A 288358-nucleotide genomic window follows, 5' to 3' on the forward strand; every position below is an offset into this window, starting at 1 on the left:
CCCATCAGCAAGTCAGGGAGTCTTTGGACCATAAAAAGAGGAAGAGAGCGGGATGAGCTGAGAATGATTAGAGGCTCAGGCGGTTCTGCTCGAGGCACAAGATCAGCAAAACGGTTTGAGAACAGGCCGCTGGGATGGTGAGAATTACCTCGTCAGGGGAGGAGGAAGTGGTAGAACTGGCGAGCGGAGAGGTGGGGAAAGAGATACAGACGAGGCATTTTGGCTTGTGGACCGCAGGGACCTTGGTGTTGACGTGGAGACCACAGCAGAGTGGCCTCCTTCTGGGACTGATAGAAAACGTTTGTTGTTATTGTTTTAACTTATTGTGCTCCACACACACACAATAATACAAGCTTTTTTCCATGCATGGCACAGTAAGTAATTCTCTTGCATGTATGTGCACATGGGTATGTTTGTCAGAAAATTGTAATTGTTTGCGTCTATTTCCTAAACAAATACAGATGTATGTTGTGGTTGGCCTTCGATTTCCAGTGTCATGGTCTTCATTGTGTGTCTTTGTGTGGGGGATGAGCCTCTGGGTTAGAGGCAGAGACATGAATGACAGAAGAACAAAATGCCAGATGCACACGCACACAAATGCATGCATGTGCGCGCACACACACACACACAGACGCACAAAGAAAGCCAGCCACATCTCATGTGGAGGCCGAAAAGCAGCCAAACATTCCCCTAACCGTTTAAGCAGATATACCGTATTAATCAGTCAACTCTGCCAACAACAATAGAACAATCTATAGGGATGCGAGCTGAGCCTTCATAATAACTCTATTGTTCGAGTCAAGGTCTGTTTTGCAGAGGAGCCTCTCAAGAACCGGGCTTTTAACGACAGCATCGATTTTATACATCATTTTATTTCAAAAGTACACAAACAGGACCAATATCGTTCAATAAGGCAAAGCTCAAATATTAATAACCACTCACATCAGAGGACTCAAAATCTCATAGTCACAGTTTATGGGTACCACTTGCAAATCATAAATAAAACTCTTTTTCTTCATATTTATACCAGAACTTGGTTTTTTTTTTCTCAACATGAAAAAAGATCATTACAACCCCATTACAACCCCCAGCCACATATAGTCATCTTCAGTATTAGTATTTTTTTTTTCTTCTGAATCATTATTGTCCATGAAAAGTCAGAGTGGGCAGAGGAAAGGTGCGTCTGTCTTTCTCCGCATTGGTGTTACGTGGCTCTAATGCCCAGTTCCAAGCCCAGCTACAGAACCAAGCCCTTAGCTGCTACCTGAAAGGACTGAGCATATAGAGGTGAGTGTCAGTGGGTGTTACTGGGACACATGTGCAGTTTTAAGCTACTAAGTGCATTGTAAGCATTATTACTACGTTTCCCCCCCAGAAACCTCTCCGTGCAGCTAAAGCACAGTAATGATCACTATTCAGCAGGTTTCCACTATCAATCCTTTCAAATAAGCACCTTGTGGGGACGCGCCTCTGGGCTTTGTAGGTGGTGAGTTGAAATTGGGCACAATTTTATTAGGGGCAGCAGGAGTGCTCTTTTTCTGTGGCATCGATGCGATTCTTTTGTCTGCAGAGCCAAGCCGATCCAAGTCGAGTGCTGGATGGAGAGGCGTGGCCAGCTCTGGTCACCTGGGGAACAGGGCCAGCAGGACGCAGAGCAGCGTCGCCGCGAGAGACGGAGCGAGAGAACCAACGCCTCCGCACTCCATCGAGTTTTCCTGGAGACAGAAGGAAGCATTTTATGGACTGATATGGAATAGTTTAGTAAAAAAATAAAAAAGCAGAGTGAGCGAAGGATATATTGCAAAAATAGTACTGTGTGTGTGTGTGTGTGTTGCAAATACCTCAGGGTGAAAGGGGTGACAGGTATCTGGGCGCCTCCTGTCCTTTTGCATCTTCAATCTCTCGCACTTAAGAGATTCATTATGTGCAGCTGAAGTCAAGGTCAATAAGTCAATGACAGACAGTGTGTACCCTCTGCAGGGTGTTTTCCTGCCCGACTGTATTTCTTGTGCATAATGGAAAGGAATGCATTATACCATAGAAAGACGTAGGGCGATTTTTCACAGAGCATGACGTGCAAAAAGAACTGGCTCTGAGCAATGTTTGATGATTTTGTGTTTTTTTTTGCATGACAACAGAAGATCTCAACAACAAAACAATCAGTGGTTGACATATACAATATATGTACAGAGAATCTACAGTGAAATAAACCTGGGGTAGGGTGCTGTATTGGATTCAGATTCATCCATCCGTCCATCCATCGGCAGTAAACTAAGTTAGGTATTCCAGAAGTCCCTCTCGCCAACAACCTCTTCCAGCTCTTCCTGGGGGATCCCGAGGCCTTCCCAGGCCAGATGGGATACATAATCGCTCCTGTTTCAGATGTTGTCCCACACACTGTCCCAATCTCTCTCACTCGCAGAAGAGGCACGGGGCAAATAAACTTCCCCGAAGCTTCCCCACAAAATAAATGCTCTTCATTATTCCCATCAAATTACATCCATGGACATATGCTGGCTATAACGTTTCTGCGCTGGAAGAAAAGAAATGGTTCCAATAATAATAAAAACACAAGGTAATAAAGATGATGAGGTAATGGCGCTATTTTTCTCGGTGGGGAGAAACAGTCAATCTGGGAAATTTGCAACAGGTTGGCTGTATGACCCATTTACGATCACATTCAAAAACCATCCATCCATTCAATTATTTATTTATTAGTATGTTCATTCATTCTTAATAATGAACATACTACTCTCCACCCAAGACGTGCAACCCAGCAGAGAGGTGGAGAGGTGACTCTGAATCTTCACAGCAAAGTGACACATCCCCTCCCTTATATTATAGTATCACAGTATTTAATGCGTTTGATGACAGTATAACTCATTCTCCAGTCCCAGTTGTTTCTTTGATCCAAATCATGCAAAGGTCATTTTATTTCATTCAGGAGAAATGAATCAAAGAAACTTTTCTAACTGTTGTCCTGCAATAACCCCCCAACCACCCCCCCACCGCCCAGTTCTCCAGTCTTTAGCCAGCGAAGGATATACATGATTTCGATGGGGTCCATGGTGATTGGCTCGAACATGCTGCAGTCGCACTTGCTGTCCACCACCACCATGAAGAGATTACTGCTGGGGATCTGCTGGATCACAAAGGACCTGCCAATCACAGCACAGACAGCCAGAAACAGGGAGATGAGTAAGGGGGGAGGGGAGGGGAGAGGAGAGGGAGCAAGGGAGGTCAGAGTTGGATTGGCAAGTAGACAAGGCGCATTGGTTATGATGTAAATTTCCATGTGTGTCGGAGGATTTGTGTTACGAGTGTTCACATGCTCCCCTGGTAGAGGGGAGACGAAGTGAGGAGACCGGACTGGATGGATGTCAAGAAGATGACTCGTCTCACCGCCAGCTGTCAATAAACAGACAGAGACGTAGACGCACTCACAACAAGAGACACACAGATAAAGTATTCCCGCATATTTCTCTAACTCACTCCATCCGCTCTTCTTCCTCATCCTCTTCCCGTCTTTTGTCTTTGTTATATTCCGTCCAAGGCGAGCACCAATGAAGTGTTGCTGAATATAAAACACTCCAAAGGCAGACAAATGGGAACCACACTTCTGTGCTCATAGCTTCCCATGGCTGCGTTTTACTGGACTGAAAGATCAGGCCTCGCCTCAGCCTCCTGGCCGATGATTTACGACCGCGGATAAGCTTTATGAAGAGGAGAGGTCATAAAGATGATCTCTTCTTTCTGTCACCCTTTCTTTCTTTATCTCTCGCTTCTCTCCCCTCCCTCTCTTCTGCCACAGCTGGGTGATTTATCAAGTTCTCTGCGAGGCGTTTATCAGACACGTATGAGAACATGCACGTGTGACGGAGCGAACACACACGGATGTAAAAATAGATGTGCATGCGCTGTCTTGACTCGTGTCAAGGAGGACAGGAACCAAGACAAAGAGGGAGAGACCTGATGGATCAAAAACAAACCTAATATCTACGGGAATATCTCCATCCTCTCTAATTTAATACCATGACCAATTTCATCTGACCACAAACGGCCTCCAATCCCTGAGTAGCACCAATCCACCGCACCGTAATGCAGTTATCCCACCGTGACCGACCAAACCCAACCAAACCAGCCCAGCAAATGGGCCAAGCCAGTTCCAATCAGGGTGAATAAGGATCTGCTGATGTTTAATAATCCTTGCTCACCCCTGCACAGTGCCGGGCCCGCCCCAACTCAGCCCGCTGATAGAAAGCAGAGCAAGTGATCTCGGAGAAAAGACTTAAACATATCCTGACAGCCCAGCTGCTGGCCTTGAACATACTCGGTGCTGGGAAAGGGAGCGCTACACCCTATATGAATGCACACACACATACATGAACGTGTACAATACACTGTGCACAGATTCAGAGAGACAGACATCCGTGCATGCTCTCTTGCACAAACACTGACGGTACAGACAGATGAATGTGTTCTAGACATGGTCTCCTAACGCCGTTTCTTCCAGGGATTTTGGTCAAGAGAGAAACAGAACAGAGACATGAAGACAGAGTGGCAGAGAGGACGAGAACCATCTGAGCGACGGCAAGAAAGATGAATCAGTAAAAGAGGAAGAAATCAAGAGTTAGATTGATGTCAAAGCTGATGTACTGTAATAAAAGATAAAGAGACACAATGGCATGATGACAGATCGTGCCACACATCACACAATCTGTCACTGATCTGATAAAAACTAGAACAGATTATCATCAGGTTTTTGGTCTGGGAGGAAGAGGTTTAAACTTTCCAGTGTTATCTTCACTGATCCTCATTTTAGTGTTTAGAGCTACAACGAGATTAGTTTAATCACAGTAAATTTACTAAACAGTCAGTTTTTTTTTTGGCACATTTTCTGGGCTCAGTTTTGGCTTAATGAAATATTTTCTGTGTGTGTTCTGCGGATAATGTTCACATTTTTTCCAGCGATTTAGTCACTGGATAACTGAACCATAACTGTATGGTTTTTAGAAATATCACCGTTGGGAAATGGAAACCAGTAATTACTGTGAGTAATTTAACAATTATTAATTCAGTGAGCTGAAATTGCTCCAATAAAATCTCAATAAACACACTGGCGGGTTTTCAGAGTAATGCCGTCATTTTATTTCCATTTCTCGCTATTACTTCTGGGGAAAATGGGCACCATGATATAGAATTTAATTTATGTATTCAAGGGGATCTATAGATATAATTGTCCTTTATATTTCTATCTTCCAGTAGCTCTGGATGCAAATGCAGCTATGAATATGTGGCTGAGAAAGATGAGTCATGAGAAAAATCATGTTACATGAAGCCAAAAATTTCAAAAGGGGACAATTTGAAAGGATTATTTAAATAAATAACAAATACGGGGACTTAATTTACCACAAAAATGAGAATTTAATTCAACATTTTAAACTTGGAGACGATTAAAACATCAAGATCTTATAATCGCTAGTTGCAAAGTTTGCTTCATCATTTCTGTTACTGTCAGATACCGTCTGATCTGAGAAGCTCTTCTCTTCTGCAACTGTAGCGTTGGCATCGATTTAAAACGCTGTGTTGAAGAAAGAAAACATGCCTCATAGTATGTTCAGACATAATAAACACAATTATCTCAGCAATGGTACAATTATTATTGTTGCCATGGAAAAAGGAGACTGGTTCTTATTTCTAACTGATGAAACCACGTCTGCATGTGCGACTGTAGACTTAGAGCTGGTTGCAAATCGAAACAGTCGACGGTCGGACAGTCGGGTGAAACGAGAAGGAGCCTGTGGGGGGGGGGGCAGGATATATGGCCGCGAGTATTGTCGCTAATAGTCCCCTTGAAGACCTTCTCTGGTTGGAGACATGACAAACTCTTTGTCCCTAATCTCACGTTACAGTCTGGAGAGGCTGGCTCCATACAGACGCTTGAACTATTATATCATTCACATGATTTTGATGGTTTTTTTTTTGCTCTATCGCTGTTTCAGCTATCAGGGAAGTCATGGACAAATACAAATACCCACATCACACAGACACACACACACACGCACACACACAGTCAAACAGTGCAGTAAAGAGAGGTTTAACAGGCGAGCTCTTAGGGTATATTTCCTAGAACATAAAGTACACACACGTGTCCCAATGAAAATATGAGAGAAAGGCCTCAGTCAGCCTGTAACGTGAAACAGATGTTTATCACCAATATCCTCTATTACTAATATGAGCTATAAAGTTCCAAATAACCAAAATAAAAAACTCCATTTTACTTTGTCAAATTCATTGTGCTTTAAAAAAGATTTATTTGAGGGCGACACGTTGCCCAGAGCTCACGGCTCTGCCCACTAATCCCTGTTCTGGTTTCATTATTGGTGATGCAGCCTTTATTTTTTGTTTTTTTTAAAAACATGCTTATGTCATGTGTCTATGTGTGTGTCTGTGTTTGTCTGTGTGTGTGCATATGTGTGTTTGGGGTCTGACTGCATCCCCAAACCTCATTTTGCTCCTGGCACCCAGGGCAGTGGTTACCCTGCTGACCTTGTGGGGCTGTACCGGCTGCAGACACACAATGAAAACACATGCAAGCGCACGCACACACACATGCACACACACACACACACTCACATACACACATAGACTTCCCTGGCAGTTCCACAGCTGGGAGCAATGATGGGCCCATTGGAGGGATCCAGAGAACACCCCACAATTGCCTGACAGAAAAGCCCAAATTGTTAATGGGGACCACACTCATTTTCCCATTTTTAAAGGAAGCATTTTTTTTCCCACCTCTCTCCCTCATCTCTAAATGCCGTGTATTTCAAACTGCCAGAGGAGAGAGTGAGTGGCCGTGAGCGGCGGCGTGTTTATTTGTGATGGATTGCCGGGATAAAAGTGTTTTCAATGGACAACAAATGATTTAAACGTGTTCCTCGTTATCAGGGATTATGGAGATAAAAAAATATTTCACCAACACAAGAGTTAACGGGATAATTCATTTTCCTTGTTTGCTTGTCTTATGGAGCGGGCCGGCTTACGTCCAACAAGTTTCATGTTGCAATAGACAGACATTTTGGTCATTGTTGATGTGACTTATTGTTGTTTATTTATGTTCACTGGGTCTGTTTGAGTGCGTCATACTTGATGCAGCCGTCACAATCGATGTTGCCTGTGTTCTCTTTGATGGTTCTCTCAGAGACGAAGGCCGGGTACTCGGTGTCACATGGTACCTGCGTGGTCCGACCTATCCTCTGAGCTGAGGGCAGGAAGGACGGACGGAAGGGAGGGAGGAGAGAAAGAAAGAAAGAAAGAAAGAAAGAACGAAAAAGATGAGAAGAGAGAAAGAAGGAAAAAGAACATGAGTCAGAGTCGGTGAGTAAGTCATGGAACAACCATCTCAAAGTCAAATATATATTTAAAATAGTTATGCAAATATATTGCAAGCTAACAGTTAAACAGACCACATCCTTACAAACATACACGTTTGAAAGAAAGCAGCATTTCTGGAGCGGAGCTGTCTCCTGTCCTGCCCCAGACGTTTCCAGTGTGAATCTAGGCCAACCATTAATGCCACATTGCTTGAACTCTCCTGCCACCTAGAGGTTTGAAACAATACTGCAGGGAGAAATGGACTAAGGAGGCACAAACCTTACATTTTTATGTTTGGGATGTTAATTTTTTAAAGCAGCCTTATTAAAACAGGGGCTAATATGCCTTATTTGCATAATGCAGTTTAAAATTTGAATCCATATGGTTTTATTTTGTAAACTCAGTTTGTATCACAGAGATCAACACGTATTTTGTTTTTTACAACACACAGATTTCTAAAGATGGTGGATCACGAGTGTAATTTGAATGGAGTGGTTTAATTACAGGGTGTCAGTAGCGCGGCAGCATGAACAAATGTGTGTGTGTGTGTGTGTGTGTGTGTGTGTGTGTGTGTGCAGTTGTGTATTAAGTATACATGTGAGGAACGCAGCCTACATGTATAAACGTCTGGGCTTAGTTCGGCTCGAGGGGCTGTGTAGATTGGGTTACGGGCTGCTAAGTTGGGGTGTTTCAGCTGTGTGTCACCGGCCTGTGTCTCTATTGTAAAGAGATATAGAAAGTGCTGCTAAGACCTGGGGCCAGCCAGCTGTGAAATTGTCTTGACTGCTTGGCGAGCGGCGATGCCCAGCTTCACTTCACTCAGGATAAGAGTGTGCAGGGAAAGCATTTTATACACTGTTGTGTTGTGGTTCTCGCGTCCCCCGCCTCCCCCGCCTCCCCCTTCCTCTCTCTCTCTCTCTCTCTCTCTCTCTCTCTCACACACACACACATTCAAATATGAAATATTTTCATATTAGTTTTGGCTGGAGTTAATTCTACAATGTGACGACGCTTAGTGAAACAGTATTCAACACTCCATAAAACATAAGGCATCAAAATAGAGCTTGGCAGCAATCATATGGGAATGTGTGTGTCCGTGTCTTTTCATGGGAGAGAAAAAGTGAGACGGGGAAAGAAAAGAAAGACATAAAACAGAGAAGGAGGGAAAGAGAGAGTGACTGAGTGAGAAGAAGAGTGAGGGAGAAGCCTTTTTTCTCCTGTTACAAAGCGGATATTGCTTTCCACCGCTACCAATATGACACACATCCTCACAGATCATAAAACCATTAAGTATAGCCCCTCTGGACACACAAACAAATACAAATCTGTGTGAAGACAGACATGCACCCACACACACACGGAAACACACACACACAAACTCGCTCTTGCTCTCACACTGAGGTCACTCGAGGTAATCTCGTGTTCTGCCATTTATACTTTTCGGTTTTGGATTCTGCCTCTTTATTCTGTTTTTCCAGTGGTCACACTGACTCAGACCGAGAGGAAATGGAGGGGAGATGGTGAACATGGAGACAGAAGGTCAGTGCTGGGGACGCTGGGTGTTTTTTGTTTTTTTCTGTGCGCAGGAGAAAGTTTTCCATGTGAACTCAAACCAAACTATGAAAAAAAAAAATGAAATAAAAAATAGGCCTTGAAAGGGTTTATGTTTGATGTTTCAAGTTTACAATGATTATGCAAGTTAAAGCGTTAGAGATCTATGCGATTCAGAGGGATACTCTGTCTGTGCTGTGTCCAAATACAATATCTGCAAGATAACTTTGTTTCATAAAGGATAATATTGGCCATTTTTAGAAAAGGGGAAAAAAATGTTTTGGATCTTTCAAAGAAAATCAAATGATATTTAACTTTTCCTTCGCCTTTTATTTTACTTTTTCATTTTTGTTTCTGACAATCAAATCCAAGACCAAAAAATTACTAACATCCATGTGAAAGTATAAATTAAGTATTAAGTATAAAAAATGCAATTAAACTAAGTGGGGTAACAACACAAGACTACAAATGTATTTTCATTTATACTTACTGGATCTATCAGTGATTAATAACAGAGAAACATTTTTCTAATTTATGTATCTTATATTTTAACTGAGTTTATTATCAACTACCATATACTTTCAAATTAAAATATATTATGAGTTGTGTACATTCACCTATGTGTGTGTGTGTGTGTGTGTGTGTGTGTGTGTGTGTGTGTGTGTGTGTGTGTGTGTTTGATAGAGACAGACAGAGAGAGTATATGATAGTGTGTTTTTACCTTTAACTGTGATGTCAGAATACCACCAGCTGTACAAGTTGAACTCGAGCAGGAATCTAAATATGGAGACACATCGACCATAACAATCCACTCCAACACATGCTTATATAATACACTCTGTAGCACTCTCTCCTGCAGCCATTTTTTAACCAGTATGTTTAAAGTTTCAGAGGAGAAAAATGTATTCTCTTACAAACGTTAAATAATGAAAACAACCATTGCACAAACATGAATCTTTCTAATTGCCAGTTATCATAGTCGGATATTAATCATGTTTATAAGCTTATTGGATGCCTCTAAAACTTTGAATCGAATCAATCATATTTTTTTAATGTGTGTAAATTATCCAGCGAGAACTCTTGTTTATTGGCTTGCCTGCCACATCGTGCAGGTTAGTGCTCGATCCAACTCTTGTAAATCAGACTTGTTAAAATATCAGTGTTGTGTAACTTGTCAGATCATGCCAGTTTATATAATTAATGGGTTTGTGTATAAATATGATGGTACTTTCCCGGTTTATAAAGTAATTGAATAAATACTCAATATGTGAAGTTGGACTTGACATCAGCTTTAATGGCAAAATATGTGTATGTAAAATAATTGTAAAGATGGCAGTAGAGGGGATTTCCTAATTACAGATGTCTTAATGCATTATGTATATAGACACAAATTATAGAATGATAATAATTTAAAAATAATAATTAAACTTTTATATATTTTATACAAAGTAGATATTTTTGTCAATCATATTTACATCAATATTTAATATTTAATTGGATAAAGCACAATTGAAGAATTAGTGGGAAATGAGGGACATGAAAAACATTTTATAAGACTTTATATAAACTTTTTCTAGGACAAAAAAACGTCTGTGACAGACTGTAAAATCGCAACTGACAACTCAATCCTCCCATGATGCACTGTTGCGACAACAGACCACCCAGAACACTGCACAACGTGGCATCACAGGAAAAGCCCTGGCTACAGGAAACATCAGGTAGCCATTACTGCTCCTGATCACCGATGATCACGTTGACGTACATGTGAAGGCACTCGTAAACAAACATACAGAAAACATATATATATATATATATACTCACAAACACACGCTTAACCTCAGACAGGAGAGGCCACCGTGCGGCTCTCAGGAAAACACATGTACGCAGCATGTGCATGCCATTAGCAACAGACACAAGACACTCTCGCACACACAGAAGTCTTACATGACAAGCTCGGTCAGGATCCACTTCACGGCTGAGAAGAAAGCAAAGTAAGGCTGCGAGGGGAGGAAAAAAAGAGAGAGAGAAAATATTGATCCTTGACGCTAAATACACAGAGTATGTTGTCCCCACTTTGCGTTACAGAGTGCAAACAAGAAGTGTTAAAATATGTGGTACTCACATCCAGCAGTGTGTGTCCACTGCCGCTGCTCTCTGAAAAAACCCAACAAAGAGCCTGGTAGTCGTACAGAGTGACCCTGGGTGGATAAATATAGACAAGAGAGGACAAAGAGCGAGACAGACACAGAGTTAAAGTGAAGAAGATGGAGGCAGGATATTTTTAGAGTTTGACGTTTCATAATAAGGCTTTTGTCAGGTCAATAAAGCGCGGATAAGTTAAGTCTTGGTTCATTCATTCCCTCTGCTATTAAATGCCTGCGGGGCCGTTTGGACTGCTGTGTGGGAGCAGGAAGGGAAGATCCCACCTCTGCTATAAGTGCTGCTTTACCTACGGATAATATATTGGATGGATGTGGCAAGAATGGGAAAAGGAAAGCAACGAAAATCCGAGGGCTTCCCGCGAGGTCCCTCAAAGTGATGTAGGGAGGTGGGTGTGTGTGTGTGTGTAGATGATTTGGGGATATTGGGGGGGATATCAGGGGATTTAAGGGGCTTAGTAGACCCTGAGGGTGTGAGGTCTGGGTCTGCCTGCATGGGTGAGGTTATTGAGGGGGTTCGTAACACACAAATACACAAGTACACACACACACACACACACACACACACACACAGACACACACACACACACACACACACACACACACACACACACACACACACACACACACACACACACACACACACACACACACACACAGGACATTCATTCTCATAGCCTGCAGACAGCTCCCTATATACTTGACGATACTTTGAGTGCGAACGTGTGTGCGAGCACGTGTGTGATGTCTGAGTGGGCCCAGTCTATCCGCAGCCCTGGGCGATGTTCAAACCTCAGTCACAGCGCTGGTGACACGTAGCTCCAACACACCGCCAGGAACCAATTAGTGCTAAGCCCGGCCACATAATGGTGTTAGCAGCAGACCCAGGCCGATGTCATATCTGTGTATATGAGTGTGTCTTTTTGCCTGGGTGGAAAACATAGATTCCCTCTCTCTCTCTCTACGGCGTGTTCTAAAAGATTGATAAGTTAACTGACAATACAGCGGTTTGCCAACATTTGTTTTCGTCCTCCGTCTTGACGCTGGCAGTTGAGTTCAAGCCGCTGGGCTCGCGCCAACTGTAAGTGGCACACTTTAAAATGTCTTCTATGTTTTTTTAATCACGAGAAAAACTGTGCTTCAACTCGGCACGTTAATTCTCCACAGATGGCACCGAGTTAAGACAGATCGTATCGGATTCATTAGTGTTAAGATCTATAAGCTCTATTACTCATCATGCTAATACTCCACTGACACGAGTTATATTAAACATTCATCATACGTCGCACTCAATTTTAAATAATCCCTCATCATCTGACATTAAAGATCCAGTCGAGAAAGCTCTCTTAGGCCTCTTTGTCTTTATGAGTGGGACCGTAAACCATCTGCTGTCAGCTTTTCAGTTTCATCCCCATGATAAACAGGCGTGGTTGTCTACATGTACGATGATTTGTCACTCGTGATTTTTATACACTAAGACAGCATGGCAACTAGAATTACTGCCTCGTGGTTGTACGCCTCCGCCAGCCAGTCAAGTGGCAGCTTACGTCCGTGTCTGTCCAGACTCTAGTGAGGACTTTAAGGGAATTTAATAAAAGCTATGAAGGCTATGTTGTCATAATTAGCCTTGACCAGAAACATTGACCTTGACCTTTGACCACTAAGAGTTAATCTTTGTGCCTAAGGTAATGATATTCTCTGCAGGCAGTCCTGAGATACTGTTTGGAAAGGACCATCCATACAACCTATAAACATGTTAGATGGAATTTTAGAGTTTATTTTGTCGTAATTAGAATGTGAAGTATAGAGTTTAGCCAGAAACATGTTTTATGAGGTGATAATGACATTTGATCAAAATCTATAGCTCATCTTTGTGTTTTCAGGCATGAACTCCAGAAATGTCCAGAGAATTGGGTCCAGACTTTCAACAGAGTTTAACTTTCACATATGAAGAACGCAGCAGGAGATTGTGCGGGTCAGATGCGTTCGAAACAACAGGAGAATGTAAAAACATTTACAAGAGGGGTGGCATCTAGAGAATGCAGGAGGCAGGACATGACTTATCAATTCTGCCGAGGAAAGCACTTATTTGTATTTACAGCACATCGACACTGGCCACAGCCCTTATCACCAGCACCTCTTGAATCTTGTTGTCTTGATACTACACTCACAGTGAACTTGACCTTTGACCACCAAACTCATCCTGAAACATTTAACAAGGCTTTACTGAGATATTGCGTTTATGACAATCTAAGGATCAGAAGGACAACCCCCGGAAAAGAATGCCTCAGGCGCTGAAAAACACAGAGCTGAACGCTGGGTAAGGTCCTGCTGGAGTGTTGGAAATGTGGTTATAAGCTTCTGTGCAATCTGAATTTACACTTAACTGTGCAACTGGGCTACGGTTCAGCAAATGTTAGAACGCAGCAGTGTGACTCCACATTCAAAGTACAGAATGTGACTGCAAGTGTCGGCCTCTCTGTGTTTCTGCTCTGTAATTCTGAAAAAGGTAACCTCCTCCCGGCTTAAATTTCCAAATTAATTGCAGAATGTCACAACCCACTGCTCCTGGCGTTTTCCAGGAGACACCGATCTAAAACAAGCTGTACATGCGTGAATGCGTCTACATGTGTGTGTCCGTGTGTGTGTGTGTGTGTGTGTGTGTGACTTCAAGTTTCTCCTAATTCCATCATTTCAGGAAAAGATTTGCTGTAATCCCCTAACGGAGAAATCTGCTGAGCGAGGGGTCAGAGTTCAGCGCTGAATAGCTCAACACGATTGGCCACGTTAAGAGCTGTCAGCACCAGGGGAGACGTGCTCTCATTCTGCAGCCTGCCTGACATTATGCACATACATTTAAACACACACACACATACATGTGTTGGCACATATATGGACACATTCATACACACACACACACACACTCACACACACATCCACACACACACACACACACACACACACACACACACACACACACACACACACACACACACACACACACACACACACACACACACACACACACACACACACAGTTTGAAGTCCTTACCTCTTAAAAGAGCCCATCTGCAGAAGCTTACTCATTACAGCTCCCTCTGCTTCTCCAAAAAACTTCCCCGTCTGAAAAGAAAGACAAAGAGATTTTCTCTAATAAAACAATTCATGACAAAATGAAACTAACTTTAAAAATACAAGTTTAAAAATCGACACATGCACAAGTTCATCCTCAAGAGAAACTTCAATTCAGAGACTTTCTGGGAACTGAACTAACAATAAATTCTTTCACACAAAGCCTGCCTTCAGGATCTCAAATCCCACATGTTCCAATTACACACAAATAACCTGTTGACATTATTCTGCGGAGGTTTATCGTCTCGTCTCATTTAATGGAGATAATTTATTTGCTCACTTCCACAGAAGATTCTGAGATGTCTTCGTAAACTACATCCGCTGGGGCTCTCCGATACGGTACCTGTGCTCCTCAGTAAAGCTACAACTAACAACGGAGAAGGTTTTTTTTTATTAAATATTTAATGTATGAAATGTCAGAAAAGAAAACTAAATATCCCAATCTCAATTTCCTGAAGCCAAAGGTGGAACTCTCAAATACCTAGTCTGATCAGAAGTCTAAAAACCAAAGATATTTAAATTAAAATGATTTTAAAAAATATATAAAGATTTCATAAATGAGAAGGTGAGAAGTCAAGATCTATTTTGTGGCTTGATTAATTAATTGAAATTTAAACAACTATTAGAATGGCACGCTAAAGTGCATATTTCCACGAAGGCCCATCACTCCCCTTATGAAACCTGCTGCTGTTTCTGTTCAATCCTGCTGACTAACAAACAAACAAAGGCCAATGAAAACATATCCTCCTCTGCTGAGGTGTGTCTCGGTACTATTGACTATGTTACCCGACAATTCCTGAGCGTCGTAGTGTTTTATGAGGGCTCAGCTCCGGCCTGTGCACACTACCCAAAGCCAGGTGATCCCATGCACCAGAAAAAAAACAATAAACTATTTGTATTTTCATCCATAAACCATATCAGACATAGGGCACAAAGGATGAACTACATCCTCCATCCCTCCTCATCCTCTTTCCTTGACATCTGGGAGGCAAATGATCCGACCTCAGCTGCTCCTTGCCCGTGTAACCACCTCCCACAAACAACACAAAATGGCCGGATATGACCCAGCCTGGTATAGATCCTCCGCTTTATCCACTCAGACCTACTCAAGACCCTTCACACATTCTAAAAACAACATTTTGACAGACCGCGGTCGTGTCCCCTTGTTCCACTCTGTAACGAACATTGAGAGGAAACAACCTGACAAGAGAAAAGCCTAAATGCACCTTCTAATTAAGAACGAATAAAGGATGGGAGCCGGCAAGTGAGAGACACGAGAAAAGAACATGCAGGGGAAGGGAAGGGCAGCGACGGCCAGCGGACTGGCTCCTGGATGAGCCAAAACCAGAGTGACAGCATGTCTGGTGACAGCTGAGCAGAGAGTACACGCTGGGGCAGCACCATGTCTCCTTGAGAGCAGCCGAAAACAACAACATTGTGCATCTCATGCAAAAACAAAAAAAATCATTAGAAACGTATCGAGGAGATAAACATGCACCACGGATTATAATGTAAGGTCAGCTCTGGATTTGCACAAGTTATTTATACCTTGAATAAAAATGCAAAAGCATGACGCACATTCTGTCCAAACTTACCACTCATACATAATTAACCCAGAGTGAATATGAATTGTAGACCTCAAACTCACAATTCACTAATAATCTGGCCTATATGCACAGATTCAGTTTTCAGATCGTCTTGATTTGAAATAACATCGGAATTTCTGTGTTTTTTGAGCATGCAGGGGAAACACAAATAAGTTCCATCAACACCCACTTTTAAAACAATATCAATAAACACTATATTTTATTGATTTTGCCTGTGCGGGCGCACGTCTCACCAGAGTATAGTCCTCGGCCACCAGGACGAAGCCATTGTTGTCGATGAGGTAGCAGTTGATATTCTGTTAAATAGAAAGTGTAAAAGCAGTTGTGAGAAGCAAAAGTGACAGAATCAACGGAGGGTTGTCTGAGGAAAGGAAGGACGACTGACCTCATCATCACAGCTGATGGAGCATTTCCCATCCAAAGCTGCACACTATAAGAAAAGAATATGTATCTGCACATATCTGAACGTCACACCAAATACTTTGCTCTGTTTGTGTGAGAGTACAAATCCCTTCTGTCAGCGGAAAACTTTGAATGTATTCCAATCATAAAAAAAGAGAAGAATAAAACAAACTGATGACCTTCCGTCTTAAAAGTTCTCCCGAGTTCATGAGTCGTTAAATATTCTTAACATGTGGGGACTTTAACAAAGGCTGCTCTATGAAAATGTGTCCTACATATTCATAACCAGGCAGCCAGGGTTAAGAACAACATGGTTAGTGTTTTCTCTTTTGACTTTACTCGCCTTTATGTTTAATTTGTATGTATTTTTGTGCTACTCTGGGCAGCCAGGGTCAATTGGCTCAGACGACATGAGTTATTTTAGTTTTACAAGTGTGTTTGTATTATATGTGTGAATGTGCAAACATGCAGGGTGTGTGTTTATGCATATGTACCTGTCTGCTGGCTGTCCAGAACTTCCTCTGAAAGAACTCCAGTTTCATCTGGATACCCACAGCTGAAAGAGAGACGACACAGTCACCGAGGTGTATCAACGGGGCGTGTGTGTGTGTAAGGGTGTGTGTGTGTGTGTGTGTAAGGGTGTGTGTGTGTGTGTGTGTGTGTGTGTGTGTGTGTGTGTGTGTGTGTGTGTGTGTGTGTGTGTGTGTGTGTGTGTGTGTGTGTGTGTGTGTGTGTGTGTGTGTGTGTGTGTATGTGTGGGTGTGTGTGTGTGCTTCTCAGCCCGTTGAGGTGCAACAGCACAATGATCTTTATCCGAGGTCATTTCATTAACCCCCCAAACTGAGGGAAAAGCAATTACACCCTGCATCATACATGCATCAGCTTATTTTGCTGGGAGGCGTGTGTGTGTGTGTGTGTTCTGTAGTACAATCTGCGCACATCTGCCGCTAACCACACTCAAAATGCAGTTTCACACGATTCTAAACCAGACCTCTCTCTCTCTTTGCCCACATGAAATCCATCCAATTCCTCAGTCTGCCTCCCTGTAGTTATCCCAACAGACATTTCCGCAGTCGGTACACAGAGCTGCTCTTACTTCCATAAGCCTCATCACAGCAGGTCCCTCAACGCATAGATCTGACCAGAATTCCTTGCGTTGGGAAAAAAACTGCCGCTGACATTAAATATGTCAACTTTTTCAGAGTTGGCGCAGGGAAGTTTGACACATTCACCACAGGCTTTAACTTCCCTCCTCTCCTCTGTGTCCTCCGCTCCCACTACCCCCTGCTACTAAGACTCAGAGGACCCTAGCTTCTCTCTCAGTGGGGGTTTGCAATGCTTTGGGGGTTTAAGTATTTCCAGGAGCAAGATTTAGAGCTTGATCCAAGAGCGCAGCAGCCACAGGTAGTAAACTAAATGCAAACAAATGCAGCATTTGAATGGATTTCACAGCCAGAACAAACTCCAGTTTTAAATATGTATGTGTATCGATTGGCCTTTTATTGGATAAAATATACACCAGTCAGCCACAACATTAACATATACAACAATAAGCAAATAATATAAAATAGAGTTCCAACTAAAATGATCGCAGTGCTGTTGTGTGCCTCCACCAACCAGTGCAGATTCCATCTTCATATTTTTACAGTTTTTCCGGATTCATACTAGGTCATTGTGAACTTTGACCACTGAAACATAATCAGTTCATCTTTGAGTCAAAGTGAAAACTGAGGCAGTCGTGAGAAATCACATCCAAGAGGCCAATAACGTGTTTTTGGAGGTCACAGTGACCTTTAAGCTTTGACCACCAAATTCTTATCAGGTCATCCATGAGTCCAAGTGAATTGTTCAAGATTCCCTACGGGCAGTCCTGACTGTATGTTGCACACGTGAAGGGAACACGATCGGTATCGGTGAGGAATCTTCCACTGGTTTGCACTTCTTTAAGAGTGATTGCATGTTTGCGTGATTGTTTAAACGCAGAGGGGTGCTGCTGTGGCCTGTTTTAGCCCTTGCCCAGAGAAACAGGTGCAGATTATCCCATCATAAGCTTTGCCAGATCCTTTCAGCAGCCCACAATTTCTACACCCACATGGAAAACCCAGGAGGAGAGTCTAATTTAAGATGCTGGGCAACGGCAATGGAAACACACATGGTATAAAACCAGAGTGAACCTTGATCGTGACGCCAATAAAAGATAAAGGGTCATGCACCCGAAAAAAAAAAAGAAAAAAAGAAAGAGAGCTGCAGAAGGAAAATAAGCTCATTTGGAAGTCGAAATACTCAATTGATATCAAATGCTAAAAAATGCACAGCAGCTCAGGAAGGAAAATAACTCCTGGAAACATACATCAAATATGAGCAGTGCATGGGTTTGCTCTATAAAAAGGTATTAGAGGTTAGAAGTCGGCTCAGAACAAAGACAAAAGCCCAAATCTGTCTCACTAATGCCTGGGAATTTTCTGTATTACTGGGGAACATTTAATTTCCCTAGGTATGGTTTATAAACTTGGGGGTATTTACGCCCTGAGCTGGTTTTATGAGTCCAAAGATGAAGAGACATCAAATCCACTCCAAATCCCCCCCCCATCACCCGTCTCCTATCTGCGCAATCCCAGGCAGGGAAAGATGACAAGTACTTTAAAGCCTGCAGATATTTGGGATTCTGCTAAGGATTGCATTAACGTATACATCCATTAGCACAAGGGAGCATCTGAGTTTGTTTATGCACGTGCCTGTGTGCTGTGCAGGGGCAGTGAGCATCCAGCGCTGTGTGAGAGATGTGGTGATTCGCAGATTTGGTGTTTCCACGGCAGCTACACGGCGCAGGGGCGGATCATGTCAAGATGCTGAGGAACAGTCAGAGGATGAGTGGAACAGGAGGCTGCTGTCAAGGATGCCAGCCGTCTGCAAGACTTAGGCTCCTCTGACCTTTTCTTCCAGTGTGTTCTTCTTCATAATATAATCAAATTTGTTTTATCTGGGAGAAAATCTAGAAAATTAAAAAAATATCGAGTAGTTCATCATTTTACGGTTGAAATTAAAACATTTTTTTTATCTGTATTGTCTAAATCTCTAAATTAGCAAGACCGTACAATAGAAACAATCGTGTCCAAATCAGGCAAAACCATCTTTGTACTTGTGCCCCTTAAGGCTTTGCTGCCACATGCGTCACGGGAGATACACATGAGTCACATGGTAGTGATAGCATCCTGGTCACAGGAGGAATAGAATAGGGTGTAATTCTCTCCCTCTCTCGCTTGTAATTTGACGCCTAACATTTTAAGACGTCGCAGCACAAACACTTCAGACTGTCTGGACACATCAACCATATGGGCTTTTGGCAAATACTAAGGTGTCATCACACATTTGATGATGAAATTCCCTTTGTTGGTACATGCCCGCTCAAGTGTGAGTTTGGAGTGTGCACACGCATGCAGTTGCAGGCCCCTATACATGCATTTAATGTTTTTTTTTAAACACATCCTCATGGGTGCATTATTTGCTGAAGGCTGATATCTTCACACATTTACCCCAGTAAAGCTACACTAGATATGAGCTGGTGCCACATATTGACTTTTTATTATTTATGACAGGGTGAAAATAATTGTAATGCCCCTCAGCGGAAGAAAGGATATAAACCCAGATGGACAGGAGGGCAAACAGGAAGGGTTCAGAAAGCCAAGGTCATCTTGTAAGCTTAATCATTTTCATCATTAAAAATGATTCAATCATTAATCTCTCTCTGTCTCTTCCTTTGTTCATTTTTTGCTTCTCCTTGAAGCGACCGATAAGCTCGTACGAGCTTAGCAGTCAATCCATTTACATGCCAAAAAGAAAAAAGAAAAAAGAAAAAATTTCTATGTAAATTTCCTGCAACAGCTTAATATCCTGCTGTGTGCGTGTGTGCGTGTGTGCATGTGTGCATGTGTGCATGTGTGCATTCGTGCGTTCTGTGTTGCTGTGCTGGGGGCGTGTTCTGTCAGCCCTCCTGCCCACGGCTCATGCATATTATCTTCGGCGCATGCCACAGCAACGGGCATCCTCCGACCGCGCTCACTGCGTTTGAGCATTTGTTTAGACACGCTGCAATCCAGATCTAATTTTGTCTTGTTCAGCTCTTGCCGGAGTAATAGGAGGTAACGTGAATGCCAGTGAATGTGTGCGCGCTGTGATTTAAGAGGCACAGCTGTCCACGGGGAGATGACACACCATCCCACTCACCAATACAACTGGGGACAGGGAGAGCGAGCGAGCAAAACAGAGAGGAAGAGAGAGAGAAATAGACAAAGAGAGAGCGCAGGGCAAAGGAGCAGAAATTATACAAAATCAAGCAAGAGAAAAAGGGGAAAATAGAATCACAGGCGCAAATAAGCATGAAGAAAAATACAATAGACAGAATTAGGGGTTGAGAGACTGTGAGAGAGCAACAGCGAGAGATACAGAGTGAGCGTGAGAGAGAGAGAGGGAGAGAGAGAGAGAGAGAGAGAGAGAGAGAGAGAGAGAGAGAGAGAGAGAGAGAGAGAGAGAGAGAGACAGATCTCCCTGTAACTCCAGTGATTCCCAGACTGGCTGGCTGGCAGGAAGCGCTGTGCTCTGATCTGCCCGCTCTGATGGGCTTTCATGCCCGTGCAAGCAATGCTGGGGATCCTGAGGGCAACACGGGTTTCTGCTGCCGCTGATCTCAGCCTCTTCAATTACTACCTATCGACCATATCAGCCAACGCAGGTGAGACTCAGGACAAGCTCACCTCAACCTAACTGATGGCTCATGGATCATCAGCCAATGAGAGGTGCTAGACTCCAAAAAGGGCGCTAAAAGACGACCGAATGCAAGCGGCCCAAGGACGACTGGCAGATATGAGAGGTAAGAGCCCTGTGTGTAAATATGAATACTTTTGTGTACACGTGTGTTTTTGTCGTCTGGCTAGGTGGGCCGCCATTAGCCAGTGTGTTGTGTAAATTGTTGTATAACTGAGTGATGATACAACACTTTGCTTATGCAGTTCCTGTCTCAAAACGGTGCATTGACACGTGCAACACACATCAACTTTACAACATCAACACTTTTATGTTAATAGCTGTGCATTAACATTGGCCCTGACTATTTCCTGTTGCAAACAGGTATTGACATTGGTACTGAGCCGATTCAAAATGGCACTTGCTGTGGGTTGTGTGTACATGTCATTACAAGCATCTCTGTGTGTACTTTGGGCAGAAGAGACACTCTCCTGTGTTGACCTCATTCCGGAGCTGCTGCCACAACGCTCCACTGAGCGGATGCTCTATTTACGCGTCTCTGTGTATGCATTGTTTGTACACGAGTCTGTTTATGAGTACAGTACATGCACACATGTGTAAGCATATGTGAGCCGGATGCATTCTAGCATACAATTCATTAACAAGGATGCAATTAACACATGGCTTTGCACTACAGGGCACTAAATCTCAACTCACCCATGATCTGATGCCTTTTTTTTGGTTGTTAAAGCAAGCAACATAAAATCATAACAGCAACACCAAACTACACCTGAGATTAGACCTGGGAACGCCTGCACCTTGATATTTTTCTGTGAATCACAATCCACTGCAAGAAGACGGGCAAGGACAAAACAATGATTACACAATATTAAAAGAAAGCCTGTCAATCAGATTTGAAACAATAGTGTTTATTCACAGAGGAGAGGAACTGCAGGAAAAAGCCTTTTGTATGTTTTGAATGATACTGCTGGTTAACTGCCGAATGCTAAATAGCAGCTGCGTGAGATGAGTGTTGTGCAACTACAGAGTTTAAACAAACACGCTATCCTGATGATAGTAGCATCATTTAATGCAAATTTGGTTATTACTGTTAACAGATAAGCACTGATTCCTGGAAATAAGTCTCAGGTTGTTGTGAGAGCCTAAAGCTGCCTTATGAACAAGGTGAACATGGAGGTAGATGTTGCCTGGTACAGGGGGAAAACAAATAATTCCCTTTTGAGAAAACATTGAATATTCCCAGTGGGTTAAATGGCTGTTGAAAGGCTCATTTCAACTATCGTACCTATGGAAACAAAAACACTGTGCAGCTTATTTATCTGTCCAGGATCTACGAGTGCAACTCGTGAGCTACATTTGCAGGTGCTGGTCAGAGCTTCATTTCATTGAGCCCCGAGCTGGTCCAGCCAATGCTATAAATACTGCTGTAATCCACCAGAAGGAATGGACGTGTGAAGTCATCTCAAAGGGAATCAGACACCCAATATCTGCTGTGTATGGATTTGTGTGTGGGTGGAGTGTGGGTGAGGGGTTATAAGGCCTTGGTGAAGTCACAGAGGGTCACTGTCTAAGGGGGGGGATCGGAGGTGGGTGTTTCCATATAAGTAATAAGTTTACTTTCTTGTTTATTAGACAAAGGATGGTGCTATTTTAAGGGAAAGGAAAAGCGGATTGCATTCTTTACTAAAGACGTCATTTCATATACTTATGCCAATATTAAACAAACAATCCTGGAATTTCCTTGATCATTTATTCTCGTTTTTGGTGATTGAGACATTTATCTGGTTCAGAGAATGAACTCAGTTAACTCACAGTAATAAACTGCATTGTTGACAGAGGTCAAATCTTGAGTTAAGTTTGAAAATGTTATGGAGTTTATTTGTCCAGTATTTAGCAACAAATGCAATACTAGTATGCGGTACTTTTATTTGTTTTTTATTCACTATTATGTTCCCCTGTCTCCTCAGTGGTTCTCGTCTGTGCCCTGCTATCCCTCCTCTCTGCGTCACATGCCTGTCCGAAGGAGTGTAGCTGCAACAGCAACACCAAAGTAGTAGACTGCCGGGGTCAAGGTCTGTATGACATCCCCCGACGACTGCATCCCGACACCCAAGAACTGTATCTGCAAGATAACCGTATCAGGGGGCTGGGATCGATGGCGTTCAGAGAAATACCCCTTGTCCGCATTCTCGATTTGTCCAACAACTCTATAACATCTGTTTCACCAACGGCTCTGCTGGGTCTCCGGACTCTCCAGCGCCTCAGCCTCGCCCACAACAGCCTGAGAGAGCTCGACAAGCGGTTGCTTGGATCTATACGCTCGCTTTCACACCTTGACCTCTCGCACAACAGGTAAAGCAACAAAACCGGAACAGATCAAATTTGTAATTTGTCCTTTTGTCGAACAATAGCCACAGAAAACTTTATGCAACATTCCTCAGTGCATCTTCTACCATTTTCTTTGCCATGTCCCCTCCTCGCAGCCTGTGGGGTTTACCTGGAGCCATGGGGGACAGTTTGAGGAACCTCAGCCGCTTGGGGCTCGCATACAACCGGCTAACACGGATGGACCGCTCCCTGTTAGAGGCCCTGACCCGCATGGACAGCCTCACACTACGAGGCAACCCCTGGAGGTGTGACTGCCAACTCATAGGCTTCAAACTCTGGCTGGAGACCTACCTCTTTAAAGGTTAGACCACATGTAACTCTAGGCAGTGGCTGGAGGAATGTGCTACAGTGTTCCCAACCTTCACTCATCACAATGCCTTTTCTGCTGGGCACAGTATTAAATTATGGTAATGTTTAATTATGGTAATGCTGACCTTTCACACAGGACAGTATGCTGAGACTTGTAGAGTAGAAACAGCTGTTCTCCATATTGAAGTTGGCTCAAAGAGAGGCGGGCATTAGAGATTGAGAATGACCCGACCCAAGTGGAGATGCTGGTTAAGTATTTGTTCTTGAAGACATTGACACAGTGGAGTAAGTTAGATTGTACTGTTAGGTGTGTAGCTGTGGAAGGAATATGTAGTTTTGGCTTTTATACTATCATCATCTGATCAGTACTGTTGGGGAAGGTAACCAAAAGCATATTAAGGGCGCAATTCACAACATTTACACTTGTCTTTAATGTAACTCTTGGTATTGACTGAGCTTAAGCAAATGGTGAGATACGTCAGTAAGAATGACCTGCATACTGGCGTGATGTTAGGTACTCCACACAGCAGTTCTTACCGTGGTGGTTATCTCTACAACCAGAGATAGGGAGTCCACATGGGGTGATTAAGAGTTAAATTGCCAACCGCATTATTTTCCATGCTAGAACAACCCCTGCATGCATTAGATAACAAAATAACCACTGTGCAGTGAAAGCTGGGCTCGCTCTGAGTTGGCAGGCCCGCCTACATTCCTGCGTAACCCTGACACAGCTTTCGTTTTAAAGTCTGAAAATTCTAATTAGTGCAAACCAGAACAATGGACCCAGATACTAGGATGTATGCTTAATAGAAAGCCGGTGTTTAATCAGGCAAGCGGTAAGGAAACGTGTGACAGAGCATGCTCGACATGAATACAGAGAGAAATGAATAATAAAGAGATTTACAGGGCACACAGGGGGCAGCTGATGAAGTCTTACCTCCACTCTTTCACCAAAAGACTCGATTTATTCAGCTCCAGTGATCCAACAGAGACTCATATGTGAGCTGTTAATCATGTAACACTTGCTAATGCAGCCCATAAAGTGAGCAGTTACACCCTACATTATTAAGAAAGAATTATTATTTATTCATAAGTAAAGGGTTGGTTCAGGCTGAGCTATGATGATTTAGATTTTGGCGTCCTCTGTAAAAGGCTGCAGCAAAAAGCAATGGCCGATTAAAAGCAGGTGCTTGTAATACACAAGAACTGACTGTTGCATGACATCCTCTGTCTTTCTGTTACTATCACCCTCTGATTAATGTAACTCTGATGTCAAGGTGGAGTGGTGGACGAGGTCCTTTGCTCCCAGCCAGAAGACATGAAGGGCAGAGAACTGCAGAAAGTCCCTTACCAGCTCTTTCATGCCTGCATGACCACGAGCTACCACTACCTGTTCGCCAACATACACCACCTGGAGTCGGAGAGGCTCCTGCGAGGCCACACCCATGGCAACCACGCTCATCCCTCAAGCCATACTCTCCACGTCCCCATGGCAATGGGGGATGGCTTCGGCGGCGGGGGAGCCGGAGGAGGGAGCCTGCCAGAGTGTGAACCTAAGCAGAGGCCGCGGCCTGTCAACTTGCGCCACGCCATTGCCACAGTGATCATCACCGGCGTGGTGTGTGGAATCGTGTTACTGATGATGCTGGCTGCAGCGGTGTATGGCTGCGCCTACGCCGCTATCATGGCCAAATATCAGCGGGAGCTCAAGAAGAACGAGGAGCTGGCAGCGGTGCGGGGGGCAGATAAGGCCAGAGCTGCTGAAAAGGAACCGCTGGAGAATGCTATTGCCTAGGGGATGAAAACATGAACCCTGGACTTTCAAAACCTGGGCCTCAACCCTTTAACCTAATCGTCTCTGGATGTCATGTGTGTGCTTGTGCATGTATGTTTGCGAGGGGAAAAAAAGAAAAGAGAGTGTGAAATTCTTTGTGTGCGTATTGTGTGTTTACCTCATTTCTGAGACTTGGGTAGCTAAATTCCACAGGTATTTGACTATGCACTGACGATAGTATCGTGTACTGTGTGCGGGTTTGATGGGCAGGCCAAAGAAATCAAACGTATCAATTCCATTTTGTCTAAGAAATGTATATCAGAGATAGGAACAAATTGCTATATATTTATAATTGTGTATTTGTAGGTAGAGTAGTAGAGCAATGCTATTTAAAAAAAAGTGAATTTCTGAATTTGGTTGTCTTTTGGTTGTTGTTCATAATTTAGAGTCTGAGGTAACTTTGAAAACTCATGTGTAGGCAGCTGCTGTCATGTTAAGATCTGTTCTAAGTTTCTTGTATCATTAACGTGAGTGTGTGAGAAAAAAGAATGAAAGTGTCTGTGTCAGTGTTTCATGTGTGTGAGTGTGCGTGTGTGTGTATGGAGAAGTACATTGTATGCACATATTTACAGATGATTTAAGTCTGTGCCTAATAATGTGATATCATTTTGAGGAGGAAACATGTTTTCATAAAAAAGGATATTTTTCTGACAGCTGGAGTGAAGGTGGGGAATTCGTTGAAGCAATAATGAAACAAACTAAAATGAAAACAACAACAAAACCTGGACTCAGCCTTGTTGCTTTACTATGACTTTCATTATGTCACACAATCTTTTGGGAATCACACTTTTTGAGATCAGTCCTACTTGTGAGTTAATGCTGATTACATAACGGTATGTCCTCGGTATATGTATTATATAATATAAAGGGGAGATGTTTTAATTGATTACTGTGTGCAAACTGACAATCTATTTGAGAAGGCATGCATCCTTACATGGAGAACGCTTCATTAAAAGAGGGGATATTTTGTCCATTTTGAAGTAATTTTTACCGTTAGAGTGAACCTCTCTAATTGTTTACATGAAGAAACTGTACAATTGGGATTGTACCGTTTTAATGATGTCACTATCTGAAGAAAAGCTCAACTCAACAATATTCTATTCCGCAAACTAAAAATCCTATTTTCTGAAGCCACTCAACTGAATAGTAAAACATGTTTATGGAAAAAAAAGCTGAAGAATATCCATCATTTGATGTGTTGCAGTGGGAATCCTGAGTGGTCATTGCATGGGTGTTTCTGTCCCTCTCAGTTCAGCTTGGTTCTACTGTGACATGTTCTGGTTTTTTGGGGGGGGGGGTTAATGAAGTTGAAACATTATCGTGTAAAATAAGCTGAAAAGAAAAAATGCAAACACATATTTCAACAAGAATGCTGTGGATTAATATCGGTATTACCGTAATAATTTTATACAACATAAATTTGAAAAGGCAAAACAATGTTTGTGTCTTTGACATTCTTTTTTCCTCCGATGGAGTTCACTGGTACCATTAAAAATGATTCTACAGTACCATTATATAATAATCAGGTTTCTGTTCAATCTAAATTTCTTCTCTTTATTATCTTATTGTATTTAAAATTTCCCAGAAAGGATGTTGATGCGGTGCTATATCAGAATGGTATTTTCTTGTTTTCACTACAAGCATCCATTGTTATTATTTATCTTTTGATTATATATCCATCACATGTGATCTTCAACTCCCCCAGTGCCATGTGGAGGCACGTGAATGTAAACAGATGCCTTTGGTCTCAGTGCCTGCCGGACGTTTACGGCTCCGTGTGTATTACGGCAGCAGGCTCGTGGCACGTGGCTCCGGATGTGACCACAAACACTGACGCACACACACACACACACACGAGTGTATGTACACACATGGTAACATTGTGACTCGAGCGATGTCTGCAGGGCCCCGCGGTGTGTGATGTCATCAGCCTGTCCTGTTCAGTTATCGTATTAGCGTATTCACAAGTCTGCAGCTCGGTGGAGCGCGGGGCAGTGAGAACTGGCCCTAACCGGCCCACACTACATTTGCATTCTAGCCTACATCTCTGCTCCCATCTGACTCTCTTATATAAAATCATTCTTACATACATCCCCCGATCTGACGAGCATGAGTGCCGTTGCTCAACATCAGCACCCACAGTAACAAAAGGGTCGTCGTGAATCCTTATCACTGATTGGTCATTTGGATGGACCATAAACAGGATTCAAGAGAACGACGTTATCTTAAAAGAGCAGTGATCAAGTCAGCACACGGTTAAATAACACTGAGGGCTGGTGTAAACTGTGGGCTGCCTGGGTGCCACATGTGTGTGTGTGTGTGTGCGTGTGTGTGTGTGTGTGTGTGTGTATTTGTGTGTGTTTGGCACCACACAGACTCTCCCATCTCTGTCCTTCTGCTCCAGTGGTTTCCCCCGGGCCAAGAGTACCCACAATGCACCGCTTTCATGTCAACGCATGCAGACACAGTGAAATCATTTTCTCTGTCTCGGCCCTTTTATTTCTTCTCTTATTTTATCACACGCATTTTGGAAAGATTCTCCTTTTTTTTCTCTCCCTTTCTTAACTTTGTCTTTTCTCTGCCCACATCTTTGTGTGTGATTCCTCTGCTGGCATCATTAGCCCTCGTGTGACGGGAGAGCTAACACAGATATCGTCTGAAGAGAGGTTTAATATGAAGCAGAAGCCGAGCTCCAGCTTGTTCCTTAACATATACATTGGAAAGTGCCTGAAGAATAGCACTCAGCCTGACATCAAATATCCCTCTGCATATTTTAGCAAATATATATAGCATTATTATTATTATTTTTATTATTATCATCATTTTTATTATAACTTAATGTGTCTATTTGGAAAGGTGCTTCTAACTTTATTAAAATGTTTGGTCATTTGCACACAAAAAAAATATATACATATATATTGTGTATTTCTTAACTTGTCACCCTCAATATTTCAGTAAAGTATGGTATTAGTCACATATTGACAGAACAATGACTAAAAGTAATTCTGTGTCTTTGGGGAGAGGTGGATGATGAATGATGTCACATCACAACTTTCCCCAAAGATAATACTGTATCTACTGTAAAACCATATGTCTCCGTTTCTACCCTCACACTTTCTTTCCGCCTATGTTTTCCATTTAATCTGTTGTTTCTTTTCCACTGTAACCACGCTGATGGCTAACAGAACAAGAGCCACACTGCATACCATCAACTTGCTGATTGCACCAAGTTATTATATGGGCGTGACGTTGTGAGGCTTCTGAGTCACCGGCACGTGAGATGAGGCAGGCCACAGAGAAATCCTCTTGGCCACACTCTGTCTTAAATAAGCACAGAGGCACAAGACGCGTTTATGAAACTGCCTTCTATTATATATATCTTGGCATTGTATTTATGGATGCAAACGTCTGTGCGGTGATGAACTCACGCCTTCTGCTGAGCACACGCTCATGCAGGGGCATGCGCACCGAACAAATAGAGCAGCGTAGTCGGTATATGTGGGAAGTGAGTGTTCCAACTCAAAAAGAGGCAAAGACGTCACAGCAGACAACTGGAGACCAGGAAAACAAAGCCTAGCATAGCACATAGTCTATGGAAGCAAAAGTGATGTGTGTGTGTGTGTGTGTGTGTGTGTGTGTGTGTGTGTGTGTGTGTGTGTGTGTGTGTGTGTGTGTGTGTGTGTGTGTGTGTGTGTGTGTGTGTGTGTGTGTGTGTGTGCGCGCTTACTTATATATTTGTGAGGACCATTTTGAGCATAGACCTTACAGAGTGAGGACATTTGGGACATCCTCACTTTATAAGACGGTTGTTTGAGGATTAAGACTTGGTTTTAGGATAAGGGTTAAAATTAGGTTTTGGCATTTAGTTGTGATGGTTAAGGTAAGGGGCTGGCAAATGTATTATGCCTACGAGCGTCCTCACTAAGATATAAGTACAAGAATATGTGTGGGTGAAAGAGAGAGAGAGAGAGAGAGAGAGAGAGAGAGAGAGAGAGAGAGAGAGAGATCCACTTGAGTTCCCACTTACCCGCAGCTATGGGTGATTTCCTCTCATCCAGAAGCTGAATGGCAGTGCTGGCCAATACAACACTCTTGTTTTCTGATCCTGAGCCACACACACACGGGCACAAAAACACAACACACACACAGTTCACATCACTGTCATATCATAATTTCTTATATTAGCTCTAAACCGACCACAGGGTGATTGGAGAGAGAAACACTGAATATAAATACCACAAAGTACTATTTCATGGTTACGGCTAGAGCTGCCAGGGTCCTGAGAGGAAGAGTGCCGAGTGGAAGTCCGCCGAGTAAATAAGAGGCTTTCAGATCACTTGTATTAGCTGGCACTAATGGAGAGCCTGAGGCCGAGGACAGACGAGAACACTTTCTCCCCCCTTGGAGGAAAAATCATTTTTCTCAGAGACGTTGTTGAATATGCGTGAGGTGCCTGTCTGTGTGTGTGTGTGTGTGTGTGTGTGTGTGTGTGTGTGTGTGTGTGTGTGTGTGTGTGTGTGTGTGTAATATGTGTGTCTTTCTGTGAGTGTGTATTTGTGTATTCTGGCCAAGTCACTATGGAAAGGGCTGAACCTCTTCCTAACGTATCTTGTTTCAGCCCACAGCAATCAGTCCTTTCCACAAGAACACAGGCTAGAATTAATAAGAGAGGAAGGGGAGGCGGAGATGCACGGCGAGAGAAAACGAACAAATATGGGTGAAAGAGGGAAAAAAAGGGATGGAGGATATTTTAAAATGGTCTTTGAATTATAAGTGACTGTATTTGTGCCTGTAAAAAAAGTGTAATTCTTTTTTTGAATTAATTTGATTAGGTGACTTTGTGTCCTGCAGCGCTTGCCAGTGTTGTTTTTTTCAGTAGTCTTTGCAGACACTTGGTGGTGCCATTCCTACATTCATTATATTTCACCAGTGACGGCTACTGTGTGGAGCTAGACAGAATTCAAAATTGAACCTGACTCGTTTCGAGGAGAGTTGATTTTTTTTGTATTTTTTGCTAATTTAAGAAAAAGAAGAACCAACCTGTGTTGAAAGGTAGAGAGTAGACGAAGGTACCAGGAACTTGTTCTGCCGCTCTCTTGTACCAGAGGGGAAAGTGATCGGCGTTGAACACCCCCTCTTTGTCTTCAGCTGTCAGGAAGTCTCTTGAAGCAGAAGGGAAACAGAGGTGAGAACACAACACAGAAATGGAGCATGTGTGCACATTGTGTAAACAAACTAGAGCCCGACTGATATGGTCTTTTGAGGGCTAATGCAAACAACAATATTAAGGAGTAAAACATTTCAGATACCATATATTCAAAGATTCCTAAGAGGTCGTTGCCAAACCCTTTTGATAAAGAAATGTATTTGAGAATTGATATTTTAAAGTTTAACCTTGAACACATAAAACCAAATTTGTAGAATTACATTAAGAAAATAAATATATTTTTATGTAAAATGTAATCTTAATCTGCACATATTTTCTGAATTGTTGTGAAATTAACATTTTCATATTGGTGCATATCATCAAACATAAACGCTGATACCAATATGTCTCTATCTAGCAATTTTATCAGACAACCAATAAATTGTGCAGGTCTAATACATACAACAACATACAAACAAGTCAGCACACTTACTGGTTTGTGAGCTGGTCAGGCACCACAAACAGATTGATTCTGGAAAGGCCTGTTCTTGTGCCGAGGTACGCGATCTCCACTCCTTTATCAGAGTTCCTGCGTAATACGACAAATAGATAAACTACAATTATATAGTATCGTTGCTATCAGCACTTTCAAAAAGCTCAAAATAAACTACAAGATTTGGAGTTAAGTCCTTCCACGTTTTCAACGTGGAAAAAGAAGAGTGACATACTCAGACTTATTGAGCACCATGCTGGTCCAGTAGGCCTCCAAAGGGGCAGTGACTACCGCATCGAAGAGAACCTCCTGAATCAGCTCCTTGTCACCTAACAAAACAAGAAAAGGTATATTTTCACACATAAATCACGCTCATTAGTTAACAGACGACCACAAAAACATCTGTCAATGCACTGAAGGAACGCGGGCTGGAGACGGGTTCAACTCACATTGCAGGTGGGGTTCGTGGCCACTGAGGTAGAGTTTGATCGCCTCTATCTGGGACAGGTAGCGATGTTCCGGGTGCTCGTCTGTGTTGCAGTAAGTCCTGTCGTATAATGAGATAGGACAATGAAAACATTTGTCATGATGATACATGAAACACAGTAACAATTGACTCTGGATTGTTTCCTTTTACAACTGTTTTTTTTTTTTTGTCGATTCCTGATTTTGTGCTGAGAATTGCAGTTGAACCTCGGTCATACATTCCAGATGCTTTTTTTAATGCGATGCATCCACAGTGAATAAAAACGTGGAGTAAAACAAAGATGGTTTTCCAATTCACGAGCATTAGTTTGAAAAGCGTTTACTGTAATTTGTTTAGATGTTGGTTCCCAATCCTGGTGACCACAAGTCATCAAGTGACACAAACCATCAAGTCAAAGTCCTGCAGATCCCAAATGCTTCATTGCAGTGGAATTGTTTGATTTTACAATTTGGCAGTATATTTAGGACCAGGTCCAATCACAATGTCTCTTAACTAAGGGCTGATGATGTTATCGCAGCGACGTCAGTGTGCTCTTACCATTCGTCTGCCAGCTCTACATCAGGATGCTCCAAGTCATGAAGTCCTGCACCAGAGTAAGAACGATGCATCACAAATTAAATAAGCAAAAGCACCCGATATGAACTCATAATAATAGGAATAGGCATCTATGATTTAAATTCACACACACACACACACACACACACACACACACACTTAAACGCACACACACACACACACACTGGGGGTGAAAAATGTGTTTTTGAATGGAACTGACAGGTCTGATTAGATCAGGAAGAGCCAAGTCATGCTCAGAGGGTTCCTCTTGATGGACATGTTTAGAGAAACACACACACACACACACACACACACACACACACACACACACACACACACACGCACACACGCACACACGCACAACCACATGAATATTAACACGCATGAGGCTTGACATAAAAATAGACGCACATATTCACAGAGACACACATACGAACAAAAGACAAGGAGAAGTACAACAACACACCTAAGGAGCTGCTAAGGAATTTTTCATACTTCTTGTCAAACTGTGCAAGTTTTTTTATAAATGACGATGGAATGTGTGTGAGCAACAGAAAGATGGAAGAAAATGGTAAAAGAAATACCAGATGTAAAATAATGCTGAGTTACGTATATTAGTTATGAGTGGTGGAGGATTAGTAAAAACATTTTCTACTTTTGGGCACTCGTACTTTAGATATTTTCATTTTGTGCTACTTTGAACTTTTAGTCCATTACACATTTGAGGGGAAATCTACTTGAGCTGCTTTGCTACAATTTAAAAACGTCGGTGTCAAGTTAGTCCTGTAGACTTTACATAGCAATTATATGATCAGCTTATAAAATATGGTGCATGATTGCTAATTAAAGTACCCAAGAGTTTAAAGTAGATAAAATTAGCTCCTCATTAAAATTCCCCTGACATGTTAATCCATAAAAAAGAATAATCCTATTACATAATAATGTGAAGCTCTGAAAGGGGCCATTCTGCTGAACTTAGAAAACTATGGAGTTCAAACACATAGTTAAATTGTGCTTCATCTAAACTCTGTGGTTATTTCTCTTCCTTTTAATTATTTGTTGAAAAGAGTTTCTTCTTAAAAAAATACAAAAGAAACAACCTTCTCCTCCACATTAAGAGCATGGTCTATTAGAAATACAAACTGTGAACACTAAAATGGTATTTATATTATCTGTTATCTTGCTGCTCTGCTTGTCAATGTCTCTGTGCAAAGTCTTTACACCTCACTATGTCTTTGTGTTTGTTAATTGTTGTCATACACTGTTCCGTCTGTGTATTTTAACAGCTGTTGCTCTTGCTTTTATGTACGTCAGGCCCTGTTTATGTTTCTATATGTTTCACTGCTTTTATAGTTGTTTCTATTTTCAATGCTTTTATTCTTAAGCTCAGCTCTTTTATTGCCGGCCCAGGGACTACAGATGAAAATCAGCCTGTCAAATAAAGCAGTAAAGTAAATAAGTCGAACACAAGAAGCACAATAATCGCTATTGTGCTTTCCATATTCAACAGCTTCAACAATAGACTGTAAATAAACGGCGCATCTCTAGTTCCTCCCACTGAACATAAATGAAGCCTAAATATCCTGAATGCGAATGCCACCATCTTGTATTTGGAGTCAGAGTCTGCAGAGGAGAGCATTTACCCAAGAAGTCAGTGTTTGCCGCCAACATTTGTCCTAATTAAGACTACAAATAGATATTTTCTTTAAATGAATTATATGTACAATTTGGTATTAGTTAAATGATCTGAATACTTCACTCCATCGCTGCAGCTGTGTTCAGAAGTGTAAAGGCAGATTCATGGTTCTGCGTCAAAGCTACGCCCTACGTACGCACGTAGCCTACATGCTACCAAGTGGACCAATCACAGCTCTTGCAGTCTGCGTCGCTTGGACGTGTAGTTACATTTTTGGGGAGGTGCACATCAGGATACGGCGAAGGGTACGTGTCTACGCATAGGTTATACTGGTACTACAGCTTAGATTCGAACGCAGAAGCATGAATTGGGCTTTAAGAAGTGCGAGTTAAGCGAGAGACACGAATACACAAGACCATGAAAGAGAGCGGGTGAGAGTGGGGTTGAGATGTTTAAGGCAGACAGAGCAAAACATAGAGATATGACACAGATAACAAAGCAAAGGAGACGCACCTTCCTCCACGGTGACGTTCCCTCTGAAGAAAAACTTCCCGTGGCCTCTGGAAAGAGCTACACCTAGACTAAAAATAAAAACAACAAAAACAACAGGGTCTTTAAATAGATCACTCCCCAGTTATTTGTTGTGCAGAGAGAACTGGAAATACTGATGCTTCCGTCTCTAAAACTTTGTTCACAGCTCTCAGAAAATGTCTCTTACCTGAAAGGCGTCCCCTTGATATCTGTGTAGTAGTAATCATTATGCAGCACCAACACACGCTTCTGAAATGAAACAGATAGATACATTCTGTGACACACTGCAGTAAACAATGGTGTGTAGACTGCTGTCATCTGATGCGATTCCCTGCACTCTGGCGCCATCTACTGGTGCAGGGGGTACATGCCTTCAGTTAGCAGTCTGCCTCACGACCTGTTACTCCTCCTGATGGATGTGTAGGTTTTGCAGTGCGAGTGTTTGGATAAGGATTGTAAATTTGCATGTGTGTAGTTTTGAGTGTGTGTATGTGTGTGTCCGCAGATATGCATTTACATATTGAATGCTTAATAATCAGGGTAATGTATAATGCTCTCGCCTAAGCTTTGAAAATGCAAAGTGCGCACACACACACACACACACACACACACACACACACACACACACACACACACACACACACACACACACACACACACACACACACACACACACACACACACACACCTGAATGCCTCTCTCTCTCAGACAGACGAATAGTAAAACTGAATCTCTGGGCTGCTGCTGTCTCTCCCGTATTCAGCCACATGTGCTTGGCGGAGATAACGGGCTCACACACAGACAGACACACACACCCGTGCATGCAGGGCAAACCAAAAATCAAAAACAAAATCCCCTTGTCGATCCTGTACACGACTGCGCCAAGTGCAGCAACCCCTTGGCAGCATGCACTCTCCCACTGTCGAGTATTTTCTCTGGCTCAGCCTGCGGGACAATTCAAAATGTGTTTGTTGGTGTGTGTGTTGTTTCCTTTCTGGATGTCAGAGTCCTCACCCCTTTGTCGACGCTCTTCTTCACCTCCATGGAGAAGATCCCCGTCTTCCTGTTGACCATGGCATTTCTCAGCTAGCAACACAGAGCACACAAACATCAGATTTTTTTTGTTTTACTGACGATGTGATGATGCTTCCTGAAGATTTGTCTCAATGTGTCTCACCGTGTCGTCCTTATCCTCCCATTCCACCTCAGACAGATCCACACTGCTGTAGTTTGGCTTCCTCCGCTTTTTGCCGTCCCCGTACTGGACACACAGGCCCATGTGAACACACGTGCAACAACAGACATGGAGATATTGGAAGAAATTAAAGAGTATACTACACTAGATGGCTGCTGACTGTTACCACCTCTGCCAAGGAGGTTATGTTTTCACCATTGCCCGTTTGCTTGTTGGTTAGTTTGTGTTTTTAAACTAGATTAAAAAAACAACTGAACAGATTAACACAAAACGTGGTGGAAGGATGTGATATGGGTTTTTTTCACTCACTTAAATATTGCGTAGATTTACGTTTTTCAACATTTTCACCCTTTTCTGATGAAATAATTAATTGATCTTGATCAAAGAAAAAAACTGTAAATTGTATTTAATACTTTATAATGAATTAAATGCTGCTATTAATAATTAAAGGATGTATTAATTCATTATTGTTATTCATTTTTATTATTTATGTATCATATCATTTTTTTCTCCATTATATATAACAGTCAGCGAAATATAAGAAAAAAGTAAAGTAGATATGAGAATGCCAGTAAATAGAATCCTAAACCCAGTGAGAGTCAATTCACAATGATATAAACCAGATAAAATCAGAATATGAGAAGCAGGAAAATGGATGCCACACAAAAGCAGCAAAATGGATTTTCCATCAGAACACGACACAGGAGGAGGGAGACAGAGGACAGTTAGCTTAGCATAAAGACTGGAAGTACGTGGAAGTACTACATGGCTCTGTCCAACGTAAAAATAAATCCACCTATACTCGCTTCTCTAAATGTCATATCTAATTTAACACAAACAGAAATGTAAAAAAAGACTAATTTTGATTTTCACACAGCATAACATAAAATAAACTGTCTTGGTGAGTGCAGGGCCTGGACTGATATCAATCTTCTCATCATTAGGCACAAAGGCAAACAAGGACTCAGAAAAGCTCACACCACTGCCAAGGCCCAACAGTACACAATCATAATATCACATACATGTCAGACATACATCTAGATCCCAGCATTACCAGCTGGGAAATTGGAGAAAACACCCAAAAAACGTCCTATTTCACAAAATTAAATCAATGGGTTTCTCCTTGACCGATACCACATGTTAACACATCCAATAGTAACTCATTTGAACACTTTTTGGGTTATGTCAAACAACTCCTTCAGTCAATTACTATTTTAAAGTGATGACCAAATTCATTCCTCTCCCTCTCCCTCTTCCTCTTCCTTTTCCTCTTCCTCGTCCTCTCCTCTCCTCTTCCTCTCATCTCCTCTATCAGTATTGGGTTTATAAATACGTACTATACTATGTGTTTGTCTGTGTGTACACTGAGTGCTGCTCTCCATTCATCTGTCAGTGAGAACAGCCTCCCTCCTCTCATTAGTTGTTAAACACTGTTCATTAATGTCTTTAATTAGGCCGCCATTAAAGCATCCGTCTGCCTGTCTCACTGTCTGATCTGTCTTTGCCTCCTCGTCTGCTCTCTTTCCTTCCCCCCCGTATCTCTCCATTGTCATCCAGTGCTGCGCCCCACCTTATCGCTCTGCACCTATACTCTCACATTAGGCAGGTTCCTTGCTTTCCTCAATCTCTCTCTCTCTCTCTCTGCACTCGCTCCCCTCATCCTCTTGTGGTGGGAGAGAGAGCACAATGGAGTTAATCACAGCCATTCAGAGGCTGTATCTCTGTCTATTCACAGCACAGTGGAGGCCTGGAACATAGTCCCCTCATCTGCATACCACCATGCAGCCAACACACATACACACACTGCTCACGGGCACATAAACACAGAGCACCACCGCGCACACACATTCATGTCAATCAGCATCACAAAGTGAAAACGAAATCAGTAATCGACTTGACACGAACTCAAGTCTTACTATTCCTCGGTCGTCTGTACAAAATAAATTAATACATTTGGACTTCAATCACTGAGCCGTTAAAAAATACATTGTTATGATAATGAGGTTCATAGTCGGTTAACTGAGAGTTTGAATGGCGTGGGAGCCAGTACTCACAAGTGGCCGTAGATCTGGGTGCGTAAGGATGTAGCCATTGTTGGTGATTGCAAAGGCGTAACCGTGAATGCCCAGCTAGGAAATACACAAAAACACGGACAGATGACAAATCTGCAGCTCACTGTACATCTCGGCTAATCAAGCTCTGCGGGATTTTTGCAGGCAGAATGTTTGTCTTTGTAGTGAAAATTGCAAAATACAAGAGGATGCCGTCATTTGTCCGGACAAATGATTCACTCGCAAATCTGAAAATCGTATACAAAACCAAGCTTCACATCTACGAGTGGATAAAACCACATCAACACATGTGATGAGGCGGGGACACTAGTGAAGAGAAGAACGCATTAGTAAACATAATGTGTATAATTTTCCTGTCATAACTGGACATGAGCAATGAGCTGTGAATAATCCGCCTCTGATTTAACTGCTTTGGCTTTCAATGACTGCACTGTGAAGTTGGACTGGTGTTTGCACAGACATGAGAAAAAGAATAATTACTGACGCAGCATCCAGTTGAATAGAGCCTTCACAAAGCTCAATCCTGAGGTTTAAAAGACAGTAGAAGTCGTGATTGTGAGGAGGGGTATCTCATGTTTATAATCCCCCATAAGGACTGAGTGATGTCTGGTGTGGTACCTTATATTTGGGGATGGTCTTGAGCAGCTCGGACACGGGCACATCTGTCCCAACAACCCCTAGAAGGATGCCACGGTTTCTCTGGAAGCACACACACATTAAAAAATATTTTTACTTTTTAACACACTTTCTCAGAGATCCACTGTTGAATGGAATAAAACAAATGTCAGTCTGCAAGATATATTTAATTAGTGATGCTCTGGTGCATCCCAATTTACTGACTCCAATCAAAGTAAAATTAGTGTCCATCAAAATAGGAACATAATGAATCATCATTTCACAATTTGCGTCTCTAGTTATGCAAGAAGTAATTGATTAAGCTTTCAATTAAACTGCAAGTTCGCAGGAAACTGGGAAATAGTTGTGGCAAATTACCGTCTCATTCTTGGTGCTGAACACAGGCATTGCCACCGTGGTCACCAGAACTGGACTCTGACCGTCCTCCATCTGCGAGAGTCATGTGATGCAAAGAGTGAGAGAGACGGCGATGGAAAAAGAGAAATGGAGACAGAGGGAGGAGAAAAAGAGAAATGGAGACAGAGGGAGGAGAAAAAGAGGGAAACTAATGATGAAATATTGTCATAGTCACAAATGAAATGTTACCGCGCGGCGCACTGCATTGGCAGCACGCATACACATCTCGCTCCATAACTCTCTGTGAGTGATAATTACAAGCTGCAGAAACTCCTCAGCACTGAACCTGGTAGAAATCCTGCCGCAGACCTAGTCCTGTTATCTTCTTGAGGGACCTGCAAAACTTCCACGACATGTTTTATTCATGTTTATTATTTGCCTTAAAATGTACTCAATCAGAGCCTGCGCTTTGATCTCATGCAGAACAAGCTTATCCACAGGCAGTTTGGATCTAGGTATCTTCCCTCCCTACGGACTGCTGGAATTATTATGATATTTATCTTTCTGCCGGCTGTCTGTATTTGACGATGATATCCATATTAGATGAAGGCTTGACACTGTTAGGGGTTTGTCCCTCTTTTGCATTTTTCTTTTGTTTTGTCCATGTGAGCGCGTGTGTGTGTGTGTGTGTGTGTGTGTGTGTGTGTGTGTGTGTGTGTGTGTGTGTGTGTGTGTGTGTGTGTGTGTGTGTGTTTTGTGTGTGTGTGTGTGTGTGTCCATCCAGGTGTGACTCCTGGATTGTTTCCCACCCAGTGTTTCAAACCATCTTGGACCTTGCAGGGCCAACGCTGACGAACTAAATGGGTCGGCCCCTCGCTATGTCATGATATTTATATACATTAATATGAAAGGTTTTACACCCTCTAATAAAAGGTAGGCAGCCCCAATCCATCGGGGAGCCCTCGTTAGTGGGAATCTGGATTGCCGTGGTCATTTTCAAATCTATGCTAACTCGCAACTCCGAAACCGCCACATCGTCAACCTTTCAAGAACATCCTCTCCTTCCCTTCTATGTCCGAAGACACACACTCACAACAATCGAACTGCTGGCTAAGACAGCTACCTGTGCAAGATGTTCAAACAGCTCGGGACAACATCCCTCCACAGACAAGGTTGCTTTAGCCCCAGCTGTCTTAGCACCAGCCGCTTGTGCCAGCTTTCAAACGGCTTGGGACAACTGTGGTCTTGGGCGTCATGAAAACCCGTAAGTGAGAAACCCTCTACCACAAAGGTGCCTTAGGGCGAGCTAAGTCAGGCAGCTAAGTTTAGCTGCACTGCTCCAATCATGTGAAATACCTCACTCTCCACAATCACAATTGATTTCCAGGGATACTTGAGCCAATACTTAAAGGTAAAGTTCCACTTAGATCCTGGCTCATTCTCCTTCTGTTAAGTCACTTTTAGTGGTATTACACTACTGCTGCACTTCTCTGCCTGTACATTTTAAATTACTTGTCTGCCAGTTGTTTACATGTGTCTCTGAATCATCAGTGCCTGGCTGCCAATATTTCCCCATGTCCTGCCATGTCTTTGTCTGAAACCCTGGATCGGAACCCCGAACAGATCCCTCGCCTGCCGGCCAAGCTCAGTAACCTGGATCTCCTGCCTCAGTATTTGTTCCCGTATGATGTTCTGCTCTCCTCCATTCACTTTTGCTAGATTCTGTAATAAACAATTTGAAAACGTCTCAGGCTTCGTGCTCGACAAAAAGTGGTCTGAACTTGTCCACTCATAAATGATGGTCACTTGTGCAATTTGTGTTAAAGTCATTATAGTGGAGTGGTGCAAAATGAACCCCAGAAAAAAAAATCCTTGATGGTTAAATTCTGCAGCATCAATGGAGTATCATTTTGTCTGATTCTTCCAAACTGACCTAAATATCAGATTCCAGCATGGTCAATGAGAACTTTCAAGGAGGACTACCCATTTAAGCAATCATTTCAAAGGAACATTACACACCTCCTGTACCTTCTCCTTCCCCCAGCGCTCAGCCCCCTTTCCCACCAGTAATAATGGGTAATGACAGGAAACTGCTAGCACCCATTCGCTCCCCCTCAGATGCCGGGGGAAAGCTGAATTGGTGACCGGAGTTTTGACAGCTGGTAATAGCAATCCAAAGAGCAGTGAGGACTTCAAAGAGAGAACAAAGTACAGCTGCTGCAACAATGGACGTCCTTGCCGCTGCAGAATGGGATCGATCACAGGTCAGGGGGAGCGAGCAGAGCCTCATCTCAGCTCAGGTCTATTGGATCATATATCACCGGTCTTAAAACATATGAACTGACATTTACTGTGTATCCCCAGCAAGTGTGTACTCTTTGTATTTAACTCTAAAGCCCTGTTCAGACCTGGAATTAACATCCGACCTGAGAGATCCAATCACAAGTGAACAAAGTTAAGTAAGTGTGTTCACCCCCGGCATTAAAAGGCGTCTCCTTTGTCTCCTGTGACCACGTGTGATCGGATCTCACGTCCCCGCTCATGTACGTCATTTGTGTTGGCAAAGAGCAAAAGTTGTTGTTTTACCCAGTTTTAGTGAACAGGTGTGCGCCATGTCACAATGTTTGTGTATCGGTGTGTTGGCACAAGTGAGAGAGAGAGAGAGAGAGGGAGGTAGAGGGGGAGAGGAGTCAGGAGGGGCTGAATGAATCTGTGTGATGAAGAAATATTTGACTAATTTAAGAGAAGTATCAATCATCATGTCGCGGTCAGTGTCAGTGTCAACGTACAGGCACTGGAAAGCGTGAAAAAGCATTCGATTCACTGTGAAACTCCAGTGGGTCAGAGGACGTCAGCTGAGGGGGGGCCGTCCTTCACATAAGCACAGGACGCATTTGCATTCACACAGCGAGAAAAAAAAAGTGGCCACTTCTGACTGTGATCTGAGTGATCGCACCTCAATACGCATTTAGGACCCATTGGGGGAGTTCATACCTGCACTTAGAGCCATCCACATTTGATCAGATCACCCAGGACAGATGTTAAAACCAGGTCTGAATGGGGTCTCGGGTGCTTTATTTTCTGGTATACGTGGATTTGTGGAAAATCAAGCTTTCCCATGCTGCTCTGGGAAATGACTTGGCGCAATTAAGCAGGAGATGAAGAAAGGAGGCGAGCGGCTGCATCTGTTGGATTCAAAGCCAACATCACACAGATGATCCTCAGTTGCCCTACCCAGGGGACGGAAGCCCTTTAAACCTGTGCTTCATTATCCAAGGAGAGGAAAGAGGCACTTCCTTGAACCCTAAATGAGCGTCCTCCAACAAGACCTTGCCCCGAGTCCCAAAGGGAGTGCTCCTCTCTAGAATTTGACTTATCATACAAAATCTGCAACCTCTGAATGCAAGGTCACAACTAAGCACACATCTGGGCCAAATCTGCAGCACCGTTGCCTCCGTGGCTTTATCCGTATCCGTCAGAGTAAATGAGGTGTGCGAGTCCTTTCTCCTGCTGTGGGTCAAAGAAAGAAAAAGAACCCCACTGGGATCTAATGCACTCGCTCCCCGCTGACACAAATACCCACACGCTTACACCCCTCAGAGGGCTCAGATACACACCCCTGCCCCATGTTTGGTGTCTCACAGGACACCCCTTAATCTGGGTTGCTGTGAAAAATTGCGTGCTGGTGGACGAAATTACTCTTGTTTCCTTGGAGACCGGGCTTAATGATGTTGGTGTGTCTAAGTGCAGGAGCCAAAGCCCCCTCCATGGGCTCCTACGGGAAAACATACCCCATGGGAAGCAGAGCTGGCACCGACCCAGCAGACATTTTGACTTCATTGGTGTTTTGGGGATTATCTACGAAAGCTCTCAATTACCTCAATCAATGTTATAGAAGCGGATTTTATATTCATCCGTTATGACATTTCGAACAGCTCACAACTCCAATTTATCATCAAAAGGTAATCTATTGCTCCCGGCCACCCAATCTTCCAGTCTTGTTTTTTTTAACTTTAGTATTTTGCCTCTCAAAACCACATCCTTCTTTACATCCTCCATATTCTCTTACACTCTCATACTGCCCTTACACTTGTCCTCAAATACTAACCCCCCCACCACCACCACAGACACACACGCACACACAAACACACACACACAAACTCTTCTCCCTCCACCACCACCCTCCCATCATTCCTGAGCTCCAGTGTCAGTTCATCTGACAGAGTGGGAAACAAAGCCAAATGAGCCAGAGAATGATGGATGAAGCTGGTGAGAGGGAGGATGGGGACGAAGGGGAGGGAGCGGGAGGGAAGTGGTGGAGTGGAGGGATGATCGCAGGTGGGGGGACAGAGCGAGGGAGACGAAAAGCTAAACCGAGAAAGACAGTGGAGATATGTTGGGAAAGATTATTAGGTTGCACTGAGAGGACGGGGAGGGGTCAAATTATAGGATGAAGGCTACGTCTGGAAAGATGATACCCATCAGCCCTGGAACGCAAATTCCAGATTCTCACGACTTTCCTTACACTACAATTTCCAATCCGAGGACTCTAATAAATTCTCAACACTGTGATCACGCGGGATGTGTGTTTGTGTCTTTTTATCACTATCAGTTTTACTTTTAGACAACTGATATGTGTGTGTGTGTGTGTGTGTGTGTGTGTGTTCTCATGGCAGCCAGGCTCGAGCTGCGCTGGGATGATTACGTATTCCTCGCTAATCCCAATTATCGTGTCTGACAATGTGATATCTATTTCTGTTTTCTGCTGAGCCACTGCGATGTCAATCAGCTCGAGTCTATCACACCAAAAGTACCATGTCAGACATATGGCCTGCCAGCTGTCTAATGCGACTGCTCTGTGCTCAGCTCGTACTGATACAACGGGCATAAGAATCTTATGATTATTGAGCTGCTTATCTCAACCCACACATGATTCATAACGTAATGAAAAATAAAACACTGAAAACGATAAAGAGGCGTCAAAACAGATCATCCCAAACCCTCATTACAGGCTATTGAATTTTCAACTACAAGACAACAAAACATCTTATTCTGGAGAATTCCACCAAAACAAATAACACGGGCAATCTTGTTTTCACACCAAAATCACAGGCAGAAGAGCAAAAATGTCGCCTCACATTTACAAACACGGTCACACTGCAAAGCCCAGAGATACTGGCACAGCACGACCAACACAGAATCGTCGGTGATGAATGAGTGCAAGCGTGTGCACAGACGTGCGCGCGTGTGTTTGATCAGACGTGCAGAAGAGAGCGATCGATTGAGCCAATGCCAACAACGATGCATGGTTGAAATCAGGAGGTTGACGAGCAACATACGACACTGACACACAAGAAAATGTCGTCGGTATGGTGGTTAGTTCACCAGAAATACGCCTTGTTCTCACAGAGATCGGAGTCCAAAATGCACATGCACACGGAATGCACATGAACACACAGCAGGCCTCAACACATGACAATACAGCAATGAGCTGAAATCAGTTTTTTTTTTCTTTTACCTTTTGCGCTTGGGGGAGCTAAAGAGAAAAGATTAAGGAGGAGGGAGGAGAAGGGGGAAGAGGAGCAGGAGAGAAAGGGTCAATACGTTTGTGTGAGAAAGTGTCAGAAAGCCTTCCAGTGTAGTTTCCACCGAGTGGAGCTCCAGCTCCAGTGGGTGCGTTAAATCCACTGACATTGACTTTGACTGCAACTTTAAAAACATTGACTGTGTCAAGAGAGGAGAACTTTATAGCTAGGAGGCTCACGGCAGAGGAAACAACACTTAGGCCGAAAGTGTTGAGTCACTGCTGAGTGCATGCACTTTGACTGTGATAAATGGACGGGGATAATGAGGACAAAAAAAATAAGCCGTGAAAGGCAGAGAAAGGTAAAACATGAGGGACATGAGGAGGATTGCGGAGAGAAAGAGTTCATTTTCATGTTCTATCGCACTGAATGCCTGTGGGCATTTCTGCTGGAGGGCACTCGCCTTTGTCTCCTTACATTTTTGAAGCTCTCTGTTTCTTGATCTATTTAGAAACAACTGAGGACAAATGGCTGCTGTTCACTGTCTCTGGGCAAAAACAATAACTTGAACAAAAGAGGATTCCTGTGCATGCATGAATACCACAGTTCATTGTGTGTGTGGATTATGCATTTCAGAGAATCCTTTTGTCCGCCCCAGAGAACTATAAAGCATGTATGATGGATCAAGCTGTGATTATCTTATAAAAAATATTATAATGATAATATATAATCATTTGTGCCATTTTCCTGACTATTCCACCCAGTAGCCACTTCATACCCCTTGCTAAAACTAATGCAGTCTATTATAGTGAAACCTATCTTCATGAAGGTTGTAATGTGTTATTTGTGTTGGAACTGTTTTAGAGAGGTGTTTTAATTATTTGGAGGCGACTGCAGTCTGTGCCACTTTTGCATTATACTGACAACTGACTTTATTATTTGGTCCACTGCATTTATCAAACCAAACATCAGAAACACCTGTCAGTAAACATAAAATAGCACAAAAACTACGCCCATGCCAGTTTATTATCACTCTGAAAAACAGCTCGAACATGGTGTGCCAAAGGAGGTGGAAACTGAGTGAATTGAGTTTGTTTGTCTGTGTGGGCTATGGTCCAAGGTTGAGAGCTCAGAACCAATGTTCTACTCACGCTACACAACTCCCAAACACACACAGGAGGCTCATTGGCTTAATAGTTTCATCTGCTGCGCACACATTCTTTCACACATTCAGAGACATACAAAGGCAAAGCGCATTGTCAACCCACTGCTTTTATTTTATCGCCACCATCCCGAGTTTACAATTCATCCAGACAATACAGACGTGATAAAACAAAGTGAGAGGTAGATTAAGCTTTCACGTGTAAATCTCTCAATCCATCATTGAGTATTGAAGGAGACGTATTACACTTGTCATACTTGCAGAATGCAGCAGCTAGTCCGGCACGCCCCCCTAAAAAAGGCCGGGTCACGCCAACGCAGAACATTTCCTACACGCACTGGAGGACACGCCCCAACCACATCAAAGTGGGGCAGCTGGCCAATCAGAGTAGAATAGGCTTATCAGGAGCCTTAAAGAGACAGGGATTAAAACCAGCTGTTTCAGACAGAGGCTGAAATGAGGTTCTGCAGCAATGGACAGTAAGAGAAAAGTATTGTGGTTTTGGAAAAACCCAAATCAAAATTATCAACCTGAATAGGAGCATAATGTGTCCTTTAACCGCCCATAATGTTCACAGCCCAGTGGGCACGAGTGGTTAGAGAGGACGACGGGAACGCCCAGTAGCATGTGAGAGATTGGTGTTGTCAACTCACGGTGCTGTCGATGTAGGCCTCAGTCCACACTGTGTCGTGCTCCTGGTCGATCACCTTGGGACGACTCAGGACGTGGAGATACTCCATCACATTCTCCTGCACGTCGGCCAATGTGGAAATCTGAGTGAAGTATCCTGTTGGGCAGAGAAAGGAAGACGGAGAGGGGAAAATGATGGAGGGTGAACAGGTTCAATGTCCTGGCTCATCATTGCTGCCCCTCAAAAACTGTTTGTAAGCACATGTCACATCCAATATCAGCTTGGCCATCACTCCCATTTTACTTACCTTGGTACCATAGCAGAAATATTACATCTGGAATACAGTATGGTAGGCAGCAGATATTTGCTTGATGGAGCAGACTGGAACCTGGTTGCATACAGGAGTAATAGCTGAAGAATACCCTGCAGTGATGTACAAGTGAGTGCAAACCAGCATGGGCTTGTGGATGGGTAAGTGGTATGTAAATGTTAAACCCAATGTGATGCCATTTCCTACGATGGTAATGCTGCCATTATGATGCTAATGCGCGGGAAGAAATATACCGTTATCGCAGCAGGGCGACAGAAAAGGGGGAGAGGAAGAGAGGGAATCAGGACAGCAGCAAGACAGAGTGAGAGAGAGAGAGAGAGCGAGAGCGAGAGCGAGAGAGAGGGAGAGAGAGAGAGAGAGAGAGAGAGAGAGAGCACCACATTTCCATCCATCTGTAAAAACAGCAAACTGTCTCCATCACCGTGAGGAAGTCAAGGAGAAAATCATAGCTGGAGGAAATAGATTTTGGGGTCATCTTTCCCAGCGACGACCTTTTACTCCACAGGGAGAAAAGAGCCAGCGTCTGGCCTCAATACACCGATCTACCGTATGATGTATGTCATACACCCCCATATAACTCAGAACAGGATCCGTCACTGATAATCCAACTTTAAATCCGTCACCAGAGAACAAAAACTTCCAGTAACAAAGGCTAAACTATCACATTATATAGCAAATAAGAAATGTGTGACAATCACAATTTCAGATAATGGTATTTTAGATGTAAGCTGCACCATCAACATACCGGTACATCTTCTCTCAGTGTTGAGACATGTTGACCCTGATAGCGGCACAAGCAAAAATAAAAGCATGTTAATTTTTTCATCAAGTGAACAAACAAGGGAGACATTTTGGCAGGTGATTCGACAATTGGGGTCAAATGCTGCGACCGTCATTTCCGTTAAGTGCACAACGGAAATGTTCAAATTGAGTAAACACGACCCTGTCGATAGTCGGGCACTACGGAGGCAAGCAAACAGTGTAACACGGTGTAAGTGTACCAGTGAAAGTATCTCAAGAAAGTACAGATTCCTCCTTTTTCATCCTCAAGAGCATTCAGACTTCACCTATTATTCCATCAGACAGTGCCCTGACAGCACACACGTACAGACTGACATCACACACAGAGCAGGCTGCCTCAGTCTAACTGCATCGTTCATCACAGAGGTGAGTGAAGAATGACTAGTCCCACTGGGAGGCTGAGGGCGTCCTTCGGGCTGAGCCACCAGGGCCAGAGACGAGCAGGGGGGGTGAAAAAGAATGAACGCTCCCTGCTCTCGCTGACATGGTACACCTGTCGTACACACAGGCAGGACAGCCTCAGCAGGGGGAGGGCATTAATATATTTTTAAAGGACCTTGGTTTGGGTGACATGTCAGCAAAAATACACACCAAGGTGACCTCATACATGTAAATAATAGATGAGGTGGAGGTGGAAAATGTCATGACGTGAGGCCAAGTCTAAGTACACCACAACAGTATGTCGACACCCTTACGTTCGCCCATATGTGATGTGTAACATCAACATTTAGAAACACGGACATCTGGTTTATACTTTTTTGAGATATATAAATATATATCCATGTTGGTATATCATGTTAACACAGGAAGAGATGTTCCGATACCATTTTTCTCTTCCCGCTACTGATTCCAATACCTGGACTTTGTGTATCGGCAAATACAGAGAACAGATTTGATACTAGATTATCTGAAAAATAACAATTAAACATCATCTAACAGCTTTATGCTTCTAACCCTGTACAGAAGTGATGACTGCCATCATTGTTGTACGGCCGGGCTCAGGTGAAACCCTATAAATACATACAGAGAAGGAATGCCTCAGAACTTCTTTTATTATCTACTTTAACACAACCGACAAAGGCCATGAATAAATCTAGGAGCACACAACAATCACATGCTTTAAACAGCTTGAAATTGCTGACATTTTAACTTGCAAGCTCTAATGCTACACTACTTGAAATCACCTCTTCTTTTCCACTCTAAAAACTGTACTTTCCATTAGCAGTACACCGCAACTGCTGTTTTGGAGTGGGAGAGATGAAGTGATTGCTAGGAAAAGAAAATGCAGTTTCATCTGGTTGAAACTAATATAGTATAAAGACGTGGTATCAGATCAGTACATAGATCTGCATACTCGCCGATGCCCGACTTGGCATTTTCGGCAGCATCTCTGGCATTTCTAAAGCAACTTTAAGTGAAACAGTGATGAAATGAAAACAAATGTTCTGCTGTAGTTTGGAAAACGTTGATGTGCCTCGGAAGCAAAGAGCAAACTGTTCTGCACAGCTCCTGCAGTGGAGAAGACGTCACTGTCACAGCCTGATTCATCATTCAGCAGACAAACACACAACAGACACACACGTGCATTTCTCATCGTCACAACCGACTGGATGGGTTCTCTGATATCACTTCCAACCAAAGCTATGGATGTCCTTGCCTAACACACACACACACACACAACCACACACACACACACATCCCTTGTGTGACCTATGCCTCTCCTGTCTTATCTATGGCAGCCTGAGGAAATGGATCCAGACCGTCTCTGTCACCCACCTCCCAGCTAAATATAGAACCTGCTGCAAAGTGCTCTACACACTGAGACAACCATGACCACACACAACGCAGCTGAGAAGAGGTTTGAACTTAAGACTTAGAGAAAGATGTAATGTGACATATCTGGTCTGTGCAACTGGGACCAGCTGCCTGCTGTCACATGCACATGCTAATACTGATGAGCACTGACAAACACAACCACACGCACACACACAAACATACGCCAACAAACCCCCAAACAAATCCTGAGCTCCTTCATGTATTCATTTGCATCTGGCTGACAGCAACATGCAAAAACTTTACTCTGCAAAAAACAGATTATAAGGAGAAAAAAAAAAAGAATACAGCATGTGCTGTAAGATCCCACCTTTGTTAGCACACGCCATCCATTTCAGATTATCTGCGAAGGCTGACTCTCGACCAATCAGGTACGGGAATATGCGGACCTGCGGAGAGAGAGCAGATAGCTTCCGTCAGTCATTTTAATCCCATTTTGACACGGCCCACCACACCACCATAGAGAAGATCACACTGCCAGCCTAAAGGCTCGCTCTTTATCTGCCGCCGATAAGCCGGCCCATTCTCTGTGTTTAATAGAGTCAATTACAGATGAATACAAGTTTTCCAATTTGTCTTTTAGATTTCATATAAAGTTTAAATGAGTCAAATCGGTCATTTTAACTCAAGAAACTAAACAATTAAGGATTAACAGATTCAGCTTTTTAAATAAGATAAGTGTATCAAGAATCTGCAACTATAATGAATACAGATAATAAACTCGTATTTTGAGTTGAAAAAGGCAAAACTCAATCTTCCAAGCTCTCTGCTGCCAAACCCATTTTTCCATGGCAGTGCTCAGTTAGGCTCTAACAGCAGGTGTAGGGGCAGGTGTGCGTGTGTGTGTGTGTGTGTGTGTGTGTGTGTGTGTGTGTGTGTGGTGTGTGTGCGTGGAGAGCAGGTTGCCAGATTGGAGCAGATGCAAGCCTCTGGGGCACAGCTGCCATAGCACCCATGCCTGCATTTTTCACTGCCTCCCATCACCCTGACAGCATGTGTGTGTGTGTGTGTGTGTGTGTGTGTGTGTGTGTGTGTGTGTGTGTGTGTGTGTGTGTGTGTGTGTGTGTGTGTGTGTGTGTGTGTGTGCGTGTGTGTGCGTGTGTGTATGAATGTATGTGTATGCACACTCATGTCTAGAAGTGGGTATGTTTATGTCTTTATCTGTTTTAGGCTGACTTCACTCAAGAGAAGGATCTGAAAATCACAATAATACACTTTAAGTCCATGCGGCAGTTCCCTTTTGAGCAACACTTCCATTCAAATCATACTTATTTCATTAGTTAGTGACAGGTGTCAAAGGTCAACACCTTATAAATTCAGTAGTGATTATAAGAGCTTTAGCAAACAAAGATATGAACCACACACAGCCAATTCTAGCATCACATTTTCTAGTATGGATATTGTTGGTCTATTGTCAGCTGTAATGAGTCTCACTGTGAATAAGTGCAATTGTCAGACTGTCATTTTTGAGCCGCTCTAATCATCTATAATCACCTTCTATTCACACAGACCTCGGGCATTTGGACAGGCTCTGCCGGAGTGACAGGAAAACACAACAGAGACGACATCATCGTAACCGCCCCGTGTGGCGCTCTGGTTCAGAGGTGTCACAGTGGGGACGTCTTGTTGTGCTTGTGTGTGTTTTACTTCACTGGTAACCAAGACTGGGTCAAAATATGGCAGGCTGGTTATGAAATATGGACGAGGTTTACGGCTGAGTAAAGTAAAATGGAGAAGGCAGGGGCTCTGGCTACTGCATGCGATCTTCAACCTACTTGACTGCACAAATTTTATATAGGCAGGAATAAAAATACACACGCAGGCAAGAATAGAAATGCATAGACATGCAAGTATACACATCTGTACGTGCCTATGAACGCACAGATGCACCGACAAGTTTCAGGCTGACGCACATGCTCTGCCCTCATGTTCTATAAGTATCCATATGTGAATATATGTATTTATTTACACTTTAACATGTAACAGTTCATACAGTTCTTCTGTGTAGGCTACATTCTGCATTATATAGGGTTATATTAAATATTTTGTGGGAGGTGTTTCCTGATATTAGTTGTTTTGATTTGTAGAAAATAAGGCTGATTCCTAAATTGGAAAACCCCACATAGAATGAATGCTATAGTGTTTGGCTTATCTCTAATTGTCTCATCCATTTAAAGTGCACAGTTTGGTTTGAGCAAAACAAAAGCTGCTTTAATTCAAAGTGACGACTTTGTACAAAACATATTTTCTATCATCACCTGTTTGTAAGCCTTTCAGTTTCAATCATTTTGATTGTTTGGACTTCCACCACAAATCCAGATAACCTTAAGCTGCACACTTTCTTAAATCAGCGGCTAATTTTATTTCTCCTTTACTGACTTATCTTTTTCATCTATCATTTGCCTCTAATTAAATTCCTTATCGTGATATCTGCTTTTGTTCCACCACAACTTTTATCTGGTGACCCAACACTTCTTAATTAGTACAAACCCAACTTTAAGAGTCTCTGGAAAGATTCTGATGATGTTTTTACTCTGATACTATTTCATCAAATACCCCTTTAGACCCCATGGTCTAGCTTGTTTTGCATGCACATACAGTTTTTCCTTTACCTGGTGGTACAGTAGAATTAATACAGGAATCAGTTCTATCTTTGAACACTATATCTAGGTTTTGCTACAGGTTGATGGTTTTGTTATGGATTGACACGTTTCTGTCTGTCGTTCAGCAGATCAGTGGTGAATTAGCTCAGGTGTCTGCACTTTCAGGTGGCTAAAGGAATTTGGTGCCACGACAGACCGGTCCCCTCCAATTTCCATTTTTATATGGAGCTTTAAAATAGTTTTCAGGCTGTATGCATTGGTTCTGTTCTGCCAAAATTCAACTTCAGCTTCTTCATATATTTTATCTTTACTGACAAGTGTTTGCAATGGCCTGAGGTGAAAGAAGAACAAAACTGTATTTTAGTCAAACACAGACACAAACACAAATATGACTGTTCCAATCACAAAACACAAATTGTACACGTTGATAAATAAACTGGGAACAGCATCACAAGGCATCATTCAAGCACAGCTGGCTGAGAATGTGTCTTTTTTGTAGTTGCATTTGTAAGTGTGGGTGTACAAATATGTCCACGTTTATGTGTGTTTATGCTTCGTGTGTGGCTGCATACACGTGTGTGGGCACCTGAAAGCAAACTAGAAGGGAAGTATGTATTTATGACTTATCTGGGACATCAGATTTCCACGCAAGCCTGTAAATGCACTAAACTTCACAGAGCAAAGACAGGTCTTTGGGGAGTACGACATTTAAACTCTTCGTATTCAGTTTGTTATTTGTATTTTAGCTTTTGAGGTCACGCTACAAAAAGTTAAGACAAATGCAAAATAACGTCTGAGTCATTATCTACAAAATTCTGTTATCTGTAATGTGTGACAGTACATCTCTAAAAGTAATCACTGGTGTATCATGAAAGAAAAACTCATTATAGAAAGTATTTGAAGTTTTACAGTGTTTTAGACTTTTCAGCAGTTTTTCATGGCATCGCTTCCTTTACGATCTCATTATCTCTGTAGCTTTTTGGAATAAACATGATCCGCACACTGATATTCAGAAACTTATTTGCATTCAGGTTTTCCTACGCATGCTCATACGCCCAGTGTGACGCTACAGACTGGGGAAGCTATAAAGCTGGTTAGAAAGAAACCATTAAACCCCAGCGGCGGAGAGAGAGAGAGAGAGAGAGAGAGAGAGAGAGAGAGAGAGGGACTGACAAAGACTGAAGACTTCTATTATCAGCGGGGCTTCTTTTATATGGAAGTATCTAGCAGCCTTGTCCCCTCTCTGCTCACTGCTGTACAGCCTTGAGGCAAAAGCATGTGTGTGCGCATGAGTGAGTGTGTGTGTGTGTGTGGGTGGGAAGAATATCTGAGTAAAAAAGGTAACTGGTTTTACTGTTGTGGCTCATCAGTGAAATATTTTCCAAGGCATCATGGCTTGACAAACTCAAAAAAATCCATCTATGTACGGGCATTCCGTAAATATCAATGCATTATATTAATGTACATAAACATGTGTTCAAACAGACTCAATATGGGAATTGGAAAATATGTGAGGCAATGGAAGCTTGCACTTGATGCACGTATATAAGCTCAGGATGTGACCGTATAACTGCCTTTAGTATGTCTATCCTCAGCCTTTTAAGGACGAAGACCCTGCAGCCTTTCTTTTCCCTTTTACGAAGGAAAATGACCTAAGAATAAGCTTTTTTCTTGCCCTCCATCTCCTCTCTCCCACTCTCCTCCCATTTCATTTCATGGCCTGTCAGTGGAGCACCACAATTACCTTGCAGGACAGCAGAGAGACAGCTCCGACCTCAGAGACAGGGCCATACTTAACTCACGTTTTAGAAAGGACCCCAATCTGGGCTCACTCAATACCTTCTGCTTGTCAAAAGCATGTTTTGAAATATGACAACAGAACAGCAAACTGTGTTTTCATATGCACAACACAGATGCTTTTTGTTATGGTGATCATGCTTGCAAGATGTTCAGTATCTAGGAACTGTCCATTTCTACCAATATCTGATGTACTACACTTACATTGATATATATAAATTGTAATAAAAGCCCAAATAAATGGCTGTGACAAGATCAAATTTTTTTACTAAATGATTATCGTGCCCAAAATAATTCACAATAACGATACTTTCACTTTTCAGAGTTTTTGTTTAAATACTTTTGGTAAATGTTTAAAATACTACGAAATATACAAAAGTATCTGCTATACCTACTAGGGTCATGCAGATAGTAAATGATCTCATTGATCAAAGGTGCTCAGAGTGATCATAGCAGAGATCGTAGACTGACAGAACATATCAGTTTCTGCTTGACCTTCGTTTTCCAGGGTTGTGAATGTGACTCTCAGTTCAAACTCCAAGTGAATTGACAGTCAACAAGAAAGAGACAGAGGTAGAGATGAGTTTTGCTCATCACATAGAGCAGAAGTATTAATTATAGAGAGAAATTGATTGATTCACATGATATAAGTACATGTGTCTATCTTTAAACCAATATTAATAATTAAATGTATATATATTTATTTATATGATATGATTATCGTCAGTAGCCGGGTATCACAACGCCCCTCGCCTTAACTCCTTAAAACATGATCCTTCTCACTATTTCTGTTGATTGATTTATTTAAAATAGATTTCAACTGATTCTTGGTTCCCTTTTAAAATACTGTCCTGATTCTCCTTCTCCTGACAGCTCATTCCCAATAGAGTCATTGATCCACAGCCACAGTAATGCATTAGTCCACTGCTCTCCAGTGTTCTCTCTTCATTGCAATACACGGTCTTAGTTCAGTGAAATTGTGAACAAGTTATGAGAGGAAATAGAGCTCAGCTGACCTCACTATACAACTGCCCTGGAACACAATTGCAGAATAAGTGCAGTGTGTGTGTGTGTGTGTGTGTGTGTGTGTGTGTGTGTGTGTGTGTGTGTGTGTGTGTGTGTGTGTGTGTGTGTGTGTGTGTGTGTGTGTGTGTGTGTGTGTGTGTGTTTAATACATTACCTTCCTGTCTGGCCAGTTATATTTGGCAAAGATGGCATCATACGTGTCCACTGCCCCATCTGTCACCAACATAATGGCTTGGCTGCACTCACTGCCCCGGCCAGTCTCGTTGAACTGGAGACGGAGGTGGAGAGGAGACGTTAGCGCAGGTAAACAAAACAAACCAAAGCTTCTCTTTCATCCAAACAGAAATTCACAGAAGTTGAAAGTCTACTTTTTTCAATCCCTTACCAAACGGCTAATCTAGTTCCTTCTTATTTCAGCTCGTCATGTTCCTTTACATGACATAAATTCACGTCATGGAAGCGATCAGCAAGCTAGTGGAATACAAATCATATTCTTTCTCCTGTACACACAAACTACACTCGCTCACACTAAGAGAGTGTATCACCCCTCTAAGATTAAAGAGAGGAGTCATTAGGCACAATGGAGAAATGTGTAATTACCATGTACCTTTGCTCGATACTTATTATTGAAATATGAGGCTTTAGAAAGGGATGGTCAATGTGTGTGCATGTGAGTGTTTGATTAGTTGCTTGTTCATAATGAGACATCAAACCAGCAACCTGAGTCGTCAAGTGTCTTGTTTACTTGGTTTTTGCATGATTCTGTTCATTTATCCATTAATTACGGTGCACTCATTAATTTTGTACATGAAACCGTTTGCTTTCTGTGTGTGTGTGTGTGTGTGTGTGTGTGTGTGTGTGTGTGTGTGTGTGTGTGTGTGTGTGTGTGTGTGTGTGTGTGTGTGTGTGTGTGTGTGTGTGTGTGTGTGTGTGATAATGCATGAGTGTGTTACTTACGTCACTCAGAAGATTGAAGGCCTCAGTCAGAGCTATGTCCAACATACCAATGCCTTGAGCGAACAGCTTGTCCAGGTGCTCCCGGAAGTGCTGGAAGAGTAAAGTTTGGGAAGAGGTCGTTATGACAACGGTGACGAGAGAAGAGACGAGCGATTTAAAAAAAAAAAAAAGAGAGAGAGGGTGACACCAAGAGAAGTCATTATTGATTGTTATGGCGACCGTATAGCCACAGTTAAAGGATGAAAATGCAAAGATATTGATTTTGTTCTCTTATAACACCCAAAATAATATCTATACAGAATAATTTGCATGTGAACCGACATCCTCTTTAACACAGCACTGAGCCAGTTTCTGCAGCAAACTGTCACATTATCTGAGAGTGAAATGTCACATCCTGTACCAAAAACTGATCAGATTTCCCCCCGTATCCTTCTAGCTGTCAACCATTTCCTCTACAGTATGTATGCATATGTGTGTGTGTGCCTGCGTGTGTACGCGTCTACGTGCACTTGTGTTCAAAGTGGAGTGTACAATATTTAATGATGAGCTCAATGTTGTCAGCAACCTAACGGGTCTCATGAGTATGTCTCATTATTAGTGCTATTATTAGTCTAGAGGACACACACACACACACACACACACACACACACACACACACACACACACACACACACACACACACACACACACACACACACACACACACACACACACACAGTGTATTATACAATTCAATCTATTTATAGCTATTCAGATCCAGTTGGTGGAATTCTAATAATTTCTTCTATCCATCTACCTGTAAAAAACATTCCCTCCTCTGAACATCCCTCTCGCATACGCTGCTATACTACTGGTGACAAATGAGGTGTTATATAAAGGATATGACTCTGACGTTCACTTTTTTAAGATCCAGGAATAATTTAGAGCTGGGCCCCACCTACACCGTCATCCTCTCATCACTCTCTTATCTTTCTCTTCCTTTCCTTTTGGCTCCCTCTACATTTATCTCCTCCAGTCTTCTGCTTCTTACTGAGGGGAGGAGGAAAGTCTCTCAACACACAGTAGGAGGCTTGAGCAGCATAAGGCCATGCCAGGGCTTGCACACTTGGGTGCAAAACATGCACTCAGAACGCACACACACACGCATGCAGGCATAGGCGGCAGCAACACACAAATAAATATGTGCACAAAAACAACCTCCAGCGTTCCCAACAACACCCCCATATGGTAAAAAGAACCTTTACTTTGATGTGGTTAAAAAGGGTTAATCGGTTCCCACAAAAGGCTGTACCCTGGAGCAAGGAAAAACTTTACCTTGTGGTGTGTGTGTGTGTGTGTGTGTGTGTGTGTGTGTGTGTGTGTGTGTGTGTGCGTGCGTGTGTGTGTGTGTGCGTGTGTGTGTGTGTGTGTGTAGGTGTGTGAATGTGTGTTAGTGTGTCTGTAAGTACGTGAATAAAGATCGAAGAGATTTGTCTCAGCACAGCATGCAGGCTATGCTCAATCCCTGTAGCAGCAGTTTACTGAAGTGGCAGATTCAGAAAAAGTGTGCGTGTCCGTGTGTGCATGCAATACTGAAAGTGCTCAACCTCATGTGCTGCACGACGAGGCTCAGACATCCACGGTACATTGGACATCAAACCCTTCAATGCTGCAGACACCTTTTATACTCAAAAACGATCACAGCGTGCAGTTTAATGAGGCCTGGCCACAGGGGCAGGATAATGAATGAACAAAAAATATCTTAAATTGCGGCTTGCTGATGCCTGAAGGTTTTGGTTTTAAATGGCAAGTTATTTATGTCATCAAGGAGGCTTATGCATGGAAGAGAACAATTGGGTTTGCTGGGCAAAAGTGAACAGTGTGTGGGGGTGTGAGTAAACCTGTTGCGAAAATGGATCAACAAGTTGTGCTTGATCAAATGTGATGTCAAATTTAGAAATTTGCAGTAAAGATGTCGAGGTTAAGACCAAGAAAACAAGGGGGATTTATGACCCACCAGTGGTTTTACCTCAATGTCTAAAAGATTTTGACCATACTCAGCGTGTTCCCACATAGCAAAATTGTTTTGGCCCAGATTTGGCAAACACCGAACACATCATCGGGCCCACATACCACATTGAATGATGGCACTTCAGCGGTCTGCTCCTGTTTGCCAAGTCTTGGCCAAAAGTAAACCATAGCAACGACACAAGTCAACCAAAGTTTCCAAAAGTGGCCCATATTTTGTTTTGTGCTATTTGGGCCATATACACCTCTTACCAACCAGGCCACTTAAGGTTCACATCCAGATTACATCTGGCTGCGAGCACCGCATGTTTGCCAAAAAAGGCCCACATTCATTTCCGGATACCTGAGCCACGTTTGCTATTTCACATCCATTTTGTTAAGGCCACATGAAGTCCAGAAGGGCTGCATCATTGCCAGAAGTGGCCCACATCTGTATGCTATCTGGGTTCTAACCAAGACACTGTTGATATCATTTTACCTGCAAATCCATTACTTATACCTCATGCACTGATTTTCTGAAACAGAATCCGATAAAACTGTCCATAGTGGAACCTACGTCACTAAAACTCACATGGTTCTGTTGTGTCCAATCAGGTAAATCTCTGATGCAGAGTTTCAATGCGAAAAGAAGCAAAAGGCTCTAAATATTTCGCTGGAACTGCTGCATAAGGGAGCGATAATTAGACAGGATGGATTCCACTTCCCTGCAGTTGACAAGTGTAATTAGACAAATAGCTACTTGCGGTGATAAAGCCTGATGAATGTGTATCCCTTGGAAGCTTGACAACAGGTATTTATGACCCAGTTGAAGTTTGGGTGTGAAATAACAGATTCCGCAAAGACAGATCAGTGAGTTTAAGTCTCCAGTGTGACAGTCACTTCCTGCCCCCAGCTCAAGTAAAAGACATTAGCCTTATCTACAAGTGCAGACTGCCTTCCCCTCTGAGCTGGCTGACTCGCGCTACATTAAACTACCATCTGGAATTAAACACATAATGCTAATCCATATGCATAAGTCTACACCGAGGTCAACGCTCTTTTTCCAAATAAACAGAAACTAACTTAAACACCAACAGGTGCACATTCCAGCGTGTTCTGCACATGGCACACGGGACGTGGTCCATGCATTAGAGAGTACACAGCTGCATCCCGAAGATTTGACCTGGCCTAATGGAGGTTAGCAATTCCATTTCTAGATGGAATTTTAAAGAATTTGCCAGTGATGGAATATTTAATGGGCACCTGGAGATGGAGCCTGTAGTGTAGACACCAGAGAGGAGCAGAGACTCACACGCAAAGAAGGCAATCAGGCTATATATCACATTTGCCGTCTTGATGAAAACATCCTGAAGTGCAATTAGCATACGTACAAATAAATACAGTCAAGCGCAGACGCAACATTTTCCAAAACCATTTAACATGGAAATATTGATGCCGCTCCACTAATTCAGCATTAAGAAAGTAATAAAAACTGATGCAGCAGAACAAGAGCTATCACTTTTTATCACTTCATTCTGTCTCCTTCTTTCTCAAAACCTGGCACCGACATTACCCACATAAGGTTCTCGCTGGTTAAACACTATTAGCTGCATCAAATCCGAGTTGCCCTACAAATCCTGAGGTTGAGGTAGCTTAAATCTTTTATTACTGGATTTGTTCATCGAAAACCATTGTATTTTTACAAAGCCAAATAACCGTAATCATTTATATCCTATTTATATGCTTGTACCCACTTACAACTACAGATGCTAATAACAAAGCCAACAATTTTTTTATTGAAATAGTTTATACATTTTATTGACAGTTCCACAATGGTGATGAAAAAAGTCTGGAGCCCTGTTATAGACAATATATTATATACTATTTTTTTATGTTATGCTCTCGTGTATATTTTGGTTTTAGATATTTCAGTTTTTGAATTGTTGGTGCTTTGGTACAAAACATAACTGTATAGATTAATGATGTTACTAGATGAAAATAAATTTTAAGCTAAGCATGTCATTCTGACTTTCTTTTTTTTCTTGAGGTCACCCTGAGCCCGGCCGAGGCTTCAGTCAATCAATGAATTTTAAATGACTGCACATGCGGACGTGATGGGAGACAAGGAAAGAAAGACTCACGTCTTTGTTGGGGACGTCTGCCTGGACCAGAGTTCCGTTCAGACACGGTTCCACGTAATGAAGTTCCTCATTGTACTGGAAAGGTAAAGGTGGAATCATTAAAGCAATGACAGTAATGGCTTTAAATGTGCTGTGTGCTATATATAGAAATATTCAACTCAAGGTGATACAAATTCAAAAACGTCACTCATCTTGATGCAAAGCACACACGCATGTGCACACTTTGCACACAGTTCACAATGTGCTCAGAGGCTGCTGTTCTGTGATAGTACTCACCATTCAATGCAAAAGTATAATTCAGACTTCAAAGCCAATGAACGAGAATGAGAGTGTGTTCTACCAAAGCCACAATTCTCCCCTAATCTGTGTAGGTACATATACATCTGTCTGTCATCTCTCTGTCTTTGTGAGTGATTGAGCGTGTTGTGTGTGTGTGTGTACTGCAGCATGAAACACTGACACTGCAGACACAAAATCCCCAACCCCCCCTACAACAGTCCTCCAAGGTAACATAGCAAAAGTAGCACAAATTAAAAGACAGGAGAGCAAATGGATTATGAGTTAAAGTGACAACCCTTTCAAGGGTTTGGGGAAAACAATATGTTTCCGCCTGATTGTCTAAATCCTCTTTTTCCGCCATTTTTCAAAAGAACAATTTTCAAAATAACATGATTATGATATCAAGTGATAATGAAGACTTTGTTCTCCGGAGGAAGAGAACGGAGGCTGGCAAAGTGACTCGCTAAGTTTTTGATGTAAAATAGCATCAGACACACACACGTGCGAGTGCATGGCCGCTCGCACACACTCACACATGCACACGAATGGAGTTTCATCACACTGAGATGCGATAACAATGGTTTGGGTGCCCGAGGCGGGATCCAATCATAACTGTCTCTTTTGCAATTCAAATCTTCATTCAGTCGACTGCTAATTGGTTGTGAGCGTGACAGAAGAGAAAGCTGATTCGTTCCAGTGTTGGCTCTGATCTGAGGGGGAGAGGATGTGGGCCTGTGTTCATGTGTGTGTGTGTGTTTGTGTTTGTGTTTGTGCATCTCTGACTCTACAGAAACATAGAGTTTGAGTAGTTTATGTACCCCCCTCCCTTACAGCTGTGTGTGTATACATCTGTGTGGACTCACAGCGATGATGTTGAAAAAATCATCATCTCCAAGAGTGTCCAGGATGGAGGAGACCGTCTGTCTGGCAATGGTCAGCCTGAGGCCTTTCATGCTGCCGCTAACATCCACCAGGATCACCACGTCTTTCGGGGAGGTGGCAGCCTGGATGTACCACTTCCGGTTACGGCAGTCGAAGGCGATGACCCCGTGTTCGTCTGGCTTCCACTTGATTCCTTGAAGAGCATCACACATGTCAAAGACGATCAATTTGCAACAGTGCTGAAGTTGCATGATTTGCACAGAAGGAAAAACAAAACGGCATCATTGTAGAACCTGTACAAAAAGGTGGCCAGGAAGTTTCATTCTTGAGCCTCAAAGGCTTTCTGCTAAAATGCACTGCTTCTTCTGTCACAACTGATTGTTTCTAAAACAGCTGTTTTTATGGCTCCCTCCACCACATCCCAAAAATACACGTTTTCTTACTTTTAGTTTTAGTGGTATCTAGCCAGGCAGATAGAGATTTGAGATTTATGCTGGTGGCCCAGTAAAAATAGAGGTAATTTGCTCAAAGCACTGAAGAATTCAACAGCAACATTTCTTTCTTGAAACTTTTCCCATGTATTCACAGAACACAGTCAGCGGTTTTTATTGGGACCGTTTATTAAGTAGACAGAAAGTTTGAGGCATTGAATAAACCAAATGTTAAACTTTGGAGTAGCTTTAGGATAATAACAATGGGCCATCACACACACACACACACACACACACACACACACACACACACACACACACACACACACACACACACACACACACACACACACACACACACACACACACACACACACACACACACACACACACACACACACACCTACTACCCATCCACTCACCTGGGTATTGCCTGAAAAATCCTTTAGCACTGCCAAAGTACTGCCATATGAGCGATGGGTCTCTCTCAAAGTTATCCACGAACACTTTATTCAAGGCCTCAGACCAGAACACACCGTTGACAATTGCAGAATCTAAAAGAGAAAAAAGAGACAAAATATGCAGGGTGAAAGACAAGTGTGAAGAGGAGACAAGTGGCACTATTTTAATGCAGCCTTGTACAGTCCAGGAGGTTGAAACAGATTTTCTCTAGTGGCCGCTCATCCAGTCATATCATTTCACACACTGCGCCTCCACAGATCACTATCAGGGCCGATTCATTACACAGAGATGCAGGCAAATGTTAGGGACAAGATGAGGAGACAGAAAAGGAATAAGAGAGATAAAAGAGAATAAGAAAGACTGCAGAATATTCTGCCAAAGTGTTTGGACAGAATTAAGCTCAGACATGTATCAGCTCAGACTTTAGAAAATCTAGTTTTGAAAACAGCATTTTTATTTGCAGTAGATAAAAGATGGAGCTAAAACACAATAACTCCACCTCAGCTGTTGGGTTCACAGTTAAGTTGGGCGCACTAAAACTTACTAATTCCATTGTGATGAGCCTATTATATGATATAATGAACTCACATGTGGGTAATTCAGTTCATGTATGATTTTTGTTATTGACGGCCATTATCTGAGGTAAACTCGGTAAGGCTGTATGGTAGTAGCAGCTTGTGGACACACATACCTGCGAGCTGCAGCAGCTCAGTGAGGTTACCATCATGCACAGGTAAGATACGAGTAATACTTGATAGATGGCATCCATCAACTTATTCCTGTTTGTCATATCCTCACAAATGACCCTCAGGTCACGGCAGACTGTCGAGAACCGATCAGCTGCTTGTTTTAGTTTAACTCCTCCTGCCCTGAGTGGATGTTTGATGTCTTGCTTTGCACAGCTCAGCTCCGGCAAGCTCCAGTCCAATTTAACCCCTGAGTGTTGGGGCAAATCTTCTTTGAGATTGTCATTTAATAGAAAAAAAGGTATAAAACAAAGGCATTAGAAGCTCTGTATGCGTTACACAGTCGGCCAGCCAAACCATTTCTTTTTTTATATGCTCCAGTATGTCTGTAGTTACTTCTCTCTGCCTTTGTAGGGCAGTATTGATGTGTGCACATATGTAACATACAGTGTGAGACTGTATATTCTACCTTTAGCTTTTTCCTTTTAATTCTCTCCAACCTGACTGTAATAGATGGTGGAGCATATCCAATCATTTGAGCTTGTTTTCCTTTCACAGACTAAGAGACAAATGAGTGTAACTGTTTCACAACCAGACAGCCAAGCTTATTACGGCTGCTTACTACCACAATTTTTCTTGGCTCAGGAGCGCAGAAGGGAAGATGGAAGTAGAAAGGGATGAGCCGACAGACAATCATACAGCGAGACGGATACACAAAAGCCTTCACAGAGAGATAAAAAAAAAAAAAGAGAATCCAGGAGGGCAGACGGGAAACGCAGGCAGAAAATCACTCATAGACAGACAGACAGAGAAGCACCTAATGGACAGGGAGAAAGAAAAGGAGATAACAGATTTCCCATCATCTCCTATACTGGCAACATTGTTCTGCTGTCAACAGTCATGCCAATAAGCCATGATTGAATTAGTCTTCTGGAAGTTAGCGCCCTACAGCCCCCTCCTGATAGTAAACACCTATCCACCTCCACGGAGTGAAGTCTCAAGGAGGCTGGATGTGATCCAGGCTCCATTTACACAGCGATACAGTTTCTTCTGGTGCAGTTTGAGTGTCTATTACAATCTCAACTCATCATGATGAGGGAGAAGGTACGAGCCCTGCTTTCCCCCTAAGCTGTCATTTAAATTCATCTCAACTAATGCAGTCCTTAATTTAAACTTATCAAAGGAGCTCGAATGATTCACATATCATTACATTCACACACACACACACACACACACACACACAGCCGTGTTCTCAGATTAAAAAGTAGAAGTGTCTTGATTTCCCACTGCACCACTCCGAGCGATCTAAGCTGAATCCATCTTTATTTGGTTACTTACGGTGATTATGGGGGGATGGTTCTAACAAGAGGAGTAGAAACAGGAGAGAGGTGAGGAGCAATGTGTGTTTGTGTGTATGAGTGAGTGCGTGTGCTCATGTGGACACTTCTTCGTGTCAGAGACTATAAATGTAAGTACCGTATACGGACATTAGAGTGTATCGACCTGCCGTTAACGTGAGCGTGGGTTCAATGCAGCCGTGGTACATGATCCTGTCATGTAGCCTCATAAAGCCTGATCGTGGGAGCTGGCGTTTTGCTTAGGACGGAAGTTTGGAAGATGGATGTTTGATGAGGTGCATTCCTCCTGCGATTAATCTCTGGGGGCACAAAGCTTTCTGCTATCAAGGACTCAACCTCCAATTCATCACTGCTGCCACCGAACCATTTATGAAGTGCACAGGCTACAGCCAACACCTCGGCAGCATAAAGAAAAGCTTCAGATGACGATGATGTAGTTCGTGTGAGGAAAACGCAGCTGCTCCGTTCATATCAGCGAGACCACAGTGTTTACACAGGAGGCTTCCAATGAACAGCGCCCCACCCGGAGGTATGCGCTTGATGATGGCTGTGCCTAACACTTGGTACTGGGGTGATAACATCAACAACTTATCACAGGTTCCCAGTGACACATGTGGCTTCCATGCTAATGTGCTATGCTAGCTGTCCATGCAATGCTAACAGCAAGTGCACATGAAATAAAACTCCACAAGCAGATGACCACACAACAGCTTCACAAACTGCCCCTGCCTCCTCTCTCCAGGCTGGTTTTAACATTTGATATCAGGCAGAACCTCTATTTACATGTACGTCAAATACGGGATTTGATCGAATATTTTGCACAATTTGATTGGAAGGTGCCTCCAACATGGCTGTGCAAGTGTTCCATGACTTCATTGGCTGAGCATGTATATTCAAGTGCAGATTATTGGTAGATCACTTTCTATTAATGGGGTTGACCTCCTGTTTGCTCATGAAGGTGTCGAATTTTGTCTAATATTGTTATAATTTCATGGGCACTGTTTTGGGCAGTATTTACATCCTTTGATGTATTGCTCATCTTTTTACCAACACCTATTGCAAAACCACCCACACTAACTTCTCGGGTGAAAGCAACCACACTGTATTGACTACACATCAGTCATACAGCAATGTCATATAGAAGAGTTCAGATTTGTCATTCACGAGGCTAACAGTAGCCCTTCTGTGGTACTACTTGGGCAAACCTTTAAACCAAATTAATTCCAATACAAAATAATTCACAGTAAATGAAAATGTTCCCCATGCTTTAAAGAAATGTTCACAGAATCATTTCCTTGCCCCAAACCAGGCCTCTCAGACCCTTTCTGCACAGTGAGAGTACACAAACATGCTCCCTGTTGTCCCAGCTATGTAATTACTGCACGTTACTGTGAACAAACCCAACCTGCAGATCAAAAACATCTAAAGTTGTCATGGGCTACGTTTGGAGATAATTTTCAGCAATGCCACCAATGCAAGTATATGTAATGTCCCCAAAAGTGATCTGTGACCATGCGTATGTGTGTGTGTGTGTGTGTGTGTGTGAGAGTGCATATCTGTGCATGCACATGTGCACATGCATTTCTGCTCATTTGCCTGAATCAAATCAAAATGACTCTTCCTCTCCCTGTGCCGCTCTGCCGGCCCGCCAACCTCGCTCTCCGAGCACTTTCATTCAATTCCTCTCCACTTTATTCACTCTCCTCCCGTCACTCTCACTGTCTTGCATTTTCTCCTTTTTCCACACAGCTGTAATTAACCTACTTTCTTTCTCATTTACTCTCTCCTTCTTTTGCTCTCCCTCTCTCTCTCTCCAGCTGGGTTAAGCCGACATGACATTCACTCTGTCCACTGAGCATTGTACAAGGCCGTGACTTGATTGGTCGGACTTGAGTGGATGGTAAATCAGCAGAATATCCGATTATTCAACTGCTAATTAAGTCAGTGTGTGGTAGAGATGATCCGCAGAGTTAGAGTTAATGAACTCAAATCCTCCTCCTGACACAGGCCTACATCCATGTGCACCAACACCCACACTTACTACTGTACTGAGCTATGTTCATTTCAGAGGATTTCAATCATCTACATTATCTAAATGACCGAATGATTCAGCAAAAGGATATTGTCATGGTGTCAAACCTTTTCTGCACATTTGTATTTCTAACACCTTTCTTGCTGGACGTACCTTTGTTATACATGTTGGTGGGTACCTGGACCGTGCTGAGGCTGAGGTTGACTGACAGGTTGTTAAAGTGGTCATTGGGTTGCAGGATGAATTCTCCTCCAAGCTCTACGCTGTTCCCCTCCTCATCCACCTCATTGATCAGCACTGCATTGAAGTATTCATACTGGAAATGAGAAGAGAATACAGGGAGAGAAGGCAACAAAGGTGAGATTAAACACAATCGAACACACAATGCCAGACCAAATACCTCAATAAGGGTTGTGTATCTCAGTTTCAGCATATTCAACTTGTGTTATTACTATACAGGATGACTGAGTCACCTAAGTGCTGAGTCAGAGAGCAGCTTGTGTACTGAGGTAACCGGAATCCATGGATCATCTCATGTATGCATGTTGCTACAGTGGAAAGCTGCTGAACAGACAAATCTCTCCTCAGCCTCCATGCACTCCCTTCCGAGCTGCAGATGCTGAATTTGGTGCTCTGGCTCCGCTGTATTTTTAGTGCTGCGCATACTGGGGAGACTATTAATAAATCATGGCGCTAGATAAATATAGAGCACATGGCTCCCTGCGTCCCAGAAGCTCTGAAGTCTGAGATACCACACAGGGGCACATCCTACAAAGGCTGTAGCTGATGCAGAACAAAAGACAACAAATAGATGAAGATGCTCCTGCGATTGAAAAGAGAATTTGACATTTCAGTCCAAAATCCCATTTGTACTTTTGTCTGCTCACATGTAAAATAACTACACATACATCTACATTAAAATTAGACATACAAACTAAGTCAATACACACTGAAACCAGTGGAGTAGATCTGAGTTATCTTTCTGCAAGTTCATCATGTGGACTTCAGTCTCAGAAAAACAGGCTCTTGACATGTTCACAGTGTGTCACTGCAAAAGCACAGGTGCAGTCATATTAACAGGATTCCTACACAGATTCCTACTTTTTTCTTTTTCTATATTACACATACAATGGCTGAAAATCAAAGTCAACAAACCCTTTGTCTAGGGTTTAGGACGGAGAATGCTGCACCTTGTACAGATTGTAAGTCCTATGAGGCAAACAGTGAGCGTGGGCTCTACGAATAAACTACTGACTTTCCTATGATGCATCACAATATTGTAACCTATTTACCAACGTATGAAATAGCTATTGATAAAATAACTTTTATAAGTCTGTACAAAAACCTTTTTTCATTTCAAATTGATCACAGCTGAGCTCTAAAATAGATGTGTCTTCACCACAATGAAATAATAACAACGAAGTGATAATGAATACATCATAGTTCTGTTTAACACACTTGACAAGGATAAAGATATATATTTCCCTAAATAAAAAAACATTTTTGACTTTTCTCACTGTTGGTGGGAACGGCAGCAACACTGCTTCAAATTCCTACTGGAGGTGAATAGTGCTGATTATATGGCACAAGGCCAAAAGTGATTTCTCTTGTAATGACAAAGAGATTAGGTTTGAAAGGGCCTCTAAAAAGAATGAATTGACATTCTCAAGAGTCCTGTACAAAGCCTCAGTACACGTGTCATCATTCACAGTGGGACAGACACTTTTTGGGACTTTGACGTCTGAGGGCATGGGCGAGACTGAAAAGACTGCAGGTTTAAAGAGAAAGACTATTTGTGCGGGGAAAACAGCGCACATTGTTAAAGTCAACATACCTTGCGGATATCTAAAAAGCCTGTAAACCTCAAACTTGTTTTTCTGCCCTCACACTTACTTAACCTGACTCTTTCCACGGTATTCTTCAATCAATACCCACCCCTCTACCCTACCGTCTCTCTATTCTCGCACCAGTAACCTTCATTTGGGCTAAATCTTTCCGGCTCCTCCTGAGGAAAACCACCATCCCCTCAGCCTAATGCAAAACACAGATAAAGCCATCAATTAGGCTGGCAAATGCAGCGCCTATCAGTGTAATTAATCAGGCCTGATTAGGCTTATTAGCGCTTTTATCAAGGGGAACACTGCCATTTCAAGGTGAGGGAGCAGGGTGTTGCATATTTCTGCCGATATTTCCCCTCTTCTCTTTTACTTGGCTCAGCATATCCCTTTGTGGACATGAAATTTAAAATTACTTTACAAAGAATTACTGCATGTTTCTTGTCTTTCACTGTACATTTTTTTCAAACTTCAGACAATTACATTCTTTCATGATTTACATAAGACTTTCAGCACTTGTTTATGGAGCAAATTTGAATTTAGTCACAACTGCCTGTGACCAAGTTGTTAGGCAATAAGACAGATGGGGAAAATCATGGTATGTACAAAAAGCTGTGAAGCAGATGAGGACAATGCTCGTTCAGATTAAATGTAACATTGCTGGTGACCCTAGTAATATTTTTTATATTTTAAAATGCAGATTTGAGTCAATGATACCAACAGATTTTACATGTGCCATTATATAACATGTCAGGATGAATTCTTGATCGGGTGAAGCATGAATTTGCTATTAAATCCAAATTCACAGTATCGCACATTTGGGGGCTAACATCTTGGCATGCATGGGAAGGATCACTATTATATAAACTAAATAAATTTGGTCCTAAAATCGAGCCTTGAGGGACCCCCAACTGTACAACCAAATCAGGGACACTTATCACTTGCTCTTGGACATTGTTTCCTGTTATTTAAGTAAGAGTCCATCAAGGTAAATGCATTGACAGATAAAACTTAATCTAAAATGTTGAAAGTAAAATATGATTTGTCAAATGCGTCCTCAATTCTAAAAACAACACTCTGACAACACTACCCTGATTAAAATGAGGTTTGATTTGTTCAAGGAAATTGCAACTTGACGTTGATGCAATTCGAGTGAACAAGGACATTTAGCCTCCTTAGATTTAACAGTAGAAAACAGTTGCCACTGACACAAGTTATGAGATTAAATCTGTTGAGGTTGCAGGAATTAAAACCCTCCTGTAAATGGTGTAGTGAGAAAAATGGAGAAACTGCAAACTTTCTCTTCAAGTCTTGAATCCGATGTTGTCTGACTTGCTCACTGACAAATAACTTTCTGTTTTCCCCACTTGGCAGCAGAGATCCCAGAATTTAACTCAACCTCACCAAAAGCTGACAACTAAGATACTTGAAAAAACATTGCACAAAATGTGGGCATACCGACAGCAACACACATAGGCACACATTGTGACACATGATACACTGCACCTGCAGAGGACCAGACCCCATTGCGTCTTCACTCTGTTCTCTTTCTGCCATTGTCTAGTTAGTACCTGTTCTATCTTTCCCTCCGACCTGATTTATCCCATTTCCTTCTCTGGCTGAGCTTCTTTCCTTCTATGCATTGTTCACTGGCTGTGTGCAGTTCTCCCCAGGTTTCCCACCACCCTCTGTCTACTATGGGCTCTCTCATACATACAGTTCTCATTGGCAAAGGTTCAGCTACTATCAGCTGTATCTGTGCCAACTGTGAAGCTGTCTCGGTCTAAAGCTCATGTCTATCCGTTTGGTTGTTAGGGACAATAAGAAAATGAGGTAGATCTCTACACCCAAAGCATTTTTCCCCAAACACAGGTAGTAAATCAGCAAAGTATTTTTTTAAAACATGTGAAAACACATATAACACGCATATTTATTTTACACACAGGTTTGCACAGCTATCCATTAGGACTTTGACTTGTGTGCTTAACCAAAACTTTGCCCTAACCTTAACCATGACAAATACACATCTTACCCTTTACCCTAACCAGACCTCAGAAATTATGTTTTGCATCATCAAGACTGGGCTTAATAGTCTACTGGTCCTGAGAAAGTCATTGTTGAAGAAAAAAGTAAACACACACACACACACACACACACACACACACACACACACACACACACACACACACACACACACACACACACACACAAAGAACCAAGCTTGTACGATCTCAAAATCCAAGACAGAAAACAACAGTTATTAATGACTCAATTTGTAGGAACAATTTAAATTGAGCAGATGTAAGAGTCTTGAAGGACAGTGAGAGAAAAGCCAGAGAAGAGAGAAAACACCATCAGAGGCATTAGTCCTTTCAAACACAGGGACTATAAACTAAAGTTTAAAAAGTAAAACAAACAATGGTTAATGAGTCTGCTAATAGACTTATTTAAATTCACAGCATGTGGGCTTTAATTTGGATTAAAATTGCACCCATCAGCCTTTGAGTTTCAATAGTGTGGGAGTGTGTGTGGGTGTGTGAGCTGAGGCAGGGGCATAGTGTGTGAGCGTGCGTGTGTTGTGTGTGTTGTGTTTATCCAGGCGTGAACCCGAGCACCATTTGATTTGTGTGTGTACAGCAGTGGTGGAAATGTGCGTGCCTTTGTGTGCGTGTGTGTGTGTGTGTGCGTGTGTGTGTATATGTTGAGTAAGTCAATTATGCCGTCCCAGCATTACAGTGAAGGAGTGCCCAGTGCCACTAATGCAGTCCCTGATCATGGTGTTAACAACCTGATCTTTAACGCTGGAGTGCATTACGCTGAGAGATCGCACATGTACTATCAGCACCTACTCACTCAGTGTGGGGCAGACGTGGAGGGAGAGGATGGGGAGGGCTAGTGGAGGGGGAGCACATTCCCATTGCCCATTTCAAAATATGAGCCAGAAGAATTAATACGTTTGTGATTTTTAACTGGCATTGCTGCATTGAGTTTGATATGTATGAATAAACGTATTCAATAACATTAGGGAGATGACTTAATTTGGCCAAAATATACATTACCGTGCCATTTTTGGCCTTAGTTTAACTGCAATGTATTCATTTTGGCTTTTGTTGGGTTTATTGTATCTGTAAGTCTTTTCATCTCCCAAGTGTAAATTTGGAAATTATTTAATTCTTTAAGTTAATGAAGTTTTGTAAATGTTTTTAAAGAAATGCCTATTAATTCAGACATTTATGTATTTACAAAAGCAAAATTCAAAGGTATGTTCCATCATCAGGTCTGAAACTATTTGTTTTTGCTTTAACCAATAATACAAATTATTACAGGACAGCAACATTGTCATTCACCGTGTTCCTTCAGCATCAATTGTGCATTTGTGAATTACAGAACTCAAATTCACAGAATAATATGATAACCTTCTTGATTCATTCTTCATTACTGAAGATCATCAAATGGAACATACATGATACACAATACAGTAACAATAATTGTCTAATCACATCTTTAAATCTGTGTGTACATTGAGTGTACACACAGATCTGAGTGTACATTTTTTTGGAATACATATTTTAATAAGAAGCATTTTAACATATAATATGTCTCCTTACAATATCCCTTTTACCAAATCATCTCCGCTTTCAACACCTTGAAATGGTCTCAGTCGGTTAAGCTTTCTAACTAAACCTGCTTCAGTGCTTCCGTGGACATGTGCAGTTAACTGGTTTCTACAGACTTGTCAGAATCGTTTTGGGAGTGCTAAGTGAGGAAGGTATTACAGTCAAGAGCACACACTTAATGCTGACTTTAAATACTGCTATTTCCCTGCGATCACTTTGAGTTCAGTGGGTGTCTCCTCAAGCTACACCATTACGACGAGCAATGTTGCTAGTGGGCGCCTTTATTTATTTATCATGTGCCTCTTCTTTTAAGCATTTGGGATTTCTTTTTGAAAAGCCTCCGATATTATGACCAACACCATATATGCGCAACCTGCATATACGCTCACATACAAATAAAAACACCTACTGTTGATTTTGATAAATACCCTTTTTCGCAACGAGCACAACAATGAGTCAAGAGCCTCAAGGGGCAAAAAGAGAGTGAGACAGCGGGTGGGGGTGTTTGAGCGTGACGGCCCCCCCTCTGGTGTTCACTTTTAACTCTCATCTCCACTTCAGCGCCACTCCTCCTTATACTCTTTCTTCATGGTGGGGAAAATGGGAAAAGACGCCACTCCCCGAGTGTGGAAATGAGACTGGGAAACAACCAGGGGGCCATGGATACAGGTACTGAGTGAGTAAACAAGCCAGCAGAGTGAGTAAATAACTTGGAGGAGAGGCCAAGTGAGGGTTCCCTGGTGCGCTGTGCTGAAAATCCCTCTTTGAGCATCTTATACCTTGTGCACACTCACTCTGAAAAAATTACACCATAGCTTCTTTTCTCCGTCTTCAAAAAATAATCATTAATTTGATAAGTGGACACAGACTCTCTCGTGTCAGGTAAGGGAGAATTTACTTTTTTGTGTGTGTCTGTGTGTGTGTGTAACACAGCAAAGCTCATGAAATCAAATGCTAACAATACATTTATGAAATCCTAAAGCAAAATAAAGGCATCTTTAATTTTGAGACAATTCTTGTTGTACAATATCCCAGGAAATAATAGAATGGGGGTTTCTCTTAGTAAGTCCAGCTGTAGAGGAACTGACATGACCTTTTCAGTTTTTCTCTCAGTGTGATTTATAGAAAACAGTGTTTAGCTTTCATTCTTAGCTGCATGGCAAGTAGCATTTACAACTCTTTGATTTCCTGGTTGAAATTGAATTTGTTTTCTTAAAGGTTTATTGTTAGAAGTGTTAATCTAAATAAAACTGGGAAACATCATATTGTGTGTAAATCTTTTTTTCAGACTTCCAAATACTATGGATCTGATGATTCTTTATGCTATAGATTGGTGAAATAAATATATAAGTTAGTCTGGACAGTGTATGAGAATATGTTTCAATTAAAATACTTATTTATTCTGAAACTGATTAATCCTTTCAAAGAGTCGTTCAAGGGACTTGTCCTCAACAGCCACAACTTTCATTCTCAGTGTTTTTACCTATGATGATGACAAATTTAATGAGTTGAGTGTTTTAATGATGCGTGGAAATTTTTGTCATTGATCCCAGGTAGCACACTGTCAGTCTGTGAGGAACCTCTCTGAACTCCTGGTTCTGAGTTTTGTGGACAACTGTAACTTGAAAATCTTTGTGTCTGGAGTCGGCAGTGGGTGGGTGAGAGGAAGCAGTGTGTGTGTAAGTGTGTGTGTGTGTGGTATATTTGTGCACTACATGTTGGGCAGTCAAGGCCAACTCTTGAGTAAACCGCTTAAAAACCCTGAATTCACATCACTGGCCGTGCATGCGACTGGACAGCAAAAATACTCTTTTTTTTGCCAGTCGTAATACAAGCACATTGGCAAACTAACAAGCATGTGGCCACCTCTCTGCACTCTATGGTAATACCCTATAGACAGGAGTGTAGAACAAAAGTGACAGAGAGGGGGGGGGGGGTAAAAAAGATTAAGCACTTCTCTCCCACTGCTCCCACCAGACTGGGGCTACGTTTTCAGTAAGCATCGGGTTTGGCAATTGGCTGTTTGTCTCCAGCCTCCAAGGAAGGATTTTACTGGCTGCAGAGGGCATAGGAGGCTGCTCTCTGATTTCCTATTTACAGTACATGAGCACTGCGGGTAAAAGAGCGAGGGAGGAAAATCGCAGCAGATTACCGTGCCAATTTCACATGGAAGCAGAGGAGCTCTGGAAAGGATAGATAAGGAAATTCCTATCAAACCGCTGCCAGCCAAATATGTATCCAATGGCAAAAAAAAACACACACACACACACACACAAACATTTTATAATAAACCTCGAATAGTGATGGAGGAGGTTTCACCCTACAGCGTGGATGTGGTATTTTTAGCACAGCTGGTGATAATTGCCGTCTATTCACCATGTTGTGCAGTAAAAAGCTCTATTAGAAATACCACCATCAGAGCTGCGCACGCAAACACACAGGTGCAGACACACAAGTGCACATGCATATTCACATGTCGCTTGTTTGTGATCGCGACTAACGAACGCTCAAATGTTTAATTTTACGCTCCGCCAATTCGAAACAAAATTAGCAATAAGAAATGAATGGCTGCGACATTAAGAGGTGCTGACAAAGCTGCTTAACTAAGGATAAATACCAACACACACCCACACACTCGTTTACGCACAGACAGAGATACACACACCAACAAGGACACACTAACATAGATGCAGAACAATAGCATAGTTGTTATTATTGCTATTGATTTGTGACAGGAGTCAGGAAACAACATGGAACATCTTACATTTGAACCAATCAGCCACAATATTAATTCTCATTTTACTTGTTAAATTACATCAATTTTAACTATAACATGATTCTACACACCATGACTCCACCCTGCTGGTGGATCGGCAGCTGTTAGAAGCAGCAGTGGTGAAAACGAGGAGGAACAGGGTAATGATAAAGATGGAGATGATGAAGCACATCCGAAGCATATAGGGACATTTTTTATAAAAAATAAAACAGCTGATGTTGACTTAAAATGCCAGTAAAGTGGTATTAACAATTTTATAAGATATTTTGTTATGGTATCACTGAGGGACCCACAGTTAAGGAGTTATACATTTGTGAGGCTAAAATGAATATGGTCAATGAAAAACTAAAGGAAAACTGATCTGTGTTGTGACGTCCTACTTTTTTTTGGGCTATACTCAACCCACCAACTCCATGTTGGGCATCTTCCTGGTTTAAAGATTGAGCTCTGTAATAAGGCAACACTGGATCATACACCAACTGCCAGTTAGTTAATGTCTGATTAAGATGATGCTAACATTATGGTCAGGCACCAGGCCGACAAGCATCTGGCAGGTACATGAGATTGTCATCATGTCCCTCTGTCCGTCTATCCCGATCCCGTCCTCTTCCAACTTTTTTTTATTTGCTAATCCCATGTTTTTTGTCACCTTACATTTACAATACATAAAATATGTTGTTGAACAAATGTATTTATGCTTGATAATGGTACATCACGCTGTCCTCAACACTGTGGAACTTTACACTACACACTATAAGCTCTTTACCGTCCATCAGCTCCGTAGCTGTGTCATTAAAGCTGAAACAGAGGGACGCTTTGCCGGGCTCATCTCATCGGTGTAAAGCAATTACTGGCATAAAGCGACACTGTGAGCCCACACAGTGTCGCTGCCCCTCAAGCACGCGCACACGCACGCACACGCACGCACACGCACACACACACACACCCTAGTAAGTAATTTTGCAATGAAATGTTGCAATTTTCTTTTCAGGCTGATATCAGTGGCTGAATCAACAGGTACACGAGAATACGTGATCCATTTTCCAGAGGGTGTCAGGCAGCAGAAAGTGAAGTTGTTTTTTTACAGTTGAAAAAAATCCTCTTTTTTTTAAACATTGTATGACTGTGGTAATATCCTGTCTAAATTTGGGAGGCATCCATTTCAGTGAAAATCTGTTAATCTGCCGATTATAGAAACTAATTTATATTTTCTTACACAGAACACCACTTCAACTGTCCCTATCTGCCAGTAATAATGTTTATTTTCATCATAAAGTGCCTCTATTTTCTTGATTAATTGCTAAGTGAAACAATACTCAGGAAGATTCCCAGGCCTACAGTATAAACTGTCTGGTTTTGTAAAAAAGATATTGAATTTACAACGATACAAAACTCAAATCAGAACTTCAGTGCACAGTAAAGTGCAGATACCTCCGACAAGGCCCAACAGTTGCCATAGATTCAATCAAGCTGAGCCAAATTGCACACACTCATAGATATCAGTTCCCTGAATATGAATAAATATGATTTCTTTTTTCATCAAGATCCATGAGTTATTGTCTGAGAAACCAGTGAAAACAAACAAATCAAAAAAGCTCCATCTCACGATGTTAAAGAAAAAGGGTTAAAAAAATGACCGATACCACATCCTTCTGCTACTTTTTCGGGATAAGATGAACAACCATCTTGACTGTAATTACTGCGTCATGATTATGTGCCAATCATTCAAGTTGTGTGAAATATGGCCACGATTTCCCTTCTGTTCCTGAGTGTTGCTGTTATAGAGCAGTGTTTTTCTAGCCACAGTGAAGTTGACCTTTGACATTTTGAAGATTAAAATGATATCACTTCCATCATTGTATCATATTAGACATTGTTGCTGGATGAATTATTGGGTTATGGCTAAATACTAATTTTGTCCAGGTGAACATTTGGGCCAAATTTGAAGAAATAGGACAAGACCGACACCCTGAATATATAACGCCTCAGACCACAACTATCGCCAGTGTGGAAAAAATAGAAAGCAGCATATCCTCCCATTAGCAAAGCTGGAAACAGACAATGTTTTGAGATTTTGCTTTAAGAATAAATTAAACTATGAATTCATTTTCTGTTGAACTCTAGTTACCTACATTAAATAATAAATGTGACCATACAAACCGAATAGGCCCACCGGTAGCAGGTCTTGCTAGATGAGGTGTTAAAGGTTAATGTGTAAAAGTAGCAAAAGTTGTGGGGAATCAAGCGTGTGACCGAAAAAAAAAAAGAAAAGAAAGAAAAGTGCTGCGAGAGAAAGATTCAGAGCTGGACAGCAGTCAGTGGTGAAGTTCAATAATTGATCCTCCTTAATTATCCATGGCAGCAGAAAACCACAGGGCATTCACTGTAATGTCTTAAAGAGCTGACAGAGTAAACACGTACTCACCGCCACCGGCACACATAACACACACCACAGAGTTTAAAAGTAGTTTAGCCGCAAATTCTCCCGAGTCGGCTTAGCGTCATATGTCCTCTTTAAAAGTCAAGTTACTGTTGTTGCTCCTCCTACTTTAATAAACTCTGTTCTGAGATGGGTTCGATGCGCAGCAAACCCAGGCAAGTGCACACAACCACACACTATTCTCTCTCTCTCTCTCTCTCTCTCTCTCTCTCTCTCTCTCTCTCTCTCTCTCTCTCTCTCTCTCTCTCTCTCTCTCTCTCTCTCTCTCTCTCTCTCTCTCTCTCTCTCTCTCTCACACACACACACACACACACACACACACACACACACACACACACACACACACACACACACACACACACACACACACACACACACACACACACACACACACACACACACGAGCAATACGAAGCTGCACTCTAAAAATTAAAGCTTCTCAAATGGATTTGAGGCAGAACCATGAGAGCAGAGGCTGAGTTGGGGGGTGCGTTTGCAGATATGATTAGCTGAATGCATTTGCCCAAGTCTGCAAAACTGAGGGTGGAACTCCCCGGGAACAGTTTAGAATGGGTTGAGTTTTTGAGTAGGACTATAACAGTAATCAAATACCAGAAATAATCGATAATTATATATTTTAGACTGAAAATTGGTCACAGAGTAAATTCTGGATATACGAGGATGAATTACCTCAATTCTGAAGACAATCTGAATATGTATAATATCTAATGTCTGCCCATGCAAATGTTCACTTGGTCTCAAGGATTAAAGGTCAAGGTTGCTGTGATTTCAGAAAACACTTTTTTAATGAACGCAATATCCCCAGAATACTTTGAGGAAATTGCTCAAACCTTCACTTGGACTCAGGTATGAACTAATTAGATCACATTTTATTAAATTCCTTCAAACTCTTCACACATTATAAAAGTCTGTGCAGACATGCAGGTAAACTGCAACTTGACTGGTTTGTGGCGGCATACAACCATGAAGGGGTGACTTCTATTTTTCACTGACATCTGATCCCAGAAGCACTGGTTTCTCTCGGATGAATCAATTTTAGTGTGATTTAATAAATGATCTTGCAAGAACAGGAAATAGACCAGTTTATTAGAATGGTCAGAATAAACAGCAGACGCACCTGTAGGTCTGGATCCTCCTCGTGCTGCAGGTGGGCTTCCTCTGCTGCCTCCACCAGTCTCTACAGGGGAGGGGGAGGGGAGAGCAGAGAGATAGCACAGCCTTAGCACAAAAGTGAATTGATTAGAGGGTCAAGAAAATAACAAGCGCAGCAGACACATCTATACAGAAAGTAGTTTTACAGCTGGCTTTACCCCAAAGCCTTGGAGCCCCGAGGACACAGATAGCAGACAGACTGACAGCAGACAGACTTTTGGCCATCTTGTGAAAAGAGACTATTTTCCTAAATGGTTCAGCAGTAAAGGTAATGAGTGCCTCGGGTCCTTTGGACACCACTACAGCAATCTCCATCATCACTTCATGCAGTTTTACACATGCACTCAACGACACGCATGTGCACACACACACAGATACTCTATCAGCACCCTCTTGCTGCTACCGTCTGCCGTGTGTGCCTGTAGGCTAGTGCTGGTATATCTGGGTGTTCAAGTCAACTCTCTACCTCTCTCCGTCTCTCTCTACCTCCGCCTCTATCATTCACTCTCTACCTCTCTCTCTCTCTCTCTCTCTCTCTCAATCTCTCTCTTATGGGAACAATCATCGTTTGAAAACTGTTTTTTTTTTAAACGCAGACAACATGATGTCATGTCATTCTCCAACGAAAGACAATGAAGAAGAAATGTATGCTGCACTTCTCCCATGATTCCTTTGCGCAGTGGCAACGAGGGGAAAGACACGTCACAACATAATTTGAATCGGAATCCAATATTAACACTGTATACATTATATGGATGTTTGCTTAAGAAGCACATGTCATCCTCATAGACTGTACATAAAGATAGACGCAGCGAGGAGTGACATATCCCATTGAATGATTGAAGACGGGTGTTATTATTGTGTCAAAGATATTTTGTTACATTATTAATTCTTCAGCCAACAGACAAGCAGGAATCCCTCATTACTGAGACGGAGCAGATGGATGTTTGGCACTTTTACTTGATGAGTCACTTGCTGTTGATTCATGTTTTGCTGCTTCTCTTATTGATTATTCATTCAAGGACTAGTGAGTGTGTGTGTGTGCATATGTGGGAGTTTGTGTATATGAGTGAGAGGGTCGTGTTGCCTTCCAGGGAGATTTGTTTTCACTGCTTGTACGGATTCCCACGCAAGTACACAAGACTTGGTCACATACGTCATACACACATACTCATGTACACATATGTCTAGATCTTTATAAATTGAGTCACTGAGGCAGTGTATTCAGGGCTGTTCATTCAGAGGCAACACAATTCCTGCAGAAGTTTCTCATCAAGGACCAGCAAAGTGAAGGTGAGGTTATGATCGGCGCTTTCTGCTTTTACGAGTTCGACTAGCATGGTGGCTGAGAGGTTGAGGGAGGCAGATGATTTTGGAGGAAGTCTGTGATGAGTAAATCCTGGGAAGTTTGTTTTCTTTAGAGATGGCAAACATGTTAGGGAAACAAGGGGAACAGAACAACACATTGGATCACATTCAGGCAGTGCATTATGACAATATATGTGGACATTATATATTTTGTGACAATCGACATCATCTGTTGTTAAATATAATGCTCTATTATGTGGTAATGTATCAAACTCTTGATTCCAGACAGACGGACTCAAACCAGTCAACTCACAACAAGGTGCTACTTCTGTTGGGTGTGAAAAGTTTGACATGCACCAGAAAACCAGACCCTACAACAGACTCGAACACTGACCTCTTTTACCACCGACGCTAGAATCATTTCAAACTGTATAAAATCGGTTGGGCGAAGGGCAAGTACACAAGCACTTCTTTCTACTTCCAGCTGTGATGTATATTGTATGTTCTCATAGCAGGTCATCTCCGTCATTCACAGCTGGTCCCGGTGTCTATGAGTTTGGGTTCCGCACTTCCACTTCACATTTCCATTCAAATAGCTTTACTCGTGAAACTACTGCAATCAGCCACCTTATTTCAGCACAGCTCTCTGTGTGTGTGTGTGTGTGTGTGTGTGTGTGTGTGTGTGTGTGTGTGTGTGTGTGTGTGTGTGTGTGTGTGTGTGTGTGTGTGTGTGTGTGTGTTGTACTGCTACTGTGTGTGTGCACGCAGGCTGTTTTGGAAAGCCAACACTGTAATCTAGAGCATGGCCAATCATTTTCTTCACCATAGCAACACACCTGGCCGATGCATATCGTTGCATATCAGTCTGTACTTGGTTCTATTTGACTGTTGATTCATGTATACATTTATTCAGGTTCGTCCCCGGTGCCTGTGAGAGAGCATGCATGTCAGTGAGTGTGTGTGTGTGTGTGTGTGTATTTGTACTGAGCATACACCTTACTGAGTGAGGACAATGTGGCTGGTCCTCAATTTTTCAAAGGCTTGTTTGAGGGTTAATGCTTGATTTTAAGATTAGGTTAGGGTTAGGTATAGTTTAGGTGTGTGTGTGTGTGTGTGTGTGTGTGTGTGTGTGTGTGTGTGTGTGTGTGTGTGTGTGTGTGTGTGTGTGTGTGTGCGCGCCCATGCACGTGCATCCGGTCATTGACAGGCACCGCAAAACCTCAGGCATGTGCAGCTGCTGGAAGCGCACAACAAAGCATGCTCCAGGAACAAACACAGATAAGGACGTTGGAATAAAAGGAGGATGGGAGAAGAATGAGAGAATAATATTCTCCAAAGGTCTGAACGCTTAGCCCCACACTCCCAGCGAAATGTCAGGAGCTGCCTGTGAAGCCGGCGTCGATACAAACACACTTTTCAGCATTTGCGTGTGTGTGTTTGTGCAAATACGTGAGTGTTAATGATTTTCTTAGCAGACACGTGTTAAGATATTAGCCCTTTGACCTATTCTGTCTTGCAGCCGGTTTCGCAAATGTCAATCACTCAACGTGAGCGTATGCATGTGTGAGTGTGATTCTGAAAACAGCAAGAATGCGTCACAGTGGTATGTTTTTGTGAGACACTAAAAATTAAGCCTATTAATGAGTCATACTGTACACACACACACACACACACACACACACACACACACACACACAGTAGCCTATTGCACAGCATTACATCAACTCATGGAATATATTCATTGATATTGCACATGGCCAATTATTTAATCTCTCCTACACTCTGCTGAAAATTCAAACACTCGATTCTGACCTGCGGATAATCTATGGTGGCATATTATTCATGTGTTGTATTTTAGCATGTAGGAGATGGGAATTAACGCTCCAGGGTAAAAATAACTAATAACAGGGAGATTTTCATTCGGAAAAACTGACTAGAGATAAGTACAACTCACCACTGTGAATTTTAATTCAACGCATCACCAGGATTCCAGGTGGTGTGTTGTACTTATCTGAGTGTGTGTGCGTGTGTGTGTGTGTGTGTGTGTGTGTGTGTGTGTGTGTGTGTGTGTGTGTGTGTGTGTGTGTGTGTGTGTGTGTGTGTGTGTGTGTGTGTGTGTGTGTGTGTGTGTGTGTGTGTGTGTGTGTGTGTGTGTGTGTGTGTGTGTGTGTGTGTGTGTTGTTTTGCTGTCGGCATCCGCGAGTGCGTTTGCGTGTTTCTCACATACAAATATAAAAATTCAAATGAGCCTGCCACATCTTTTTGGAAATAGGTGATCCTGCCAAAGTGTATGATGCCGTTTAAAAAGAGAGAGGAAATGACTTTTCTTCTCATGTCATTCCATCCGGGCTCGGGATAGGATGACAGCGCTAATTAAACTGACACAGTCAGAGAGGCAGGCCCTGTTGTCTCCCTGAAAAAAAAACACACACACACACACACACACACACACACACACACACACACACACACACACACACACACACACACACACACACACACACACACACACACACACACACACACACACACACACATGCTCCTACTCAAACACCCGCGCTCACAAGCCTTCACTGTAGCTGACAGCGTAAAAACGGAACACGCAGAGCTAACAAGACTTGCTGTGGTAATTGGATTAAATTTGTTAGCGCCAGAAAAAGAGTCTGCATCTCCACCTGATTACAGATCCCTGATGTGTTTCCGCTGGCCTCTGTGTTCACTACAGAGCTCTGATTCTCAACCCAAACCTGACGAGGCCCAACCCAACCGGTCTAGCCTGGATAAGGCTCTGTTTTATCTGCCTTGTTTTTCTATCCATCCACCATCTATACCACTTGTCCTTTGAGGGTGCTGGAGCCAATCCCTGCCGACATTGGGCGAAAGGCGAGGAACACACTGGACAGGTCGCCGGCGTGTTGCAGGGCCAACATACAGAGACAAACAAGCATTCACGCTCACGTTCACACCTAACAAGTAACCTAACCCCAATCTGTCTGTCTTTGGACGGGAGGAAGCCAGAGCACCAGAAGAAAACTCACACAGACATGCAGCCATTTCCTTGTGTTTTTAAGCCCAAATCAAACCACAAGAAACAATATGTTGGGTTAAGAAGTTCCGATTTACGGAAGGATATTGCATTCACTTGAGAAAAACAAAATCTGAATTAACGAAATGATTAAGTAAAACGAAAAAAACGGATCAGATTTCTTTTTCTCAAGTGAATGCAAACCGCTTCCTTACAGATCTAGCCTTGTCAGCACTTTCTACGATGCTTTAGATCTGTCATGTTTGATAAAATAATGCATATACACATGATGCCTTGGAAAGGTCCTATGAAGGAATTATTATTAATTGACACAAAAGTCTGAGGCATGAAAGAAACGTACTGATATTCATGTCTTCCCATTCAATTAAACCCAATCTCAATCATTTCTCAATCCACCCTTCCAGTCCGCTTCTCTGACATTTGCACTTCCCCACCCCCCCTTTCATTATCTGACATCCTGCGATCATGATTTGCCCGACGACAGATTCAGCTTGTTTACGCTTTCGAAAGTTCATAAACGATCCCCCTCATTTAGCTGTCAACGTGATTGTCTTATTGTTCCGGCGCTGTACTCGCTGTGCAGGTTTCGTAATGGTTGAAGCCGCTGACCTTAACAAATGCCGATCCATTATGAATGCAAACGCTGAAGCTGTGAGAGTTAGCGAAGGCTGTCATATAGCTGATCTATGCCAACAAACGCTGCCAGAAAAGCAGAGGAGGAGCGGATGAAGGGGGGGGGGCACATACATTATTGACTGGTAGCGGAAGTTAAATGCCTTTTTTTTTTTTTAGAAGTACATTAAGCCTTGCCTCTGCACATTCCCTCCACCAAGAGGAGGGGAGGGCAGTGGACTGAATCTGAATGTTCTCCCGAGGTAGCCATGGACAAGACCACACTTGACTTCAGTTCTAAATAGACTTGAATAAAGATATTCCCAGAGGTGCTGCGTGCTGCTGGTTCAGCATGCATTTGTACTTTGGGCTCAAACTTAATTTTGATTTAATTAAATTTTTGGGGGGATATTATTTGTTGAAGAGATCTGGACATTCCATTGTGTTGCTTTTTTTAATGCTCCAATTACAAAGAGCAACCGAAATGAATCTATATATATATCAGCACGTGTAGATAAAAGCTATTGACTTTTCTCTCTCACTTGGTGGCATGATTCTAATTGGCCAGATTTTTTTCCTCTGATGTAAAAGGAAATGCTAACTAAGCCTTGGCCTGCTGGATCAGGGCAGGTCCGACGGGTCTGGGTTCTGCCAAAGGCCTGATCCGTGGAGGCCTGAGCTGGGCTGAGCAAGACTGGCTCGGGTCACCCCATCAATAGCACTGGGGACAGCAATTAATATTGTCAAACCAGGCCAGGAAGAGTTGCAGCATCAACAAAATGGAAAAGTGCTCTGTGACACTTTGCTTCCTCTGTTTTGCACATTTGGATTGGGCAGGAGCCAAGTAGACAGAGCATGGGGGAGAGACAGGCGCGAATGGAGGGAGAGGGAGGAGAGTGGTGCGTTTTGAAACATCAGATCCCGATAATCAATACTTGACAAGTTCTCAGCAGTTCTGCTGACTGAAAGGGAATATGAAGTGCTTAATCCAGCCCTGCCACCCTTCTCATATTTCCTCTTCCTTCACTTTCATTTCATGCTTGGACTGAACTTTTGACTTATGGTCCTTTTCTTGACAGTTACCTTCCCATCCTCCCGGCCAACGTCCTCATTTCATCGTTCAAGAAAAACAATCCCCTCTCTCTCTCACTTTGATGACTTGGTGACAGGAAAACAACTAAAGACAAGGAAAAGGAAAAGATGGTCGCTGTCCTGTCCGGTCCTGACATCTGCTGGCTGGCTCTGCCTTGTCATTAGCAGCCATCATTCTCAACACACACGCACACACCCCCCCCCGATGTGATACTGAAGACAGCTAATGAAATGAGGGAAAAGAGGGGAGCAGTGGTGTGAGCTCAGCATGACAAGTGTGGTGAGCCAGGGAGGAAGGCAGACATGAGCGAAGGACACAGCAGGGCCGGATGACACCAACTCACGAGGCAAAATCTGAGATAAGCAAATTTACCTCGAATACACATTACGTCTGAGAAAAAAAATCTGCAGATTCACAAAATGGTGAAACAGGGAACAGAAGAAAAACAACGTAAAATGTGTTTCACTACTTGTTTTTATGGGAATGTTTCAATGTGGAAATATCATCTCACATGATTCGGTGCCGTTTTTTGGAATATATTACTTGTCATGTACTGAATTAATGCCACCAAATCTTTATCTTGATGCTCACAACTCTGAATACTCACATCACAGAATTGGATAAGAATGTGTATTAAATTAATTTATTTAGCAGATTTTCTGGAAGTTAAAATATACACTACTTATGGATGACAACTTGGATATTTGTGGTGTAAGTGGTTTATTGTAAGTGGTTTATTATTGAAAACTTGACCCCATTTTTATAGTTTGGCCCATTATTGTTGGAATTACAACCTCACTTTTGTATGGCCCAGTTAACCAGGTAAGTTGCGATTCACATCCTTGTCTCTTCCAAACTCACATGATCAATGTAGTGAAGACTTTGACTGGATTCAATAAGAGGCATTGAGTGCATTTGGTCATAATTAGCATATGAAACAGTTATGGCCAAAAACATGTTTTCTAACGTCACACTGACCTTGACCTTTGACCATTATCTAATCAGTTCATCCTTAAGTCAAAGTGAACATTCGTGCCAGAGTTGAAGAAATTCCCTCAAGGCATTTTCGAGGTATTCTGTTCACAAGGACGTATGGAAGCCACGGCTGTCGAAAGGGTGGAGGCATAAAAAACACTTTATTTTGAGAATAAATCAAAAGTGAGGGGACCTAAAGTATCAGTAATAATCCTGAATTACAGTAATTGTGCAGGAAAAAGTTAGAACTGGAAGTAAGTCTGTAAACTGTTGTGTTAAATAAAACAAATACTTGGAGGTGTGTTGGTCTGTCGGGATTAATTTTAACAATGCTGTCACATTCTCATCAATAAGTCCCTGGTACCAAATGCCGGCTAAAACTACAAAAATCGACAGGAAAATGTAAAACAACAGCAATTCTTTTCAGCTAATAAGAGGGAGCACATCTTTATTCAAATCATCTCCTGCAGATGATGAGTTACTCCACATTTTTGAAATACTAAATTCATGTTTGAAATTCACTGTGCACGTCAGGAACCGAAAATTAATGTTCACAGGAGGTTTTGCTGGCAGTGAAAAATTCATTAAAAGTCCGGCGTGTGCGCTTGTGTGCCTTGTATTTGTGACATACACCTACGCAGACCGCCTCCGCTCTACACTGGTAATCATGTTGAGGACCAAAGAGGTGTAGCTGCCACAGGTAAATGATATCAGCAGGTACAGAGCGGAGACTGAATGCCATTACAGGAGAAACAGCCCTAGCAGCAAGGCATCCACTCCGCTTTGAAGTGCATTTGTCACATGAAACACAGTCGTGCTCGACTTCAAAGAGGACATTACAATAGTTCCACGCCTTTCAACTTTGATAACAACATGTTCACTGTTTCTTTAAACCGTCTGCTCTGGCTTTTTCCAGCCAGAGGAGAGGAGAGGAGAGGAGAGGAGAGGAGAGGAGAGGAGAGGAGAGTCTGCTAGACAATGATAATGATAATATCCCACTGACTCAGGACCTGATGAAGGTAACAGTAATTAAAAAGCAACTATGCTGAGCTAAGATGCTGAGCCCTAAAATAAACATAAATATACACACACATGGATTTACAGTACACACACACACACACACACACACACACACACACACACACACACACACACACACACACACACACACACACACACACACACACACACACACACACACACACAAACAAAACATCCTTTGCAAGCACATGTTTACTTTCTAATGTTGTGCGATTGACCTTTTTAATCTTAGAGTGGACCCACAATTTAATTGGTGAAGGAACTAAATGACGCAACGTTGCCATAATAATGTGGAGATGATAAGGAATGAACACAATCAGACACCAGTGGCTGTTGCAATTGCAATTACACAATAATGCATACACTGTCACTCTTTGTTACACAAAACACACAACGAGCAGGAAGCTTAACTGCTCTAAATTAATTGTATAAATCTGTTTCTCTACCTTCTTGATTTCTCCAAATCAAAAGGAATGAACAAGAATGAAAGTGCAAACCTTTTCTCACCTAAACACAGTCTAAGAGAATGACATCAGCAACCCGACCCACACTTTAACAGACGCATCCTTTTACAGCCGTGGAAGCTGCTGTCTCTCCGCAGGTGGCGGCGAGCGATAAAGAGGGGGAATCGATGTGGAGACGGGGAGATAAAACCACGCTGACGGACAGCGGAGAGCGACTGCACGGAAATTGGATCGCTGAAGCGCCACATATGCTTTGGCAAAAGGCAGAGAAACAGGAAGAGAGAGGTGAGACGAAGAAGGGAGGTAGGGATGCTTAAGGACAGGAGTGAACGCGAGGGCAGACAGAAGAGAGTCCAGTTTAACTGAAGAGAAAAGAAACTGGCGAAAAGAGAAGGACTTAATGTTGGTGAATAACCATTCATCACATGGCTATCACTGTCAGCACTGGAAATGAGAAGGGTGGAGCTGATCTGGAATCATGATAACAGCTGACAAGGTTTAAATTCTCCATGAACGTGTGCATGGTGCTTTTCTTTACCTCCCTGCTTTCTTAAAGTTTCTTCCAGATAATTTTAACTCTTTCTTCTCCTCACAAGACTGTCATCTTTGTGAAAAAATGCAATTCTGCAACACCAGTGTCCAGGGTTCCCCCTCTCAACATCACATCACCACATAACATGTATTGCCCTCACAGTAGTGAACACAACACTCTGAGGTTTGGCCGAGGGCCACTGAAATGACTTTCGGACACAAATGGCTTCAAGTTTTCCAGGCTCCAATAATCATGAGCAAATATCATTAGGATTAGCAATGCAGCGTAGAAAATACTCAACTGCAGCTTCTCATTTTATGCACCGACTGGTCGCTGTTGCCGCTTCATCGTGCTGGCTATAGCTAATTAACATTACGGCGGACCTGAATTACACTCGGCTGTTATGAGTCTACGCTCGCTCTGCACGCCACTGCCCTGTCAATGATAATGTGTGAGAGAAGATCAGCCACTGTGTAACACCACTGTACAGGCATGAGTGGACCGGGTGTTTCTGCAGCCCCAACAAATCCAACAGAGTGAGACGTCTTCATGTCGTGTCATTGTCGCGGATGGCGTTCCCCAAAATGAACTTCCATTCACATCATAGCAATCAATGAAACTTGTATACTTGAATATCTTGAATACTTGGATCATAACTGTCTCACTAACTAGTTGTGTTTTTATCTTTAGTGTATTTTTCTTTTAAATTCTATGAAAAGCGTAAGTAAATAAAGTAAATAAAAAAGCGCTATACAAATAAAATGCATTTTTATTAGTAACAAACTAACAAACTAACTAACCAACTTACTAACAAAAAAATCATATTAGGCCTATATGTAAATAGGATATGAATAGGAAAAAAAAGTGTTAAATATAATAGGGTGTGTGGAGGGTGATCATGGTGGCGGCCTGAACATCGTGATGACTGTCAGCCTTCTGCCCAACCCTCCCCTGACATGTACAATCTTCAGGCCTCCAGCATCCAGCAGGCACCTTTAGAGAAGCCATTAGCAAAGCGAGCCCTCATATCTCCGGGGGTTTAACACACTCTCGATGCGATGGCACACACAGACAACTGTCGTCAAGCAAGTTTATCAGACAGTTAAAAGTGTTTAATAATGAAAAATTACAAGAGATTAAAAACAGCTTATACTGGTTTGGAAAGCATATGGCGCTGTTTTAATTACAAAATAATGTTCATTATTATCAGAGAGCTGATTAACTCCTAACGGGAGATTAACACTATTAAATTAAAACCATGTGTTTGTGCCAACAATCATTGCATACAAGTAGGAGCCATGTTAAATGCCTGATGACTCACATTTGCATTGATTACTTCTCTATGTGCTCAGTGAAGACAGGTGCATGTTCACAAAATGAATGGAACACAGTGAAACAGGCACGGTCATGTAATCAATGTGGGCAACTGCATCATGCAGAAGACTAATAACACAGGCACGAGCAAAACTAAGGCACGGAAATTGTTTGTCACTATCAGCGTCCCTTCCTCTCTCTCTCTCTCTCTCTCTCTCTGTCTCCCTCCCTCATGTCTCTTTCAGCTTGTATCCTCCAACCAGACTCTCTGAGAGAAATCCAATTTCTGTGAACAGCACCATGTTGTCCTGATAGGATCTATCACCCGGAGCTAGAGCTGCAGCCAGAGAGGCAGTGCTCCGTGGACACATCCTGAACTGCACCTGTCACAAACGCGCGCACACACACACACACACACACACACTCACATACACACGTGCTGTAACTGCCCATGTCACATATACCAGCAACACCTGAATGAAGCGTTCAAATAATTAAGAAAGAAGAAATTAAACAACACAAAATGTACCTAACTAACAGCCCAAGCTCGAGTATTATCCACAAAATGTAGTGGAGCGATAATTCCAGGCTTACGACCCATATCTGTAGCATCTGTGCCTCTATGGCTTGTGCTCACTCTGTGCTTGTCTCCACAGTTTTAAATTCCGTCTGAAAGCAAACACAGACTCACTGTTGCCTTTTATGATTAGAAAACAAGAAAAGCAAATGAACCGTCCAAAAAGACAATTTACCGAGTGATCCAAAGCCTCTCTTCTCTCCCAGACTAGGAAAACGTCCGTGGATGAAAGTAATGAGTAAATACAACTGATGTCAACAAGTTTCACCTCATCGAAATCAACTGGAAGAAAAGACAATGACTGGCTGCAAACAGTCAGCTCGCCATTCAATAAAATAAGCAATATTATGTAATTCAACAGTAATAAATATTATCAGGTTATACATTTTGTTAGAGCAAATATGATCCAAATGTACAATTATATCTGAAATAAAAAAGTTATTAATAAATAAAACATCTTAAAATTAAAGAAATCTCTGAGTCAAGTCTAGGCCAACCGTCAGAGCAGCTTGAGCTTCTATCATGCAGGTGTAGGGTTAGTTGATGGAAACTCGTATGGACATGTTGGACACGTGTCTCGCATGAATATACAGTGAATGGAAAGCTGTAGCCTCACACATGTAAACAAACTTGTTGCTCCTAACCCATTCTCTGCGAAGTAGGAGGTCAGCGAGAAGTTAACACAAGTCGTAAAAGCCACAACAATCTATGAGAAATATATTTGGTTGAAAGATGCTGAAATTATCCTAGAAGTACTCATATATATTAGATATATATTAGATATTACATACTTTATATTTAATAAGCGAAACATATTTGACATGTATCTAAATCTGCAAGGTCATTGACTATTACCGTCTGATATGTATTCAAAATGGATGAGGTCCACAAACGAGCACATCAAAATTATGAATCATACGGTTTCAGTTTTACTTTAGGAGCATTGTCCTAAACTGGCCTCTTCCAAATACTGATGTTTGGTCTGAGCAGATCGATAAAGTGACACAGGCACTGATGGGTGGATCACAGCCTCTCTGTGTCTGTCACCTCAGCCCGACAGCCTCGCTTTCACATCTCTCTCTCTCTCACACACACATACACACCACACTCCAGATGTGTCTGGTTTCACTGGGGCAATTTGACACGACAGCACTTCTTCAGACATCCAATACGGTCGGCAGAGCGCTCAGAAATAAGCACTTTACCAAGTAATTTCATTCAGCTCAGTCCTGTATCTTTACTTTTGGATTCCCAGCTGCTCTGGGAATAGATGTAACAGAGAATGTACATGGTCAGCGTTGTATTGTATGCACTAAATATGATATACTTATTGTTAAGAGGACATATTCTTATTACATCTTTGTATAAGAGTTATTTCAGAGTTTGATATTTTGGCCATATTCCGAATACGTTTTTGCTTCAGTGTGACAAATGAAGATTTACTCAAGGAAGCGAGTCGTACCTTCATCGCCTGTGCCTTCTTGTGAAACATCTCCTCCATGTCCTCCGCCAGCCTCTTCACCAGCCGCAGCCCATCAATCTCCTCCACCCGCACCGCCCGCTCAAACTCCTTGTATTTCTGAAAGTAAAACACACATCCACGTTATCAGGTTGCAACACTGCCATTGTTAAAATCAATACTTATTGAGCTCATGCCAATGTTCAGGATCCAATCTACGTTTCATCTGACATCAGAGAAATTACCTAAATTTTTACGGCAAAGCAAGGTGATGGAGAAAATATGAAAAAGTCATTTCCATACTGGTTGCAGTCATTTTTAAAAACATTAAACACTAAGTTGTTAAGAATGATGCTCATTAGAGTGCAAACCTCTGCCAAGGCAGTCCCCTTCATGAAACCACATTTAAATTCACTCACTGTAGATTTTAATTTGGATCTGCACCAAATTGCACACACACTCATAAATATCCCCTGAACATGCTTGATTTGTTTCATCAAGACCTGTGAATAATTCTCTGAAAAATCAAAGAACATGTTGAAAAATCACATGTAAATATTTTTTAATCAGCCTCCGATTTAAAAAATATAACTGGTTATTCCCTGACCCACATTGTATCCATTTGTCACGACCCCGGCTCAGAAGCCACGACAAAAAGAGAGGGAGACGCAGGTTGAAAGCTAAAGGATGAGTAATTTATTTATATAAAATTGGCTGACAACAAACATAACACAAAGTAAGCATGTAATGAGGTGTGTTCATCAGTGGAATCAGTAGTGAGGGCGCGTGTATGCGTGAGTGAAGCGTGTGTGGTGAGGGGAGGATGTTGGATGAGAACAAAGCAACGACGAGGCATGAAAGTCAGGTGAATGAGAGCGAGAGAGTCTCGGCCGGAAGGACAGAGCTTTTAAAGCAGGGAGCACAACGGGCCCAGGTGCCTCCAACTACAAGAGTCCGCCCAACAGTTACCTGCTGCATCACAACAACAACAAAATATGTTAAATAAACAAGGCAGGGCCCCCCCCAATCCACAAGAACGGGGTCCTGAGGGGAACCCCGGCACCAAAACTTACCAATGCCCCAGTATAAAATTTGACCAAACCCAACACCTATATATTTTACCAACTGGCTCATCTGCTGCACCGAAACTACAATGATCATACAAGTTTCGTAAAAATATGTCCAGTACTTTTTGTATAACAAACCAACGGACAGAGGTGAAAACAACCTCCTTGGCAGAGGTAACTAGAATCAGATGTGCAACAGGTCTTTCTGTATAATGTACAAGTAGTGGTGATTGATTAAATTATAGTGCATCCATCCAACATCTATACCGCTCATCCTTTAAAGGGTGCTAGGGGGCGCTGGAGCCAACCCCAGTTGACATTGGACGAGAGGCGTGGTACACTGGACAGGTTGCCAGTGCATCACAAAGACAACATACAAAGACAAACATTCACGCTCACATTCCCACCTAAGGTCAAGTTAGAGTCTCTAAATTGACCTAAACTGCATTTCCTTTGACTGTGGGAGGAAGCTGGAGTACCCAGAGGAAACCGTCTTGCAGTGCTAACCACAGCACCACCGTGCAGACCTGAATTACAGAATAGAGAGGAACAAAATCCCGATATGCAATCGGGGACTAACAGCGATGCCACAAAGTGCAAAGATTCGTCTGTGTTGCTTCTCCAAACTAATCTGCATATAAACGAATCCAATCAGCTCAGCAGAGAGAATTATCAGCCACCTTCAAGTTTTACCCACCACACATCTAAGCACTGATGACACACAGCTGCCCCTGGGATCTGCACTACACTGAAATCACAATATTCTCTTATAAACCCATGCCAGGGTGCTTAGCTTAACCAGCGCCTTAACCAGGGGACAGTGACATTAAGTCTCACTAATTCCCACCCATACATGCCCCACACACACACACACACACACACACACACACACACACACAGAGAACTGATCTGGACGAGGGGTATATTTGGACAGAAAAAAAAGAGGAAGAAGAAGAAGAAGAGAAAACCATTTTAAACATAAAATATGTGCAAAGCTGCAGGCGGCTGTGTTTCACTCTTTGGGGATTTAACAGAAGATTACCGCCATATCAAAATGAATACCCTCTCTCATGTTATGCCAACCTGCTTAGATGCATGCTCTTCGCGGCGCCTGCACAGCAACACAAATGAGTAGCAGGGTGAGCGGAGAGAGAGAGAGAGAGAGAGAGAGAGAGCGCACCAGGAGGAGGGGAGTGGGGACAGCATCAGACACTCAGGCAGTAGTTTTGGGATTTAGGCAATCATGTGAAAAACTGCAGGACATCGGCAAACAGAAGGAATATCTTTGTGCCTCAGACCTAAACTTTGTAAGCCTTGGTTCTTAGTTGTAGATGAAGATGACAAGAGAGAGCAGAGCAACTAAGCAAAAAGTTCCATCACTTGAGTGACTGACTCCCGAGACATATCGGTTTACTGGGCCACGTCACTGAAACAAAGAGCAGTCAAAGCAATCAAGCACACAGAGTGACGCCGAGAGGAGATGCAGGGTTTGATCACTGATCGTTCTCTTTTTTAATAAATGATCAAATATGGGTAAAATAGCTTTTTGGTTTAGAGAAATAAGGGAAAAAGCAAAAGAAAGAGGGACACAGATTTTGTATTTACTGCGCATCCACCAACCAGTGCACTTTCAGTCTACAAACATTTTATTTTCAAGACCCATATGAGGTCACCATGACCTTGACCTTTGTCCAACCAAATTGAGTCAGGTAATCCATGAGTCAAAGTGAATGTTTGTGACATATTTCCTAAGCGTGATATATTTCCTGATACATCACAATCACAAGAGGTCGCCCTGACCTTTGACCACCATAATCTATTCCATTCACCTTTGAGTCCAAATGAACATTTGTATCAAATTTGAAGGAATTCCCTTGAGGTGTTCCTGAGATTTTGCGTTCACAAGACGAAAGCGTGTTTTGTGAGGTCACAGCGACCTTGACCTTTGACTTCAGACTACCAAAATCTAATCAGATTATCACTGAATCAGACTGAATGTTTGTACTCAATTTGAAGAAATTCTCTTAAGGCAATCTCAAAATATCCAACGATTATGGGAGAGGCAACAGTATGTGGTTGCAAAGAGATTCAAAGAGATGCAAAGACAGGTGTGGAAGAAAGGAAAAAGTTAAGACGGAAACATGCTAATGGTGAGAAGTGAAAGTAGAACGTGGAGGAGCCGGAAGACGGATAATCAGAAATAACACTCAGAGATGATGTTGGAGTGGGAAGGTCAGAGGGGTGTGAAACGCTATCTGTACGAGAGCTGCAAGCTGACACAACGCAGGAAACAGGCGAAAATCACTACATTTCCATCTAGCTTCATATTTCATGACCAATATAGAAAGAAGAATGACTCTGACCACACAAAGTAATGGATCACTTTCAAATCTGTTGATTGCTACATTCGTCATTACAAGCAACCAATTATACGGAGTGCAAGGGCCAGAGCCCAAAGGTAGTGTTCCAGTGACGCCAGAACAATCATGCTGCTTGGAAACTAATTGAAAAATGAGAACACATTTTTTGTATACAGCAATTATAGTGATTAGAGGTAAGAGGGTCTGATTCATCGAGGTACATTTTGAGGTGTGTCCATCTTACAGTGTAATGTAAGAGGGGGTGAAATGTTCGAGCAGGGCTCTCAATTTTTATTCTGAAATTCCAACATTCATTCTTGAACTATAACGTTCAGTTCGACCTGATAACAAACGTTCTTAAAGCCCATCCGACCGTCTGAAGTAGTATGCCTCATGATCCCGCAGGGGGCGCTCACGATCAGCTTGCATGCTCTCTTGACAATAAGCCAGTCATGTTCCGTTGTTTTTCAGTGTTAAAATGAAGGACCCAAGCAAGCAAAGCAATCCAGTATCGTTCGTAAACATTAAAAAAAAAATCGTAAAACGTGATTTTTGGAAAAACTGACAGCCCTGAAGGACTTAAAGATTAAAGAAGCTGGAGCAGCGGGAACAGAAAAGTGCCCGTAGAAGTCTGGGAGGACTGAATAGACTCAGGTTCCTGAGGGGAAACTGGTTCATCTTTATCTCCACATCACGCTCCGTTCAAAGCCACGACAGAGAACAGAAGTGACGCCTCCGAAAAATGCCCCTGTGCCACATATGATAAATACTGGATTAAGAAAGAATTATGCTGAACTCATTGATGTTTTTTTAGACACAACCTTTTCTTCAGACCTGTTCTGTGTCACAACTACCGCAACTTTTCCATTTTCTGACAAAAACTTTATTTCCGCAACCCAACATCACCGCTAATTAATTGCAGCCTGCGGAAACATGGAGTCTGTGGCCAATCAAAGTGACTGGCTGATGACTCACAAGCCAAACTGCAGTGACCGTAGCCGTGTGTGAAAGTCGGCACGATAATCCTTCCGCAGAATGTCAGCGAGACTGAAAATCCAGCTTTTAAGCCAATCCTGGTCCCTGGCTCAGATGAAGCTGTCGGGTCAACTGGCTTTACTGGTTTCTTCACCAATTTCTTTTTTGCTCATTCGCCCTTTAGTGTCTCCCCAGAGCTTCATTTTCACTTCTCTAGTTAATATAGTTCCTCTTTCATGTCACTTCTCCTCTCCTACTCCCACTTCTTTTTGCTAATTCTAAAAATGAATGGGCTGACTTCATGGACCCGCACAGACTATTCTTTCTTAAGAGGTTTCCCCAAGTCTTTCCTATTGAAACCAAAACACCTTTCCTCCACAGCTCAGCTAAATCCTGGTCCGTGAAACTGGTCCAGGCATAAGGAAGGAACACGAGAGCCCACAGCCTGAGCTCAAGTGTTTATGTGTTTGTGATCACATTTGTGTGGTCAGTTGAGAGGCTGAGAGGCTCCGGCTGACCACAGGCTGTCTGCGGCGCTCTGTTCAGTCAGGCTGACCGGAGCGGGCCCAATTAGCCCGGAGCTATACTGGTCACATCACATCATCATAACAGGAGAGCCAACTGACATACATCCAGAACCACCATTTCCCAGGAGAGGGGAGAGGGAGGCTTCCACAACAGGCTTTCAGCAGCAACTTCAACGCGAGGGGATCGGCGAAGTGAACAGGAAGACAACCAGATGAGTCCGATTCAGGGGTCAGACAGAGAAGACCCCCTTCCAGCTGGAAGGTTGCTGCTATGTGGAGAAATCTGTGTTCTGACCTCTGTGCAAGTGTCCTACTACAATAAGTGGATCCTGTTGTTTCTACATGAATTGGTTTACCAAGATTTCCAGATGCACTGGTCCTGTGTGTATCGGGATATAACTATAAAATGGAGCACCTGTTCCGGTCTGCTAGTCGAGCTGCTCGAGCTGCTGACGACTGGCGCAGAAGATTCCGTCCAACTTGCTGTGAAGCACAAAGTAATGTTTTTTTTCTTCTTTTCTTTCCCCAAGGGTTTTTCATGTTTGCTGGAATCGGCTCGAGCGTGTGCACCTGCTGGCCCACATGTGCACGTCCTGTTCTTTTCACCAGGGGGATTTTCTGCTGACCTATAATATGCGATTGGCTTCAGCTCACATATTTTTTTGCAGTTATTCCAATTTTTACAACCTAACTGCCTTACTTCATTCCATCATTACCTCCACCGAGGAGGTAATGTTCCAATGGACGTTTGTTTTAGTTGTTTTTTTTCAGCAGGATCAAGCAGAAAATACTGAACAGATTTTCTTGATAACTGAGTGTGTGAAATTTGGTGCAGCTCTCTTGAGTTTAAGAGGACGTTTGGGCCTTGGAGGAGGTATGCGCTCTGTTAAGTGCCATTCTAGTTCCTACTCGTTTCAAAAACATTTGACTTGCCAGCTTAGCTGCTAAGATAAAGGGTTGTGGGTAGCTCACGAGTTTTGATATGTGTCCCTGTCATTTCTGCTGTTACGGCAAAATATAATGAAGGAAAAATCATGTCCACGTGTGTTTAATGTAATTCTTCAACACTGTGAGCACCAGTAATGATAGTCCATTCTCTATTGTTTGAATTATTTACATTGGAATCCATCGTTATTGTGAAAGCAAGGTTGAGAGTGTTGAAGTCTTGACTGCGTCTCTGCATTAAAGAGACAATTGATCAGCTTGAGCTGGAGTAACAAACCAAGCTCCTCTGAGCCAAAACACTTTTGCCGGCCTATAAACCAAAGTAGTTGCAGCTCAGACACGAATGAACTCCCCGCCCCCCACAGCGAGTTCCATCTTCGGGTACTAAAGCTTCCTCGTGCGTCCACTAAAAACGAGTCGTTTCAGCCGTGTGGAGAACAGAGACAATCAGTGGTGACACACATTGTGCAGTGTTGTAACCTAATCCCTGTCTTTCTTTACCCCCCTCACCTGCTCTGCTTTGCTGCATCACATGAACGAGCTGATGCAGCTAATCTCTCTCCTACACACTGAGCTCTGGGTCACAGGCGAGAAGCCCTGCATCCAGGCTGCACTTAGGCAAAGAGAAACAACTACACGTTGCATTCTGCATGAACACACATGTATACACCTAGAGAACACAGATATTACAGGCAAAGATAAAAAAGATAGAGTAAGAGCGAAGCAATAAGTAGGCTGTATACATACAGTTTTATTTTTTGTGGGCATCAGTTGTTTTTGTTCCTGTGATGTCGTGTTAGAGTGTAGACACATGAATGAGATAAGTATTTGTATCTATGTATGTGGTTTCATTGGGGTTTGATAATAAAGTGATTAATGAAGGGGAAAAACTTCATTTCACACTAAGACTGAACCCCAATCCCCCAAATCCCAGCTCATTTTACGCGCCACCAGAGCCCACTTTACCTTAGCCCATTCGCACATAATCTCACAGCTGTTTGAATCCCCCCCCCTCCTCCTCTCTCTCTCTCTCACAGACACACAGAGAAAAATGCATGTCTTCAACATCTGTTCACAGACAGACATATAAACAATACTGCTTGAACTATTTGCTTATCAATTATAGATGTTTTTTTTCATAAATGTTGAAAGTTAACGGGGCAAATCATGACACATAAACAACCACGTACAATTATGAAACGTGACCTAAATGACTAAATTCCAAATTTTAGTTTTTGATTTCGTCAGTTTGTCACTATGAATTCAATGAAGCTGAACCTTCACAGCAGAAAACGTACAGTAACTATTGTGAATGACACGTCTGTATGGTTTGGTTTTCGTTCACAAAAATCAGCCGTGTTTGTTTTGTTTGCCGCTGCCTGCTTGTCTGTGGACGAGTGGATAGTTTCAGTGTGTGTGTGTGTGTGTGTGTGTGTGTGTGTGTGTGTGTGTGTGTTTCGTTCTGACCTTTAATGGGCTGTTTGAGGGTTTAGACTTGGTTTTAAGGTTAGGTTAAGGGGCTAGAGAATGAATTATGCAAATTAACGTACTCACTAAGATAGATGTACAAGTGTGTGTGTGTGTGTGTGGGGGTGAAGTAGGAGAGGAGAGACAAAGGACACTGGGTATTTATATGCTATGTCCTGCTTTTATCCCACTAAATAATAGAGGAATGTATTGAATATTCTCCTTCCAAGCCAATACAAAGCATAGATGTACAATCTAATAAATATGATAGATTGAGTTACACAACACATCTGTAAAAATGAATAAAAGGAGAATTATACTAATACTGTGCAATAGTTAACAACTAAAAGCTGACAGGGAGAAATCTGTTGAAGACAGTATTACATAAATTAGATAAAAAAAGAATAAACAGCTGCTCTGTTTACATTTTTCTGTTGATCTGCTCTATGTCACACATGTACTTGGTCTGACTGGTTGAGGATCTGCTCTGTGACCATTGATAACATTCTCTGGACATTGAAAATGAACTGAGGGGTTCTGGACCATTTCCCAAATTCAAATTGGTCTGGCGATGCCGCAGCCTATTAACAAGTAATGTTACATCCAAATTGTGTTGGCTAGCTTCTGCTGAATCAAAACAACTAAACATAATCGGGCCGATTTACCGTCTGACCTCAGAGATGACCCTCTTCAGTCCTCACTCTTTTTACGTGTGTTGAACATGTAGAACCAGACTCAGTTGTCATTGCTACATTTAGTTAAGTAAAGGATTTTAATAAATATAATACAACTAAACAAAAGAGTTCCTTATATTATCTTCTCATCATAAAAAAATGTCAGTTTAATCCTTCCCCAACATGTAATATTCATGTGGGACAGTTTGGTGGGAAAAATGTCAGCTATAGACGTATCTCAATTATTTAACTGAATCCCAGGACAATACGATTAGGATGTTATTTCTGTCTGGATGAAGTATTCACTTGCACGTGCTTGTATGTGTTGTTTAACAGTCTTGCAGGGTCATAAAATATAAAGTTTCATATAAAGTTCCACTGATTCCCCAAAACCATGTTTGTGAATACAGCTAACGTAGCTCAGGAAAGATGTGGTGGCGAGACAAGGAGAGAGGAGGTGAGGAGAGAAAAGGAGAAAAGGTAAAACCCAGGGGCATCACGTGGTTTAAGTTAATTCTGTTTTTTGCCACCGTGTCACAGGGCCACTACTGCACGTGTCTGAATGAGCAGGAACGAGAGCCGGGGAGACAGACCGTCAGAAACGAATGCACTTTGACTGATGTTGCATTACTTCTCCTGTGAAACACACTCCGTCTGTCCCCCTTGAGCAGGGGGACGGGAGCGCCGGCCCAAATCCACAGCAGGAAATCACTGCTGGATCACAGGATCTCCCAGGAACGGCGAATCGTTGCCATGCCCTCCTCCTTTCATACGCTGCCTTGTACGGCAGCCGACAAATTGTTCCCTCAAAAGAAGAGCGCTGGACGCAGATGAAGTGGAACAATTAATTTCACGCTTGTCCTCCCTGCCTCAAAAGCATGTTGGTCTGAGTCCCGTATCTGGTGGCACAGAGACACTTCCTGCAGATTGCAGGGCGCACACACACACACACACACACACACAGACACACACACACTCAAGTGTAAATGCTAATCACACGGACACAAAAACAAGACATCCTCTAAACACAAATAATTCAGGGATCATAAACTCCTTCTGCCGACCCGGCCACACCTTCATCGTTGCTCTATTCACCATAATGCAATCTATCAGTGAGGACGAGTATAGTATCGATCATAACGCAGAGACGTCTCATAGTAAGATCAATGCTCTGAATGAATGGGGAGGACTGGGAGAACACAGTTCTGACAGACCACTACATCATGTGGTGTGAAGAGGGCAGCTCCTGATTGGAAATAAACTGTGCGGTAAGAAGTGAGCTGGGAGCAGTTGAGGCCCCTGTCCCAATTCAGCCCTTAGCCCTACCACTTGGCCAGACCCCTTCATTTTGCACATGGCCATGAAGGGGTAGCCTTTAAACGAAGGGGTAGATGGAAATGTCCGAACGCTTTTACGAACAGAGGAAGGAAATCACCATGGCGACCGCTGTGGGTAAAATGCGAATAAATGGAAGAACGAAATCTTGTCAAATAACCATGAAATAATGTTTTTTATATCCCCCGGAATATTTTATCTTAATCCAGTAGCAAATTAAAATGTCATTGAATGCGCTGTGACAAGTGTTTCAGGAAAATCGCTATTCACGCCGTCAAAACAAGCATTTAAACAATCTGAGTGAGAGGAAGGAGTTGACAGGACTGACATTACATTGAAATAACTGATGTGAACACGCTGACGGTGTATTGATCAATCTGTCCCGTCCGTCAGATGTGTCATTATTTAATGTTAGTTGATAATGGTTGTTGATATAATAACGTTAGTTGATACTGTTTGTCACTGTAATAACATTGGTTGGCTGCTGATGACGTAGAGACTGGTGTCCCTCCCCCTTGTGGCTCCGTTTGGAGGGGGACACTCAGGTCTTCATTGTTACCTGTGCCAAGGAGGTTGGGTTTTCATTGTTGTCTCCCTGTCCGTCAGCAGAATTACACAAAAACTCCTGAGCTGATATCCATGAAATGTTGTGGAAGAGTGGTGCATAAACCAAGGAAGAACCCATAAAAATAAAATAGAAGATCCAGGATTTTATTTTTGCACTTTCTTCGAGTAGCGAGCTGGGACGTTAGCCTTGGCAGAGGCATGTGTTCTCCGAGCCTCCGTTTAGCTGTCCAATAAAATAAATAGGAGAAGAAGAATCCTTTATATACACAAGGTTTGACCTCTGCTTTTCATCTGTACACACACACGCACACTAGCAGAGTAGTGAGTAATGAGAACAAAACACTAGCAGCAGTGGGCAGTTGTGGTGTTAGATGCCTTGCTCAAAGGCAGAACCAATAATGTTGAGGGAGGAGAAGCTCCATATGTGCTTTGCCAACTCACATCTCAACGCACCTGTTGAACATGCATGTAAAAACATACAGTAATCATTCAAAATTAAACTTAACATAACTGAATTTGTCTCCTCGTGTCAGGATTAACAACATGTTCAAAATCACGGCGTCTCTCCTCTAAATGATCAATGCTGAGCTACAGCAACATCTACATGAAGGTCCACAAGATTCCTTCATCATCACTGTTACACAAGGTTTTCTATTTGTCAGTGTTGACAGTAGTGATGGCTGCTGTAAATGGGTTATTCCCCTTCACACGCCCCTTTCCTGAACGTGTGACAGGCGTGTTCGAACCATCCTGTAACTTTCTGTCACAACACTTCCCATTTGCCTTAACCAGACGTGTTTTCATGAAAAAAAATAAAGGCAGCACAAGTTGTTGTAATTAATAAGCAGCATATGCCAAGTGGCGTTCTAAACATCTGCAGCAGCCAGATGTTGATTTAACTTTCTACTCTCTAGAAAAGAGGATTTAGGACATCAAGTGAGATTTGAAAGGGATATTTTCATATTGTGTCATGAATACTGCCAAGATCACCACCACCACAATCTTAGTACAATTACTAATAAGCACTAAACACAAAGGACAGCTAAGGTTCATGGGAATTAGACTTTTTGGGGGGGGTATTTGATCATAACTCAAAATACTGTGGTGGAGCCAAATGAAATCAAAGCAAACAGAAATTAGTCAGAGGTATATTAGCTTTTCTACAGAATTCCATGGCAATCAGTCAGGACTAAAGTGTCCTTTCAAACAGACCACATGGTGGTTTGCCTCTGCGGAACATAACTAAGTATTAAACTTATATAAAATATCAACATGGATTTTTTTTTTTAAATCTCTGGTTTCATGTGTATTATAGAGCTTTTTTATTTCAGCATAAGTGAAACCACTTACACACCTCACCCATAGCTCCCTAACACTATTCATCCACCCGCAGCTCCTCACTGTGTGTGCTTCTGCAGTGATAGAGTGTTTAAAGGCTGCCTGAGGGCTACTGAGAGGAACAGTGGAATAACAGCTGTACACTAACACAAACACACACACACACACACACACACACACACACACACACACACACACACACACACACACACACACACACACACACACACACACACACACACACACACACACACACACACACACACAAATGGCCTTATGGCATAGCTCGTCGCAACGCTCAGGAGTTTGTCTCAGGGCGCACTGGGTCTGTTGGGTATGCACCATTGCCCCTCAGAGTAAGTGCCAAATCCCTGCTCTCTCTAATGACCACCATCTTTCAATGTCCTCACATGCCTTGCCATCTTGGTGTACCCCCCACCTACACACACACACACACACACACACACACACACACACACACACACACACACACACACACACACACACACACACACACACACACACACACACACACACACACACACACACACACACACACACACTCCTAAAAGTCAGGTAGATATCAGCTTAGGGCTGCGCGATAAAACGATAAAGATAATTATCGCGAAATAACTTTTCCTCGATACAAATATAAGACGATGGTCGATATAACGCCGATAGAACTCATTCCATCCATGTTTTGACAGACAACACGAACAGCCAATGATAATGAGAACTGAACAGCACATCCGAACCAATCATGTGGCTGGAATAGAGTTACAGCCACTTCAGGTTAGGTTGACGCACACAGCACAGAGCGTAGGAGCAGCAGCCGGCAGCGGCACATGGCTCATGTTTTGGCTACTGCAGCCGTGCACACCAGAACATCAGGAGTGGGAGCGAGATGAAATAGAAAACGACAAGAGAAAATGTCAGCAAACACTAGAGCGACAGACACCCCAACGGAGGACATTGTTAAAAAGAAGGGTCTGAGGAATTCGGAAGTGTGGAGATATTTTGGTTGTTTAAAGTCCGACAAGAAATGTGTGTCAAATTGTTAATAGCATGTAATACCACTATTTGTGATTTGATTTATATCGTGAATATATCAATATCGACTGTAAAATACCGTCAAAATAATTTCAATATCGCCCGGCCTACATCAAGTAGGTCAACATGAGATCTAAATTTCATAATTTTATGAAGCAAAAAAAAAATCTCTTTCAAAACTTATACAGCACGTACAGGAAGTAGCCTTCATCATTTCCACTCCACTTCTTCTTTCATACAGCCATAATTCACCTCACCAAAAAACATAATAGCACCAGGAGCAGGTCTAATCTGTTCACATGGAACTGATTAATTGTCCATAGTCTATGTAGTGGCCTGCATTCAGTTGGTTTCAGCAGAGTCCTGGAAAACATTTTTCATGCTTAGCAGCTCGCTCAGTGTGGCCCTGCTGCTTCCCAATTCCACTCCATACGTTCTCACAGTCTCAAATTGATTCTAGCAGCAGCCAGCGTGAAAGTGGAGGGAGAGAGCAAAACATTGTGGTGCATGTATAAAAGCAATATTCATCCTTGCAAGTGGAGATTTATTATGGCAAGTTACTCTTTTTTGAACTCCAGTTTCATTTGAGTTTACTCTGAAAGCGTAACAAAGAAATGAAGGGAATAAACGCACCACCTGCAGTGGAGAAGAACACATTTATCTGGAGACACAGATGAATAGGACACACACATATAATGAAGATTAGAAGTGTTAACATTGAACTAAGATCATTTACTCACAAAGGAATGGATTAACAGGTATAAACTGCATCAACAAATAACTCAGTATTTACTGTATGAATTTGGACGTTTTATCAAGTTATATCAAGTAGGAAATCTTAATATCAGATGAGACTAATTACTTGACGACTCAATTTCAAGGTAATAAACATTCGACAGGAATAGTCCATGTTATCGGATCACGCTGATCATGATCGTCTGGTGCTAATGCAAAATCCAGTACTGCATCATCCGACATATTTACTGGGCGAAGATCGAGGACCCGTGCAGATGGAAATAATCTTCAGATGGTGAAATCTTTATGACAACAATCAGCGTGGGGATGCATGCAGTCAGCATCACTGTCGAGAAATGCTGTAGCACTAAAATCAGTTTCTCAGTTGCAAGACTTTTGCAAAAGATTTTGCAATAAAATGTCATTAATAGCAATAAAACAAAGAATCAATACAAATCAATATATTGCTTATTACTGTGCAAGAACAGTGAGGAGGTATAAACCTCAGATTTGTAAATTCGTTTTTATTCTCTGCTTATATAAAACTGTTTAAAACTACAAGTTTCATGTAGGAGCAAAAATCTGTCTTTAACCTTTAAAGAACAACCTAAAATGTATTATGATGATTATCAACTTCGACAGATTAGGTTTTTTTTTGTATCTCTATATAATTTTTGGACACATCGTCCAGCCCTAGTTAAAATCATTCATTAGACTGGTCTAATATATGGAAGGTCACAATTAACACCGACGTACGAGTGCCATATTGTACAAAAAAAATTGTGCCCCAGATGTCCACCAAAACATTTTGTTCCGTGTTGCTGTAAAACAAATGCAGGGAAGCAACCGACAGAATGAATCTAAGCTTTCCTGACTCACAGTAAAGCGGGACTTAGACTTGCATTCAGGGGATATATGCTGTACCCATGGCAGGTATGTGTGTGTAGGATCCAGGGTCAATCTGTCTGCTGTCTACACACTGGAGCTACAGCGTGGAGGGAGATTTAGTTGGGAATACAACAGCTTCGATTGGCTGTTTGTGTTTTTTACATGTTTCTGATGCTGTGGAGTCTGTGGAGAGTGAAGGGAACATTAGGCAAGATAAAGACAGACTCACTACTTTCCCTTCTCTTTCTCCTGTTTAATGACAAACATCCAACAGAGTCATAACACTGCCGACCTTCTGCTCGCTGCACAGATGTCAACAATGAACATAAACAGTGACTTCACAGCTGCATTTTCCTGCTCAGTAAGCAAACACATCAAAATTATGTTAAAAGTTTCACTCTGCATTCACAAAGCCAGTTGGATCGCTTAAAATTTTTAGCTGATATTTGTCAATTAGTAATTATTATATTTTCCTACCTGACTGGAAACCAGATTTAGAGGCTCTTTTATCTAAAGAATGGTTCATCTTATGGTCTGTGAATGGTCTGTATCTATATATAAATGGTCTGTATTTATAAAGCGCTTCGCTAGTCTTGAAGACCACTCAAAGCGTTTTACACTACAGTTCATTCCATTCACCCATACACACATTCATACAGCCCAAGGACACTTCGTCATTGCAGAGGGGGAAAACTGGGATCCAACCGCCGACCTTCTGGTTAGCGAACGACCGCTCAACCCCCTCAGCCGCCCCCCTATCTGCTTCAAACATGGCATGTGCATTGGTGCAATTTGGTTACACAATGTTTAATATTAGTAAGATTTGAACAAACAAGCACCAGCTGGGACCCGTCAATGTACGTGATCGACACGACAGAGTTCTCCAGTTGGGGGTTCTGCGTACACAGTTGAGCTTCACCTAACTTTGAATAAACAGGCGATCAGCTCTTTGTGCAGCAGTGGTGTGGACCGATTCCTGCTGTTGGTCTTTACCTACCACACCACAGTCATTGCAGGTCACTTTTACAGTTTCAGAAAGAAAACAGCAACCATTTTTACCACAGGCCAAACAGCCCATTCCACACAGAAAGGATTAGAACGGCCACTGCACTATTTCAAATAAAGCCCCTGTTGTTGTTAGCTTATTTTTGAAAGACCAACTAAACCTGTGTCTGAAAAGCAGCAGATATAAAAAAGATTGTTGTATAGTTTGGCTCAGTGGTAAATAAAGAGAGTATACATCACTGCACACCCTAAAGCACTGCAAGTAATAGATTTAACTTATTTAACAATTAAGCTGAAACAATCCCATTCTGTGACAATTGGGCAACTCACAATTACTTTATCGCCGACTAAAACATTAAATGTATTTTTGTTCAAGTAAAAAAAACAGACTAACTCCGATTGAAAACTCCACAACCTCTGGATGAATCGTGGCCCCCTTACTTTTCATAGAGTATCTGTCTTTGTTACTGCACACTCCAACAACACCATGTAATCAATACAGCTCAGCATTGATCCATACTGATCCTTTGTGTCTAAGTAATCGTTCGTCACTTACTCAGTGCTCAGCATTTCCTGTGAGCCATCTGCACATTATCCTGCACAGGCCTCTTGCCAGTAAATGCAATGCATTGCATGTAACAGAAGCAAAAGTTAAATAAATACACACACGTGAGAAAAGTTTTTGTCACGTGCAGTGAGTGCGTGTAACGCGGAAAGGCTAAATAAAGTGCACGTGTGTGCTGATGTGTGTGGTTTCCTCATTGTTGTTTGTGCATAATCGTCTTCCTCCACACTGCATTAGCAAGTGTGTGACAGTGTGAGATGATAGCAAGTGCAGGTGAAGGTCATCACGAGGATGTGCCACTGTCGTCCCACTGAGTCGGATTTGGCAGCACTCACAGTCTATGAGAAGTGTTGTGCAAATGGGGTGCAGTGCGGACTCTGTAAAGTAGTGTAAAACTGTGTGTGTGTGTGTGTGTGTGTTAGTGTGAGCGTGTGTTGGAGGAGTTTATGTAGCAGCAGAGGGAGTGACTCGGGACTCATATTCCGAGTGCAGTGGGTGCATGACATTGTGCTGGGGCAGCAGAACTATTTTTTGTGGGTGTGGGCGCCATCACTTGCTCCGAACTCTGCCATGTCCCAAGATCCCCTCCCATGTATTCTTTAGCTGCATCCTATCCATTATTAAAGCAGAGGGATGGAGGGAGAGGAGGAGAGACCGAGAGAAAGAAAGTACGAGAGGGAAGGGGAAGGAGAGAGAACAACTTGGGGAAGGATGCAAAAACATGTGGGGGGGAAATATTGACAAAGGGAAGAGTTCACAGCAAGTTTGCGGATGATGGAGAGACAAGGTGAGGGAGAAGTGAGGAGGTAAAGAATAAGAAAAGAAAGAAAGAAAAGCAGTTTGACTCTAATTGTCAGCATAAGAATTACCTGAACATTGAGAGGTTCATATACATAAGAGGATTTGTGATTGAGAGAATCAGAAATGGGCTGGACGTCCTTCCTCATATTGTTTCACTTTACAAAGAGCCACCCTTACCTCCAGCACTCGGGGCGGACTCAAACAAGCAGCGGGATGATTGATGTGGACGGCAGCAAGTCACCGACAGTCCTTCACACAATGCCACACACGTTAATGTGCTTAATAGTAGCTAGTCCCGCCCCTTTGCCAAGTTGGCTAATGTTTACTCTCTGCATGCCAACTGAGTCTGGAGCACATCAGGCGAACAATCTGTCATAATTACAGAAATCTGTGTGTGTGTGTGTGTGTGTGTGCGCGCGCTGGCATACGTGTGTCCATTAATGTCCGGTGTAGCCACGGTGAGATGCTCTTTATCTGCAGGCCAACAGAGGCAGTGCCAGACCTGAGCAGCCAATGACGGATGACGGTGGATATTTATCTTCAGTGTTCACATTCATCATCCGAGCACCACGGAGCACAAGGTGCTTCACTGTACGCTAACGCCGGGAGAGTTGGTCTGGGCTTCTGCAGGAACTAGGTAGGGAAGAACAAGTGAATTCAGCTCGCTCACAATCACAAATTAACTAGTAAATCAAACACTTTTCACGCTGGCAAAGGTACTTAGTCAGAAAAACTGGGGGATAAATCAAAGACGTACACTGCACAACAAAGTCATCAAACGACACTTGATTTCCTGAGCCTGCAAGCACAGCGTCAGCACTTGTGCTCTTCAGGAGTTTAAGTTCTTTAATCTGGTTGCAAAGGGCCGCGCTCCGTGCTCCCGATCTCTCTACAGTAAAGACGGGGCGTTTGATTCACTGTGGCTTTTCTCAGGCTTTTCTCACCAACAAAGCACTAATTACAGAAGGACTAAGTGGCTGTGTTGGCTGAAGCTGGCCCGCTACAGGACATGAAAGGATAGCGGCACAGGCTGCACTCTCGCCCACTAACGTTGTAATTAACTCGGTGACACGGCATTCCTCCGTCATTCTCTCTCCCCCTTTCTCTCCTACACACACACACACACCTCACTCTTTTCCATCCGCCTTATACGAGCGGTGGGGGAATGAAATTTAGCAAGATCATGCTTTGGTCAATGAGAACACGAGACGGAGGGAGAGAAAAACAGAAGAAGAGATGGGAGGGTTAGGGAGGTGAGAGAAAGGAGGGACAGTCACCAGTACACGCCGCGTTTGACACACACACACACACACACACACACACACACACACACACACACACACACACACACACACACACACACACACACACACACACACACACACACACACACACACACACACACACACACACACACACACACACACACACACACACACACACACCCTCTCCTCCCTCACCTCATCGCCAGCCGGGCTGAACCAAACCTGACAGCTATTCAATTTTCCCAAAGCTAAATCTAATCTGCAGCCGTCTCCCCCTCACTGACACACTGTTACACTAAAACGCCTCAGACATCACCCACCCTTGGCAGCAGATTGGCAGCATCACACATGCCCCCCCACCCCACTTCGCAGATACACACACACACACACACACACACACACACACACACACACACACACACACACACACACACAGAGCCATCCATGGAGCAAGAAAGGCGAATAGAGGTCAAAAAGAGGTGATAATCAAACAATTTCTTAAGTCTGAATTATCATACTACAATACAATCAAATTCCATATAATATTATATATTTTCTCTGCTTTAATTTTTGACATATCGGTTGAATCTATGATTTGTGCCATATACTTTCTAACTCTGCTGAAAGACTGAGGCTTTGGGGGAAAGTACCTCGACCACAACCACATTCCCGAAGGACACTTTTAACACGCTTCCATAAAAAGTCTATGATGTTTACTTATTGTCTCCCCACTGCAATATCTCCTGTCTGAGAATGTGGAGAAATATATCACTTAACTTCTTATTCTTTATTAATCTGTTTAAAAACATCTCAACGATTACAGAATGACCCTATGTGTAATTTGTAGATACTTGTCCAATGTAAACATTTGCCATAACAGTACTGTGGACCTGACCATAGTAGATCCAGTACTGAGAGCACTCAGCTGGTATTCTACTATATTCTTCTCTATTATTTTACAAATAAATAAAAAAAAATAAACCTGTTCGACAGAAATAAAAACAAATATTTATTCTATTTATTATTTTCTTTCTTTTTATAAAGTAGCCTATATGATAAATGCATAACGTTAATAAAAAATGTATCCTTAATCAATTTTATAGTTTACATATATTTTAAAACTTTATATTTTCAGTTCAACCCACAGTACGAGTCCTTCTCCCACTGTTGTCATCCAAATATGTAATTAATTTTAAACGAACGTGAAAAATTGAAATGCATAATCATTTCCACTCCGAAATTAGACAATTAGTCATGCTCTTAAATCTGGCGAGTGTGACTAAAATACACATTCAGAGCAGAAATAGATCTTTATTCCCCAACAGACAAACATGAAACTGGCTGCTGTCAAAACATGAAATGATGTCCTGAATAGAGGTTTTCAATACATCAAAATGTGCTTGTACAAGTAAAGACAAAACAATGCGTTTCTTCTTTTTTTTTAAAGAAGGTTACACTCGTAGGTTGTTCGTTTCCGTCAGTGATAATATTGCAACTAGAATATACGTCTGTAAAGTTGAAAAAGTTAGTGACAAAGAGGAAGAATAAGAGGGATGAGTGTTGCATGCAGGTTGTACTACTGGGTTGAAGATGCTGGCAACTGCATGATGAACATGTGCTCAGAAGAATGTGTATAGATTTGTTTAAGTACAGTACTATATAACTTCTTTGAAACCCCAGAGTGATAATATAAATATATTATAGGAAAAATGGATGACATGACGACATTAGTGGATACAAATGTAAGCACGTATTCTTCTTTCTCACTTTGCTCCATAAAGCCGGCATGAGCATGTGTCTGTCAGCCTTTTGCTTCTTCACTTCACTGAACGACTTCAATACTAATTTATGTTCTTCATCCACCGAGTCTTGTTAGAGGAACCACTCCGCTCCATCTTCTTTCCCTCATTCTTTAGGAATATTGCCAGCAGACATGGCAGTTGCTTGCAGCGCTAAGCTCTTTGGTAGTAAAGGAAAATGGTATGGCAAGCAACACTCTGAGACCAACTATATGCATGCACGCGTGCACGACACACACACACACACACACACACACACACACACACACACACACACACACACACACACACACACACACACACACACACACACACACACACACACACACACACACACACACACACACACACACACACACACACACACTTCCTCCTCGCCCAGGCAAATCGATTCCAGCATACTCTTGTCACACATCATTACACCTTCCTATCATCCTCTGCTCTTTGGCTCTGAATGTGAGTCTGGGCGGGAGAGAGTCGGGGTGTGTGTGTGTGTGTGTGTGTGTGTGTGTGTGTGTGTGTGAATGAGCGTGCTTCAAGAAGTTATGCAAACTTAACACACAAACACGCTGCAAATACATACACCTGCGGCCCCCTCCTCGCCCTCGCATACATGCTTTTAAAAAATATAGGAGAGCGGACGTGCACAGACAACTTTCAGACAGCTGCGGTGGCGATCCCACACAATGATCATTTATCTTGTGTGTCTTCCATTACCAAGAGGCTTGGAGTTATTTCAGCGTGGCATAATGTCCCACTACTATGATTCCAGAGAGCCATAACATCAGCGAGTTGAAAACTAGTCCAGCCAATAACACACACACACACACACACACACAGAGCCATCAACCGGGCTGGCTCATATAGACAAGGTTGCTCAATGATACATGAAATTAAAGATTTCAGCAGAATAGCAGTGAAGAGGGTAAAACACACAGAGCTAATTCTAACTGTCAGTGTGAGATATTTAATGTGTCTCGAGCACAAGTCTCCTGTGAGTGTGTGCGGCTATACAGTGAATCTGTAGGCTGCATATGCATTGTATTTGTACATATGCAGTTAGGTAAACTCCTTACGCCTGATTTGTGCAGTGTTATTGATCATGGTATTTTTCTTGCACAAGAAAATACACACAAATACACAAACACAGACACACTGATTGTTATAACCTTGAAACAAGAGCCGTTTCCGATGGATACAGGAAGCGAGCTGTGGCGTGGGAAGGGAGGACAGATCAGGTCATGGAAGAGGAAAGAGGAGAGGGGGGGGTTTGGATGACAGGCTAAATTAGGTCCAACTGGATTTGAAAACAATATAAGATTTAAGTCTGCAACAAACTCACAAACAAGATCAGGTCATTTAAATTAAAGTATTTGTTTTCAAATATTTACATTTATATATTTTAGTCCTTTGGCGAAACGTGTCGTTTTTCAACGTAGCAGTCAAGCAACAATTTTACTGACAGTTTTGAACCTTTTTAAAAGTGATCCTACAAACCTGTTTGACTGACATTACTCAACGCATCTTTGTGACTTTTAATACATTGCATTATACGGGTAACGTATTTGGATTAGGTCTGTCGTTCAATTAAAATGAGGAATGTAATGCATGTTTTGCATTGTTGATTGATGTCTCTCATTAAAGATGATTAAATCAAAAACAAATCAAGCATCAAATTAACACAGGAAGTATCACATTTAATTTTGTACGTTTTAACTAGGAACAAATTTTCAACATGGTCAGTTGCAATAGCTTCCAGACATTCAACACTGTTCAAAAATGTAAGCACCGATTCAGACGTCTGTGGAGGCTTAACTCGATTTTTGTACTTTACTGATTTGATTTATACATCATCATCATCATCATTGTGTGTGTGTGTATGTGTGTGTGTGTGTGTGTGTGTGTTACAAAACTTCCAAGGGAGTTTTGTTACGCTAGGGTCAGAGCGATAACGCAAGAGAGACTCTGTCCATCTGTCTCCTGCCCAGGGGAAACAAACACACATATACACACACACACACACACACACACGGTAGTCTTTTCTCTTCACTACCATCCTCCTCCCTCTGCATGACACTGTATATCCCACATTCTTCCTCCTATCTAAAAGCATATGTGCCCTCAGGGGAAATGTGGTACCTCCTCAGCGTTCCTCCACAAAAGCAGTAAAAGCTGCACCAGACACACAGTTAAGGTCCAACATACAGGGGCGGTGAGAAATGTTGCCAAAAACCTGCGACTGAATGCATGTGCACACCCGTACGTCCTGCATGGTGCGTAACCCAGCAAACGGGCACAGTGAATAACACTATATACTGTACTCGCAACACACCGGTTTGGTGCGAAAAGATGCACTTCTCCCACAAAGAGGTCTCCAGTCTTTTCTCCACTCAATTAACCCTGCGGCCTTCATTTCCATTTCATAAAGAGGTCGTCACTCTGTGGGAGGGTTATCTTCTTTTTAGAGGCAGAAAAAGATGAGAAGGGGGAACAGTTTTTATCCTGTCAAAGAGATAACACCGCTGCTCTGCCTTATCAGCAGCTGATACAATCCTATGCTATAGGGCTATGTGTGTCTTTCCGAACTGTGCGTGTGAATATGCAGTGTTTGGTCATGTGCATGTATTAATTGTGCATGTGTGTGTGTGAGGGGACTGGATTCTGTATATGTGCGCTTGTGTTTAGAGGTATTGTGCATCTAGGTTGTGGTGGAGCATCACGTTCTGTCTGGTTTGGCCTGTGTGGCAACCTGCAGCTGCCACACACCTTAGTGAGTCTCTGCATCCACCGTAGCTGAACTGCACGCTGTGTTTGTGTGTGTGTGTGTGTGTGTGTGTGTGCGGGCCCACTCAGAGGTTAGCTTCAGCTTTGCCCTTTATCCACCAGCTTTCCATTTATCAGTTTTAACTCATGCTTCATGAACTGACCCTCCATTAGGGAAATTTGCATCCCATCACACTCAAATGTTGCATTAATGCCACCAAGCAAAGTGGAGGAGAAATGGGAACAAGCTGCAGAGAGGTATGAAAAATAGCGGAGAGAAAAAAAACGTGTGTTCTGAAGAGTATATTTGTGTGTGTGTATGTGTGTGTGTGTGTGTGTGTGTGTTTCTGCCAGAGTGCTTGAGAAGTGGACACCCATTTAAAAAAAGGCACATGCTCTGAATAAGCTTTTAAAACTGTAGCCGGCATGCATTACTGATTCTCAAGTGGCTAAAAAGCACAGGTCCTACAGTTTAAGAGATGAAAAGTGACATTTCTCTCAACCCAAAGATTACTCAGCAGCAGTTTCTCTCACAGGCTGCGCTGTCACATCCTCACTGCAATTTGAAAAGTCTCTCAAAAAGGCACGTTTAAGCTTTTTAATAAACTGTGAGCCACAGGATCACATCATTTCAGTTTGGGAGAAGAAATATATATTCGTAGTGAAGTGTGTGTGTGTGTGTGTGTGTGTGAGTGTGTGCCAATGTGTACTCAAACACTTCATTTTCAAAAGTATTATGTCTTCATCTTATCCACAGTATTTTTGCATGAAGAGTTAAAGTACCCATAAGAACGCCATGCTCGGGTTCAGTCATCTGAACAAGAGTACATGAGTGTTGCTGTGGGTACTTTTCAGTTCGACACCTGAAGCTCACCTTCTGCAGCAGCTGGGAGCCGGAGTACTTTGCAGAGATGGACTTCATCTCTCCACCAAACGCTGAAGCCCAAAGCTTCACCCTGCAAAACGCACAGAGCAGAGAGAAATCAGACATGGTGACTTCAAGACTGGTTTTTAGAAGAGCTTTATTTTATCAAACCGGCTAATTTTATATTCTAGACACTGAAGCACACATCTCGAGTAATTTTTTTGATCAAGTTCTGATTTGTAACTTCGATGCGCGCCGTGCACTGTGCGTAAAAGAGCGTCTATACTCACACGGACGGGGGGATGCTTTGGTGGGTGGCTCCCACCTCAGTGACCCTGGTGCTTATAGTTGAGTAAAGTAAAAGCAGACACGCACACCACGCACTGGAAACCACACGGCTCCGGTCCACCTGCATCTTGGGCAAAAAGAAAATACCCTCCCCGCGCGCACACAGCGAGTTTTGGGGCTTAAGCTGCCACCGTGGATTTTGTTCTCCTCCCTCCAGAGAATCCCCAGAAAACGAAAAGACAAAGCTGAAGGAGGAAATTAAAAAAAGTCACCTATGCTGACTGACTAAATCGTGCATGGCAATGTGTTCCTCTGCTCCTGGTGCAGGACGAAGCGATGCGCCTTTGGAAACACGGCACGGTCCTCGGCTGTGGGAGTTTATCCAAAGTGCCGCGGCGTGGCCCCGCTGAGCGCAGTTCTGCTGCCCGGCGGAAAGTCGGGCTCGACTCCTCCGCCAGGGAAAGTCCACGCAGTCGCCTTTTGTCTCGACCGACCTCACCCAGGGAGAGCAGAGAGTGGAGGTTCAGGGGAACCGGGGAGATCATCAAACGATGCAGCGCACACGAGCACGCCTACTCCTCTTGAGTGGTGCGACCAGCCTCCTCTCTCTCATCTCTCTCTCTCTCTCTCCCCCCCGTCTCTCTCTTCTTGTGTGTGTGTCTCTTTATCTCTCTCACACACACGCACACACTCACACATCCCCCCTTCCCCTCAGCATCCGAGGATAGCCTATTGAGGATGCTGCCATTGTTGCTGAATTACGCCATACTTCTGACCTGCCCCCTCATGGGCTCTAATACAGGGCTTTAATAACTAGCCTTCAGCTTTCATGTTGGATAAAGTCATGCACTGTATGTCCAGTTCACTGGAGCAGGAATTACTGCCAAAGTGCTGACTAAAGACAGAGGGAGAGAAGAAAGTGTAAAAGACACAGCGGTATGGGGGGGATAAGTCAGCTGTGCTAAATAAAAGCATGTCAATTAAATGCACTTTGCAGCAGTGATGTGGCGCTGGCAGTGAGTGGGCATATGGGTTGTGAAAAGGGATGAGAACCCCGAGGCAACGGACCCCGTGTGATGGATCGCGTTTCACATAGAGCTGGGAGGATCCTGGCAGAGCACTGGAAGGAGATCAACACTGGCTGAAATCTCTACTGCTGCAGAGGGGACGCCCTGTTGATCACAGGCCTTTACCCTTTTCACACTGGACGACTCACTTTTGACATATGTGGGTCAAACGTCAGCGTGAAAAAGCTGGTCTCGATATGGGTCCCCCACATGTATGTGGATAAACCACATCGGATATGGGTCAACCCCAAAAAGCAACTAGATCGTCGAGACACACCAAATGCACAGAGGTCATAGCACATTACATTTAGCATATTAAAGGTTCAGTGTGTGGAATTTAGTGACATCTAGTGGTGACCTTGCATGTTGCAGCTGAATACCCTTCACCTCACCCTCCCCTTTCAAACATGAAAGAGAACCTGTGGAAAGCCTTCAGTTGTCATAAAAACTCAAAAGGTGTTTAGTTTGCCCAGTTTGGACGACTTCAAAAAACATGGCGGCCTCCGTAGAGAGGACCCACTCTGATGTTAATATAAAGTATTTAAATATAAATGTTAAATTTCTGTCAATAGATCCCTTTCACCTAAATCCAAACCTTACAGTCATGTTGCTATACACTGGATATTAAAATGCACTCAGCTTATAGTGAGAACATCAACATTTATTTATTTTTTGTTCTCCACAAAACAGCTACACATAACACATAACAGCTGTTGGCCTTTTATTTGCTGCTTTACAGAGCCCAGAACTTTGATGTCACTAAAACTGATCCCAGGTTTCCGAACCAAAGATGAGGCTGTAATGGAGTCAGCCTGCATTGGAGCAGTGTAGCTGCAAACACTGCGTGGGGATGGGTAGTAAAACGCAGTGAAAGAAGCAGAGTAGCAGGCGGTAAAAGTTCATTAAATATGTCTTGTAAACCAAAGTGAGAACTGTTAGTTTCTGCATAGTTAAATTTTATGGTTGAAAGTAAAAGGCCTCCTTAACCAGTCAAAAGAGAGATTTTTCACATTACCATTAGCAATAAACCCCAAAGCACTATAATCTACTTAAACAGGGTTTTAACCATAGACTGTAAAGACGGACCACGTCTCCACTTCTTGAACACTGCCATCTTTCGGCGATTATGTCATTTGTAGGAAGAGTGCGCAGTACCGATCAGGGGATGGAGCCGCGGCAGAGACGTCCTGCCAATACATGGACTGGACCAATCACGAGTCAGCCTCGGCTGTCAATCATGACGTTTCATTCCGTTTTTATAGCATCAAATTATTTATTAAAATCAAACTTGCACTTGAGCAAACACCAGTATGATAAGAACCTACAGTGACAGAAACCATGTTTTGGAAAATTTCATTTTACCATTTTTTTTACTTTTATTTTGGCCCCAATCCCAACCATTAACATAGCAAGGTTTATGATCGATAATGCAGCCAGCCGCCAGGGGGCGATCAAGATGCTTAGGTATCATTTATGGGGAGGAAGATTGGTGTCCATCTTTATATACACTATATAGGTTCACAACTAATGCAATCCCGTTGCATCATGGGAAATGTAGGATCCAGTGGTTTTAGACATTTAAAAAATCTCACTCTTGGCCTCTAGTGCTTCAGCTTTCAGACTCTAGCAATTCCCCCAAATTAAAATGTTGGAACAGCCCTTAAAAAGGTTGAGGTGATTGTTATCATATGTGTCCCCTGCTGGAGATGCTCTGCAACGTTTCAATTTGCGCATACAGCTCATGTGCTAATTCTTTAAAGTTTTAAATAGCCATGCATTGATCTGGAAGCAAAGTAATAACATTGATGCATTGATCACTGCAGGAACCCACAGACACATGTATGGGTAATAAGAGAGAAACTGGGAATGATAAGGATTCCTGCTTATATCATATTTACCGTCCTGTTTCTGACCATGTCCTCTTCTTTCTGTTTCCATCTCAGCAGGTTCATACTGGATCTGTTATGGAGAAAGGATTTCAAAGTCAAAGTTCAACTCAACATCACCGACACTGAAGTAAGAAGATGGCGCATCTTTATTCCTGGAAGTCTACAAAAAGAAAGAAACAAATAAGACAAAGATACCCGCTGTATTAGTTGGACTGAAAGTGGAGTTTTATCCACAAGGCTGAAGTCTCCCCTGAGGCCACCTGAGTGCAAAGTGATATTTTGTAGAGGAATAAAAAAACTGAGCAAAGCAAGGCCACTTCACTTGACAGTACAAAGTATTTTAAATAACAGCAGCTGCAGTAAGTGCAGTGAATGGACGTGTGAAAACCAACATAAATGGGACAAAATAAACACAGTTGTTTTTGTTACTTTGATTCCATCCTGATCCTTTTGCTGTTGCCTCAACCCATTGGTCCTGATCTTGTTTACGTGAGATGACATTATTTAACAATGTTGAGGATGACAGGGCTCAGAGGCTGGGTTTTAATGTAAGTGTAGATTTTGAAAGATACTTATTATACATAGCAGATTTAATGAATTCAGTTTAAGCAAATTAGTGTTTTTGCAGAAACGGCTCCGAAATAAACAAAAGTCCGATGATAATACGATTATTGAGCGTCTCTCTTATTTACTCCCAAGGCTTGTTTCACTTTATAATCCCACTCATGTCCCATGGGATGCCACACATCATCCCATTAGTCCCTCCCAGTCTGTTTTTACAATAGTTTCTATTCCTGAGTCCAAAAAAGACACATCTGGGCTGGAGAGAGAACAATGTAACAGTGATATTATTCATTGTTATAAAAGATAATATCCGATCTAGTAACTAACTAGGAGGCAACCACAACACTCCTGATGATTGATTCACCGCTGTGCAGAGGCATGTCCCAGGAGATTTTCTGGATGGATGGGGTGCCGAGGTAGGAGGCTAAAGTCTGGATTAGCAGGGGATTTTTGTGTACACAGTATAGTCAACCTTGAAATCAATGCAGCGCCTGCAGCCAGACTGGGGATGAGGTTATTAATGTGACGAGCAAGACCTGAAAATATAAGCATGCAAACAAAGTTGATTGAGATACATGTATAAATATATATGCATAGATAATAGAGTCCTGGAGACACACACACACACACTTCATGTAAAAAAAAGTGGGGGAGAATTAGTCATGGGTCACATCTGAAGAAAAAAAAAAACTTCAAACACTAATGACCCAGTCTCTTTTTATCCTCTTCGCACGCCCACGACCCCCTCTCCCTCTCCATTGCCTCAGTTCTGAATGCTGTAATCAAACCTGATTTTGGAGAGCACAGTGTGCCCAAGCTGGTGGGTTGGACCTTGCAGAGGAGCAAAAAAACTAAATAACATTCTGACACCTATTATGGTGCATTTCCCTTTCCGATTCCCTCTGTGCCTCTCCTGTAAACAATCTACAGCTTTACAGACGGCACGAGTAACACCAGACCACTTTGTGCCGTTACGAGAGAATCTGGTTAATAAAAAGTTGTTCTTTATTCCTATTTGAATGGAGTTAAAGCGAGCTAGTTCAGGCAGCCAACTCGAGCTGCGCGGCTCCAATCATGTGACATGCATCACTCTCCACAATAATCTATAATACACACCCACACTATTAGGCGGTCTATTTAAGCGGAGGAAATTTCCCATCACTCCCTTTGCGTGCCCCGCTGCTGCATCAATGCTGTCAGTTGCTTCAGACCCTCCACCACCCCAGGATCCACCTGTAGGCTCCGATGGGGGGGGGGGGTTACACTGTAAATATTTGCTGAAGTCGGAGCCTAGTTCCACTGTTGCAATAAACATTTGAACGTGAGTTGTATGACTGAACTTTTGAATAGTCCATGGTAACCCAACACATCATTCTGCAACTTTGCTGAATCAGAGAAGCAATAAACTAAGTGTATTTATCATTTGTAAGGAACATTTTACTGAAAGCAACCCCTTGTGTTGCTGCTGTGCTTAGAGGTGATCTATTTCACATGCACCCAGCAGCTGATCTATACAAACTACATGGGAATATAACCACGCTTCTTTTCCTGTCGTCCGTAGTTTGACCTCAGGGCTTCCAGCGATTCGGTTTCTCTTGCAGCTCATTAGCACCAAGGTCAATTCTGCATACCACTACAGACTGAAGGACCAGTGGAGGAGAGAAGGCGTATTGGTATGATTAAACCAGACATGCTGATACTTTATGGTAAATGATCTGCATTTATATCGTGCTTTTCTAGTCTTGGCCACTCAAAGTTTTTGACCGTTCACCGATTCACACACAAATTCATACAGTGCATCTATGAGCAGCACTTTTTCCTATGAGAACGGCACAGGGGAAATTTGGGGTTCACTCTCTTGACCAAGGACACTTTGGAATGCAGAATGGGGAAGACTGGGATCGAACCGCCGTACTACTGGTTAGAGGATGACCCGCTCTGAGCCACAGCCGCCCACTTTAGTGAACATCACTGTATGAAATCTATTTTTTAAATCGTGCCCCCATGTAAACATGTTTCCCCTCTGATTACTGTTTACAATCTTGCACCCTGCCATGTCTTAGTAATTCTAGAGCATATTACATGTAGGTGGTTTCTTACCATCAGCATGACAGGCATGCATGAGAAAGGCATGAAAACTGCCCTAAAGAGCTTCTTAGGAATTCATCAAACCAGATATCTGCCTATGCTCCATCCTACAGGTTTTAAGACATTATCATGCTCTTTAATGTGTTAAATCATCTGTTGTTTCATTTTTTTTTAGCTACTGCAGACCCGAAGCTCCACTGTGCCGGCTGGTCTGTATTTACACTGGAAGGCCGAGGGCAGCAGATTGTGTCCGTCGATGTTCTCATGGGCAGTGATGGGCTCAGTTCCCATCAGAGGCTGTAAATTTCAAAGCACCCCATAAATAATTCTTCGTCACAGGGCCCAGAACATACCTTGCTCTCGAAATACCTCGCTTAATTCAATTAATAATGAGATGCCAAAGACTGATCAGTCAGCGGTGGCACAGAAACAGACGACCGTATATGAGGAGACGGGAACGTGGTCGCCTGTAGATATGCACCGTCACGGATCAAAATATCCGCTGCATGCATGATTCATTGGCCCAGAAAACAAGGACAAAGTGCGCCACGCCTGCCATGATGAACAGCAGGGGGCGGTGGCCGCCTCGGCCTGAGAGAGGTGAGCTTCCTCTTGGTGTGGTACCTGTGAAATCAGGACAGGGAACATCAACGATTACCGGGCTTTTCCTCCAACGCGAGAAAGTGTCCTTGAAAGAAACATTTGATGTTGGCAAAGGCTGACTGTGCTTGTATGGGTAAGTTATGTGAAAAGGAAGGTTGCAGCAAATGGAAGGTGAACGGAGGCTTTTGGGAGAAATCCTCTTCATGAGTGGCTTTCAACATGCAGTACACTGGGTTGAATATAGATGATTAAAAAGCTTGTGCTCGGAGATTGCTGGGATTCTAAGAGAGATTCCTCCGGTGCTGGTGAAAGGTCGCCTGATTTCCCAGACTGGCTTCTCTTCTTTGGAAAATTACTGTGGATGTTTGGTTGCCATTTTAACACAGCAAGAACTCAAATTAACGCCCTGCAGTTGTATGCCTCCGCCAACCAGTGCAGTTTCAGTCGAATACAGTTTTTTTCCCTGACTCATATGAGGTCATATCCAAGTCCAAATGACAACTGGTCAAAATTTGAAGGAATGCCTTAAAGAAAGACTTTAAATTTACATTCAAAATGACAATAACGTGTTTTGTGAGGCCAACAAATTCTGTGAGCATGAAAATATATCAAATTTATAAGGATTCTGTCGAGGGACAGTGACTTTAACCTCTGATCTTCAAATTCTAATCAGTTCATTTGTGATTCAAAGAGAACATTATTTTGTACCAAATTTGAAAGGATTCCATGGAGGTGTTCCTCCAGCACGGAGGCATAAAAAGTGAGAAATGCTCATTATTTCATTTTTTACATCCAAAATGTACGAATTAGGGACCCGATCCATTTGAGTTTGGAAGTTGAATTCTTTTTCCTGACTGATAAAAGTTCAGGAAATCCTCCTTGGATAAATGGTGCCAGAGACTATGTATCGTGGCAAAGTGTTCCAAGTTTTTCACCTGAGAATATCTGCATAGCTGCCCTGAAGCATGGATTAAACTGTTAGCAGCTGCTTAGAGCACCAAAGTCTTAGGAAGCAAATTATACATTTGAAATCCCTTATTCAGTTTCTGAATAATTCAGACATTTCAATCAATTATTAAGAGTGGGGGTTTTTACTGTTTTATGTTTGCACTTTGGTTAACTTCACTGAACGGGTGTTGTTCGGTCAGACGGATTTCTGCTCATAGGAACCAAATGACTTGGGACGCGTTTATCCTGCATTGCTTCTTCAAGCTGCGTTGCTATAAAGGGATGCTAACCTGAAAACTGTGATAGCACACATTCCAAAAAGAGAATATTAAACATCGCACAGTTTACAACACAATGCCATTTTCTGCATGTTTGCATTCTTTTGTTCGAATAAATATTTGACAAACTCCTGTAGAGGAGAGAGCGACAGAGCAGATGCAGACCTGCACTGTCCTGCAGCTGGTGTCTTCTGACAAGCAGTCAATATAGTGAAAGAAAGAAAAGGCTTGTTCAGCAAAAGACAAGAAAGAAAAGAGTTGGAAACCAAGAGAGGAAGATACACTGTGAAAATCAATGAGTGCTCAGGACTTGCTAAAAAGGACACCAGAGACTCATTTGCCATCGAAACATATCTACAGAATGAAATGCATATTAGAGAACAGAATTACGTTGAAAAGCAATTATGCACCACCTGTCGTTTCCTTTGGTCAGAGATACAAATCAGAACATTGAGCCATTTATGAAAGAATGGAGCTGAAGGAAGAGTGCAAGTCCCGGGATGGACAGGGGACCTTTGGTCTTGTTGAACCATCACACGGGAATTGTCACGAAACCAAGAAATTCGGGCCTGATATTCAGTCCGGAATCTGTACATGTGCGTTCTCTGTACTTTAGTTGGGCAAAAAAAAAAAATCACACTGTCCATGACCTTCACATATACTGTAAAGACTAGATATACTTCCCCCCCCATCAAACTGTGTGGCAGCTACAAGAACCCCAATTAACCACATAATTAGGTCATATATCAAAACAATGGAGTGCCTGGTTGAGGAGGGGCGGAGATGGTCAGAGAGGAGATGAAAGAGAAGAGAAAGAGGGTGGATCACGTATTACCAGGGAAAAAGGGGGGAACACGGACATTTGGGGGAATGCAGGTGAAGAAAGGACACAGAGACTGGAAGACACACAAGGAAGGAAGCCGTCTGCTTTTAAAAAGGCTAAAGCATAAAATGAGAGAGGGAAGAAGGTGCTGAAGAAAGACAGGCCAGGAAATTGGAAGCAACCGGAGCACAGTATGACCGAGGCAGAGAAAGGGGGAGATTTGTTGGGCCATATAATCTGGTATTTAAGAGTGTGTCTTGTTAGAAATCAGCGAGTGTCATGCTGGTGACGAATCAGCATGGCTCTCTGCACTTTGCGGCTTGCGAGGAAATGCAAGAGGCGGTCTGACTTCTCGGCTATCGCACGGTGCTCAAGCCGATATCCACATGGAATTATTTTGCACATATTTTCACACAAATTTCCTTCCTGTGCTTTTTTCTTGTCAGTAGAAATACGCCGTGCTATGAATAAACGGAAGCCTCGTACTTTTAAGAATCTGATGCACATTCGGTAACGTTTAGGACCGTTGTTGATCGTCAGGTCTGACAAGAAGTCAAAGTGATGCCATGCGAGTGTGTGACTGTCTGAATATCATGTGTTGTTTTGTGTTATGTAGGCAGGTAAATCATGCAGGACATCGAGAATAGACCCAAGAAAAGTTTATTTCCCTGGGCCATCAGAAATTCTAGCTATTCATAAATATGATATATTGACATAAATATTTTAATCATATTTAAGTGCAATATCCATTTCGTGCAATAACTAATGGGTAATTACTTGCATCAGATTTTAAATGTATAGATATGTGGCCTCTCTAATTTCATTGTCCTACTTTCTATCACGGTAAAGACTTCCTATTCTACCCAGTCTGACACCTATAACCGTTTTCCCCCACACCGCCATGTCTGCATTTCTATGCCCGCCGAGCGTCAAAACAATTTCATATCTTACACTTTCCACTGTGTCCTCATGCTGAGGTTGTGCTGAGATGCAGTGCAAACCAGGTAAACAAACAGAGAGCAGGGACTGAGCTATGTGTGCGCGCGAGATCCACCCATCTTCATAAACGACAGTAATACTAAAAGCACTATGACAACATGCATAATTAAAGGCACTCCACCTAAAAATAGAAGAGTCGGAAAGAGAGAGAGAGAGAGGGAACAGAAACAGGAGATGAGTGAGGAATGAGAGAAGAGGGTCTAGGGAGGTCTACAGCAATAATAAAAAGAATAAGTAAATCTATTGTGCAAATTGTGTGGATAGTCAAACTTTTGTTATTTGGTGGTAAACTTGTCAACTTTCTTTCCCATCTTCAAACAAACAGTGTGAAAGGTCTCAAGCAGCTGTCTGATTGCCTGAAAGAAAAGTCTTGATGGGAGCCGGGACTTCATTATGTGCAGCCAGAGAGGACGTCTGTGTTATTTGAATTATTTTGCGTAGCAGATTAAAAATGGCTCTAATATGTTCTACATTCAGCAACACGTTCACACAACTGATTTGCCCAAAGCGTCCCATTTCATTTTACATCCCCCCAGCCTCTTCAATTAAAGAAAGAAAACACCTTGCTGCTACAAGTCCTCTACACCCCATCATTCTTTCTTTTCCTCCTCCCATCCTCAGCTTATTTCAGATCTGTTATCTCTTTTATTATCTTTTTCTCACGTCTTGTTGTGCCGTGCCTCACTGCACCTTATTAAAAAGGTATATTTTCAAATCGGCCATCAAACTGTCGGTCTGAAGAACCAGAGCCATGCCCCTTGTTACAGGAAATTACAGTGAGGCTGAGAAGACAAATCTGAACACCCTCCTCTAAAAAAACAAATACAACACACATAAAACAACTAAACACATCTTTAAAACACATCGACTGAGCTTCTGTAGGACACATCCACATCCCCTCCGCCTCCCTTATACTGTTTATTTGTTTAAGCCCCATAGTCTCTAGGCCGTGTTGTTGATAACCAACTCATTTGCAATGATAACAAACCCGAGAGGCTAAAATGAGGCCATTCACTGCGGCGGTGCTGATAGAGGACGAGGAACTCGGAGGCAGGGATTGGCTCATCTGTGATGTTCAATTAATAGTCGAATCGCAGTCCTAAGACACATTAAAGTGCCCCATTGGGCCACATCAATGATTGACAGTGCAGAGTACTCCCGGGCACTGAAAGGCTGAGCATGATTATCTCTATTTACTTCAAGAAAAGGAATATAAAAAGAAAAATAGAGGAACTAAAGAAGGAGAATCATCTTGTCTTCTGGCCGTCTTATTTCCAAACAGGACGCTGCCTCCAGTCCCCAGCCAGCTGTGTACAAACAGTGTAAACATGGATTCCCCAGAAGGTCCAACTTCACCCACCTACCATCCTGAGTGTCCTTCCCATCGCTTGTGCTCTCAGAATGCAAAGCAGCTTAGACAGTGGGACCCCGCCACAGTTTGGCTGCAACAAAGGAGTTGTGCGGGGTACCCTGCGGACCTATGCTTTCTGGCTGGCAGCTTTACATATAAAACAGGCAGGCCTATCTGTCTCCACACAGGCTGCAGCCACAAAGTCCGAATCCCCAGCTTTGAGCACTGCGAGCATCCTCGCTCTGTAGTTCTGCACAGGGAGAGATTAACAACAAACTCTAAACATGACTCTTTCATTTGTGTCTCAGAGAAGGAGGGGAACTCTCGATGACTGACGGAAGTTTGTTCAAATAAAAGTCTCCAGTGTCGCGGTCAAACACAAAGAATCTTTCCCCCCCCCTGGATTTCAAAGCTTTTGATTTATCTATTTTGTTGCTCATTTAATATTTTTGTTAGCCAACAAAAACTCAAGCAAACACAAGTGAACAGTGACATCTAGAGCATGCAATGAAGAAACACTTTCTGACTACAGAGGCACAACCAGATACACAGAAGCTATGTGACTACATCAACCATGACTATTTAAGATTTCCTTTATTACCACATCAATCATGCAGCATGCAATTGGGAAATTCAACCTCTGCTTTTACCCATCTGTAAGTGGACACAACACATGGAACACAACACACACAAGGGCAGTGACCACACAGAGCAGTGGGCAGCTATACAACGGATAGGGCCCGGGGAGCAGATGTTAGAGGGGAGTAAGGTGCCTTGCTCAGGGGCATTTAGACAGTGGGATAAGGAGAGGGGTGTCTTGGACTTGAACAGATCCATTGTCTGGTCCATCCTCCAGGTATCATGTCATTGCCAATCCGTGGCTTCAAACCAGCGACCTTCCACTAGTCCACCAATGCCACTTTGAGAAACAAATTCAAATTGTATATCCATCCATCCATTTTCCATAGTGCTTATTTTGTGAGGGTAAATTGTTTATAAGTTCAAAATAAATTAAAAATAATTATTTTAAAGGGCAAAAGAAAAAAAAGAAACTTTGGACAATTACCTTCCACAGTCGTACTACACAGCAGGTCAGTTACTGTGGCTATGACCTCTATGGTGAGCACCACATCTATCTAATACATCTATTAAATTTAAAAAACTTGCTTTTCTGTTAAAAACAAACTTAATGTAAAGGAAATACTACTTCAAATGTATTTGTAATAACTCTCCCATGTACCCGGATGAATCTGGGCTCTGGTCATGTCCATGTTACTGAATGCTCTGTTATACTGACCTCTAGTGGATACATGGTAAAAATGCAAGCTCAAATATGCAAGTCATAAAAGAAACTACAAGCCTCCTGCTTTTAAAATACACCTGTTTAAAATGTAAAAAATAATAATTACATAATTTAAACTGTAATGAAACCAGTATACAACCACACCAAGCCAATGGGAACATTGGATTTTTTTTTTTTTCAGGTGAAGCCTTGACTCTTATCCACCTTTGGTTTCACTCCAAATGTCACTTCCTCATTTCCTAAACATGTAGTTTTCTTTATCCTCGAAATCCACAGAAGCTGAATGAATCACAGTGAGAAGGTTTATGTACAATACACGTGTCCCTCTGGAACAACAGTTGTTCCTCAATCCTCACCGACTTTAAATCATTAAGGAGGGAAAGTTTGCTGTCAGACTAATAAAATAATATGTATTAAATGTTATTTCAATGTAATAAACATGACTGAGGGATCAGTGGCTCTTTTATCAACACGTAAATTGAGACTGTTGTAGAGACATTTAAAGTTGAATCAACTTTCAAACAAGCACAAACTTTTCATGTTGAACTAACAAACGGGGGGTTAGGGGTTAGGTTTTGTTTAGGGATTTTTATATAAAGTAGTGAGAGAGAGAAAAAAGATGCCTTTTGGCAAGTCTGAATGAAAGAGCAACAATAAAGGATCTAAAAACCAACAACCAAACCAGAAAAAACATTTCAAGTATAAACAGCAACAAACAAATCTGTTCAAATCATTCAGAGTCTGGAATTTGAGACAGAGTAAGACCTCTTCTTTCACAAAACTATAGAGGATCTCTGCTAATGTTTCAGTTCTGCTCGGTTCAGCTTCTCCTCCACTAGTGAACCATCTCCCCAAACAAACCCCCAGAAGATCAGTGATGAGGAAGTGAAGTGAGAAGCTGTGGCTGTGCTGGACTCACCTCCAGCACCAGGCCTCATGTCTTCATGTTCACAGTCTGGGATCCAGAGTTTGTCTGGAGACAGAGCTGCAGGTGAAGCTGCTGCAGGAACAGATGCTCTGTGACACACTCCTCTGCAGAGGGAGGCGCCATGTTTAAAGGTAGAGAGGCGGGATCAGTACAGAGCAGGCCGCAATCTCATTGGCTGAACAGAACCAGGTGGTGGTGTGGGTGTGGGTTGTTGTGGGCGTGAGTGAAGGTTTTATTTTGAAAGTATAAAAAAAACTGTATTATATCATATCGCTTCAATAAAGATATTTAACAAAATAAAGTCTCATATAATACAATATATATAATATATGAGGTGTTATAATATATCCACGAGTGTAGATCACAGGTTTTTAAAGTGGCTCCAGACAGTTTCAGGTGAGGCTCAGTGAATGGAAGTGAACACACAGTTAAATACACAGTTCCCTGTTCAGCGATACTGCAGTTTAGGTCAATACTATTGTTTCCACCACTTTCTGTGAGTCGCAAACTAATGAATACCTCAGTGCAGACCGTAGTTTATATTTGGTGTTATGTCAAACAACAGTATGAGGTCATCTCTGCTCAACTGTGGAGTGTTTATGGGATGAAATAACACAAATCATGATCACATAGGCATCTACACAATGAGAGAAACTACAGGTATAGTACTTTAATGTGTCTGAGGGGAGGTGTCACAGTCTGAGACTTTTAAAAACCCTGGTGTCAGTAGATCATCGTTCTTTTACTTGATGCTCAAACAGTCGCAAATCAACATGAAACATTTATCCCTTAAACTCAATATCTAGAAAAGTGACTCCAGTTCCACAAAGAGCGTAAGCAGGTGATGGATTGTGAGCCAGAGACACTGGATGTTTGTTCTGGTTGAAGGAATTTTGGAGCACAAAGACATGATGTAAAAAGTATTAACAACCCATATTTGACTCTTTCTTTGCTCTTGAAACCATTTTAACTGATTTTTCAGTTTACGTTCTAATCCTATGAAAACCGTTGTATCATGTCCTCTCTGGTCCTGGAGGAGCTTTGTCTGGAGTAAATGGCCCCTGATGTTGCAGTGATGTCATTCGATAAGACAACATTAGCAGCATTTAGACAACATCGACCATCAAACAATAAGATCACACCCGTCAACATTAATTTGCATCTGTAAACAAAGACAATGAAATAAAGAAATGCCCCACGAAAGGGACATTTTTCAATATACAACTGCAGATGAACCATACTTGAGACCCCTAAAATATATATTTTTTAAATTCGCAGACCAAACGTGTGTGAAGTTTTGTGTGCATTTGAGCATGTTCCAAAAATTGTCGAAAGATGGAGGACAAAAAAAATCCTATGAAAAACAAAAGGGTAAATGCACCATGCAATGCTTTATCCCCAATAATCATGATTTACAATCCTATATTTACAAGTCACGAAATCACAAAGTAACAAACATTAGATTTCAAAGCACAGAGTACATCATTAACACGTACAAATACAGAAGAATAATACAGATCTGTGCATCTGAACTTTGAATTTCCTTCTGTCCTGTCCCGTTAAACATCTCCTGACCCTTTGAAGGAGCCTGTAAATCTGTCTAAATCCTGAATGTCCACAGATGATAATCTAATATCATAAATAAAATATATATAGGTCATTGCCGAGGACATTTTTATGCATAATGAGTACATGCTACTTAAAGTCAATCTTTATGGGAAAGAGGTGCACGTTTAATCAATTACTAATGATGGGGTATTTCTATTCTGATTTATTATTCTTTAACTTCAGCAAAGTATCAGAGTACTTTTACCCCCATTGCTCTTCGCACATTATTTATTCTTCACTCATACAACAATTGTAGACTGCAAACAATAAATATATTTTGCCACTAGGGGGAACTACTCCACCACTGACGTCTCATATTGCTGCTGTAGCAGGGCTTCAAAAATGGATGGGAGCATATAGTGAGATAAATTTCCCTACGGGGACAAAAAAGTATATTGTATCGTATCGTATGAGGGCAAGATGTGATTTTACAGTTATAGCCAATAATGGTTAGAGGGGAATATAAAAATGACTTCCACAGCATATTTCAAAATACATGACTAATGTCTGGCATGTATGTTTTCACCGCTGTCTGTTTGTTGTTTGGTTTGTTTGTTTGTGGACAGGATTCCGCAAAAGCTAATGGACAAATTCCCACGAAACCCGCTGGAAGGATGTGGTATGTGTCACAGAAGAAACCATTATATTTTTGTGCAGATGTAGATCAGGGGGGAGGATTTTCGTGGAAGTTGTTCTCGAAATTTTCATTGAGTTCTCAGAGAATAATTCATGGATTATGATATTTAAAAATCTGGTATGTTTAGGGGCCTGATATTTATGAGTGTGTGATCTAAATAGAAGTCTGTATCTAGTGAATTTAAATGTGGTTTCATCAGGAGGATGTTGGGCCTTGACAGAGAAATGTACTTTACTGTTACCTTCTGGATAATGTGTCCTGAAGGTAGTTGCTGTAGGACCACTTGTTGCCACTAGATGTCCCCATAGATCACAAGCTTGTCATTGTGTTTTGCAGCTAATGGGCATATAGAAAAGGTTTTGTTTCTCATGTTAATGCCTGTTAGCGTAAATTTACTTTTTATCACTAACTATCTACCCGGTCACATGTTACATTAGTCTACTGTAAAAGTGCATTAACATCTGAAGAAAGGCTTGACATTGGTTGGCTGCTGGGGTTGTATGTCCATGTTTTAATTTCGGGCAATTTTCCCATAGGTTGGCGTGTAACTTTTGCACACATAAGTTTTACTGAGTTGTGAATGCAACTTTCTCATTATCAATCAAATCTAATTCAACTACTGTTTGTGATGTTTGTATTGTATCTGGTGCAATGGAGCCTAGCAAACTTCTTTTTTTTCTTTTGAAAGAATGTACAGTGAAAATAAAACTTTGTACAGTTGAAACTAAGAGGGGTCTTGTATACAGATGTATCTTATCAGCAGACGAAGGGAGATGACACCAGGGCTCTGGTTTGAGATTACAAATCATCATATGGCTATGATGATTGTCTATGAAGCACAATGTAAGAAGGTGTCTGACAGGACAGGTAAACTGTGCCAGTCTGACATTTTAGGTCAGAGAGAGGTGAGAGGAGGCAGCAGATGGCACTCAGGAGCGGGAGACGGAGCTGGCAGAGGACCTAGACACCGGGTTGGAAAGCTCTGGGTTAAATAGCAATTAACGATAAGATCACATTACATTAGTAACAGTATATGTCCTGCACAACACATCAACATATACACAACAGCACACGTTTTCCTCTGAATATCATTTATTGTTCAATCTACATCAGTTGGTCCTTGGACAAACCGCCACCACTCATTTCATACTTTGTAGGATACATTTATGACCAAAGAACACATTTCACACTGCTACAGATTGACAGAACTGCCATATCGAATGTTAAGATATCTATTTACTGTCATGCTGAGTGTTTTTATCAGTAGTAATGACTTACTGATGCTGTTACGGCTGCTAGTGTGGCTTCTGGCAAAATAATGGCTTCTATGAGTTCCGATGGGTGGACGGACGGAGGGCATTCCATGGTATCGTCCTTCTATGGTAGGAATTTGTTCTGTAATTTACAGTGGGATGAAACTCGGACCTTGCATTGTCTGGCCCAGCGTAAAACAAATAGACAGACAGTGTAATATGTTCATACTTGGTAGAAAAAAATCATATGCATTGATACTTTCACCAATCCTCATAGCACAGTGTCTTACTTGTACCTATGTTTATTAGTTGTGCAATATTTGAAGATAGTAAACAGCTATGATCGTATAGAGATCTTAATGTATCTACAGCTTGTTTATCCTTTTGGTTATGAGGATTAGCATAGTCATCCTGTACCTAATAGTAGTTCATGATTACATTGTATATAAAAAAAAGACCTCCGCAGAGTGACATTTCTGTACACGCATGTGTTTTTTGTTTTGTACATAGCTGAAATGGGTAGCTTTCATTTTCACATTGTCTCACTGTCACTCACCATATTTTATGGCAACTCCTTTGTAGCTTCACTTTGGCAGTCAAATCCAGTGGTGTGGATGGATGGAGGATCCATGGCCTCCCCTTGTTCAAGCGCTCGACTCTTAGAGAGCCAAGTCATTCCCAAGATCTGCGTTCCTGCCATGCCCTCAGACGGGCCGTCTTGTGCAGCATAGTTCCTTGTATAGTCTTTGATAGTTTGTTAGTGCTTTTCGCAGCTAACCAATTGTTGTGCTAGTTTATAGAACCCCCTTTGTCTGGCTGGTCTGTAAAAGGCCGTTTTCACAGTTAAGTCCCAAGCGAGCAGTCGTGTTCGGGATGAGGTGAGAGACGCCAGAGGCTCTGAAGGGTCAGTAGTGCTGGTCCATTCACTCCAGCCAGATGCTAGACCAGTGGTTCCCGATATTTTCCGTTTCCTTATGCTCAAAAGCTTTTCAAGCTCCTTCTGCTTTGTGCCGTGTTTGATCATTTTAAACTGCAACTCATGCAAGGCTCTCTGTAATCCTTATCATTAGGAAACACTGCACTAGCCCAGATAGACCAGCAATTTATGGCATGCAGCTGATACGGCTATTTTAGCTATAAAACTGGCTGTTTGAAGTATATATTTCTTGCAGCGGTATTCAACAAAATACACTGTAATGAAAGCTGGAAGGTCGATGTGTGTGATGAAAGCTTGTAATGTGACACTTGTGAGCCATGTAATACATACACTTAATCAGGAGCATCTGGTGTTAGCTGTATTAGCTACAGTTGCTAGCCTGTTGTGGTTTTAATGGCTGGCTGGGGTAAAGGCCTGTATGCGTCGTTGCCCTTCAGGGCCCTGGGGCTGTCCGTGACCTTTGACATTAGGATCAGGATCCATCTCTCAGGGAGAGGCTTGAACATCCAAAGGCCTTTTTTTGAAAAATATGGATGCCAAGATGCAGGTCAATGAGGAAAGAAGAAAAAGTATCCAACCACGGTCTGCATTTACTTAAAGTATTTAAGACTGACATGGTTTTCATATGAACAGGCAAAGTTTTGTTTTGTCGTTTTGTTTAACAAATATTCAGTGGAGGATACTTTTTCACTCTTGTATTCACTTGCTCCTCAGCTCCTCAGCTTTTTTCTCTCCCTCTCCTCCCCTTTCTTCATCCAGCTCTTCTTATTCTTCTTCACAGGCTGTTCTTGTCTGGCAACTCGGCCTCTGGACTACGGGGAAAGTAGACTGTCGCTTTGTGTTCCTCATAGCGGTCGATGTGCTTGAGGTGTACCACCATGTGCAGGGCGTAGGCTAGGACAAGGAGCAGGATCAACGACGTCACCAGGCCCATCAGGATGGCCGGCGTCAGGAAAGTGGCACAGTCGCTGGCCGACGCAAACTTGTCCGACTGCACATTGAAGGCCTGGATCTGGAGGAGCAGAGAGAAGGCGGAAAGAGAGAGATTAGGTGGAACTAAAGAGGACAACTGGCTCTTACTGGGCTTACCAGGCACAGACACACGGGGCAGATGGGACAGATTGAGACAACCTAGCAGATGGCTGAACAGACAGCATACAGACAGACTGACAGAGCGACTTGCTAACTGCCAAAGGGGCAGAACACAAAAGTAAAATGTTGGCAAGCAAAATCAAACACATGCACACGAAAAAAACAGAGGAGAAAGATTACGATACAGTGGTTGTGAAAACATTGCTAGTAGAGCTACACGACGAAGGACGGGCTCCTTGTGCCAAAAGTGTACCTGGAAATCAGTGAAAGTGATGTGCCAGTTTGCTGACGTGTCAGTGTGGGAGCTGGGCACTAGCAGGGTGTCATATTTGTGCAGGCTGCTGACGTGCTGGCAATGGTAGGATGAAGTGGCAGGAGCGTAGACCTCGCTGGCGTTGAACGTGGCCTCCTGGGTCCAGTTGTAGTGGATGTGAACGCTGTCTAGTGTGAACCAGTTTTGACCGGCTGCCTCATAAAACGTGTTGGACATCTGAAGTCTGACAGAGGAGACAATTCAGTTACACCCAAAGCCTCACACATGTAAACCTGTACGTTACATTCTGTACATTTTAATCCAATGGACTATTCAATGCAATAAATAAGGTTTTAGGTAGATATACATTTTTAAAATGTTGGTAGTACACGTGCATTTTACCTGATTACTAGACCTCGTAAATCCTCCACGTCACCGAACCTCAATGAAAGCCTGTTGCGGGAGAGAAGCACAAATATGAAATGGAGAAGATTAAACACAATAAATCAAAGGAATTCTCAGCTGAGGACATCAAGCCATTACTCTCTTGTAGACGCAGTGCTTAGCATTTCCTTAGATCATTTCATTTCTATTTGTGTGTGTAATAGTAAAAATAAGGGCTGGGCGATACGGCCAAACATTATATCACATTATTATTTCTGTGTAAGTTTACAGACTTAAACTCTTCTTTTATGGGCAGAGAATGACAAACACCTGATAAACAGCAAAACATTTTGTAAATCTGAGGCTAATTATTTGTGTGTTGTACCTCATCACTGTGCTTACACAATGCATATACATTATATTGATATATATTAAATATTCGTCATGTTGCTATTGATGAAATTTAGTATAGGTATTATTTTATTACCCAGCTCTAGTACAAATATATCAAACCTAAGCTGATGACTTGGATTTATATGTTGATAAGTGAGCTTTTGAAATATTTGTCACTGTATGTGCCATTCCTGTCCTGTTATATATGAGCATGACCCCATTTGTGCACATCTTGGTTTGACTCACGTGGCTTTCTCCTTGGTGCAGATGGAACCTTTAGTGTCCACGGGTACGTTGGTGTTAAAGACCCTCTCGGTCAGATCAATAAAGGTATGGTTTCTGTAGCGGATTGCCAGGCGCTTTGCCTTAAATAGAATACAGGTCTTCCCATTGTAAGACACACTCAGAGGGCCGTACGGTCCCATCAGAGACTGGAGCAGCTTCCTCTTACTGTGAGACATCCCGTTCTGGTGCCAGTTAAATGGCTGCAAACATACAAAGAGAGGAATTAAGTACAGGATAAATAAAGAAACTGCAGTAATCTGGCGACCAAGTTGTGGGTGGTAGGAGTTTTCCATTCTTTGTCTGCCCTCTAGTGGGTGACCAGATTCATTTTTTTCAGACAAGTTGAAGAGGGATGCTTCAAAGGATGTGGCCCAGAAACAGTGTTTGCAAGGATTTCCTCATCCTTCTTCTTATCTAGCATCACACAGAAGCAAAAAGCAGAGCTCTTATTTGGCTGTCGGATAAAAAAAGGTTGACTTCAAATGTCCAGGATGTGTTGAGACCAGTCATGAAGAGATTCAACCAGCGTGAACACAGGACACAGGCATGTAGACATATTGAGACATACATTTGAGTTATCCTGTTCCACTGAATACAGTATGCAGTTATTTCAGTAAGATCGTTCTCATACAACATGCATCAGAGCAATCTGTGTACATCCCTATCTCGCAGCTTGTGACGTACGTATTCTACACAACTGATCCAAAACATCGTGCACCATTTTAAGCACCTGGTCATCAGAATTATGTCCAGGTTAATGCTCCAACCATCACCGAATCTCACAACGAGGAGGGAGCATGGTTGTCTTCTCTCCGTAGAAAACAGAAGCGTACCTAATGTACATAAAGCAGACTGCATCTGTGCCGTGCAGACACAAACTGCCTCCTCTTGCTTTTTAATCTCTTCTCTCAGAGGCCACGTCTCATTGGAGGGCATTTGGGCTAATCCAGCACTATTTGACAAGACACGTAAAGTAGCAGTCACGTTGGCTATGAATTGATTATTATTTTTATTTGTTACTTTCAAGATTATTGATTGGAAATGTTAAGTATGGAATCTGCGATGACAATTTTCCGAAACGGTTAAAAGCGGCGATACTGAACGCAGTGGTTCAGGAGAGGTTTCTGCACGGAATCAGTTAATCCATATGGCACATGTAACCCTGCCTGGATGCATCAGCTGATGCAGCATATGGTTTCACAGAATTTTCAGTCAGAGTGGTCCTGTACGTGTGGGTGGCGAGGATGTTTTACCGCTGGTGAATGTGAAACCAACAATATTCCCACATTCAAGGTCAAGCAGTGTGGATGAGTGAGTGCGCTCGCTTTTGTTTGCTGGCACCCCAGTGTGTGTGTGGGTGTGTGGGTGTGTGGGTGTGTGTGTGTGTGGGTGTGTGTGTGGGTGTCGATAGAAGAGATAGCGAGTGTGTACCTGCAGTATTCTCCTGAGCGGGTTTTCATCTTCCGGCGACAAAACAACCTCTTCACTGTCTAAGCCGTAACCACCATCTTGACCTGGAAACACGCATACAACACGAAAGATTATATCAGTACACATATTAAGCTGATTACAACCTAATCATAAAAGTTCAGCAGATTTCTCACTGCAGACACACAAACACGAGCACAAAGAGATTCTGTGTACACCTCGGTGCTCGGGCTCCTATCTATTTCCAGTTCTTTTGCGTCATCGCAGTGACTCATCAGCAGTTTATTTCACAGCTACGGTACTATTGTTCAGTGTTTACAAATACTGTTCATCCTGTTCCAGAAACATATATTTTCCACTATATAATCTAAAGGAATGTCTCAGTCGCTATTTTCTCTCTCCCTATTTCGTCAAAGGGCCTAAACATAGCCACGCATCTGAATTGCCACTGAGGTGCATCACACACACACACACACACACACACACACACACACACACACACACACACACACACACACACACACACACACACACACACACACACACACACACACACACACACACACACACACACACATGCCACACACATGCCACACACTTCAGGCTGGTCTTGTTTTACAATGTAGCAAAGATGTCTCCAGCGTTCAGGATGAAATGCATTTGTCAGGACCATCTATCTATCCAACACGTCAGCATCAAAATAACCGTGGCAGGTTTGATTGAATCAGGCCTTGTGTCACACTGGATTTGTTACTTACTTGATGTGACTCTTGTTGCTTGTTTGGGATTCTCTTTGCTGCGGAAAAGGGAGAAGACACAATGAGGTCTTGTGATTGCGAGATGCACGGAAGTGTCTGAGGCTTTTCTCTCTTGTTTTGATAATACTCCGTAATGTGCACAGGATGCTTATTTAGCATTTTCCCCCTTGAACAAGAATGTTAATTGTCTGGTGATGCAGATGCAGCAAACACACACTGAAACGAAATCGCTTTACATGTTAGTCCACGTCCTCATGGACAATTTATGCAACATTTTACTGTAGTTATATACATGCTTCTAAACGAGTGTATATCACATAATGCATAGTGTATTTATAGGCACCCACAGAGCTACAGTATGCTTTTCAAGTTGTTAAGTACCTCAAACACCAAACTAAAACTAAGTGGCGCATTAATAACCATGATTGTTTGTATCCTTATTGTTTTTTACATTTTAGGAACAACTAGCAACAGTGATTTTTTTCCCCCTTCGTAGCGTGCAAGGTGCAACCCTGGCAAGACAGCGAGGTGAGAGAGCCTCTCAGTTTCCTGCACATTCGTGACATCCAACATGAAGCACCGGGGGGGGGTAAAAGAAAAGCTAACTCCTCTACTGGTAATGGGGGAAGTAGTCAATAGTCTTCTCTTAGGGATTTAAACCTTTGTATATGCACCAATTTTGCTGTAAAAAGAGGTCAAATGCATTGTCCTGCGATAAATTCTATTCTCAGGAATGTTTCAATGTTCAGTTTTTGTTGAAACTGATGTAGAGACGTGTTGATAAAATGTTTGATCATTTTAGAGGAGGTTGTTTTTGATGCTGTTGAACTTTTTTGGTGTAATAAAGGGAATTGTCTCTGTTATTTAACCCCATTGATATAAATGGGGTTGATAAATTGATAGAAATACATGTCAGCATGTCGCACTTCAAGTCAACAGCACCACAAACTGCGAAGCAAATCATATGGATAAGTTGAGTCAACACCTCTCAAAACAACCAAACACTATAACCTATATTTAAGTTGAATAATTAGCGTGTGAATGCGAGCGTGAATGGTGGTCTGTCTTTGTACATTGACCATGTGATGGTCCAGGGTGTACCCCACCTCCTGTCCAATGCCGGCTCCCCCCTCAAAGGATCTTCGATATATGGTTGGATGGATGGATTTACCTAATTAACTGGCAACTAGCTGTTTACACAATGGCCTCAAAACTATCACATATTTTCAGCCTTTCTTTTAATTAATATGTATGAGAGTGGCCACAATAATCTCAGCATGAATACAAATGTTTTAATTTGGATGCACCCAGATGGCCTCAGGGTTGTGATGCTAACCATGAACTTTTGTTGCGTGCCGTTCCCTGTCGCTCCCTCTCTCTTCTCTCATTTCCAGATTATTCGCCCACTGAATTTCATGAGCAGTTCACACAGTCATTGAGTCTGTGCGGTGTCTCCGACGCAGGAATTCAGTCTTTGTGCGGTGTGCTGCTTTTACTAAATGACTGATCTTTGATGTGGGACTGACCTACATTGTACAAGGGAGACAGAGGACGAACAGTTTCCTTTTCCTTGACATGTACGTCCTACTCTCAGTCTAACTAAACCCCGCAAAGCCTCGGACTTCTTTGAGCTAATCCTGATCCTTTTAACTGTCTAATCAAAGACGTAATGCTGCAGCAATGGGCTTACTGAGCTGCGCTGACATGGTCAGTTTTCCTTGTTGTGATGGTCCACCCATTGCTGCGACTGTGTCCTCTGTCCCAGCCTGTCCTCGGTGATCATCTGGGCTGATTTGTTAATCTCCACACAATAGCCAGTTATAATGGGCTTGTCAAAGGTAAACCTCCTAAGATCTGTGGGAGTGCACATGACAAATATCATCTGCCGTTTCGTGTCCCGTCAGGAGGCATCCCTTCGGTCTGTTTACGGATTTGCTCGGAGATACTTCAAATAATTTTATGAACTGCAGCACAACAAAAGCAACGTCTGCGAGGAATGTCTTTTTTTCCCCTCCAGTTGAATAGTAATGCTCTTGAAGGAAAGACCCTTTCAGAAGATAAAGATACACTGAAGATGCTTTCATGAATATTTATACAACATTTAAAACCAGTCAATGACTACTGACACTTTGTTTCTCTCAGATCATAACCCAGACAGTGGTAACCAAGGCCTGCCCCACATACCGCTAAGCTAATTGACCAATCAATGACAACTGTGACCTTCATTCTGTAAAAGAAGGGGATAGGAAACGATGAGTCAAGGCTTATTCCTCCATGTGCCATGCATAATATCTTGGATACTGTTTAACTACATTTTAAATTGTTTTGTTAAATGGTCCAGGGTGGGTGATGCAATAACGGGTCAGAGCAAGTTGAGCAGATTCAGCTAAAAGCTAGCAACTGAAAAAGAAGTAACAGGTCCAGTTTCTGTTCACGCTGGAAGTTGTGGTTGCAGTGCATTGCCAGACATATCAATGCCAGCAGCCTGAAGCTATTATCTGCCCGTCTGGTCCAGTTTGCACCTGGGCAATATTGTATAGTTTAGTGCCAGATGGATTAGGATTAGTGGTAAACGCAGGCCAGGTCCACCGGCACCCAAATATGGAAAGTCGTAGTCCCTGAACAAGATGAAGAGATTAGGGCATGATGTCAGAGCCTGCGGCATTCTGGACGGCTAAAGTGCTAATTAATAGATTTGAACTGACCTCTGAAATCGTGACTTAGTGAACACCCATCCTCTGGATTTGAACCTTGACCATGGCCATATTATGGTAATCGAGTTGAGTTCCACTGACCAAAGGTTATTTAGTTTCCAGGTCAAATTTAGTTCCCTATTTTTGGCACATTTCTTGGACCTATAATGATTGGATTTGATATATTGGATTTCCGCTTCCTAAATGACGTTTGTAGAAAAAAAGATTATTGATATTTTTAATTTCATACATACAGGATGAAACTCTGCCACAATACAAGCTCATGGTATCCAACATTTTGCTGATTATGACTTTGTGTTAAGGCTCTGATCAAATACCTGTAGAGTGATCGGGTGTTTTTTCTCAATAGATCAACTGAATTTGAAACAAGCTTCAACTTTGGTTCATTAGATGGTGACGGCTGCACGAGGATGTCTGTTAACGCAAGTAAATGATCAGCAGGAAGACACGAAGCTGTCGCTCCCTATTCACAAGCTCTTCAAACCTACATGCCAGTGTGTGTGTGTGTGTGTGTCTGCCAATGTCAACGTCAGCATCGTGATTGGCTAGATTAGAAGCTCTCTGGATGTGTGTGTGTTTGTGTTTGTGTGAGAGCACAAACTGGTAGGCATGTGTGCATGTGTATACGTGGCTATGAACTTACTTGTATGCGATCGCTGAATGTGCTGCCGCAAGAGTAACACTATGAGAGTTTATGCGGATGGTGAATCTAAATATTTACATCTGCCCAGATGAATGCTGGGTAAGCATGTTTGTCTACGAACGGCCTGCCAAATGCATTATTCCTTTGGCAGCCAACTGGTGATTGAAACCTCAGTCGTGCAGTAGATACTTGGACTCTGACCACTTATCACTTTCCTTTAGCATAAGGTTAAATATCCCCATTATGTCTGATTTACCTATGTATGCACTGCACAGCCAGTCTGTGATTGTTGTAAACAAGCTGCAAACGCTATGTGACCCCCCCCCCCTCCACTCTCCAACGCAAGTGATGAAGCACTCCTTCCTCTGCACCTACACCCAGGCCTCAGCTGGCTGAGAGGGGCCAGAGGAGTATGTGCGAGTGTGTGTGAGTGCTAACTAAAGCCGTTTGTTCCTGTGCCAGTTTCGCGAGGTCAGCAACCCAGGACTGCTGCGGCCCCGTCATTGGCTCAGCCTGTCACACGGTGCCTGGGTGCTGAACAGGCCCTTTATATAATCAAAGCCATGCCAGGGCCACTCCTTGACTCACCTCGCTCCCTCCGCATCTCCTCAAAATATGTGCACAAACACGCAACTGCAATAAACATATATGTGCAAAACGATCGGTGCGAGACTAACCGAGATACATTGTGACGATCGTACGCTCGCGGCTATATTTAGTAAAGTAAATGGCGTTTAAATATTAACAAGAATGAAATCGTCTTAGATACTGATTGCATCTCGATCAATGCATTTCCATCGATTATTTTCCGGTGGACATCCTTGTTGGCGCCCACAGACGGATGGATGCTTGTCACCCCTCGTCTGTGCCTGTGCTGCGTGCTGCTGAGCAGAGAGAAGGTGTGGTGCCTGCTCCCCAAACTTGTAAACAAGTCTGTTTGGCCTCTGTTGCCATAGAGTGCTGAGCCACTGCACTCGGCCTCTCTGTGAACCACGATCGCTCAATCAAAGCCTCTATATCCAAAGCAGTTGGTTGTGTTGAGTGCAGTGGTTACCTATTGCCTGTGGGGTTCATTTAGCTCAGTGGAAACTACAAATTCCATATATATTTTTCAAGAACACGAAGGGCAACATGTGCCTGAATGTGAACAAGGCAATTTGGGTTTGATTTTTCCCCCTAACCACTGTCGTTGTGTATATCAATAGTATATCAGACTAGGTGACGTGCTCTTCTACTCATATTTCCTTGTATTATGCCTGCATGAAATCTGAAACCAGACTATGATAGTATTTCATAATGTACAAGGGGAACTACTTATGCAAAGTAATGTTAATGTCAGAGATATTCATTTGGAGGTGTTAAATGTTTTTAAATTTAATTAATTAAAAAGTGCTCAGCGATTTAGTAAATAATTGTGTCCCTGACGAGGCAGGAAAACACGACTTAATCCTACACTGTGCAGGTGCAGGCCTATTAATAGATTTATTCAGGCAGATTAAGCTTCGGGAGTTAACTAATGTGGGGCCGTGGCTCAGGTGGTTCAGCAGCTATTGTCCAGGTTCGATCCCCAGCTCCCCAAAACCCAGGTTGCTGCCAGCATAAGGTGCTACGCAAAATAAATATGCAGATGGAGATCTACCGTGTCGACCGCCTCAGACAAGCAGCCGAAAGACAACAAGAGCAACAACAATGAGCTTTAGATTTACTGAGACTTTACTGTGTCAGTGCTTAGAGCCGCGCTGTCATTTCAGTGTCGCTTTGATTGCAGCTTCAACTTTGACCTCAGGTCAAGTGATGCAGTGGCTTCCTACACTTTTGAGATCAAATGCTTCGATGCTGGTTTGTAAAGCCCAACATCATGGCTGCTTTCAAAAAAGAAATTTCACATATATTTGTAACAATGAATATTTAATTTTGACCAGATCTATTCTCAGTGTCTTTGGTTTCTAAATCCTTCTGTGTAAAATAAACAGCGTTCATGAAGTTAAATAGTGTGTGAGTCAGCTGTTGGTCTTTTTACTGTTTCAACAAGAGGGGATCATTGAGCGACCCCCCACTGGAAATCCAATGCTTTGACCTCTAATCTGTGGCTATATTTGGGTCAGTTTGTCAGTGTTTAACAGTTTTAAGATACATGTAAGTGAATGTTGACTCCACTCTGACAGATAAACCTTTAAAACTACACACAAAATACTCCATAAGCTGATGGAGCAGCTGATCAACAAACGCATGAGTTCACCTTTATATTTCTTGTGCTTCTCTGCTGACTGTAGATGTGTCAGTGACCATTTTTCATTGGACAGTGTGAATGACATGATGTCATTTGAGCGTGTCGCACCAGGCTCAAGAAATTAGGTCATATCTAATTGACTTGCGTAATTTTGTTTTTGTTTTGTTTTTCATTAGCAATTCAATTACATTTTAATGTCATGTACAAATATAACATGTTATTATATTTTATATCTTATTAAATGTTGCACTTTACTCATTTTCTCTTGGCTAGAGACATGGTTTTAAATATTTGAATATTTCTAAATATACCATCAACACCTTTTTTTGAAGTTCATGCTCCTCATTACAACATGTGACCAGCTTTAATTGTATTTGTCTGTTTTCTTCAAAGTCAAAAAGGCTCATAACGACAAATTGTTTATATCTGCAAACTAAACAGCTGCAGTTTTTCTCTCATGTGTGATCTTTGCCTGCATTGTATTGTATTCATATGCAAATTGTACCATAGAACGTATTATGTAAAACTTGTATACTTGGCAAGTCAAAGATGATGCTTTCAGCTGCAATTAGTTTTACTCAGGCAAAACTCTACAGGCAACTATTTCTAAAATGTATTGTGAACTTAATTTATAAGAAAGTATGTGGATCATGATAAATGAAAAGGCACCAAAAGAAAAATATTACGATGCAGAAGGTCCCTTCCGGCCAGTGTTTCTAAACATGTTGTAAACCTCGGAGCTTGTCATAGTTCCACATTCACCACTGACAATATGGCTCGCTGAACATTTTGTCTTCATCATCTTCCTGCGAGTGTCTCAGCAGAGGAGGCGTCTGGCCTCACTGTACCTTTCCCTCTGCATTTCCCACAACTATACACCGTACAAGGCCTATGAAGTGAAAGCCTTGTAAGGCTGCTCTTATATAACGGTATCTTGGAGTGTGTCAGAGCTGAGAACAGAGCTGTGACGGGGGACTGGAAGTGTTACGTCGCAGAGTTACGCACAAAGTTTGATCCAGGGAATATACGGGCTCCGAACCCCCAGGAGAAATTAATGTCGCCGCTCTCTGCCGGAGCCACTGCGGGGAGAAGTTAAGATTGGGATCTGCCAGGGTTTCACGAACACGAGATTGAGCCGGAATGAGAGCAGGCCCATGAGACTCTGCATATTGAATTCTAAATCCAAGTTATTTGAATTGCGAACATGTGCACAGATTAGATTGTGCACTAAATAAAAGGCGTGACAGTAATAATCTGTCATCCTCGAACGATTCAAGTGTTATCACTGTGCTGGAGGAGCAACAATAAAGAGAGTGGATCATTCAAACAATGGCTAAAGAGCGTTGTTTCGCAAAATGCAGCATATCATGGCTTTGATGAGCGCTTTGCGCTATAGAGGATTGTGTGAGCCATCACGCATGGCATAGTTTCAAGAGCCTTACATGGCTCTGGCACAACACTATAGGTCTGTGCCTGGATGTGTCGGCTGTGTGAGCAGACATGGTGCTAGCATAGGCCCTGGCTGCCGGCTCAGTCCTGTCCCTGGGACACTGTTGTGAGTGCCCCCAGGTTTGAGCCCTGAATATTTTATCCAGATTTGACCTGCAGGACTGAATGTGTATTATGCAGACATGGCCAGCTAGAATCCCCCTCCTCCTCCTCCTCCACTCCTCTCCTCTCCTTCTCTCTCGCTCCCTCAATGACTGCATCAGTAAACAGACCCCAGCAGACCATCCCTGATGCATCCTCTACTCTCCTCCACGTCCCAACCTTTTACTCCTCTCCTCTCCTGCACCTCTCCTGCAGGCCCGCTGCCCGCTGCCAGACCAGCACTACACTGTGCAGAGACAACAGCCCCATCCGTGATCGATGAGCAGCGTCTGATGCAGTCCCCAAGACTGAGACAAACAAAGCCTGCCTCTGACACACTGGGGGCTGCCTGCGTCCACGGTTTGTGACACAACCCCAAGGTGAGATGGGGAGAATGGAAGGGAGGTAGGGGGACAGAAAGAACCCCCCACCTCCACCCACCCACCTCCTCCCTCCTCCCAAGAGAGCACATCAGCATCCCAGCATCCCTGCATGCATCCCCCTGCTCCCCCCTCCTCCCCTACAGCCCCCTCCTCTGTTCACAGCCCGTGGAGACAGGAGAGAGAGAGAGAGAGAGAGAGAGAGAGGATGGATTTACCTCCTCTCCAGGATTTCAGGCACTTCTTCATAGATGAGTCCCGGCTGCAGCTCCTCGTCGGAGAAGGAGAGGCCGGGCCGGCTGAGAGCGGACAGCAAGGCGAGGGAGCAGAGGAGGAGCGCGTGTGCAGCCATGGAGACAGTGAGAGGAGACTGCCGCTGGTCGAGCTCCGCTTCATAATCTGCTCCTCCGGCACTGGCTGTATCCCAGCTCCTCTGACTGGCAGCGGCGGCGGCCAATCGGCAGCGCGCACAGCCAGCCAGCGTGCGTCACAGCCCCCCCTCTCCTCGCTGCACCTTCCCTCCTCTCGTCCTCTCCCTCCCACCCGTACTCTCTTCTTTGTCATCCTCCCTCTGCCTCTCTCACTCCGCTCACCCTCCTCACATCCACTCCTGTGCTCTCTCTCTCTCTCTCTCTCTCTCTCTCTCTCTCTCTCTCTCTCTCTCTCTCTCTCTCTCTCTCTCTCTCCCTCTCCTCTTGCTCCCTGTCGTGCACACATAGCCGCAGGCGAGTCCCAAGTATAGACAGCGGCTCATTCTAACACACAACACATCTCCTCAGACTCATGCTGCACCTACAAATCCCAAAATCACACACATGTAGACACCCATGCTCACACTCTCTACACACACATATGCCCATGCACACAATGCTGTCACAGGAGCAGGCTCACACACACGCACACACACTTGTACTTCTATCTCAGTGAGGACAATCATTGGCATAATGCTTTGGCCAGCCCCTTCCCCTAAACTTAACCATTACAACTAAATGCCTAACCCTAACCTAAACCTAATTCTAACCCTGTCCCTAAAAGCAAATCTTAACCCTCAAACAAGCCTTTGAAAAAGTGTGGACGGGCCAAAATGCGAAATGTCTTCACTTTCCAAATATGTCCTCACTCCGTAAGGTCTATGCTCAAATTGCTCCCTTACAAAAATATAAGTACAAGTCTACACACACACAGAAAGAGAGAGAGAGAGAGAGAGAGAGAGAGAGAGAGATACACACCTCTGTGGAAAATCACCTGAATGTCAAGGTCAGATTGTGTAGGAGGGCAGGAGGATGTTGACATGACTAGGTGGCCACAGAGAGAGAAAAAAAAACCCAGAGCCATGACTGTGTGACCTAGATCTCCAGTGCGCTGCCACAATAGCAGAATTAATTCACTTGATCTATGGGTTGTTGTGCACTGAGAGGCCCTGCAGCTGAGGAAATTGTCCACTGAGGCTGCAAATATGGATGACAGGAGCAGCTGAGCAGCTGTGGGATGAGACGGGAACGAGGGTCCAACCCCCGATGACCCTGATGGCTGATCCCGTTTCCTCCTCGTTATTTCGGCCCCACGTGTGCGTGAGACGCCCCAGGACCATGATACATCCTCTCATACCGTTTATTTCCATATGCCATAATGTGATGGAATGTTTGAAGACCAACATTATGAGTGGTTATATAACCAAATGTTGTGACCTACTATCACGGTTGATTTTCACATTGATGTGTGGCAATGATACACACTGAAACAGGCAGCACTTTCCGGCCTCCATCATTATTATGTTTTACCTCAACACTGACTTCACATGTGACAGAATGTTTTAAAACAATGTGTAAGTGGTCTGGTATGCGCTGAGATTTAATAGTTCACACACAACTACTTATTAAACATATAATATCCAGTATATCATAGCCATAGCTCACAGGATGACACACGTATCTGATTATTCAAATAATGATTTTAGGTAATATCATAGCTTATATTCAGTTAAATAATAAAATACACTATGAGTATTTTAAGCTTATGTGTTGCCCTGTAATTAAGCATGACGGTGTGAAACACCATGATTGGTATGAACAATGTTAAACATCACCATAATATGGCTTTGTAATAATTACCTGTCTGTGGGACAGGCAAATTCAAGTGAATAATTGTGTAGCCTGATGTTTTATTGTGAAAAGCTTCCAAAGCAGCATCAAACATGAGACTAGTTATGATCGGGAAATGATTTAGGATTAAATTAGATGAATGCACAGTAGTGTATCACGAGTAAGGGTTTGTTTTTCTCTCATCTATCATAGTCTAATGTAATTCTCTTATACAGCATGTAAATGAACTCCAGTCTTACTGACCACTCAAAGCTCCTTACAGCACTCACCCATTCACACACACATTCATACTATACGCTTCTATATGCAGAGTGTTTATATCACACATTCACACATGGTCAGGATAGGCGTAAGGGGTCATTTAGGGTTCAGTATCTTGCCCAAGAACACCTCGGAAAGCAGACTGGAGAAGCTGGGGATCAAACTACCCACCTTCTGGTTAGTGGACGACCCTCTTTAACCCCTGAGCCACAGTCATCCCCCTATGTGTATCTTTGTATAATGGTTCACAGGACTATTCACAGTATATCATTCCGTGTGTGTGCGTGAGAGAGCTAAAACATTGCTGAGGGCGTGAGAGGTCAGCCCTGTCTCCTAACCCGTACAGTAACAGGAGGTGACTAAAGGCTGCCTCAGCCCTCTGTGTCTGCGCGCTCACTTCAGCAGGCCAGTGTGTCAGTCGACTGGAGGGAAAGAGCAAACCAAACTGTCACTGCTGCCGCCAGAGAGTGACAGCATCACGGAGCATCCCACAGGAAGACGTGCAGGTGTGACGACTGTAAAGGAAGACGTTAAGCTGTGATGCCAACATTACGTACTGTCACCAACATGGAGACAGTTAGGCAGTGAATTTTGTAAATAGATTGTTTCATGCAGGAGGGGACCACATCTTTAAGTATTGTCAAAGGCCCTGCATTATCAGCAGTATACTGCATGTATTCATGAAAACATCTGTTCTGTGTTTGCTTTGCACTGGGACTGGTTGACGATGCCCTCTTATTGTCCAGCCTCTTCATGAGTTTGTGTTTTGCCCTCTCTCTGTGAGTCATACAGCATTTTAGATTATGAAACAGATCGAACATACACAGCTGAGGGTTACTGTCTATTTATAGGTATGATCTCATATCCAACTTTTTAATCCTGCTCTTTATGCCCACAGAACGCCAAGGCCCGCAACACACAGGGTGATGTAACGGTGCAGTTTTAGATTGCTCTCCAGTTTGTGTTGATGGCGATATATACGACTGCTAATCTATAGCAGCAAGCAGGATTAATCAGTATGCTAAAGCTTTTATTCATGAAGAGTGTTGTGGGAGGGTAAGTGCTTCGCTTGTGTACTGAAAGTATTGAAATGTGTTTATAGTATAGAGTGTATTTCATATGTTTGTTAATAGAAAATGTGGAAATACACATGTTTTTGATAACGGGTTTTTATTGGTATACATATTTGCTGTTTGTCACAGTAACATCCACTGTAACTCACTGCTTCTGTTGCCTTTTTTGCTGACCATGCACACGCCAACACACACACGCACAAATGTACAGACACACAATCTTTCATTTGCCAGACAAGGTCAGTAAATAAGGCAACCCAAGATGATGAGAGGCATCAACCGGTGATGCAAATGACACTGAAAAAACTTTTCCAACGTAAAGATAACTTCAATTGGTATCACCCATATGAATTAAGTTTAAGTTAAGTTATTGATTGTGTTAATATAACTTGTTAACATGTTTAAGTTGAAGAAACTTAGTTAATTTGTTTATGAAATGTATGTTTACCTAAACATATTAAGTTTTTTTAATTAAAGTTATCGATTGTGTTAATATAATTTGTAAACTTTAATTGGGCAATTGTAACTTAATCAATTTGTGTGTTACCAATTGAAGTACATTTTTCTGTTTTTCTAAAGTGGGTAAATACAATTCAGTGTAAAGTACTTCCTTACAAGTGATATAATGTATTAATCATGTCTTATTTGCCAGGAATACATACACTTCCCATTTCTACACAGCCGATTCCCTTTAATCGCATTTACACTTCTCAAACATGTTTTTAATGACAACATGATGATAAAATCAGCTTTTTAAATTATATAAAAAACATGTAGTCCCAATCCTGTTTACTGAGTCCATTAACCTACACAGTGTTTATTTCCCAAACTTGCAAGACTTTATAAAAACTAGCCTATTTATTAAATATAGTAACAATCTCTAGGTAAGCACACAGGTTGCTGATTAATCTGCTGAGATTACACAACACCATTGAAAGCTTTCTCACTGCTCCATGTCATACAGGCATTGCCCCAGGCGATATGAGGAATGGAGGATATATTATCTGTTGATATGCAACTCAATAGTTATGTAGTATAAAGCTAAGAAATTCAGTCTTATTGTCTCGTTTCTCATATACTCTGTAAAGACAATCTGTTTGTACAGCACTTTGTTGAAACAGGTAATATGTCTCCATAAATAAACATAGATTCCGTCTATAAAACTATATCCATTCATAAAACGCATGCCATGTATTTCTCTTTTTTTAACCAGTGAAGATCAGAGCGTTGTTCTACACCTTTAAGTCGGCAGGATCAATCGTGTGACGCAACACAAACGCAGAGCAGTGCAGACATTTGATTGGCTGAAACCTGTGAATGGCCAACGTTAACGATTAACATTCATGTCACAACACTGCAGTTTCATTCAGTCCTTGCTTTCTCCAAGATGGAGCAACACCAGTCTGTGCCACTTGAGGGTGCTCACACATCACCCAGCAGTATGCCTGCAGCGCTTCAGTCATGCGGACTTGGTTATTAGTTCATGAGGCACAAAGTTGACGTAAGGATGTGGTATAAATGGGTAATACTCTGCTCTATGATTGAGAACGGTGTTTCAAGCCCTAAAAAACACATCCACACTGCAACATCACTGTGCATTCAGCTCTATCAGTGACGCACTAAATAAATAAATAAAATAAATACATTCATTACATGATAGCATGAGCAAACAATTCCACACCATGTTACAATATGTCATCTTTCAAGCTAGTTAGTTGTACAGTTCCCCTTGAGTCATATAGCAGCAAGAGATTCTACATCCTACCAGTGATCAGATTCAAGCCCCCGACCACGAACTAATAATAAAACCCTTCACAACACGTAAACGAGGAGGGACACTCAAAATAACACATTCCCGAATGGCTGATATGATAAATAGAATGAATGACAGATCGATTAAGTGGCTTTTATATCACAGGAGTAGATGATAATGGAGCTCTTAACACAAACCACCTTATATGCATGTTCTGATTTGGTGTCCTCCTTGTAATAAAAATTATTACTTTCACGAGTTTTCATCTTCCTTGTCTCGTCTCCACCGATAAAAAAAGAGACAAAGGAAACAGACTCATCTTATAGCTTTCAGACGCGCTGAGCTCTTTCACACTACACTGAAAGACGCCAGGCCTCCTGGTACCACGCTCAGATCTATACACAGTGCTTCATTGTAACTAGGAACATGTTTGTTATTAAAACACAATTTGACACCGGCGAACGTTTAGTCACACGCCCACAATAGATATTTTTTCTCCCCCCCCATACCTGACTTACAGTATCTAAAAGATAAAATTATAAAAGCACAGGTAATATCAGACGCACGGGTCTATCCATGTATAAAGAGTATAGTCAAACTAGGACAACAGCTATCATGCCAAGTCTATGTTTAACTGACAGGCGTAAAGATAGTCATGATATTTCCTCCCTTTGTTATGTGACTGGACTACAGAGCTATCTTTTGATTGTCTAGAAACTAAATGTAAGAGAGAGAGAGAGAGAGAGAGAGAGAGAGAGAGAGAGAGAGAGAGAGAGAGAGAGAGAGAGAGAGAGAGGCACCAGACTGTAGGGAAGGACGAGTAAAACGAACCAGTAAACAAATAAAGAAGTCTCTATATAAATATAAACTCTAGAATCGTCTGATAACTATGGAGTTGGTCAACGCTTGATCGATGCACACAGATATAAAACGGCAGTCCTGGAACAAATCCTTTGTTCTGGTCTAGGATCAGCTTCAACCTCCCTGGCGTTCTGGAGAGTTAAAATTAACCCCAGGTCAGCCTCTAAAAGCAACTCTACCAGTCTATAAAATGCGCATAAAAGATAGAAGGCACAGAAACACAAACCCACTCTGGACGAGTGGGGCGGACTGACAGCGGCAGTTTATTTGGCAGCGGACTTGATGAAGCTGCAGGTCTGCTGGCAGCAGACGGGTGTCGTACGGGTTGCGATGTCCAGAAGAGGGCAGAGATTTGTGTGTTGGTTGTCGTGTTTTTAGTTTTTTCATTTCGTCAGTTGGACCTCAATGTGGATGTGACTGAGTCGGTCACCATTCTTTTCCCGGATATGAGTCTGACAGATTTTTGCAACAGTCGCAGGTAACATTCATCGGATGATGAACCAAGAGTCGTCCTCCTGAATTCACCCCTGTAGACAAAAGTGGCTGCTTCATTGGATCCATTGCATAACTATCGCTAACCTGCACTGAGCACAAAAAGCTGGTGTATTTGTCGTCCCACAGCAGAGCAGATCTATACTGCATTCCTCCGTATGGTCTTTCAGATCCAGAATGAAGAGGGAAGCCACTTTATGCTACAGATGTGACGCAGTCTCTGTGTCACACACTCCTTCCTATGTCATCGCACCAGTTTCCTTGTGTGTTGTTTGATTTGCTGCTTTTGACTGCGCAGGTTTTGTCTTTTCACCCAATACCTTGGTCATATTTTCCACCACGGAGCCTTTGCCCTGTTGTCTATTCTCCTCCTTCTTGGCTGTGCCCTCGTTCTTGATGGTGCTACGTTGGTGGACGGGGGTTGTTGCCTTAACGGGGATGGGTGCCTTCCCCTGCGGCAGGCGGGGGTCTTCTCCAATGTTGACAGTGAGGTTGGTGTAGAGAGGCTCCAGTTCTTTGGAAAGGAGCTCGTAGGCCAGAGAGTTGAGGCCGTCAGAGCGCCAGTTCAGTCTGGTCCTTTTCAGGAGGTCAAACCTAGAGAGACGAACATAGTTTCACAGGTTTGTGTGTGTGTGTGTGTGTGTGTGTATCAAACTTTAAAGGATTAGTTTGACATAATTGTAAATCTGTCAACATACTTTTTTTCATTTCAATTGCATGAGAAAATTGATACCACAAGCTACAGCCAGGAAACAGTCAACTTAGCTTAGCATAAAGACTGGAGGCAAGGAGAAACAAGCCTTTCGACATCAAAAGGTTGAAAAATTTAAATCCAGGTATTAGGTGCAGGTGAATCTTGTAAAATGACAATTTTGTTAAACTTATACTTTTGTTTTTGTATAGATTATACTAAATAGAAAATATTACATATTCATTGGTAACCTATTTGGTTACTGGCAAGTTCTGTCGCCTTTTAAATGGGGCCTAAAATGCTCTTGACAGATACTTGTTTCTTTTATCTAGAAAATCTTTTCAAAGCGTTATAGATATGGAAAAGTAAATAATGTTCATCAGAAAATAAGTAAGTGTTGCCTGAGGTTGCAGAAATTGTTGGCACCACAGAGCGAGAAGTGGAAAACGACAACCCCAAACAAAACAGCAGGTCAACAAAAAAAAAGAAACAACCATTATTGTAAAAGCTCAAGATTCAAGTGTCTCCAGCACTGGGAATAAACCTCAGCAAAATATCTTTGTGTGTCTGCATCTGTACCTGCGTGGATTCTGCTCATTGCCTCTGTCTCCTTTGTGCTTGATCATCTTGTAATGACCAATGGCCACTGGGGGACGCACAATCTTCATGCCAGAGAGACGCACTCTGGGTAGGCAGCACACAACGAGAGAGAAAACTCAGTCTCAGAGTCAGGATAGGACAATACTGGCGGAATAAGCCAAAGGAATAATTATTCCTAATATTTCCTATCACTCCGAGCAATAATGCTATTCAATCTGAGTACTTTTATTCTCTAAGGGATAAAAGCAGAAAAATACACAGAAAAGTAAAGACAACAAACACAGAATTGTGAGTGACGTATGGGAATAACGTACTTTCATGGCCTATAGGCGGTGGAAAAGACTGTGGTTTCCTTTTTCCATCTCTGGTGCTTGTGTGCCACCCCATCTGAGTTCATCGGAACATGTAACTAATGCTGTTAATGTCCATTAAACATCATGCATCATCGGCAAAATGTTAGCAGTAGAGGAGAAACTTTGCAAGCTTTTGGATTTTCAGTTCTCAGTTAAATTCCTCTTGCAACAGATCGGCAAATGCTAGAGAAGCCAGAGAGTGGAAAGAGGGGACCACAGCAAAAGTGAGAGGAGCCTGAAACCTGCCTGGAAACCCTTAAAGCACGCAGCCCAGTCCCAATCTGCGAGCTCGTCCATGCCAACAAACTCACTGAGACACACAGCAAAGCCACAGCAGTGGGAGGGGAAGAGAAGATGAAAGATGATGTTAGGACACACAAGATGATGAATGAGTCATGCAAAAGATGGAGAAAAAAGAACAAGCATGTGGCTGCAGGGTGTGGTCCTCGGACACGCTCCTCACCTGGCAGCGATGTCATCATCCTCCCCACCCCAGCCCCAGTACAGGTTGGGGAAACCATTCATCTTCATGTACTGGTCTGGGGTCACTGCAGACACGCCACCAAAATACTGCGGGTACGGCAGCCTGGGAGAGTCACAGCACCAACGCACAGTGTTGGGGTTAACGTCTCAGCACAGGGCAGTTCTACAAGTTCATCTGTTGCGGCCTAGAAATATTTTAATTTAACTTTTGCTTTGACTTTTTGTTGTGGTTATGTTACTCAATTCAAGAATGTCCTCGTTTTTTTTCTCTTTCTTATTGGCATATGTTGTGTATGTTATATAGAAAGTTTAATGCCAAGCAGAAGATGCACTTGCATGTACTTTTTTGGACATTATTTAACTTTTTCTTTTGTTTTTGCTGTTGCTTATACAGGGAAAATGATATTTGTGTTTTGTGTGACACAGTACGACATCAGTTCGCTTTACGGCAGTGTGGTAAATCAGTGTTGATGTGGTGCACATGTGTGAAGTCTGGCTGCTGTGTGGAAAAGACGACAAAAACGTAAGACGGCACCGGGGAGAATAAAGTTTCCAAACGGAAAACGGAGTCCTGTCTGTTTGAGGGCGCAGCACATCCACACACACACACTCACTCCGACTGTTACCTGTATCTGAACTTGTCCATTGCCACAGACAGGTGTGTGGGGAACTGTTTGTGGCAGGTGTAGGTGTTGTGGTCGTTCTCGGGCAGCAGGTCGACGTCGTGCAGGAAGATACAGCTCCAGTCTTCATCTCTGAGGGCCTCCCGCACCCCCACGTTGAGCAGCTTGGCTCGGTTGAAGGTGCCGTTCCCCCACTGAAGCCGGAAACAGAAGCAAAGTTTGGCATTTACGACTGGCTAATGGGTGGCCTATATGGTGTGACAGTGCAGAACAACACCTGATTGTTTGCACAATATAGTCACTGAATAATAACACAAGCAAAACATGGATGGATGTGGGATTTTCCAGAGTTTGTTCAGCAGCAAATGCACATACTTCAAAATCTTTGCGAATAAAACCAAAACTATGTGTGTGTCTGTGTTTTATTCAGGTGAAATCACCATTTAAATCAGATGTTTGCATCACTTTGCATTACTTGATTGATATCTTTTGTACAGCAAGGTTAAATTTGACAGTAACATGCAGGTTATACACTAGATTTACATCAGTATTATGCTGTAATACACAGATGTTACCGCAACTATTAATCCAGTAATACAGGTCTGGACCTTACTATGTAAAGTGCCTTGAGATAATCTATATTATGATTTGGCAGTATACAAATATAATTTCATTGAAAATTGAATTGAAATATACAGATAAGACACCAGTATTACGCTGCTATTATGTAGTAATGCATAATATTAATTCAACAGCAATATACAAGTATTATACCAGTGTACCACAAGCATACGAATATTTGTTCGTGTATGACACCGGTTATATACCAGCATTGCTCCATTAGTAGAACTAATTATTCCATTAGTATTACCCGAGAAATACACCAACAACACACCAGCACAACAGTCTGCTTTTGCACTTGGAGAGAGACAATACAAACCATTAAAAGCCACATCTTTGGAAAACAAGCCTGCACACACACATACACACACAGACACTCAAACACTCAAACACAACCTGACCTGCTGCACTATATAGATGCTGTAGTGGATCTGTTGTCTCTGCAGGAAGGGGTGGAGGTGGTAGAGCAGTGCGCGGAGGTGGGTCTGCCGGTTCCGGTACGGCACCACTATCGCTGTGTGATGGCGGGGTTCACAGTCTGGAGGACGGTAGCGTCCGCCTGGCAACACCAAGGGATTCCTCTGTCTGATCTCCTCCAGAGACAGAGGAGAGGAAAGCAGGACAGACACGGGTCCGACTGGAGAGGAGAGGAGAGGAGAGGAGAGGAGAGGAGAGGAGAGGAGAGGAAGCATCAATGATATTGTCAACAGCAGCCTTTCTACTGCATATGCATGTTACACACTCAGTATATCAGCACAGATGTAAACCCCTCACCCTCTTACCCAGCAGTGGGGAGGGGATCTGGCAGTCTCTCAGCGGCGGTCCTGTGACCGGGGGTCCAGTGCCCGAGTTGCGAGGCGGGGGAGGCGGCGCTCCCAGATGACTGAGGTTGGTGTAGACGTCGTGAGGTCGGGAGTAATCAAACTCCGGCTCAGTGGTGTGCACCAGGACGGATACCAGGCCCCTGAAGCCCCCGAGGGAGAAATAGAGGACAAAGGCAAACTGGAAGCCCACCAGCAGGGCCAGCGTGCACGGGGAGTCCAGAGAGCGGCCGCAGTACGCCATAATAGAGTAAGATCGCAGAGATACAGCAAAAATCCAGATGGGGTAAATTGGATGGAGGGATGGGAGGAGGACTGATGGGGGGGGGGCGGAAAGCAAGTGGTGGCTGGAGGGAGAGGTAGGAAATGAGTGAGGAGAGGCAGAAGGAGAGGGGGGGAGACAGTGCTGGGTGCAGGCTCAGGCGTGCAGGTGGCGGGTGTCCATCTGTGGGAAGGGGTAACAGTAGTGGTGAAGCTCAGTCAGCGCTGCCATCACCTCCTGACCATAGATGTCCCTGGGAGGAAAGAAGAAAATGAACTATTGTTCATTACAATCGCTGCTTTTCCTTCTCATCATTGCAACACATCATTTTGGATGTACCTGATTTTTTTTTTAAAAAGGGGGCTGATTAAAAACAGTTCTGCACCGTTGAGGGCTCACTCCACCTCTCTCCTCCTCTTCCTCCTTTCATCATCAAGCTTTCTGAAAGAAGAAGAAGAAGAGGAGTGAGTGACAGTGCAGCAGCAGATGTGTCTCTCAGTGCTGCTGCTGTGTAGTCCACTGTAAGCTAAAATAAGCCCTGGGAATGACAAGCAGCTACAAACAAATATCATGTTTGCTGCTTTATTTAGAATGGCTTATTTTCAGCAGTGACATTACACGGGGCGTACTGTTTATGGAAGGAGACGCTGATGCCTGCGGATCAAATTAATCCAACATCTCAGCTCCCAGTCTGCCCTTACAATTACATCCTATATATGCAAGGCTGGTGAGACTGGACTGGATGGATGCATGCTGCAGGATCTCATCACACAGGAAACATGGATCCATGGCTTTAATAATGAAAACAGAACCAGCACCACCATGGTTATCAGCACAGATAGCTTTCCGACTAGGTGATTAGCCTATCAGCATTTGTCGTTGGGCCTATGCGGCCAATCATGGCCAGTGTGTGGCTACCAAAACATGTCAGTGAAACGTATTCTGCAGGATCTCTCCCTGCAAGCCTCCTCCTGTCATCCACACACGGTGTTTTTCGTCATCCATTCATTCGTTTCATCCCTGGCTCAGCACGAGCGCTGCTGCTGCACCAGCCGACTCACCAGCACATCCCTGCGAGACTCAAATCCAGCCCCCGGCTTCCTCAGAGACTCGACGGGCCGCCGCCACCACCGAGCGGACGCGACGGACCAAAAGATTCCGTGTTTTGTTTTTTGTTCTCCCCCTGATGCCGGTCGCTCCTCCTCCTCCCCCTTCTCCTCCGAGTCCTAATCTCTCGTCCGAGGCGAAATCTCCCCGTAGCTGCTTAGAGAGCGCCGCAGACGCGTTCACACGCAAGAGCATCGCCGCATATCCGTCCGGTGTCACCACAACACAGGCGAGTGCGCTCTGCCGTATCCAAACACGGCTCACCGTGCCAGGAGGGGCCGGGGCGCTGCGCCGTGACGCACTGCGCGGCGCGTTTGAAACTGTAGGGGACTGATGATCAGTGGATAAAAACAAATCATCAAAAAACTGGAAATCGGTTAATTAAAAAAATATAATGATATTAATAATAATAAGATTATTAATATTATTACTATTACTGGACCCTGGGCAGGTCAACATAATGATGATGATGATGATGATTATCATTATTATTATTATCATTATTATTATTATTATTATTATTATTATTATTATTATTATTATTATTTTATCACTATGTCATGTCATGTTTGGGTTAACATCATCCATCTATCTATCTATCTATCTATCTATCTATCTATCCAAATTATTATTTGTATTATTATTGTGCAGGTCATCATTATATTATATTATTTATTATTATTGATCTATTATATCATCATTCATTATTATGGGTGTTTGTATTCATCTGCGGTGACAGTGTAGTGGGAAAGCATCACACTGATAAAGTCCAGGGGAAGAACATGACACTTTGAGACCGAATCCAAGATCAGAGACAAAGACTCACACAGAGCAGCAGGCATGTGACAAGAAATTGTGTTATAGGCAGTCAAGACATTTTTTGTAACTAAGAACAGTTCTGACACAAATACATTTTCAAAACTTGAAGACAGCTTATGTATGTGTACACTGATAAAAACAAATCCATATTGACCCAGTTTGACAAAAAGACTATTTATACTTTATTGTCCCTTCATAATTCCTCAAAACTACCAAAAATACTGTAATACTATTACTTATACTTAATAATTAAATATTAAATAATTGCTTGTTTTTATGTTGTTGTTTTTCTTGTGTTTGGTGAGCGGAAGACAAATTTCCACCTTGGTGGACAATAAAGATAAATTCTTATTTATTCAAAAAAGAAAAAAAGATGTAAACGTAAAATGTCTTCAGACCGACTTTACTGTTATTCTGTACTGTTTACTGAATCAAAGAATGACATCATATCATAGAACCGACTCCCACAAATGTCCCAAAGAATCAGCTGCTGTCATATAATTCATGTAGTGTGATGGTTGTAGCGGGACTCATTCATCAACTGATTTCCATTTTTGATATTTCTTCTTTATTTCTCACACAGCATCCAGCCCAGGGGCATCAGTTGTTCATTGGCTTAATGCAGTAGGCTAAAAATAAGTTTTTATTCACATGCAGCAGTAGCTTGTCAGATTACAGAACAGAGACAGGACAGAATACTTATGGCTAAAGTAGTTCCACGTAGGTCTGCCAATGTAGACAGGCTAACCCCTTATAGTAACCCTGAAGCAGATAAAGCATAACAGAAAAAAGTAACTGTGCAAAACAATGCATGAACACTACTATTGTTTGTAGCACTATGTGAACACACTGCCTTCGTTGTGTCAAAGCAAAGCGGATGTGTGTTTTCTCTATCGGGGGAAGTAAACCCCACAACCTCGAGGAATACTTTATTAAAGTATCACACAGACAGCACAATAATTAGTAAAGGCACAGAATAGACTCCTTACACAGGCATGCTGGTGGTTCACTTATTGAAGGTGAACAAGAAGAATGATTATGGGGAACTTCAAACTGTACATATTGGTCTTTTAATCAATAAACCGACATGATATATACAAAAAAAATGCTGTTTAGCCGATGAAGTGAAAGTTTCAACTTTTTGTGCAATTGCTTTTATGTCTGAATGTGGTGGAAAATGGCCCCAATTGTGTGACTGGTTGTATATTAATACAGTATCTTTTAATCACAGAGTTGAGGACCAAGTAGCTTCAGACCAACAGGGAGCACACATTAGTCATAGCACCTTTTTCATATATAAAAAATATCTATAAAGCATTGCGTCTGTATTCTTTGCTTGTGATCTTAATAAAAATGTTAATGAAATAAAAAAAGGCCTCTATCGCAATGAGCACTATTGTGTAAAAAGAAATGGAATGAAATGCTTCACAAGTTTTCAGTTCTCATTTTTCATAAATTTCGACCGTCCTCTGTTTTCCTCCTTTTCAAATCCTAAAACTCTAAAACCTTAAATTCAATTAAACTCAGATGAAGCACTGCAGGTGCTTTGCTTTCCACTCCCTCCAAGCTGTGTTATCGTATTTCTGACGTCTTCTTCTATTTCACCAGTTTATTGCCCATTTTCTCCAACTCTCAACCTCCCTCCAAAAAACACTAATAGTAATAAAAATCTGCAATATTAACTCCCTTTCCTCCCTCTCGCTCTCTTTCTTTCCCTCAAGTTATTTTTTCATCATTTAAATTATCTGCTGCTCCTCCTCCCACTCTCTGTCTCCACCGCTCCCTGTCTTTACTTTTTGTAGTTGCCGAACTGAATAGCCAGCCGGTCGCTGACGCAGCGGAACGTGGCAGGCTGCACCTCCCAGTAATTGACGGGGTTAGAAAACAAGCTGATGCCATTATAGAACGTCCTCTTCATCCCGAATCCTCGAGGGCAGAAGTCGTTCACGCCCACCTGGTTGATGTTGTTGGAATGCAGGTACACCACCTAGAACACAGGGGTCACAAATAGAGGTTGAGCAGATCATCGTGTTAAATGTTCCCTCTCCTGGATGATGAAGTGCACGTTAGACTCACCTGCAGGTATTTCATGTCCGGGAGGCCTCTGGGAACACCGGTGAGGCGGTTGTTGTCCAGATGCAGCTCTCTCAGCCTGGGCAGGTAGGACAGACTGCCGTTCTCTACGTTACGGATGTGGTTGAAACCGAGGCCCAGCCTGGAAAAAGGGGGGACAATGTGCAATAGTCAGAAAACAGGGTCCTGCATGGTACATTACCTCAACTCTTAAACCGCTGAGCTTAACTGATTATTATCACTGCAAGTTGCTGATTATAAAACAGGTAAGAATTAACGCCACAGCAGCCTTTTTTATGAAAAGTATTTTTGGCATAATAGCCCGACCTTTTATATGAATTGAAGAATGTTCTGTTGACTTCTAACTGATGTAGTTATTGGCATGCGTTAAGCTCAGTGTGTCTAGGAAGCAGCTGCCCCAAGTAAGCAGCTATATAAAAAAAACTAACTACAAAAAGCTGTACAATGAAAATAGCTTTTTAAAAGGTGCACTTTTATACAATAAATGTGTTTAATAAAAGTTTGTTGCACTGCATATTCTTCCTGTCTCACACTGAAATATATGGAGACTAAATAGCATCTGCATACATGACTCAAAGAAGTCCTATGTTTTACACACAACAAAACTAAATAACTGCTATCAGTTTCTAAACAAATAAATAATACTATAATATTATTGTAAAACCATACATATTTTCAGCGTACTATACTTAAGTAAAATGTGTTGCATCTCTAATTCGTAAACAACCCAGATCTGTTTCACAACTGTCTCCAGGGACGGGGTCAGTTGCAGCATCTGATGTTTTCCATTCAAATAAATATTGTGAATGCTCTGTAATCATCAGACAGATGTAAGTTAATATATCTGTCTTGTTTTTAAGTAGCTGTGGAAAATGCAATTTCCCACTCAACCCTTTAGAATGAAATGAATTCTGGCTGGATTCTGTTTAGCTGCTTCAGTTTCTCCATCCTGATATTGTGCCAGTATCACCTTCCCCCTGCCGTACTGGGACACTTGAACGGAACAGACTCACCATTGTCTGTGCGTCTCTCACAAAGGTCAAAATGTCTGCTGTGAAATAAAGGTCTATAGAGAGTGGAGGTATCATCTTCAGATTCCTGTTCTTCATTCTACATTAGAAGCTTTTGTAGAGGCTGCTATTATAACTCGAGAGGGAAAAACACACACACACAAGTACACACAGTAAACTCTCAGTGTTATTCTGCTACTATAGTGTGTCAATGTAGGTCATTGTATTACCCTAAGGGCCACTGCTGACCTGTAATGTGCGTTTCCTTTTAACTACAGGATGATTCTTTACAGATATGCAGGCGAAGCCCTCAGGGTGAAAGAAATATAGGTTATGGTTAGAGATGAATCTGAAGTGTGGCTGGTACCTGTACAGGTTTTTGTAGCGGCTCAGGTCCTCCAGTTCTATAGCCTGGATCTGGTTGTGGTCAAGATGAAGCTCATTGAGACTCTCTGGCAGATCTGAAAGACAGACACCACATCTGTAAGACTCCACATCAGGGCGAGATCTAGAATTGATGCCTCTCTACATTATATGTTGTTATATAAAGCAGTCAAACAAGAAATTGTAGTTTTATGGAGGGTTTGGTGGTTGACTATCTCTTGGTCAGGGGCAGTGATTTCCTGGAGTTTTGTTGTTACAGTACAGTCGCCAGACAACCAGTCGCCAGACAACCAGCTACCAGTTTATTCTCTATAAACTGATAATGAAGTAGTTTTGGTGGTTCAGGTGGAAAGATTTGTATTAATCTGTAGACAGAGCCTGAATAACTGTTCTCCTGTGATATAATAACGAACTGCTTCATTATTACTGTAAGAGATTAATCTTCTCATTAAAGTCTTGTCAAGTGTCAAAGAAAACCCAAACAGGTGTGATCCCCTGTTGTAGAAAATGTTAGCATTTTAGCCACAGCGAGGAGAAGTTATACCTTTTGGCACCCCGGTCAGTTTGGCCTCTGAAATACGCAGATAATTGAGTTTCAGTCCCTTGAAGGCTCCAGGCTCGAAACCGCTGTTCTGGAGAGGGTTTGCTCCCATCTCTGCAAAATAAAGAGGAATGTTTGTGGGACATGAAAAAATACAGTCCTCTCTAATCTTCATAGACAAATGCCAACCAGCGCTATAAAGTGGAAGCATGGCACAGAATGTAGCCATGGTTTGGTAAAGCCATCGGCGTTTCCGACCTATGCAGTTCATGTTGACCAGCCCTGTGAAGGCTCCAGCTTCCACCTTCTTGATGCGGTTCTCGTGGATCCTTATCTCGACCAGAGAGGCGGGCAAGTTCTTGGGGACGGTGGTCAGCAGGTTTTTGGAGAAGTACAGCTTCTGCATGTGCTTCAGAGGGACAAATGTCCTGGGGTGGACTTTGGAAATAAGGTTATTCCTCAGAGACAGACCCTGAAAAGAGAAATGGAGAGTCCAAATTCAATACCTGATCTTTGTGAAAAGATCAGTAGCATCCTAACAGTCAGAAAACTAGAAAGAAAAACCATGCACAAAATGCACAAGCACTTTCTCTTGCGTCATCTGTCTCAATGTGTTTGAGGGAATTAAAACAGATCCAGCAGCAGTTAATTTACAGTCCATCAACTAGAGGACTGTCTCTCCACCTGAGCATGGCTGAAAGCTGGAGACAGATGTAGTCTGAGGTAAACAGAGCTTAATAGAGATGTTATTGTATAATGTCATGTCGGGAGTTTCCTCGACTGCCAGGCTTAATATTGCTCTTGGTCAGCACTGTTGAATGTGGGTCAGAAGTGAGCGGAGCTTTTCTGCTGAGAGAGCTCGAACACTCCCATTTGGCCTCGGCCTCAGACTTTAATACAATTAAAGCTCTCAGAGCAAAAGGTGGTGGAGGGATGGAGAAAAAACAAGAAAGGATATGAACCTCTAAATCCCTGAGGAAGCTGAAGGTCGTAATCATATTTCACACTGCTGAAGCCAATACAAGCTGAGCTGAATCAGTTGCACATCCTCGGGAGGTGCTGAGCCGACGCTGAGAGCGACATTTTGAATGTGTGTGTGTGTGTGTGTGTGTCTGTCTCTTACATATAAGTGAGTGAGGCCTTTGAAGTCATTCTCCGTTAGCTCGGTGATGCGGTTGTTCTGCAGGTCCAGGAACTTGGTGTCCGAAGGAATATTCTTGGGCACCTCGGTCAGACCTGCAGACCAATAAAAACAAAGAGGAGAATCAAATGCTCCATTAAATGCTTCCATGGGCAACTGTAAACCAACATCAGACTCGCAGGATATCTTAGTCAGACGTAGACTTTGGAAAATAAATAGTCACCGTGTGTTTGAAAACCTCCATCAGGCCCAGAAATTAAACCGGTGACTCTCCCACACCATCGCAAATGAGCAGTTTGGGGTTTGTAGCCTATTATTTTAATGAGAGGCGGACGTACACACAACCATGGAGGTCACACACACACAGACGGCAAAGTAAGACATTACTAACATTACTGGTCTGTCGCTGACAAAGACATTCGCACACACACACACACACTCACACGCACAGAATTCCCCTCGCACCAGATGGGGACTCCAGATGTTTTCTGTCTGGTTCCCATTTGACAGATGTCACAAAAGATGTGACTTAAATACCTTCAGCAAAATCACACATCAAATAAAAGTGAGACAGGGGGCAATCCAGACACATGCTAACACATACAAATACAAGCTGTGTGTGTGTTAATGTGTGAGTAGTGAGGATGCAAGAGCATAAGTGTCCTAATTTGGGTGTCCTAGTGAAATTCGTGGGGACAAGTGAAAAGTGACAAGTGCACGAGCATCAATGCCAAACGATGTCATGGTCAGGGCTACTTAAATTTAAACAGGCTAAGACTGGGTTGCAACAGATGGACCAGAGCTGGGAAATACACCTGCGTTCTTCCATTCAGGGATCTCTGGAAAAATGACTCAGCACACGCACAAACACAGCAACCAGTGATCATTAACAGGACCACATCGCAGAGGCCACGTGGACAAGTGTGTCAGATGTGGTCGGTGGCACAGACAAGCCAGGGTGGGCAAATCGTCCAACAGGGCCGACCTCATCTGGACGGCGGCCTGTGATGCAACCAGGTCCAGCAGAGAGAGAGAGCGCCAGCTGTCCCACTGGGATCCAGTCTGCCACCAACCACATCTGACCCACATGACTCTACCCAGAGCTGTCCATAGCTGGAGTTATGTTTAGATATATGGCTTTGGCTGCACTGTGCCACACCCTCCACGTCACCACACCGGATCAAAACCCGCAGCAGCTCCCTTTGACGTTCGGCTCAAGCCGTGCCCACGCCGTGCTGAGAGATAGATCTGGTGCAGTGGCTGGAGAAGGTTTTGGGGTTTTCGATGTTGCCTTATCCAAGAAATAAAATAAAATTGATTAGCTGTTGGTGAAAGATCAAGTGTCAACCCTGTAAACCAGACTCTGCGTCTATGATTTACTTGTTCCTTGAAGTTATTTCAGCTGCTGAGAGAGGATTATGACTCAGAAGGTGCAAAATGTTGATTTGTGTGGCTGGAAATATGAACCTTCCAGTCAACACCTGCAGCGTTCGACATGCTACCTGCCTGCAGCAAAACCTTTGAATTTGAATCCCCTCCATCAAACCCCATAAACAAACCTGAAAAAAAAAGAATTAAGTGCATCCCTCAACTTTATGCAAACCCTCAAACCAAAGAGCTTTCAGCCATATCTGCCGCAGATCTCAAAGCTTTTACCACAAACTGCCAAAACTAGCACCCTCCTAAACCCCAGCACCCCTCAACACAAATACCCGACATCATGCTGGGATGCACGCTGAGAGGAGACAGACGCCATTGTCAAAATACAGCTGTTCCAAATAAGCACTTGACATCTCGGAAATTATACGCTTCCACATTTACCAGCTGCAGAAGGACCAGGGACAGTAAATATATAGAGCTCGTATGATGATTCGACAAAACCATTATGTCTAAACACAGACTTATGAGTTACAATGTGAGGAATCTTTATATCAATAACTAAGACTGGTTCAAGTTTCCTTGGCTCTGTAAGAATAGACATACGAGAATCCTGCACTTATAATATATATATATAGTCATGACTTTTTATATGGAAACACAACTAAAATTAAGTCCCAGACAGACTGTAAACGCATCACGAAAATTATATTTTGAATATATGTTATGTTTTATTGATTTCTTAGGTACGAGCAGAGTAGTTTTTAATCATAATGGTAAATATGGGTGATTCCTCATATCATCTGATGACAAAACAACTTTATATTTATCATGTATTTCGTTTTAACCGTATTCTCTTTCTCCAAATCCATTTAGACAAACTCAGTCTTCCTTCCACCCTCCTCTGCTGTTTTGGGTTTCCATTAAACATCCTGTCCGTGTCCCAAAAACAACATGAACCAGCTCCTTAGAGACAGCAAGGATATTATAAACTTTTCATCTCCTCCCATCAAAGTGTCCCTTATTTTCGGATGCTGAGTCTTTTTTTCTGCCTTTCTTTAACTCCCTCCTTCTCACTCTTGATCTCTTTTCCGCCTTATTTTCTCCTCCTCTTCACCGGTTCTCCCTTTCTCTCCCACCCAGTATCTACACACAACGTCTGGAACACAAAATCCCTCAAAGAGATGCTTTCCCTTGTGAAAATACACCAGCATTGTCCCCAGGGAGAAATTCCTCCCTTAGATAATACCCCAAAGAGGACCAGAGGGCGGGGGTTATTCTCTGGAGCTGTGAAAGTCATACAAAGTCATGCTCACTCACCCACTGTCATTCAACTCATTTGTCTTCCTTGCTGAACTTTCTGTCACACTCACACGCTGAGAAATGATGACAAAGCATAACAAACATGCATCTTTGCTGTTTCTGTCACACACACACACACACACACACACACACACACACACACACACACACACACACACACACACACACACACACACACACACACACACACACACACACACACACACACACTCACTGACCGAGGTCAGAGCACTGGACGACCCGGAGGTGACATTGGCAGCCGAAGGGGCACATGTGTATGTCCGGGGGGAGGACCTCCTCCACAGCTGAACCTTCTTCCTCATCCCTCATCATCGCCATCAGCCCGCCACTGTCCATACTGTCCATTGCAAAATCCCAGAAGCCTTTCTGCTCGAAGGGCAAGGCCGAGGAGGCGGGGAGCAGCCGGGCCACGCATAGCAACAGCAGGAGGGAGCAATGTGGCAACATGTTTGACTTACACACCTGAGAAAACAGAAGGAGAAGGGAGAGCAGCATTAGTTTTACTGAACATCCACGTAATATTTTTTAAATGAGAGAAAAAACAAGTTTAATTGTGTGAGTGATGTTGTGTTTTGCTAATGGCATATACCCAAATAGCTAAGTGTCCAAAATCACTAAAAGCTGAGAGAGACACAACAACCCTGGGGCAGGTTGTATTATATCATCATAGAAATACTAGTCGTGATTTTCAGGACAAATAATCACGTTGCCATGGGTCGTCTCTTTCGTGCACGCACTGGATTTGTTTGTGTGTGTGTGTGTGTGTGTGTGTGTGTGTGTGTGTGTGTGTGTGTGTGTGTGTGTGTGTGTGTGTGTGTGTGTGTGTGTGTGTGTGTGTGTGTGTGTGTGTGTGTGTGTGTGTGTGTGTGTGTGTGTGTGTGTCTGTTCAGTTCAACTGGCAACATTAACATTAACACAGCAACATTCTCCTGACAGGTTCATCCAACCACAGGCCACAGATAGCAGTCGGTGCTAAATGGACATTGAAATATTATGAAACGGTCTGCTTATCCTTAATTACAAAGCGCCAGTGTTTACACCACACCTAACAGCCTTGCCGAACAGGAGCTGCAGTCTGGTGAGGAGAGGAGCTCTCACTTCCTTCATGGCAGACTTGCCTGGAATCGACTCTGGGAACGAAAGTCACTTAAAACCACACCAACGAAATGTCACTGTCTGCTTCCTGTGCAGCGCGTCCATTCCCAGGAGCGCGAGTCTCTTCTCACTGACCAATCGGGTGGTGTCGAAGACATCACCTCAGTGCTGGAAAAGTTTATTCCTGCCACCCAACAGCCAAACAAAGGCACCATTCATTTAGAGGAGTGTGCAAGTGTGTATGCATGTCATGAAACCAAAATTCCATTATGTCATAGCCCTACACACACTCACTGCTAATTGAGGTCACCAGACATGTAAGCATGTGTCTGTCTGTGTTGGTTTGATTGCTTTATCCTGCCTGCACTGGCCTAACTAACACCACAGTGTAGCCACTCGACCTCAAACTCCAATAGAAATACTCATTATTACCAGGCTGATAGATCCCTACAGCAGGAAACTGTGACCCTTGACCTGAAGCTAATCCTATAAAATAAAACCCAGTCCTGTACTGGACCCTGGGGTAACATAAAAATCACATAATCTGTAACTTTGGTGTTTTAATTCCTTCTCGTATCTCAAATTTGGTAATACTACAGAGGGGTCAGAAGTCCTGATGTCATTGGGTCGTGTAGTTTAGTGTTCTGATCGGATTTTCGTCTAAAGCAAGAGGAAAGCAGATTTCGGCTTTCAGCGTCATCAGAACCAAGAGATTAATGGACATAAACTAAAGAGTGAAGTTCAGAGAGAGACTGACAACAAGAGAACAAGAAAAGAAAAGGAAGAAGGCCATTTTATCTTTTTGTGTGTTGTTGCTAAATCGTCTTAATCCTCTTCTTCAACCACATGTGACACCGTTCAAACATTTGCTTGATCTTTGCCCCGGCTATTTCACTTAACGTCCCGGGATATTTCTCTTAGCACTGGGTGTTCACAAGACTTTGAGTGGCCCTACAAAGGAGACCGCAATAATAAAAGCTCACGAGTGGCTTCAGGGGCTTTTTCAGTGTTGGAGGAAATTCTTCTCATTCCAGGTTTCATCAGAAAAAAGTTCTCAAAACCGATACTGATCCTTTAAATTACAAACGTAAAGCTGCAATAAAAACACTTCAAATCCAAGAATGTGGTCATAGTGATACATCACATCACAGCGTGTGGGTGATGGATTAACAACACATGCTTATCAGTTCAGCTTCAGCACTTTCTGTCCACATTCTTGAACTCGCACATAAACACGTTTCAGCCTATAAACCCTGAATTAAATATAGGACATCCAGCGCATGAGAACATTCATCTATTTTCGTTCTCTGGGCATTGCACTTGACAGTTACTTATGCAATCCCCTCCTGCTGTGAATCATTTTCACTTTCTGAAAAGAAATGAAAAATATTATTTAGGGGCATTAAAACATGTAAAACAAAGACCTTGTGCACATTGTGGACCTGGACAGGAAGCATGAATAACTGGCCCCTGCAGTCTGCTCCCTGCAATAAAAATAGCTGCCAAATTATACCATTTTGCAGAAAATAAAAAAAACCACTGGCCTTGGCTAGGCCAGAAGAATGCAGCCTAAACGGACACAGCCAGGGCAACACAAAGTCAGCATCACACAATGACAAAACACACAAAAGCACACAAAGTCACACAAAAGAGCTGGAGCATTCGCAGAGGACACCGCCAGACGTATTTAAACACCTACAATTTCTGCATCTTGTGCCGTGCAGCATTATGGGAGGTACAACAAGTATATATTGTAAATCTAACAGTGTGACACCCATGCTTTAATCTGCGGGGGCGTTTTTCACTGGTCAAACCAATGATTTGTCTGCCATTTGTAGAGATGCGGGAGCGGATGGCGATGTGCACATAAAACAAAAAGGGAGACAGCAAAAACAAAAAAAGACTATCATCATCCTGGATTGACGTGTAACTCTACTGTAAACACAACATGACAATAAGACTAAACTACATCCCACAATCAGGCTGCCTCGCCGGCTGTAATAACCATTTTATCTGGTGTGTATGAATTCCTTTCCACTTCCTCAACTGTGAGCCATCAAACATCCGTTCTGAGACGAAAACAGACCAAAGGCCAAGACTGGTGTGCGTGTTCGTGTGTGTGTGAGAGCGAGAGAGAGAGAGAGAGAGAGAGAGAGAGAGAGAGAGAGAGGGAAAGACAGACAGACAGACAGACAGACAGACAGACAGACAGACAGACAGACAGACAGACAGACAGACAATTGTGCCGGTGGCGAAAGATTAAGCTGCTTAAGATACAGGACAGTGTCAACAACTGCATCCCAGGTACAAAGAAGCAGGACTGTCTGCGGTGATATGGCTGCTGCTATATAACTACAGGTATGTTGATATCCCCATAAACAAACATGCCTTTTTTGGTCCGGCCTGTTTTTCAGGGCTTAAGTTAAAGAAGAGTCTGGTGTTACTTCTCAGCATCGGTGTCTGACCTCACTAAAGCTCCTGAATGGGAACAAATCCCTGCAACCAGGCTGGAACAACTCATGTGAAGAGTCTGTCTTGAGGAGGGGAGGCTGTTATAGCAGCACAGTAATGTCATGGTATTGAAATTACATGGTCACGTATCACAGTTGGGTGTAACTTTCACGTGTCCACATACTTTTGGTCATATGTTTTTTTTATGGAAATGGAGCAATTTCTTTTCTATACAGCAATGATCTGGAAGGGAATTCCCCTATTTGAGTCAAAGGTGTGTAGGAGTGTGCACCATGCACACACACACACACACACACACACACACACACACACACACACACACACACACACACACACACACACACACACACACACACACACACACACACACACAGGTTTGTGCAGATATCCTTGTTACAACTTTGCAATGACTTCCATTCATTGTGGACAGCCTAATGAAAAACCTTATCCCTAAACTTAACCATAACCAATTCATACTTAACCTTAATAACCACAATTCACATGTTACCCTATCACCATCACCAGGAACTTAGAATTGATGTTTGCCGTATTAGGACCTGGCTTTGGTCCCCATGAGGTCAACTGGTCCTGACTAAGTTATGCTGGAAAAGGTCCTAAAAAGGTAACAAAAATAAGTACACACACACACACAAGACATTACATTGACTTACATTCACATCCTTGAGTCTAACTCTAACCTGAACCTTTACTACCCTTAAAAGATATCTTCACCTAAAAATTAAACAATTTACGTTATGGGCGCTGGCTTTTTGCCCCTGTGACTATGTGATCAGCCTCAGGTCCTCACAACATGAGAAATACCAATCACACACAACTACACACACCTACACAAACATATAATATGACTGTCTGAGCGTCTAAATGTGGTTGAAGCTGTCTAAACAGGCAGCGGAAGGCAGACGCTTCTGCCAGAATAAAAAATTCCAGTGGTTTTACTGTTGGATTTGAAAGGTGAAAATGGGATTAAGAGACAAAGAGAGAGCATCAGAGAGGATATGAGAGAGGATTTAGAAATGTACGTATGGATGTATGGATATTGGTGGATTATAAAAAGCAGCAGTGGTGGTGAGAGCCCAATCTGGCAAACGACTCGCCCTGTACGAGGAGATCGTTTGTTTGAGTTTCCCACACTGGGCGTCTGAGATTAGCTTTACATTTCCTATACGCTCTATCCATCAAGTGCCGGTTATACTTGTCAGCTCTCACTTCCACCGCAATTACTCTGATGTGACTTGAGTACCCACGAGGCGACCTTTGCCCCTGTCAAGCTAAACAAACATGTATATAAGCTATATGTTCTCGGTCTTTCTCCCATGACCACGGGTACGTCCCACCAAGTCACGCATTTCGTTTTTTTATTCTGACTCTGGGCTGAACTTTTTACGACTGTGAAATCATCAAGATTGAATCTGCACACAACCCCATATTATGACTGCTCAGAGCTGCTCTTCCTGTCTGCGTCTCTGAATGTTGAACGCTATGAACTCTCAATGCCGGAGGTGCCAAAACCCCTCACGGTATTGATCAAGGCATCAAACGCTGGCCCTTTCTGTCTACGTATTCAAGTTTGCATCAGCTCCCGAGGGGTTTACTGGAAGTTAAGGTGGAGCAGAGAACGCACCAAAAATGGCAGCCGGAGCCACAGCTCTGGTTTATTGGCAGCCGCCACGTCAACAGTCAGTGTCGATTACAATCGTGCTGTGGCTCAAAACTGAGTTGCTGACTGAGCACATAATGTTTGACAGCATTGTCTTGGGGAGAATAAATCTAATTATGGCTGGAGTCGCTTTGTGGGACATTCATTTGTTTTCAGTTGGAGAGTTTTGTGTTTTTTCTCTCCAACCCAACGTGTTATTTCTGTAGCAGGATCCAGGCTTCAATAAACTCTGACCCCGAAAAAAACAAACAAAAATGTAAAACTCACACAAATGTTTACTTGCGGGAATGGGAGCTGGTCTAGACACACACACACACACACACACACACACACACACACACACACAAATGTGAACACTTCTATGTGTTTTAGCTTGAAAATCTGAAAATCTGACGTTCAACTCCAGAATGAGCTGGTCATTTTCTAACCTCCTTTATTTCCTAACGCCTGGTCTCCTTCACTCCACACATGAGAACACATGCACACACACACACTCATACACACACAAAACCCAAATCCATGTACTCCTCAGACACACAGGCTGTTAGTGCTAGGCGTGTCCGGCAGCAGCGTTCGGGTGGAGTTAACTTCCCCGGCGGCTGTAATTTGGTGACTGCTATCCCTAAAAAAAGGAACTGTTTGGCAGCTTCTCTGTTGCCGCTGAGCTTGGATGTGGTGTCGAGCAGCTCAACGCTGCAGAGCCGAAGACCGACCAGAGAAGGGCAGAGAGCAGAGCAGAGCAAACTGACACGTCAAAATAAAATAAAAAGTGCAAAATCAGTCAACAGCAGGGGCACAGCTGACCTGAGCATCGATGCCTGCGGGCAGATGAGCCTCATGCAAAGTATGTGAAGAATTCCAAAGTTTGTGCCAGTTCTAAGTGGGCTATGAATAGAGACTATAAACAATGGGCAGCTGTTTGAAGAAGCCGAAAAAGGAAAAATCAGCAAATTCTGCTCTAAGAATATGGCAATAGAGCAATTACTTACTAAAGTAAATTAAAAAATTTAAAACGTAAGGGAAAAGTCAACCAAAGACGTAGGATCAAACCTGCACTGATCAGTGGGGGTACACAGAGCAGAAGGAAGGGGAACTGCAAGCTTGAAGTGAGACAGAGAAAGAGAGAATGGAAATAAATGTTGGGTAAGATATGTGGATGGATGTTGAGACAGACGGGTGGATGATGGACAGACAGGCAGCGAGGAGCAGGTGTAAGGTGGTCAACCCACCCCGCTGGCTAATGGGCAGTCAGGCTGGAAGGTCAGGAAACAGACAGATTGAAACCACCATTTTGACTGTCTGACCACGGACTCCACAGTCAGACTGACACTGTTTGCTCTGTCTCTGCATGGTAATAATAACCTTTATTTATTGAGCACTTCTCCAAACCCACGTTACAAAGTGCTCCACATGACGACTTCAAAACAAGCAGGTCATAAAAATCAAAAAGAAAATACATCTAATAAACAAGTTAAACACACTGTTATAACAGGCTAATTAAACATGAGGGAAGTCAGCAGCACAAGACTTAAAGGGGCGTCCAGAAGGGGAAAGTATTTCTATACTGTTTGTATCATATTATGGGACAAATAAAAAGGCGATGAGAAAAAATTATACTAATCTTCCTCTCAGATAAAGTTTCCCAGGCCACAGTTCACTCAACACATTTCAATATGCAGCCTGTGTGTACACAGAGGCCGACTTTGAGGGCAGAGCAGACCTGCTGTGTACCAGAATGGCTTGATTGGCACGTTTCACTATAATTATTCTGCCTAAATCATGAGGGATGCAGAGAAGGACGTAAAACGGCTCCTCTATAAATGCCATGTGTCACATCTATCGAGGCTGCTGGGAGAAGAAAGGGTCGCGCTGAGAGCAAATGCAAAAGTTTGATTTGATTGTTATTTCATCCTCCAATACACAATTCCCCCCTGGGATCAATAAAGTATTTCTGATTCTGAATGGAGACTTTGGAGAGGGGCTGCGCCATCTAGTGTCAGACTGCAGTACTGAAAAATCTGCATCACAAGGGCCATGGACCTGATGGAGCAGGTTGAGTCTGTGAGCCAGATTATATGGATGAGGTTTGATATTATACAGGAGGGAAATTCATGATAAAAAATGTGTACTTTGGTACAAACTATATGTAAATAACATCACAATTTAAACGGAAACACAAAATTTGACAACATATATCTAAGCAAAGTACAAGAAAATGTGGATATAGCCTATATACAAAATTAAAGCAAATCTAAAAAAAATGGTTTGTGGAAACCTTTGTGTTGAATTAGTTTTATTTCACTACAACATTCCAGCAAAATGAGAGTTCACTAACTTTACCACATATATTTTCCACATTGGCCTAAAATTACCTTTAAGAGGAAGATTTTTATAAAGAAGATTTAAATAAATCGTGTATATTATCCCCTACCTTTTGGATTAAAAAAAGGATAAATTAATTCCAAAGTGGTTGAAGAGTGTTTTCTCCCTCAAATTATCCTGGAGATTAAAAAAAGAAGAAATGTTGTCCTATCTTTTCATCACATTTAGGGATGACTGCAGTATTTCCCCTGTGCTCCTCTGACGTCCAGTCGCCACCGTGTGCCACAGAGAAGCGCGTCAGGCAGCTGTGTGTGCGCTTCAGCCCAACCCAAGGAAATGACTGAGAGCCGGGGGGGTCGAGCCCATAAAGTTAACAAGCCTGCCTCCTCTCTCCCCCTTTTTTTTTTGGGTAGAGAGGAAAGAGGAGGAGGTGAGGTGGGAAGAGGAGGGAGCAGCCTGAGTACATCTGTGCTGTTATAGTCCCTAGACTGGTTGTTTTATAATTTAGATATTAACAGTTTTCTGGTGATAATTCCACAAAGACACCATGCACACGTCATAGGAAACTCCACAATATAATAGGAGTGACAAAGTAATGTAACATATTACATTATCTAAAGAAAATATCAAATTAAATCCTCGAAAATTCTGCCTCAAAATGTAATATAACTCTATTGTGACAGTGTGAAAGGAGAGGACATTGTGGTGCACAAGCACAATATTTGTGGCAAGGCTCGATTTCATTATATTATGGGTCTACTTGTTACAGTATATTCATACAATCATTGTAAATATAACCTTTTTCCCCATCACAGTGTTGTTTCCCAGATAATAGAGATCATGCACTTTATTTGATCTTTATGTCTGAGGTCTGTAATTTGCACATTTAACTGCTCTCAATGGCAATTTAGATAAAGACACCATAAAGACATGGTATCATCTGAAACAGTTCAAGCCGACTCCACTGCAGTGGAATACAGTGGCATCGTGAGGGGAAACCAATGTGGCTCCGATAGTGAAATCAGTTTCTATTCCAATTAGAACATGTTTTCTAAAAGATATTTTGCCAGAGAAGTTATGGAGGTGAAAAATATATAGAAACATTTTTTTATAAAGTGTTAATGACGTATATTTCTTATATATATATTCAATTTTCTATCACTGTTGGTCTGTATATAAACAACTCTCGGCTCAAACTTATAGGTAGATGTGATCTGTTAGTATTAAATATAGTTTTTTCTTTCATCTTGTCCAATGTCAATGACATTTGCTGAGTCCTATTTATCTTTTTTTTCCTTCAACCACTCTTTACTTGCATAACTTCACATTTGTCTCTGATTAGTAGACTACTGGGAGAGTGCACGGTGATATTATCAAGCTCCACCAAAAAATCATGAGGCAAATGTATTTCAAGGACTGTGATTATAAAACGTATGATTTTGTGTCTTCGCCTAGTTCTCTATTAAATTTTGTTTTGGCTTAGATCGAGTGTTCCTCCTCACCGACTCTCTGATTTCCTTCTCCGTGTTGCCAGCACACAGAGCAAGGCAATAAGTTTGGCGAGCCACAACCATCTGGGAACTTTTCTGATCCAATGCAGCCTCACAAACAGTCGTCTATTATCCCTGAGCTTTGCAGGAGCAGGACTGTGGTGTGTATAAATCCTCAAAATTGTTCCCCATCAGGTGGATGATGAGACTGACAGTCTGTTTAGTAACATGCATTTCTCTTTGGGTGCAGTGTGCACAGTGGTGGAAGAGGCACGCAGACCAGAGCAGTGCCCTGGGGTGTTGGCCGGGGACACGATTTTGATAAAGGCTTTTGCAGATAACATTCCTCCTTTCTAAGCTTCCCCTCTTCCTCCCATGTTGTAGTTTCAGCCTTCCTCTCTGTTTCTCACCCTTTCATTCTCTCTCTCTCTCTCTCTCTCCCCATCTTACACTCTCTCTGTCGCCCTCTCTGTCGCCCTCTCTGTCGTTCTCTCGCTCCCTCGCTGTGGTTCAGTTGATTATGGAGTTGGTCTGGAGCTCGAGGGCTTGGCATCCAAATTAAACTTTTTGGTCCTAAGAGTGTTTTCAAATTAAGTGTCTCCAGAGATTAGCACACCCACTTGTTAGCTCTTGCGTAGGTGTTGCCTTGTGTGCGTGTGCCTTTGTGCGCAGGAGAAAACCAAGAATAATACTGACCAAACTGTTTTTTGGAGGAGGTTTTATTCTATTTTTATCCATTCCAAATTTAAAGTTTATTTCAAATTGGGTTTTCTTTTTGATATCTTCATTCAAGAGTGTGGTATTTTAGTTTGAGAGCAGGACTAATTGATGTCATCTTCCGATTTTCTATTGGTTTCACTTAAAACCCAGCGCTTGTACTCAAATGTACCCAGCTTGTGCTCAAACTGTGCACTTGCACGCAGATATTTTGCTTGGACAGATTTCCTGCGCTTTCCTTCTCCTTGTGCTTATTCTGCTTCTGTACACGTGTGAAGCGTCTCCGCTTGGATTTTTCCACTGCTCTTTGGTTATTTTCTGCTGCACTTGGATTGGAGGGTGGGGGGGAGTGTATGAACCTGGTTAAAGTAACAGCCCATGCGGGAGTCTCCAATAAGTAAAGCTAACACACACATGCAACAGGGGAGCATCAATTTCATTCTATGGTTGGGGAATTTTGACAGATTTGTTGCACAAAAAAATTCAGAAAGCAGAGATTTCACACATGCACACAAGTAGCATGAGCGTGAGGAGAAGAGCTAAAGCTGCAATGAGAAGAGTTGAAGCTGGAGTGAAGGAAATCTGCCTGAGAAGCAAAAAATGTCTGAGTGCAAGCGCACATTTGAGTACAAGCAGAGCAAATCCAAGCTATTTGAGTGCAAGCGCAGGGTTTGTGGTGAAAGCATTACAAAATCTGAACATGAAATCGATAGATCCCGCTCTCAAACTGAAAGATCACGCTCTTGCATAAAGACTGAAAAAAATAAATAAAAATTACATGCTCATCAATGTTGCTTATCATCAAGATGATGAGCTCATTAGGGTTGACGGCCGAGCGCTTAAAGGCCTCCTGCACACTGGTGTATGCACATTCTAACTGATCCCAAATAGTTGACCCTCAACACTGGAACCCAGTCTCATGTTCTAGCAAAGGAACTGTCCTCACTCGTGTATCCTCACAGTCATCCTCTTCATCCTCGCCTCGTTTTATCTCATCAGGAAAGGAAATCTTTGCCTGTTTTTCTCTCTGTGCGCTCTGGAGCTTTTTATTTTATCAGCCAGCACTTCCCCCCCATCCTCCAATAACAAACACAGGAAGCTGCTGTCGCCGGGTAGAACAGACATGGGAGAAGAGAGGCACTGCACTGCTCTACGGTCCCCTCACAAGCGGACTCTGGCCTCAGCTCGACGGGATGCGAAACATCTGTTCGGTGTGATGGGATGTCGGTTTAACACTTTGGTCATATCACACGCAGGGTGATGGATGGCGCTGAAGTGGCAAGGCTGTCAAATCTGAAAATACAACATGTGACAGGCCGTGGTGGAAGTGTTTTTAAAGATGTAAGATCATTGCCAAAGAATCCATGTGTACAACAGTATGAAAATGGGAACATGCAAAAAAAGAGAGCTGATGCAATTTGATCCTTTTTTGGGCAAAATTTGTGCTCTTCTCATACGTGCAGGAGCTGCAGTATAAATACGAATGTGTAGTTTCTTAGACAGTAATGTGCTGTTTGCAAAATGACTGTACAATTATGGAGAACGAAGACTGCACCACATGCACAGGACGGAGAGCAGAAATCCAACATGTGATTACACGCCCAGACAGAGAGAGTGAAAAGTATAAATAAATTTGTGAGCGTCTGTTCATGCTACATATTCAGACACTGTGTTCTCATAAACTGTGTCAGCTACTGGTCTTTCAATACACCAGCTCCATTGTTGCTCACTTATTAAGCATCCACCTCGCTCGGCCTCAGCCCTCCTCCCTCCGTCTCTCAACCACATGTCTGCAGGGGACCTTCTGTTCTTCATTTAGAGCCGCACAAACACGGCTCTCTGTTGAAACCTTGTACCTGGCGCCTGCGCGTCAACACAGCAAGTGCACGGGCTGCAAATTACGACTTCATCCAGTCAACGTGACTCGGCATTTGATCATTTTAATTGCTCCGAGTGATATACTGCGAAGTGTGTTGCGTCTTTGCACGGCTGGGTTCACAAATTAAAGAGGCTCACTGAAAAATATTTTGTTTGTTATTCTTTTTCTTCTCTCTGCGTGGAGACTGCGAGGACACCTATCATTTTTGATGCAGCATGAATTGCGGGAAGGCAGCGTAATCAAGTTGTCTACATGTCATGTTAACTTTAGGTCCTGAAGCTGAGTTATTGATGTCAACGCAGGGATGAGAGGAATACAAATGATAAAGTTAAATGGAGAGTTGTTTCAGAAATCAACGCCAGATACCATCAAGCTTGCACTTACATCACAGAGCTCGGAGCATCTCTAGAGGCTCCAAGATCCTAGATAAAGAACTGTGTATTGTTTCCATGTAGGAGGAGATAGAAACCATGAGGAGAGGGACAAACAGCAAGAAAGATGGACAGTGAGATACAGTGTTGGCGATAGATGCACGGAGAAAGAGAACATGGAGATCAGGGAAGTGGTTTTGTTAATGAGGCTGGCCGGGCACCAGAGCTCCAGTGGCTCTTGTTCCAAAATGGGAGCAGGGGGGGGACCCAGCTCTGAACGTGCTCCAGCTCTCTGCCTTCACCTTCTCTGTTTTAAATCTCCTTCGCTCTCTCTCTTCCAACCACATCTAACTCAACTAGTTCATCTTTCGCTGATCCCCCTCTGAGAACAATCGCCTTATTGTGTCTTCAAATTCAGCTTGTTGTTTGTCCCCTTCAGCTCCACCCTGCCCGGACAGGCTTGTCACCTACAGCTAACCCCAGTAATGTGCTGCCCCACTACTCCCATGTGCACATACATGTACGTCCCAATTACTGTACACACTCCTGTAAGTGAATGATGTCATCTGTGCATGTGTCGGAGGCTCAGACTGGGCCTCGCTCACAGTCACAGTGACCCTAGGTGTTTTTCCCGAGCGGCTGGTTGTAGATGTTTATGTTGGAGGCCATTGGGTGATAGAGAACATGCAGAATGTTTATGTTTTCCTTTCTAATGGGCTCCCTGGGTTCGCACTGTGTCACCAGATATTTTCTTGGACTCTCAGGGACCCCCACGCTGCAGTCCCAACATTTCCCATGTCCCATCCAAACGGCCCCTTTGATACAGAGGCTCTTCCTGCCGCAGACTCAGACTGGAGACATGGCTTAATCCTCCTCAGTCAACATATTCTCAAAGTATCACACACTTGAATGAAGAGAATGAAAACAGAGTCAGACCTGTGTTTTGAGCGGATCCAGATTCCACCGTAATGTATGATCCCTTTTATACAACCGAGACAATTTTATATAATAATCAGTTCAATTACTGTGTAAATTACACATTGGCTTTAATACGGAGCAAAAACATTACAGTCATTTCCATAATCACAGATGAGATGCGAGAGAAAAAGATGGGTTTGGTGTTGGTAAAATGAAAGGAGCTCTGGCTGACTGAGCAAACTACATGATTTTTCTGCAAATCCTTCCTGATTTTAGGAAGATTATAATGAGAGGAGCAGTAGAGGGAGAAGACGGATACCGAAAACCCTGATGATAATGCGAATGTTTATTTTTCCTTTTTGTATCTGTGTGGTCTGGTGGTCAGATGTGTGATCCTGCTGCAGCTACAGGACCAGTCCCTGGCCATGAATCAGACAGGAGAAGGTATTTGGGGGAATCTTCTCCATTTCCAGTGGGTTATTTTCCAAGTGGACTGAAGCCAAGGTCGAGCCGGAGTTACGAGGATGGCACACTCCCCAGCGCCTCACCAGCCTGGGAGCACAACACACAAACACTTGAATTTAGATATATCATGCAGAATTCTATATCTAATGGACACTTGTACCCTATAGGAGCTACTTTTGCACTTTTCTTTTAAATTCACATAGTCAACCACATGTAAGACCTGAACATTATATCTTGTGATTGAGAATGAAAAGAGATAAAGAAAGGAAATGTAGACAGTAAAAGTAATGGATAAATTGCTAATCTAAAATAAATAAAGAGTTATGGTTATATTTAAATCGCTGGGTGCCAATTATTAGCTAAAAGTAGTTGACAAAGAATAAAACATCCATATCCCATCTCTTCGAGTTGGAATAAACATAGAAATATCGACATTTACAAATTTGGTTCAATATCAGTTTCAAATCAATTCAAATGAAAACATATAGAAGAGCACGGGTGTTGTTGATTAAAGGCCTCAGGGGTGAATAACATATCTCATCTGCGATTGGATGCAAAACTATAAAAATATCTCAAGATGAGAAGGAGGTGCCATATTTTGGCATGAAGGACAGATGCCAGTGTCAATAAACAAAAAGGCAGCAGAATTGATACCTCCTGCGAGGGGCCACTACTCGTCTGAATGTTCGGATGTTTGTCACACGTGAAAGGCAAACGGAAAATTGGGTCATGTCTTAAAACATCTTATGTTTCTTTGAACAACTCTTCTCCATTATTCTTTTAGCGTTATTACAGATTCGAAATATATACATGATACAGGGATTCCAGGTTGTCTTTCCAAAGAAAACAATGTGTGACTCCACTTTTTAAAATAATCACTGGGTCTTTGTCTTTCAAACAGGAATGAGACAAGACTTTAGGATTGTTTCTTAGGTCACTTCTCGGCAGTTGCGAGCTGACGGACGTTGGCCAACTTTTCTGTTTGAAGTGCATGCATCGAGTTGGGCTGCTGACCACAATAACAAACACAAGGTCATGGACATCGTAATTGTTGTTTTGTTTACCATGCTGTGTTAGCGCAAAGGACAAACTGGTGCAGTTCAGTACAGATTAATGAGAAACTGTCTTCATCTTTTCTTTTTGAAATGTGGGCTTGAAAACTTGTATTTGTAAAGACACTGAATACCCTACAATATCCTTCTTTGCTGCTTTTCCAAGCGCCTTAAAATAATTTCCAAAGGGAGCCTCACTTGCTTAACTTCACTCCTTAACACTTAATTGACGGTAAATGTGATTCTACCTGATCTGGTTGTTGTCCAGTCTGAGCACCTGCAGCTTCTTAAACTGCCGCACACAGCGAGGGACCTCCCGCAGGTGATTGTTGTCCAATAGGAGCTCAACCAGGGAGCGGTAGGTTCCAACAAAAGACGGTCGCTGTAAACCCTCGTTGCTCAAGGCATTATGGGATAACCAGAGGGAGCGTAGGCCGGGCCGCAGGTGGCGGAACGCGAAGGTGGGGATGTGCCTGATGTTGTTGTGTTGGAGGTGCAGTTTGTGGAGAGGACGAGGCAGATTCATCGGGACAGAGGTGAACTGGTTGAAGGACAAGTCCAAGGCTTCCAGGGACCTGAGGAGAAAAAGCCCACAGAAGAATCATGATTCTCAGAGATGTACGAGAAGACATTTTACTGATAGTGCTTTCAGCGACGGATGGAGAGTGCAGAGTGGGAGTCTAAGATGCGGGGGAGACATGGGGAGCAGTGGGGGAGATAATACTGGGGTCTGGGGGGTAAACTGTAAGAGAGCATGGCAGTTTGAGGGGGAAATTGTGGTTGATAGAGTGGTTGATAAAGGGAAAACAAATGTTTTGTTAGTGGTAAAAAGAATGAACGCTCATGGAGGGAGGAGCAGATCTCAGGGGTCGGAGGCAGAGACACAACACAGAGCCTCAGTGTTCTCTCTGGAAGATCCCACACAGCTGTTGTGAGTTTGTGGCCCAGCTCACAGCAGGAGATGAACCTCATTTCCTGTTCTTCCACCTTTCACAGACCACACTCAACAGCCAATGAACTCAGAGCATCGTCAGGAGGCCAGCCAATGCCCATGCAGTGGAGTGAAATGAGGCCCAATGAGGAATCAAGGAGAGAGGAGGATTGTGGATGTGGGAGACGCTTAGACTGACATGTGACTGACTGACGTTGAGTGCCTCAGCATTTCTGCCGCTAAGTGACTTACGGTAAGACCCCTTCATTAACTCTCAACCCTTGAACTTTGCAACTCCCAGGATGCACTGCTGTTTTCACCCCCATGAGATGATGTGGTACGATGCCAAGGAGTTAAAATCCCTGAATTGATCAAAATGTTTATATACCAACATTTTACCAATTCAGGGCCATGCAAACCAGTAAGTCCATGTACTGACTTTTCAACCATACCCATGACATTTTGAATGACAATGAAGAACCATTGATTTAACTGAACCAACAAAGGGTCCAACAAAGAACCAATTTTTGCTGATGTTCTTTGGGGCACCTTTCATGAACCATCAAAAATGGTTCTTTGACGCACCCTTGGGGGTTCTTTATAGAACCATATGCAGAAATGGTTCTTTAAACAACCTCTGGCTAAAAGGTTAGCATCACTTCAAACAACCATTTTTGGTTCCAGATGGCACTTTTATTTTTCTGTGTGTATATCAATTAATTTCAGGTAATTGGTCTGTGTTGCAGGAAAGGTCATGGTTGGCATTTGTCCTTCCTCCCTCAGTTGCGTGGAACAAGGTCCAGTGTGGAGGTTGGTTACGTACCCGCCTAAGGGAGGTGTAATAAAACATCACATCAGTACAACCATAAATGTGGGAAAGAGCACAACGGTAGATTGAACTCAAAACCAACACGAGCCAACACTCACTCACTGCACAGCAGGCCTTTTGTGTAACCTACACGTATCGTGGCAGTTATGGATTCCTGTGAAAAATGTGTTTCTGTTGAAAATTTAAACCCAACATATATCACTTGATCCGTTCTCCGCACTGCTTGGCTGGTGTTGATTTGTATTCTCCATCTTTGCCAGGAAGCTCAGCAGCAGTCCGCTCAGAGCTCCATATGGTAATGATGAGGTATTAATGGGGGACACGCAGTCCTCTCTTCTCAGAGGACCCCACCCTCCATACCCCCACCCACTGTCACACACACACACACACACACACACACACACACACACACACACACACACACACACACACACACACACACACACACACACATAGGGAACATGATGTACAAGAAACTGATGAATTAACATAATTGACATGTATGATGTGTGAATTTCTAAATGCAAATTCACAAATGATTACTGCATTATCAAACTAACAAACATGCCCTAAAACAATTTCTTTCCAGGATTAATTTATGACTTCATCTCTGAAATATTTAATAGCGAAACAAAGAGCTATCACACAAAATCCAAAGTTTATTGTGTGCATGAATTTGTGTGTGTGTCCATGTTTGAGAGCGAAACACGGCCAGGAGTAATCAAGCTGCTCTGCTTATCCTCAGGATGTTGGGTTGTAACAGGAATCTGCACACAGGGATTATACACACTTTGGGAACCAAACCAGGATAGGTGGTGTAGCCAGGCGGAGCAGCTGCGCCAAACCGGGTGCACAGACCAAGACTTGATTTGAATAATGGTTTGATGGATGGATGATGGCAGAGAAAGGGTTTAGCTATATTGTGTCATTGTGTTGCAGGCTTCTGTGTACACTGAATTTATTAACATAGACTGACGTGTGGTATTTTAGGCCGTTAGTCACATCTGTTGAGTGCAGACTGAAGCACATTTGGATTAATTTATACACTGAATATGACTGTGGCTGTACTTAGTGTATGGTGTTCGCCCACTGTGAGTTTACTTCTATGTCTAGGGTACATATATCAATGTCACATTTAAATGTGAACTAAATTACTATTCAATCAAAGTCAGAGGTTTTCACATGACACAAGTGTGATGCTTCATCATTGTGTTTTTGTGTGGTGGTGGTGTGTGCATGTGTGCTTGTTATGCCACGTAAGCTTATTGCAAAACCAATTTGTGGGGGTCTGAAGATAAAAGAGCTTTCATTACACGTCCTGTCAGGCTCCGACACGTCATGACGTGACGCAACACACACACACAGCTTTGATGTGATGATCAGTGAACCTGTGCCTCCGTGCAGTCAGTGTGAGCGATGATAAATGTAACCACAGATCCTCTCCAACAACTGCCTCTCAGTCAAAATGACACAAAGGATGAAAATCAAATGAATATATATACATATCAAATTCAATCAGGACGTAATGACTTCCTGTTTAAACATAATGTCAAACAAAATGAGACAAAGTTTCTGTGTCACTTGTCAATTACTACTGCCGCCACAGTTTGACTGTTTTCTGTTTTTAGTTAATGACCCATGTTAAATTGCAGAGCACGCAAAATCCAGATTACAAACACTTTCCATTAAAAATAATAATTGGAAACATATTACCCGCAAAATGTTATTATGATGGACTTTTGGAATGACTGAATATGTGATTATTTATGGTGCTTTCATCAGTGAAAGTAACTTGAAACATGTGGTTCTGTTGGCTGGCAGCAGGGATGTGATCATGATTCAATTTTGAGTGAGTGCGGAGACATTTAACAGATATTTGAGCTGACAGCTTCATAAAAAGCCAGGAGAAGATGTGAAATGTGTGTGTGTGTTTGACAATGAAAGCTGTCCATGAAGAAAGACAAGTTGGCTCTTAGTACAAAGTCATACTACTGCAGATGTTGATTAAATTACAAATATGTACTTGACACATGTATTTGACGTACTTAAGTATTTTTGAAAGTACTTATTAAAAACTAGAAATACTGTCCTGTGGTTGTTTGCCTCCATCAAGCAGTGCAATTTCAGTCGACATGCATTTTCCACCTTTGACAACTGAAATCGAATCAGTTCGTCTTTGAGTACAAGTGACAACTGGTCAAAATTTGAAGAAAATTCCCTAAAGGCAGACTTGAGATATCAAGAGGCCAAACACATGTTTTGTGAGGCCGCCACGACCTGCTACCACCCAAATATAATGAGTTTATTCATGAGGCCAAGTGAACATTTGTAGCAAATTTGAAAAAAATGTCCTCAAGGAGCTTTTACAATTATTGGGTTCACAAGAATGGGACAGAGAGACAACCTGAAAACATAACGCCTCTGGGTCCAAAAACATGGCCACTGGGAGCAAGAAAGCAAACATATCTTAGCTGAACTATTAGGCTATAATACACAAACTGATCACAGTTTACCTGCACAGTAATTTACAAGGTACAGTATATAATGAGGTGAGGTGCTAGCATTCAGCCTGGTCTGCATGAGACAGATCCCAGGTCCAAGCTGCTCTCCCAAGCTCCCCCTAAACATCCAGTATATCCTCCACTCGTACCTCCGATCCCTGCAGCCCAGCAAGAGGCAACAATAACACTGACTTCATGACATGGAACAGAGGCGCTCCACTAACCAGAACCACACTGCAGATTATTATCTTTCTTCAGACAATTTACTTTTCATTCTCTCGCTCCCTCTTTTCATTCCCTTTCTGTCTGTTTTTCCACACACCTCCGCAGAGCAACATAAGGATTTAATTTCTCCCGAAATTCAACATGGATTTAATCGTCATGTGCAGAACAACATCCAATCCAACTACTTGACCTTTGACCTCTCAGGTGTCCTCTCCCGCAGAGTTAGTGGAGATCGGGTCAAGTTCAATTTGTTCACACTTGTCTTTGCAGTGCTGAGGGAAGCTTTTAAAGGAAGGAGGCTAATAAGCTGCCGCTCTCACCACTAATCAGGTCAAGTGTCAGGAGTCAAATACACCTGAGTCAGAAGTCAAATGAAGAGTTGACGTGCAGCAGGACAGAGCCGTCTCTTCTCCGTCCCAGAGGTTTTTTATTTTCCCTCTGAGGTCACAACATGTCATCATTTCTTCAGTCAGATTTTGCCCCGAATTTATTTACTCAGCTTTAGATTTCTACGGTTCTATCCTGTCTTTCCTTCCCTCTCTCTTTCTTTTATTTATTTTACTCCGTTTTCCCTGAATCTCCCACTGTGGTGCACAAGGACCCGAGGGAGCAGAGAAAAACCCACTGGAATTCACCATATTTAAACATGACACACACGCACAGACACCATCTAGACACATTGAGACAAACACAGAAACACACACACACACACGTATGTATGCAGGCAGAACATTGCCCTTGAGCTCTCCCTCACACGTCTGCTCGTCTGAGTACACAAGGTCAAGTGTGATAACTTCTGCATGTGTGAGAGAGAGGGAAGGAGAAGAAGGAGGAAAAAGAAGGTGAAGAAGAATACGAAGAAGAAGAATGTGTGATAGATTGATACCTTAACATGCTAAAGAAGACAAAACGTACTGATGTGGATTAAGTGAGTGTGTTTGCATGTGGATTACATGGGTCAGCACCTGATACTGATACTTACTATCAGTTACTACTTAAATTATAGGAATAGGAGGTGTATCATCTTTTGACGGAAATGTGTTATGTTAAGTACCGCACGCATCAAATGAAAACCTAGAAAAAACAATCAAAACTCATAACAAAAGGATCCAGATTGCCAGAAAACACCAGTCCACCCTCTTGTGGCGGACAGAGGGAGTGCATTTAAATAGATGGATTGATGGATGGATGGATGGATGGATGGATGGATGGATGGATGGATGGATGGATGGATGGATGGATGGGTGGGTGGACGGACATACTTGACATGGGTCCAGGCGCGGTCACCAATCCTTTGCTCGTGCAGCAGGTTGTGACTCAGGTCCAGCACTTTCAGATGGACACAGCCCCTCAGTGGCTCCTCTGACACCTCCATAATCTGGTTTCCATTCAACTCCAACTCCTGGATGAAAGAAAAAAAGACAGGCGTTGGAACTACTCTCATCCTTGTGTCTATGTATAACGGGGGAGGATTCAGTGAAGTTATATGAGTGCACCTGAAGAGAGCGAGGAAGGCCCAGAGGGAGGGAACGGAAGCGGTTGTTGTCCAACTGGAGTCTCAGGAGCTTCTTCAGAGGTCTGAAGGAGAGCGGTGACACACTGCCATCATGAAGAATATTCTCCTCCAGCTCCAGACTCGACAGGTTCCTCAGACCTGGAATAATATTTTTAAAAAGATTATTTATATAGCACCTTTTAAGACATAGTTTTGGAGGAGCTGTAATTTATGTGGACTCTGTCGGCTCAGGCAGGTGAAGAGAGAATTGCAAAGATCCAAATGACAGGAAATGAAAACACGAATAACAATCTCTAGGTTTCTTCTGGTTAAAACACGATGGTCTTTGAAAGTTTCCTGAGCTGCAGAAAACTCGACTGGAGAACTGTGTTGACGACTATTCAAGGTGAGGTCATTGTTAAAGGTGACACCAAGATTTTTTGCCAATGTTTTGGGATAGAGAACCCAGGTGCTTCCCGGTGCGTGTAATCATAGCCACTATTTTGAGAGACGCCTTTTATTTCTCAGTCCTGTACACGACTCCTACCTTTGAAACAGTCAGGTGTGAGTGTAGTGAGCTTGTTGCTGTTCAGCTTGAGCTCCGTGAGAGACAGCGGCAGTGGTGGGATCCTGGTGAGCTGGTTGCCATCCAGGTTAAGTTTCTTCAGAAAGGTCAAGTTCTACATGACACACAGCAAAAAAGAAAAGAAACGAGAGAGACAGATGGATTTACAGGCCAGGGAGATAAAACAGACAAAAATGGACACTTCTTTTGAAAATCCATAATTTCACATCCCTCTCGCCAAGCAGGACACAATCACAGCTGACAGAAATACACCAAATGAGAGAATGTCAGATCCGAGCATCTACTCCATGTCATCTATCATGTTGTATTTTGGGCAAAGCTGCTCAGTGTGGCTCCTCAGTTAAAGCTGCTGCGGTCGGTGTGTGTGTGTCAAGTAAAAGCAGTGGACGGCATCTTTTGCAGGATCCTTCTAGCCAGGCCATCGGTCCTCTGTCATTACCGGGATGCAAGGAGAAAATTGTCGAGAAAAAGAAAAAAAAGAAAATCCCTAAAAATAATTTCCCTTTTATTCTCTACACCATTGGCTGCAGCTGTTTTCCGACAGGTTTGTCCCAGCCAATACCGTGAGAGAATGTCAATGGTGGTGTGTAATGATTGGTCAGAGTGCGGCGGGCTGCCTCCGTGTGGTCAGGATCTGTGTCATTTGGAGGTTAGACCAGGGGTTATTCTTAGAGAGGATTAGTTAATGCAATTTTCAGTGCTCTTTTATTACCGTAATGATACAGGAAGCAGCCTAACTTTTATTTTAATTAGATGCAAAGTAGCTAGTAAAACTAGAGCTAGAGTCTTATAACTCACAAATTCACTCATTTCACATGTAGAAGGCTGCAGATTCCCATGATCCCCACATGAAGGAGGTTTTTTTATGTCAATATCAGATCAGTTCTATATGTGTTAACCTTTACCACCTATAAAAGTAAAATTAAATAAAAGCAGCTGCAAATGCATTCGCACCACCCGTGTTTGGGCTTTGCACCAACTCAGTAGGACCATAAATCTGCATTACTGTCTATTGCACTATATTGCAGTGATTATATATATATTTTAACTCTTAATGAAACAAGGTGTTCATAGTGGAAGGCAAAGAAAGAATTCCATTGTACAGCCTCTGTACATATGACAATAAACACTTTGAGCTTGAACTTTTACACATGCAGTAACACTTAAAAGCTGTCAGCTAAAACAATTGAACATTATTGTTGCACTTTACTGTCCTGTGTATGTCTAACACTCCATCCATCCATCCATATACCGTTTGGGGGTCACTGGGGGAGCTGATAATAGCCAGCGCGTCACAGGTCCAACACAGAGACAAGTAACCATTCACAAAATTTAGAGCCTCCAATCGACCCAACCCCAATTTGCATGTCTGATGTCAGAGAACCAGAGAAAACCCACACAGACACTGGGAGAAACCGAGAAAGGCCGCGGCCAAACCGGGATTCAAACTAGGAGCCTTCTAGCTGTGAGGGGGAAGTACTGACCACTGCACCTCAGCCCAACACTCAATTTAATGCTCAAAATAGAAACAGAATACAGGTTATTTTCACTGTGTGGAACTTCTTTCTTTCTTTCCTTTTTTGTTTATTTCTTTTTCTCCTTTGTGAATTTGTATTCCATCCCCCCATGTAACACTTTAGTATTTTAAATCAACACTATGCAACTTTTTTGACCTTATAATAGCAGCTTCCAAATCTGTTAGCTGCTACACTGACTTGGAAAAGGGAGAATGCCTCTTTTCACACCACAAAACTTTGGTGAGCAGAGTGGCTGCAGGGGGCGCTGTTGCTTAAGTGGCAGAGAGTTGTACATTCAAACATGATTTAACTTTACAGGTGTGATGCACAGTACTCTACGGTCACCAGTGTGGACAGCAGTGTTGGATGAATCAGATGAAATACGGAGCAGAGATACTCACAGTCAGGGGCTTTTCACTGAAGGACTCATCGTCCAGCTGGTTCTTGCTCAGGTCCAGTGTGTCAAGGTTCAACAGGCCAGAGAAAACCTGTGGCTCCAGGATTCTGATGTTGTTTTCTTCAAAGATAAATCACGTTATTGCACAAGATGTCGTTCACATAGTAGCCTATACTGTAAGAATGTAATATGCTGTGATAAGTATTTCGACAGGACTTGACTCAGATGTCATGGTGACACATTTGTGCTGGGACTTATTGGTCAGTGAACTTTGTCAGAGAAAGAATGAACATCACGTCAGGTTTCCGTTACTGACACTATATGTAAAGAAATATTATGTGTGTGTGCTACTTTCGTACAGTGAATCTGCCACCACAGCGTGTAAACGCGCGCACACACACACACACGCACACACACACACACACACACACACACACACACACTAATACACACCTGCCATGTCCAGCTTTGTGGCCTCCAGGTTGTGGATGATTGGCAGGTGAGTCATGCCGATGCCCCTGCAGCTGATTTCTCTGTCAGTGGTCTGACACTCGCCAAGAGGAGACTCCGTGAAGCTACTGTGTGTTTCTGTTTGATCGGTGGGAGGCTCAGTGGCCTCTAACTCTTCTTCTTCCTCCTCCTCCTCCTCCTCTTCTTCTCCCTCTTCTTCTTCTCCCTCTTCTTCCCCCTCTTCTTCTTCTTCTTCCTCTTCCTGACACAAACAATTTATAGAATTACATGACAGATAATTGCTTCATTAAATAAACTGAAAACAAAAGAAATCGTCTTATTTGTCAGAAAAGAGGAAGGAAACCTCTTCTTCTTCATCGTCGTCATCATCATCATCGTCGTCGTCATCATCGTCATCATCATCGTCGTCGTCGTCATCATCATCATCATCATCTTCTTCTTCCTCCTCCTCCTCCTCCTCTGCTTTCTCTGGATCCGTCAGCCTCTTCTTCTCAGCATGAAGTTCTCTCAGTACAGCCATGAGGGCGCTGGATTCCACTTCTGCTTTTCCACGCTTCCTCCAGCCCATCAGCGGTTGCCCCACTCCTGCCTACAAAGATAAAAATACACCAACACTTTAAATCTAAGGAGTAAATCAGTGTAAATCAACTGATTCTTAAAGACGTTGAGAGATGTTTTGTATTTGTCAGTTCCTACTATTCTATATGCGTTGGCTTCCACTGTAGCTGCATGATTGGCCCTCCCCCCGGCTCCTCTCCTTCTTCTATCAGCCTCCACGTTTCTTTGCTGTTCCATCTCCTCTTCTGCCTCCAAATTCAGATGCTCGTCCTCTCTCTCTTCATCATAAAGATGACACCAAGGGTGAGGGGCACAATTAGAGACATCAATCAATCAAAAAGTAGGTTTTTCACTATGATGTATGAGCTGAATAACTTCAAACTAATTCAGTTATTAAAAGAATTTTCATCCAAGAACATGCAGAAAAAAAAAAACAGCTTACCAGCAGGAAGCATTGATCTTGACACATGTGAATCTGACAAGGTCCCAGCTGTATCAGTTCCTGGTGGAAGAACGGCTGCTGTTTCTGCATCAGGTGCCTCAGAAGAAGTTTCAAGGTGAGCATCCATGTCCTGCCAAGAGTTCAGGCTTAGTCCTGATAAAATTGTGCCACTCAGACAAATGAGCATGATCCATGTCCTTGGTTTCTCCATTTCTGGATCAATTCAAGCTTTTTTCCGATTGACAAAAACGTCCCAGAGCTTTAAGATCCTCAGCGATGAAGAAGCGAATCCGAAGAAAGGGCAGACGATTGTGCCAAACTGTAGAAACTGAAACTGTCAGAACCTTTAAGAAGTAAAAAAGTCAGAAAAGAAGAATTTCAGATTATTAACACAGAGTAAAAACTGTGGTGAAGTTTCTCCACAGTGACGTATTGCACATGTCCCCTTCTCAGAGTGAAATGAGGAAAAGAGTGAGAGGATGGGGAGGAATATCCAGCAGGCCGAGATGTACAAAAAAAATAAACCCTCACATTGTTAATAAGGGCCCTGGTTCATCGCACCATGAAATACACAGACCCGCCCTGCTCCTCCTCGTCTCCTCGGCCTTTCATAACTGTCTGCTAACACCGGGTGGAAAGACAGAGGTTTGTGGAGGAGATAAGAGACGAACAAGATAAAAAACAGCAACACAGTAACTTTCATACACATGCGATAGGTTCCAGTTGGACGCTGTCCTGTAGTTTGACAGATGAATTCACGATGTTCTGTATGTTTTGTGTTTTTCTCCTCACTGAATCAGACTGGGATCTGAGCAGACTGCTCTGATCTTTGACCTTTTACGACACGAGACAGTTCAGGTTGGAGTCAGCCTTGTTTGGCCAAGCTCCACTAGCGTGTATGTACGAAATCAAACACGACCTCTGTGGACATAGACAATGAGCCCGTCTTCACATTCTGTACACACATACTGTACATTGATTGTCTAGTACTCCGGATTGTGTGTGCATCTCCACCTTCGACGCTCGAGCCAAGCAGGTGCCACTGGCTGAGTGTTGAGCCAAAGTGGGATTTTCACTGTGGGCTGAAACTTGCTGACAGACTTTATTTGCTCAGTAACCACACACACATGCACTAAATCGGTTGACATGTACATGAATGCTGTTATATCCCAGACAACCTGAAAGACACGATTAATTTATAGATCTGAATTATGCATCAGCTCTTGGCCGTGAAACAGGTTTTTATATTTCTGTATCTGGAGATCAGCTGATGAGACGGAGACGGCAGCAGAACCCAGACATGTTCCAAATGGCACATCGGACAACTTAGCACTCAACACTGAAACTCTCGGGTCCCCGCGTATTCTTCCAAGGTAAATAGCGATGTTGTCCAAAGACCATACATTTAAATCTTGACATGAGCATGCAGTAACCCACTAACCACATTCGACCTCATCCGAAACCTCAGTCAGACAACACCCTGGTTGACCAGTTCCCACTGCAGAGAATGGTACTCAAGTGTAAAATATCAAAAAATACAGAAACAGCTCTCAAACGCAAGCCGTAAAAAAAAGAATTGGGTTTATTTAGTATTTATGTTTATATTTTATATTTTATATTAGGAAAATCGTATTTGCTAAGACTTCCAAAACAAAAGAATCTTGAAACTAGAATGGCACTTAATAGAGCAGATACCTCCACCAAGGCCCAACAGCCTCCTTAAGGAGCCACATTTAAATTCACCAGATGCAGATTTTTATTGTGATCTGCACCAAACTGCACGAATGCTTAAATATCAGTCTTATTAACGTGCTTGAGTTGTTTTTAGTTTTTATTTGATCAATATCCATGAATTAATGTTTGAGAAATCAAAAATGTTGAAAAACTCACAATGTTAAAGTGAAAAGAAAATAAAAAAATCTGGATACCGCCCCTGATCCGGATCCACACAAAATGTATGGCTTCTTCCCTGAGCCATACCGCACCCTTCAACCAAGTTTCATGGTAACTGGTCGAGTAAATTTAGCAAAATCCCGCTAACAGATAAACAATCCAACAAACAAACAAACGTGAAAATATAAGCTCCCTGGCCGAGATAAAAAATAAAACGCTTCAATATAAAAATTGCCTGGTAAAAAGGAATATCTTGTCGGACAGAAAGTGAACATTTCAAGCCTTAATATAAGTCACATGTACGAAATGGTAAATTTATGTCAGCACGTAACATTCCAGATGAACTTTGACATTGATGCTGCGAGCATAGCATCAATATGCTAATGCAAGACAAATTTACTTACGTTCACAATCTTTGTTTAGTACGTTCACACTAGCAATTGAAAAACAAATCCAGCTCAGGTTGATGGAAACGCCTTTGGTAATAAACCAAACTGGACGAAGTGAAATTTTGACCGGACAATAAATTAGGGATATCACCAAAGTAATTACGTTTCATCCATGAGGGGAACATGACAATTTATACAACATTGTCAAAACCTTTAACCAAAGAGCAAAATGTTTCATAAATGTGGACCCTAAGGGAAAAAATATCAGATGATCAAAGTTTTAGATTTATCCTCCAGGTACAATTAATGCCAAACATTACATAGTCTATAACGCTTATTCTTTGAGGGTCGCAGGAGCCAATCCCAGGAGACATAAGCGAGAGGAGGGGTACACCCAGACAGGTCCCCAGTGTATCAGTGGACCAACAAACAGAAAACCATTCACACCTACAGATTTAGTCTATTATCAACCTCTGCATGGTTTTGGATGGTGGGATGAAGCCGAGTGTTCACTCCAAACAGAAAGATCCTGGTCGAACTGGAATCAGAACCAGGGACCTTCACTAATCTGAGGCAACAGTGCTGACCATTGCAACACCATTAATGTCTGCACAAAATATTCTGACAATCCCTGAAATGGTTGTTGAGATATTAAAAAAGGACAAACGCATTATGCATCAGGATATTATTTTTTATTTCAGCACATCACAGCAATCACACGATGACAGGTGAAATGCAAGTAACACTGTGCAATGCCTGTGTGGTAAGGAACCATGAGAGGAAGAAGAGTTCATTAGTAAACTGGTTTGACTTCTCACACTCAGGGTCTTTGAAGCACAAATCTGGACCCAAGCTTTTTGACTGAGCATTTATGACTATGACTAAACACAACAAAAAGTTATCTCGTACATTAGATTTATGACAAACCGTAACAGTGCTGCTTAGAAAAAGACCGCCAAGAAGGGAAGCGAGAAATCACAAGAAATGGACGTTAGGAATGTGTTAAGAAATGATTGGAACGCAAAACAAGTTGTGGCCCGAGGAAGGTTCAGAACATAGACAGGCAGCTGGCATGACGGGATATTAAATCCAGTTGTCAACATACAACATTTACAGTAATCATCAATGCTTTTGTCCGAGCTACATCCAGGACACCATTTGAAAACAAGATATGAGAAAGGAACCCTTTTCGATGGAAGAACAGAACTCTTCTGGGGAGAGGTAACTGAACAGTGCATGATTAATGTTATTAACACCACACTTCACTCTAATCCTTCCCACCTCTATAGCTGTGTCAATAATAATAATTCACTGCATTTGAGTCAAAGCCACGAGCAGAGATGGTCTTCACTTGATCATGCCAGAGAGCTCTTAAGCTGGGCAGAAAATTGGGTGAGAGTAAACAGAGAAACACGTGCGAGATCGGGAACAGTCCTTAGTTCGCAAAGGTCTGACGCACGGCTTTAGCGATGTGCTTGGCGCTGATACCGAAGATGTCCAGCAGCTCAGCGGACTTTCCGCTGCGGGGAACACCAGACACTGCCAGTCGGTTCACAATGATGCCGGGCTCTGCACCAACAGCTGACAGGACTGCTTCTCCGAGACCCCCTACATAGAGGAGACAAGACCGGAGAGATGGAGGTTTTCTGAATAGGTCTACCAGGTGCAGGTAGCTTGAGAAAAATCTCAGCACAAAACCTTTCAATAATATTTAAAAATCCAACCAATGAGGGACCAGCCAGTCCCAGTTAGCTTTATAATCATGGCCCCCTGACATATTCTTGGCAAGAAACAAAACCTGTAAATCATCAAACAGGTGGGGTACTTGCTAAAGTATCAGGAAATCAAAGCACAGCAGAAAACCAACCCACCCTCCTTGTAGTGGTCCTCCACAGTGATGATTTGTCCCCCTGTGGCTCTGGCACTTGCCAGAATGGTAGAGGCATCCAGGGGCTTGATGGTGAACGGGTCAATCACTCTGATGTTCTTTCCTAGAGGAATTGATTAGAAATGTGTTATTTTTATTAGGCCACAACAGCTAAATGAATGACTGATGACCTGATTCCCTGAATTGAACACTGGAATTGTAGATGGTTGTTTTAAGACTAATTCCTGAATTCAGCCACTAGAGGGCAACATAAGTTTACCTTCACTGGCCAACATATCAGCAGCAGCAAGGGCCTCATGGAGAGTAATACCAGCTCCGATTACAGTCACCCGATCATTGTCAGACTGGCGCACCACCTGGTTTAATACAGACATTTATTTATGTTGCAGTTCTTCTGGCTTCCGTTCCATTCTCTTTTGATTCTAATAATCGACAAGAATTGATGTGTGTAAAATCATGGTAGTGATCATTACCTTGGCTACACCGATTTCAAACTTCTCATCTGGTGAGTAGATCACTGCAGTTTCTGGTCTGCTGGTACGGATGAAACAGATACCCTGAGAATATAGAGCGATGCGTTACAAGATAATGTCACGTGGAGAAGGCTTACTGGACAAGCTTTAATAAGAGGCTGCCCCACCGACCTTTGTGTTGGCTGCTAGCTCGACAGCCCTCTCTGTGGACACTGCATCACTGGGGTAAAACACAGTGCATGTTGGGATGGCACGGAACATGGCCAAGTCCTCCAGAGCCATCTGGGAAGGACCATCCTCACCTTAAGGAGAAAATGAGATCAGTCAGTGGTGGGGTGCAAACTGAACGCTTCCCAATAAGTGACCCCTCAGAAGAAAGCTCACCGATGGAGACTCCACAGTGGGATCCTACCAGGTTGACGTTGGTCTGGGAGATGGCTCCCATACGGATCTGGTCATAAGCTCTAGACAGGAAGGCCGAAAATGTGCTGGCGAATGCGACCGTGCGGTCACGGGTGGCACAGCCGATGGCCACTCCTACCTACACCAGCAATTATTATCAAAAACTGGTTAGTTATAATGACAGTGGATGGGATTAAGCAGAGGTTAAGTGTGGAGGCTCAAGTAAACTGGTCACAGGTGACGAGCAGTAGAGACAATCCGGGATTATCAGGCTAGAGAATGAATAGTAACAGATTAGACCAATTTGGAGCAGATTACAGTAGTTAAGAGTGTAGGTTGAGCCAGATACATCTACAGTCTTTCATAACCGTTATGACACTTGACAGGCCAGAGCAGGTAAACAGATTTCAGTACAAAACACTTCCAACTGTATTTGAACATTATGTAGATTTACAAGAACTCTGAATTCACCTTGTTTCATGTTAAATTTTGCATCTGAGGAAATGGCATCAAGAGCATTTAAAAAAAAAATGTTTTAAATAAATTTAAAAAAGAATCACTCTAGAGGACTAAACTACTATGTACCATATTCTGTTCAGCGATGAAACACTCGATGTAGCGGTCGGGGAAGGCCTTCTTGAAGGTCTCGGAGAAGGTGGAGTTTTTCGTGTCCCCATCCAGGGCTACCACTCTCTGACTGGCCTCGCCCATCTTGGTCAGCGCGACGCCGTATGCTCGCCTTGTTGCCATCTGACAAGACGGAGAGGAAATGGGTGTTGAGCGATTAAAAAGATTAACACATCAAAATTTTATTTTTGTAGGAAGTCTCAGGTGTACAAGTACCTTGTCTCCCTTTTTGTAGGCTGGGGGGGACGGCAGAGAGATGGTGCTCAGGTCTGCAGGTGCTGTGTCATCATTGGGCAGTTCAGGGCAAAGGGTCTTGTTGGGGACCTGGATCTGAGACTGCAAGTGTTTCAGGAGGCCTTCGACTTTGTCCTTAGGGATGGGCTTTCCATGCCAGTTTTCAAGATCCTCGATATCTACAGCCAAGGGATGAAGATGATAAATCACATTCAAAGAACTGAAGAAGAAGTTGATTAATATTCACCATATGAAATGTTTCCTTACTTTTGAGTCCTTTGCCCTTGAAGGTCTTGGCGACAATGCAAGTGGGTTTGCCCTTGACCTGCTTAGCCTGCCAGAAAGCTTTGCACAGTTCCTCCACATCATGTCCATCCACTACATACGTGTTCCACCTGCACAAACATGGCTAAATTTTAACAACATGCTACACATCAAAAATTAAATATTAACCCAAAAGCAAAAGGGATGTATTGCACATCTAAGCAAACAGGTTAGGCTTAAAAATCATTAACTGAGCTAAGAGGAGCAGAGATAAAAAAAAGAACGGTCAATATTTCAATAGAGGGGAAGAGAAAGTCCAACAAGAAGTGGCCAAATGAAGTCTACCCATGACAGTGTGAAATTACAACATTAAATCCTGTACAAACAGCTGTAAGAACTTGCGTATAGTGAGGTCCCAGTTATTCAAATGTAAAAACATAACAAAAGACTCTTCTGTAATCTTGATGTTTCAACGGTTGATTTGTGCCAACATATATGAATATTACCGAAGATATTTGACAAAAGTGGACGAGTGGAAAGTTGGGAGTTGGTACTGACCCAAAAGCATCACAGCGTTTGCGGTAGGTCTCCATGTCGTGCATCAGGGGTGCTGCCTCACTCTGACCCAGCCGATTGACATCGAGGACAGCCACCAGGTTGTCCAGCTTGTAGTAGGAGGCAAAGGCCATGGCCTCCCACACGGAGCCCTCGGAACACTCTCCATCACCCAGCATGCAGTAAACACGGTAACTACAACACAATGAAGGGGGATCATGACAATATTGCTGTTGTTCTTGAAACACAACTTTCTACACTCTATTTACGCAAAAGTCAAATATTGATTATCACATCCTGCTGCCTTCTATAATCCAGACATCTTATGATCTAAATCAGTCCATCAATTACAATAAAAACTGATCAGAGCATCTAAACTTTTGACCCTGTTCCATGCTCCTGCCATGGACGGACTTAACACAATTACAATACTACTGATTTATCCAGTTAACAGATTATGGTGCATCAGGAACCACTTCAGCCAAGCAGGTCCCTGCCAACTAGTTAAAGCATTACACTCAATTTATTTACATTGACAATGTTGAAGCAACAACTCAGTATTTGACATTTCACATCTAGAGAAAGTCAAGTCGCAGTACAGAGAACTTCTGCCCTTCACTTTAAACCACTATAAAATCAATTTTTTTTACCGTTTTACACCGAACCAAGTTTTTTTTTAACTGAATTAGGTTCAAGTATTTTAACTTCATAATTTGTCCATAATTTTGCTCCATACGCACCTGGATTTGTCAAAGTATTTGCCAGTGTAGGCCATCCCACAGGCAGCACCAAGCCCCTGCCCCAGAGAGCCTGTTGCCACATCAACAAAAGCCAGTTTCTGGTGGAAACAGGAACAAGGGAGTAAAAACATTAGCCAAGATAGAGGGTGATGGGGGCATCAATTTATCTGTTCTCCAAAGAAACACTAATACCAGAAGAGAATTCAGGACTTACTGGTGTGGGGTGGCCCTCCAGGTCAGAGTCAATCTTGCGCAGGTTGAGCAGATCAGACTCCTTCACAAAACCTGCCTCTGCCCAGGCAGCATACAGGATCGGTGCAGCATGGCCCTAGAGATAAGTGGTTGTTTTTAAACACCAACATTAAAAAACCTCAAGTACAATGACCAACTGAAGGATGTTTCTATATGCAAACCTTAGAGAGCACAAAGCGGTCGTTGCACTGGTTGCGAGGATCATCTGCTTTGTAGCGCATGGTGTGGAAGAAGAGCACAGACATGAGCTCCGCTGCACTGCAGCATGATGTCGGGTGACTGGGAACAAATAGAAAGACAACCACTTAGACAGGACACCAGTTAAAATGCCAACATGCAAAAAGAAAACAAATACCACTCCATGCATGTTTTGGTACATTCAGGGATCCTTACACTTTGATTTCACCCATGAAAGATCACCTAGTATAATTCATTTAAAAGCACTTTGTTTTAGTCAAGCAATAAGACACACTGTAAAACTGATTCTAGTCAATCCAGGAGAGCTGGATGCAAACTTCCAAACACTGGTTTTGGGACAGCCTCCCATCTAAAAAGCATTAGGAATAACATTTATGCTAGTAGATTGTTAATTTGCAGCACAATCACCTGAGTTGTGTTACCAAACTTCAGAGCTTAAAAAAAAAAAAAAAAAAAGAACTTAACCACAAGAGTTGCCACTCTCTGTGGCTAAGAAACTGTTAGTTGCTGCACAAGAGTGGTACAAGTATTGTAATAGACACGTTAAGAAATTCCACATTGACCAACAGCATCTCAGTTTCCTGTGTGGGTTAGATTTCAAATAGAAACATTTCAACCATGCTGGGAACACACCAGGTTATCTTATTCAAACGCACATCATGGTCATATTTTACAATTTAAAAAAACCCCGTGCTAGATTTACCCCTTGTCCTTTTCTACAGAGACGACCTGCTGAGAAAAACTGACGTTAATTCATGGAGGCCGTGACAAAAGCCGCCAGGTTCTCTGAGTGTCATGTTACACATCAGTTAAACAATGAGGAAGAACAGGTGATGAGTGGGCGGTGAAGAAACTCAAAGACATCCTTTGTTATAATGGACACAGGAACATCAAGTTTAGAGGCCCAACAGTCCGCACTGAACTTTAGGATGCTACTCACCCTTTTCCTCAAGTGGTACAAGGAAGAGACAAAAACTGGTTTATCAACAAACATTTTCTTTTGTCAGACATTGCAGTTTTGTCATCTGGATTTCTTGGAAGGTTACCATTGTAATGGTAATTATGCAGACTATGTAAATACAGGTTATTCCAAATATGACTCAAGTACCTGGCCAAGTGATTGTAATATGTTATATAAATATACTGTATACATTTAAAAACATCAAAAGGTTTTGGTCCTTGTTTACATGAGTACAGTATGATCATTTCGCCTTGCCAAGCACTACTTCAAATTCTGAAAGCTGTGAAATAAGGCAAAAAAGAACATAATACAAAAGAAATCATAAAACACAAGTTATATGAAATGTTTCTGGGACAATAACACAAAATCAATATATAAGCCTGGGTGTAGATATGACTGGACATATAACCATTACTCAGTGGTGCTGACTGAGAGGCATTAAAAACCAATTACATTTAACTACACAAGTATTTCGGATATTTTCTAAATAAACTGTCGTTTTAGATTTGAATGTGCCGACAGGTGTTTAAGCCTCGTGGTCTTGGTAACACAATACACGGAAGGTCAAAGGTCAGCCAGAATAACCTGCAAGTCACAGAAAGCTATAAATCTCCAACCTTGACAAGGAAACCACAGAAACTGACTGTTTACCCGTTCCAAACTATTGTGACACTTACCTAAGTGAATTAACAGACAATTTGTCATCTTATTTTTTGAATACCTAGGAATAAAGTTAATTTTCTAAGATAAAGATTGTATTTTAAGACATTGTCTGTTTATCATTTCAGAAAAACACCTTTTTATAATAAGAACGACATTGTTTACATAGAACCTTTTCACCCTGTATGGGAAATCCTACATTCACAAATGCAAATGGGCTAAAGAAGAGACACACACACACACACACACACACACACACACACACACACACACACACACACACACACACACACACACACACACACACACACACACACACACACACACACACACACACACACACACACACACACACACACACACACACACACACACACACACACACACACAATTGAAAATAGAAATCAGACGGTGTTGGCACATTATGAATGGAAGAAAAGTAATTAAGCCTTAAATAGTTTTTCTTTAACATCTTTACTCCTCATTACACGCTGCATCCATGTATATGGTTTTTCTGGTCGTTTTGGTTGAATCTAACATGTTTTGTCATATGGATTGCAGGACTTCCACATGTTTCAACAGATGGGGTGGGGGGGTAAAGTTACCTCAGTGAGGAGGAAGCAGGTTGAAATAAAAGCTTCAGGGAACTGTCGACTTCCAGGATGAAGCAACGCCACAGGTGCACTTTACACTACTGCTCTCTGTGACACACGCTTCCTGGACAGACCAGTGTGTCTGTGTCAGTGAGTGAGTGATCTGTAAAACTCTTTTAAAAGGCGAAGCTGCAACTGTAAATTATAACGTCAAGCTGAACACGAGCTTCAGCCCTTGCGACGTGGTCATGTGATTTCTTATCAGCTTGTAGTAAAAAAAAAAAAAAGGGTGGCTGCTAATTATCTGCAGCATCTGGTGACTTTACAAGTGACTGTTGCAGAAAGCATGAATAATGAAGTTAAACGACTACAACACCCAGACACGGACGGGCAGACATTTCTTTTACATGGTCAGTGTCTGAAACACACCCCCACAGACTGTTAGCTTATGCTAGCGTTAGCCTGAAATGCAAACTCAAACAAAGTAAACTTATTACATTTACAGAAAGCATGAATAATAAAGCTAGGACTACAACACCCAGATATGGACGTGCAGCCGTTTATTTCCCCCCTCGTCAGCTTCAGAGACACACCTCCACAGACTGTTAGCTTATGCTAGCTTTAGCCTGCAATGTACACTCGTGTGAATTGAACCTATGCATTGATTTAAACGCTCAACGGAGACACGCTGTGTGACCACTCGCTAGCTCGTGCGCTGCGGCTACGTGCAGGTAATCCGCAGCACGTGGAGCCAGGCCTGCGCAAGTGAATCGCGCGCGAGCTCCAGGATCCATACAACACAGATTTAACAATTCATAATCTCACAGTTTTCAATAACAACAGCTGATGCGAGTAACTTTGAATGACTTACCCGGAGTTTGAGGCGCATGTCGCGTTGATGGAGTGGATCCGGAGCTTGTTGGCGAGGTCCTTCAGCCCCTGCAGGGTTTTCTCGTCTGGTTTGTGGTAGCTCGACATGTTTTCTGGCTTTTGCTTCTGATTTGATTTCTCTCGGGAAGTTGATCTCGGTTATTTGCTTCCTGGTGTCGGTTTGCTTCGTCGCTGCGATCGACCCGGTGCAGACAAAACCGAGGAGGAGGAGGAAGGAGAGAGCGAGAGAGAGCAGGGGGGACTTATGTGTTTTCTAACAGCCACTCCCCCCCAATCCAATCATTGGAGGAAGAGGAGATGGCGCAAGTTAGTGCTTCCTCATCCCTGATCCCTGACAGTGATCTCAAATTATTAGTATTATCTTAACTCGCAGTTTAACTCAGCTTAACGGAGACAACACTGAGTGACACAAGGCACTCGTCCTGCATTTGGAAGCACTGGAACAAAAGTCTGTATGTAGTCTGTAAGTCTGTATTTTGTTATATATTTATACTGATGTGCACCTTCAAGTCAGAAATAAAGCTTAACTAACTAAAGGGAGAACCATCAATGCATCAGTAGCAAAAGCATGGATGATTTGAATTTATGAATGAATAAATCAATAAATGCACCCACAGTGTGGAGACCTGTAGATAATCAATATATCAATGATATATAATTATATGTTAATACAATGACAGAAATTGCTCCCAGTGATATTAAATTCTTCATTTACAAGACAAGAAACACAGTGTTTAAATCAGTGAAGTGGGAAGTCGACTTCCTGGTTATGGCAACAGTGTGATTATGCTGTGTGGAAATGCCATAGACAACTGAATATGCAACTGTGAGCCAGAAACTCTTGTTATCTGACACAATGTGCACACTCTCTTCTTATTGTTGTACTTGAGATTGGGGATTTTCCACATCTTTCATGTCACTGTCCCTTTAAAGCTGCAGCTGGAACCCTGCCAATGGGGAAGTGGAGGCAGAATATGCCCTCTCATCCTTACTCAGGGAAAGAGAACTGCCTGGAGAGGTTCAAATGGCAACCTATTTATTATTCCTTAGTCACTTGCTTGGTAACTTCAGCTGATTACCTGCATTTTTACATGACAATGGATGTAACAGAAATATCCATTTTAACGTTTTATTCTTTCAAATATTGGCTGTAAATATGTGAAAACACGACACAAGCAATTGTAATGTTCACATTTATTAATGATGCATCATATAGTTTGCACAATACTTCACGGCCACAGTCACCCATCCACCTGTCTTTTCAGGAAAGTCAAGGAAGTCAAACACTTCCTCATTTAGGCTATTGTTGCAAATCTTAATGCGCCTCTTGATGTTCCTGAAATGTTACAAATGCCATTAGGAAAACCAGAAAAAGGAACGTTTTTTTTGGCTTGATCACATCACAAAGAGAAATTTAAATGTTTTCTAGCTTTACCTTGATGCTCTCCTGGGCCTCAGTCCTCTCCTCAGGGGAGACAGGTTCTTTGTCAATTTGCTCCAGCTTTGGCACAAGAATCAGCACACTTATTCGGTAGTCTGTGGTTTCCACCAGCGGGTTCTCAGAAAGCACCAGAGCACGCAGTGTTTTTGACACGAGCCCAAGGCACTGTAGGGTATTCTCATCTGAGATTGCATTGCCTCTAAGGGGAGAGAGACAGAAATATTTGGGATATATAATCTGGGACAAATCACTTTAATTGGTGGTTTATGAATTTATAATGAGTGCAATAGGTCACTGGTGTTACACTGGTGATATCATTGTATCAGGCTGATAAAATGTATACCTGACATTGAGGTATTGAAGACACTTCATGTTGGGGCTGAGACCATCCAGAGATTCCAGTTGGTTGTCTCTCAGATGAAGGGTGGTGAGGTGCTCTAACTTCTCCAATCCCTCCAGACGTTTGATTGCATTTTGGGCCTGAACAGAGACCAAGGATAGTTGCAGGCAGCAGTTTTGTGGTTATTACATACATACAGGGGCCATTAACCAAGTCATGGTAGGGTTATTTTTACCAGATATAATCGTTGCAGGTTTGGAAGGTTAATGCCATCAGTGGTTTCGAGGAGATTTCCTCTCAGCTCTAGAGTTGCCAGGTTGCCAAAACAGCCCATCTGAAGGCTCTTCATTGTCTTAATACCGTTACCTGCCAAAGAGATGCCATGTTACAACCCTTCCAATAATATACATTAGGGAATAGATATTTGATATCTTGCTGGGGAATAAACAACGTGTTACACCTAAAACTAAATGATAAAACCCCTTCTGATCCAATAATCAGTTACAGTATCTTATTGTGACCCATAGCATCACCCAAAACAGCACTTCAACTAAAAAAACAAACCGTTAAGATTGAGGGTCTCTAAAGCAGGTCCAACTAGGCCGCCTAGGTCTGTGAGCTGGTTGGCAGCCACACTCAGCCACTGCAGGTACTTTAACTGAGTGAAAGGATTTCCTTCCAAGCATGCCAAAGCATTATTGTCAACCTGCAGAAGAAGAGGTGCATTCAGGATTTATCATCACTTGTAGTGAACGATAGTGACAGGCCCAGAAATGTTAGTGTCTAAACCAACAAAGACGAGAGCTTCTTGCCTTCAGCCAAATCAGATCGATCAGAGATGCCAGAGGGGACAGAACGGTGAGCTGGTTATTGGACAAATCCAGAAAACGAACGTGAATGTAGCTGCTAATTGCAGCTATGTCATTCAGTCGTCTGAGGAGAAACACATAAACAAATGTAAAAATTGTAAGGAATCAGAAGACGTAAACATGACATGAAATTAAAACTACAGGCGAAAGGCAATTTTATTTCACTTGTATCTTTGTCTCCTTACTTGTCTTTTAAGTCCAGTTTGATAAATGCATGCCCAAGTCCATTTGCTGTTCGGCACAGCAACGACAGACCCTCACCTATGGTTTCCCGGGTCAAATTGGAAACCTTCAACTGTTGAACACAGAGAGGGACGATATCAAAGAACTATATCTGTATATTGTTGTACAAATAATTATAAACCCCATTGTTTGTGTCGATATATTGGGTCAAAGGTTGAGGCTGGAGTTTTTTAAAGTCAAATCTTAAAAAATCCATAATATGAAGTGCATTTGCTTGGGTTTAGTGGGAGAATAAGCTTGCAGATGAGGGTTAAAACATTCTCTTAACTTGTGGTTTCATGTCTCTGCAGCTTTAGGATCAGTTTGTACAGTCCCATTCTTTTAATGTTGGGGGTTAAATGTTGCCTACATTACACCTGTGGCCTCCCCCCAAAGGTTTAATCTATTTTATTACTTTTGAGGGCAGGTGGTGTGGGGATGAAGCCAGGTTAACTTTTTTTAAATGAACACAACCACCTGTTAAAACCTGTATCTGGTGGTGCACTGTTATTGTAAAATGAAGTATGGCTTTAAAGTGACTAATTTTGTCCTTTTACTATTCCTATGCTCTAGTGTTTGTTTGTTTTGTGTGCTACAGGATGCCTTAATTACCCTCGGGATCACTTAGGTATCCATCTATTTCCTAGTGTCCATCTTCCAGGCAGCGTTAACATCCATTACAAAATGTGTGAAAATTCAGTGCAATTCATTTAATCACTGTTAACGTTACCTTCTCGTCCTCTTCCACTCTGTCTTCCTCACCATCTACCCCCGACATGACTGTGTCTTCGTCCACGTCAGACATGCTGGTCAACTAGGCTTATTTTCACAAAATACAAATCTTCAGTGCACCCGTATTTACGAGTTTACGTTAGCTGACTAAAAATGAACACAACTGTCTAGGTTAGCTAGACTAGCAGTACTTTATGTGACGTGGCGAGTAGCAACTACATCTTACCTCATTTTTAACTACAACCATTAAAGCAAGAATTTAACAACAAACAGTGAGTGGTGACGACAAGAATCTTGTGTAAACAGTAAACCATTGATAAAGCTAACTGCGGGGTAGCTAACAGGCTAACCTTGATCTGTGTTTTACGCTTGTTGCCATGGAAACTTAACAAGCAGGTGAGTTTACGCGTGTGAGAGAATCAAATACATCTCAGTTTAAAAAAAACCTGCTCTGCAACATCAACTTCTGCACCTCAAGATGTTGCATCAGAAACACAAACACCACGAGTTACATCATATTCCTCTTTTTTTTTAAATCTTGCAAAAACACATTTTGGAAGTTTCAAGTTCAAATGTGAAAATGATAAAAGCGTTTACTGGCTCGCCAGCAGAAGACATCGTTGATTATTAGCATTGATGATGCTAATGTTTTATTCTTGATTATTTTACAGAAGCTTAATGAAACACATGTTAGCGTGTTTGAACAAATACACACATAAACTAGGGCTGCAAAGCAGCACTGTGCAGGCCCGAGCACATTCGAACTCTGCTGTGTTGCATGCTTCACTTCCTGTGTCCCTCACGCAATGTTGAATAGCCCATTAATCACGCATTACGGTCCACGCCATCAAGTGAAGACCACGCGATGAAAATTTTATGTAAATCGAATTAAAGTTGTAAAAAAGGCTTACTTCTTTTTGGCAGTAGGTGGTGCTATCAGGACATACAGACTGATAGATCTGTTCAGGTCAAAACACTGTCTCGTTTCTCTTCAGATCGTATAAATCTTTCACATTTGCAACAGTCTAAGACATCAAAGAAATCTATGACCACTGACAATGACATTAAAGCAAACTGACAACAAAGAATTCTTTGATTAATGAATCCTTTGAAGTGTTCTTTTATATAAACCCTGGGTTGATTTAAATAGTAACTCACAAACAAGCGTTACTCTTTTATCTTATAATATTCAGAGTGTATTCACCTGAACAACTAAACTCAACAGGAAACTAAATTGAGGAAAAGACCATAATGGCACAACTGTCAGGAGCGGTGAAGCAGATGGACCCAGGATGCAGAGTTTAACAAAAAGTGATTTTTTAATGGAAAAATGTCCAACAGGAACGAAACAACAAACAAAGGAATCTCAAAGTGTCAAAACTGAAAAAACAAAAAGCACTCGGGGGGGGGGAACACCAGAAGTTTACGAGGATGCAGAGGACGGGAGCGCAGGAGACAAGGCATACAAAAAGCACAGGGGATCACGACAAACATTTTGACAACGAACCGACAAGGACAAAGGGAAGCACAGAGACTTATATACACACACAGGGAAGGCAGGGGCAATTGAACACAGGTGGAACACATGAGGACTGGTGCAGGCAATCACAGACAGGAAGTGAAGAAAGAAAACACACTAGGAACAGAGACTACGAAATAAAACAGGAAACAGAACACAGGGAGTGGGAAAACATGCGACACAGAGACAACACATATACAAACATAAACACAAGGATCTACAAGAAACACGAGGAGGAAATAATTGAACTAAAAACACTCATAATAAAGAGGCGGAAAAACACTGAAAAATACAAAACCATGACAACAACAGATGAATGCCCAACAGCTGATACATTTTCCGCATGACTGTGTCTTCGTCCACGTCGGACATGCTGGTCAACTAGGCTTATTTTCACAAAATACAAATCTTCAGTGCACCCGTATTCACGGGTTTACGTTAGCTGACTAAAAATGAACACAACTGTCTAGGTTAGCTAGGCTAGCAGTACTTTATGTGACCGTGGCGAGTAGCAACTACATCTTACCTCAGTTTAGTGACTTCGCAATACAACTACAACCATTAAAGCAGAATTTAACAACAAACAGTGAGTGGTGACGACAAGAATCTTGTGTAAACAGTAAACCATTGATAAAGCTAACTGCGGGGTAGCTAACAGGCTAACCGTGACCTGTGTTTATGCTTGTTGCCATGGAAACTTAACAAGCAGGTGAGTTTACGCGTGTGAGAGAATCAAATACATCTCCGTTTTAAAAAACCTGCTCTGCAACATCAACTTCTGCACCTCAAGATGTTGCATCAGAAACACAAACACCACGAGTTACATCATATTCCTCTTTTTTTTTAAATCTTGCAAAAACACATTTTGGAAGTTTCAAGTTCAAATGTGAAAATGATAAAAGCGTTTACTGGCTCGCCAGAAGAAGACATCGTCGATTATTAGCATTGATGATGCTAATGTGTTAATCTTGATTATTTTACAGAAGCTTAATGAAACACATGTTAGCGTGTCTGAACAAATCCACACATAAACTAGGGCTGCGAAGCAGCACTGTGCAGGCCCGAGCACATTCGAACTGTGCTCTGTGTTGCGTGCTTCACTTCCTGTGTCCCTCACGCAATGTTGAATAGCCCATTAATCACGCATTACGGTCCACGCCATCAAGTGAAGACCACGCGGTGAAAATTTTATGTAAATCGATTTAAAGTTGTAAAAAAGGCTTACTTCTTTTTGGCAGTAGGTGGTGCTATCAGGACATACAGACTGATAGATCTGTTCAGGTCAAAACACTGTCTCATTTCTCTTCAGATCGTATAAATCTCTCACATTTGCAACAGTCTAAGACATCAAAGGAATCTATGACCACTGACAATGACATTAAAGCAAACTGACAACAAAGAATTCTTTGATTAATGAATCCTTTGAAGTGTTCTTTTATATAAAGCCTGGGTTGAGTTAAATAATAACTCACAAACAAGCGTTATTCTTTTATCTAATAATATTCAGTGTATTCACCTGAACAACTAAACTCAACAGGAAACTAAATTGAGGAAAAGACCATAATGGCACAACAGATGAATGCCCAACAGCTGATACATTTTCCGCATGACTGTGTCTTCGTCCACGTCGGACATGCTGGTCAACTAGGCTTATTTTCACAAAATACAAATCTTCAGTGCACCCGTGTTCACGAGTTTACGTTAGCTGACTAAAAATGAACACAACTGTGTAGGTTAGCTAGGCTAGCAGTACTTTATGTGACCGTGGCGAGTAGCAACTACATCTTACCTCAGTTTAGTGACTTTGCAATACAACTACAACCATTAAAGCAGAAATTTAACAACAAACAGTGAGTGGTGACGACAAGAATCTTGTGTAAACAGTAAACCATTGATAAAGCTAATTGCGGGGTAGCTAACAGGCTAACCATGATCTGTGTTTACGCTTGTTGCCATGGAAACTTAACAAGCAGGTGAGTTTACGCGTGTGAGAGAATCAAATACATCTCCGTTTTAAAAAACCTGCTCTGCAACATCAACTTCTGCACCTCAAGATGTTGCATCAGAAACACAAACACCACGAGTTACATCATATTCCTCTTTTTTTTTTAAATCTTGCAAAAACACATTTTGGAAGTTTCAAGTTCAAATGTGAAAATGATAAAAGCGTTTACTGGCTCACCAGAAGAAGACATCGTCGATTATTAGCATTGATGATGCTAATGTGTTATTCTTGATTATTTTACAGAAGCTTAATGAAACACATGTTAGCGTGTCTGAACAAATCCACACATAAACTAGGGCTGCGAAGCAGCACTGTGCAGGCCCGAGCACATTCGAACTGTGCTCTGTGTTGCGTGCTTCACTTCCTGTGTCCCTCACGCAATGTTGAATAGCCCATTAATCACGCATTACAGTCCACGCCATCAAGTGAAGACCACGCGGTGAAAGTTTTATGTAAATCGATTTAAAGTTGTAAAAAAGGCTTACTTCTTTTTGGCAGTAGGTGGTGCTATCAGCACCTTGCAGAACTGAGGGCAAAATGTAATGAAAAGAAGACACAAGTGATTGTAATGTGCACATTTATTAATGATGCATTATATAATTTACAAAATATTTCACAGTCACAGTCACCCATCCACCTGTCTTGTCAGGAATGTCAAGGACATCAAACACTATCCCATTCAGGCTATTGTTGCAAATCTTAAGGTTCCGCTATTTCCTCTTCTTCAAGTTCCTGAAATGGTACACATGCCATTAGAAACACCAGAAAAAGGAAAAAGATGAAATAAATTATTATTATTTAAATGTTTTCTAGCTTTACCTTGATTCTCTCCTGGGCCTCAGTCCTCTCCTCAGGGGAGACAGGTTCTTTGTCAATTTGCTCCAGCTGAGGCACAAGAATCAGCACACTTATTCGGTAGTCTGTGGTTTCCACCAGCGGGTTCTCAGAAAGCACCAGAGCACGCAGTGTTTTTGACACGAGCCCAAGGCACTGTAGGGTATTCTCATCTGAGATTGCATTGCCTCTAAGTGGAGAGTGAAAGAAATATTTGGGATATATAATCTGGGACATTCACTTTAATTGGTGGTTTATGAATTAATAATGCATGCACTAGGTCAATGGTGTTACACTGGTGATATCATTATATCAGGCTGATAAAATGTATACCTGACATTGAGGTATTGAAGACACTTCATGTTGGGGCTGAGACCATCCAGAGATTCCAGTTGGTTGTCTCTCAGATGAAGGGTGGTGAGGTGCTCTAACTTCTCCAATCCCTCCAGACGTTTGATTGCATTTTGGGCCTGAACAGAGACCAAGGATAGTTGCAGGCAGCAGTTTTCTGGTTATTACATACATACAGGGGCCATTAACCAAATCATGGTAGGGTTATTTTTACCAGATATAATCGTTGCAGATTTGGAAGGTTAATGCCATCAGTGGTTTCGAGGAGATTTCCTCTCAGCTCTAGAGTTGCCAGGTTGCCAAAACAGCCCATCTGAAGGCTCTTCATTGTCTTAATACCGTTACCTGCCAAAGAGATGCCATGTTACAACCCTTCCAATAATATACATTAGGGAATAGATATTTGATATCTTGCTGGGGAATAAATAAAGTGTTACACCTAAAACTAAATGATAGTAAAACCCCTTCTGATCCAATAATCAGTTACAGTATCTTATTATGACTTCCCTAATTTAAAATGAGAAGCAAACTATTCCTCATTTCCCAGACAACTCTTCAGGATCAGTCCCTTGCATGGCATCACCCAAAACAGCACTTCAACTAAAAAAACAAACCTGTAAGATTGAGGGTCTCTAAAGCAGGTCCAACTAGGCCGCCTAGGTCTGTGAGCTGGTTGGCAGCCACACTCAGCCACTGCAGGTACTTTAACTGAGTGAAAGGATTTCCTTCCAAGCATGCCAAAGCATTATTGTCAACCTGCAGAAGAAGAGGTGCATTCAGGATTTACCATCACTTGTAGTGAACGATAGTGACAGGCCCAGAAATGTTAGTGTCTAAACCAACAAAGACGAGAGCTTCTTGCCTTCAGCCAAAGCAGATTGATCAGAGATGCCAGAGGGGACAGAACGGTGAGCTGGTTATTGGACACATCCAGAAAACGAATGTGAACGTAGCTGCTAATTGCAGCTATGTCATTCAGTCGTCTGAGGAGAAACACATAAACAAATGTAAAAATTGTAAGGAATCAGAAGACGTAAACATGACATGAAATTAAAACTACAGGCGAAAGGCAATTTTATTTCACTTGTATCTTTGTCTCCTTACTTGTCTTTTAAGTCCAGTTTGATAAATGCATGCCCAAGTCCATTTCCTGTTCGGCACAGCAACGACAGACCCTCACCTATGGTTTCCCGGGTCAAATTGGAAACCTTCAACTGTTGAACACAGAGAGGGACGATATCAAATAATCATTTCATTATCAAATAATTATAAACCCCAACCGGTCGAGGCAGATGCCCCCCCCGAGTCTGGTTCTAGAGGTTTCTTGCAGTTAATGAGGGAGACATTAATGGCTTCATGTCTCCACACTGCAGCTTTAGGATCAGTTTGTACAGTCCCATTCTTTTAATGATGCGGGTTAAATGCTGCCTACATTACACCTGTGGCCTCCACCCAAAGGTTTAATCCATTTCATTACATTTGTGGGCAGGTGGTGTGGGGACGAAGCCAGGTCAACTTTTTTATAAATGAAAATAACCATCTCTTAAAACCTGTATCTGATGGTGCAGTTATTGTAAAATGAAGTATGGCTTTGAAGTGACTAATTTTGTCCTTTTATTATTCCTATGCTCTAGTGTTATTGTTTTGTGTGCTGCAGGAAGCCTTAATTACCCTCGGGATCACTTAGGTATCCACTTCCTAGAGTCCATCTTCCAGGCAGCGTTAACATCCATTTACAAAATGTGGGAAAATTCAGTGCGATTCATTTAATCACTGTTAACTTTACCTTCTCGTCCTCTTCCACTCTGTCTTCCTCACCATCTACATCCGACATGACGGTGTCTTCGTCCACGTCAGACATGCTGGTCAACTTGGCTTATTATCACAAAGTACAAATCTTCAGTTTACCCGTATTTACGTTAGCTAACTAATAATGAACGCAACTGTCTAGGTTAGCTAGGCTAGCAGTACTTTATGTGACCGCGGCGAGTAGCAACTACAACTTAGCTCACTTTAGTGACTTCACAATAAAACTACAACCATTAAATCAGAATTTAACAACCAACAGTGAGTGGTGACGACAAGAAGCTAGTGCACGTTTGATAAAGCTAACTGCGGAGTGGCTAACAAGCTTAAGGTGATCTGTGTTTACGCTTGTTGCTATGGAAACTTAACAAGCGCACAGTTGAGTCTACACGTGAGAATCAAATACATCTCAGTTATAAAAAAAAAAAACGTGCTCTGCAACATCAACTTCTGCAGCTTAAGATGTTGCATCAGAAACACAAACACCACGAGTTACATCATATTCCTCTTCTTTCTTTTTTTTTTTTTTAAATCTTGCAAAAACACATTTTGGAAATTTGAAGTTAAAATGTGGAAATGATACATCCGTTTACTGGCTTGACCCCAGAAGACATCGTCCATTATGAGCGATAATGATGCGAATGTGTTATTCTTGATTATTTTACAGAAGCTTAATGAAACACATGTTTGAACAAATACACACATAAAAAATAAATTTCTGCAGAGATAAGTATGTATTACATTGTGAATTCATACAAGTGATATAACAAATTGACACACTTTTCACCCACACACTAGTGTTAGTGCGACCCTGTCCATTTCACGGGGCCAGTCTCACAGCTCCCACCGTGGTATAAAAGTGCTCATTCTAAAATGTATGTACACTTTATGCCCAGATCAGTCATTCACTGAATGGTAAGGCATATTACATTAAATTAAAAAAAATCTATGGTGCATAGACAGTAATATTAGAAAAATTTAATTTGCTGCCAAATAAAGATCTTCAGTGATCTTTCACGTTCCCACAGCAAATGTTTCCCAACCACATAAGGCTTGTTAATCAGACCCAAGCTCTGAAGCAAGTGAGAACGCAAAACTGCATCATACAGGAAGAAAGCAAGAAAGAAAAAAAAAAGGTGCATTCTGTGCAATATCCTGACATCCACTGCTACAGGATCAGTTCAGTTCATATGTATTACCACTGTTGAGGTAACTGTAGAGTCAAACCAAAATGAAGAGGTTTATAGGTTTATATATGATGATCATGGTGAAGTGTTGCGTGCTGGGCTTTGTCCTTTTGTCCGGGACGTTCCTTTGTCAGGATGTTGAGGATTTACGGTGAGGGTCTCACTCTACTTGCATGTTGCGCAATAGGAGCCCCTTTTTCACTCCGCCCTGCAGCATCCTGGCACCAAGACTGGTGCCTGTGATCCCATCACTAAAGGAAGACAATCAAACAACATTTGATCACACACACAAAATAAGATAAAATCTCATCCCTCATTGCTGACAAATTGTTGTATTTGGAAATTATATACAAGAACATCACCATATAAAGATGAAGTTACAATAGTTATAATAATAAAAAGTGATTTAATCCGTTCAAGAGGACTCCAACACCAACTGTTAACCAGAAACAACTACAAGACATCACCACAGAGTCAGTCTGATATTTCACTGCTGCTTACATGGGGCTAAACTTCCTCTTCTTTAGAGCAGGAGGTTCAGATCCATCTGCAAGTCTCTGCAACCAAAGAAAGGATAATTACATTAACAATAACCGCACTCAACTCAAATTAGCAACAACTATTGTCAGACAGTGATGGTTGACTGACCTCTTTGCCTGCAGATTCCTGCTGGGCTCTTCTCTGCTCCAAGTTTTGCTGTGGGCCGACAGATTAATAGGTCAAACATAAACATCATTACAGGGGAAATGTCATTGGGCTGCACTTTTGTCATTATGAAATACCCTCTAGATAACAGACAGTGAAGGATGTATGAGATTATAAAAAAAAAAAAATACACAGAAAACAGGCTGGGTTTCCAACCTGGAGTGAACACATGGTCCCAATAAATCATTTATGCAGTGTTTGTAGTGGTGTGAAGTTTAAGTCTTGCTGTTTGTGTAACCACCTTATGTAGCTCAGAGAGCTGCTGGTGCCTGATGAGGGCCTCCTTACTGGGGAACTGTCTCCTACACAGCAGACAGGCCAGTTTAACCCAGTCTGTCAATCTCCCCTCCTTCTCATCTTTGTCGCCTCCTTCTTCATCACTGTCCGTTTCTCCGCTGTAGGCCGGGACCAGACCCTGCTGCTGAGGAGGAGAACTCTACAGAGGAGGGACACAAGGTGAGGAACTGATGAACAGACGGATAAAGAGATAACTGTATGGTTAAGAAAAGCATATAAAAAGGATATGACATCAGAACAGACTAATAAAGATACATAATAAGTACATCACAGTGTCCATGTCCTTACTTCTGTACTTTGTCTGATCTGGTCCAAAAAAATCTGAGGCCGTTCAGACAGTGCCCCCTGCAGGACAAAAATTAAAAGGGATTACCAGGTCAGTTAGTAAGAACTTTTTCTAATGCAGACATTCTTTTCTTATTTGCACTAGAGCAGAGTGACGGTTATAGGAGCCTGAACCTAAGTCCACTCATTCACTATGATACCCTGCTGCCCTGAAGACATGCAGGGGTTTACAGCTAAGCATGCATGTCTGTGCAAGGATCATCCACCTTTTTCTCCAGAACTGCATAGCCTGCATCAGCACTCGCAGACTCTCGGCGGTCATCTAAGCGACTGTGGGCCGGTGCTCGGGTGTAACCAGGAGGCAGCGCCGTCGAGCCGACAGCAGGGGAGGAGGAGACAGAGCGCATGTTCTCCTTCTGTCTATTGAGACTCTTAGCCCAGCGCTCCATATCTTTGGCAATCTATTAAGACAAACACAAAGAAGTATAATTAAGCCAGTTAAATTGATGGAGATTTCAAATATAAGAAGGTCAACTTGGTCATTTTTATGTTGATAATATGTCCATGGTGTCATAGTTTGTTCATTTTGGTCACAAATGTATTATACTGTAAGGTATTGATCTATCAATAATCATAGTTTTTACAAATGTTCAATCAAAAAACTGTAGCAAACAAACATAAAAAGCAAACATAGGTTAGTTTTCTCTATAATAGTGAAGTTCTTAATCTTGCACAGTAATGCATGTTGTGATTTATTACCATACAAAAACTGAATTGAAGTCAGTTTTAGTTTTTCTGGAAGTACTTGTGTCCAGTGTGTAGAGTACTTGTACCTGTTGAGCAGTTTTATTCTTGGGCTTGTCTTTTTTCTCCTTGCTGCCAGGAGAAGCAAACATCGAGTCTGACGGGGCCATGCCGTCACTCATTGAAGCGCCGTCTGCGTTCGACTGGCTGGCAGCAGGAATGTAGGTGTGTTTCTCTCCATCCCAGTACATGTAATGCTGACTGTGAGGGTTGTAGTAGTACTGCAAAGATGAAGGACACACAAAATAAGAGCCAGACTGAAATGTGAAGAAGAAGAAACGTTAAAAAAAGTGCTGGATGAACATTCAGATTACAGTGCAATCATCACTCTTTACCTGGGAGTTAGGATCATAGTAGAGGCCTGTGAGTGGGTCGTAATAGTAGGCAGAGCTCTCATCGTACTGGTAAGTGGACACATCTGGCACAGCTACAGTCAAAGACACAGAGACCACATTAAAAAAAAAACTGAATTAATCATAAAATGTGAGCTTGACTGTAAATTTGTATTAGTTTGATTTGCCATTGTGATTCATATAAAACATTGTTTTTACAATCTAGTCTTCTTAAACTGAAAACTGAACAGCACTAAATTCACTGAACAGCTCATAAGAAGCCTTTTATGTCTTGGGTGTCAAAAAAAACGTTTTGGGAAACCACTGGCTTAGACAACAGTCATCTCTCCCACAAGTCAAAAAACAAATCAACATTCCCTGACAGAGGCTGCCTGCCGAAACACATCGGTGCTTTGTTATTTAAGATCCACGTGACCAAGCCATGACAATAACGGCTTTTTAATAGCTACTAACAGAGTGCCTTGGAGTTGTTTTGTGATTTTTCAGAATGGATTTCCAGTAAAGTTGGTGGTAGGATGTGGTATGAGCCAAGAACGCATTTAAATTTTAGCATTGAGTGTCATTACTCAAGTCTTGGTTAGAAGGCCTGAGCGAAACATCTATCAGAAAGGTATGCTCCATCTATTTACAGTTTTAAATGAAAATGTTAATTTAGTGTTTCTAATTCTTGATCTTAATAATATGACTTAACACAAGAAGCCTTACGGTATTGCTGGAGCTCATGTTCAGTGCCTGGGGTTGCAGGTTGGCTGGGAGCAGCTGGCTGTGGTTTTCCCACTATTTCAACCTGCGGGGAGACAGAGCTCATAAAGCAAGAGGCTAATGGTGAAAATAACACCAGAAAAATAAGTAGGCCCCGGTACCGTACCTGTGTGCCTGAATTGGCGGCGGCTGTGGTGCTGAGAGCAGTTTGTGAGTGACTGAGAGACTGCTGCAGAATTGTTGATCCCAATTTCACTGCCTCAGATGAAATGGCAGCTGCACGTGAACAAACACAAACAAAAAACTTCAGTTCAGTCAAAATTTACATTGTATCACAGATCATAGGGTCAATATGCTTGGATACTTGGTGTGTATAACACCTACCTGGGGCAGCTCCACCCGAGTATGTCCCCACCAGCGATGCTCCTACACTGAGTAAGGCAGGAACCCTGGACTCTGCCTGGGCCTTGAAAGTTGCACCATCTGGTCCAGAGTATTCATGCCCTTCCTGATTGTATGCTACTGCTGACCCCTGCTGATACACTCCTGTATCTACACTCTGGCCTCCGCTTGATCCATTCTGAGCAGTCTGAGCATTGAGAGGGGTTTTTGAAAAGTGAGCAAACATATATATATAAATAAAAAAAAAACACAAATACACAGTGACAACAGCACATTTTGAAATTAAAGATGTGATGTGCAGACACATTTTCTTTGCTTTAGTGATAAGTCATTGAGAAAGTTTACCTGCGTCACAGCCCACTGTGCAGCTGCTATAGCTGTGCTGGCCACTGTAGCAGCACTCACTCTGCTTCCGTCAGTCAGGAACACATCACTGGTATAGAACAGAGTGTTTCAGTGAGTTTAGCTGGTGACCTACATTTTCTCATTATACAAAAGTAATACAAAATTTATTGCACTAACTTTTTTATTTTTAGAGAAAAGAAATTGTTTTAGGTCATCTCCTAGAAAGTTATTTCTGATCCAATTTATTCACATGATCAATGTGAGTTTTTTTGTGACTTGAAATGACAATATCGTTCCTTGTGCAATATCAATAATGTCCGGTGTTTTCTTTGCAGTGAAGTTTGGGTGTGTGTGTGTTTACCGTTTTGAGCCTTTGGCAAACTCCACCACAATCGCCTTGCCGTCAATAGAGAGAGGTGGCTGGAGAGCCTGTAAGATCTGGAGCAGCTGAGATGCCTCCTGTGAACAATAACCGTCACCTGTGAGTTTAGTGTGGGTGCACTTGTGTGAAATGGCCTGGGTCTATGTAGTTTTAGGATCAAATTTACAAGATGTTTTATTTATGGATGAATCTAATCCGAATACATATTTAGTTAAAGAGTGAATGGAAAAGCTTGAATACATCCGTTTCTCACCACTATGGTAGAAAGCTGTAGAAAGGCAAAGCCCCTGTTGAGATGCGTGTGCTTGTCCTTGATGAGGCGAATATTGGAAGGGGACAGTGTGGCAAATGGAGCCAAAGCAGATAAAATGGCTTCCACTGAAGTATGAGGGCCAAGGTTTCTTAGTATCAGAGCTGTTGAAAGAGAAGGTGAGAGAATATTGGATTTTTAAATCCACGATTTCCAAGTGTGTAGGATTTAGGGGCATCCACTGGTGAGGTTACGCGTAGCAACCAACTCTAAATACCCCTCCTTTTTCCGACTCGTACAGTGGCCTTCAGGTAACATGAAAGTGTGAAAGGCCCTCTCTAGAGGCAGTGTTTGGTTATGAGAGCCAGAGAGAGAGAACCTTTTTGCACCAAGTTCCGGGACTATCATACACGCAATTCATTTATAGAAATCAACCGCTCATAGTTCATTTTGGCCCGGGACAAACATGATCCCTATAAGCGGTGATCCCTAAAAGGGCAAATAAATTGGTCCTTCAGTAAAATAAACAAGACATTTAAAAAACATCAGGAGATGGACTTACTGTCATTTGCAACATCTGCCTGCTGTGCAGCTTGTCCTGGGGCGACAGTAGGACCAGAGGAATGGTAGGGTACTGGGAGGGGCAGTAAACCTTGAGCTCCGTCCTTTTGAAGCCCAACAGGCAAATCCCTCTGCAACTGGGGCAACTTCAGCTCAGCCTCTGGGGAAAGCCAACGTGTCATTGTATATAAGTGTATGGTGGGAGGGAGCTTGTGTGATTGTAAAAGATAGATTAGGGAGCTATTTTTAAAACTTTACCTGATTTAGGAACACTGCATTTGAAGCACTTTTCTCTCCTTTTAAAGTTTTGCACACCGCACTGTTGAAATGTTACACAAGCTCTTGTTAGAGGACTTCTTTGAAGAATGATCTGCTACAGTGACTCATATACATGCAAGCAAATGAGAATACAAATTTAGATTTCACGCAAAGAGGTGTAAACACACACACACACAACCTTGTTGCAGAGCCAGTCCTCGTTGGCACGCGGCTTTGGGTCGCTGAAGTGCATCGACACCCTCTGCCCCAGAATCATCAGCACTCCCTGAAAGAAAGAGAGAGGGAAGAAGGGGGAAACAAAGAATGATTATCAGCATTAATTAGGCCACACATGCCAGAGAAAGGCCTCATCTCACAAGAGATGAGAGAGAATGAAAGGGACGAGAGGGACAGAGAGAAAGAGAGAGAGGAGAATTGAGGCTGAATGAGAGAGGACACCAGAGAATTGCAACCTTCAGCTTTAGGAAATTGGGACGGACTGAGATGGTGTATGTGTAGTGTATGCGCTTGTGTCCATTTTTAAGGACACAGTGTGTTTTTGTTCAATTGTGTCATCCCTCCCCCCTATAGGGGAACCCTTTCTCATCTTTCCACACATCCCATCCCACTGTGACAACCTTCACCTCCCATATAGACAGTAACTGCTTCCTGCAGAGGTAATAATGGTTGAGATGACCCAGATATGAAAAGTTAAAAAACAAGAAAATTAGGTACTGTATTCATTCTGATTCAACATACAATAGGTCATGTGAGAAATTATATTCATCCTGTCAATACTGTCCAGGAGGTGATACTGTAAACTTAGGAGAAGAAGTGAGAACATATTGCTGAAGAAAGAGAAGCTTGTATTGGACAAATGAGTAAATGTGACTGGGAGGGTCCAGTTATGAAAACTATGTAGCTGGGCCCCAGACAGACAAGTGTCATGAATTTACCTTTATGTGTACAAAGTAGAAAGAAAAGGTGAATTTCCCTCTAAGGATACAGATCTATTTCTTTGTCAACACCAAACAGGAATGCATCATGTACATTTGACAGGGCACTATTTTAACTGTGTGTTTGTCTTGATATTAACCAATACGTCCCATTGCATGTGTGTATATATGTGTATGTGTGTATGTGTAGGGGGAGAGTGACCTGGTTGGTCTCCATCCAGCGGGTGGCCTCCTGTATGAGATTAAACTCGACGAAGGCGAATCCTCGGCTCTGACCTGGACACCGCCCAGCGCCATGGTTACCGAACAACAACAACAACAACATAACAACAACGCAGTGAGGGGTTAGTGCTTCACGTACAGAGGAGAGAGAGACCCTGTATCAGCACTAATAAAATAAGAAATCATTGCTTCCTCTCTCATAGCACATCTGACAGCCAGTTGGAGAGCCACTGTCACATTCTCTGCAAGGGTGGGAGGACGAACAGTGTCTCAGGGTCAAGGACAGAGGGAGAGGGAGGGAGAGAGAGAGAGTAAATCATACCCACTCATCAGTTTGAGTCTGAGCTCTTTTGCTGAATTTGAATGAAACCCAGGCACCAACAACGCACGCACACGCACACACACACACACACACAACAATGAGAGTCAGAGTAAACTACGTAGCAGAGTGGTGGAATGATTCTTCTTAAAAGCCATTCATTACTAATGATTGACAACAAACTGTGAAACATATTTAGTTTTACAAATTAATATTGTTTTAAGTTGTTTTTTTAAACAACACTGAACATGGAGTGGATTTACAAAAGTCAATATTCAAACATTTCAAACTAAGTGACTTAGTCTTAAAAACAGAGAGATGGTGATGAAGGAGTGAGAGAGGCAGAGCAGAGCAGGGAACTGTAAGTGTAACCGAGTCAGATACATATTACAGACAACCAGCGAGTTAGCAGTCTGTGTATGTTCAGGCAGGTTTTTTTTTTTACTTTTGAATCCAAAAAACAAAAAAATGAACATACCATATTTCTGAGTAGTAAACCAAAAAACGAAATGGAGCAGCTTTTCCATTTTTTCATTGTCAGAATCAAATGATAAAAAGGATAAAACCAAATTTAAGTAAAAGTTCCAACTTTTCTGTAGCAAATTCCTCATTTTATTTTTGCCCTTTTGAACTGAAGGATTTAGAAAGGCCAACGGAAGTAAAAGGAAATATTTCAAAATAAAAGCCAAGAGAGAGTCTATTAAAATAAAATATTACATAAGCACAGGACAGTGAATTTTTTTCCGGTTTCCTTATTTTCCCCCCTTTTTGATTCTTACAACAAAAAAAATGTGTTTCCGTTTTTGGTTTTTAACAAAAAATATAAAAAATAAAGATGATATTGCAGTTTTTGGTTTCAAAGGCAAGTGAGACTGGGGAAAAAAGACAAGCTTTTCTCAGTGGTATGGATGACGTCCTCACAGCTGAGAGGTAGCTGCAGAACTTCTATCCTGATGCTCATACACTCAAAAATAGCTACCGTGACAAACACAATCAAACATGTTCTGCTTCTACTGTTCATTTCTCAACTGACACGGTTAGTTTAGAGCAACATCCATCTAGTCAGACACACCTCACTTCAGGATAGATGAGGCAAGAATGGGGATAAAGACAGTAAGAGAGCCAAAGTGAGAAGGGAAATTAAAGCCATGGAGTGAAGACCTGTAAAACTGTATGCATGCATTCTTCTCTTATCAGCAAATCTAGACAGAGCTCTACTCTGAAGCGTGCATGGATGTTTTGTTGCCCTGAGGTCGAAAGCGAGGTTACAGACACCAGCAGACCAAAGAATCAAGGCAGGAATCTAAGCACCAGCCTGCATTTAAGTGTATAATATGTGTTCTGTGCATCAGCTATCTACTCCACTATAGATAAAGAGAGTCAGAGAGAAGGAGGGAGATTGCGAAGACACTTATTAATAAGAGAAAGAACAGAGCAGCTAAGATATCATCTGAAATTGAAATGCAAATGATGGAGCAGGTTATGCATGAGTGATACAAAAGAAGAAAGGAAGAGAAGACAGGAGAAGGGGGGAAGAAAAGAAAAAAAATCAAGGCAATGAGCAGGTTCTCACCTGAAGATTTGTTTCTCATGAGGCGAACCTCTCTTGGCTGAATCCCCTGCTCCTGAAGTTGTGCACGAATCTATGAAAACAGAGGCAATATTACCATTTAAGCCAACTAACAACAACACCCACGCCTCATCAGACCACTGTAGAGACAAACTCTGGGACATGAACAAACCTCATTGGCTGTGGCATTGGGTGGAAGCATGCGCAGCATTATGATGTTGCTGGGCCTCTGGTTGTGGTCTAGATCTGCACGGTAGTCCTGGTCCCTCTGATCCAACTCTTCAAGGGACAGGTCAAGACCACTGCTCCCGCAACCATGCTCCTCTGACCCCGCTGGAAAAGCCTGCATAGAAGAGTCACAAATTAACAACAGATGTCAACAACAAAACAAAACTCTATCAGCTCTATAAAGTGGAGGAACTTTCTATAGCTTACCCTCCTCTTCATTCCCCCACGAGAGAATCTGTCCTCGTCTCTCGGTCTTGCCGTATTATAATCCATTTCTTCAGAATGGGCACCACCACGACTCCAGTTGCATTCTTTACTACCTGAGTGAGGGCCACTATTCTCTGGGAAGCCTCTTCCACCTTTCCCTCTGCCCTTTTGCTGCAGGCCAGTCTGTAGCTGCTCAAACTCTCGCCTGGACCCGTCCTCATCCCTCTGGAGCAAGGGAAGGGCTAGATCAGGCCGCAACTGAGAGCAAGGGGGCCATGGGAGCCCCTTCCCCTCGTGCGCAACGTCCCCTCGCCCATCTCCTCTCTTGTGGAACCCCGGGCGATCCTGGAGACGACCTGGTGGGAAGTCAGGGCCGCCCAGTGGTTGCTCGTCACGGCCATACGGTCCAGCTCCCTCTGCTCGGACATCATATCCTGCTCCTGCCTCTTCGTCCTCTTGTCCATAGCCTCTGTAGTCCATGTCCCGGAAGTTGTGGTCATTGTGGTTGTTGCCGTAGCGACCTATGCGGTCACCTCGTCCGCCCCTGTTGAACCATTGAAGATAATGTGAGGGACTGGTCTGACAAATGTATGTTAGTAAGAAAGGGTATGAAGGTAAAGATTGTTTACTCACCTCCGCTCATAGTCCATGTCGGCCAACTGACTCTGGTCCCAGTCTCTGACCTTTTCTCTCTGGTTTCAAAGAGAATCAATGATCACATTGACTGGGCACATTGATTGTGCACATACCGTGTCGTTAAGAAGTCACAAATGAAAGCTGCTTTAATGCAGGAAGTGCAGGTTGCATGAGAGGTGCATTCAACAGAGGCGGCTACTGCAGCCTCCTACCTGCCACCAGGTTTGGTGCATTTTTGGTGCTGCTGCTGCTGCAGACTTCTCTAACTTTAATGGAGTCTGTCGTCACTGCTTTATATGCTATTCACCACAAGCGACTGACAGAGGCCCAGTGTCCCTGCGTCACTCCTGGATATGAACTGTGTGTGCGTGGGATCGAGCTCAAACATACTATCCCCCAAAAAAATGGTGTGATCAACAATGACGTATGGCGGTCATCTCTGTTAGCGCACATGCTAAACTAGGCTAAACCGGGGTTGGCTAGCTGCTCCGAGCTGACGAGCTTCACGGTCGTCGGAGGCTTGCACACACAACAACGACGTGTATGCGTGAGGTTGGAGAAACACTTACCAGCGTGACATGTAACCGACTGCAGCTCTTTAAATGTCAGCGAGCAGCGCAGGTGAGAAGCCTGTTTGGTTTCTCATGGATCCAAAGTGTAAAATGGCCACAGCAGGACAACACTTCAGCTGGGCGGGACCAATGTCTGACTCGGCTTTCTGATTGGTGCTTAGACAGGCAATGCAACAATGTGGTCGCTGATTGGACGAGACGAGCAGGCCGGGCCTCCACTTAGGAGCGCATGACAGATAAACTGAGGATGATGTGCATGTTGTAATGTTTCCGTTCATTTATCAGATCTAAATAAAGCGATTTATTTTTTTACAGTCATTGTATCTGGAACATGTAAATTAATGCTAGAAATAAAGGGAAATATGGTTGTTCTTAATAATATTAATGAATGAATAGATCAAAGAACAGAGACATCAAACAACAGGAAACCCTAATACCGGCTTTATTTGGAAAAAGAGAAATCCAGAAATCCCAATATGTCACAGTACAAAAAAAAAAAAGCTCTAGCAGCCCACCCCCCAAAACTTTCCAACCTCGCACCCCAAGCTTGACCTTCAATTAATTAAATGAAATAATACTACGGTTACAATTTTATCATTTAACTGACATAAGCTGATAATAACAACGGGATTAAGTAGAATGATTAAAAAATACTAAGAAAAATTAGAGACATCAACAATAAAAAGTTATAGTACAATAATGACAATATCATAAAAGGGACGATGGGAGAGTTGAGTAAAAGGCAAACTTGAAATACACATCATTAACATGTCCTGGCAAGGCCTTGTAAGACATACAGTACATAATGGACATTATAGTAATGAGATAACCCTATGGTCTATATGAAAGAATATTCAACTTAGCGACTACACCACTCGTGATTTGACCCACTGATTAACACAATCAAATGAATCTCTGGTATACACAAAAAGGTCCTAAGAACTCATAACATGTTTAACCTGATTGTGCCTCTAGCTATAGTACAATGTCTTCCAGTAAAGTGAAGGTTTCTAAATCACTCTGAGTTGCTGTTGATTCCATTACCCGCCAGAGCCAGTAAATGTGGTCATCAGGGGTAACTTTGGCATGGAAACAAGGGGTTAGGTCAGAGACACAGAGGGCTTTTCCATGCATACAGTACGTAGACACATACAGTATGTTAATACACACGCGCACAAATATACACACATTCACCGCATGCAGACCTGCACTGGAAAAAACAAACCACCATACAGCTGCGCACGCACACAAACACACACACTGAAGTCCATGTGAGTAATTCAGTATGGGAAAATATCTTATACAATCTGGTTTAGGCATACCCCTGCATAGCGCCTGAGTCAGAAAATGGGCCTGAAGGAGCCAAGCCAATGACAGGGGAAAAGCATTCACAAACGTGAAGTGAGGACACTACATATGACATAATAACACCCCATCCAAGTTATGAATCCCTACCCCTTAACTTACTCTTCATGACCGCTGCTCTCAAGGCACTACATGTAGGCGATACTGTGTAAAATCCACTTACACATGGTCTTAATTCAAAACTTTTTATATTAATGTCTTCTTTTTTTTTATCCTCTCTCTCTCATGTCCACATTATCTTTGGCCTGGTAAGGACCTTTTTTCTCTCTTCATTCCCATCATGGCACATTTCAACCCATTTACATCTACTCAACTTCAAATCACCCCCACCCACCCCACCACCTGCCTTAGAGACTTCTAGATCTGAACATTTTTGATAGATGCAAGCAAAACGGCACATAACCTAATAGTATAGACAAAGGACCAATGTGTAGAAGCCTATCAATTCATTTCAGCCCTGCTTTAATTTGCTGAGGATAATTGGCAGATCAGAACTTGAGCATCTGCAAAAACTTTTCTGGGCCCTCCCCGATATTCTCCCCCATGTCAAATCTCTTTAGAAGCCACCCTCTCCCTCTGTGCTCGAGGTCAGCTCCCTCCTCTTCTCCGAGAGCCTATAACAGAAGGCAGCTGGACTTCTTGCCACGTTTCTTGGCCTGCAGTGCTGCCCGAGTTGCCATCTCAAAGACCTCTCTCACACCATCTTTGGTTTTGGCAGAACACTCCTGGTAGCCATAGGCACTGATGCGGTTTGCCATCTCTTTTCCATCTTCAAGTTTAACTGGTTCCTAGAGACACAAGTCAGAGAAGGTTACATTTTTTCAATATTTACACAGACAAATGTGTACATCCCCAGCATGTTCTGCACTGACCTGTTTCATTTTGGCAAGCTCTCGTCTGGTGTGCTCATCGTTGCGCAGATCTTTTTTATTGCCCACCAGGATGATGGGAACATTTGGACAGAAGTGTTTCACCTCAGGAGTCCACTTTTCTGGAATATTCTCTATAGTGAGTAGAGGGAAAGAGGGCAATAATTAGCAACAGGTATCAACTTCACAATCGTAAGGTGTTCAAAATCAAGTGGTGTGTGTGTGTGTGTGTGTTGTGTGTTGTAAAGACAGTACCTAAACTGTCAGGGCTGTCTACGGAGAAGCACATGAGGATAACATCAGTGTCAGGGTAGGAGAGAGGCCTCAGTCTGTCATAGTCTTCCTGTCCGGCTGTATCCCAAAGTGCTAGTTCGACCTGAAAAACAGTGACAGATTGATGTGAATGGAGAGTTGCACAGATAAATTGGCAGCTTTGGAGTGATGGACATGTAAAGGACATTTGATTATTTAAGTCGCACAGTTAAACTGACCCATTTTACATTGTTCTTAGTCTAAATATAGGAAGAGAGCAGAGAAAAACAAGGATGTTGATAGTGCAGAGAGAGGAACAACAAGAACAAAGAGACTCTAATAATATAATATACCGATCATACTTGTAGGTAAAAGTTATTGCAATTTGAAGAATTGAAATGAATCAATTGCCATTTGCCAATAAATCCATTAACCAATCTCCAGAAAATGAACCTTGAATTATTAACCTTGGCATTTTTCCGTTTTTTTTAATTGTTTCATAGATTGACGATTTAATCGCAAAAATAATTGGTCGATTAATCACTAATGAAAATAATGGTTAGTTGCAGTCCTATTTTGAAGACATTATATACACCCAACCTTTAACTAAAGAAAAACAATCGTTAGCTACAGCCCAATATTGCATTTTAAATTCAGAGGATAAAATTACAAATTCACAATATTATAAACAGGTTATTATAATGATAAAGGGGCCGTGATTCAACAATTTTTCCTCAATTTTGTCTTTGAATGTTAGAAAAGAGTACAAAAAAGCCTGTTGTACTTTCCTATAGCTCAAATGTCTCTTTTCTAATGCAGTCCAAAGCCCAAAGGCAGAAATGGCATAAGGCATGAAGTAGGTATGAGGAAGAAAATAATTTTTTCCAATTAAGAATCTGCAACCAGAAGGGATTTGGTATTTTACTAAGTCAATGATTCGATTCGATAGTGAAAATATCTGTTGTTTGATTTTATGCCAATAGCAATTTCAGCTTTATTTGACAGTGAAATAAATTTCTAAAATTCGAAATAAAACCTTATGAAATGGAGAGATAGACACTATATTGATCCCGTGGGTAACGCAAAACAGTCAAACACAAGAGCATAAGAATAATAAAAGGTCCAAATTAGTCAAGAACTACTCATTTTGCTGCAGACTCTTACGGTCTACATCCAGGACCTTTTGGGCCTCCAGCCAGTGTCTCACAGTACGTCTCACCTGTTTGCCATCCACTTCAATGTCTGCCACATAGTTCTCAAACACAGTGGGGACGTACACCTCTGGGAACTGGTCCTTGCTGAAGACGATGAGCAGACAGGTCTTTCCGCAGGCACCATCCCCAACTATCACCAACTTCTTCCTGATTGCTGCCATCTGTGAAAGTACAAAACAAGGTTATAGATATAGGACAAACAGTCAGCCACCGATCCCCGCTAATAGTTAGACAATAACAAGGTTTATCAATGGTGCCCAGGGTGAGTAAGACTTTCTGCGATGTGTACAGTGCTAACACAACACGTATGTGTGCTGGGTTTCCTCGACAGTTCCTCCTGTTTAGCAGAAGTAACCCAGATAACGTTGGTGACGCTGGCACATACCGGTTTCCCTTTAGCTTACAGTTCCATTAAAACATCCTGGTGTATTCTGACTAACTCAAACAAGGCAAAGTGTCGGCTGGCAGACACGTAGAGAGGAAGAGGGTGTAAACACAACATTTCGCCGCTGTGTTCTCGTTCCTGCTCAGACGCTGTGCGGTGAGTCCGGGGCCTGTCAAAGCAGCTAACAGCAGCTAGCGTCGAAGCTAACGGTGTTTCCAGCGGTTTCAATCGCTGTCGTTTCACCCAATCTCTGCGGAAGTAACCCCCACGCGTTCATCGCGGCGCTGTGATAAACCTGGGACCCAAACAAACGCCGGGTAAAGGTGGAAAAGCTGCTGTTGAGAAAGATTTACCGCTTGATGTTTCTGTGTCCGCCTTTCGCCTCTTCCTGACCGACTGGATGACTCCGCCCACCGCTCATACGCATGTGCGCAATGACGTCACTCGTCATCACCGGCTATGGCCCCATTACATTACATTACACCATTACATACACATTCATAAAACATGAAATATACAATTACATTATAATCACTTGTTTACTCATGAAAGAGAATACAAATCAGAACATTGCTCATTTAGTCAAGTGCAGTACTTTGGTAAAATGTAGATTTGTTTCCCCCCCATGTCTGGATATATAATATATATTATATGAATGATATAAATGATAATATCAATGTAGCAAAGGCAAAAAGTTTGTTCATGGACTTCAACTCTGCTTTTAATACTATCAACCTTCTCAAGCTGCTCAACAAACTCGAGGACATTAGGGCTCGGCAATAAAAGCACTTCCTCCAACACTGAAAACAACAAAACCACAATCAACAACAACAACAACAACAGCAACAACAAAAAGTCCATGTCTTTTTTGCATTGGTCTTTTATTGACTTAAAAAATAATCAGTAATCCATTAAATACAATATGTACAAAATATTTTTGTAAATGTATTTGATTAGTAGACACAAACGTAAAAAATATAAAATATGCATATGAATACATACATGAAAAATAGAATTCATTTAAAGAGGAAAATATAGCTCATTTTAATATTTTTAACTATCAGGGTTAACTGTCCATCTAGGAGATTAAGATAAAAAAGCTAGGGTGCAGATGTTTACAAGTATATTTTTAGAAAACTGTAGCTTAAAATATAGCCAAAGATTTAGTTCTATGTCACAGTTTAGTCATGACATTTTGCCTATTTTCTATTCCACCCAAAATGTTCTTTAAAAAAAAAAAAATTTGATTGGGGCTGGGTGGGGTGGGGGGTGTTTATGGTAGCAAGCACGAATCATATCCATTTTACATTCAGAGCATATGTATGCACACAGCTGTGCACTGCTGCCTGAGAACTGGGGCACAGAAACTCTTCAGGCTACAGTCTATATGCGCTGACACTTTAAAAGCATCGGCTGTACAGTGGACACGGCCTCTCTCCTCCTCCTCCTCCTCCTCCTCCTCCTCGTCAGAGTTTATTTCAGGGCATGCATCACTGAGATTGAGAAGTTCACAGATGCCAGAGATACAGCACTGCTGCCTTTATTTGTTTCTATGGACACTGGAGGTAAAGTTGCTCTGATTGGCTGCACGACTCAGCCAGTCTGAGGCCTATTTCCTGATGGCGGCGGAGCTGTTGCTGCGCTGGTAGAACAGCACGTAGGCTTGATTGGTCTGAAGCTGGTTCTCTGACACTGGAGTCACACTGTTGGTGAAAAGGTGGAGAGTAATTGTGACAAACGGCTCCAAGTCTGTACAGAAGATGCAGTTAGGGCACTGTAATGATCTGGATGGAGGAGCAAGTTTTACCTGGAGTCATTGTAGAAGCACCAACCATTTCCATCTGAACAGCAGGCTGTGTAGTGCCCCATGTTCACCGTCCCAGCGTGGTTACATATTGCATATAGATCATACAGAACTGGACCTGTGGGAGCATATGTGGATATAGTGACTTACTCATTCTGTTCATCACAACCATGTTGCATCAATTATCCAAGTTTACAAATTCTGGAATAATGTACTTGTTGTAAGAAACCACCTCCATCTATCACAAAAAACAAACAGCTAAAGATAGTGGTTACACCCGTATCGAAAGTCAGCCAGTTATGGTTAGGGCTGGCAAAACTAAGTGGATCCCTATGTGGTATTTAAGAGTCAAATTGTGTGTCGATATTGCAGATATAAAACATTAATGCGACCCCTTGACAAACACTGACTAGACTGATTGCCTCATAGTTCAATGATGCAACTGATCATTTTAAAACAATATAAAAAACAAATGATAAAAGTTTATTCATGGCAAGGGAACAAGCCAACTATCAAGCGTCGAAAACTTTATACAACAAGTAACGGTGTGTTGTCCCTGAGCGCGCTACGCCGTATCGTAATGGCAAAACATTGGATTGATTAGAGTAATCAGTTAGTATGGATGAGAACATAACTATATATTAATATATTAATATAAAGAACTTACTGGCCCCCTCAGTCCAATTGGGGCTCAATCATAAAACACACCATATCTGAATAAGCCTGGCAGTAAAGGGGCTCATCTAACTTTACAACACTCAAAGAATATCCCCTAAACTTATTAAATATTTCACAGTACATGTAGGTATATTCTTCACCTTGGAATAACTCAGCGATAAAAGAAGAAGAAGAAGGTATTTCTGGTTGTCAGGTGGTATTAGAAATATAGGTGACCTGGTTAGTGACAGAACAATGAAGTCAGTGCACAGCTCAATCTGGAAGAAAAATCCCACCTCTGGAAATATTTGAAAATAATACGCAGGGAGAGTAGTTTACTCTGTTGACTGGGAAAGAAGAAACAGCATTGTTTTAAATTACCTAAAAATAATAATTCAGCTTCCACCTTTCATAAGATGCTGTAACTGCGGATGCAGCTGTGAGGAGCTGCAGGTTTATCATGCAGAGGAATTTGGACTCTGATAGGGACTCACTCTTCTGTCCGTCCTGGGAGAGGGATCCCTCACACGTGGCTCTCTCTGAGGTTTCTATGTTTTAAGATGTTTTTAACTTGTTGAGTGTTAAGGATGGATGAAGCACCTTGTTAAACCCTATGAGACAAACTGGGATTTGTGAATATGGGCTATACAAATAACACATGATTGATTGATTGACCTGCTCAAGTTAGAACTGAATATAGAGACTAGGTTAAGATAATAACAGACATTTGAATTAATGATGGCCAGCCTGCATAACCATGAAATAAAATGATATCTGCTCATCTATATAAGGAGAAAACATCATAAAAGCCAGTTACGATACTTCTGAGGAATTCATTTTCATTTCGGATGTGCGTCTCATGTTCGTTTAATATTATGAATATACATTTTTCAGTGAATTAACAAGTGGAAGGAGAGGGCTCTTGTTTTTTGCTCTGGTTGATACTTGAAGAATGGTTCCATAGATTCCATGGATGATACCATGGTTCAATTTGCTTTGCAAATCCTCCACGTCTCTTGTTTTAACTCAACTGTCAGATATCAAAATAAAGCGAACAAACCCCCTGTTTTAACCTCTCCTGCACATTTTTCAACTTTTCCCTGCATTCTCAAAATAAATAAATGACATGCACTAACAAACATGGATGAAAACATGCATATGAATATAAAGAGAACATGTGTAAATGTAATAAATCAGAATAAATAGAGGAAAAAGTTTGTTGGAGTTACCACAGTCGACGGGTCCGTAGGGTCTGAGGTCCAAGTTAGTGAGTGGGAAGGAGACATATACTGTGCTCTTACTGATAGACCACCGGGAAGACGTAAAACGATTCAGATCTGAACCGAGGCTGTTAAGCATCATCACAACATCCTGCACATGAAAATCACTCACTCATAATACAGTGGGTAAGAGTTGTTGCCAAGGATACGGATCACAATAACCTGGGGAAACCTCTGGATGGACAGTCGCTTGGTGCACTCAGTACGCCTGTTACACCTCTCACACATCTGAAACACACAAGAAACACACAAACATTTAATACAACAATATGATTCTATTAAAAATGACTTTCACACAGTGATAAGGTCCTAAATGGATGGAATCTTCTGCCGAGGATGAAACAGTTTTGGTTTCACAGGAAAGTTTCTATTGTTTTGTCTGTGTCATTTTTATTGGTGCCAGGTGGGTGTGGTTAAACTAGTATGTCTAGTATGCAGCAATCAGAATTTAACAACAGTTGAGTCACAATGTGACGACAGCCGTAGGTTTGTTTGTGAATGTTTCTACTGTCACTCAAGGCAACTACATTTGATGGAACAGAATTTCAATTTTGAGTCGTAATCTCTGAATAACAATAGATAATCATTTGTTTGTTAGCGATTATTTTGTCATTTTATTTTAAATTTTTAATCTTAGAGAGAAATAGTTACAAAATGGATCTGAGGTTTCAGTGGCTTACAAAGAAACTGACTGAAGTAGTTATGACTCATCTGCCCACCGGGGAAATACGTTTCATACCTAACTATGACGTAAATACTTGTGCGTTCATGAGAGAGTCTTTGTTTGTGCCTGACCCTTACAAACATTTTTAAATCAATTCTCAGGCCAAAGATTTTTATTTTCTTGTTTCTTAAAAAACCAGCTGGTGCAACTTGGACACATCATCTGTGATGAACCCAGGGTCATGGGGTGTTTCGGTTTCGATCGTTATACATCCTCACATGGGCGACCCAGCCGGGGGGGATCAGTCCCCGGTTAGTGTGTGTGCTCACTGTGCCATGGTTCTCCAGATCCACAGCCACCTTGAAGCTTTTTCTGCAGCTTCTGTGATGTTCTTGGTGGCTCTTCTCTCTTGCAACCCTCGGATTCCCAGGAGACTAAGTGTGCGACGCAGAGACCGGCCCACTGAGCCCCTCCAGCCCACCTCAATGGGCTCGCAGCCGGCCCTCCACCCTTGGCTTCTGCACTCCTCTACCAGACCAAGATATTTGGCCTTCTTATGCTCGTGGGCCTCCTCCATCTGCACTTCCCAGGGGACAGTGAGCTCCATCATGACCACCTGCTTGGACGACTCTGATGTTGGAACCATATCTGGCCTGAGTGTTGTCCTTGCAATGTGGTCTGGGAACTTCAGTTGCCTCCCTGGGTCGACCTTCAGCTGCCAGACTTGGGCTGTGACTAGCAGCCCCTTTCTCCCGGTCTGACAATGACCTTTTTTAAATTGCTTCCTTCCTTCCTCCCCCTGCCCACATTGATTGTTGTATTTCATGTTCATTTTCCATTTTACCACAATGTTTTGATTTTGTAAATAGAAACAGAAAGATTTAAACAAAGGTAACCTTAGCCAATCTTTTTTGAAGTCGAACAGCAGTGTGGACAAATGAGAACAATAATGTAATCGGGGATGCCTCTTCATCTTATCTACAGTTTACATTTACTCCACATTTTCCAAAGCGAGAATTTGAATAAATCAAAGTCACACCATCAGTGTCGTTGAACTTTGACCCACTGATCTATCACAGTCTTTGTGTTTTCTCTCTCTCCGCATCAACTTACTGGTGAATTCTCCTTGTCCAGTTTCTCCTCCTGAGAGAAGAGATCCAGGCACTCCTTCAGCGTGACCACCCCGGCAATGCACCTCTTGGGGATGGGCAGCGACAGATCACAGAACACATCAAAGGTGTTGGAGTAGTGCGAGCACACCGAGCAGTGCAGCGAGCTCCGCAGCTGGCCCGAGAACAGGTCTGTCGGCAGGGTGAGGTGGAAAGTGTCAAGACATATCAGTGGTAGATTTAAACGATATTAGTGATAGATGAAAGATTTCTCTCCTCACCCACTATTCTGCTGTCATCTCTCTCTAAGTGCGTCTTCCACATGGCAACTGCCTCTTCTGAAAGTCTAATAAGAGGTTAAGAGACGATGGGAATAAAAAACACACAAAAAGTGTTCACAAAAAGGACATTTTAGTTTTTAATGATAGAATCTTTCCAGTATAGACACACACACCTAATTCTGGCATATTTTTGTTCGGGGTCCTTTCCTGCACGTCGGACGTACGGCCTGCGGTTGATTTCTGTGTGAAGTTTGTCCAACAGGAACCTGAGAAACTCCTGAGCATCCTGTTGACTGCATGAGTTAAACACAGAGAGATTTCATAAGGTCACCGTTGCAGGCAGCTACTTCTATGAAAGTCTCAACTGTGAAACCATCCCTACATAGAAAGTTAGTTACCTCCGCAAAGGAGGTTATATTTTATCCCCTGTCTGTTAGTTTGTTGCGTGGTTTGTTTGTTTGTAGCAAGATTATTCAAAACCTGAAGAACTGAATACATTTTGGTGAGGACACGGTGGATCCAGGATTTTACTTTAACATTGTGAGATTGGACGTTTTTCAACATTTTCATTGATTTCATGGATGAAGAAAAGAAGTTATATTTATGAAAACTGATATTTATGAAAGTGTGCAATTTGCTGCAGATCCAAAGAAAAATCTTGAAATAGTCCATTTAAATGTTGTTTCATAAGGGGACGGTCACAGGTCTTGGTGGAGGTATGCAGTCTTCTTAGTGCAAATCTAGTTTAAATAGTTTACGAATGGAGTTTACCTTCATAAATATAAAAAGTAGTTTGTGTTTGCATGCACTGAAGTAATGTTGCCTCCACAAAACTTAGAAAGAGGAAGTTAACCTTGAGAGAAAAAAAAAAGTCATTAACATTCTCACCTGTATCCACTGAAATAAGGCACCGCTTCTTTGAAAATATTGTAAAACTGTCGTGGATTTACGACTGTGTCTTCTTCATTTGCATCCCAAAGGCCTGACAGCAACTCAGAGAAAGCTGGAAGACAAAGAGCGGTGAGAAAATGGCAAAAAATATATATTGCATGAAAGAAGGAAGATCAGGAGAGAACATGAGGAGAGAGGAACGCACCCTCCGTGAGCATCGCCTCCTCTTTGGAGAACTTCTCGTGCCTGTGGGACTTGAGGAGGCAGTAGTCCCTGAGGCCACGTGTGTGAGACAAACACTGGACGACTGCGTTCAGGAAACACTGAGTCAGAGACAAAGTAAAGGCAGAAGGTGAGGATGATGTTTCAAGAATGTATTCAGGCAAATCTGGCGGTACTGTAACACTTGAGTGGGATTCATCATGCGTCAACACTTACTGTGTTTCCTATGTTTCTAAGGCCGATCCTCCCACTTCCTAAGGTGACCTGCTCTTTCTGGAAAATAGAAAGAGCACAATGCACACCAGGTACGTCTGAAAGCATATATCTCATTATGGAGGTTATGCTTTCATCTGTGTTTATTTGTTCGGTAGCAGGATTTGCAATAACTGCTGGACAGATTACCATAAAACTTGGTGGACGGATGCGGTATTAGTCAAGAAAGAACTCAATACATTTTGGTGAAGATCCTGGATTGTCCCCCCTTTAATGAACCTTGTGTGATAAGGCGTATTTTTTAAACATTTTCACCCTTTCCCATGAAATAATGAATGGATCTCGATTTAGGAATTTGATATCCATGAGTGTTTGTGATTGTGTGCGGCCCAGTGCGGCCTTGGGGGAGGTATTATACTGAGTCCTATTCTAGTTGTATAGGAATTTGTCAACAAAAAAAGCCTACACATGTACCTGGCTGAATGTGTGTCCTATCTGACCCCTGCCTGTGTCTGTACCCCATAGTCATGTCTGTCTGCTTTAACACTGTCATGTCAGTGAATGTGTAATATTGGTAGGACAGATTTAGCCTTCTTATCTCATTAGAATAACAAGAGAGGCTAAAAGGAGGTCAGCCTCAAGCGTTCATCCTATTAGTGACCAAGGAGTGCTGACAGGTGCTAAAACACGTGCATGCTCATATGTACCCTCCATTAATTCTGTTACATTATTTTACTGTGTGAATGTTTCTTAATTCCACACTGAGAACAATCGTTCAAGGCTTCCACACTTGAAGGTTAGAGCACAGGGTTTTCTACTGTATTGTGTGTGTTCTGCACACCTCGTTGTCAGCGACCAGAAGCAAGCCCATCAGGGAGGTGTAGAGGACGGACTGGGAGATGTCTGCCGTCTCTCTCTGGTGGCCGTTCTGGGACACCAGGGTTCGACACAGGGCCTCACACGACCCCTCCACGTTGACCCCACTGGCTCCAGGCATCCTTCTTTACTGGTTATCCTCACACGTGTCTACCCAAAAGGGATCCTGGGGCAGATGCGAAAGAATTGCACGCAGATTGTTTTGCAGCTCAGATGGAGTGAGATGCACCACCTTCACTTGCAGGGTCAAAGGTGAGGAGGTCGTGATCGTAGAACTCTGAAAGAGCGGCAGTCCCCTTTTTTTCAATGAATAACATATGATGGCGTGTTTTCCTTTCCTTCCAATATAATGACGAAGGAGACCATTGGTAACTTAGGGTGAGAGAGCAGGATTCATTCTTTTAAGGTTAAATCCTCATCTGGAATAGTTCGAGTTGATCCACCCAGGCTCACAATTCTCTCTTGTAATTACAGCGTGCAGAGCAGAGCAGTTTGGAAATGCCACAAACTGACAGAGACCTCAGTGAATACAGATACCAACAAATCATAGTGAAGGCACATGGCTGATTTTTAGTCATTGATTAATCTGTCTAGACTGAACTTATTTAAGACTCATGCTCATGATCAAGGTATGTTCTCAATCTTATCAAAGCCACATCTATGCTCTCTGTTGCAGTTTAGTGCAGGTCGAGAGTAAAATCCTGAAAACATTAGTTTTCACATGACGCCTACAGCAAATGTTGTAGAATTAGGAAACAAACGGAGCAGTTTGGACTCACCTGATCTCTTGGTCACTCTATCTGTGGACAAACTGTCCCAACCAAACAGTTCCCATCACCTGCTGAGCTGTTAAAAATGCATAAGGGGACGTCTACTGTTTCACTGTGTCCGTAGGCTTCAGCTAAAAGTCTATGTCTCTCCTGCCCTGTCACCAGTGTCAGCGGGAGAGAGGGATAGAGAGAAGGGGGGAGAGAAGGAGGATAATCATCTCTAATCTTTTCTCTGGTGATCCTGTTGGCTATACTTAGACTTTTCTTTGTGTACTTTTGCACGAGTACCTCAACACAACTTAAAGTGTCAGTTTATTAAAAAAATTAAAAAACATTTTACATTCACATTTACTGTTCCCAAGCTGTACACTATGCATCACCACAATCCATCAGATAAAACAAGAGTAAAAATAAAATCCATGTTGGAAATTCTATGCCAACGTGTGTCTAAGCACAATCATCTTTCGCAAGCAGTCCCTTTTATTTCCTCTCATTTCAATGTACACATCGACAGAGACGCCCACAGGCCTCCTGGTGATCAGTCTGACAGTCAGCGACTGGTGTGGTCTATCTTGTCTGAGTCCGAGCTGAGGCTGAGCTCAGCTATGTGATACAGGGCGAGATCGGCGTGAGGGGAGAGCTGTGACTGTCTGTGCTGGGCAGTCCTGTCCCGTGACTGGATGATGGCCTGGCGCAGACAGGTGATCCACTGCTGCCTGCTAAAGGAGTCGTTGGCCTGCAGGCTGTAGGGGTTGGCTTTGGAGCGCCCTCTGCTGCTCACACGGAAACAGTTCTTCACTAGGACATGAGAGAGGGAGACGGAAGGAAATCGAATTGAAGAAAGGTTGACGAAAAAAAAAAAGGTTTGGGCTGATGGGTGTTATGTGGCATGTGCTGTACATGTTACCTTTATCATTCCCCCCAGTAAAGGCTCCTCTGAAGGTGCCCCCTCCAGCAGCCTCCCCGTCTGGGATCTCTTCCAGATTTAACAAAGCATTGGTCAGAGGCTGTCTGTACACATGGAACACATGACCTCCATCTCTGTCCTCCCCCGGTCTGCTCAGCACCAGAGCCAGTTCAAACAGGAATACATGCAGCCGCTGACAGAGGGAAACAAATGAGGAAAGTCAAAGTAAAATCACCAATTATTAAAGGTTCAGTGTGTAGATTTTAGTGACATCTAGTGGTGAAGTTGCATGTTGCAGCTGAACACCCCTCACCTCACTCTCCCCTTCCAAACATGAAAGAGAATCTGTAGTAGCCTTCAGTTGTCATAAATTTGGGCTCTGCAATTTGGGCTACTGTAAAATAACATGGCGGCCTCCATAGAGAGGGCCCGCTCCAGATGTAAATATAAAGTATTTAAATACAAAGGACCATTCTACGGTAAAAAAAAAAATTCATAGAATTTAGGTGAAACACAAATTATTATATATTCAATTTCTGCCAAAAGATCCCTTTCACCTGAATCTTACACACTGGACCTTTAAGATATTTTGCTCATAATTTTTATACATATTAAATACTAATGAGAGAATTACAACATCAAGTTGATACAGAGTGCATTTTCAATAATACAGGGTAATGCAACAATGATGAACAAATCAAACACCCCCAGGAGAACCACTCCACGAAGAGCTGAAACATTAGGGAGCCTCTACCTGGCCCTTGTTGTTCTTGAGCTCTCCGTGGCAGTAGAGGAAGCGGGACTGCTGGATCTCTGGTAGTCTCTGGCTCTCATCAAGGTAGCTGAGACCCCGTCTGTAGAACTGACACTCAGCCTCGCCTGTCTTCTTGTTCACCTCGGCCACGATACTGTGGATAAGATCCAACTGGGCGGAACAAAGGGTTGAGACACTATCAACACCAACAAGAGACATTCTGTGTTGAAATGAAAAGTCTGTGTGGGATCTGTACAGACATCACATTACTTATGGAAAATTACAATATCACTGTCTGAATCTTGAGTATCAGAAAACAGTTTTCTCTTGCTGCCATAAGGAGGTGACAATGTGCCAAGAATTGCCGATTTTAAAAAGAAAATATTGGCTGCAGACAGATGGATTCCACAATTTGGAGAAATAACAGTGGGTATGCTACTCTACTTTAGCCACTGTCTAAGAAGCCTTAATAATCAACATTTATTCTGATACTGATTGATATTTAGTTTGCACACATGGATGACAGTTTTAAGATAAAATTATTTGGATTTGTGTGTTGTAATCAGCCAAACGTTAGTGTTCATGCTCCATCAAATTTCTGGTTCATCTAAAGGAGCAGACTCTGCACACACCTTACATAAACTAACAAAGTGGATTACATATAAAGTACTGGGTAATGTAATATTTGTTAAAGCCATGGAAATGAGTGAATTCTGAACCCTCTGTCTACGGGTTGATGTTTGATTTATAAATGCTCTTAAATAATGTGCATGTACGAGAGTGCATACTCACAGCATCAGGCAGTGTGTCCTCATCAGGGTGGTCTGGAGGTGTGCACTTCTGTATCTCTTTCAGCAGCAGTGGGTATTTGACCAAACGGCTTCGAGGGAGATCCAGGAAGTTCCACAGGTCCAGCTTCCTGCTGAACGAAGACTCCTGGCACAAGCGCAGGAAGTGCTCCACTCTCTTCTCGTGCTTCTTCTGGTCCAGCAGGGCTTTGGCCCCCACTTGGTTACAGCAGTATGTAACATAGGCGTCCAGGCAAGGGAACTGCAGAGGGGAAGGGCGGGGTGGGCAATGAGGCAAGAAATTGAAAGTCAAATAAAAGCAGAGATGTACACAGACTGAGCTCTGTGGTTAGAAAATACAGGAACCGGAGAGAGTGAAGTTGGGTTGTGCCCTCATCTCTTCTCCTCGCTCCGTGGTCTCCATGGAGATACTCACCCAGTTCAGCAGTGTAGGTCCCACTTGTCCGACTGTTTTCTCTGATCCCCTCAGCCGCTCGAGACGACTCAGAAGATCTGACATGACACAGAAACAGAATCTTACCGACTTGTGATAACTGAAAGCCGATGCGACCGCTGCTCGAAGACAGACTGACACAGAAAACATCACATTTAACTCATCGAACGTCATAGACTAAAATAAGAAATGAGAGTTGTGTGGTGAGCATGTACCTACAAATGATTAAATGACCTATTTCCTTGTGTGGCTTAACACACTTGTCTCAGCAATGTTGTTGAAAGTAAAATCACAATTTTAACTACGAGACAAAACAGAGACTATTCAAAATAAAAATGGCGTTGCTGCATGGATGTTGGATATATAATAGGCCCCTCTGTGTAAATTGTGGCCCATTTATGGCCCCTGATTCAGAAGAATCCTAGATCCCCAACTGAACTGGCATAAGATGCAGATATGATTCCACTGAAAGTCAGCCAACGATAATATTAAATTATTGCACAGCCCAACCTGCTTTATGGGAAAAGTTCTGTTGAGGCATGAGCGGAGACTGAGGTAACAGGAGATGAGTGGTGCAGAGCGATGCTTTACCTTCATGGATAGGAATGAGAGAGTCCAGAGTACCAAAGATCTGTCCGAGCTCGCTCTCTGTCATGATGTCCAGCTTCAACATGGGCTCGTAGTACACCTTGCAGCACACAGAGAGGAGGAGGCGCAGGTGAGGAGAGAGTTAAGTCAGGTGTGAAATAAAGTATAAGAAGTTAGGAGAGAACAGGGGAGCAGTTGAAATATATTCAATGTATTCTACTAAAATGTAGGTGTTAAGAGAAGAAAAGAAAAGACAATAAAAACAGAATCCAGAAAAAACAAGATAAAATAGAAATTAATGTTTGTATAAATGTGCAATGTAAAGATAAAAGTTGTGTAATTGTGCAATTTGTCCAAAACCTTTGCAATATGCAATATGAAGTATGCGCAGCAGTCTTTCTGGGATTATGGATTTTTAAGTTAAACTGTGGGTGCTGTTGCGTTGTCCCCCAAGTGCGAAAAGGAACGTGATTGGATAAACTGCCTCAGCTCAGCAGAGAGGTAGTGAGGGGGGGGGTAAAGTACCTTCTTTACCAGACTGAGGTCCTCGATAAGTTGTCTCTCTCCCTGAGTCAGCTCATAGATCACCTACAGGAAGAGAAGGAACCATTTCACATGTTTTAATAACAGACACAAACAATGTGGATGCAAACACACACACACACACACACACACAGTGGCATGAATTAGAATACACGCAGATGAACAACACGAGCTGCGACAGCTGATTGTTCAATAAAGGAAGTTAAGCCTCTGTTGCCAGCTCACATCCTCTTTCATAATCTCTGTGAAGCGCTGCTTCACAGAAATGAAGGGTAGTCTCCCCGCCCCCGCTGCAACCACAGCCCCACAGCTTGACCCACATACCCTCCAGTACAAACACACATTCTTATTGAACACACAAGCAGAAAGGCCAAGGTTCTAGCTGCCCCCCCCCCTCACACCTCCTGGCGTTTGATCTCCTTGGCGGTGAGGTCATGACTCTCCACGGTGTCACTCCAGCACTGGCTGTTGCGGCGGCGTGGAAACGACGAGGCCTTTGTGCGGGGGCGCATGGGAGCCGGGGGCAAAGGTCGAGCCTCTGTACGGAAACTGATGGACCGCTGTGGAAAGAGCACAGTGGATGAATGTCTGCACGCACATGTCATTGATTGTTCTTTTTTTTTTAATAGAAGAAATTAGTTTTGTGTTTGTTACCGAAATGGACTGTCCAATCCGTTTCAGAGCAGGGGTCTTGGATGGTGTTATGACACCTGTTAGACTGTTGGACTTCACCACAGGTTTGACCCTTTTATTACTGGGCTCCTGTAATGACATCACCAATAAAACATCTAACCCTAACCAGACTGGATCTTTGATAAATAACAATGCTGGCTGCACATTAAATGAGTTAAAACAAAACACACCTGCACCTCTGAATCCTTCATGTGGTCTGACATCGTTTCACCATCCTCCTCCTCCTCTTCGTCCTGATGAAAGAACAGAATGAGTTGGAGAAAGATGAGGGGGTTCAGTAGAGTGGAACCAGAAAAAAACGCTGAGAGGGGTGAGAGTTTACAGGGTGCAGATCTCTCACTTCCTGTGTGGCTTTCAAAGAGGAATAAGGCTGAAAGTGTGCCTCTGTAGTAAAATACAAGATGTCAGCCAGGTTTTTGAGTTTTTTTTTACACAAACCACATCAGCTGTACATTGAGTGTTGTAACTATGTGAGATGTGTTGAAATATCTGCAATGAAAATGTTTTTATGAATGTATGAACAATAACAATGTAAGCAAAACAGGTCAACTTGAAAAGTGTAAAATCAAGATTGGCTGAAATGGGACAAGACGTGAGTGATATCAACAGGATTTAAAGATCTGTGCATGAAGAGAGAGACGCCGTGGCTGCACTGCTGAACATCAGCTCTGCACGCAGCTCTGCATGCAGCTCTGCACGCACCGCTGCGGTCACAAAGGTAAGGTTGACTAACTTCCGCTGTATTTGCAAAGAGACACAAGAAAATGAAGAGGCAGCGCAGCTCAGAGTTTAATGTCAAATCACCATCCTCACCTCTGTGATCCTGATCACAGGTTCAGGAGCCGGGTCTTGTTTTCTCTTCTTCTAAACAGCAGAGATTAACAGTGGAAGTGAGTTCTTAAGTTTCTAGGAGAGAGTTAAGACATTTTTGAGACAGGAGAGAGTAATAAGACAGGTAGTGTGTCATACCCCAGCATGGTCACAGAGGATGGAGTGTGTCTCTGCTGGTGCCACAAACCTAAAAAAGGCAAAGTAAGTGTTAATGAGCACAAAGCAAACAACCTCGCACACAGTTATGTCATTTAACGTGAGATAAAAGAAAGAAACAACATAGTAGCTGAATGCAATAATGATACTTTGTGCTAAAATTATGAATTTGTCAGATTTTACTTTGTGCCCTGGGTATATTATTGAATATTACAGGTTAAGATTTTGTTCCAATTCAATGAGATAACATAAATATCATCAGTCACATTTCAACACCATGATGCCAACTTCAAAGACCTTCCATGCCTCTAACAAAGTTAAGTTTATTTTGTTGATCTCAGTCAGTTCTCAGGAGTAACACACAGTACTCGGCACCCCACAGTGTTAACAGTTAAAGATGAATGTCAGAAATCATACCAGGAAGTCCTCGCTTCACCAGTGTCCTCCACTTCCATCTTTTCTTTGTCCTCACTGCATCTTCACAGGATCACGGCAACAGTCTCAAAATTAGAAACTTTTATATATTGTAAAAATAATCCAAAGTTTGACTCAGATCTTTCCTGTTGCAGTTAGGTACAGCGACTTGTTTGCAGGGAGCTCGTAAAAGTTCTTCCGCGCACTTCTTCCTCATCTCAGACCTGACCACATCCTTTAGCGTTGCACATACTGATGTATCCGCTCTTCTCAGGAAGGACGGTTCAAAACTTTTATTGTAACCTGTCGCTCAACCCCGACGACTGGATAGTGGAACTTTTTAACACCAATTACATTAAAAGTCTTGCATACGACACAAGAGGAAGTCAAAGCAAATTTGTGACTAGTTTACTATTCATCCAATAGCCCTTATGAATAAATTAGTTAAGTATAGGTGAATTTATTCAATCAATCCGGAAGAGATAATTTCCTGCATCCTGTTATTAATCATCCATTGTCTCAACGGGGTTTCATTGTAAGTTCTCAGGTCAGCGTTAAGCTGATTCAGGTCGTTTGCAGATATGCATTATTATGAAACTTCTGAAGAGCCTGAAGCAGGTCAGACAGGAAACACACATCTGACGGTTTCATTACAGAGCTACACCAGATGTCATCTTCTCTAGAAAAGGGTCAAATAACCACACAAATTCAGAAATATCTTTTACACGTTTATTCACTATCACACTAAGTGCTCGCATTTCAAGATACATCTCATTGCCTTGCTTTTACACTGTAATGTCATTTGGAGTTAAAGTAGAAAGAAGACATGATCTAACAAGGTGTTTGAAACCTTCGGCCACTCTCACCCCCACAAAAAATAAAATAGAAAACAAAAAAACAAAACACATGAAATATAAAGACAAAACTGATGTCATGTGCAAGAGCCCCTCCAAAGTCAAGAGTGCTGGATGAGGTGGGTGTGTTAAGGGTGCTTCAAACCAGCGAGGGTCCCTATTCTGCTGGCGTGTGATTATTTTTCCACTAAGGAAATGTCATAGACTTGGGTTTGACCGAGTCTTGGGCGTTTCTTCAGCTTTAAACTCAAACTTTCGGGTAGAATTAAGGATTCTGTAATGGAAAATGTTATAAACATACTATAGTATGTATTATCTCTGCTTATGCATATCATGTGTGACCTGCCAAGATTTCGGTTGGTGATATGCCTCATGGCAGATTTATCATGACCTTTATCTCCTAGAGTTACTAGGTACCAATCTCTGAGAAATCAGGACATCAGAGCCACTAGGAATCACTGTGCTGCCATTTCCGCCAATCCACACACACACACACACACACACACACTTTAGCTGACGTTTATCCAAAGCGACTTACAATAAGTGCATTCAACCATTAGGGTTGAAACCCAGAACAAGAATCAAGTACAATTTGTTTAAAGAAAACCAAACTACAAAGTGCTACATGTATGTGCCATATAAGTGCTAAATATGTATATAAATATATTTTTTTTTAATCCAAGCTATAGTCAAAAGAGATGCGTCTTTAGTCTGTGGCAGAAGATGTGTAGGCTTTCTGCTGTCAATGGGGAGCTCGTTCTACCATTTAGGAGCCAGGACAGCAAAGAGCCGAGCTTTTGTTGAGTGGTTAGCTCGCAGTGAGTGAGCAGCAAGCCAACTGGCAGATGCAGAGCGTAGTGGACAGGCTGGGGTGTAAGGTTTGACCATGTCCCGGATGTAGACTGTACCCGATCCGTTCACAGCATGGTACTCAAGTACTTGTGTTTAGAAACAGATGCAGGCAGCCACTGGTAACCAGTGAAGGGAGTGGAGGCGTGTGAGTGAACTTAGGTAGGTTAAAGACCAGTCGAGCTGCTGCATTCTGGATGAGCCGCAGAGGTTGGACAGCACCAGCCAGGAGGGAGTTGCAATAGTCTAGGCGTGAGATGACCAGAGCCTGGTATAGCACGCCTGAAAATGTTTCTTACCATCTTCACATGGCCGCATGCTGTAAGATCTGTTGGACCTTGTTTGACAAAGAATAAACGTGCACTTAAAAGCCCATTATGGTAAGTTCTCTTTATTTCCGAAGTCTCACAAAGTCAAATTTCAACACACCGGTCACTACCAACAGAAAACTGATTGATCCAATAGAGCCATCCTGGATCAACCCACCCAAATCCTCACTTATAACAACCACCACCCTCTTGTGGGTGGGTATAGTGTGGAGCTCAGCAGATGGTGTATCGGACATAGGGCACTTCCACGTCTTCATCCGACAGGTCGTTACAGCATAGCTCAAACACCAGGGCTTTCACATGCTTTCCCAGCTTCTTTTTGGACACCTTAGTCACAATCTCCGTCATCCTATGAGACAAAGGAAAATACCATTATAGCAACAGATTAAACACTAGCATTTAACGTGCCTCAGTAATGTCATCTACTCACGGCAGGTCCAGTCTCTCTCTGAGTTTGGCAGCAGGCATGAAGAAGGAATAGAGCATGGACACTCCCTGAGAAAGCATGGTGATCTCCAACTTGTGCTCGGTCTAATGAGCGACAGAAGAAAGATGGGGTTTGTTAATTGTAGGCCAGAAATCATATGGCAACAAATTGAGGGGAGTTGATGAGAATGTACTTTAAAGTAGTCCAAGAACTGCCGGAGTGTCATCTCCTCCCCGTTGGGCTGCAAACCTGTGACCTCAAAGCGATCCCACAACGTCCAATCAATTTCATAGTACTGCAAAAACATGAAGAGGGGGTTATGAGATGCTGATGTCGGTCACACAAAGCTATCACAAAGACACGATGCGTTTTCATTAAACAGAAGCTACTGACTGCCGTCTATGCCAAAATGAAAAATGTAAAGTCATAAAACAGAAAGCTTTTAGAAAATGTATTCTCCTCAGCCCACACTGAACTCATCAGCATGAGAAGGTGAGTTGAACTCACTTGCACCCAGGCAGGCAAACTGCATCTGCCTGGTGCATCAGTATTAGCATGGCTGGATCATCATTGGAGCTCAAAACATGTAATGACCATCGATGGTTACCCTTGTAGAGAGGATACTATGAATAGGGATATTTTCCCACAGTGGGGACACATGTGACTGTTCGATATCTTAAGAGCTCAAAACAAGTAAGTGGCTACCTTGTGTTTGGGAGCAGCAATGGGTTCAGAAAAGGCAAAGAAAGGCAGGGCCAAGTTCATGAAGCCATTCTTGAACGATTCTAGCTTCTTGTGACCTTGGACAATCTTGATGAGCTCCAGACACACCAGGCCCACCACTGTAGCCGTGGTAGTGGCGATGGCAGGAATGATCTTACCAGCTATCAGTTTGCTCTGGGTTGGAGGAGGAAGAATTTAACAGCAATGAAAAAACAGGAGGAGACAACTTGCAGTAAAAGAACATTAACAATGAAAGACAATGCCAGGATTAAAACAATGTGAGCCCCCACCTTGTGTCTGTCTGTCAGGGGAATGTCATAGTTCTCTGCTCTCAGGTTGGATGCTGCCACAATGAAGTCCATGTGGAAGTTTGTGTCATCATCCTGTTACCGACAGGTCAAAGACCATCATTAGTTTTGTTTAAGTACAGCAGCCATGAGGATAATACACACACGCAAAATACATTTGTCAGAGGAAAGTGTGTACCTTCTCAAAGTCGATGGCGCTGAGTTTGAACTGTGAAGTCTCGGGGGAAGGCAGCTGGACCTTTAGCTCCTCCAGTCTTGAGACTTCTAATATTCCAAGAGAATAGTGGTCACAATCTCCTCAAAGCATCCTTAATGACACCAGACTATGGCTTTAATTTGTAAAGTACTAAAAGCAATAAATCACACATAAAACAAGTCCTTGCCAGAAAATATTACTTTTGCAAAAACAGACTACAAATTTAAGAGATTTGAGCGTCTTACCAACAGAGGAATTACTATTCTGCAGGTCCTGATCAGAGACATGGATTTTAACTCCTGAAAAAGGGGTAAAGGTCGGCACCTTGACCTCCTGCAAGATCTTGACCACATCTGCACGATCAGTGCTGCCTGGGAGGCCATATGTCTGAGCAAACAGGTTTGCCCCAGCCACAACATAATCCATGTGCAGCTCCTAGAAGGGAAGGAATTCTGTTACCAACTGGAATCTGAATAGATTAGTTAAAAGCAGATAATGCATCAAGCAGGTGCTCTTAAAAATAATGGATGGATACATGCATTGCTAGTGCTGAAGTCTAGGTGGTGAGGACACCTCTTTGGGCCAGACCAGAAGGGGGCACCGGATCTGGTGAGCTGAAAGACATGATAAACTTGCCTTACAAGCACAGAAATACAAAACCTTAAAGAAACGTAGGCCTTTGGGTTATTGTAGTCATTTATAAGACGGACAGAAGAAATAACAGGAAATGAGGAAAAATGAAAGGTCAGTAAAATCAGGGTACGTCATCTGTGCCTTACATGTGTAGCATCTTTAAATCAATACTGCGCCTTGATTCAATAAGCAACAGTTTAAAAAGCTTACACATTATTTGCTGTTAATGTGATGTATCTATATCTACCGAGTCTAGACAAATATAGGCAGTGGAAATACCAGACAAGACTTATATCCACCAAGCGGTGAGCTCAATGTGTACCTGATCTAGGGGGAGGTTGTGCAGTAGCTGACGGATGTTGTTGCTGTATTGGCACTGCCAGTGGTTGCGTGCCCAGGCTACGCAGTCAGCCCAGCTATGGGGGCAGTCTGTGACAAGACTCTTGTAGACAGCCTCCAGCACCGCCACAGGCTGAGCTCCAGGCAGCTTCAGAGTACGCTCCATGAACTTAGGATCTCTGAAAGAACAATGATCATCGATCCAATAAGCTGAGACATCGACACCAACTAATAGATGTGAAAAGAAATTATCTAGGTTTATTAATGCACTTTGAACAAATCCTACATTTAGATAACTACAGTTCTGCCATATAGTCACTTTTGGATGTCAAACAAGACAACTCACGAGAGGTACTCCATGGCATTCTCTGGTGGCCGTTTGAATAATCCCTCAAACTCATCACGGGCCCACTGAAGAGAAGAAGATATTTACAACGGATCAATATTACAGTCAATTCATATAGTCAGAAGCACAATATGAAACTGTTTAACCCAGAGCAAAGTAGTAGCATCTTATAGAGGTGGAAAATGAATTTAATTACTGGTTTCTCAATTTAATCATATTGTGAATTCTTTTGTGACAGATATTGTTTAAATCATACATATTTATTGCAATTTCAAAACATTCACTGTGTGTTTATCTTTAACATTGTTACCTGCAGTGTGTGTTCAATAGCATTTGGGAAGTTCTTCAGGGTACAGATGGGGATGGATTTCTCTGGTGGGTCTCGGCTGGAGCTGTATGACTCTGTGAGGAAGGGGATCACGACCTGGACGTTGCCTTTGGTGCCAAGAGTACCAGACTCCAGTAAGGGTTTACGGTAGTACACACACCTCCGATCCATGTACATACCTAAACAATGGGCAAAAACACAAGGCAGAGGGTAAAGCTCAAATACAGAGGGAGTGGGAAATAGAAAAACAGATTGGGGCAATTGACCATGCCACCGGGGTCTCCCACACACAGCCAGAGACAGTACCGTTGCTTTTCAGCATAATTTATCACACGTGAGGAAACAAAGTCCAAACTAATCATTAATTGTCCGACTAATAACCCCTTCAGGCTCCTAGCTCTTCCCATTTGCGTCCCTTGCGTGCGTCTCTCCCCCTCGGCAGCTCTGCCGGCAGAGGATCAGCTCTCACCTGCGCTGACTTATCCTCTGGTGCAGGTGGAGGTGTTCTCCCAGCCACCTCCATGCCCACATAGCCAAATTCAGGCCAGGGCGTCATCAAGCCTGACCTACTCCACCTCCCCACAGGCCAGGAGAGGAAGCCGGCCCACACGCTGAGGCTCCCCGGGGGGCCGAGCAGGTGGGCGCCATGCGGGCACCTCGGGCTCCAGCAGCGCATTCTTCTTCTCCGCCTGCCTCTGCAGAGCCTCCAGCCACCGTCCCAGCGACATCTCCGCTTGCCGGTCCGCGTCTCTGACTGCATGGAGCCCCACGTTGGGCGCCACTGTTGCAGTTGACCATGCCACCGGGGTCTCCCACACACAGCTAGACACGGTACTGTGGCTTTTCAGCATACTTTATCACACGTGAGGAAACAAAGTCCAAACTAAACATAAATTGTCCGACTAATAAACTTCACAGGCAGGTCGTGCGTCTCTTCCCATGTGCCTGTCTCTCCGTCGGCAGGTCTGCGGCTGCCTTTTAAGCCTGAGGATCAATCAGCTAACAGCTCTCACCTGCGCTGATTGATCCTCTGGTACAGGTGGTGGTGCTCTCCCAGACCCCCCCCCCCCCCAATGCCCACACAGAAGTGTTTTTTTTTAAAAACATCTTTAAACATTCTGTAAAAAAGATTTAAAACAATTGAAGTTTCCGCTTCTCTTACGTGCGTATACATTGTCCAGTGCGTTGGTCACCCCATCAAGGCTTTCAAAGAAGTCGTCGTTGTAGACCCTCTCCGTGTCGGGGCCCACTCTGTTCTGGTGACCTGTGATCCTGATGGACGGGTTCATCTGCTTCACTGCCGCTGCTGCAGTATCGCTCTTCATTTTCTATCATCACACATACACACAAATGATATTAAATAGTGACCTTTTCACTTTCTCGCACTGCATCAAGAGGGGTTGGTTAATAGCGTTCATACTTGATTACCTGACCGAATGGTTAATGGTGTTCCAGGAACAATCTGTACTTTGAACATTTCATTTATCACCACATGATAAACTAACACTGAATCTTGTTTTCTGGGTTTGTACCCTCATGGTTTAATGCACTTATTGTAAGTCGCTTTGGATAAAAGCATCAGCTAAAATAATGTAATGTAATGTAATCTACCACACCCAGAATGAGCCTCCCCACTATCTAATGCTGATATCATCCATCAGCAGCAGTTGCATTAAGTGCAATCACAATCAATTGCAATGAACAGGAAATCCAATGAAATATTAAATTCGATCAATAAACGGCCAAATTATGTCCTCGACCTACTTTGTATCCACCAAAAAAGGTAAATACTGACCGTCACGTCTGAGGGTCTGAAGAGGAACTGTCTGTTGAGGTTGGACTTCTCTATGGTGTCCATGTCCGTCACAATGACCTCGCCCTCTCCGCCAGCCAGTCCAATCATCGCAAAGTTTTTCATCAGTTCACAGCCAATGGCCCCAGCTCCAACCTGGGAGGATTACAGGTCACTCAGTAAAGCTACCAAAGTCATGCTCCATTTTCTCTATGTTCAAACACAATTTTAACAAACATAGTATTAAACCCTTCACTGTAGAAAAATCAAGGTTTTATTTATACATTCCTTTATACCAGACATGAACCATAGTTTAACAGCAAGGCTGGTAATAACCCGTTTTCATTATTGCCAAAAGATCCCATGAACATTATCTTCAGGTTTACACTGAGAAGGGAGATTAAAGAAGGGAGATTAAACAATAAGGGTTCATGTTAGAAAATCATTTTTAAGGATGCTGATATAATTTTCCGGAATATTGTGAACAAATTCCATTAAAAGAACAAAACAATGTTTTTTGGTCCGTTTTGCTAGAAGATTAAGAGGCAATAAAGAAGCATTTTATCTAGTACTATGTTATTTACTGATGTTTTTAAGTCTTTAGACAACATAAAGATTTATGGCAAAGAGGAATATCTTCTATCAGGTTTAGGTTACAGGGAAGTCTAGTTAATAGGATCATGGTTTTGATCTTTTCATGGGATTATGTTGGCAATAAGGAAACATAACATCACTGGCCTTATCCATTAAATCTCCCTTAGCAACAGTATGTCAGGAGATATTAGAACATTTTCCATTGGGTAGCTCACCAGGAAGTAGCGTTGTTTGGCAAGCAAATCCTGCAGCTTGGTGCCAAACACTGCAATCTGCCCATCATAGCGACAGTTCCTCTGGGAGAAAAGCAAAGAGGCAGAAAAGGGTTTAACATCATGGTTTGTCTCCCTTGTGTGCGTCCGTCCTCACTATCAATATGTGTGATTTAATAAGAACACCTACAGGGGCGCATTCTTCCTCGGTGAGTGTGACTCCTTCCTCTTCGGCCAAACACTCCAGGGCATCAAAATACAGCCACTGCATCATTGGCATAAATTTTCCTGTGCATGCCTAAAGAAGAAAGAACATGTAAAAAGAAGCAATTGAGTAATACAAAGAATTCTGTTCAGAGGGAGTTAGCAACACAGGCCGAAACATGTCCAATCCGATAAAAGTAAATCCACAGAGATTACTAAAAATAAATACATTACAGGAGAAATTGAGCTGCACATCACACCACTGACCTTCATCACTTCCTGCGCTGCCAGACCTCCAATGAATCCATTAACAGGGGCCAGGTCACCAGCAGAAACAAATGACAACTTTTTGATAAGAGCGTCATCCAACTGCTCCACTTTGGCGGAGCCGGCCTGGGCAGAGTTCACCTCCTTGGCTAATGTCAATAACTCTTCACCATCAGCCTGGAAAACACAGTTCAGCAGGTTGGACATGTTGCAAAATTACAATTACAGCAGTTACAATACTAAACTCACTAACTTGTATTGACTGATATTTACTGTTTGCAAGGACAAGCTAATTAGCTTCTGCAGACCCATATTGAAAACATTACTAACACCAAGTTTCCTATAAATCTAAAAACTGTCAGAGCAACATCAAAACAAGGAAGGTAGGTTTTTTCCACAAGGTTTTAACTCCAAGCCAATGTGACATTCCAATTAACATATTATTAAAACAAACAGGGGTGATATTTACCCGGTTCCAAGGTACAGGAAGGTGGTTGTGTTTCTTCTGGAAGGCATGGATCGCCTGGAAGCCCACATGAAGCTGCCCTGGACGGTCGAACTTGGCAAAGTCTGTCAATACAAACTCTGGCTCAGCCATGGAGGAAGAGATGGATTTCTGCATAAGGAAAGAAATGCAAGACAGTGAGAAATGAGTCCACATATAATTTCCCACTGGTCAAAACAGATACACATGCCAACACATCACTTACAAAAGCAATCTTCTTGGGCATCTTGACCTGAGAGACAATTCCTCCTCTCACGTATTCCGTAAAACCAGTTGTGTCACAGATACTGAAGGTGTAGGGACCTGGACAGAGACAGCAATTCATGTAACATTCATAATCAGGCTAAACAAGATGTGTCTTAAACCTTAACAGATCTTACCCAGAACTTTGATTTCCACTGGCTGGCAGCCATTGAGCTCAGTCATACCCTGAACCTCTGTGAAGGTGACAGAGTCGCCGCTCTCAAAGCCATGACGAGTCTCATCCAGACATGTCACAACCCCTTGATTGTCCTGGAGAGAGGAAAAAGTAGCAACTTGTCCTGAAGTCTGATCTTAAAAAGCTAAAGCTACGTTGACAAACATCCTCAGCCAGACTAACCTTGGTGATCATGGAAATCATGGCACTTAGTGGCTGCTCTCCATTGGTGTCATAGACGACCATCTCGTCACCAAAGTCACAGAAAAGCTGGCTGCAAAACAAAACGCATAATGCACATGAATGTTAGACAATGACAGACAGAAGTGGTTATAGATTTTATGAGAACAAAGGGTCAGAATCTTACCCAAATAGGCCGCGTGTGTCTGCGATGACCAGCTTGATTCCTTTGCTGTGGCACACCTCCCCCACTTGATGCTGCTCTTCCAGATTTGAGTTGGTCAGTACTACCACCTAGAAATGCAAAAATAGACAAATTAAAAATAAAAGCTTCTTTCCTTCTTGAATGCTGAATGAGTCGGGTACAGGCCTCTATACAAGTCATACCTGGAACTTGTTCATGTAGTCTTCAGTGAGTTCTCCAGTGTAGGCCGTCACAGGAACGTAGCTATTGAGTTCAGCCAAACGGTGTTGGCTCACCTCGGCCCTGTTCTTCCCCAGATCTTCCTCCCGGAGGTAGAACTGAACACACAAAATACATAGGTGTTGATTTATAAACTTGGCATCAATTTCTCCCTGATATCTTGTCAATCCAGGTGAATGAATGGTAAATATGGTGATAAAGAAGAAAAGAACATCACAGTAATAATTTTTTGTGATTAGACTTTATCTTATTTTGTACATAAGAAGTTGGCTTGGACTTAAAAGAATCAGTAAGAAACTGTGCTGCAATAAATAATAAGCTATAAGAGAAATTGGTGATGGCAGTTCCTCTCAATCCTGCCACGCCACACTGTCTGCAGGAAAACGTTATTGTTTACGAAAATGTGAATGAGATGGTCAGTTTAATCGAGCTACAGCTGCTTGTGGAAGCATCATGAAGAACAATGGGATTTCAACTTTAGCCAAGTGTGGACAAGGTCTAAGATTAAGTGGTTGATTAAAGGCCACTCTCTATAGAAGCTGGATGACATTATAAGTATTAAGTGACAGATATTCATGTTGACTATTTAACTCAGCTTGATTGAGATTGGACACTGGGACAAATGCCAGGGGCTGATATAGAAATGTTTCAGAGCCCAAGGTTAAACTCACACTGAATGATCACTGATAGAGCTGACATGCTGATCTAAAAACAACCATGCCAAATACAAAAAGGGGGTCTCAGCTGAGCCTCTTAAATGAACATTCATCAGCATGGTCTTAAATGGCCACATCAAAAATCACGATGTCAGGCTGATAGACAGAAACTGTCTACCCATTGTAATGATGTTCCAAAACAGGCTTTATCTCTACTATGATTATAACCCAGAGAAAGGCCATGGTTAACAAGGCTCAAAAAAAAATATCAGGCTCAAAAACCTGCACCAATGTCTGTATGACTGAAATAAAAAATAAGTTGAAGAGAGACAAATGTGCTAAAGCAAAATAAGAATATACATGCGTGCTTCCCACCTGAGAGGAGAGGTCTCTCCATTCTGCAACTCCTTGGTCGTGTACAGTGACACTTCTTACTCCTCCCAAGATGATGTTCTTGGCAATCTCCACTCCAAGACCTCTCATACCAGAGATAAGGACATTGGAGTTCTGCATGCGCTTCATAGCTTCATGGCCCAACACGTAACTACATGGGGAGAGAAAGTACCATCAGCGCAACTCTGCATTTTTAATGCCAAACTATAAATAAAAATAGGTTTGCGTGTTCTCCATTGTTTGGACAAGACTTATACAGAGAGAGGACTTACAGTTGTCTGGAGTACAGGCCTTCGTCAATCTCAGCATCACTGAAATTCTCAGCCATGCCCTAAGGAGAGACAGCAGGAAGTGCAATTAAGTTTGAGTTACAAGTTCTATCCAAAAGTACACAGCGCATGTGATAGTGCTTACGTTGGCAGGTGTGTGGGACAGATCAGTTCTGACAGAGTTAGAGGAGGAGCAGTGGGATCCCGTCTTCGTCTCTGTTCCTGACAAGCGACGCTTCTTGGACAGCGGCGAGCTGGACATCTGTGCATCAGCAAAACACCAAAAGGAACAACAAGCTGAGTATTGTTGCATCAGACCTCCCCTTTACCAATGTATATAAATTCATTTACAATGGATAACAGAAGATTTCGAGGTCGACAGCTGTAAAAAACATTATATTTGTTGAGCGGAAAAATGGCAGTAAAGGCAAACTCAAATCGGGGCAGCTCGTAGAGGCACTTCCAGTGACAGAAACTGCCACTGATTTATAAAGGGAGCTGCCTTTGATGCCATACTGTTGAAAGGTGACTGTTGTTTGTGATTTATTCAATCAGCTCTATACTGGTTTATGAAAGTTTATTAGATAGTTCATTAGCTCTCTCGGGGGTTGGACTCAAAATGAAACAAGAAAAGCTCCACATCTATCAGATGTGACTGATACTGTGCCTGAGTAAACTGTGATAAACCAAAGGAGAAATGTACATTTTTATCCTTGCCTTAAATTCTACATAAGATGGTGCATAACTCCATGATAGCAATGATGCACAGAGATGTCACTGCTCATGTTGCAATTTATTGACTACAACTGTACCAAAGCAGATGGAAATACTACAAAGGAACAAAGTTTTTAGTAACAGTAGGACCAGGCACACTCTCCATTTATTTATACATGTTCTCTCTAGGCTGAATAAATGTATTCAGTGTTTTTGTGTTACAAAGACAGCAAAGAGGAACACAAAATTTTACTTTCCAATTGCATATAAACCATTTAATTTTATTAACAATCATAAATTGACTTTGGCCCAAATGTTTTCCTTATGACGGGATCTCAGGCATTCTCCAAGGACTCTTAGTTAAATATACTAACATAAGAACATTCAAAATAGACTTGTTACTCCTTAAACTTCAAAATATTTTTTAGGAGTTATGAACTTCTATGGTTTAAAAGCATCAGTGCATATACTAGACAAATGACAGGAACAATAACATGAAATTAAATGTTCACAAACTAGTCCAAATCTCCCTGAATAAGTCCTCATCTCAGACCTGACCACATCCTTTAGGGTTGCACGTACTGATGTATCCGCTCTTCTCAGGAACGACAGTTCAAACCTCTACTTGTATCTCGTCGCTCTAAGCAGACGACTGGATAGTGGAACTTTTTAACACCAATTACATTAAAAGGTCTGCATACGAGGAATTAAAGTTTAGTCACTAGTTTAATATTCTTACAATGCCCTTCTGAATAATATAATTAAGTATAGGTGAATTTATTCAATCAATCCGGAAGAGATCATTTCCTGCATCCTGGTATTAATCATCCATTGTCTCAGGTCGGCTTTAAGCTGATTCAGGTCGTTTGCAGATGTGCATTATTATGAAACTTCTGAAGAACCTGAAGCAGCTCAGACAGGAAACACACGCCTGACGGTTTCATTACAGAGCTACACCAGATGTCATCTTCTCTCTAAAAGCGTCAAATAACCACACAAATTCAGAAATATCTTTTACATGTTTATTCACTATCACACTAAGTGCTCGCATTTCAAGATACATCTCATTGCCTTGCTTTTACACTGTAATGTCATTTGGAGTTAAAGTAGAAAGAAGACATGATCTAACAAGGTGTTTGTGTGTTTGAAACCTTCGGCCACTCTCACCCCCACAAAAAATAAAATAGAAAACAACAAAACAACGAAACACATGAAATATAAAGAGAAAACTGATGTCATGTGCAAGAGCCCCTCCAAAGTCAAGAGTGCTGGATGAGGTGGGTGTGTTAAGGGTGCTTCAAACCAGCGAGGGTCCCTATTCTGCTGGCGTGTGATTATTTTTCCAGTAAGGAAATGCCGCCGACTTCGGTTTGACCGAGTCTTTGGGCGTTTCTTCAGCTTTAAACTCAAGCTTTCAGGTAGAATTAAGGGGATTCTTAAAAGGATTCTCAATACACGTCACTACTTTGGGGATTCTTAGCTGAACTCCTTTTACTTGCATCTTTCTGGAAAAACAAAACAGTAATGTGGGAGCAGGTCTACGAGAAACGGGGTTGGAAAAGGGAAGAGAGCAAGTAGAGTGGAGGGGAGAGTTGTTAAAAACCTTTCCTCTACTGATGAAGCTTAGTTAGAGTGCGAGGGTGTTTCAGAGGGACACTAGTTGGGCTATGGAGTACCATGAGAACATGAAGGCGTGGAATTCAATGGAGCAGAAGGGTTCTGCTACTGAGAAACATCAGGAGGTCCAGTATACATGCTCCCTTCCTCCAGCGACTCCCCCTGTTCCCACAGCCGAGCACCAACGGGATCCCTAACACACATACAGGTATCCTTTAAGTCAGCTTACTGGGACTATGTACACTCAGGCACAGGTTTACACAAACCACAGGCCTAACAGAAAACTGATTGATCCAATAGAGCCAACCTGGATCAACCCACCCACCCCAATCCTCACTTATAACAACCACTGCCCACCCGTCTCCCCCCTGCAACCCCCACCATCTTGTGAGTGGGTATAGTGTGGAGCTCAGCGGATGGTGTATCGGACATAGGGCACTTCCACGTCTTCATCCGACAGGTCGTTACAGCATAGCTCAAACACCAGGGCTTTCACATGCTTTCCCAGCTTCTTTTTGGACACCTTAGTCACAATCTCCGTCATCCTATGAGACAAAGGAAAATACCATTATAGCAACAGATTAAACACTAGCATTTAACGTGCCTCAGTAATGTCATCTACTCACGGCAGGTCCAGTCTCTCTCTGAGTTTGGCAGCAGGCATGAAGAAGGAATAGAGCATGGACACTCCCTGAGAAAGCATGGTGATCTCCAACTTGTGCTCGGTCTAATGAGCGACAGAAGAAAGATGGGGTTTGTTAATTGTAGGCCAGAAATCATATGGCAACAAATTGAGGAGGGGAGTTGATGAGAATGTACTTTAAAGTAGTCCAAGAACTGCCGGAGTGTCATCTCCTCCCCGTTGGGCTGCAAACCTGTGACCTCAAAGCGATCCCACAACGTCCAATCAATTTCATAGTACTGCAAAAACATGAAGAGGGGGGGTTATGAGATGCTGATGTCAGTCACACAAAGCTATCACAAAGACACGATGCGTTTTCATTAAACAGAAGCTACTGACTGCCGTCTATGCCAAAATGAAAAATGTAAAGTCATAAAACAGAAAGCTTTTAGAAAATGTATTCTCCTCAGCCCACACTGATCTCATCAGCGTGAGAAGGTGAGTTGAACTCACTTGCACCCAGGCAGGCAAACTGCATCTGCCTGGTGCATCAGTATTAGCATGGCTGGATCATCATTGGAGCTCAAAACATGTAATGACTATCTATGGTTACCCTTGTAGAGAGGATACTATGAATAGGGATATTTTCCCACAGTGGGGACACATGTGACTGTTTGATATCTTAAGAGCTCAAAACAAGTAAGTGGCTACCTTGTGTTTGGGAGCAGCAATGGGTTCAGAAAAGGCAAAGAAAGGCAGGGCCAAGTTCATGAAGCCATTCTTGAATGATTCTAGCTTCTTGTGACCTTGGACAATCTTGATGAGCTCCAGACACACCAGGCCCACCACTGCAGCCGTGGTAGTGGCAATGGCAGGAATGATCTTACCAGCTATCAGTTTGCTCTGGGTTGGAGGAGGAAGAATTTAACAGCAATGAAAAAACAGGAGGAAACAACTTGCAGTAAAAGAACATTAACAATGAAAGACAAAGCCAGGATTAAAACAATGTGAGCCCCCACCTTGTGTCTGTCTGTCGGGGGAATGTCATAGTTCTCTGCTCTCAGGTTGGATGCTGCCACAATGAAGTCCATGTGGAAGTTTGTGTCATCATCCTGTTACCGACAGGTCAAAGACCATCATTAGTTTTGTTTAAGTACAGCAGCCATGAGGATAATACACACACGCAAAATACATTTGTCAGAGGAAAGTGTGTACCTTCTCAAAGTCGATGGCGCTGAGTTTGAACTGTGAAGTCTCGGGGGAAGGCAGCTGGACCTTTAGCTCCTCCAGTCTTGAGTCATCTAATATTCCAAGAGAATAGTGGTCACATTCTCCTCAAAGCATCCTTAATGACGCCAGGCTATGGCTTTAATTTGTAAAGTACTAAAAGCAATAAATCATTCACATAAGCCAAACTTTGCCTGAAAATATGACTTCCGAAAAAACTATGACTTTAAGAGATTTGAGCGTCTTACCAACAGAAGAATTACTATTCTGCAGGTCCTGATCAGAGACATGGATTTTAACTCCTGAACGAGGGGTAAAGGTCGGCACCTTGACCTCCTGCAAGATCTTGACCACACCTGCACGATCAGTGCGGCCTGGGAGGCCATATGTCTGAGCAAACAGGTTTGCCCCAGCCACAACATAATCCATGTGCAACTCCTAGAAGGGAAGCAATTCTGTTAGTAACTGGAATCTGGAAAGATTAGTTAAAAGCAGATAATGCATCAAGTAGGTGCTCTTAAAAATAATGGATGGATACTTGCATTGCTAGTGCTGAAGTCTAGGTGGTGAGGACACCTCTTTGGGCCAGACCAGAAGGGGGCACCAGAGCTGGTGAGCTGAAAGACAGATGATAAACTTGCCTTACTAAACAGAAATGCAAAACCTTAAAGAAATGTAGGCCTTTGGGTTATTGTAGTCATTCATAAGACGGATAGAAGAAATAACAGGAAATGAGATGAAAGGTCAGTAAAATCAGGGCGCTCCATCTGTGCCTTAAATTTGTAGCATTTTAAATACTGCACCTTGATTCAATAAGCAACACATTATTTGCTGTTAATGTGATGTATCTATATAGACCTTTCATGGGGCCTGGTGTCACTCAGATTGGCGAAAGACTTGCACAGAGACGTTTTAAGCAGTAAGCCAGGGGATTCTAATACAGTGTGTTGAATGCAGGACTGACATCAACTGATATCTTTGAGGGATGAGCTGAATAAAACCGCAATAAGCCTCTGCCCAACACCCTGCTCATTTTATTTGATTCACACTGCAAGAACAATGTTTACTCGCTGCTTAGAATTAAACAAGATGTTATATCTGTTATCAAAATTTTGGACTTAAAATATAAGAAACAAGAAAAATATAATATGGGACAAAGCAATACCGATTCTAGACAAATAAAGGGAGTGGAAATATTAGACCAGACTGATATCCACCAAGCGGTGAGCTCAATGTGTACCTGATCTGGGGGGAAGTTGTGCAGTAGCTGACGGATGTTGTTGCTGTATTGGCACTGCCAGTGGTTGCGTGCCCAGGCTACGCAGTCAGCCCAGCTATGGGGGCAGTCTGTGACGAGACTCTTGTAGACAGCCTCCAGCACCTCCACAGGCTGAGCTCCAGGCAGCTTCAGAGTACGCTCCATGAACTTAGGATCTCTGAAAGAACAATGATCATAGATCCAATAAGCTGGAGAAAAACCATGTGAAGAGCTGTTACCATTTGTTGGGATTTTGTTTCCTCCCAGTTTATATATAGTCAAACATACCACAAGGAGGTGCATGTTGAGCCCTTTTACAGAATGATTTACAGTATGGTAAGTTGTTTCAAAATCAGTAGAGCCACTTGTAGTGATTTCATTTTCACAAGTAGAAATTCTATTCTATGTAGAAGTGTTTAAGATATCTGTTAAACATTCTTGACAAGCATTTACAAGTAATGAAGAGATCGAAACATTCCATAACACTTGGAGACATCACTAACTGATAGATGTGAAAATAAGAAATTCTCGGTTTATTAATGCAAAGACGAATCACTTTGAGCAAATCCTACATTTAGATAACTACAGTTCTGCCGTATAGTCACTTTTGGATGTCAAACAAGGCAACTCACGAGAGGTACTGCATGGCATTCTCTGGTGGCTGTTTGAATAATCCCTCAAACTCATCACGGGCCCACTGAAGAGAAGAAGATATTTACAACAGATCAATATTACCGTCAATTCATGTAGTCAGAAGCACAATATGAAACTGTTTAACCCAAAGTAAAGTAGTAGCATCTTTAATCATTTTGTGAATTCTTTTGTGAGAGATATTATGTTCAAATCATACATATTTATGCAATTTCAAAACATTCACTCTGTTTATCTTTAACATTGTTATGTGCATCTCTGAGTGTACCGACCTGCAGTGTGTGTTCAATAGCATTTGGGAAGTTCTTCAGGGTACAGATGGGGATGGATTTCTCCGGTGGGTCTTGGCTGGAGCTGTATGACTCTGTGAGGAAGGGGATCACGACCTGGACGTTGCCTTTGGTGCCAAGAGTACCAGACTCCAGTAAGGGTTTACGGTAGTACACACACCTCCGATCCATGTACATACCTAAACAATGGGCAAAAACACAAGGCAGAGGGTAAAGCTCAAATACAGAGGGAGTGGGAAATAGAAAGCAGATGGTTTACAAAAATAAGATCCTAATTGTTTTTTAAAAAAAAGGAATTTAACATTCTGAAAAAAAGATTTAAAATAATTAAAATGTTTGTGTCACTTACGTGCATCTACATTGTCCAGTGCGTTGGTCACTCCATCAAGGCTTTCAAAGAAGTCGTCGTCATAGACCCTCTCTGTGTCGGGGCCCACTCTGTTCTGGTGACCTGTGATCCTGATGGACGGGTTCATCTGCTTCACTGCCGCTGCTGCAGTATCGCTCTTCATTTTCTATCATCACACATACACACAAATGACATTAAATAGTGACCTTTTCACTTTCTCTTCAAATACTAAGAATCGCACTGCAACAGGAGGGGTGGTTAATTGTGTTCATTCTTGTTGATTACTTGACCGATCTGTTTCTGTAGAGAGTCTATTAACTGTATAAAAACACTGCATGTTGTTGCTGGTTGAAGGTTCCATCAATAAGCACATTTTTACAATAATTATGGCCGGCAGCATGTCTGTCAGGAGCGGGTCCATCCAACCACAATTTGTTTTGTAACGTGTCACCCTTGAATAAACAGGCGGACAACATCATGTAACAATAATGGTGTTCCAGTCACACAGACTTACTGAAAGGTCACTGCATTTCATTTATGACCACATGATAAACCAATACTAATCTACCACACCCAGAATGAGCCTCCCCACTATCTAATGCTGATATCATCCATCAGCAGCAGTTGCATTAAGTGCAAATCACAATCAATTGCAATGAACAGGAAATCCAATGAAATATTAAATTCGATCAATAAACGGCCAAATTATGTCCTCGACCTACTTTGTATCCACCAAAAAAGGTAAATACTGACCGTCACGTCTGAGGGTCTGAAGAGGAACTGTCTGTTGAGGTTGGACTTCTCTATGGTGTCCATGTCTGTCACAATGACCTCGCCCTCTCCGCCAGCCAGTCCAATCATCGCAAAGTTTTTCATCAGTTCACAGCCAATGGCCCCAGCTCCAACCTGGGAGGATTACAGGTCACTCAGTAAAGCTACCAAAGTCATGCTCCATTTTCTCTATGTTCAAACACAATTTAACAAACATAGTATTTAACCCTTCACTGTAGAAAAATCAAGGTTTTATTTATACATTCCTTAATGCCAGACAAGACCGGTAATAACCCGTTTTCATTATTGCTGAAAGATCCCATGAACATTATCTTCACGTTTACACTGAGAAGGGAGATTAAACAATATGGGTCCATGTTAGAAAATCTTTTTTAAGGATGCTGCTATTTTTGTGAATATTGTGAACAAATTCCATTAAAAGAACAAAAGCAATGTGTTCGTTTTGCTAGAAGATTAAGAGGCAATAAAGAAGCATTTTATCTAGTACTATGTTATTTACTGATGTTTTTAAGTCTTTAGACAACATAGAGATTTATGGCAAAGAGTCATATCTTCTATCAGGTTTAGGTTACAGGGAAGTCTAGTTAATAGGATCATGGTTTTGATCTTTTCATGGGATTATGTTTGCAATAAGGAAACATAACATCACTGGCCTTATCCATTAAATTTCCCTTAGCAACAGTATGTCAGGAGATATTAGAACATTTTCCATTGGGTAACTCACCAGGAAGTAGCGTTGTTTGGCAAGCAAATCCTGCAGCTTGGTGCCAAACACTGCAATCTGCCCATCATAGCGACAGTTCCTCTGGGAGAAAAGAAAAGAGGCAGAAAAGGGTTTAACATCATGGTTTGTCTCCCTTGTGTGCGTCCGTCCTCACTATCAATATGTGTGATTTAATAAGAACACCTACAGGGGCGCATTCTTCCTCGGTGAGTGTGACTCCTTCCTCTTCGGCCAAACACTCCAGGGCATCAAAATACAGCCACTGCATCATTGGCATAAATTTTCCTGTGCATGCCTAAAGAAGAGAGAACATGTAAAAAGAAGCAATTGAGTAATACAAAGAATTCTGTTCAGAGGGAGTTAGCAACACAGGCCGAAACATGTCCAATCCGATAACAGTAAATCCACAGAGATTACTAAAAATAAATACATTACAGGAGAAATTGAGCTGCACATCACACCACTGACCTTCATCACTTCCTGCGCTGCCAGACCTCCAATGAATGCATTGACAGGGGCCAGGTCACCAGCAGAAACAAATGACAACTTTTTGATAAGAGCATCATCCAACTGCTCCACTTTGGCGGAGCCGGCCTGGGCAGAGTTCACCTCCTTGGCTAATGTCAATAACTCTTCACCATCAGCCTGGAAAACACAGTTCAGCAGGTTGGACATGTTGCAAAATTACAATTACAGCAGTTACAATACTAAACTCACTAACTTGTATTGACTGATATTTACTGTTTGCAAGGACAAGCTAATTAGCTTCTGCAGACCCATATTGAAAACATTACTAACACCAAGTTTCCTATAAATCTAAAAACTGTCAGAGCAACATCAAAACAAGGAAGGTAGGTTTTTTCCACAAGGTTTTAACTCCAAGCCAATGTGACATTCCAATTAACATATTATTAAAACAAACAGGGGTGATATTTACCCGGTTCCAAGGTACAGGAAGGTGGTTGTGTTTCTTCTGGAAGGCATGGATCGCCTGGAAGCCCACATGAAGCTGCCCTGGACGGTCGAACTTGGCAAAGTCTGTCAATACAAACTCTGGCTCAGCCATGGAGGAAGAGATGGATTTCTGCATAAGGAAAGAAATGCAAGACAGTGAGAAATGAGTCCACATATAATTTCCCACTGGTCAAAACAGATACACATGGCAACACATCACTTACAAAAGCAATCTTCTTGGGCATCTTGACCTGAGAGACAATTCCTCCTCTCACGTATTCCGTAAAACCAGTTGTGTCACAGATACTGAAGGTGTAGGGACCTGGACAGAGACAGCAAGTCATGTAACATTCATAATCAGACTAAACAAGATGTGTCTTAAACCTTAACAGCTCTTACCCAGAACTTTGATTTCCACTGGCTGGCAGCCATTGAGCTCAGTCATACCCTGAACCTCTGTGAAGGTGACAGAGTCGCCGCTCTCAAAGCCATGACGAGTCTCATCCAGACATGTCACAACCCCTTGATTGTCCTGGAGAGAGGAAAAAGTAGCAACTTGTCCTGAAGTCTGATCTTAAAAAGCTAAAGCTACATTGACAAACATCCTCAGCCAGACTAACCTTGGTGATCATGGAAATCATGGCACTTAGTGGCTGCTCTCCATTGGTGTCATAGACGACCATCTCGTCACCAAAGTCACAGAAAAGCTGGCTGCAAAACAAAACGCATAATGCACATGAATGTTAAACAATGACAGACAGAAGTGGTTATAGATTTCATGAGAACAAACAAAGGGTCAGAATCTTACCCAAATAGGCCGCGTGTGTCTGCGATGACCAGCTTGATTCCTTTGCTGTGGCACACCTCCCCCACTTGATGCTGCTCTTCCAGATTTGAGTTGGTCAGTACTACCACCTAGAAATGCAAAAATAGACAAATTAAAAATAAAAGCTTCTTTCCTTCTTGAATGCTGAATGAGTCGGGTACAGGCCTCTATACAAGTCATACCTGGAACTTGTTCATGTAGTCTTCAGTGAGTTCTCCAGTGTAGGCCGTCACAGGAACGTAGCTATTGAGTTCAGCCAAACGGTGTTGGCTCACCTCGGCCCTGTTCTTCCCCAGATCTTCCTCCCGGAGGTAGAACTGAACACACAAAATACATAGGTGTTGATTTATAAACTTGGCATCAATTTCTCCCTGATATCTTGTCAATCCAGGTGAATGAATGGTAAATATGGTGATAAAGAAGAAAAGAACATCACAGTAATAATTTTTTGTTATTAGACTTTATCTTATTTTGTACATAAGAAGTTGGCTTGGACTTAAAAGAATCAGTAAGAAACTGTGCTGAAATAAATAATAAGCTATCAAAGAAATGTGTGATGGCAGTTCCTCGCAATCCTGCCACGCCACACCCAACAATGTCTGCAGGAAAACGTTATTGTTTACAAAAATGTGAATGAGATAGTCAGGTTAATCGAGCTACAGCTGCTTGTGGAAGCATCATGAAGAACGATGGTATTTCAAATTTAGCGAAGTGTGGACAAGGTCTAAGATTAAGTGGTTGATTAAAGGCCACTCTCTATAGAAGCTGGATGACATAAGTATTAAGTGACAGATATTCATGTAGACTATTTAACTCAGCTTGAATGAGATTGGACACTGGGACAAATGCCAGGGGCTGATATAGAAATGTTTCAGAGCCCAAGGTTAAATTCAAACCGGAGGATCACTGATAGAGCTGACCTGCTGATCTAAAAACAACCATGCCAAATACAAAAAGGGGGTCTCAGCTGAGCCTCTTAAATGAACATTCATCAGCATGGTCTTAAATAGCCACATCAAAATTCACGATGTCAGGCTGATAGACAAACTTACTATGTATTTATATTATATAATTATTTTTATTGTCTTATTACTGCTTTTATGTGTTCAAGTGTTTATTTACTTGTCTTGCTTTGTGGTCAAAGCACTTTGTAAACTGATTTTAAAAAGTGCCATATAAATTAAGTTTATTATTATATAAACAGTCTACCCACTGTAACAATGTTCTAAAACAGGCTTTAGCTCTACTACGATTATGACCCAGGGAAAGGCCACCCACTGATAAATCTGGGTCAGACCATGGTTAAGGGTGGGGGTGGCCGCAGTACTCTTTATGGATACAGCAAGTGACTCATAACAAAAAGGCACAATGGACTTTGATATCAGGCTCAAAAACCTGCAACAATGTCTGTATGACTTAAAAAAAAAAATATTTGAAGAGAATGTTGTTGTGCTAATGCAAAATAAGAATATACATGCGTGCTTCCCACCTGAGAGGAGAGGTCTCTCCATTCTGCAACTCCTTGGTCGTGTACAGTGACACTTCTTACTCCTCCCAAGATCACGTTCTTGGCAATCTCCACTCCAAGACCTCTCATACCAGAGATAAGGACATTGGAGTTCTGCATGCGCTTCATAGCTTCATGGCCCAACACGTAACTACATGGGGAGAGAAAGTACCATCAGCACACCTCTGCATTTTTAATGCCAAACTATAAATAAAAATAGGTTTGCGTGTTCTCCATTGTTTGGACAAGACTTATACAGAGAGAGGACTTACAGTTGTCTGGAGTACAGGCCTTCGTCAATCTCAGCATCATTGCCATTCTTAGCCATGCCCTAAGGAGAGACAGCAGGAGGTGCAATTAAGTTTGTGTTACAAGTTCTATTCAAAAGTACACAGCGCATGTGATAGTGCTTACGTTGGCAGGTGTGTGGGACAGATCAGTTCTGACAGAGTTAGAGGAGGAGCAGTGGGATCCCGTCTTCGTCTCTGTTCCTGACAAGCGACGCTTCTTGGACAGCGGCGAGCTGGACATCTGTGCATCAGCAAAACACCAAAAGGAACAACAAGCTGAGTATTGTTGCATCACACCTCCCCTTTACCAATGTATATAAATTCATTTACAATGGATAACAGAAGAACTCAAGTTTGACACGTGCACAAAAAAAAAAATCAATATCCAGAGTCCACATCAGGCTTTTCGTTGAGGTTTTGAAAAGAAAATTGATTTAACTACAGATGCAAAGTCGCGAGATATATAATTCATTGCTATGGTTTGATTGAGATGAGTTCCCGAGCTAAAGGCTACCTAATCCCCTTCATGTTGAAGAGAGGATTTCTGGTCTAGAGAGCAGCTGGGCTGGCTGCAGGCCAAAAACAAATCTGCTAGAAAACGAACTAAGCCTGGGAAGAGACGTGAATAACAGCATTATCAATCCCTTTCACGCTCAGAGACAGCGTTGACTTGTTTATGTACTTCCATTGTTTATTGTACCAGAACCATGAACTGCCAACATTGTTTCAAGAAAAACAGCTGAATCATTAAAACTTCACTGCGGTAAAGTGAACACTACCGCACACTGGCTCGCAGGTGTGGACACAAGGATCACAGTGTTCTATTCGGAACAATCCTCTGAAATCGCTATATTAAAGGGGAGCGTTTATTAGCGATTATAATATTTTAAGATTAACACCCGAGCATAACGTGATTACGGCAATTTTTTTGGGAAAGCTCATTCACTTCTGAGAGAAAAATAGGCCGCAGTATCTGTAACACTCCCACCGCCCGACGATCGGCCACAATTTCCGCATCCAATGCAGCCAACTTACCTGTCGTCTAGAAATAAACAAACTTTCACCTTTTGTAAACCTCTCTGCATTTAATATTTGTGCAAGTCAACGCTTTAATAATCAGTACAACACATTTAGCTGGTTTTCCCGTGATATATTATACACGGGTGTCTTCGTGAAAACGAAAATGAAGGCATCCGGCATGATACAGCAAAGCACCGAGCCTCCCTCCCGACTCACTGTTATTGCTAGTTCCTCTGCACAACGTCGTTAACTGACCATTTTGTACACGTTTGAGAAAAGCTCGGTTGAATGTCAGTAAGCCACACGGAGAGGGACACCAATAATTAGGTAGACGCTAATTAATTAACCGATTTGGCAAGTGGACAGAGTCGCCACATGAATAACTCAGGAGGCAAGAAAACACCACTGTCCGCCCCTGGCCACCAGCTCCTCGGCCTCGGGCCTGCATCAGCCCCGGTGCGGAACACAACTTTACAAGCTAGCAGCTGAAGCTATGCTCGCAATCTGCCCCGCAAACAATAGCGACGGTTGTATTTTGACACCCGACAACCGCGGCTCATACACGGATGTGGCCTCACGCTCCGACGGCTAACAGAGGAGCGGATATCCAACTTTATCGCTCGACGGGAACAATCCAGGAAAATGAAAGAGTAGCCATTACACTCGTGCCTCATTGATTTCGCCTTCCTTACCAATAATGATTCTCGGTCCCTTCCCAATGCGAACCCGCTCCTCTCCCGCTGTGTCTGGATGTCAGTGCTGACGACGACGGGAGATTCGACGGTTTAGTACGGAGAAAATGGACGCGGAGTGCCTGGTGAGGACGGTCTGCTGCTATATTGTCGAGTCACTACGTCGCTGGCTCAGTCTCTCCGGTGTGATTGCGCTGCTGGCTTCGCGACTGCAGACGGGAACAAAACCAAAATGGCAGACGGGGAGGAAGGGGCGGGGGGAGCCGTGACGCTCGGGCCGAGACGTAGCACGGGGAGAGGGCGGCGGGGAGCACGCTGCTCAGCCCGGGCGCACAGCTCATTGGTCGGGAGGGCCGAAGCCAACTCGTCCCGTCCCCCGCTACCAGAGGATGCATGCCTTGTACAGTAGATAACTGTACAATGAACTACTGGACCTCCACACATCCGTGCCAGAAACACCTTGCAGGTTTCCTGAAAACGCACACGGAGCCTGTCTGGTGTTAATGCAAGAGAAGGGAAGTCACACCCACTGAACATCAGTCATCTTTTTCAAAGTTAAAGTCCCGTCTACCAGTGCTGAATGGAGTCCATCAGCAAGCAAGCGTCTTGAGAAGTCGTTTGTGGGGGAAGACTGCGAATACAAAAGCTCACACCACACGTGCCACAATGCACTGTACAAAGAAAACAACACATCTTTAGGGCAGAGCCATGCTTGATGTGTCCCTACTGCGACCTGCTTAATGGTTTAACCACGTGAAGCTATTCCTGATTTCTGCTAAACACACGGGTAGTGCCAGCCTGACGACGGGGGCAGGTACACACATCGACTAGCTGTGGCGATGCTGATCGTCTTGGGCCCTCAGTCACACCGAGGTTAGGGGTGAGCATTCCTTGCAAAGGAGGAGTATTGGGGGAGGGGGTGCCTAGCAAATGACAAAGGCCCCGGCAAAGAGTGGGCCGCGGATTCTCGGGTACACATGTCGAGGGGATCCCCGTTCTCATCTCCGTGCTGCCAAATGATTAAATTAAACACTATTTTCCTCTGGTCTATTGGATCTGAAACCCATATAATCAATGTCACGTTAACAGGCTGCCTGGACTTGGCAATCAGAGGAGAGACACTATTCAATATTACGTTATTGTGGTTACATCGATTTTCTTGCTACCTTATTGTTAACCTAACAAAAAACAACCAATGGAGAATATATATCTCCAGCAGCTTCTGGGCTTCGTGGTGCAAGTTACCTTTAGATCAACAGCAAAGCGTCCATCTAATGTTTGTAGCCAACTAGCCTTCCACCTACTGTTTATGACTGAATATTAAACAACACCCACGAGCACATAAAATGTGCAAATGCTAATTAAACATTATTAGTTGCGTGGCAGAGGCTTGTTGGCCACGGGTGCCGAGGCTGGGAGCCGAAATGCTTCGGATAGCCGACGGCAACTCACAATAAAGGCGACCTTTAATGCAGCTCAAACGACTGCGTAGTTGTTAGCATGTGTGCGGCTAGCCGTGGAGCTATCTAGCCACCCAGCGACTTTTCCCCCTTCCAGTGCCGCTACGATGGCTAACTAGCTAACGTTAGCCAACTAGCTGGGGGGCGCTAACACTAGCGAGACGAGCGAGCGCACAAGTGTGTAAGAACTTACCACATCCGATATTACTCGGCCTGATCTGTAGTATCAAAAAAACGACTGGGGTGAAAGCAGGGACGCTAAGAAACAACGTGACAGGATCAACAGTGCCGCTGACTGCAAACTGGAAAGTGTGTCAGGGTGGCGGGCTCTGTGTGAGTTTTTCCGCTGGACGGCTGCCTGCCCGGCTGTTCACGAAACGTTTCCCCTCACTCTATTTCAGTTCAAAGCAAAGCAAAGCAGCAACATGTGCACGTTACAGGCGCGACCATCGCTCCAGTCCACAGGGTCCAGAGAAAACACAACTGCCATGAATACATTGTTTTTTTACTCGGTTATGATATTAAAACACAGCCCCCCCCACACAGAGTAGTGTACTGGAATACACATTACTACGAGATTGAGTCGTTTGTTTATTGTCCACGTGCACGGATATTTTTCAACCCCCCCCCGTACTTCCACAAAGGGTGGACCAACCCGAGGTTCACGCAGGGCCTGATGGGACTTGTAGGCATAGCGGGATTTCAGAATGAGTCCGTGGTGATTGGATAACGGTTCTTTCAGCTCCACTGCCGTCGTTGTAATTCGATTAAAAGCGTCAAACTGAGTCATCATCTCAAACTTTTAAGAAACAAAACAACTCCAAATGTTTTTTTGTTTTTTTTTAGTTTAATTGAAAGACTTGCAAACAGAGCACGGTTTACATATAGGGACAGAATAGTGGATGTGTAGACATGTGGTGGGAAAAAAGCACAGAAACTTGTTTTACATAGATTTAAAAGCAGAATGAAATTCAGAAAGAACTTTTTACACAATTAAAAGTAGCAAATACAGACGGCACTTTCCAATTGACAGAACCAAATGAATGTGTCGACAAAACAAACTTTCTGGTCAGGACCGTAGACTGTATATAAAGATGGACCATAAGACTTCCCCCCCAAAAAGTGAAGCCAAAGCGTCTTGATCACCACCTGTTGGCCAGCTGTGGGATAGGTCATAAACCCCACCTGCTCCATGATAGCAGATGAGACATGGACCACATTAAAAATTCAAAGTACATGTTAAATATTCTTTTTTTGTGATTTTGGGTAGTTGTTATCATGCTGATGTAGGTTCAAGGGTTCATTTATCTGATAAGTTTGGTTTTAATTCATTATTTGATGCTTATGGGCTGAGATGTCATGATTGACAGATGAGACTGATTCACGATTGATCGAGTTTGTGTATTGACGGGAACTCACTACCTCATCCCCTGAATCGCTACTAAGCAGACTCTGGCCCACAGGATGGAGGCCTTTGCATCCACTATAATTCAGCTTAATTTTCTGATGTAGGGGGAGTAACTGGAGATGCATCTTCCAGCTTTATATACAATCTATGATCAGGACTTTTGGAGAACTCTGGAAAAAGAAGAGGAAATGTGTGTGTGTTTTGTGTGTGTGTGTCTGTCTGTGTTTTATTGCAAAGCCTTTATACAATAACATCTTGCATCTAAACCTTTCCCCCAGCCCTCCAACATGTGTGGAGTATCTCACAAGACTCTGAGTGATGGTTCAAGTTTAAGGACACTATATAACAAAAGAAATCTTTTTTCAGCAGCCAGTGGAAATCCTTGATCAGTTTAGTTTCACATACTTCTGTACAACGATGTAACTGCGAGCTGATGATATAGCAGCCTCACTGTACAAGGAATAGTTACATAAATAAAAAGGAATGGAAACTTCAATGAAAATGGATGAGCAGATTTTGAAAAAATAGGTAAAATGTCAGTTCGGATATAAGGAAGGTCACGACGTGAGCAAAGACTAGGAACCCAGGTTTTTATTTACATTTTCTGGGAATAATGCAAATCAAAACACTTGCTCAGCTTATTTTACTTGTGTAGCTTTGCGATTTTGAGCTTGGATTTCAATACGAGGTGATTGTGCGGAGTGCATTCATGCACACAATCTGGACTTAAAATACAAACAACATTGGTGCGATCTTTGTCTTTGCAGCTGCCATAAAGACAGATAAAGTACTTTACTCCCCTTAGACCCCAGTTTTCTGAGTGTCATAGGGAGATTACTCTAAACAGCCATCTCAGTGTGAATACACAGCTAAACCAAGCAACACTGTGTATGGTTACTTTTCCTCTGGTGAGCATACGATATAATACTTCTGGGTGAGGGTCGTTAAACCCTCCAATTTAAACTTTAAATCCAGTGCGGCAGTTGTTGGATTTTGCATCATGGACACCTGCTTTATAGACCCCTGCCCATCCCAGCTCTGGGTGACTGGCTGGGATGTACAGCACCCCTCTGTCCATCCCCGTCTTCCTGCTCTCCTGCCACCTGGGCTGAGGCTTGTGTGGGTGGAGAGGGTGGGGGGTAGGAGGGCGGAGGGATAGTAAGGCGAGGGAGAGATGGCAGGGCGGGCCTGGGAGAGGTGGGAAGAGGTGGTGGGGTGGCCGAAGTTGCAGTCGAGGAGTGTGCGCGGGAGGTGGCGGGCGAGGCGTGTGTGCTCCGGGCACGTGGCTGTTCGGCCGGGCAGTCACTGATCTGCTCCAGTAGCGAGGGCATGTCTCCCTCAATCTTCTCCAGCACGGCTGCCATTTGCTTTTCTATCTGCTCTATCACGCTATCCATTTGCCAGTCGCTTGTAGAGCTGCTCCCGCCTCCTCCATGCTGTAGCCCTGTCCCATATAACGCTAACCCTCCACCACTTGTATACAGGGAGCTGTATGGACTCACGTAGCTCCCTGCCATCCCCATCCCAACTTCTGGGTTGTAAGGTGTGGCATGACGGCCCAAGCTAGCAGAACTGCCAACTGTGTAACAACCCTGTCCGGTCACAGGACCTGCCCGGGCTATGCTAAACTCAGCACTGTATCTGTCTGTTCTCCTGGAATCCTGATCCCTTCTACCAACAGGGCTAGCATCACCCCTTAACCTAACTCCTAGTCCTACATCTGCCACAGCTCCGGGCCCTATAGCTGGAGTGACTGCCGCTGCCACTGACCTTTCTGCCACAGCCTCTGGTAGTTGTGTCTGACACCAGCTTCCGTCCGTCTCGTCCTTTTGTCCCTTCTGAGGGGCTCCTCTCTTCTCTGGCGAGGCTGTGGCGTCAGCAGATGCTGTGGGCGGAGTGCCATGGAGCGTTGCAGCCATTTTACGTTTGCTGCTGGGATCAGGGGACGTGGATGTGTGTTTTTTGTCAAGATTGGTGCCTGAAGAACCGTCTGACAGCTTGGAGGGGTCATGCGTCGCCTCAGGGGTCTGTTTGGATTCTGGAGGAAATCTATTTTGACCCAAATTGGCAGCCATTTTCCTGGTTCCATCACCTGCTGCCTTCTTTGAACCAATCATATCAGGCTCCTCTTGTGTGAGTATGGTGGCTGCATGTGTCTGACAGAGAGGTTCCTGAATATCTGATGGGGAAGTTCCCACAGACGGGCCTAAAGTCATGTTTATCTCCTCAAGTTTTTCTTCTAGCTTACTCCTCCCCTCATCCTGGTCCATACCTGGTGGCGTGTTTTCAACGGTGACCTCTAAAGACACACTACTTGATGTCACCCCTCCATCGCTTGTCCCCTTCTCTCCCTCCTCACTTGTACCCTGAGACACACCGCCCTCGCCGTCTCCTGTCTCTTCGCTGCCCTGACCTTCGGCTGAGCTGTCAATTAAACCCTCTGAATTCTTCAGTCGTTGCATGAAGGTGGTCACACGGATCGCTTTCTGCAGAACAGATAGAGGCAAAGAAAAAGGAGAGAAGGATAGCAGGAGGAAGAAAATTAAAGAAAACACAAACCCTTGATACTATAGTTGATTATGGTAAAGCATAAAAAATAAGCTTCCAAGACAAGCGTTGGACAAAAAGCTTGTCTAGGCACCATGATCTAGCACCATCATACTATGAGATATGATTCACATCAAGTGAACAGTGCGGTTAGATTATTGCCAGTTGTTTACTTCGAGGAGGCTATGACATATTGCACCCAGTTTTAAATCAATCTCAAGACTCACTCTCCCCAAGCAACTCCTTGACTGCTTGTTGACAGAGTGGAAAAGGCAAATGAGCAGATAAGTGTGAATTTCCTTCCCCTTCACTTATCTCACTCCTTTCAATTTGACAAACACTGAAGGAGTTCAGGGGAATGTGTGATCTTAGAGGTTGTTTCTAAACCAAGGAATTGATTCTCTTGAAGCGAGACAGCCGTTTGGACACAGAAATATCACGGAATACAACATGGCTTGACGGAGCAGCTTCTGTATATAGTTTCAAGTATGACTTGAATGTAACACTGAGGTACAGTATGGGACAATGAGCCAGGATTCACGTAAGAGGAATGACAGAGGGCCTTAACAGTTCAAATCACTGCACTTCAACAGTCCACAGTGGCCTATATCCCATATATCCTTTCCATTTCTCCCTCCTTATCTACACTAATGTAAAACAGGTATGTTAGCAGCAAACCCTCCTTCCTGTTGTTGATCATTATCTTGTTTGCACCAGTCTGGTTTTTACAAACGAGTGCAGATGAGGAGTAAGAAAGGAGCAGAGCGGGCCACTATGAACATCTGAGCCTAATCCAATGAAGACAAGTGGGGCAAAAGTGGATGGATCTCTTCTGGAACAGGCAGAGTGACAGTGGACAGGAACAGAGCTTATGAGAAGAGGTTCACTTTAGCCAAGGCCATGATCAATACATCTGAAAGCAGACTGAGGTTTAACATTAATGTGTTTTCTCGTTTGGTTAATTATTATTAACTACATAAACCTTTTTTTGCTTCATGAGGGGGTTCAGCCATATGAAAGATGTTGTTTTTATTGAATCATGCCAGACTTAATGTGAGTTTCTGCCCACGCTCCGTCCTTCCACTCTCCCTCAGAATGATCTACAATACCTTCAACTCCTGGGAACCACATGGGGGAAAGAGAGAAGAGGATTATAGCTGTTACTTATGCTGTTAATTCAGCACTTCCACCACGATAACCTCCTTCTTTGTCTTCAGCGTTCATTTCCCCCATGACACCCTGATGAACCATATACAGTATCATGCAAATTTAAACATGCATCTGCAGAGCTGTATGCGGAACTAAAAGCATCATCATTACAAATAGGCCAATTATTCTCATATTCATTGAAGCCATTTTTAAAACAGACGCCTGCTTTCTCCGTGTTATGACAAACTTCATTCGCTGCAATAGAAAAAAAGTGAAAGTGAATCCGTACCCGCCATTTGGCTTTCGCAAAGTTCTTCTCAAACTGGGCACACACACCATCCTTCAAGTTCTTCTCTGAGGCCCCATTCCCCGCAATCCTGATGCAGAGGACAGACAGCACACAAGTGAGAGAGAGCCCTGAAGATGTGTATCAGAATGTTTTTGTCCTTGTGAATACAGCACATGTGCACAGAGTTACCATTCATGCCAGAGTGCATCCTGTGCAGTGATTCTCAGCATCTGGTCCACCTCCATAAGTCGACAGACGAGCTCCTTAGCTGAAAGAGAAAGAGCAATGATATATGGTATATGATATATTTGACATATGTGATATATTTGACATATGTGACATCAAATATCTTAATTATCTGCCCTTTGAATAAAGGCGACTGACAGGCAAACATATAGTCAGAACTTCAGCTGGGTGGTTATTATCAGCGTCTGGTGGAGCCTTGTACCTGCAGGTGAAATGTCATCCCAGTAAGGAGTATCAAACTCAAAGTCCCCAGCGACAATGCGACAGAAGATGATGCGATTATGCAGATCTGTGTTCTCCTCCTCTGTCTCATCATAAAAAGGAGGGTTACCTGATAAGCTGCAAAAAAAGGAAGGAGATAGAGGGAGGGATATAACTCCAAAACAGTAACTACTGGAAACAGCCTTCATAAATAAAGCAAAGCAATTATTCAGCTAAAAGTTTTAGATTGCAGCTGAGTCCTGCAAGATATTTTAAATTATAGCTTTGGTATTTACTAATGGAGACTCACAGTATGAACATTATAACACCCACAGCCCAGCAGTCCACAGGACGACCATATCGGTGCCGAGCCACCACTTCAGGAGCTGAGAAAGAACAAATAGAAGAGCAGACATACAGTGAGTGTCAGAGGAAGAGATATTGAAATGGCATCAGACCAAATTTATAATTTTACCCTGCAAAGACAATAGCTCCCCTTTTTCACACTCCTTTTCTCATTCCTTTCCTGTCATGGCCTCTGTTCGCTTTCCTTATTTATTTGTCTAATTACTCAGCTCAGCATCATGAATAACTGCCCTGGCCTTTCAGCAGAAGGAACCAGGCCAAAGCACAGCTCTGCTCTCCAAGCTGCCCTCGCATAAAACTCAGAGAGACAGAGAGTAGTGAGACAGCGCACAGGATGTGAGAGGACATGAAAAGAGATAATGAGTGGGAAAAGGAGGAGGAGGGCAAGAGTTTGATGCTCTCAGTTCTGTGTGTGTTTGACAGAAAATTATCATTTTCAACAGAACTCAAAAAAGGTAAAGTATGCCCCCAGGCCTGTATTTACAACAGAAGGCAAAGCTGTTAGAAGTATGCACAGTATACGAGGATGGAGGACAAAGAGACAAGTAGTGGTTTGTTGGAAAGGCTGCTCATTTCCCCCCAAAAAACAGCTTTCATCTAATAATGTTAATCGAGCATCCTACCCAGGTATTCTGGTGTTCCACAAGGCTCTGTGATGGGTCCGTTCTCAAACCTGGACAGGTAGAAATCTCGCAGAACTACTTTGTTGTGGTTGTTTTCTGTGTAGTACATAAGGTTTTCCAGCTAAACAAAAAGAGGAGAAGAAGAAGTATTCTCGTACAGATACAAACAAACAGAAGCCCGTCTATTCAAAGTCATTAAGGAAAAGGTCATTGAACATGTTCAGTTTATTTGTTTATTATTTTATGTTACTCGGTTTAATACAGCGACAATACCATAATAATAACCATAATAATAATAACAATAATAAAAATGATAATATAATAGTTAGAGTTGTTAAAAACTAAATGATAACAAGTTCCTAAATTATAAACTGTAAATAAGACCAACAGGTGCATAATAAAATAATGTCATATATAAAAACTAATGGATGACCAGATTCAAAATTACAGCGGTAACACTCTAATGTGTGTTGTAATGTGATCACTGCATCTTGATTTCTACCTCTGCACTCATCTCAATATGTCATTTTGATTGTGTAGATTTAACAGAGTCCAGATCAAATAGACTGAGAGAAGATTCCGGCTTCTACCAGCAGGGGGAGTCTGAAGCTTAAGAGATGCTGTAATTCCATCCTTATGGGGTGATAATGTGGGATGAAGATATACATCTCTCTTTCTATCTCTCCCTCTGTGTGTGTGTGTGTGTGTGTGTGTGTGTGTGTGTGTGTGTGTGTGTGTGTGTTTGTGTGTGTCACCAGAGACTGCATTAAGCCATAAAGATAGTGTTTACTCCCTTGCTAAAAATGTTATCAAATGTTGAGTCATTAACTTAGATGGCAGTGCAACGCTTTTATGTGTCTCTGTAGAGAATCTGTCGACTAAATACTCTAATTGCTTTCAGGGGTATGGTGGTGAAGACGGCCACTCTATACTCTATAAATCTTTTTGTTATATTTCATCCTGTACTTTTATAGAGGCAATAGAAGCTTAGCCACAATGCCACAATGCAGTGAGGGGAAGAGAGTGAATGAGTAGTGCACCTTCAGGTTCCTGTGAACTATGTTGAGGGAGTGTAAGTAAGCCACAGCCTCGAGGACTTGTCTGATGACATTGGAAGCGTCTCTCTCCGTGTAATTCCCCTGGTCCAGAATCCAGTCAAATACATCTCCTCCTGTTGCACTGCAGGCAGTTGCACGTGTGAAAACACACAACACGAAAACATCAGCGCGCACATCACCAAATGGACTAATAAAAATGAACGCAACTTGGCGCGACTGTTAACCACATGTTGCAACACGTTAATTCACTTTAAGCGCTGAGTAACACAGTTATCGAAAGCCCCGTGCTCTTGTTTATAGTCCATTGGTAAGGCAATCTGCTTCTGCTGGCCCAAAGCTATCACTGCTGAGCAATTTAAAAAGTATTGGTCATTACTCTGAAAGACTTGGTTAACTTTGGATGGTGCACAAATGATCACCCTCAGCATGAGAGCTACCACCTGGACCAAAAAGGTGGAGGACAACACAGAAAGAGACAGATGCACACACAGATGTCTGCGGTCACTTCGGGTCGAGTCAGTCTCTCTGTGTTTCAGTAGCGGAAAGGAAGCTTCAGTGAATCTTCTTGCTTTTAAATGCAGTTGACAAAGCCACAAGTGAAGTGGACGGCTCTGGCGAATTGGTCCTAAGCTGCCCGTGGGGAATCTCATACAGCAAACCAGTGTTTCAGGAGCACTGAGTGCTGTCGAGTGTTACTGAGAGCAAATATCTCATCAGATCTAACACCTTCCTCTGCTGCTGAGGGGAGAAACAGAGCACACTGTAATAAGAGGATGGGCTCGATCCCTACCCTGCGGCTGATGGAAGCATGGAGGCTGATACACAATTATCACACACACACACACACACACATACTTATACACATTGACAGGAATGCCTACACGAGAAAGATAAATGGAGAAACAATGGGAGGAACACTCACAGTTCCTGGATGATGAAGTATTCTTTCCTGGTCTCATACGTGTCAATCAGCTGAAGGATGTTTGGGTGATTGACCCTGGAACAGCAAAAAGAAGGGCACGAACCATTCACTGTCTTTTGAATAGTCTATAAACAAGACTGCGTGGGCACATAAAATCAAATAACAAAACATTCTCTCATTCTCGCTCTCTCCGCCGCTCTCCATCGCCTGATCATTCATCCGTCTGCAAACAGACTGACTGCGTACAATTTCAGGATCATGATTTCGTTCTTGGCAGCCTTGCGGACTTTCCTGCCGTCCTTCTTGAGGAATTTCTTGCAGACAAACACCTTGTCTGTCTGTCGGTCCTTGGCCAGGCACAGCTCGCAGAACTCCTTCCTACACAAGGAGAGAAAATAGACGGAGAGACAGACACGCTAAGAAAAGGCAAAAAAAAAGGCTAATATGATGTGAGAATAAAGAAGACATGTGTAGCTATGTGTTAGAGTTGTTGATCCACATAGAGACAAAGAGAAAATGGCCCAAGAGAGAGAAAACCTTTATGATAAAATTGCAGAGGCAAAGCTGTTTGGTGAAATATGATAAAATAATTTAAATGAAATGGGTCTATCAGCTGGGTATTCTCTGGTTTTGAGCTTCATTCAAACGGATTTTGAGGAGCTGCGTGATGTAAAATTAAAGAACAAAGTTCACATTGAATATTTCATGCCCATTAATACTCTCAGGAAGACACGATGGCATCTTTTATCTTCTAAAATACATCATTCTAACAATGAAGAAGAACGAAAGGAACAGTTTGTGGGAACTGTTGGATTTCTCTGTAGGTCTGTAAGGTTTCGCCCTTACTATGCAAAGTGCCCAAATAAAATTTAAATGAATTTAACTGAAATTGATTGAATAACATCCAGAATAGAAAAAGAAACAAAAAGCAATCATCACGCATTTCATCAACACATTATAATATATACACCTAAATTTGTGTCTATCTACGTGTTATGTAAAAGATGAGCAGAAATCTCTGCAGCCAGATGCTGATGTTGCCATATGGCCTCTTACACTAATATGTGTGTGTGTGTGTGTGTGTGTGTGTGTGTGTGTGTGTGTGTGTGTGTGTGTGTGTGTGTGTGTGTGTGTGTGTGTGTGTGTGTGTGTGTGTGTCGAAGAGAGGTGTTCAGGGGGAAAAAAAGCGGTCAGCATTTGGCCAGTCAAGCAGCAGAGTGATCTCCACAGCTTTCTGCTTTTCCAGCCAGGATAATGTAATATTTAGACTGAATAAATTATAGACCTCCAACAGTGTGTCACATGAACTGTCATGAGCAAAAACCTACGGACAACCGGTTGGCAAAGATTTTAAAAAACACATGACACATGTAATTCCTTCTGCCATTCTTTTCACTGATACCTTTTGATTTGCCAAACCAAAATCTGCGTTGGAAATGGTTCCAATTCAATTTTGAAAATGATTCATGAAGAGGATATAAAAACCAGTTGGGAGGACTGGAAGGAGTCCATGAATTCTGCATGGTAAGGGAAGGAAAAGGCAACAGAGATACATGCATAAGGCTTCGTGGGACTTACGCTCGGAGGACCTGTCCAATCTCATATTTGTCCGTGACATCAGATATGCTATTGTACATACGCCCCTCTCGCAGGGCAAGGCAACCAAATGGCATGACGTCATTCACCTAAGAAATAAAGAGGAAGACATTTCAATCATTGCACTAGAAAGGGGGCGAGTAAACATCAATTATTTTGATGATACCTCGAGGTAACAGAGAGATAAAGGGATTGCAGAGACACATGGATGGGCATGTTAAAGAAGAGGAGGGCACTGATGAAACATTATGAAAGCCTTCAGTGGTTGAAGTCAAAGACACCAAAGGAGGCCTGTTACTATCAGCCATGAAAACACACAGTGCAGTGGAGAACCGCGGCTCGAGCCAAGCCTGTTTCTGAACCAGTCTGGATACTGACGCTTCTGGCGGCCTGATTGCGTGCCAACCTTGTCAACAGATACTAAGCTACTCACTAAGCTTCTCTTTACTCTGCTAAAGTCTGCAGATTCGGTGCAACGTCTGTCAAGTTCAAGTTAAACTTTATTTATAAAGGGCAGTGTCCCTGTGTCCCTAAAGCAGCTGGCTTCTCCAGCAATCACTGACAGTACTGGGCTTTAATGACGGGAAAATTAGTTTTTGTTTGTAGCCCGGTCTGCATGTGTGTGTGTGTGTGTGTGTGTGTGTGTGTGTGTGTGTGTGTGTGTGTGTGTGTGTGTGTGTGTGTGTGTGTGTGTGTGTGTGTGTGTTTGTGTGAGAGCATTGGATTTGCCGTCTGATCTGCAATAGATCAGCAGTTCATGACCCTTTAAAGTTGCAGTGAGAATCACTGAAAATGACTTTAAATGTCCCCCCTCACCTAGTAACTCTTACTGTTAACACTGCACCCACCAGTCAAAGGTTTTGAAAACCCAAAGCAGTTCAGATCATCAAGAGCTGCAAAAAACTGAAAAATCATGTACATGCCATAGAAAACAGGCCCTTTTCATGGATTGGTTAACTTTCAGCTTTTCTCCAACAGTTGAAATAAAAGAAGAACAGTTAATGCAAACAATTCCCATAAGTAAACCCTCTGTCTGGAAAAAGGCAGTAGTGGAAAAAACTGTGGTTCTACACCTCTGTTTGCAATATAGCTTACTGTATATTGTAAGAATGGTGATAAAAATGGAAGTAACAAAGAAAGACAAACTGGTTGGTCAGAGGTGCATCAGTAACATAATGACCCGAAGGTTTAGAATAAAAGAATTAGACTGTGTTTTCAAATGATGTGAGATCAGAACTGTCTCCAGCTGCTGGATGAGTCAAAATCATAGACTGTATTTAAAGATGGCCGACATGACGGCTCCCCAAAAGTGGAGCCAGACTTTCTCGATATGTTTGGTTTTAATTTGTTATTTGAACTTATAAAAATGGGGGGGAAAGTCATGATTGACAGCTGAGACTGACTGCCGATAAGTCAAGCATGTTTATCGACAGGATTGTGCTCCAGTCCCTGGGTCCAAATGTGCAAGATGGTAATTATCCTCAGTTCAACAAGAAGATTTAATGTTTGCTTGTATATTTTTGGTATTTTGTATACATCTCCATCTATTTATCCTATAATTTAATTTCTGAAGATATTGACTAACGTAAATTAAAAGAAAAACAGCTGGAAAAACTGGCATTGTTCTCAAACTTTTGCCAGTACTGTATAGAGGGTCCAAAACTTTCAGACTGTGGCACCCTGTGTGTTTCACCATGAGATTATTCTTATCACGTCCACTCTAAAATAGCTTGTGACCCCACAGAAGGTCCCAAACGCCCGGGTAGAAAATCAAGGATCTAGAAAGTGAATCAGCAATCGATACGCCATCTCACCACAGTCCTCAGGCAATCCTCACCCACATTCTTTAAACACGTCTATACTGCAGGACACAGATTCCCTGGAAGCTTCAGCCATCCATCCTCCTGGTCCTTCTCCTCCTCCTCCTCCTCCTAAACAATCCACTTTAACCCATTCCTGCGGGATCATTCATTTCTATTATTTCTCTTAGTGGAGATTCCTACACTTTATCTTGTGTCTCTGTCGGGGGCGAAACAAGACGAGTCCATGGAAAGTGACCGACACAGGAAATATGTGATAGGAGGGAATGAGGCATTTGATAGATAGCTTTTATTAATGTGAGTGATTGTGCAGGCAGGTAATGTTGTAGAGATGACTTCAGGGTTGTGTTGTGTGTCTAAGCGAGAGAGAAAGAAAAAAGGAACTAAGAATAATAGGAAAGTCTTTGAAAGGACTTTGAAAGTAGAAAGTTGATAAAAATCCTCGGATGAAAGGACATTTTTGCTGGTGCTAATTTAGGATTAAGAATTGAATATCATGAGAAATCCACTCTGTCCCTCTCTGTGTTTGTGCGTGTGAATGTGCGTAGCATCACTACTGTATATGATAGGGTTAGAGGTTCTTCTGTATACGGTGGAGGCAGGGCTGGAGAGTACTGTGTAATCCCAGCACTGGCCGTAATCTCTAATCTGCACGCCTAATCCAAAGCGCTGCATGGGATACACTGCATGTGTATGTGTGCGCATGCACAAGTGTGTGTATCTGGGAGAGGGAGCAAATGTCGATGCGGCAGTGTCGAATGTAGCAGATGTGAGTTGGAGCAGAGGGGTGTGTGTTTGCTTGCGCGTGCGTGTCGCTCCATATGTGCGTCGCCGTTGGAGTGTAATGCCCCAGTGAAACCGTGGGGACTTTTGCGCTGGATTGAAAAGGCCTAGTTTTGCCAGCAGATTACATAAGAGCAACAACATTCCCATGACAAGGTCCTGGACGGTGGAGGTGATGCTGACTTGATGTGAATGGAGCACATCCGTCGCTGTGGGAACCAAATGTCTCCACTAAATCACAGAAACAACTGCAGACAACAGATACCCTCACCAATAACTGTTTAATTTTCACAGTTTTTGCTCTTTACCTGCTGTTAAAGCATAAATTCCCAAATGTCCACTGTTGATGTTTAAAAGTCCCAACACGCTCTGCAAGTGATTTTGAAAACACAAGCGGTGACCTGGGAACAGCCCTTGGAATTTGCCAGTGAATGTATCTTTATGTTGTTTCACTGGCCTCAGACTTATTTTAAGCTCTTCCTCCAGTTTCTCTTCAGTCAGTATGGGTTTAACTGAAGCTGACAGTTAAAGTGATGTACTCCTCTTTTTGTTGGCGAGCACTAAATTCCCAGAGGGCTGCAAAGGTACATGTACCTGGATTCTTCTAAAACACCGGCTTACAATCTGCGATTCAAGTGTAAAGGTGCAAATCAGTTTGTGGTCTGAATTGTCTCTTTGTGCACTGGTCTTAAAAAAACACCACCACACCCTGAGTTGGTATGAACCTTGTAGATGATGCACAGTTGGAGGAGACATGAGAGGAAAAGATGAGAGAAGATGGAGGAAAGAGGTGAGAAATGATGGGAGCAGAAATGCGAGAAGGAGAAAGGCTCTGTGATTAAGTGAAAAGGTGGTTGGAGACAATGGAAACAGAACAAAGTGTAAAACAGAGAACTGCAGAGGCAGATTGAGAGTATACCTCTCACCTTCACAGTTTCACAGCTGTGTGTGTGTATGTGTGAACATTTGCACAAGTAAATCTGTGTGTGTTAACATTGTGCGATAATGTGTTATGTGACTCATGTCTATGAGAGTATGAGGGGCTGTCCCCAAAGTCAGAAAACACTTTGACAGAGCAACTCCTCTACAAAACAAACTCACGTCACTCACCCCCCTGCAGACTTTGCCAGATTTGTGAAGGCAGCACAAGATTAGAGATAAAATGAAGCATGGAAACCCAATGAGACATTTAACCTCAGTGACACTCTCAGCAGCAGCAGATACTGCTGAGTGTCACTGAACTTCACACAATTTTCAGGGTGTTTTCACATTTCAGTGGCAGAAATGATGGAACTTTTAATTAATTTTGTTCAGAAATTGAATATAAAATAATCCTAGTGATGTTTTCACTAGTGTGTTTCATATAAATTATATGAATTGTTTTATTTACCCTAGAATGAGCCCTTTATATTTGAATACTTTATATTTACATCAGGGGGGGGGGTCCTCTCTACGGAGGCCGCCATGTTTTTTACAGTAGCCCAGACTGGACAAACTAAACACCTTTTGAATTTGTATGACAACTGAAGGCTACCACAGGTTCTCTTTCATGTTTGGGAGGGGAGAGTGAGGTGGGAGATATCCAGCTGCAACATGAAACTTCACCACTAGATGTCACTAAATTCTACACACTGAACCTTTAAAGAATAGTGTTTTTTCATTAGCATTTTACAGTTTTATTTCACAACTTTCCACATGTTCATGTCATGCAAAGATGAAAGCACATCAAGCACCATGTTTGGTAAGTTATCTTCATTATAATGCAGTGAAACACTCTGAATGTCAATGTATTATTTCGGAAATTATGTTTTTAATTTTCATTATGAACAGGTACAACTTGACAAACCTGGACAACATATCTCAGCAATTTGAAGAATTTAATTTAGTAAATTAAACAGAAAATATCCCCTTTTTAATTGTTCAGTCAAATAAATACTTTTAGCACAAACCAATAAATGTATTGTGCATCATCACATTCTCGCTGGCCATAACGTGCTAAACAGGCGGATATATAAGGTGACCAAAATGAAACGTCCTGTTACCCTGAATAAAATTGGGGATTTCTGGGTTTGAACATTGTTGGAAACATTTTGGACGGATGGATGTATAGATACACAGTACTCTCTTCAAGCGCTGACACCTATGCAATGGTTTACTGTACTTTTTCCTATGCCTTTGAAATACACAACCTTTAGCACACACAGCCTCAGGTGTGCCCCACCCCCGCGAGACATCGCACTTCGGCTTCAGCACCTTAAATCAATTTCTTTGTGCACTTCTCAGAGGCTGAGGGTGTTTGTGTGCTCTCTCACAAGTGTTGTGTTTGGGCTGCAGCAAGGCACAAAATGAATCGTATTGGAATAGAATATCCTTTTATCGTTTCAGAGGTTCTCGGCGTCAAGGTTATTCTAAGAAAAAGAAAAAAAGCCCATGCTCAGTCCGGAAAAAAATAACAAACATTCATTCCTCATCTGTGAAGGCAAATGGTAAATTTTGCAGCTCGTCATCTAATGCAAACTGACATACTAAAGAAGAGCGGTCTATTACATTAGGATCTGTGTGACAATTTGCTCTGAGTATGTTATGTATGTTATGTAAATATTTTATTTCGGCAACTGCCCGCGTGAGGCCGCTTTTGCAGCTTCTTTCTGTGTTGTCACTCTAGTGGTTACGTGTTTTTTTTACTGTGTCCTTGTCGCCGTCAAACAGCTGCAGCGCGGCGATGTTTGTAAATCAACAACGATGCCATTATCAGCATCGGCACGATACAAATCCCGCTATCTGCTCGATGTGATCAAGTGTTGCAGCATCGGCTTCGTGAGGAGGTGACACTAGATCTGCGGCCTGATAAGATAAACAACAACAAGATGCGTATGGGTGTGTGTGTGTTTGTACAAAAAATAATAAATTTACTAAGTATGTCAATGTTTCGCCTCAGGAGAAGTGTGAGAGCAGCAGGGTCCCTGGCCGACCTTGGGTTACTTCTGCCGCTGTGAACGAGAGATGACAGGCCTCGCATGTCAGAGTCTGTGTGAGCGCAAATCACTTGAGAGATGCACAATGCTGGGCACACACAAACACACACACAGCAGATCCATACACGCACACACACACATCATACAACATTAACCCTCACATATAGTGCACTTCACTGTACAACTGCCCTTACGTGACAGAGAAGTGGACTGAATATATCTGTTCCTCATTAGTGTCTGACATGTCACTCTGCCTATATCTCGGCAGCATGGACACAGGTGTGCGACTCTACGAGAGAAACACATTTATCTCTTCCACTCGTGGGATCATTTCGCTTAAAACTCCTCTCTTGCTTTCTTCGTTTTTGTTTTTCATTCCCTCTCCTGCACCTTTCCCTGCCTCTGCGTGGCTTTCATCTCGCCTTTTTTTTTGCCCTCGCCCATCCACACATTTTTAGCAGAACTCTACAGCCCGCAAGGTTTAATCAGGGCAATTCCTCACCGAGGTAGTGGAGAAAAACATCAGGGGCGACGACTCATGTTGCAACCCCCGATGTTCTAACTGTTCCGCTAATGGGAATAACAGAGTGGAAGAGTGTGGACGCGTTCACCTTTCCCGCACTTTACAACCACTGATACTGCTGCAATAAAACCCTGTGTGTGTGTGTGTGTGTGTGTATGTGTATGTGCACGAGTGGATGTATACACGCTTACGATAAGATGCAAGGAGATTTTCTGCATCGCAAAAGCCCTCATAGGTGTAATTAAACCATCCCACCTTTAATAAGATTAGCAATGATTAGCCCGTATCTGCTCTCCCCCTGATAAACATTTGTGTGTTTCTTGTGTGCAAATCTGTGTGTGTCTCCCCATCTGTGTATAAAAAGACATGACAGTTGCAGCCTGTTCCCTATTGATCAATCAACACTTGACTGAACACATAGAAAAGCATTGTCAGAATTGACTTTTAGCACCGCATGTGTAGCGCTTGGGGTTTAGAATTCTTCAGAGGAAGTTTAAACAGATTCACGAGCTCATGTAGAAATTGCAGTGGGTGTAATTAGAAAATAATAAAGCAATGAATATTCCAGACACAGCTGAGAGCCCTCTCATATTGTCATCAATATCATTTTGGCCTGCGAAATGTATTTCCAGTTAGAGTATAATGGTATTAAGTAGAAATTAGTCCACTTATTCCTACTGAGCTCATTGCCCGAGTTGATGAGTGAGTGTTCAATATTGAGCGCAGTAGCGGCAGCCTGAGGTCGGTCCCGGGCTTTCTGTGACGTGAAAGTGGGACAAATAAAAGAGTTGGGACGTCAAGACTTAGTGCACAGGAGAGAAGGACTCAGGGCCCTGAAGAGGAGAAGCATGTGAAGGGCTAATTATCAGCATTACTTTGCTTGTTAAAATCAAGTGTACTACAGGGTACAGGAGGGAGGAAGATGGTGAATAGATAATGGATGGATTATCATTCTAAATGCGCACACACAAAACTAACAGCATTACGGGATACGCATGTATGGATACCATATAACTCAATAGCTAATATAAGAGTGCCGCATCAATACGCATTACATTTGCTTTTTGAATTCCCAGTATGGGGTCTTCTCCAAGCTTGTTATAAACACTAATTCCCATATTGCTCACAAAGCGGCTCTCATCTAAGGCCTGTGTGCATGTGTGGTGTGCTTGTGTGTATAAAGCAAAGAGACAGAGAGAGTGTGTGTGTGTGTGTGTGTGTGTGTGTGTGTGTGTGTGTGTGTGTGTGTGTGTGTGTGTGTATGACCGCAAGGCATACACAAGGCCAGAAACGGGCTTAATAAGGAAATGCTCTAATGAAAATTCCTCACATCTGCCCAGAGAGAGGAACCCACTTCCAAATGCAGACACATACAAAAATCCACATAATTCACACACACACACACACACACACACACACACACACACACACACACACACACACACACACACACACACACACACACACACACACACTTATACAAACACACACACATGCAAACACAGCACATGAATATGCACTATTGCCTTCTGAACGAGAGGATTCATCTGTTTCTAAACTTTACACCACTGTCTGTCTTCTGTTTCCTGTCCCCTCATTAGAAGAGGGGATCTGTTCAGGTCTTGCACAGTAAGTGTGTCCTCAGGGAGATGGGCCATGGGCACCTTTTTGAGACAACTGTGTGTGTGTGTGTGTGTGTGTGTGTGTCTGGAGCCGGGCTGGAGTATACACAGAATGATGCAATATCTGGCTGACAGGCTTGCACTTTCTGACACCAGAATAGCCTGAGGCAAGACCTGCATGCCCCCCAACACACACACACACACACACACACAAACGTAAACAGTATACAGACTGAACGAAAGTGTGTGCTTCTTGTAACAGAGTGTATATTAATGTAAACTTTTTGACTAAATCTGAGACTGTGTGTATGAATTGGATACATATTCAGATGTACAAAATCTCCTCTTCAAGGTACCAAGGAGATGAGAGGATCATAAGCAGGAAGAAAAAAGAAGACAACCACACATATACACATTTATTGCATAAAACAGGGAGCTGCATTTACACATTCAGCTTCATTTCTCTGTCCTAAGGGACTGAGTGTAAATGAACAGAAGCATGTGCCTGCTAAGTTGTGCTGATTTAATGTTTTCCTGTCTTGTCTGTCTGAACCTCGCACTGAATGAAGATTACTGAGAGTCACCAGCCATAGCTTCTCTGTGAGGCGTTACAAAAGGCTAGCCCAAAGAATGTATATAAAGACGGAAAATTCAACAGTTCCTTCTGCAAACATGAGGCAAAAATTTCTCGGAAATCATCGTGGTGAGGAGCTGAGGTCCCGTCCATACACCTGCTTAACCAATCACAAGTCGAGCTCAGCTGTCAATCATGTCAATTAACTGAACACGTGTGATAAGACAAACCTAAAGTGACAGAAATCGGAAACAATAATTTAATGTGTACTCTGATTTTTTGGTTTGGTCCATGTCCAATAAGCTAACATGGAGAGGGTGGGGTTAATGACCTCCATCTTTATTTACAGTCAGCGGGCTGGCCTAAGGTGAATGCTAACATTAGCATATTTGCATGCTCACAATAATGGTAACATGCTAATATTTTCAACAAGGATATTTGTATTTATAATGTGTCGAGATATTTTACTTTAAAATGATGGATTTCAGTGTGTTGCAATCCATCCTGTAAATATCCTCTGGGAACCATGACTGTCTGTGCATTTCATGACACTTCAGCTAACTTCTGTATAGTGGAACTAACACTTTCTATTACATTGTGCTTATCATTACGATCCGTTGATAAACAGTTCACTAGTATCCGATACTACTACTCAACACAAATAGGTAGTGAATGTAATCTCATCCAGAACCAAAACCCCACACGTAAAATGTAAGATTCATTTTTGGAGGTTGTGGAGGATTTATCTTGTGGGCACTGAAGTAAAATAGAAGGGCTATTACACTGTATTGTACAACTCTGTGCAAGTATTACACTTCTTGTGTCCACATCTGGTATATGAACCAAACAACGCCTTCGGGGAATATCACTTCTGCATGTAGCAAGGACATAGAGTATAAATAGTGCCCGTGTACAACAGTGAATTTAATGAAATTAACAATCAATATGCTGCATTGTTTGTATTCTTATGTAATCACACGTTTACTGTATAATAGCTCTGCTCTCTTGCGTCCTGCTGAAATGTTAAATGATCCGAGTTTATACCTCTGACTGGAGCAGCTTTGTGCTGTCTCCTGCTGCAGCCTCTTCTTTATTTGTCTTTTCCTTTGACTATGTTCCCTATAGTGTAGATGAGATTGAAAACACAGGTTTTTCTCTTCATTTCAATTTTTCTATTCCCGCTAATCTGACATCTTCTCTTCCTGGAAACTGGGATTTTCAGAAATGTTCTCCCATGTGGATTTTGTTGATTTGAAATTGCCAGCGCTCTGTAATGAGATGAGGGAAAGGAGCTTTTTGAAAATGCTGATGTACACAGTAATTGTCAGCTTGTCAATCCTATACTAGCATAGCCAAAGTACGTCTCCTCGCAAGCGAAGCGTTGTCGTTGCCGCCAGTTTCCTCTGTTATCGGGTTTTTTTTTTGGTGCAAAAACACATACAAAACTGAGATCGATGGAAAACCTCAGTGGATCAGCCCATGAATGATCATTACCCTCAGACAACATCATAAAAAATCATTGTTTCACACTTGTACAGTCATTTGAAAACAGATCACTGAATATTAATGGGATGTGTAATATTGTGATTGTTTTTTTTTATTATATTTTCCTTTGATTTTTCAGAACGGATAGTCAAAGTTTAGAGATCTAAGCAGAATTTCCAACTCTGTCACTGAAATGGGCTCAACCATGCGTGCGGTTGAATTTCATGTTTTGTGTTAATGGTTGTTGATATAATTACAGCACATATAAAGGCAGAGAGTAATCCTTACCCTGCGGCTACAGATGATAATCAGATGATGTGGCTGCGATTTGCTAATTCTTTATCACTACACCACAATGAATCCTCTTCCTCCTGTGTTTTTTTTATTAGCAGCACAGTTAGGCACAAGAAATGACAGCTGCTCTACTTCACAACTCTCTATTATGAGCGCGTTTACTACACAGTGTTCACGGGTAACAAAAACAAAACTATATTACGCACTTCACTTAATGCATGCAGGTCGGGAGAGACAGACTTCATGCAAAAAGTTTGTGGTGCAGAAAAAATTGCCATGCCAGGCAGACATGAGCGTAGTTGCACATGGCTCACGTGGCAAACATGAAAGCACTGAATTAAACGGCTCGTGTCAGCTCCGACACACGTGCAACCTCACAGAATGCAACATAAATGATGGACATGAGAGATGGAACAAAAAAGATGGAGGAAGGACGGAAGTTGTTTATAATGTTTCAGAAATCTGAAGCATTCAGGTGTTGTTGTAATACTCAGAGGAACAAACGTGGAAAACTGAAGCCTGTGCCTATGTGTGTGTGTGTGTGTGTGTGTGTGTGTGTGTGTGTGTGTGTGTGTGTGTGTGTGTGTGTGTGTGTCTGTGTGTGTGTCTGAGTGTATTACACTGTACATGTGTGTTTGTGAGAGAGAGGGTCAGTGAAGAGGAACAACATTCTCTGTCAAGCAGTGTCCTCTAGAGAAGTGTGCAGCACCAGGTTGAAGAGTCAGTGTGTGTTTGTGTGTGTCTGTGTGTCTGCACATAAACACATTCACGTACTAGGGAAACACACAATGTATCAAAGACTTCAAATGCAACTCACGGCTGCTACCTTTAACAATCAGCTTAATGTGTGTGAGTGTGAGTGTGTGTGGGGGGGCACTTTTGGTTTCATTTATCCTCTTTTGGATGATCGAGAGAAGAGAAAGTTTTCTCTCTCTCTCTCTCTCTCTCTCTCTCTTACACACTCACACACACACAACCACACCTGTTCACTCTGTCAAACACACAGAGACCCACTAATGCACCTTCCCACGATCCACCTACACACAGAGACTCACATACACACCTACAAACGCACACATACATGTTTTAAGCCACTGCCCTCATTGTCAGATTTGTCCTCTATGGAGAATAAATTAAACTTTAAAACCTTCCCTAGCATACATATGTGTGTGTGTGTGTGTGTGTGTGTGTGTGTGTGTGTGTGTGTGTGTGTGTGTGTGTGTGTGTGTGTGTGTGTGTGTGTGTGTGTGTGTGTGTGTGCTCATGTAAATGTGCGCGTGTGCAAATCCATTGATCACGACTGCATTAATTCATTCCTTTTGTAACCAAACATGGCCTTTAGACACACCGCACAGAGTGGCTCTCCAAAAAGCCCAGACTTCAATTGAGAGGCGCAATCCACACCTCAGTCTGCATGCACACACAGATGCACACACAGACGCACACAGACACGCGTGTAAACAAAGCCAAAGACAGAGTGAAATGGGGAGAGACACTTTTAGATGCGCACACAATCTAACACACACACACAATCTTTCACAGTCCCTGACACCCTGTCACACCACAACTCCACCCTCTGTTTCCCCGTCTCTTCACTGCCTCCTCTTGTTCAGTCTGTCGGTCTCCCCTTCGTTTGACGGCGTGCAGAAGTTATATTGTGTTTCTGTCTGTTCCTGCTTGTCCTTCAACACTGTGTCTCTCATTCAGCTGTGCAGAGATTCTTATTGACTGTACAGAGGCAAACTTCCTTTCGATACAAATATTCAGCGGGTAATATGTGACTCCATCCCGATGACTTTGTTTCCTCTTGTACCGAGTGCAGACTGTCGGGTCGACTTTTTAGGTTTTAGGTTGAGGGGCTTAATTTCATTCCAGTAACAATTTTGGCACAGAAAATCCGTATTTTATTGTGTGGTAAAATTTTAACTTTTGAATTAAAATCCATTTCCATTTGTTTTCAAATGACCTGCCTGGATAAATGGTCGAATCGAATAACAGGAAGTATTCTGCATTATGTTTTCTTATTAAAATCCTTGAAAACAGTCACTGATTCACCGGTGGAAAGAAGAAATCCATGCTCTGCAAATTGAGTCTGAACCCAAGGCTGATGGATAATTGAATTTTAAAAGTTTTTCATAAAACCCAAAACAGCCTCAAACACAATTCTGCAGTTTTCCTTTTTTCCTTTGAGCATAATTTAGCTGCTCCTTATCTAATCTCTCCATTGAGTATAGCTTTTGGTTTGGGGGGTCTGAAAGGTCAGCACTGGCTGACTGAGATTTTACATTGTCAATTTGTGAGAGATGGTTACTTCTGCTTTACCATGTCACATCTGCAGTGCTGTGAACCCTGAAGGCTTCGGCCTCACACACACACACACACACACACACACAGACACACACACACACACACACACACACACACACACACACACACACACACACACATTTCTGTTCCAAAGGACACGGAGAACGAGGGCACAGCTGTACCATCATACCCACTTGTACATATATAATAGAAGAAGAGATATCACATCACAGTGGATAATTGTCTGTA

General features: G+C 42.6%; 16 protein-coding genes and 2 non-coding genes across 24 annotated transcripts in view; 1 reads left to right on the top strand and 17 right to left on the bottom strand.

Annotated features, from left to right (window-relative positions):
- Positions 1-852: 852 nt before the first annotated feature.
- On the bottom strand, positions 853-126007 carry cacna2d3a (calcium channel, voltage-dependent, alpha 2/delta subunit 3a). Of its 2 annotated transcripts, XM_047340260.1 has the most exons (38): positions 125905-126007; positions 116038-116098; positions 113075-113317; positions 112794-112875; positions 89797-89913; positions 77338-77397; positions 65685-65847; positions 61416-61547; positions 60544-60755; positions 59402-59476; positions 55275-55364; positions 54472-54585; positions 49202-49280; positions 45949-46082; positions 38630-38701; positions 38255-38335; positions 37619-37693; positions 35547-35630; positions 35384-35455; positions 34556-34617; positions 34351-34418; positions 32184-32229; positions 31609-31706; positions 31395-31488; positions 31160-31255; positions 30561-30682; positions 29548-29625; positions 16723-16784; positions 16212-16256; positions 16060-16122; positions 14140-14210; positions 11051-11126; positions 10873-10925; positions 9650-9705; positions 7150-7264; positions 3046-3158; positions 1842-1924; positions 853-1715 (listed from the first exon to the last, which is right to left on the bottom strand). In XM_047340260.1, exons 3-38 carry the CDS (start codon positions 113197-113199, stop codon positions 1623-1625), a joined length of 3261 nt encoding a protein of 1086 aa, XP_047196216.1. In that variant the 5' UTR covers positions 113200-113317; positions 116038-116098; positions 125905-126007; the 3' UTR covers positions 853-1622. The 2 variants fall into 2 exon arrangements, 1 of the variants encoding a protein (XP_047196216.1); XR_007032785.1 differs by lacking the exons at positions 116038-116098; positions 125905-126007 and having other exon boundaries at positions 853-1273; positions 1454-1715; positions 113075-113700.
- Positions 20418-26957, top strand: LOC118110696 (leucine-rich repeat and transmembrane domain-containing protein 1). The gene is made up of 4 exons (XM_035158654.2): positions 20418-21095; positions 22957-23341; positions 23473-23678; positions 24964-26957. The coding sequence occupies exons 1-4, from the start codon at positions 21059-21061 to the stop codon at positions 25479-25481; spliced, it is 1146 nt and encodes a 381-aa protein (XP_035014545.2). The 5' UTR covers positions 20418-21058; the 3' UTR covers positions 25482-26957.
- A 3225-nt stretch (positions 126008-129232) lies between the features above and the next one.
- LOC118110359 (V-type proton ATPase subunit S1) lies at positions 129233-142940 on the bottom strand. The gene is made up of 7 exons (XM_035158025.1): positions 142717-142940; positions 134942-134979; positions 134187-134269; positions 132717-132955; positions 132096-132146; positions 131694-131937; positions 129233-131360 (listed from the first exon to the last, which is right to left on the bottom strand). Exons 1-7 carry the CDS (start codon positions 142848-142850, stop codon positions 131124-131126), a joined length of 1026 nt encoding a protein of 341 aa, XP_035013916.1. The 5' UTR covers positions 142851-142940; the 3' UTR covers positions 129233-131123.
- Positions 142941-146014: 3074 nt separating this feature from the next.
- On the bottom strand, positions 146015-154865 carry b4galt3 (UDP-Gal:betaGlcNAc beta 1,4- galactosyltransferase, polypeptide 3). Of its 2 annotated transcripts, XM_035159298.2 has the most exons (8): positions 154556-154865; positions 153834-153935; positions 153194-153747; positions 152813-153048; positions 151794-151984; positions 151148-151270; positions 150311-150415; positions 146015-149634 (listed from the first exon to the last, which is right to left on the bottom strand). In XM_035159298.2, the coding sequence occupies exons 3-8, from the start codon at positions 153474-153476 to the stop codon at positions 149280-149282; spliced, it is 1293 nt and encodes a 430-aa protein (XP_035015189.1). In that variant the 5' UTR covers positions 153477-153747; positions 153834-153935; positions 154556-154865; the 3' UTR covers positions 146015-149279. The 2 variants fall into 2 exon arrangements, with proteins under 2 accessions (XP_035015189.1, XP_035015190.1); XM_035159299.2 differs by lacking the exon at positions 153834-153935.
- A 1100-nt stretch (positions 154866-155965) lies between these two features.
- On the bottom strand, positions 155966-171200 carry bgnb (biglycan b). The gene is made up of 8 exons (XM_035159301.2): positions 170988-171200; positions 163509-163773; positions 160573-160685; positions 159708-159921; positions 159453-159563; positions 158892-158985; positions 157497-157635; positions 155966-157407 (listed from the first exon to the last, which is right to left on the bottom strand). Exons 2-8 carry the CDS (start codon positions 163756-163758, stop codon positions 157210-157212), a joined length of 1119 nt encoding a protein of 372 aa, XP_035015192.1. The 5' UTR covers positions 163759-163773; positions 170988-171200; the 3' UTR covers positions 155966-157209.
- A 5254-nt stretch (positions 171201-176454) lies between these two features.
- Positions 176455-187090, bottom strand: si:dkey-32e6.6 (extracellular matrix protein 2). The gene is made up of 8 exons (XM_035159803.1): positions 187066-187090; positions 186705-186963; positions 186256-186371; positions 184299-184431; positions 183753-183910; positions 183519-183658; positions 178019-178345; positions 176455-176805 (listed from the first exon to the last, which is right to left on the bottom strand). The coding sequence occupies exons 2-8, from the start codon at positions 186757-186759 to the stop codon at positions 176658-176660; spliced, it is 1077 nt and encodes a 358-aa protein (XP_035015694.1). The 5' UTR covers positions 186760-186963; positions 187066-187090; the 3' UTR covers positions 176455-176657.
- Positions 187091-190679: 3589 nt separating this feature from the next.
- tktb (transketolase b) lies at positions 190680-199006 on the bottom strand. 3 transcript variants are annotated; one of them, XM_035159608.2, is made up of 15 exons: positions 198723-199006; positions 196341-196366; positions 195601-195718; positions 195402-195515; positions 195188-195285; positions 194451-194642; positions 193896-194023; positions 193611-193807; positions 193353-193517; positions 192750-192906; positions 192537-192667; positions 192366-192449; positions 192152-192248; positions 191876-191995; positions 190680-191612 (listed from the first exon to the last, which is right to left on the bottom strand). In XM_035159608.2, the coding sequence occupies exons 1-15, from the start codon at positions 198738-198740 to the stop codon at positions 191440-191442; spliced, it is 1818 nt and encodes a 605-aa protein (XP_035015499.1). In that variant the 5' UTR covers positions 198741-199006; the 3' UTR covers positions 190680-191439. The 3 variants fall into 3 exon arrangements, with proteins under 3 accessions (XP_035015499.1, XP_035015498.1, XP_035015497.1); XM_035159607.2 differs by having other exon boundaries at positions 196341-196369; XM_035159606.2 differs by lacking the exon at positions 196341-196366.
- Positions 199007-200057: 1051 nt separating this feature from the next.
- On the bottom strand, positions 200058-202419 carry LOC118111273 (leucine-rich repeat-containing protein 23). The gene is made up of 8 exons (XM_035159707.2): positions 202345-202419; positions 201578-201687; positions 201336-201456; positions 201088-201229; positions 200759-200889; positions 200527-200663; positions 200178-200382; positions 200058-200078 (listed from the first exon to the last, which is right to left on the bottom strand). Exons 1-8 carry the CDS (start codon positions 202417-202419, stop codon positions 200058-200060), a joined length of 942 nt encoding a protein of 313 aa, XP_035015598.1.
- Positions 202420-206430: 4011 nt separating this feature from the next.
- On the bottom strand, positions 206431-209437 carry LOC118110909 (leucine-rich repeat-containing protein 23). The gene is made up of 8 exons (XM_047340298.1): positions 208842-209437; positions 208160-208263; positions 207918-208038; positions 207670-207811; positions 207270-207400; positions 207038-207174; positions 206690-206894; positions 206431-206602 (listed from the first exon to the last, which is right to left on the bottom strand). Exons 1-8 carry the CDS (start codon positions 208914-208916, stop codon positions 206570-206572), a joined length of 948 nt encoding a protein of 315 aa, XP_047196254.1. The 5' UTR covers positions 208917-209437; the 3' UTR covers positions 206431-206569.
- Positions 209438-209576: 139 nt separating this feature from the next.
- rbm10 (RNA binding motif protein 10) lies at positions 209577-220226 on the bottom strand. The gene is made up of 23 exons (XM_035159062.2): positions 220100-220226; positions 219528-219586; positions 218895-219438; positions 218632-218802; positions 218463-218532; positions 216551-216624; positions 215592-215678; positions 215393-215453; positions 215136-215294; positions 214577-214737; positions 214303-214400; positions 213942-214029; positions 213579-213783; positions 213361-213470; positions 213198-213279; positions 212475-212566; positions 212169-212360; positions 211602-211796; positions 211339-211395; positions 210995-211189; positions 210697-210744; positions 210550-210605; positions 209577-210299 (listed from the first exon to the last, which is right to left on the bottom strand). Exons 2-23 carry the CDS (start codon positions 219542-219544, stop codon positions 210209-210211), a joined length of 2853 nt encoding a protein of 950 aa, XP_035014953.1. The 5' UTR covers positions 219545-219586; positions 220100-220226; the 3' UTR covers positions 209577-210208.
- Positions 220227-220528: 302 nt separating this feature from the next.
- On the bottom strand, positions 220529-224626 carry LOC118110812 (rho-related GTP-binding protein RhoA-C-like). The gene is made up of 5 exons (XM_035158889.2): positions 224541-224626; positions 223808-223963; positions 222592-222712; positions 222340-222470; positions 220529-222255 (listed from the first exon to the last, which is right to left on the bottom strand). Exons 2-5 carry the CDS (start codon positions 223961-223963, stop codon positions 222082-222084), a joined length of 582 nt encoding a protein of 193 aa, XP_035014780.1. The 5' UTR covers positions 224541-224626; the 3' UTR covers positions 220529-222081.
- A 592-nt stretch (positions 224627-225218) lies between these two features.
- Positions 225219-233119, bottom strand: usp21 (ubiquitin specific peptidase 21). The gene is made up of 12 exons (XM_035158887.2): positions 232964-233119; positions 232150-232350; positions 231312-231368; positions 231079-231196; positions 230871-230985; positions 230156-230275; positions 229983-230047; positions 229706-229893; positions 228078-228156; positions 227878-227985; positions 225995-226109; positions 225219-225890 (listed from the first exon to the last, which is right to left on the bottom strand). The coding sequence occupies exons 2-12, from the start codon at positions 232303-232305 to the stop codon at positions 225797-225799; spliced, it is 1215 nt and encodes a 404-aa protein (XP_035014778.1). The 5' UTR covers positions 232306-232350; positions 232964-233119; the 3' UTR covers positions 225219-225796.
- A 130-nt stretch (positions 233120-233249) lies between these two features.
- arhgef3l (Rho guanine nucleotide exchange factor (GEF) 3, like) lies at positions 233250-239327 on the bottom strand. Of its 2 annotated transcripts, none has more exons than XM_035158886.2 (13): positions 239086-239327; positions 238651-238699; positions 238495-238545; positions 237858-237914; positions 237643-237750; positions 237390-237548; positions 236971-237033; positions 236449-236545; positions 235840-235916; positions 235408-235665; positions 234616-234786; positions 233862-234054; positions 233250-233752 (listed from the first exon to the last, which is right to left on the bottom strand). In XM_035158886.2, exons 1-13 carry the CDS (start codon positions 239121-239123, stop codon positions 233505-233507), a joined length of 1569 nt encoding a protein of 522 aa, XP_035014777.1. In that variant the 5' UTR covers positions 239124-239327; the 3' UTR covers positions 233250-233504. The 2 variants fall into 2 exon arrangements, with proteins under 2 accessions (XP_035014777.1, XP_035014776.1); XM_035158885.2 differs by having other exon boundaries at positions 237852-237914.
- Positions 239328-241155: 1828 nt separating this feature from the next.
- LOC118110875 (ubiquitin-like modifier-activating enzyme 1) lies at positions 241156-250621 on the bottom strand. Its single transcript, XM_047340277.1, has 25 exons — positions 250474-250621; positions 250332-250390; positions 250042-250210; positions 248974-249108; positions 248774-248880; positions 248590-248680; positions 248369-248501; positions 248194-248291; positions 247953-248099; positions 247484-247660; positions 247203-247310; positions 247016-247096; positions 246210-246362; positions 245577-245742; positions 244397-244593; positions 244087-244151; positions 243724-243919; positions 243308-243382; positions 243014-243203; positions 242751-242836; positions 242555-242647; positions 242247-242438; positions 241735-241836; positions 241545-241645; positions 241156-241463 (listed from the first exon to the last, which is right to left on the bottom strand). The coding sequence occupies exons 1-25, from the start codon at positions 250588-250590 to the stop codon at positions 241328-241330; spliced, it is 3174 nt and encodes a 1057-aa protein (XP_047196233.1). The 5' UTR covers positions 250591-250621; the 3' UTR covers positions 241156-241327.
- LOC118111714 lies at positions 242016-242117 on the bottom strand. Its single transcript, XR_004697132.2, has one exon. It is a non-coding gene; the product is annotated as a small nucleolar RNA U6-53/MBII-28 (small nucleolar RNA).
- Positions 250622-252050: 1429 nt separating the features above from the next.
- On the bottom strand, positions 252051-264094 carry LOC118110874 (ubiquitin-like modifier-activating enzyme 1). Its single transcript, XM_035159010.2, has 26 exons — positions 263862-264094; positions 262274-262390; positions 262132-262190; positions 261842-262010; positions 260535-260669; positions 260335-260441; positions 260147-260237; positions 259926-260058; positions 259751-259848; positions 259510-259656; positions 259041-259217; positions 258760-258867; positions 258573-258653; positions 257810-257962; positions 257057-257222; positions 256690-256886; positions 256399-256463; positions 255749-255944; positions 255051-255125; positions 254757-254946; positions 254497-254582; positions 254301-254393; positions 253993-254184; positions 253479-253580; positions 253286-253386; positions 252051-253204 (listed from the first exon to the last, which is right to left on the bottom strand). Exons 2-26 carry the CDS (start codon positions 262388-262390, stop codon positions 253069-253071), a joined length of 3174 nt encoding a protein of 1057 aa, XP_035014901.2. The 5' UTR covers positions 263862-264094; the 3' UTR covers positions 252051-253068.
- Positions 253762-253863, bottom strand: LOC124851977. Its single transcript, XR_007032807.1, has one exon. It is a non-coding gene; the product is annotated as a small nucleolar RNA U6-53/MBII-28 (small nucleolar RNA).
- A 2054-nt stretch (positions 264095-266148) lies between the features above and the next one.
- Positions 266149-288358, bottom strand: part of camkvl (CaM kinase-like vesicle-associated, like) — a 37236-nt gene continuing 15026 nt past the window's right edge. Inside the window, exons 2-12 of one of the 2 annotated variants that reach the window (XM_035158116.1) lie at positions 275709-275815; positions 274377-274508; positions 274131-274205; positions 273191-273329; positions 272151-272271; positions 271472-271547; positions 271163-271299; positions 270904-270982; positions 270715-270802; positions 270386-270394; positions 266149-269215 (exon numbers count right to left, since the gene is read on the bottom strand). In XM_035158116.1, the coding sequence (XP_035014007.1) occupies positions 267743-269215; positions 270386-270394; positions 270715-270802; positions 270904-270982; positions 271163-271299; positions 271472-271547; positions 272151-272271; positions 273191-273329; positions 274131-274205; positions 274377-274508; positions 275709-275803 (2424 nt within the window). In that variant the 5' untranslated portion in view covers positions 275804-275815 and the 3' untranslated portion in view covers positions 266149-267742. The remainder of the gene's footprint in view (positions 269216-270385; positions 270395-270714; positions 270803-270903; positions 270983-271162; positions 271300-271471; positions 271548-272150; positions 272272-273190; positions 273330-274130; positions 274206-274376; positions 274509-275708; positions 275816-288358) is intronic. The other variant, XM_035158117.1, reaches the window with a different exon arrangement.

The sequence above is a fragment of the Hippoglossus stenolepis genome, chromosome 6 (genome assembly GCF_022539355.2).
Source record: "Hippoglossus stenolepis isolate QCI-W04-F060 chromosome 6, HSTE1.2, whole genome shotgun sequence".
In the NCBI taxonomy this organism is placed as follows: Eukaryota; Metazoa; Chordata; class Actinopteri; order Pleuronectiformes; family Pleuronectidae; genus Hippoglossus; species Hippoglossus stenolepis.

Excerpts from the sequence above, each read along its gene's own strand:
- LOC118110696 (XM_035158654.2), top strand. The coding sequence starts at position 21,059 with ATGCAAGCGGCCCAAGGACGACTGGCAGATATGAGAG. Across the intron at positions 21,096-22,956 it reads ACGACTGGCAGATATGAGAG|TGGTTCTCGTCTGTGCCCTG; the intron begins GTAAGAGCCCTG and ends CTGTCTCCTCAG. Across the intron at positions 23,342-23,472 it reads CTTGACCTCTCGCACAACAG|CCTGTGGGGTTTACCTGGAG; the intron begins GTAAAGCAACAA and ends CCCTCCTCGCAG.
- cacna2d3a (XM_047340260.1), bottom strand. The coding sequence starts at position 113,199 with ATGCAGGTGGACCGGAGCCGTGTGGTTTCCAGTGCGTGGTGTGCGTGT. Across the intron at positions 31,707-32,183 it reads GTAGAGCTGGCAGACGAATG|GACTTACTGCAACACAGACG; the intron begins GTAAGAGCACAC and ends ATTATACGACAG. Across the intron at positions 1,716-1,841 it reads GTCACCCCTTTCACCCTGAG|GAAAACTCGATGGAGTGCGG; the intron begins GTATTTGCAACA and ends TTCTGTCTCCAG.
- LOC118110359 (XM_035158025.1), bottom strand. The coding sequence starts at position 142,850 with ATGGCTGCACACGCGCTCCTCCTCTGCTCCCTCGCCTTGCTGTCCGCT. Across the intron at positions 132,956-134,186 it reads CGCTCAGGAGAATACTGCAG|CCATTTAACTGGCACCAGAA; the intron begins GTACACACTCGC and ends GTATGTTTGCAG. Across the intron at positions 131,361-131,693 it reads TCACTTTCACTGATTTCCAG|ATCCAGGCCTTCAATGTGCA; the intron begins GTACACTTTTGG and ends CTGCTCCTCCAG.
- b4galt3 (XM_035159299.2), bottom strand. The coding sequence starts at position 153,476 with ATGGCGTACTGCGGCCGCTCTCTGGACTCCCCGTGCACGCTGGCCCTG. Across the intron at positions 151,271-151,793 it reads ATGGACAAGTTCAGATACAG|GCTGCCGTACCCGCAGTATT; the intron begins GTAACAGTCGGA and ends TGACTCTCCCAG. Across the intron at positions 150,416-151,147 it reads GATGATGACATCGCTGCCAG|AGTGCGTCTCTCTGGCATGA; the intron begins GTGAGGAGCGTG and ends CTGCCTACCCAG.
- bgnb (XM_035159301.2), bottom strand. The coding sequence starts at position 163,758 with ATGTTGCCACATTGCTCCCTCCTGCTGTTGCTATGCGTGGCCCGGCTG. Across the intron at positions 159,564-159,707 it reads GGTCAACATGAACTGCATAG|AGATGGGAGCAAACCCTCTC; the intron begins GTCGGAAACGCC and ends TTTATTTTGCAG. Across the intron at positions 158,986-159,452 it reads ACTGACCGGGGTGCCAAAAG|ATCTGCCAGAGAGTCTCAAT; the intron begins GTATAACTTCTC and ends TCTGTCTTTCAG.
- si:dkey-32e6.6 (XM_035159803.1), bottom strand. The coding sequence starts at position 186,759 with ATGACTCACCTGCCAATCATCCACAACCTGGAGGCCACAAAGCTGGAC. Across the intron at positions 186,372-186,704 it reads CACAAAGCTGGACATGGCAG|AAAACAACATCAGAATCCTG; the intron begins GTGTGTATTAGT and ends TTATCTTTGAAG. Across the intron at positions 178,346-183,518 it reads CGCGCCTGGACCCATGTCAA|GTCCCTGGAAGCCTTGGACT; the intron begins GTATGTCCGTCC and ends TTTTCTCCTCAG.
- tktb (XM_035159606.2), bottom strand. The coding sequence starts at position 198,829 with ATGTCGAGCTACCACAAACCAGACGAGAAAACCCTGCAGGGGCTGAAG. Across the intron at positions 195,286-195,401 it reads TGGAGGGCCACCCCACACCA|AAACTGGCTTTTGTTGATGT; the intron begins GTAAGTCCTGAA and ends TGTTTCCACCAG. Across the intron at positions 194,643-195,187 it reads AAATACTTTGACAAATCCAG|TTACCGTGTTTACTGCATGC; the intron begins GTGCGTATGGAG and ends ATTGTGTTGTAG.
- LOC118111273 (XM_035159707.2), bottom strand. The coding sequence starts at position 202,419 with ATGTCTGACGTGGACGAAGACACAGTCATGTCGGGGGTAGATGGTGAG. Across the intron at positions 200,890-201,087 it reads AGAGACCCTCAATCTTAACG|GTAACGGTATTAAGACAATG; the intron begins GTTTGTTTTTTT and ends TCTCTTTGGCAG. Across the intron at positions 200,664-200,758 it reads ACCTGCAACGATTATATCTG|GCCCAAAATGCAATCAAACG; the intron begins GTAAAAATAACC and ends GTCTCTGTTCAG.
- LOC118110909 (XM_047340298.1), bottom strand. The coding sequence starts at position 208,916 with ATGTCTGACGTGGACGAAGACACCGTCATGTCGGATGTAGATGGTGAG. Across the intron at positions 208,039-208,159 it reads AAACTGGACTTAAAAGACAA|ACGACTGAATGACATAGCTG; the intron begins GTAAGGAGACAA and ends GTTTCTCCTCAG. Across the intron at positions 206,603-206,689 it reads AGGCCCAGGAGAGAATCAAG|GAACTTGAAGAAGAGGAAAT; the intron begins GTAAAGCTAGAA and ends GTACCATTTCAG.
- rbm10 (XM_035159062.2), bottom strand. Across the intron at positions 218,533-218,631 it reads CCAATGCCACAGCCAATGAG|ATTCGTGCACAACTTCAGGA; the intron begins GTTTGTTCATGT and ends CTGTTTTCATAG. Across the intron at positions 212,361-212,474 it reads ACTATGATCCTAACTCCCAG|TACTACTACAACCCTCACAG; the intron begins GTAAAGAGTGAT and ends TCATCTTTGCAG.
- LOC118110812 (XM_035158889.2), bottom strand. The coding sequence starts at position 223,963 with ATGGCAGCAATCAGGAAGAAGTTGGTGATAGTTGGGGATGGTGCCTGC. Across the intron at positions 222,713-223,807 it reads TTGAAGTGGATGGCAAACAG|GTCGAACTAGCACTTTGGGA; the intron begins GTGAGACGTACT and ends ACTGTTTTTCAG. Across the intron at positions 222,256-222,339 it reads AGCTTGCCAAAATGAAACAG|GAACCAGTTAAACTTGAAGA; the intron begins GTCAGTGCAGAA and ends TTGTGTCTCTAG.
- usp21 (XM_035158887.2), bottom strand. The coding sequence starts at position 232,305 with ATGCCTGGAGCCAGTGGGGTCAACGTGGAGGGGTCGTGTGAGGCCCTG. Across the intron at positions 230,986-231,078 it reads GGAGGCGATGCTCACGGAGG|CTTTCTCTGAGTTGCTGTCA; the intron begins GTGCGTTCCTCT and ends TTTGTCTTCCAG. Across the intron at positions 230,276-230,870 it reads CCTTATTTCAGTGGATACAG|TCAACAGGATGCTCAGGAGT; the intron begins GTGAGAATGTTA and ends TAACTCATGCAG.
- arhgef3l (XM_035158885.2), bottom strand. The coding sequence starts at position 239,123 with ATGGAAGTGGAGGACACTGGTGAAGCGAGGACTTCCTG. Across the intron at positions 237,751-237,851 it reads TGAAGGATTCAGAGGTGCAG|GAGCCCAGTAATAAAAGGGT; the intron begins GTGTGTTTTGTT and ends ATGTCATTACAG. Across the intron at positions 235,666-235,839 it reads GACCTACACTGCTGAACTGG|TTCCCTTGCCTGGACGCCTA; the intron begins GTGAGTATCTCC and ends TCCCCTCTGCAG.
- LOC118110875 (XM_047340277.1), bottom strand. The coding sequence starts at position 250,590 with ATGTCCAGCTCGCCGCTGTCCAAGAAGCGTCGCTTGTCAGGAACAGAG. Across the intron at positions 247,097-247,202 it reads CCGAGGAAGAATGCGCCCCT|AGGAACTGTCGCTATGATGG; the intron begins GTAGGTGTTCTT and ends CTTTTCTCCCAG. Across the intron at positions 243,920-244,086 it reads AATGCCATGGAGTACCTCTC|AGATCCTAAGTTCATGGAGC; the intron begins GTGAGTTGTCTT and ends TTGTTCTTTCAG.
- LOC118110874 (XM_035159010.2), bottom strand. The coding sequence starts at position 262,390 with ATGTCCAGCTCGCCGCTGTCCAAGAAGCGTCGCTTGTCAGGAACAGAG. Across the intron at positions 258,654-258,759 it reads CCGAGGAAGAATGCGCCCCT|AGGAACTGTCGCTATGATGG; the intron begins GTAGGTGTTCTT and ends CTTTTCTCCCAG. Across the intron at positions 255,126-255,748 it reads ACAACTTCCCCCCAGATCAG|CTCACCAGCTCTGGTGCCCC; the intron begins GTACACATTGAG and ends TCTGTCTTTCAG.